The sequence below is a fragment of the Geotrypetes seraphini genome, chromosome 7 (genome assembly GCF_902459505.1).
Source record: "Geotrypetes seraphini chromosome 7, aGeoSer1.1, whole genome shotgun sequence".
Taxonomy (NCBI): domain Eukaryota; kingdom Metazoa; phylum Chordata; class Amphibia; order Gymnophiona; family Dermophiidae; genus Geotrypetes; species Geotrypetes seraphini.
The window spans coordinates 52,572,974-52,861,331 of record NC_047090.1 but is presented as its reverse complement, the minus strand read 5'-3'; the positions used below and the strand labels follow the sequence as shown (position 1 = coordinate 52,861,331).

The 288,358-nt window shown below is 44.8% G+C and overlaps 1 protein-coding gene across 9 annotated transcripts; it reads left to right on the top strand.

Moving 5' to 3' along the window:
- The first annotated feature begins 68,654 nt into the window (after positions 1 to 68,654).
- Positions 68,655 to 282,687, top strand: RESF1 (retroelement silencing factor 1). 9 transcript variants are annotated; one of them, XR_004540036.1, is made up of 4 exons: positions 68,655 to 68,848; positions 115,847 to 115,936; positions 226,040 to 226,117; positions 281,309 to 282,687. XR_004540036.1 is itself a non-coding variant. In XM_033950945.1 (3 exons), the coding sequence occupies exon 3, from the start codon at positions 176,716 to 176,718 to the stop codon at positions 182,008 to 182,010; it is 5,295 nt and encodes a 1,764-aa protein (XP_033806836.1). In that variant the 5' UTR covers positions 68,680 to 68,848; positions 115,847 to 115,936; positions 176,680 to 176,715; the 3' UTR covers positions 182,011 to 182,144. The 9 variants fall into 9 exon arrangements, 4 of the variants coding, with proteins under 4 accessions (XP_033806836.1, XP_033806835.1, XP_033806834.1 ...); XR_004540035.1 differs by having other exon boundaries at positions 115,830 to 115,936; XR_004540033.1 differs by lacking the exon at positions 115,847 to 115,936 and adding an exon at positions 176,680 to 176,868 and having other exon boundaries at positions 68,666 to 68,848.
- Positions 282,688 to 288,358: the final 5,671 nt, after the last annotated feature.

Sequence of the window (288,358 nt, the reverse complement as noted above, 5' to 3'; positions counted from 1 at the left end):
ACAGAGGGTGGTGGACACATGGAACACCCTTCCGGAGGCCGTGATAAGAAATAGCACAGTACAGGGTTTCAAGGATGACCTGGATAGGTTCCTGGAAGACAAAGGGATTGAGGGGTACAGATAAGAGCAGTGGAAGGTTTAGAGATAAGTGTAGAGGTAGGTAATAAAATTAGTCAGGGACCGCTGACCAGGCAATATGCCTGATGGGCCGCCGCGTGAGCGGACCGCTGGGCTGGATGGACCTCTGGTCTGCCCCGGCGGAGGCGACTACTTATGTACTTATGTACTTATGTACTTATGATAATGAAATGGCCTGCATGTCTTGGAAGCACTCAAAAGACCGCACTACTTTGCCCGGTAACACTAATGTTTTCAGCCTGTTTTACAACAGCCTATGCTTAAGGATCACCTTCCTGTAACACAATGAGACGTTCCGGTTCTGATCTGTCTTTATTTCAAATGTGATGGTGTCGATATACTGCTTGTTCACAGGGACATAGTGCAGTTTATCGTACGTGAGGGTGATAAACTTACCCGCTGACCCTAGAGCTGAAACACAGCATAACATAAGAACATAAGAACTGCCATCTCCGGATCAGACCTTCGGTCCATCAAGTCCGGCGATCCGCACACGCGGAGGCCCTGCCAGGTGTACACCTGGCGTAATTTATAGTCCACCATATCTTTATATGCCTCTCTTAAGGAGATATGCATCTAGTTTGCTCTTGAAGCCTAGGATGGTCGATTCCGCAATAATCTCCTCTGGGAGGGCATTCCAGGTGTCAACCACTCTCTGAGTGAAGCAGAACTTCCTGACATTAGTCCTGAACCTGTCCCCCCTTAGCTTCATTACATGTTCTCTAGTCCGTGTCAAATTGGACAATGTAAATAATCTTCTCTGCTCTATTTTGTCGATTCCTTTCAGTATTTTGAAGGTCTCGATCATATCCCCACGCAGTCTCCTTTTCTCAAGAGAGAACAATCCTAGTGTTATAAGTCTATCCTCGTATTCCAGTTTCTCCATACCCTTCACCAGTTTTGTTGCTCGTCTCTGCACCCTCTCCAGCAGTTTTATATCCTTCTTTAGGTAGGGAGACCAATGTTGGACGCAGTATTCCAAGTGTGGTCTGACCATTGCCCTATAAAGCGGCATTATAACTTTCTCCAATCTACTCGAGATTCCTTTCTTTATCATGCCCAACATTCTATTTGCCTTCTTTGCCTTCAATGCCGCGCATTGTGCCGACGGCTTCAGGGTCCTATCTATCAGTACACCCAGGTCCTTTTCTTGTTCACTCTTCCCCAGAGTTGCACCTGACATTGTATACTCGTATTCCTTATTCTTATTGCCTAAATGCATTACCTTGCATTTCTCCACATTGAACTTCATCTGCCATTTCTCCGCCCATGTTTCTAACCGACACAAGTCGCTCTGGAGTTCCTCTCTATCCTCTATCAATTTGTTCCTCTCTATCCTCTATCAATTTGTAACAGTTGTACAAATTGGTCACCTACTAACTAGTGCTCTATAATATCTGTTTTCAAGTAGAGGGTATTAAAGCCGGCCTCGATATTTGCTGGGAAATGAGAATGCTGTGTATTAACGTTAGCCTTTACCCCCAAATTGGTTGCCAAATCACCCCCTGCAGAAATAACAGACTTATCCTCTGATTTTTCATGAATTCTTCACGTATTGGGGTCATAAGAACATAAGAATTGCCACTGCTGAGTCAGACCAGTGGTCCATCATGCCCAGCAGTCCGCTCATGCCGTGGCCCTCTGGTCTAAGATCAGCACCCTAACTGAGACTAGCACTACCAGCGCACGTTCTTGTTCAGCAGAAACTTGTCTAACTTTGTCTTGAATCCTTGGAGGGTGTTTTCCCCTATAACAGCCTCTGGAAGGGCGTTCCAGCTTTCTTCCACTCTCTGGGTGAAGAAGAACTTCTTTACGTTTGTACGGAATATATCCCCTTTCAACTTTAGAGAGTGCCCTCTTGTTCTCCTTACCTTGGAGAGGGTAAGCAACCTGTCCTTATCTACTAAGTCTATCCCCTTCAGTACCTTGAATGTTTCGATCATGTCACCTCTCAATCTCCTCTGTTCTAGGGAGAAGAGGCCCAGTTTCTCTAATCTTTCACTGTACGGCAGCTCCTCCAGCCCCTTAACCATCTTAGTCGCTCTTCTCTGGACCCTTTTGAGCAGTACCATGTCCTTCTTCATGTACAGCGACAAGTGCTGGACGCAATACTCCAGGTGAGGGCGTACCATGGCCTGGTACAGCGGCATGATAACCTTCTCTGATCTGTTCGTGATCCCCTTCTTTATCATTCCTAGCATTCTGTTTGCCCTTTTTGCTGCCGCCGCAAATTGTATGGACAGCTTCATCGACTTGTCGATCAGAACTCCCAAGTCCCTTTCCTGGGAGGTTTCTCCAAGTACCGCCCTGGACATCCTGTATTCGTGCATGAGATTTTTGTTACAGACATGCATCACTTTACACTTATCCACGTTGAACCTCATCTGCCATGTCGATGCCCATTCCTCGAGCTTGATTATGTCACGTTGCAGATCTTCGCAATCCCCCTGCGTCTTTACTACTCTGAATAACTTCGTATCATCCGCAAATTTAATCACCTCACTTGTCGTTACTATGTCTAGATAATTTATAAAGATGTTAAAGAGCACGGGTCCAAGCACCGAGCCCTGCGGCACCCCACTGGTGACGCTCTTCCAGTCTGAATATTGTCCATTTACCCCCACTCTCTGTTTCCTCTGCTCCAGCCAGTTTTTAATCCACGTGAGTATTTCACCCTCAATTCCATGGCTTGCAATTTTCCAAAGTAGTCGTTCATGCGGAACCTTGTTGAACGCCTTCTGAAAATCCAGATATACAATGTCGACCGGATCGCCCTTGTCTATCTGTCTGTTTACTCCCTCAAAGAAGTGCAGCAAGTTCGTCAAACACAATCTGCCTTTACTAAAACCGTGCTGACTGGTCCTCATCAGCCCGTGTCCATCAAGGTGATCAATGATGCTGTCCTTTATCAGTGACTCTACCATCTTTCCCGGTACTGAGGTCAGACTCACCGGTCTGTAGTTCCCTGGATCTCCCCTCGAACCTTTCTTGAAGATCGGTGTAACATTCGCCACCTTCCAGTCTTCCGGAATCTTTCCCGATTTGATCGACAGATTGGCTATTAGTTGAAGCAGTTCAGCTATGGTCCCTTTCAGTTCCTTGATGACCCTCAGATGGATGTCATCCGGTCCCGGGGATTTATCGCTCTTAAGCCTATCAATCTGCCTACATACCTCCTCTAGATTGATTGTCAGTCCTGTCAGCTTTCCGTCTTCGTTTCCAGCATATAGCCTGATGGGTTCCGGTATGCTGTGTACATCTTCTTCGGTAAATACAGATGCAAAAAAATGTGTTCAGTTTGTCAGCGATTGCTTTGTCCTCCTTTAGCGCTCCCTTTGGTCATCCAACGGTCCCACCACTTCCTTTGTGGGTTGTTTCCCCTTTTAACAGAGGTGGTTAGGGACATTGGATTTTTTTTTTAGCTTTTTTAAAATCTAAGGCATACGTCACTATGACAATACCAGTAGGCAGGGCCATGTTCAGACCCATCTCCCCCCTCGGCTTTATCAGGGGCTGCAAGAACCTTTATGATTAACCAGCTTATCAGTTGTCACCATGACAATCTGGGTGTTATCCTTCCCCACAAACATTAACTAAGATTTCCTACTGAAGTGTCTGTTAAAAAAACCAGGAAAGAAAAAAAAGGCAGCTATAGAGGCTTTTTTCTAAGCTGCTTGTTCACTGCTCTAACAATTAGCTCTTAGAACCTGTCTTTTAACTGTTAAAATAAAATCCACATTTTTTTTTTCTGGCCACATCATTTCCGGGGATTCGACTAAATCTGTTTCTACTAACATCATCAGAAAATGCATTTCCGTCTGATCAGAAAAGCGCATTTCCGGTGCTTCATTTACTGTTTCCGCCTATGTCATCAGAGTGTGCACTTATGGAAGGGCAGACTCACCCATTTCCGCTGACGTCATCAGAAAGTGCATTTCCGGTGACATGGACAGAGGGCGGGGCATGGGCAGAGCCACCACCATTCATTCCTATGGGAGGGGCGGGACATGGGGGAGTGGGAGTGGTGTGGGTGTGGCCTGGGTGTGGCTTGGGCAAAAGTGGGTGTGATGTGGGTGGGGCATGGGCAGGGTTTGGATGAAAGTGGGTGGGGTTTAAGCAGAGAGTGGGCGGAGAGTAGGTGGGGCTTAACCCAGAAGTGAACGCTGATTGGTCGATTCTTATCTCTTTTTTTAATTTATAATTTCTATACAACCAAAAATGGTATAAGAAATACTAAAATACATATAACTTAGTCAACCCTGACTAAGAAAAGGTATATAAAGCAATATGTAACTTATATAGTCCTCTATTCATGGAGGTAGATAAGACATAAACAGAAACCCCCCCCTGGGGAAAGGAGATAGTAGTACAATTTAAAAAGTAAAGCAAAAGAGCAGTATTAGATGTTAACCTACTATTTAACTAAACACCGCACTAAACACTTGATTCATTCTGGTTGCGAAAGAGTCCCTTTACTCTCCAAGAAAAAATCTAATTGGGCAGATTCAAAAAAATATATATTTACTCCCTTGATAGGAAATAAAACATTTGCAAGGAAACCTTAACTGAAAAGTTGCCCCCATAGCAATCACTTTAGAACGAAATAAAAAAATTTTCCTCCTGGATTGTGTCCATTTCGAGACATCTGGAAATATATATATCCTTTCACCTAGAAAGGTGACTTGTTTTAAATTAAAGTACAATTTCAACAGCATTTTTTTATCTTGAAGAAATACAAGGGAAGCTAACAATATCGCCAGACCCTATATTTTAATATCATAAGATTGCAATATAGCAGATACATCCAATAGCATAGTTTCAGCTTCTAAAGCTTTTTCTTTTTGCAAATTTTTTAAATAATAAATTCTCTGCGTTGGGGGAAGATTCAATTCCAGAACTTTTAAGACTGTTAACATAAAGTTCTTAAATAGTTCCTGTGGAGACATAAATCTAGCTATTGGAAAATTAAGAATCCTTAAATTTAAATTTTTCTGTTGATTTTCCAGATTTTCTATCTTCCACAGAAACATCATTTTATCAGTCATTTGTTTAGTCACCAAATTTTTATTCTCCATGTTAATTTCTTTAACTTAGAAAGTTTCTCCTTCTGCTGTTGAACAGAGGTCTCCAAAAGGGTTATCCTGGATGAAGAGTTTAAAGTTATAGAAATAAAGTTTGTACAGACCAAGTGCAGGTTTTCAATCGCTGTCCAGATGGAATTAAGAGTCACTGCCTGTGGTTTCTCCAACAGCTTGAGGGGGGAGATAGCTGCCAGATTCCATTGGGCTAACTCACCAGAGAGCAAACTTCAGGCTCCCTCACCCTCCCCACTGCTGGTTCCCTCAGGTTCCAAGCTCCCAAGGTGCAACAGCTCCTGTCCATGAGTCGGCATCGCTGAAATCACTTCCGGGTCAATTTCGGGTGCAGTACGCGCCATGCTCAATGTATTCAGCAAGCCCTCCTACATCGTCTGCTCTCCCGATGTTTCGCCGGGCTTTGTGGTCATGTGCTGTCCTCATGGGCTCAGCTAAGGTTAGCCATCTAAGCTGTGCTCTGCCCCAATCACAGCAGCAGATGTGGCTGGTGAGTAGGGTTGGACTGTAAACGCTGTTATTATAGTCTGCCGTGGTGTTGAAGAGCCAGAGGTAGGTGGAAGAAAACCTTTTTGTTTTCCCCTTTTAGGCATTGAAAGAGTTTTATCAAAGTGTAATTCAGAACCAAAAATTGCCATGTGAAGGGGAGCTCTCAACCCTGCTTCTGCTCAAGACGCCATCTTGCCAATTCCTCTGATTCTTATCTTACCTGTCAATCAGTTTGATATGTAGTGTACCCATTATACTACTTGTGTCTGAATCATATAATTTTTGTACATCTGGGAGCGCTTAAATATCAGAGTCTGATAATTCATGTTTCATTTGTTCATCAGTATCTACTGGACTCCTCAATGTTTCAATCAGATTTTCTGTCAGTGGGTAACCCTCTATCTCTGTATCACAGCCTTTACATTGCAAGCAATTTTTATTGATGACATGCAACAGGTACATGTCCCAAGATATATACACAATATATAGAGAATAGTATCATGCAAAACAGTCTTCCATGGTAATGAACACAGCCATCAAACATTTTAGTTATATAACTGTTATGCCTATGGCCAGGGGGTAACTGAAACTCAGCATACTATGTGACATATCTCCTCAAGCCTGCTTATCTGCTATCCTGACCTCAGGGATCCGGGTGTTGCCAAAACAAAGAACAAAAGGACAGTAAAACCAGGTTGACCAGGTGCCCGAGTGAAGAAAGCTGGTCTCTGCAACAAGTCTGCTTATCTGCTATCCTGACCTCTTGACCTGAGTGACCTGGGTGTTGCCAAAATAAAGAACAAAAGAACAGGCACATGATGCTACTCTCCATCCGAAGAAACTTGACTCAGCTCATGTAACATCTTTTGTAATCTAGAACAAATTGTAATTCCTTATTCTCCACCAGTAGTAAATTGACTCAGTTGCTATGTAACATCTCCTGTGATATTGAATGTACTATAATTCTTCAATATAATCTGTAATTATCTCTTCTCCTGTAATGTAATTCTACTGGAAATGCCCAGATATCCTCTTTATTGTAATCCGTGGCTATGTTACATCTGCTGCGATATTGAATGTATTGTAACTCTTCACTGTTACTTGTAATCTACTCTTCTCCTGTAATGTAACTCTACTGGAAATGCCCAGATATCATCTTTATTGTAATCCGCCTAGAACCGCAAGGCACAGGCGGAATAGAAATCCCTAATGTAATGTAATGTAATGTAATGTGTGCCTGAGTCGTAGTGAAGGAAGCTGGTTACTGTAGGATCAGCTTGTATAACTATGAACTCAGCAGTTTTCACCCTATATAAGAACGGGACTTTGCCCCTAACATTAGAATCCACTTCGTTGCAACCACGGGACTGTCTCCCCTGGTCCACCCACCTATCAATTTCAGGGATTCCCAATTGTGAAGGATGGTGCTGCCGGATGATTGGGATCCAAACAAACGGGATGGGGATATTTGGGATTCAAATTCTAATAACAGTGAGGAGGATATATGTGTTGAAGGAGAGCAGGCAGAAAGTTTAGAAGCAAAGCCTGTGAGGAGACAGAGATTACAGGGAGATCTGCAGACAGGAAAAAATCTGACTAGAAATAATGTTATGGAGGATGTTACTCAACAGGAAGTCATGGATATGATGGCACGCTTTACACAGCGGCCTGGGGAACCACTAATACAATGGGTAAGTCGGGTGCAGGAGCTGGGTGCAGCAGGGATTATGTTGGATGCCACAGATGCCCCTAAATTTGTTCAAATTAGTCAAGAAGCAGCAGTACAAGATGCTTTACAGGAGGATCCTGATCCTGCAAAATATGCCCAATGGTCTTTACTAGAGATAATTGGTAGGGGTGTCACGAGGCGATATCCACTTGAATCTGATTGGCCCTCAAATAATAAAATTTGGTATACATTAAAAGATGCTCAAATGAGAATTAAGGAGGAGGCTATGAAGGTAGCCTTAGTAATAGGTCACGCTGACACATATATGTCATTACCTTTTACAGTGTCCATGAGAAATAAAATTATCAAGTATGTTGCACCGGCATACAAACAGGTAATGATAACTTTGTTGATCAATCAAATAGACAGGACTATTTTGGAAGCCTTAGAAGCGGACCGACAGTTAGGAGTTCGGGGGGACTGGGGAACTCAAAATACTTTTGATAAAAAGAGAAAAGGACAATCCAATTCAAACAGGGCTAATCGGGTGTCTCGAAGGAATATGTTTTTGGCATTAATAAAAGATGGTGTAAAGAGGGAAGAAATAGATGGGAAAGATACAGGGACATTATGGGAAATGTACAAAAGTAGAGGACTGGGAAAGAAATCTATGTCTCAAGCACAAGTGAACAAAGGAGAGAGGGAGGATATTTTGGTGCCCAACGGCTCCTCCTGAGGAAACTGCTTCCACTCTTTATCCTGATTTAAAAGGGTGGAAGTGTTGGGAGGATCAATGATGTGAATGCCAAGCCTCAGTGTTTGCCTGGACCAAATTAGAACAGCGTCCGCATGTAGAGATAAATATTTATTGGAAATCTGGGGAGAAAAAGGTACAAGCTGCAGTGGGCACTGGGGTGGAGGATTATAAATATCAGGATTGGGGGGGAAATTATACAAGCGGGACAAAAAAAATACAGATTTTAAAATTGGACAATTACCAATTCAGGAATATACTGTATTGATCAATGAGATTCCTTAAAATATAATAGGGCTAGATATCCTAAAAGGGTTAGCTTTCTGATGGAATCTATAGTTTTGGTGCCTCCGCCTTCAATAATCCAGTATGGCCAGTCCACAAGGCAGATGAAAGCTGGAGAATGACAGTAGATTACTGAGAGTTGAATAAAACACATGACACCTTTAAGTGTTCCAGATGTGATAACACTGGTAGAACAAATTCAATCACAAACTGGTACTTGGAATGCAGTTACTGATTTAGCCAATGCATTCTTTACTATTCCTATAGTGGAGCAATGTCAGGAACAATTTGCATTCACTTGGCAAGGGAGGCAATATATATTTACCAGACTACCACAAGAATACTTACATAGTCCCACTTTCTATCACAAGATTATAGCAGAACATTTAGATAATTGTACCTTACCTGCAGGAGTAGAACTATCACACTATATTGACTAAGTGGGCAAAGGGATGTCGAGAGGTGATAGAGAAAGTTAAACAGAAGATTGTAAACTTCCCTTCTCCCCAAAGTAAAAAACAAACTCGGGCCTTTATGGGCCTTTTTGGATTCTGGAGGCAATATATTTCACATCTGGGGTGACATATGGGGTAGGTTGGACAATAAAAGAATAGAAATATTGCTAAGTGACCTTTATAATGTATAAAGTTTTGTTAGATAGTATAAGGAAGTTGCACTCCAAGTGATTTTGCAAATGTGTCTTTTACCTCAAACTCTAACATTGTGAACCACTGTACCTTCACTTAAACCTCTCTTGTATGTTTTATAGATTAAAACGTCCCTGCTTGCATTCTCTTATGATTGTGTGACAGAGCCTGTAAATGGAAGAAGATAGAAAGGAGACCAGCAAAACTATAGAGCAATTAACTTAAGTTTCTATCTCTCTTTCTTTTAGAAGCTTAGCATCCAGACATGGTCATTAGAACCAATTTCACTGTGCCATATTTAAAATACTTCCAGCACTGTGACCTGATAGTGGGAATCCAATGGATACCATATTTGTTTATGACTCTTTTGATTAATAGTGTGCTTATTTACAGATTAAATTCAACCCTGAATCATTGCCGATGGAAGAAAGCATGCTGGAGCTCTGTGTTTGTCTGTTTCTGTTATGTGTTGTCTGTTTTAGCTTATGGGGTACCCCAATAAACATCGCACATTGGCCATTTCCAGAGTTTTTCCATCCCTTCTATTAGTTCAAATGGTACCATATCCCTTTCCAAAAAAGATTCCCCCACATACAAGAAAGTTTCTTATGAAAACCATGCTCACAATGATTTTATGCTATGGCTCATACAGCCCAATTATAACTTAGTTAGAGGTTATATTATAAGAGGATATCTGAAGAGAAAAAATTAGAAAGCTTTATACCTGGTAAAATGGTGCTCATTGGTATTTGATATTTGAAAATTAAAAATGGTCTCTCTTTATTTAACTTACCAGGTATAAACAGTGCAGTACACATCTCTGACATAAGTTATTTTGGTATTACCCTCAGTACGTGTTTATGATCTCTCTTAAGTGACATAATAATTATGTCCAGAACATAAAAAGGTGTAACATAAAAAGGTGTATTTTCTGAATGTCCTACTGAATACCTTTAAGTGCATTAGTGTTGTTTCTCTTATCTCAAACAAATACTACCTTACACACAAGTATTGTGTCACATGTTATCACATTCTGTACATAAAGTGGTTTTTCTCCTTTTTCTTATCTTCTCTTTTATCACTAGGGGTGTTTATTGTAACTAAAGCATTGAAGCTAAATAGTCATGATGAAATATTTTCCTTGGAAAATCACATACTGGGAAATGTTATTCCATATAGACTTTCATCCCTTTGTGATAGAATTGGTCAGCTCTGCTCTCTTATTCTTATGATTTGGCTAACATGCTGGGTTAAGAGAAAATTTCACCAGATCGAGAAGATGATGACACGCAACCAGACATACAGTGCCGTACCATGACGCTATTATGTGGCACCGACTTGGGAATAGAAGTGATCCTATATCCTGCCACTTCACATTAGGGCTGGTCTCTGGGGGTGGTGCACTTGACTCTTACGTGAGTGAAGGCATGTGAGTGGCATAGCAAGCCTATTGAAACTGGAGCATAGCCAGATCCTAACCAAAACTGCTAAGAAAAACTGGATACTAGATAACTGCAGTGATCAAGGGTGATTACGGAGCTAACCTAAATGTATGTAAGCCATGAGTAGGAGCACAAATACAATATTAATAAGATTAATAATTTCCATGATTCCAGATACGTGACACTTTCAAGTAAAATGCCTAATTAGCAAGAAATATTACCAGTTTAAAACACAAGGAAATAATTTAATTTTCCTATTTTACTTAAATGTAGAACCCGAGGTATAGTAAATACTATTGTTTCTGAAATACTGGCTGGCAAACAAGCATATTTAAGAACAGGACCAGGTGTACCTGAGTCGTAGTGAAGGAAGCTGGTTACTGCAGGATCAGCTTGTATAACTATGAACTCAGCAGTTTTCACCCTATATAAGAACGGGACTTTGCCCCTAACATTAGAATCCACTTCGTTGCAACCACGGGACTGTCTCCCCTGGTCCACCCACCTATCAATTGCAGGGATTCCCAATTGTGAAGGATGGTGCTGCCTGGGATCACGGTGAAGCTATTCTATTTTTATATTCATCTATATATATATAAATATAATAAAGGGTTATTGTCTATGCTTTTATATTGTCTGTGTGCTTTTCTGAGTGTCACTGATCATCCCATCTGACAGAAATAAGTGGCGGAACAATAACCTTACCCCTTCCCACCTCCCATATTCTCCTCCCTTAAACTCTATCAGGGGAAGTGGAAGAATATCTCAGTGAAAACCTCAGAGGTATAACTCATCCGAGGGCCTGGATTCTTATGGCCCCCAGAAGATGCCATCTATCCCCCTCCCCTCTCAACAAGAATTTCAGCAGTAAGGGGCAGATTCTGTATAGGATGCTGGTCTCAGCAGCCGCCTAAGAAGTGGCTGAGAATTACACACTGGCATCATCTACAGAATCGCGTCTGCCATAATGGACAGATGCCTAACCACGCCTAACCACCACAATTTTCTAACCGGCGCCCATGTCACAGGTGCAGGTTACAGAATTGCGCTTCCCTGATTGAGGGATCCCTTGCCATAAGCTGATCACAACAAGGGAATCCCCCTGCTGTGATCAGCTGAGCAGCTGTGGCAGGGGACCCCCCACAAGTCCTGCTAAAATTGGCAGGAGGGCTGCCCACTCCCTCCTGACCCTGAACCCCCATTGAAGACTGACAGGAGGGATGCCCACTCCCTCCTGTGCCACCCTCCTGGATCCCCTGATACCCTGTGAACCTTAACCCCCAACACCCCCCTAAGGCTGCAGGTCCCCATCCCTGTACCTCATAGGAGAAAGTCCAGCTGGAGGGATGCTTACACCCTCTGACCAGCAGGCCTGCCACTCCAAAATGGTAGGCCTTCCCGTTCGCAATGCATTCTGAGATGCACTGGGGAGAGGCCTAAGGCCCTGACTGGCTCAAATGCCTAAGGCCCCTCCCATAGGGATGCACTTGGAATGGCCTAAGACTCTGATTGGCCAGATACCTAAGGCTCCTCCCATGGGAGGGGCCTTAGGCACCTGAGCCAATCAGGATCTTAGGTATCTGACTTGGGAGGGGCCTTAGGTATCTGGCCAATTGAACTCTTAGGCCACATTCATTGCATCCCAGGATGCACTGAGAAGGAGGCCTAAGGCCCTGATTGGCCCTTAGGAGGGGGCCTTAAACATCTGAGCCAATCAGAGCCTTAGCCTCCTCCTCCGGTGCATCCGATTTTGAAGAGGCAGGCCTGCTGATCGAAGTAAGCATTCCTCCTGCTGGACTTTCACCTACAGAGGTACAGGGGTGGGGGGGTATAAGGGAGCTTCAGCAGGAGGGAGTGGACATTCTTCCTGCTGGAGGGGAGGTTTCTGGGGTTCTGGCAGGAGGGAGTGGGCATCTATCCTGCTGGTGGGTTTGGGGGTTCTGGCAGGAGGTATGTGGGAGGGGGGAGATCCCTTGCCGCAGCTACTCAGCTGATTGCTGCAGTGGTATTTTTCCCTAATCAGCTGAGCCGGCAGGACTCCCCGAATCTGCGGCTTCAGGGAGGCCTGCTGGCTCAGCTGATCAGGGATTCCCATGCTGTGATCAGTTAATGACAAGGGATCCTTGATCAGATAGGCACAATTTTGTAACCAGCGCCTGTGACATGGGCACCAGTTATAGAATCAGGAAGGGTTAGGCGGGGTTAGGCGTCTGTCCATTAGGGCAGACATGATTCTGTTTAGGACACCGGTGTGCAATTCTCAGCTGCTTTTTAGGCAGCTGTTAAGACCAGCATTCTTTACAGAATCTGCCTGTCTGTCTTCACCTATCTGACTGTTCAAACTACAATTAGCAAAGTTCCTCTTAAATAGACAAAATTGACTAGTAAATTGGTTAATTGAGATGATAAAAGGCTCTGAGCAAAGACAATCATTAGGAAAATCAAGATGCAGGTGTTCTGCTCATATCAAAATATCCAAACTTTAAGGATTCATGACTGTCAATATAAGGTTCATACAATACACACATCAGCAGATTCTTCATATATGGTAAATGGTAAAAAAAAAATCCAAGGTAAGCAAAACAATATCTGGCCATAGTACCTTTGAAATAGTGTCAAATTACAATGATGAATAATCTTGAGAAGTAACAACTCCCGGGATGAGGAACAACTTTACGTCACTTCCAGTTACGGAAAGTGTGACCAGATAAGTAGGGCAAACTTTAAACAGTACACTACCCCCTCTGAATTTGCAGTTTCAGCTTTGGCTTTGAGGATTTATCAACTGTGCAGAGGTTTACTCAGGATTGTTTTTAGTCTTTGATCCACGGGTTTTCGTATCAGGACCTTCAGGGACCCCTGAGGAAGACAGTTTTGTTGAAACATGGACCGTGTTGGGTCCATAGTCCCCAATGCTTTGGGTCCTAGGTATTTCTTCATGTGGATTATTGGACTGTACTTTTAATAAAGTCTGCATCTTGAAATCATCTCCACAGTGTTTTTGTTCTTATTTCTGGAGGAACATCTTTGTCCTTGAAATAGGACTTGCTTATCTATAATTACCAGCACTGCAGCTAGAACAAGCCACTTTTCAAAGAATATTTCTTTAACTGTACTACTTTTACTACTTATTTCTATAGTGCCTCTTTCATAATTACTATTTGTACATATGTGCTGATGCACATGGATAAATGTCTTTTTTTTAGATGTGTAAACTTCTGGAATCACTTCCTAAATAATGTCTCAGCATCTTGTATGGGTCAAAACATTTTGTCAAGATAAGTTTGATGGTTGCAATTTAGGGCTCAGTAGCAAATAGTAACTTCTTCAGTATTGTGCTTGATATGCCATAGTCTGCAGAAAAGTGTTCACATAATGGTATTTTTAAAAATGTTGCTTCACATTCACAAAAACTACTTCTTCTGAATCACTTCCTTTTTTTTTTAACTGCTTGAATTTCCTGTTATCTCTTGTTAATAATACACATTCAGAGCTATTTCCCTTTTTCAGCTAGGTCTCTCTGCTTTGTCAGCATTATTCATAGTTAATAGGCACAACGACAATGATTCTTAAGAAGCCATAGTAGAATAGCGTAGTAGAGGGGGTGGACCGCCCCGGTCACTGTCTTTGCGAGGGCCCTGGCACCTCTCCTCCTCAAACATACCTCTTGAAATGTTTGCACCTGCTGCTTGCGCCAGCCTCGACTCCCTTCTGACATCTCTTTCTATTGTCTTGCACTGTAATTTCCAATCACCATCCTGCTCAGACAGATGAAGATGTAACTGTGATTTTTATCATTAGCCATGTTGAGGTATTTTCCAAAGCTGCGCACACAGTAGATTTCACACCATTAAAATATTATAGTGCCTGGTTTGCTTCAATTATTCTGTATTAACAAAATATTTAGCTACGGTTCAAATTGTTCTAGGCTTCAGTAAATATCATTTCCAGTGCAATAGGTGAGACATTCTAGACAATAGGGATTATTTCCCCATACTCGCATGCTCTACAGAAGGAATCTACTCTGGATTTTTCACTCTGCCTCCGTAGTACTTCACTGATCAGTTTAATGCCCTCTACAGTCTTTCCTTCTACAAGCATGTCTGCAGCTGTATGTGTTCTGCTCTCCCCATTTTATTGTTTTAGATTCGATTTAATGTCATCCCTTTACGGGTAATTTTGCGTTTGAAGCAATTTTGGAGCTCTGCCTTTCTGTAGCTGATAGGCCAATCCCATTTTGGGTACCTGTTAGCCAGTCTACATAGTTTTCCTTGGAGCTCAGGGCCGTCCCTGAAATAGTCTCACCTTCGGTTAAACAGAGGTGGAGCACAGACGGTTAGACATGCTTAGGGGGCTCAGCAGTGTTCAGCAGTGTGCCAGCTGCATTTTCACGCCTCCACCTGTCCTGGTGCGCATCCAGTGGTCCGCTGGGGTGGAGGCATAGTCAGACAGTGGAGTCTGACTGGGAACCCAAAGATCAGCTTTGTGAGAGCATTTCCAGCATTGTGGCAGTGAAATCTTCTAGAGCTACTGAGAAAGAGCTGTGTGCAGGTAGAGTCTAGTGTATCAGGTCACAGTGAGTACAAAGAGCTAACAGCTTGTGAGAGATGTTAGGTAAGTTTAAAAGGGAGTTTTCTGAGTTTCTCATGTTCCCTGTGTTACCAGTTCTGAAAAATCCTAAAATCGCCATTTTTGGACTTTGGGTAGTGTGAAAAATATTGTGTTTTGGGTGTGAATTTGGTGCCGGCGGCCATCTTGGATTTTTGGAAATCAGGCGCGGTATACAAACCTAAGGTTTAGTTTAGTTTTTCTCCAGAAGCACCAGAGGGAACAAGAGATCAGATGGGTCTGAAGTGCAATTCACATTGAACTGAAAGTAAATACAGTGGTACCTCGGTTTACGAGTGCACCAGTTTGTGAGTGTTTTGCAAGACGAGCAAAACATTAGCAAACTTGGTGCCTCGTAAACCGAGCTTGCCTCACTGTACGAGCGCCCCCCCCCCCCCAGTGATCCGGCATCCCCCCTAGCGATCCGGCATCCCCCCCCACTCGCATTGTCCCTCCTCAACCGCGATCCTACTTCCCCCCCCCCCGAGCAGTCAATGACACCCTTTACCCGACTTGGCACCAGTGCCGGTGCCCGAAGATCCTCCCTCTTCTGGCGCGGCCTGGGCTGGGCGGTGCGTTGAAGATCCTCCTTCTTCTGGTCTGGGCTGGGCTGGACTGGCTTTGAGCATTTGCGCATGCTCAAAGCCTTCTGGTCATGCGCAAATGCTCAAAGCCAGTCCAGCCCAGCCCAGACCAGAAGAAGGAGGATCTTCAACGCACCGCCCAGCCCAGGCCGCGCCAGAAGAGGGAGGATCTTCGGGCACCGGCACAGGTGCCGTCGGGTAAAGGGTGCCATTGACTGCTCGGGAGGGGGGAAAGTAGGATCGCGGTGGAGGGGGGGCAACGCGAGCGGGGGGGAGGGGATGCTGGTTCGCAGGGGGGGGAAGCTGATCGCGTGGAGGGGTTTGGAACAGCGTCGGATTCCTCAAGGGGGGGGAGAATGGAGCAGCGCCGGTAGCCTCGTGGAGGGGTGGAGGGGTGGAGGGGGTGGAGGAGGAGGTGGAACCAATCAAAGCAGTTTCCCTTACTTCCTATGGGGAAACTTGCTTTGATATACAAGCAATTTGGTTTACGAGCATGCTTCTGGAACGAATTATGCTCGTAAACCAAGGTTCCACTGTAGTTTTAATCAGGAAACAGGCAGCTGCAGAATGCTAGAACTCCTTCATCTGGTGGTTGGGGGTGGAGCACTCGCCTATTAAATGCTAGCTGCACTGCTAAGAGAGGGGGAGGTATCCTAGGACAGGAAAAGAGAGCAGTCCAGACTGAGGAGGTATCCAAGCCACATGGCCAGGGAGAAGCCAAGGCTGAGGGACAGGCAACAGGAGATTTGCCATAAACCATGGACCTAAGAGAAGCAAATGCAGATCAACAAGCTATAGAGGGTTGTTTGAACTAAGGCAAGTGAGATTACGATGAAATGCTGACCCTTTTTAAAAGTGGAGTAGTTTTGCCTCTTGCTAATGACCAGTGCTAGAGACTGTGAGTTTGTTTTTTTTTGCAAATAAGGAACTCTTTGCTACACAGTATTGTGTGATACCCAGGTTCTAGGAAGAACCATTGAAAGTTATTTTTCTTGTGGTTCCCCCCCCCCCCCCCCGAGATTGTGTAAGAGACTAACTAGTGCAGAAGCACAGGAGCTGTGCTGATTAGCCCAGCACAGCTCTGAAAAGAAGTTGTTTTTTGTTTTCTTTCCTGCTCTAACTCACTGAGATTTATATGTTTGAACTCAGGGTGAGAACAGAACTCTTCTGCAAAGATTATACTTGTGTGCACTTTCTGCCTGTTCTTCAGGTGGCTTAAAGAACACCTGAATAAAGACACACCTGAAGGGAAGACTCTGAAGCACAGAGAAACCCAGGAGCTGTTTCCAAACGTTTTTTCTTTTTGTTGCAAGTATGAACTGATGCTGAAATTTCCTTTGACTGGGAGCATTCTGACACTGTGAATTGTATTTTGAATTATTCTATTTGGACTTTCTTTTGAGGCTGAGAAAAGCCAGATACCTTCTTGAACTGAGTTATAATAAATCATAGTTCATATTTCAGTTACAGATGGTGTGTGGTGTCTTAATGGTTAAACAACAAGCAAAAAACAAAAGGAATTGACCCCAAAATATCCACAAAAAAGAAAATCCAGAGAAAACCAAAAAAACTCTGTGGAGTGACGATGTTCCTAAATGGACTTTATTTGAAAGTATCAAAGTTCCAAAGGTACACTAAAATCATCCACATAAAATAATTCCATCCACATAAAAGTAAATCATCCACATAAGAGCCTTAAAGGACCTAGTCCGCTAGGGATACAGGACCCAACACGGTCCGCGTTTCGACAAAAAGTCTTCTTCAGGGGTCCTTATGTGGTGAGCCGGAAGTGAGACACTGCTTGCATTTGCACTTCCGGCTCACCACACAATTGTTTCCCACGTACTCACCTTTATAGGACCCCCAGGGACCCCTGAAGAAGATTTTTTGTCGAAACGCGGATCATGTTGGGTCCTGTATCCCTAGCGAACTAGGTCCTTTAAGGCTCTTATGTGGATGATTTACTTTTATGTGGATGGAATTATTTTATGTGGATGATTTTAGTGTACCTTTGGAACTTTGATACTTTCAAATAAAGTCCATTTAGGAACATCGTCATTCCACAGAGTTTTTTTTGTTTTCTCTTAATGGTTAAACACCAGTACTCCGTAGTCTCCTAAAACCTGTGCGACCCCTAGGTGACAGAACAAAAGCGCACGAGACTTCGGCATACCGACATTGCGCAGACAATTCAGCGTAAGACCCCAGCGCGCCGCCTAAAGTGCAAATGCAAAAAATCCCACTACAAATACCTAATTGAGGTCATATCATACTAAAAGTGAGAGTGCAGCCTGTAGCACCATAAAAAACAGTATAAATATAAATATAAGTATAAATATAAAGTGCAAATACAGACTTAGCAGTTTATGTCGGCTTTTCACCAACTTACATATAGTTTTTTCCAAATTAATCTCTGCTCCTGACGAAGTGGTGAAACGGAGCTCTGTCGAGTGGTGATTCATAGAGTGGTGATATTCATTAGTGACTCTTAAAGTTGTGATATGTTAGGATATTCTTGATTGGGCTCTATTTGAGCCGTTGTGTGTCTGTATATGTGTGAGTGTTTAGTATTTGAAGCTACGTATTTATAATTTATTATTTATCACTTTTGCTTGGTGCGTGTGTGTGTGTGTTTGTGGTGCTTTTCAGCTCATGAACTCCAATTGTCATCATTTACATTACGTATGGTTAGTGAGGAATTGCACTTGCACTTTAAATGATAAGATCCCAATAATGGATTGTTAGTGGACCTGTATTTGCACTTTATATTTATACTTATATTTATATTTATACTGTTTTTTATGGTGCTACAGGCTGCACTCTCACTTTTAGTATGATATGACCTCAATTAGGTATTTGCAGTGGGATTTTTTGCATTTGCACTTTATGTCTCATTCGTGCCATATATTTTGCACTTCATGAAGTACCTTGCACTTTGTATCTTTTTTATAATTATTTATTAGGTATTTATTTATTTATTTCACTTCTCTGCACTTTACACACAGACACCGTTATATTTCATATGTTTACCATAGGGTCCAGTATATTTATAGCATTTATTATATTTATTGTCGTATGTATTAGGAAAGTTTTTATCTACAAGGTGTGTTTTCAGGGAGAGTATGTATGTGTTGCCCATTTAACCCTTTCTCCTTGGTGTAAAAAAGTCTATTTGGTTTTGGGAGTGTGTGAAATTTTGCATGTATCTTTTTGGCACACATGGACTATATGATGTATGAGGCTATTCTCATTTAGAATGCGGTCTGGTGCTGGTCACCTTTTGAGATATTGCCTGAGCCAGAGGTCCACGTTCATTCACTTATGAAGGGCTCATACTGATGTCCATTATTTACTAATTTGTAGATTTGCCCCATCTCCTTAGACTTTTTCTCCCCAAGGACTAGGTGTGTTAGCCAATTTTGTATTGTTTTCCTAAAATATCTAGACAACTGACCCTCTTCTCCTTCCCCCTCGATATTGATCACCATATCCTATTAATCTCTCTATCCTCAAAAATGGATTTCCTGTCCCACCAACTCTTTTTCTTCCTCCCCTTTTAAGTTCAATCAGTTTGTACCTTGCTTAATCTTTTGTAAACCGCATAGAACTTCACGGTATTGCGGTATATAAACTGTTATTATTATTATTCTGCCTCTCAGCATTGAATGCTGGGAAGAATTTAATTCTACATTCATTTTCTTGGGGAATTGTGCTTCGCTCCTTTGGAGCCTGTGTTGGCGGTTAATAGTACTGTTTCATTACTTTCAGCTGAACACTTTGATTAGTCTGTTATTACAGGTGCCTCTACTTCACAAAGGTTGGTGCCTTTCTGTGCTTGGGTACTGGCTGTAGAGTGCGCTAAACCGATCAATGATGTACTACAGAGGCAGAGTGAAAAACCTGGAGTGGATTCCTTCTGCAGAGCATGCATGGGGAAATAACCTCTATTGTCTAGAATACAGGTTTCAAACTGAAGGCCCGTGGGCCGAATCCAGCCCGCATGGCCATTTTATGCGGCCCGCGGTCTGATGTCCCCGGTGTTATCTTGTGGCCAGCTCCATCCTCCTCACAGCCGCAGTGGGCACGAAACCACGTGCAGTGGCTCCTGGCGCATCCCACACCTCATCCAAAAACATTCCCTCTGATGTTGCAGCGTCAGAGAGAAGGCTTCTGTTTCAAGTGCAGAACACACGAGGAGCCGCTGTACATGGCTTCGTGCACACTGTGGCTGTGAGGAGGAGGGAGCCATCCACAAGATAACACTGGGGCCATTGGACCGTGGGCCGCATAAAACAGCCAGAAGGTAAGACACCTGCCAGAGGGAGGCACAGCATAGAGGGAGGGAGACAACAAAGGTAGTGGGGAATGATTTTATTTTCAATTTAGTGTTTGAATTGTGTCAATTTTGAGAATGGGCAAGAGCGAGCTTTCCATGCTCCTGCCCTGCTGCTAACTCAGTCCTTTAGCGATGGGTGCGACCTTCTTCTTAAAATTTCCTTGCAAGTGTCTTATTTCATATACAAGTGATAAATATGAGTTTTTGGATCCAGTCCAGTTAGATGATTTTCTTAAAGATAAACCTTTGCAGATAGTTTCTTAATTTCCTCTTTTTTTTCTTTGCAAAGTGAGCCACATGTCTTTGCCTGTTAAAGATGTTAATATTTAGTTTAGTTACTCGAATTTCCTAAGATACGGTACCTGGGGCCAGAATAACGTGGACTAGATTATGGGTTATGGTTATTTCCTTTTGTATTGTTTGATATGCATTTATTTATGCTAATGTTGAACTGATATTCCTGTATGTTTGTTATTTAATTGTAACAAACAAATAAATAAAGAATTTAAAAAAAGAAATGGCCAGTCAGGAAAGCCACAAGAACTTCCCTAAATTCCTTCAGCACCCTCGTATGTCTACCATCCAGTGGCGTACCTGGCATGCGTACCATCATTTTTTGCCCCCCCCCCCAATCTGTACGAAAAACATGATTTTTAGTAACAAGCCACACGTCACACATGAGTACCTAGGAAAAGGCAGCATTTTACATACTGCAGTGAGAAGTACAACAGCAATACAGTGGTGCCTCGCATAACGGACGCCTCGCACAGCGAACGCTGCGCACAACGAACTTCAGGTCTTGCTTCCCACAACGAACTTCGTTTCACACAACAAAGTCGCCCGAGCTGCATCGCTTAACTGCCCTCTCTCCGCCTGGCTCCCTGTGCAGTGGCGCTACATATTTTAAACCTCCCTGCCGCCGCTGCTGCATATTTTTAAGCCTCTGCCGCCACCGCATATTTTTAAACCTCCCCCCGCCGCCACATATTTTTTTACAAAAGCCACCACTGCTGCAACTTTAATCTCACCCGCTCACTCGAACTGGTGGTCTAGCAAATTTCCCAGCCAGAAGCGCAGACAGAGATCAAGAGCAAGCCTTCTGTGCTACTGCCTGGGCCTGCGCTGATCTCTGAATGGCTGCAGTCAGCTCTCGCGGGACTCACAAGAACTAACTGCAGCCAGCTCTCGCGGGACTCACAAGAACTAACTGCAGCCATTCGGAGATCGGCATGGGCCCACACAGGCGTGCAGAGGAATTGCTCCTGATCTCTGCGCTTCTGGCCTGTACGCCACTGGCTGGGAAAGATGGGAGGAATTAAAAAAGGTACTGGGGAGTATGTGGGGGGTGATTATAATACACAGCAAGGATCAACAAAACCCCTGTCTCCCCTCCCCTTCACATATATCCCCTCTATATCATGCTAACAGAATACCACAGTCACACATAGCAGGAATAGGGTTAGGGTAGTGCAACTAGGGCAACTGTCCCCCCTGGTCAAAGAGAGCCGTAAGCCTCTGCCTGGACTTTGCAGTCCCCAGTTGTGTCTAACACCAGCTCTAACAAGATAAATTTATCTTTTTTTATGTCATCTTAGCATATTTTATGCTACAGAACGAATTATTTTTTTTAACATGTATTGTTATGGGAAAACGCGTTTCACATAACGAACTTTTTGCATAACAAACTTGCTCCTGGAACGAATTAAGTTCGTTGTGTGAGGCACCACTGTACACCCATTGTAAAACTAAACAAGCCAGCCTAGTACAGATCAATCCTGCAGTCAATCCTAACAGAAAACCATGTCTTTCGAACACACAGGACACAGAAAACACCTTCGCCTAGTATGGAATGTCATCACAAACTTACCCCTCCCCCTTTTACAAAACTGTAGTGTGGATTTTAGCCACAGTGGTAACAGCTCTGATGCTCATAGAATTCTGAGCATCAGAGCTGCTACCATCACGGCTGGTGCTAAAAAATGCTCCACAGTTTTGTAAAAGGGGGGATAAAATAGAAATACATAAACAAAGGTTAAATTGAACCAGCAAGAAGCTGGACTCTGCATACAATGCAATACCACAGAAACAGTGTCATGTCTCCTAAAGCAATAAATAAATAGAAAATTTTTGTTCTACCTTTGTCTTCTCTGGTTTCTGCTTTCCTCATCTTCTTGTTACTCTCTTCCTTCCATCCACTGTCTGCCTTCTCTCTGCCCCTATATGTCATCTTCTCTCCTTCTATGGCCCTTCCAGAAACTGTATGCCTCCCCCTTCCATCTCTCCTTTCACCCCCATTGGTCTGGTATCTGTCTCCTCTCCTTCCCCCCTGCTCTGGCATCTCTCTCTCCGCTCCCTTCCTCCTGTTCTTCCCTGGTCTTCCTTCTCAATTTATTTTCTGCCTCTGTCTAAATTCTTTTTTACTATTCAGTCCTCAATTTCCCTCTTTCACTGTGTCTACCTATAGCTTGCCACCTCTATCCCTCACCTCTTCCAGTAATTAACTCTATCCTCTTCCCTCAATCCTGCATGTGCCCTTTTTTCTTTCTCTTCCCCACTTCCTTCCAGCATCTGCTTCCCCTTTTCCTCACACTTCCATTCAGCAGCTGTCCTTCCTCTCCCCCACACTTCCATTCAGTGTCTGTTTCCCTCTCTCTACCCCTTCCATCTCTTCCATCTACTGTTCACCTTCTATCTCGCCCCTTCCATTCACTGCCCTCTGTGCTCTTTCTATCCAGTGTGCACCCTCTCTGTCTTCCATATGGCATCTTCCCTCTTTCTATGCTCCTTCCATAAGCTATCTATAACATGCCCCTTCTCTCCTATGTACATGATTGATTTCAACTCTGTCACCTCTCCGTTTTTCTCTCTCTGTCACCACCCCCTCCCCTATGCTCTGGCATCTCTCTCTTCTTTCTTTCCTTCCCACCTCATGGTCTGGCATCATCCCTTCCCTGATTCCCGGCATCTCTCCTTTCCTTTTCTTCCATCTCTCCCTCCCCCTCCATGCTCTGACATCTCCTCCTTCCTTTCCCCCCTTTCTTTTCCCTTGATCTGGCATACCTTCCTCCTTCCCTCCATGCCCTAGCATCTCTTCTTCCCTCCAAGCCCTGGCATCTCCTTTCATTGTGAACACACAACAGAAATATTTGTTATGCAATTCAGCCTTTTCTTTATCAGCTTCTATATATTCCTCTCCTTCACCTTTGAGTCTCACAGTGCCACTTTTGTACTTCTTCCTATCACTGATATATCTAAAAAATGTTTTGTCTCCCCGTTTTATCTTTGCTTTCCTGACTTCTCGACCAGCCTCTCTTAACTTTTCCAGATATTTTCGCCTGTCTTCCTCTTTCTGAAATCTTTTGTAGTTTATGAAATCTATCCTCTTATTCCTTACCTTCTCAGCTACTACTTCTGAAAACCAAAGCGGCCTTCTTTTCCTCTTACTTTTACTTACTTGCCTCACAAAAAGGTTTGTCGCCCTTACTATAATTCTGTTTTGCCCTCTGCATTTCTACTTCTTCCAGACGTTCCCATCCGGACAACAATTCCTTGACATAATCCCCCATCCAAACTTTACTTTTCAATTAGCCCTCTCTATACTCGTCTTAATATTAAACCATACTATCAGTGATCACTGGATGCCAGATGATCACCCATTGTAACATCAGAAACACTTTTCCCATTTGTAAGCACTAAGTCCAGTATGACCCTCATCCCACATGCGTTCCATTACCAACTGCTGGAAGAGTTTTCCTTGTAGAGAATCCGAGATCTCCCTACTTCTAGAAGACCCTGCAATAGGGATACCCCAATCAATATCCAGCATGTTAAAATCACATAGTAGCAAAACTTCTCCTTTTTTAGATATACACTTCTCCTTCCAAATCCGCGGATTCGGTTATTTGCGATTTTTTTTTACAAAAAAACTATTTTCATTTTTTGGCTATTTTTAAGTGTCTAAGGTCTAGCGGTGAAGCTGCCTGACTGGCCCGGAACTTCCTCTCCGACATCAGAATTGACATCGGGAAGAAGGTTTGTGGGCTGGTGCCTGGACCTTCCTTCTCTTTAGTTGCGGCGGGCGGCAGCGTCTTAACCCGGGGGGGGGGTTAAAGCGGTGGTAGGCCAGGCTTCGTCAGGTAGGTAGCAGCAGCGGGGGCTGGTCCGGTCCGGGGGTGGCAGGCTTTAGCGCTGGAGGGAGGCAGGTAGGCTGGCTGGCTTTGGGGGAGGGGGTTGGACAAAGGCTGGAAGGCAGTGAGGGGGACATGGGAAGGAGCACTGGGTGCTCTAAGGACATAGGAAGGAGTCACTGGGGGCACTAAGGACATAGGAAGGTGCACTAAGGACATGGGAAGAGGAGGCACTGGGGACACTAAGGACATAGGAAGGAAGGAGGGAGGGAATAGAAAGGGACAATTGGGCCTGAGTGCTGAAAGAAATGAAAGAAAGGATGAACAATCAGTAGGAAAAGCAACCAGAGACTCATGAAATCACCAGACAGCAAAGGCAGGAAAAATGATTTTATTTTCAATTTAGTGATCAAAATGTGTCAGTTTTGAGAATTTATATCTGCTGTCTATATTTTGCACTATATTTGTCTATTTTTCTATAGTTACTGAGGTGACATTGCATATTTTAAAGTCATCTGCCTTGACATCTTTGAAAACCCCCCAAATATAAATGATAATTAACATTTTCTCTGCGTATAGTGTGCTTTGTGGTTGGTTGGTTTTTTTAATTCTTTATTGATTTTCAGACTACAAATGCGCAATAAATGATTCATAATTTTGTACATGATATAATAAGCGCAAAAAAACTTACAAATATTACTGCACACAGAAATTTCCTCCCCCCTTCCCAACTAATAAACAAATATATCAAAACCTTCATGAAACTGTTCATAAAATCCTCGGATCAATTCAATTCCACTCCCTTCCCTTACCCCCCCCATCCCCTGTCATTACTAATAGAAGCTTGTTATTTCTCATTGATAATTAGCTTTTAGCTCTCATAAGAGTACCAAATAAAATAGTATCATAAGATAAAGCCACTGGATTCTCTAACATATTATTTACTTGGTCCCAAACAGACCTCCAAAACTGCAGTATCAAGGGACAATAGTAAAGTAAATGATCCAAAGTCCCATCTTCAAGATGACAATGCCAGCAAATATTAGACTTGGAACTATCTACTTTATGTAAACGAACAGGGGTCCAGAAAGCTCTACGTAATAAGAAAAACCAAGTTTGCCTCATAGATGCTGACACCGTACATCTCATCCTCCAAATCCAAATTTGTGGCCATTGAAACTTAGTAATCTGATGCTTAATCTCAATGCTCCAAATGTCATGGACCAGTTTTTGGTTTCTTATTCAAAAATCCAGATATTAATTTATACCACTGAGCGACCTGGTGCCCCAGAAAGTCCACCTGAAAACATAATATCGGCAAGCTATATTGATTTGTAAGATTTTTCCACTCAGGGAACCCTTCCTGAATGGCCTGCTTCAACTGCAACCATCTGTAACTTTGTGATTTATTAAGAACAAATTTGTGTTGCAATCGTGAAAATTCAAGCAGCTTACCATCTGATATCACATCATCCAAAGTGCGTCATCAAGCCTATATAATGCATCAGGGCCTGTGTTGGGTCCTCCCTGAGCTCATGGAAAATCTCCGAGATTGGTTATGGTTGGAATGGCAACTCATGTCTCCACTGCGATTAGGTCACGTTCTAAGTATCAAGATGCCTAGGCTGTATAAGGACACCCCCTTCCCCCAACCTCCTCGACCCTGCAAATGCCCACAATACCTGCCCTGGCCTCAGAATTCCCACGCTGATACGCCCCAAATACCACCCATCCTATAAAAACCCTCGTAAAGTCAACCACGCCTCCCTAAAACCTGTCCCCGTTTCCACTCTCTCCGACCCTGCCTCTGATTCTCTCACCCCAGTCCCGACACTTTATTGCAATGCCAGATCCGCTTGTAATAAGATTCAAATCTTGAAGGACCTACTTGAGGATTCAGACCCCAGATTCCTATTCATCACAGAATCTTGGATCACAAAAGATGACCAATTTACTCAAAACGAACTTTGCTCCCACGGCTACCAAGGCCTCTTCTCTCCCAGAACTAACCGAAAAGGAGGCGGCCTGGCTCTCCTTTTCAAATCATTCTTCGATGTCCAGCTCCTTGAAAAGGGCAGCCTTTGCTCATTAGAATACATGCTAGCCTCAGTTAACGATGAATACCACCCTAATCCACTGGGTATCCTGCTCCTATACCGCCCACCTACCCCTTGGAACAATTCCTCCGAACTCATCTTTGAAACCATAACAAACGCCTTCCTCAAATTTCAAAGATTACTGATCATCGGAGACATCAATCTCCACCTTGACGATGTCACCAGCAAGGATGCATTCCTTTCCTCTTTAGGCTTTCCCTCTCCTACTCTCTCCCCTACCCACGAAAAAGGCCACACACTAGATCTCATTAGTTTTCTGGATCTCACTACTCACAAAACCTCAACCACTGACATTCACTGGGAAATCGTCATCTGGTCCGATCACTTCCTAGGGGCTTTCTGTCTCCCAATCTTCATGTCACATTTTGGGCCCCCATCCCGCACCTCAAATTCTATTACCTTCCACAAAAAAATCTCGAGCAATCTGTTCTGGACCAATTTTCTTGACAAATTCTCCCCCATCCCTAAACCTGCAGAACCAGAAACAAACTGGCAAAACTGGGTCGCCCTCTCCGAGTCCACCTTCCTTTCCTTCACCCCTCTCTCCACTAAAACCATCTCCTATTCCCACAAAGCCCCTTGGTACCTCCCATACCACAGAGAACTGAAACAGAAATGCCGAACTCTGGAACGAAAATGGAAAAAATCTAAATCCCCTACAGACAGACACTCCTGGAGGGTCAATATTAAATTCTACAATACTGTTCTAAAAAAAGCAAGGAAAAACTTCTACGGTGACAAAGTCTCCAAATCCAACAACCAGAATAGCACATTATTTAACATCTGGCGTTCCTTAACCTCCAAAAATGCCTCCACCCTCCCCTCCTCCCCCTCAGCCAATTCTCTGGCAAAGTTCTTCAGCGGCAAGGTCTCCACCTTGAGGCGCTCCTTCCCTCCTGCAATCTCCTACAAAACTCTGATTCCAATCGACCCCCCAACCCTATCCTTACAGACTCCTACCCTATCCCAGCTGACAGATCCTGGTCTTCCTTCGAACTTGTTTCTGAATCCCTGGTCCGTAATCTCTGCCTCAAATTGAAATCCTGCAATTGTACCTTGGATCCATTCCCCGCCTACCTTTACGAGAACACTCTCCCTCAGGCCATCTCATCTCTTACCATTCTCATAAACTCCACCCTTCACTCGGGTCTATTCTCCCCAGAAATGGGCCATATCTCCTTAACCCCACTACTGAAAAAACCCCTCTACACCATCCAGCTACCATCCAATAGCATAAGAACATAAGAAACGCCTTCAACGGATCAGACCCTAGGTCCATCTAGTCCGGCAACCCGCACACGCGGAGGCCAAGCTAGGTGCTTCCTGTTGGAGACCCTGATATCCCGTATCCCTCAATGTGATTTGCAAGAAGGTGTGCATCCAACTTGCGCTTGAATCCCAGAACGGTAGTCTCCGTCACAACCTCCTCCGGGAGAGCATTCCAAGCGTCCACCACTCTCTGTGCGAAACAGAACTTCCTGACATTTGTCCTGGACCTGCTGCCCCTCAGTTTCAGTCTATGACCTCTTGTCCGTGTCACATCTGAAAAAGTGAATAATGCTGCTTCTTGGTCTATTTTGTCAAATCCTTTTAATATTTTAAAAGTCTCTATCATATCCCCTCGCAGTCTCCTCTTTTCAAGGGTGAACAGTCCTAGTTTTCCGAGGCGTTCATTGTAGCTCAAATTCTCCATACCTTTGACTAGTTTCGTGGCTCACCTATGCACCTTCTCCAGCAGGGTTATATCTTTCTTAAGGTATGGAGACCAGTGTTGGACACAATATTTCAAGTGTGGTCTGACCATTGCTCTATAAAGCAGTATTATGACGTCCGCCGATCTACTCGTGATGCCCTTCTTTATCATGCCCAACATCCTGTTTGCTTTCTTTGCCGCCGCCATGCATTGAGCCGACGGCTTCAGGGTCCTGTCTATCAGTACCCCCAAGTCCCTTTCTTGTTTGCATTTGCCCAATGTTACACCTAACATTCTATATTCATGTTCCTTGTTTTTCCTACCCAGATGCATCACCTTGCATTTGTCTATGTTAAAATTCATATGCCACTTTTCCGCCCACTTCTCCAGCTGGTTCAGATCCTTCTGGAGATCCTCGCAGTCCCTTTGATAGCCAACTGCCCGACATAGTTTTGTGTCATCTGCAAACTTGATTATATTACTTGTTGTTTCCTCTTCCAGGTCATACACTTATCAAGTCCTGGTATGATGCAGGTGAAGCATATTAAGTCCTTTGGATAACAGTAAAGGTGAAGAAACCAGACCTCAAAGAAGAAAAAAACCCTCTTCTCCCTCCTGCTCTAATAAATCAGTATATTAACAATGTAAAAGACATTTCTTACTACATTTGCCAGCTGTCATATACTGATTGGGAAATACCCTGCTAAGTTAACTGCTGGGCTAAGCGAAACTTATGAGAAGGAACAAGCAAGCAAGCCTTAACTCTTTTGCATGGCAATAGGGCCGCACACCTGCCAGGATATTATGAAAAGATGAACACATCTCATGGTCAGAAATAGAATTCTCGAGAATATCATTTAGTAAGATGTGTCTTGTGATAACGAAGCAGAGGGGGGTGGGGGGTGAGGCTCGGAATTGCTTATATGGTAAATTAAAGGGACATTTGCGGGAAAAGGATAGGCCTTACGGTAAACTGAACAGACGTATAGCGTGACACAAATGTATAAACCAATAAATGAATTTACAAATGTAATGACGTATAAGAAGAGAACCAATAAAGATGTATCATGTGATTCAGACCAACGTGGCGTTGACCACCAAGAAATGTATAAAACCAGGCCTGTAAGCGGAAGGAACAGAACAGACATCAGAGGATCCTCAGGCCTGAAGATCACATTCTGTTATTCTATATGCTGAATGATTTATCCTTGTAAGCTGTTAATGATTTGTTAATAAATATACTTATTGATTGATACCAGTATATAGAGTGTGAGGTCTCTATCTCGGTGTAGACTCCTACAGCGGCCTACTTCAGTGGTGACCCTCGACCGTGAGAGGGGAAAGCACGCGGCTTAAGCGACCTCACTGGATTGCAGGCCTAAAATCTGCTTGTCAGATTGCCTCTCCATTACTTTTCGTTTGGCCAAATTTTTGCTTCTGGGTTTAATGTTTGTACTTATTCACTGTCTTTGCATTAACTTCCTTATTTTATTGCAGACTCGCTGTGTTGCCTTCCTCATCTTGCTTCCCCTTTCTGCCGTTTCTTCATCTTTAAACCAGTAATAGAATATGGTCTGCCTTAAACACTAATTTCTTCTTCATCACTAATCTTTTTTCTTTTGTTTTTTCCCTTCATAGGACCCACTGGTGTCAAAGTTAGATGGTCCCGGACCTTGGAGCAGTACTCTATATTGCCTTGCCCGGGACTGGGTTCCCATCCTCAGTTGTCCTATTGGTCCTTTAAAAAGGAGTCACTAGAAATATGAACTAGTGGGTAACGCAGCGAGAAATACGAACTGGTGGGGAAAGAAGCCAGAATAACTTACGAACTGGTGGGGAATGAAGCCAGAATAGCATACATATATAACTAGTGGAACAATATTTACGGCCATTATCACTTTATTTCTGTGTAAATCGTATGTTTACTTTCCTTCAACACTTTTTTCTTGGTACAGACACTGATTCGATTGCTGGTTGAATTCTTTCCTCTGCTCAGCTAAAGCCTGGCCTTCCATTTTTCCACATTAATCCTATTAGGTTCCTTTAAAGGGTTCTGCGCCTAGTGGTAAGTATATTTTCTCTAAAATATCTTTTTGCTGAAATATTTTGAAGTAATATGCTCCCCTTGACCCTCCTAAAAAGTGTAATCCACCTAGGATTGCGTAAACTCCTTCAACGCTTTCATGATAAATGGGTCAAGCACACTTCCAAAAACCATCCCCCAAATTCTACTGAGTGGACATGGCCCATAGAGGGATCACTCTTTTACAATGAATTACTTTCTCTCCGTACCACTATTCTTAATGATAAAAAAGGAAAATCACAAGACAAACACCTAGAAATGTGGAAGCTTTGGCGCACACAATGTGTGGATCCACCCGCCATTGACACGCCCCGTATTCTCACTTCTGGCAGTGCTAATACCAACCCCTCTGCCCCAGATCTAACACCTTCTGACCTCGGCCCCGTTGCCAACCCACCCCCTTATACTCATGTCTCCACCCTTCCTAGCCGGGCCACACCATTGTCGGGTCTATACCCATCTCTACAGCCACCGGCCTGTGGATATGATCATGCTCCTTATGTACCCTCTGAAACTAAAAAACTCCGTCAAGCAAAACTTTCCTCTCCTCTTGCTATAGGCACTACACCCTCTTATCAAATAAATGGCTTTGTCGATTTGTCACCTATTCCCCATGATGCGCTATTTCCCTCTGACACATCATTACTGCCTGACACGTCCTCTAATTCTGTTTCACTAGTACCACAACCCAAAAATGCACAAGTGCATTGGCAGGATAATGACACAGGCATATCTAAAACTTCTTCATTCCCAACCGATCCTATAAGTCTTGTTAACCCTACTAATGCTGGTCCAGATTCTTGTGTCAATCGTATCCTTCAGGAAAAGAGAATTCAAGATCAAAACGCTTTTGCCCAAGAATCGGCTTGCCTGAATTCTCCGCCGTCGCATTGCCCTAACCCCACTGATTGCTTTTATAAAGACTATCACGGTTTAACAGATCATGTTAGCTTTGCTCAAATGCATGAGGGCCTTTGTTGTCAATATGAACAAGTCAGATGCCGTGTTTGTCGCCACTTGCCCTCATGTCCTGACCCCCAGGATTGTACTGCCTTTGGCGCCTGTACTATTAATATAGCCCACAAGAACATTTCTGATGGTCTTGTTCTTCCTTGGCCCTCCATTTATGATCGGCCAACTGTAAAAGTTACCGCACGATCAGACACCTCACCTCGTACGACACACAGTATATCTCGGACGCCACCTAGTGAAGCTCTGCAAGTCCACGAAGCTCCTCAGGTGATATCCATTGAAGCTTCGCGGCCTTCCCAAACGCCACCCAGCAATGAAACTTCGCGGCCTTCCCAAACGCCACCCAGCATAATTACGCCACCCAGTGTAATTTTGCAAACTTCCACAACCACTACCACTGAACCCTTGCCCACGACCCAGACACCCCAGGTTCTCGCTGGCTCCCCCATTCTTACCCGTCTACTTACCCAGCCCATTCAAAAAGAATGGTACCCAAATCCAAAAGAAGCATGGTATAAAGATCTTTCTACCGAGTGTTCTGTCCCCCTCACCATTACAACTCCTCCTTCAACGCAATCCATACCTACTACTCCTCCACCTCCTACCCTCACTCCACACCCCCTCCGTACCCCTTCGGTACCCTCTCTTACCCCACCATCCTCTTCACGCCGCCCTACGACTCCAGCTCCCTTCACTCCCAATTGGAAGCTTAATTCCTGTCCAGCCCCTACTGATTGTACCCTTAATGCTGATTGTGGTGGAAGGACCTCCCACATCAGCTATGCCCAGGTTCACAAGGATCACCATTGCCAATGTCAGTACTGCCGTGTATGTTTAGGCCTTCCCTCTTGCCCAAACCCTCAAGACTGTACTACCTATGGGAACTGTATTCACCTTCCCCCCCATCTTAATCTTTCCGATGGCCTCTTGCAACCCTTTCCGGTCCCCCTCCGCACACTGGTGTTTGCTGACTCAGCAGGGACATACTTCAAATCTTGTCTTACCCCAAAACAGATAATTACTCAACAGGAGCATTCCACTCAGTACGTCCACCCTTGGCTTGATAATCTTGCCGAATGGACTGAGTCCTGTGCTCCCCAACTTAACCCTTTTCCCCGAGAAGGTTCTTTTGAAACAAAACACATGAATACAGCCCGTTTATGCATCCGCCAGGGCTTCCCCGATTCTGGTTGGGATTTACAGTACATGAAAGATGGTCTCAAAATATGGGAAAAATATGAGTGAAAATTTTATGGCCAACCAGCTAAATCCCCTGTCATTTCCACTGCTGTCCAATCCCCTACCCCCGCATTGCAAGCCCCTCTTATTACTAAACAAACAAATACTGGCTCCACTAAAACTGAATATGATGCTTGGAGCTTTGCTGATAAACTTTCTATCAAAGCCCAACTTCCTCCCCTGTTAGCGGGTGCATCCCCGTGGATTTCTAAATTTGAGCAAATTACCTCCCAATGGGAGCTTGCTCTGGGTGATGTCCGCTCCCTGCTAGTTGAATGTGTTGGCAAGGTAACTACAGATATTTTTGCAGACGCAGGCATTGCCAATTATACCATAGATGTTAAAAATTTTGACGGAGACCGTTTTAATAATTATCGGTCCTCTGTCTGGAAAGCCCTTCGTGCTCATTATCCCGATGAGAAAGACATGTCCCAGCTTACCTCGCTGCAGTATAAGGTTGGCTCTGACATATATTCTTTCATTCGTGATTTTGAAGACAAATGGGAATTACAAATTGGGGATCCCTGCTCTAAAGAAAAAATTAAAGGTTTAGCCTACCAAACTTTACGTGGCACTATGCCTAAGGCCATACAAACCAAATTAGATAGTGTCGTGGGTATGGCTGGCAAGCCCTGGTCTGAAATTATTAAACACCTTATTCACTATTCCCAACTTTTAGCTGACGCAGAAACCAGAGAACAGAAAGAGTTACTCCAATTGCAGAAAAAGGCTTTAACATCCCAAATCCAAAGCCAGTCCCAGTCCCAGTCTCCATCCCTACCTTCTCAACCTCCTAACCAAACTCTTCCCGATGCAGTCTCTCAGATGAAGCAGGCTGTCCACCTCGCCCAACAAGAAGCCGTCCAGCTTGCTCACATTCAATGGGCTCAACCTATTTCCCCTTGGCAACCACAAGTTGCCCCCATTTCCGGACCATGGGGTATGCGCGGCGCAGGGCGTACCCCCCTCGGGGTGGTTTCTCCCAACCCCGGGGGGATAAATCTCAGGTCCAGTGTTGGACCTGCAATAAATATGGACATTTCTCCTCTGAGTGTTGGCTCAATCCTTTCACTCGCGGCGCCAGAGGCGGAAGCCGCGGCCGTGGTACTCCCCCTCCTGGTGCTTCTAACTCAACTCTTCCTCACCCGTCTCCCTTTCCCTACCCTTATGCTCCCCCACAACCATGGCACCACCCTACAGAAGATTTTGTTCCTGATGCTTCTCCTGACCCCCAATGACTAGCCCACTATGTACACATTTCCGTTTCCAGCCACACGGAACCTATTAAGCTGGTGCAAATCGGTGACCAAACAAACATACCCTTTATTGTTGACACTGGGGCCACACTAACCTTTATTAATTTCATTCCTCCGCATTACCCATTTCCACCCGGACTGTTCCTACCATTGGTATTGAAGGTGCAGCCCAGCAGCATCACATTATTCCCGATGTGCTTTTGATCATTGATGACCAGGTGGTGCTTTCAGATGTTCTGTATGTTTCCTCCTGCCCTGTAAACCTCCTGGGTCGTGATGTGCTATCTAAGATTAAGGCCATCATCACATTTGTGGGTTTTCACCACTCTGCCCCCACATTTGATTCTGCAGTCCGATACGGATGTGTTTCAAGTGTGGTCGGTGTCAAATTAATTCTTAAAGACCCTACCACTGGTCCTACCATTCCCCAATACCCATTAAAACCTGATGCTTTAGAAGGTATCAAATCTTTAATTCATGAACTCTTGGACAATAACATCATTGAGCCCACTGAATCCCCCTGGAATACACCCCTCTTCCCGTTTGCAAGGCGGATGGTAAAGCCTGGCGTTTGGTACACGATTTACGTGGCCTGAATCGCCTTTTACCACAAGAATTCCCAGTCGTCCCTAATCCTGTCACTTTACTTACTTCTTCTACCCTCCATGCTTGGTTTTCTGTCATCGACCTAAAGAATGCTTTCTACTCTATCCTCTTACACCCTGATTCTCGTCCCCTTACTGCTTTCATGGTAGGCACTGACCACTATATGTGGCAGCGCCTCCCTCAGGGCCTGCATGAAAGCCCTGGTATCTTTTCTAGAGTCATTTCTCATGACCTACAGGGGTTTCGTGATACTATGCCCCCTGATTCCCAAGCTTCCCTTTTTGCATATGTGGATGATCTTCTCCTGTCCGTTGATACTGAATCCCTTTGCCAGCGACTTACTGATGATCTTCTGTACTATCTGCTTTCCAAAGGCTATGCCATTAACTCTGAGAAATTACAATACTGCCAGCAGGAAGTCACCTTTCTGGGCCACACTATCCGTGCAGATGGCAAATTCCTCTGCCCTACTTTACCAATGAAATTGACCAACTTTCCATTCCCCACACTGTTCATGACCTCCGTGCCTTACTGGGCCTCCTTAATTACTGTAGGGAGTACATTCCTTGCTTAAGTACACGTGTTTTACCTCTTTGCTCACATCTAAAAGGGAACCCAGAGGGGAAACAACCCATTCACCTTGCCCCCCCCTGATGTCAACATTATTACATCCCTACAAGCTGATCTGAAATTAGCCCCTCAGTTTATGTTACCCTCCCAATCGCTCCATGTTGATTTGTATGTTATTAACCACCCAGACGGGTGGGCTGCGGTAGCCTGTCAGGATGACCACACTATCTGTTACCTTTCAGGCTCTGTCACACCGGTTGAAGTATGCTTCAACCACTGTGAACAGGGGGTGGTCGCAGCTGTTAGCGCGGTTCTAAAAATTTATCAATTTTTACCATACGCGTACTACTTATGTTCTGTCCAAAATTTTGTCTCTCCCCGCTGTCACTTTCACTACCCGGAGACTGGCCACTTACCTAGCTGTTCTCCTTACCGGTAATATTGATATTCACCCTGTTTCTAATGATACTGTCCTGCTGGATAAAGTACAACCATTCCTTGCTTTCTTTGGTCCCGCAGCCACCACATTACATGGCTGTCCCCAAGAACTGCCTACTAACCCAGTTGTCAAACCATACAAAGATGGCTTTCATATTTTTGTTGATGGTTCACAAACAAAAACAGGCACTGCTTTTGCCTAGTTTGTCTACAATATTAAAGATCAGATTTGGGAAAGCGGATGGAGCATCATGCCCGCCTCCCTTACCGCACAGGCAGTGGAATTGGCAGTTCTCCTGCACGCCCTTGAAACTTACCCCGACCAAAATCTTACTATTTATTCCGACTCTATCTATGCTATCAAATGTATTGCAGAAAATCATGACAAGTGGCAGGTTAGAGGGTTCATCGACAGTACAGGTAAACCATTACAACACATCGCTCTTCTGGAGCGCCTTATGACAGCCATACAAAGCAGGCGCATCCCTGCAGCAATTGTTAAAATAAAAGCCCACGACAACACTGACATGTCCTTCCCTCAAAAGGCACACCAACATGTTGATCTTTTGGCTAAAGAAGCCACCACATATCCACACACAGCCCCTTTGTATGTGAACACAAGGGCCCAACCTACTGATCTTGAAGGCTCCTTTGCCGAAGGAGCCACCTTAGAAGAATTACAACAATGGCAGAAAGTAGGGTGTAAACAGATAAAAGGCATCTGGAAAACACAAGATATGAAAACATGTATATTGTAGCCGGCACGCTCCAGGCAGAGGGCCTGGGAATACTGGCCACAATCAAACTCTTGTGAGTCGCTGCGTGTCTCACAAGGATAAGTTATTTCAACGTTCAGTGAAAGGGACACCATCCAAACAATAAATTCAATGTTGAATAAAGAGTTGCATTTAATTGTTCAAAACAAAGACAAAAAAAAACCCACAGTAACTTGCTTGTCAGGATTACAATGGCAAAGCCAACGGGCTTCCCATACAAGTTAAACACAATGTTCAATAAACAGTCTCTGGTTGAGAAACCAAAAAGAGTCCAAACTTAAACAAAACTCTCATCCTCAGAGGTAAGTTCTTATTTAAATCATAGTCCAGGTGGAGTTCATAACCAAAAGAAAGGAAAAACTTTTCCACCAAAACAAAGCTACAAGACAGTGTAAAAATACTGGCTTCTTCAGCGACTCAAGGCTGGAAAGACAGTGTGCACCGTGTGGTCTTGAATTGCCAGAAATTAGGCCCACTATCCCACCACGTAACACGGGGCTAACCCCACTGTCTTATCACATCAAGTATGCTTAACTCAAAAAGGAAAAGCACAATTAAGTTTTCAAAAATGGAAAAACAAAACTTCCAAAAAAAAAAATCCTTGCTTAATTCAGCCTAGTACAAATCCACTCTTTAACATGAGTAAGATTAATTCAGTCTGAGAAAAGTTAGTCCAAAACAAACTTGCAATAACTTCAGCAACCTTCAAATACTTGCTTTTATGAGGCAAACTTCCATAGGAGCATTCTCAGGCATAAGCCCAACACTAGCTTCAGGGCTTGTTCCCAACTCCATGTCACATGGTTCCTCATTCAGACTGGAAGGTGATGCTTCTCCAGCTTCAACAAACTCCATGGCCTCAGGAGCTTGGCTGCTATCAGGAGCTCTCAGCCCTGAGCCTTGTGACCTTCCCTGCTGCTGTTCCTCTCTCTTCTGATTCTCTAGGAGCCTAGTCTTCAGGGAGAACAGCTTGCAGCCCCGCCCCCAACCCTCAGGTGGAAAGGATTTCCTGTGATTCACCTTGTGATCCAGAGGGGGATGGGAACCTAGCACTGCTGCTCTCTTACTCCCTCTACAGGCCCTAGAAGAAAATTCAGACTGAGAGGCAGAAAATGGGGAATAAGGCAGATTATGGACAGTGTCTGGATTTGCACTGGAATCTGTGCTAGGGACACTCCTAGCAGGCATAGTCTGCTTATCACAATATCCACAACCTCCCTGTGGTTATATGCTCAAGATTATCATGTGAAAACACACGCTCCCTTCTCACACCTTAGTGCCCAACTTAAAATGTTAATATGGCATCCCAGGTTAGATACCATCTTAAAAGAAATAGTCCGTACATGTCCAACCTGTATTAAAACAAATCCTAGAGGAACTCCTACCCCCTTAGGGGTTATACCTATTCCAGAAGGGCCGTGTAGGAAGTGGCACATTGACTACACGGATATGATCTTTGACAACCAAGGAAAAAGGTACCTCTTGGTATGTATTTGCCCCTTTTCCCAGAGGATCGAGGCTTATCCATGTGTCTCTGAAACTGGAAAGGAAGCAGCTCAGAAAATCTGTACCGAAATTGTAAGTAGACATGGTGTTCCAGAGGCCATTGTTTCAGATAATGGCAGCCACTTCCGGAATGACCTCTTGAAAGAATTATGTAATTCTTTATGCATTGAACAAAAATTTGTTACCATTTATAGACCACAAGCTAATGGGCTGGCTGAAAAGGCCAATGATCTTATTAAAGTGGCTTTAAAGAAACTGATGCCTTTAGAATCAAAGAATTGGCTGAAATTTCTGCCTGCAGCCCTATACGCTGTCCGAAATCGGACTCTGCAGTTTAAGGATCTTGTAACCAGCCCGTTCCAGTTATGTACTGGACGGTAACCATATTTTCCGCCTTTCCAACAACCAGGCCAGAGGGCTTTGCCTCAGGTTATATCTGATTATGTATTCTCTTTACAGACAGCACTACAATTACTGGAAGACAAAAGACGATCCTCAGCAAGGGTCCCAACGCCGTGGGTCTACAAATACCACAAAGGACAGCTTGTATACAAACGCAACTTCCAAAAACAGAACTGGAAACAGCTGGCTTTTCATGGACCATATACTATTGAGGAATCTTACCCTTTTTCGGTCAAGCTACAAGGACAAACTACATTGGTACACCATAAAGATATCAAGCCAGCTCCTACTGAAGAGTCTGTCTCTCCTGGAACATCACTCAAATAAGTAATCCAGCTCATGAGCTGGTGGACTAAATTATTGTCTTCTGAGTTTATTTTCCTACTGTATATATTTAGCATTTCCTTCCTGCTAGGATATGTTATATTAGTACTATGTTCCAAAAGGTGTAAAACGGCTATAGATTTTGGGGTTCATGCACATTTTCTTAAATAATAACTGTCACACCTCTTACCTTTCATGAGCGATAACGACGAGATTTGTGTCAGCTTAGTTAGAACCCTAGCATATTCCTTTTTAGCTCTTGTACTCTTTTTCACCTTGTGGGCTCTCCTTTCTGCGCTCCAAGCAATTGCTTGGTTTTGGGGTTATAGGTTTCCCTGGTGGGTCTGCTGTGTGTGCCATTGTATTCCTCCGTTGCATCCTCCTCCTCCTCCCCCTGATTCCCCAATCTCATGACAACGGGGCCCAAGACAGGACCTCCTTGGGACCTGTTCCCCAATCCTCCCTTCCCTCAAGTCCTGGGTCAAAGGTTTAACATTCTGATACAATTATTAATCATCTTTTTCCTGCTATGTCCAGTTATCATTACACCCGCATCAGAAGGATTCACGCCACCCACTCCTTCCCCGTTTGTACACATACTTATTCCTGGAATAATTCTAAGTGGGTCACTTGGCTCACTAACATCCGACCCTTCAATGAAACCTTTTCTCAGCTATTACACCACTCTCGATATTCTAAACTTCACAATGGCCCCTCTGAACTAGTTAATTGGGCAGCCCCTGGTGGTCTTTATTGGATATGTGAAAATAAAGCATATGCCTGGTTATCCAAAAATTGGGAGGGATCATGTACCTTAGGCATTATTCAGCCCATATTCTTTCTACTTCCCCTTGAACATGGAGACCATTTAGGATTTCAGGTATACCAATCTCATAGCCGAACTAAACGCGCTGCGGATGTTGCTAAGAGGTTGCAAATTGGCGCATGGACAGATAAGTAGTAGCCCCCTTCTCGTATTATCAGTTATTATGGACCTGCTACTTGGGCAGCTGATGGTATGTGGGGATATCGCACCCCCATCTACATTCTGAATAGACTCATCCGACTCCAGGCAGTCGTTGAGACTATTACTAACGCTACCTCCCTTGCCCTAAACCTTTTGGCTGCCCACGATGATCAGCTTAGAAATGCTATTTACCAAAACAGATTAGCTTTAGACTATTTATTGGCTGCTGAAGGTGGTGTTTGTGGTAAATTTAATTTGTCAAACTGCTGTTTACATATTGATGAAATAGGCCAGGTTGTGAAGGATATAACTGATGGTATGAGGGAAGTCGCACATGTTCCAGTGCAAACTTGGAATGGAATTCAACCTGATTGGTTCACATCCTGGTTCCCTAACTTGGCGCTCTGCGTCCTATTCTGATGTTCTTGGGTATTCTTTGTCTTATTTTCTTGCTCGTTCCCTGCTGTCTTCCTTGCTGTATCAATCTTGTACGCATTACCACTGCACATGTGTCACGGCAAATGCTAGCTGCCCATATATACTGTCATCTCACCCCACAGACTGCAGATGCAGGATACCAAACTATGAGACCCCTACACAATATTTTTGCTGACCTTGACCTCCCTCCCCATGAACCACCAGCTGATCTCCCTTCCAATGAGCCACCACCAGTCACCACCACTTCAGTGATCTACTCTGATGTCCATAACACACCAGTATAAGCACTTCATTTATACCCTAAGTGCTTACCTAGCCCTGCTTCGCACATTAATATAATCACCGATTGCATATTATAATATTGTATTAATTTTTTAATGTTAATCCTTATACTTATTGTGACACGTTATGCTGTTCTGTTCCGGGTTAGTATAGTCTGTGGGTGGGCATTTGTCCTTTTGATTTCTACCATACACAATTTCAAGTACTTGGCCCTATGCCTGTGCTTCACAACCACTGACACAGTCCACCTTCTGCCCGGATGTCAAAGCCACCTGGGGCTTTGAAGAGGGGATGAGAGGAAGAGAAAAATCACGGTAAACTCTGGTATAAAGGAAAATACACTTATCAAGTCCTGGTATGATGCAGGTGAAGCATATTAAGTCCTTTGGATAACAGTAAAGGTGAAGAAACCAGACCTCAAAGAAGAAAAAAACCCTCTTCTCCCTCCTGCTCTAATAAATCAGTATATTAACAATGTAAAAGACATTTCTTACTACATTTGCCAGCTGTCATATACTGATTGGGAAATACCCTGCTGAGTTAACTGCTGGGCTAAGCGAAACTTATGAGAAGGAACAAGCAAGCAAGCCTTAACTCTTTTGCATGGCAATAGGGCCGCACACCTGCCAGGATATTATGAAAAGATGAACACATCTCATGGTCAGAAATAGAATTCTCGAGAATATCATTTAGTAAGATGTGTCTTGTGATAACGAAGCAGAGGGGGGTGGGGGGTGAGGCTCGGAATTGCTTATATGGTAAATTAAAGGGACATTTGCGGGAAAAGGATAGGCCTTACGGTAAACTGAACAGACATATAGCGTGACACAATGTATAAACCAATAAATGAATTTACAAATGTAATGACATATAAGAAGAGAACCAATAAAGATGTATCATGTGATTCAGACCAACGTGGTGTTGACCACCAAGAAATGTATAAAACCAGGCCTGTAAGCGGAAGTGAACAGAACAGACATCAGAGGATCCTCAGGCCTGAAGATCACATTCTGTTACTCTATATGCTGAATGATTTATCCTTTTAAGCTGTTAATGATTTGTTAATAAATATACTTATTGATTGATACCAGTATATAGAGTGTGAGGTCTCTATCTCGGTGTAGGCTCCCACAGCGGCCTACTTCAATCCCTCTGTCCTTTGGCCCCACTCTGCATCTTGAATACTCAAGTAAAATTCTGGGAGTCATCATTGACTCTACACTTTCCTTCAATGATCACCTCAACTCCCTAATAAAAAAAATGTTTCTTCAGCCTTCACATGCTGAGGAAAGTGAGAACCTGTTTCCATCAAAAACACTTTGCCGTCCTTGTCCAATCCACCATCCTTTCCAGACTGGACTATTGCAACTCTATCTACCTAAGCCTAACAAAGAAAAACCTTCAAAGACTCCAGCGGATTCAGAATGCCGCTGCTAAACTTATCTTCGCAAAAAGCAAATTCGACCACGTCTCACCGCTTTTGTCCAAGCAGCACTGGCTTCCGATAATCTCCAGAGTCCACTTCAAATGTGCCTGCCTTACTTTCAAGATCCTACACGGCATCTTCCCCCCTTTATTCCTCTTTCTTGGAATTCCTCTAACCCCCAATTCCACTAGATCCACCCAAAAACTGAAACTCTCCTTTTCCTCACTAAAAGGCATCTCCCTTGTAGGAAAACTAGGTTCCTCCCTCCCTTTTAGAATCACTGAGCTCCCTCCAACTCTTCCGTAAACATCTGAAAACCTGGTTATTCTCAAAAATGTAACTCTTCCTCCATCTCTGATTATTCTAGTCCTCTAAATTTCCTCTTCATCCTTCCTTCCTCTGGAGTTCCTTTCTACCCTAACTCCTGTTAACCGTGTTGAGCTTTACGAATGTAGAGATGATGCTGTATACAAACCTAAGGTTTAGTTTAGTTAGTTTAGTTTAGATACATGGCAGACATTGAAATATATAAATAATTTGACACCTATTCCAATACTTAAATCCATTTGTCAGTCCCTCTGGCTAAACTCTAAGATTCAAATTGGCGGATTTAAGGTCATCTGGAAGTATTGGATGAAGGCAGGTGTTTTTTAAAAAAAACATTTTATGGTTACCATTATGAATTAATAAGATATTATGTGTACATGAAAAAAAAGAAGAAACTGGGGGTGGGATTGGGGGGAGATTGGGATTGTGGTGGGGCTAGGGCAGGATTGGGGACAGGACTGACAATTAATAGATGTCCCGTTTTAATGAAAAAAATAAATGGCCACATTAACCTTAAACATGGTTGCCCTGTGACTGAAAATTTTATGAGCACATGAAAAGTAGCATACATTATAGAAAATGACTTGTTCGGTATATACAGTTTGTCTATATCCTGTGGGGGTTTTTATGTATGATTTTTTAAATTTCTCTCCTTGGGTAACATATATTCAGTAAATCCCCTTGTGTTTTTGACTACATCCATCTTTGGCATTAACCTTTAACATTCAACTTTCTTCCATTTTTCTCCTTTCTTCTCAAAATCTATCTACTTTCCATGTCTTACTTTCCCTTCCCATCTATCCATGTGTAACATCTTCTCCCTCTTCCTTCTCCCTTTTTCCCATCTATCCATAAGAAGCATTTCTTCTATCTCTTCTCTGCCACACCCATTGCTATGCACCATCTCCTCCCTCTCCCCTTTCTCTCCATCTCTGTGCACCCTCTCTTCCCTCTCTCTTCCTCTTCTATGCTATGATATCTGTTTTCCCCCTTCCCCCCTCCTATGGTCTGTCATCTCTCTCCTCTCCCATGGTCTGTCATCTCTCTCCTTCACCTCCCTCTTCCCATGGTCTAATATCTCTCCTTATCTTCCCCTCTTCCCACAGTTTCAAGTTTCCAAGTTTATTTTGTATTTGATATACTGCATTTGCAAATGCATCTATGCAGTTTACAATTTTTAAAAAAAAGTAAAACAGCGTGCAAAATGAAATTACATCATAAGAACTTAAAAAAAGGCAAGAGAAAAAGATTAAAATATACTTTAAAATTGAGTTTAAATTCTATTTTAATTAAAGGAGTAATTTATGTGCTTCTGATTCCTTTGCGAAAATCACGGCAATCTGTCTAAAACATATTAGTGCTGATTAGTTGAAGGCTTTTAAGCAGTCTGGCATATTTCTCTCCTCTTCTTCCCACAGTCTCTCCCCTCTTTCTCTTCCAGTCCCTGGTCTGGTATCTCTCTCTCTTTCCCTTTACAGTGGTGACATCTCTCTCTCTGTCCCCTTCCATCACTCTTCTCCAGAATCTGACACCTCTCCCTTCTTTAAGTCATCTCTCCTCCTTCCCAGTGTAACATTTCTCCCTCCATCTATTCCACTATCATGTTCAACAATTCTCCCTCTTTCTTTCTTTCCTCATGTAAACCATCTCTCTTTAACTCCTACTCCATGCACTGATGTCCAACAATTCTCTCTTTCTTTTCCCTTCCCCACTGTCAGCATCTCTCATTCCCTCCCTTCCCAGCACCCCACCCATACAGCAAATCTCTTTCCCTTTCTTCCTAACCCCCAGCCCGTACAGCATCTGTTCTTCCCTACCTTCCCAACCTCCTCAACCTGTGCAGTATATGTTCTTCTCTCCATTCCCAACCCCAGTCCCCCCCCTCAGCGGGATCCTGTGGCACGACCTCTCTCCAGCTCCCGACTACTCCACCTACCACCTCCCGCTGCTATAATTTAGATGCCTTGTCTAGAAAGCCCTTCAAGGCCTACTGCCTAACTACCTAACTGCTCAGTTTTTGTTCTCATCACCAAGCTTCCTGATCACTTTTTACCTACCCTTCAGACAAATGCTGTACTCAGAAAAGATTAATTAACTGACTCTTATCATACCATGCTGCTTCCAGGTATCCTGAACTGGGCCAAATGGTTAGAATATTAACATGTTTCAAGTTTCTTTATTTTTGATATACCGTTTATCATACAGGTATCTAAATGGTTTACAATAAAATGTAATATAAAATTTAAAAAAGAAATAAAAACTTATCTAAACTAAAAAAGGGGAAGCATTTACGCATGGACATACATGATACATTAAGAGAGGATAGGAAGGAGAGATTAATAAATGCATTTTAGAAAGCTATTAAAAACCCATCTGTTCTCAAAATTCTTGTAATCCCTTCAAAGCAGCATACTGATGTGAAACTATTGTTAACTTGTTGATGTCAATATTCTATCTATTGTAGCTCACTGACAATGGTCAGCCCATCTGTTGTAAACTGCATAGAACTGAAAGGCTTTTGCAGTATATAAATAAAAATTTATGTTATGTTATCATTTTAAATCTTCAGGCAGCTGGCGGCAACAATGAAGTGAGCCTGGAAGTCTTCATTCTGTGACTTCCTCTTCGTCTAGGCATGACACTGCAGCATGAAGACTTCCAGGGCAGGCTACTCGAAGATTTAAAATTACAGCGGCCGGGGAGGAGGTAGGTGGGGTGCCATAACTGACTCTTACGACTATCAATTTTTGGAGAGGCCATTGCCGCTGTGGCCCCCCCCCCCCATTCTGACGCCTATGGCATGGGTGGTTTATATTAAGAAATGCCCCTGCAAGGTCCTATGCATTGTCTTTTGGGGCTCATCAGAGTCCAGGGCCCTGAATGTCACGTTTTCGCTTTGATCTTGTTCAGACCTCCTCAGTTAGGTGGGTTGGGATGCTTGCTCTTTATTTGCTACCATATTGCTGGTTACTCTTTCATTGTGCCTGCAGCATTTTTTCTTACATCATCTCTTGTGCTGGGTTCTTCTGGTAGTTAATTTCTCATTTGTATATTCTGGTTCATTGATGTGAGGGGTAGGGGATAGGGGTTGGTGGGGATGGGCGGGACCGGGGGATAATTGCTGTATAGTTTTTGAGCAACTGTATCTTCTACTGTATTCATTGTCCTTTTTTTTGGGCTTGTTCAATAAAATTGTTTCAACTTAAAAAGAAAGAAAGAAAGAAAAAAAAGAAATGCCCCTGCAAATTGGTATGTGTAGGTAGAATCTTCAGCCGTTAGCCCTCGCCCAAGGTTGGGATTCAGAGATCATCTTCGGCCAGTGATTAGAGCCTAATTGGACTTCTATTCTGTCTTGCTTTGGGACTTTGAGTTTTCTATTGATTTATTTTAATTTTATTATTTTAATTATAAATGATTGGAATTTTATTATATCTTTACTATTTCAATAATTGTTTACTCAGGTACTTTAGCTAGATTGTGAGCCTTTGGGACAGATAGGGAAGTTCTAAGTACCTAATTTTATTTTATTGTAACCCATTCTGGAGCCGCAAGTGCTGCCAGCAGTACTAACTCACATCAGGGCAGGCAGACCCCACAACAGCCCATCGTCCAGAACTCACAGGAGGGGTCCTTTGGGGCCTCCACCGAACAAAAGAGAGCCACGGAGATGGTGAGCCGCAGTGCCGCCAGCAGCACTAACTCTCACATCAGGGCAGGCAGTCCCCGCAGCAACCTGGCGTCCAGCACTCATGGAAGGGGTCCTTCGGGGCCTCCACAAAACAACAGGGAAACTGCGGAGAGGGCGAGCCGCCAGTGCTGTCAGCAGCACTAACTCTCACATCGGGGCAGGCAGTCCCCACAGCAGCCCGGCATCCAGCGCTCACGGGAGGGGTCCTTCGGGGCCTCCACAAAACAACAGGGAGCTGCGAAGAGGGCAAGCCACCAGTGCCGCCAGCAGCACTAACTCTCACATTGGAGCAAGCAGTCCCCGCAGCAGTCCAGCATCCAGCGCTCATGGGAGGGTTCCTTCGGGAACTCCACAAAACAACAGGGAGCCACGGTACACGGACTGTGGTCGTGAACCCGTGGCCACAAATCTAAGGGGTGTGGCAAAAGGGGCAGAACATGCCACTTTTGAGTCCATTTGGAACCCATGAGGAGTTGGGAGTGGGCCATCATGGGAAAAAGGAAGGCAAAAATTAATCCATCTACTACAAGTACGGGTTCAATGGATCGTCACCTTCAGTGGCGTACCTAGCATATGTGACACCCTGGCCCATCAATTTTTGACACCCCCCCAACTGTATGAAAACATGAGTTTTAGTAACAATCCACACGTCACACATGAGTGAGTACCTAGGAAAAGGCAGCATCTTACATACTGCAATGAGCAGTACAACATCAATACACTCATTGCAAAACTAAACAAGCCAGACTAGTACAGATCAATCCTGCAGTCAATCCTAACAAAAAAGCATGTCTTTCGAACACACAGAACACAGAAAACACCTTCGCCTAGTATGGAATATGTAATCACAAACTAACCCCTCCGTCTTTTACAAAACTGTAGTGTGGATTTTAGCTACGGAGATAACAGCTCTGACGCTCATAGAATTCTGAGCATCAGAGCTGCTTCCACCAAGGCTGGCGCTAAAAAACGCTCCACAGTTTTGTAAAAGGGGGGATAAAATAGAAATACATAGACAAAGGTTAAATTGAACCAGCAAGAAGCTGGACTCTGCATACAATGCTCCACAGAAGCAGTGACACATGTCTCCTAAAGCAATAAATAAATAGAAATGTTTTTTTCTACCTTTGTCTTCTGTGGTTTCTGCTTTCCTCGTCTTCTTGTAACTCTCTTCCTTCCATCCACTGTCTGCCGTCTCTTCTCCTATATGGCATCTTCTCTCTTTCTATGCCCCTTCCAGAAACTGTATGCCTCCCCCTTTCATCTCTCCTTTCACCCCCATTGGTCTGGCATCTCTCTCCTCTCCTTCCCTCTCCCACACCTCTCCTCTGCAATCCCTTTCCCTTTTTCCCTTATTTTCCTTTTCAATTTATTTTCTGCATCTGTCTAGATTACGTTCTTACTACCCTCTCATCAATGTCCTTTTTTACTGTCTACCTAAAGCTTGCCACCTCTTTCCCTCACCCCTCCAGTGTTTCCCTAACTCAATCCTTTTCTCACCATCATGTGCCCTCCTTTTATTTATCCCCTCCTTCCATCATGTACCCTCTTTCTCCAACCTTTCCATCTAGTACCTTCTCCTCTCTCTGTCCACTTCCATCCAGTGTCTGCTATCCTCTTTCTCTCCTCCCATTTCCTTCCTGCATTTGCTCCCCAATCTCTCTCATCTGCACTTCCATCCAGCATAGGCTCCCCACTACCATCCAATGTCTACCCTTTCTCTCTCCATCCACCCCTCTTCAATCAGCATCTGCCCCCTTTCTTTCCCTCCAATATCCTTCCCCCTTATGTCTCTCCCCTTTCTCTGTACATCAATTCCATCAGCACCATCCTTCCATACCACCCTGCCCCCTTTCTTTTCCTCCACCACTCTTCCATTCCAGCAGTCCTGCTCCTTTCTCTCTCTTCATACAGCAAGGTCCCGTGATGACTGTAGCTGCCGGCTGCCAGTCCACCCCACTCCGACGTACCTGCTCTGGAGCGGACTCGGCAGCTGCATGCTGGAAGGTCCTGCGATGACTCGTCTGCTGGCTCTGCTCCGGAAGAAGTAAGTTACGTCGGAGGGGGTGGACCCGGCAGACACAGGGAGTTGCGGCAATGTCCCGCAATGACTGTGTCTGCCAGGTCCACCCCCTCCAATGTAACTTACTTCTTCCGGAGCAGAGCCAGCAGATGAGTCATCGTGGGACCTTCGTGCACCTCAGCACGGCTGCCAACTCAGCTGCAGAGAAAGTAAGTCAGAGGTAACGTGACCATTTATTTTTTTCATCCTTAGTGCCCCCAGTGCCTCCGTCCTGTGTCCTTAGTGCCCCCAGTGCCTCTGTCCTGTGTCCTTAGTGCCCCCTGTGCCTCCTTCCCGTGTCCATAGTGCCCCCAGTGCCTCCGTCCTGTGTCTATAGTGGCCCCAGTGCCTCCTTCCCGTGTCCATATGCCCCCAGTGCCTCCGTCTTGTGTCCAGTGCCCCCAGTCCTCTGTCCTGTGTCCAGTGCCCCCAGTGCCTCCGTCCTGTGTCCAGTGCCCCCAGTGCCTCCTTCTCGTGTCCATAGTGCCCCCAGTGCCTCCGTCCTGAGTCCATAGTGCCCCCAGTGCCTCCTTCCTGTGTCCTTAGCGCCCCCAGTGCCTTGCAGATTTTGTCCACCCCAAACCCAGCCTGCCTGCCTGCCTACCTATCTCCCTCCCTCCCTGCTGTCCTAAAGCCAGCCAGCTTGCCTGCCTACATCCTTCCCACCCTGCCGTGGAAAAAAAAAGCCTCTCTCCTTCCTTTCCCCCGATCCGCGCCGCTGCAGTCTTACCTGCCCGCTGCTGCTAATCGCCGACAAGAAGTCTTCTTTCCAACGTTAATTCTGACGTCGGAGAGGACGTTCCGAGCCAGCCAGGCAGTGATTGGCTGCCCCAGAACGTCCTCTCTGATGTCAGAATTGACATCGGAAAGAAGACTTCTTGTCAGCGATTAGCAGTAACAACGGGGAGGTAAGACTAATGTGACCATTTATTTTTTCATCAAAATGGGACATCTATTAATATTCAGTTTTGCCCTATCCCCAACCCCGCCCCCAATTTCTTCCAGTCATTTTCATGTACACACAATATCTTATTAATTAATAATGGTAAACATAAAATATATTAAAAAAACCACGGTAATTATCATTTACGAGTTTCAAGGATTTTTTTCAAAGATGTCAAACAGATTACTTTAAAATATGCAATGTCATCTCAGTAACTATAGAAAAATAGACACATATAGTGCAAAATATATACACCAGATATAAATTCTCAAAACAGACTCATTTTGATCACTAAATTGAAAATAAAATCATTTTTCCTACCTTTGTTGTCTGGTGATTTCATGAGTCTCTTGGTTGCACTTCCTTCTTCTGATGTGCATCTAAGCTTTCTTCCCTTCTTTCTTTTGCATCCAACATTTCTTTCACAAACCAGCCCCATCCCCTTTGGGTCCAGGTCTCTCTCTCTTTTCCCTCTATTACCCTCCCCAGATCCGTGTCAGTTCTCCTTTGTACCGTTGTTCCAGGTCTCCCTCCCTCTGTCTGAACCTCCCATAGTCCTGCATCTTCCTCCTTTCTTTCCCCTTTCGTCCAGGCCTTTCTCTCTGTAGTCTTTCTAATCTGCGTTACAACATCCACCCACCCTCTCCTTCTTTCCTTCCTCCCTCCCAGCAGATTTTAGCATATCTCCTCCTTTTTTCCCCTCAGATCCAGTATCTGTCTCCTTCCTGTTTTCCTCCTCCTAGGTCTGGCATCTCTCTCTCCGTTCCGTTCCTCCCGTTCTTCCCTGGTCTACCTTCTCAATTTATTTTATATCTCTGTCTAAATTCTTTTTTATTATTCAGTCCTCAATTTCTCTCTTTCACTGTGTCTACCTATAGCTTGCCACCTCTTTCCCTCACCCCTTCCAGTATCTAACTCTATCCTCATCCCTCAATCCAGCATGTGCCCTTTTTTCTTTCTCCTCCCCACTTCCTTCCAGCATCTGCTCCCCCTCTCCCCCACACTTCCATTCAGTGTCTGTCCCTCTCTCTACCCCTTCCATCTACTGTTCACCTTCTGTCTCGCCCCTTCCAGTCATTGCCCTCTCTGCCCTTTCCATCCAGTGTCTGCCTTCTCTCTCTTCCATACAACATCTTCCTTCTTTCTATGCTCCTTTCATAACTATCTATCCTGTGCCCCTTCTCTCCTTTGTACTTGATTGATTTCAACTCTGCCACCTCTCCATTTTTTTCTCTCTGTCACCACCCTATCCCCTATGCTCTGGCATCTCTCTCTTCTCATTTCTTTCCTTCGCACCCCACAGTCTGGTATTTTCCCTTCCCTGATTCTCTGGCATCTCTCTCCTTTCCTTTTCTTCCATCTTTCTGTCTCCCTCTATGCTCTGACATCTCCCCCTTCCTTTTCCCTTAGGCTGGCATACCTTCCTCCTTCCCTCCAAGTCCTGGCATCTCCTTTAATTCCCTCCCTCATCTTCCTTCTCCTTCCAGCTGGGTACAGCAACACTCTCCCCTGCAGCTCTGGACTTCCCCATACCTGCTCCCCCAAAATTTCCATGCTTCAGTTCCTCTTCTTCCTTCCTCCCTCCCCCCACGGGACTCTGCTGCACCATCAGCTCTTACTCCCTCTAACGCCGGCCCTGCAGCTCCGACTTCCCCACACCTGCTCCCCCCCTATTATTTTAAATGTTATGGCAGCCGCAGCACTGTATCCATCAGAGGAGATTTCTAACCTCGGCCTGCCCCGGAACTCTTCCTGCAGCAGCCGCCCGCCTAGGTGGGAACAGGAAAACACTGTTGCAGGAAGAGTTCCAGGGCAGGCCAAGGTTAGAAGTCTCCTCTGACGGATACAGCACCACGGCTGCCATAACTTTTTAAAATAATAGCGATCGGGGGGGGGGGGGGAGCAGGTGTGGGGAAGTCCGGAGCTGCAGGGCCGGCGTTAGAGGCAGTGAGAACCAGATAGCTAAGCGTCCAACGTCGCCTTCAAAACCAGGCCGGCTGTGCACCCCCCAAGGTGTGCACCCAGGGCGGACCTCCCCCCCCCTCTTTGGTACACCACTGGTCACCTTTTGGCTTCCCCTCTACCACAGATGGAAGAGCAGATAACTTTAGCTATACAGTCTGCTTCCCTCTCCTTTGGGGAACCGTCACCACCTCTCCAGCCAATAAGCTTTGTTGGATGAATAGAGACACCCTCTAAGGTTGAAGATGTAGCATCTTCCTCATAAGGAGCCCCCTGATTGGCCCCTCAATAACTGACCTCACTTCACTCAATATGCTGGTATAAGTAATATATATATATATATATATATATATTATTAATAAACAATAACAGGTTACAAGAACAAGTCTTTCAGCATATAGAGCCGACAGATAATATACATCAGGACTTCCGGCGGAAACATGGAGCTGTAGACCACGTGTTGCTACAGCTCCGTACCACCCAACCGCGGCTCGGCAAATTCGCCACACTTTGATCATCGGGCTCGGTCCCCCCACGGAGGTGGAGTGTTCCCTGGAGGTGTGCGGGCAGTTTGCACGGTTCGGCGTGCCGAGATGGCCACGAAGACGGTCCGCAAGGAGTGGGAGAGGTGCAAGCCGCCTGAAACCAAAATGGCGGACCTCGTGGCTCCCCCGTCGCTGGAGGCTCCTCACTCCTCCTGGGTGTCGGCGGTGTCTGCGGAGGTCCAGGCAACGCTTGAAAGTTCCCTCGGAGACAAGCTACAGCGCATCCTGGACAAATTGGACAGTTTAGATCAGCGTTTTGCCTCCCTTACCTCGGAGGTGAAAGAGACCCAGCAAAGAGTGAGTACTACTGAGGATAATGTCCAGCGGCTTACCCAGGAGCAGTCTGCCCAGGCTGCCTCTATGGCTGCTTTGAGAGCCAAGGTGGATGACCTCGAGAACCGGTCCCGCAGGAATAACCTCCGTTTTGTGGGTTTGCCAGAGTCGGTGCGAGATGTGGAGCTGGGAGCACTATTGGAATGCTGGCTGCCGGAGACCTTATCTTTATCTTCCTCCTCGGGCCCCTTGTGGGTGGAGAGGGCGCATCGCTTGGGGCAGCGGCGAGAGAATGCTGACCGGCCCCGAGTGGTTATCTGCCGTATCCTGAATTATCATCATAAGATGGAGGTTTTGCGTGCGTTGCGGCAGGGCAAGAAACTCTTGTATGACAACAGGCCCGTTCTTTGCTTTCAGGACTACTCAGCGGAAGTCTCTCAGGCACGGCGCCGGTTTTCACCTTTGTGCACCCGTCTCATCCAGCGCCGCATTGCCTTTTCTTTGCAGTATCCGGCTCGCTTGCGGTTGACCCACCTGGGAAGGGTCCATCACTTTGACACCTTGGAGGCAGCGCAGCAGTTCGTGACGGAGATGATGCCTGAAGAACAGGCGCAGAGAGCTGTCGGGGATTGAGGAGCCCTATCTTCTGTGGACTGCCCTGTAGTGGCCTGCCCTGTGGTGGCCTGTTTTTCCTTTCTTTTTTCCACTTTGTCTGCTTGGGACCTATGGGTCCCTCTAAGTGTGGATGAGGCTGGTGTGAGTGTGGCTGGCGGGGAGACTGACACGTTGGTCCTGCCGGTGTCCGGCGAAGGGGTCTCTTGGTTTGTGTGTTTCTTCGTTCCTTCTTTTTTCTGATCCAGGAGGTCTCCCAGTGGTGTTTGGCCTGTTCCTGGTCAATCTTGTGCTGTATCCATTGGGGTCTTTGCTGGAAGAGTGTGGCTGCATGTGGGAGATGTGGTGGTAGGGAGCGGGGAGGGGTGGGGTGTGTTTGAGTGCTCGGGGTAGCTTTGGTTGCTGGGGTTGCTTTTTGGACTTTTTATAGTTGGGGACTGAAGCTCGGGGGTTCTTGGTCAGTGATCCCGTGGGAGGGTGGTCAAGGTTTTCTGGAAGTGATGCCCTTTTTGGGGTGTCTGGGGTGTGAGTTGGGTGAGGGTTGGTTGTGGCAGGGGGAGGGAGGGGAGGGGAGGGGTTGGGGGGTGGGGGAAGTTGAGCAGGGGTTTGGGGATTCAGCGGTTGGGGTACTTGTAGATTCTGGTGGGAGTGGGGTGAGGGGGCTGTATGATCTGGGTCTGGATTGGCGGCGGGGGTATGGCTCGCCTTTTGGGGCAGGCGGCTGCTTGATGCTGGAGAAGTGGTGGCTGGGACGCTTCTCTGGTACTTTACTGGTTTCTTCTCTATGTTCTCTTTTTCTACTAAGTGGGCAACTCTGGAATATACTTTAACTTCTTGGAACGTTGGGGGGATTCATTCCCCTATTAAGCGCTCAAAAATTTTGCAGCGTTTGAATCGCTCTAAAATCTCCATAGCCTTTTTACAGGAGACCCGTTTATCCTCAGTGGAACATGCTAAGCTCTGTACCTGGTGGGTGGGTTCCCATTTGGAGGCGCCCGCAGTGGGGGGAAAGGGAGGTGTTATTATTTTGATCCGAAAGGGTCTTCGTCTTCAAACCCAGAGAGTGCTCCGTGATCCGCGTGGGCGTTACATCGTTGCCTTAGTGTTACTAGATAATAGGCCCCTTTTGCTATGTAATATCTATGCTCCTAACAATCCATCGGGCAGGTTCTTTCGGGGGCTTCGCAATCAGCTTTTGCAGTTTGGTGACGTTCCCATGCTGGTGGGCGGGGATTTTAACGAGGTGCCGGATCCTAAGTTAGATCGCTCTGCTTCTTCGGGCAGAGAGACCTCTAAACTTTACACTGGTGCCCAGCTCTTGGAATCTACCCTAGGGGTGCTGGATGTGTGGCGGGTGCTCCACCCATTGGAGAGGGATTACTCCCACATATCCAGGGCGAACGGGACGCTTTCCCGAATTGATTTTATTCTCATTTCCCGTGACCTGCTTCCCCGGGTGTTGGGGGTGGATCTGGGGCCCATTGAAGTTTCTGACCATGCATGGGTGGGATTGCGGTGGACCTGGGGCGATTCTGCATGCCCTAGAGGGCCCTGGCGATTTCCGTGTTATTTGTTTTGGGAGGCTCGTTTTCATGAATATCTGGTGAAGCGTTGGCAAGATTTTCAACTCACTAATCAGCAGCATCGCGAGGATCCCATTCTCTATTGGGAGACAGCTAAGGCTGTATTAAGGGGGGATATCATTGCTTATGTGGCCCGAGAGTCGAAGCTTAGGTTCAGGACGGTTTTGGCTTTGGAGCGAAAGGCGACTGTGCTGAGGAGGCAGTACTGTAGGACACCCTCCTTCCTGCTTCGTACGCAGCTTTTGGAGGTCCAGCAGGAATTGAACGAATTATTGCACCTCCGGGCTCTGCGGACGCGGGCGTACTTTAAGTTTCGATTATTTCGGTTTGCGAATAAGAGTAGCAGACTGTTGGCCCGCATGGCGCGTCCGCGGGGCGGACCGGAGAGTGTCTCCGCACTTCGGGACTCCTGTGGGGTACTGCATCATCGGCCGGTGGAGATTTGTGAGTTGATGCGGGAGTTTTTTGCTGAGGTGTATACGGATCCTGGCTCAGAGATTTTGGATGGGCAACTTTATCTAGATAGTCTCGATTTGCCCTGTATCTCTCAGCGAGATGCTGCCGCTTTGGATCTTCCCATTGCAGTTGAGGAGGTTGAATGGGCGATAGGGGTCAGTCCGTTGGGAAAGGCGCCGGGCCCGGATGGGTACAGGAGTGAGTTCTACAAATTGTTGGTGACGGAGATAGCGCCTGTGCTGGCTGAAGTCTATAATCTGAGTGTTGCTAAGGGCTTTTTACCACGTTACGTGAATTTGGCGACTATTATAGTTCTCCCGAAACCCGGCAAGGACCCTCTTTTACCTGAATCGTACCGTCCTATTTCACTGTTGAATTACGAGGCGAAGCTTTTCGCTAAAATTCTAGCTACCCGCCTGGCGCGCATCCTGCCCTCAGTGATCTCGGACTCTCAGGTGGGGTTTGTGCGGGATCGCCCTGTAGCTAAGAATATCCGGCGTATCTTGTTGGCTCTGGAAAGAGCGGGACGGGGAGATGGCCCCTCCATGCTTATTAGTTTTGACGCTGAGAAGGCTTTTGACAAGGTGTGGTGGGGTTACCTTTTCGCGGTACTTAGGACGTACGGTTTGGGTCCTTTCTTTTTTTGGGCCATACACGCGTTATATAGTGATCCAGCTGCGCGGATTTCGGTTAATGGGACTCTCTCGGGCTTTTTTAATATTCACCGGGGGACTCGCCAGGGCTGCCCCCTGTCGCCGCTATTGTTCGTGCTTTCTTTGGATTCATTACTCCGGGAGATTCAGGCTAATGCAGATATTCGGGGATTGGTCCTGGGAGATTCCCATTTTAAACTTGCAGCGTTTGCGGATGATCTCTTGGTCTTTTTAACGGACCCGCAGCGTTCCTTGCCCATATTGCTGGAGAGTTTACGGGAATACGGGGATTTCTCCGACTTCGTTCTGAACTTTGCGAAATCTGAGGCTTTGGCCTCCTCAGCTCATCTTCAGCGGTTTTGGGGGGATCGCTTTCCGTTGCGCTGGGCTGATTCCTCATTTCGCTACTTGGGGATCTGGCTGTCGTTGGAGGTAGCCCACTTGTATCGCCTTAACATAGATAAACTCCTTGCCGACACTAAATTGTTACTGGCCAAATGGCAGGCGCTGCCGCTGTCTTTGTTGGGTAGAATTCATTTATTTCGTATGGTTGTGTTCCCGAGGTGGCTTTACGTTCTCCAGACTCTTCCTCTTTCCTTGTTGTAGAGGGATATTCGATCCCTCTACTCCATGTTGTCCCGGTTTTGTTGGGGAGGGCGGAGACCTAAACTGAAATGGTCCTTGTTGGTGGGGCCCGCTTCCAGGGGTGGTATGGGGGTGCCTGACATCAGGGTTTATAACTAGGCTTGTTTGCTACGTCATGTGGGTGATTGGGTGATGGGCACCTCGTTTTATACGGATCTTTCTATGGAGAGGGATCATTTCTATCCTCTTCATCTTTTGTATCTCCTTCATGCCCCATTGTCCAAATTGCCGAGATCTTGTAAGTGTAGCCTTCTGTTCCGATCTTTGTGGACAGTGTGGCATCAACTCCTTGGGTTATGGAATCAGGATTCCCATACTAGTGCCCTTTTGCCTTTGGTGGGGAACTTGGCTTTTCCTCCGGGGGTCGGCCCTTCAGTTTTTGGTCGCTGGAGGGCTCGGGGGGTGGAGCAGTTAAGGCATGTTCTGCAGGATGATGGGTCTCTCCTCTCAAGTGCTGAGTTAGTGGGAAGGGGGGTTCCTGAGATTGGTCTCCCCTTTGCCTATTGTCAACTTAGCCATTATGTGGCTTCTCTCCCGGGGAGTTCCCTGCAAGGGGATTTTGGGACCCAGCTTTGTGCTTTTTTGACTGCTGACTCTGATACTAGGGTCTCTATCTCTTTTTTTCACTGTCAGATTATGGCTCTTCGCCCACCGAGGGTTTTTCCTGGGGTTTTGGCTGCCTGGCAGCGGGACTTGGGCAGGGATTTGGGGGACCATTTTTTGTTGAATATCCTGAAACGTGCTTCGGGTTTAGTACATAGTGCGGAATTACGAGAATGTCATTATCGCACTGTCCTGCGGGCCTATGCTTCCCAAAGTCAGGCTTACTATATGGGGTGTGTTGGTACTCAATTATGCATCCGCTGTTCGGGGGAGGTTAATACTTACTTTCATGGTATTTGGAGCAGCGAGGGGACTCAGGCATTTTGGAAGGCGCTGGCCTCCTTTTTACAGGGCTTGTTGAAAACACCTGTGCCTGTCTCAGTGCTTTCTATGTTGTTTGCCCAATTCTCTTTCCTGTCTATGTATACTTCTTCTGAAAAATTGTTTCTCAGTAAATGTTTTATTTTGGGGAAGAAATGTATTTTATGTTGCTGGCTTTCTCTTGAGCCCCCCTCCTTTTGGCATTGGAGGAATCGGCTTCACGAACTTATGGGCTGGGAGGCCCGTTTGGCTTGTTCTTCTCGTCGCCGGAGCAGAAACTTTGTTCAAACTTGGACTCCATATTTGAACATTTTGACCCCTGAAAGTCGTAGCCGCGTATTGAATAGGCTCCATCTGTGAGTCCGTTCCTCTCTTCACCATTGCTGTACCCTAATTGAGAGTTATATGTTCATTGGGGGGGGGGGGTTGGGGGGAGCTGGGGGGGGTTTCTTTCTGTGGGGTGGGGGTGGTGTTCACTCGTGGGGGACATCAGAGTCCAGTCCTCCGCGGCTGTTGTTAGGTGACATTGTATACCATGTTTTTCTATCGCAGTTGTGCTTTGTTGTTCTTGCATAATAAAACAGATTTGAACATAATATACATCAAGTGCTTGAGTATACTTTGGTATCTGTTCCCAAACAGTCCTCAAGAGATTGTCCTTTTATATATTTTTGACAGTCTGAGACCACGTTGGTATATATTACATTTTACATTTTTATTAGTTAATCACATGTGTCATTACACTTATTAATCTATTGATTAGTTAGTATTTTTACTTGATTTTGAGTGATACTGTGTGTTACGCCCTTTTCTCTAGAATAATAATAATAACAGCTTATATACCGCAATACCGTGAAGTTCTATGCGGTTTACAAAGATTAAGCAAAGGTACAAATTGATTGACTTTAAGAGGGGAGGAAGAAAGAGGGTTAATAGGATAGGAAATCCATTTTTGAGGAGAAAGTGATCAATAGAACAAGTTAATCGCTATAGAGGGGAGAGAGAAGAGAGGATCAGTTGTCTGCTTTTTAATATACCAAATTCCTCAATTCTGAGCACCTGGGTCCAACTGTAGTCCATCTATTTCAACACTTTCCTTGTATTCGAAGTTTCATTTCCTTATTCTTATGAAACTTCTAGCAGCTGGCCATGTTGACTTGGGTGGAGGGATGTTTTTCACTTCAACTGTTATTCTTAGCATTGCTTTCTGCATGACTTGATCTTCTCAGGAAAGCAGATCTAGATTTTATCAGGAAAGCAGAGTTAGATTGTGCAGGAGGCTGACAGCTTTGGTCAGAATGTATTCTCAGCCATTTCAGGCTTCTTAGTTATCTTAGGCCTTTAAACAATGTTGGCCTATTTCTATTATGCTGGGGATTACGGGGGGTCTGTCTTCATCTCTAGTTTCATAGAGGATTTAAAATCTTCACCTGTACGCATCTGTACAGGTCTCTCTTCTCTCCATCCTTCCTCATTTACAATCTTTTGTTATAACTGGACTTAATGATTCAGAACAACCTGGTTTATTGGGAACAAAAGGCTTGACTTCTGTACAAATGGTTATGGAGCCAAGCTCTAATGTTCTCCCAAAGATAAAGTTATCACTTTAAATGATGTTTGGCTATCTATAATAATAAAATGCTAAGTGCGCATGCGCACTCTTACCCCGTGTTCCCTGAGTCTTGATCTGTCGGGCTGTGGCCACAAGAGTGCGCATGCACGCTTACCATGCATCTCTCTCTTTCTCTCGCAGCGGGCTTCCCGGCTCTGGCATGACTCACAGCAGGTAACACACCGTAACTCCCCCCCCCAGCGTCGACCCTACCCAGCACACCCGAAACCCTCGTTGAACCTCCCAGCCGCACCTCCCACCACGAGACGAATACAAACCTCCCGGCTCCAGCAGCGTCCAGGCACAGTAAACATGTTGCTTCGCGTCCTTCTACTGGCCTGATTTCCTCTGCCACATCCCTGATGACATCATCAGAGATGCGGCACAGGAAATTAGGGCAGTAGAAGGCCGAAGCAGCGTGTTTACTGTGCCTCGGATGCTGCTGGAGCCGGGAGGTTTGTCGGCCGTCTAGTGGTGGGAAAGTCGGCTGGGAGAGTCAATGGGGTTTTTTTGGGGGGAGGGTTAAATGGAAACATGGGAAGAAGGCAGGTAGGCTGACTTCGAGGTGGGGGGGGTTAAATTTAAACATGCTGCTCTGATGGGAAGGAGGCAGGCAGGCTGGCTTTGGGGGTGGGGGGGGTTAAATGGAAATATGATGCAAAGAGGGATGGGAAGGAGGTAGGCAGGCTGGCTTTAGGGAGGTGGGGTTTTTTTAATGGAAATATGCTCCTCAGGGGAATGGGAGGCAGGCAGACAGGATGGCATGGGGGGGGGGGACAAAGTCTGGAAGATAGTGATGGGGACCCGGGAAGGAGGCACTAGGGGCACTAAGGACACAGAATTCAGGCACTGAGGGCACTAAGGACACAGTGCGCAGGCACAGGGGCACTAAGGACACAGTATGCAGGCACAGGGGTACTAAGGACACAGCATGGAGGCACTGGGGGCACTAAGGACATGGGAAGGAGGTACTGGGAGCAGTAAGGACGTAGGAAGGGGTACTAAGGACATGGGAAGGAGGCACTAGGGACACTAAGGACATAGGAAGGAGGCACTGAGGGCACTAAGGACATAGGGAGAGACACAGACAGAAAAAAATGACAGACAGACAGGCAACATCCAAGGAGAGAGAGACAAAGAAAAAAAAACCCCCAGACAGACAGACAGATATCTACTTTAGCACCCGTTAATGTAACGGGCTTAAAGACTAGTGTGTTAATATAATTTAATTTTCATTACAAATCACCGTTTTGAAATTGTGGCAGTTTGCATCAGATATTACTGTTAAAATGAATGAGCATGAAAATCAAATGATAGAGTTAGGAAATAAGTTGGATAAATTAGATAAATCTGTGAGCAATTTACAGAGTACTGCTACTTCCAACATTAAAGATAGTATATTGCTTCATGCTAAAATGGAAAAAATGGAGAATTATATGAGAGTAAGGAAAATTTAAGAAATGAAGATTCTTATTACACACTATATTTCTCCATTAGAGCTGTTAAGATGGTATATGAGGGAGATTTTGCAGTATACTTATGTGGAAACTATTGAGCCTGATAATCTCTATTATATTCCAAGAGCCTCTAAGGAGTTAGTAGATATGGGGTAAATAAATAAATTATGAGTTTCACCAGATAGTTTGGAAATATCTCAGTTCCTTGAATCATCTAAGGACACAATAACATGGTATGGTTCAATATCAGGAAAGGTTTCACTAAATCTACTACACTAACCAAAGTCCTCAAATTCAAGGACACAAATTTCAAAGAAATGGGAGACTTCGTTCACCAGGCGCTACAAAGCCAAGAAGAAACCGATAACGTGGAAGACATGTGGTCGACTTTGAAAGCAACCATACAAGAAGCAACAAACCGCTATGTAAAATCAGTAAGTAAACGGCGAAGGAACAATAAGCCACAGTGGTTTACTGCGGAGATCTCAGACCTGATCAAGGAGAAGAAAAAAGCATTCATCTCTTACAAACAATCAGGGAAGCAGGACTCTAGAGCAGACTACCTGGCCAAATCAAAAGCCGTCAAAACAGCAGTCAGGGAGGCTAAATTCCTCATGGAGGAGTCTCTAGCAAAGAACATCCAGAAGGGAGATAAATCCTTCTTCAGGTATATCAGTGATAGAAGAAAAAACTCAGGCGGGATTGTACGTCTTAGGAAACCAGACGGAGACTATGTGGAAAAGGATTCGGAAAAAGCCCAACTATTAAATGAATACTTCTGCTCAGTCTTCACCCGAGAAGCGCCAGGGCTCGGCCCTCAGCTACAGACAAAGGTTGGCTCAGTTGACCCGTTTAGTAACTTTGAGTTTACGCCCAGCAGTGTCTACGGTGAGCTGTCAAAGCTCAAGGTTAACAAAGCAATGGGGCCGGACAACCTGCACCCCAGGGTGCTTAGGGAGCTGAGTGATGTCTTGGCGGAGCCACTGTCCGCGCTCTTCAACCTCTCCCTTAGTACAGGCAGCGTCCCGTTGGACTGGAGGACGGCTAACGTCATTCCACTCCACAAGAAAGGCTCAAAGATGGAGACAGCAAACTACAGACCAGTGAGTCTAACATCGATAGTGAGCAAACTAATGGAAACTCTAATCAAACACCAATTAGATAAGATCCTGGATGAGGAGAATCTACGGGATCCCCGACAACATGGATTTACTAAGGGGAGATCCTGCCAATCCAACCTGATCAGCTTCTTTGACTGGGTAACAGGGAAGCTGGATATTGGGGAGTCCCTGGACATCGTGTACCTGGACTTTAGCAAAGCATTCGATAGCGTACCACACCGCAGGTTACTGAGCAAGATGAGTTCTATAGGATTAGGTAACACATTGACGAAATGGGTTGGGAGCTGGCTTGGAGGTAGGCTCCAAAGGGTGGTGGTGAACGGCACCCCCTCCGAAATGACGGAGGTGATTAGTGGAGTACCACAGGGCTCAGTCTTGGGCCCAATCCTATTCAATATCTTTATAAGAGACTTGGCAGAAGGGCTTCGAGGTAAAATAACATTATTCGCCGATGACGCCAAACTGAGTAATGTAGTGGGCAAATGCACAACAGACGAAGATTCAGTGCCCGACAACATGATGCACGACCTACTCCTACTGGAGCGATGGTCTAGGACATGGCAACTCAACTTCAATGCCAAAAAATGCAAAGTTATGCACCTGGGCAGCCAGAATCCATGCAAGTCTTATACCCTTAATGGCGAGATCCTAGCAAAAACGGTAGCAGAACGAGACTTGGGGGTAATCGTCAGTGAGGACATGAAGTCTGCCAATCAAGTGGAGCAGGCTTCGTCCAAGGCAAGACAAATCATGGGCTGCATACGAAGGGGTTTCGTCAGTCGTAAGGCGGAAGTCATTATGCCATTGTATAGATCCATGGTGAGGCCCCACCTGGAATACTGTGTGCAATTCTGGAGGCCGCATTATCGCAAGGATGTGCTGAGACTGGAGTCGGTGCAAAGAATGTCCACCCGGATGGTCTCGGGACTCAAGGATCTACCAAACGAAAAACGGCTTGACAAATTACAGCTATACTCGCTCGAGGAGCGCAGAGAGAGGGGGGACATGATCGAGACGTTCAAGTATCTTACGGGCCGCATCGAGGTGGAGGAAGATATCTTCTTTTTCAAGGGTCCCACGACAACAAGAGGGCATCCGTTGAAAATCAGGGGCGGGAAACTACGAGGTGACATCAGGAAATTCTTTTTCACTGAAAGAGTGGTTGATCGCTGGAATAGTCTTCCACTAGAGGTGATTGAGGCCAGCAGCGTGCCTGATTTTAAGGCCAAATGGGATCGGCACATGGGATCTATTCACAGGGCAAAGGTAGGGGAGGGACATTAAGGTGGGCAGACTAGATGGGCCGTGGGCCCTTATCTGCCGTCTATTTCTATGTTTCTATGTTAATAACAAAATGGGCTACACTGCTGGTTGTGTTCAGATCAAAGCTATAGAAACAAGCTACAGTGGTACCGTCTTTACCTGCGAGGCACCAGGGCACGGGCCTCGGCTGGATGCAAAGCAAAGCATGGATGACCCATTTCAGAAGTTTGAGTTCACACCAGCTGATGTTTACAGAGAACTGTCAAGACTCAAGGTGAACAAAGCCATGGGACCAGACAATCTGCACCCAAGAGTGCTCAGAGAGCTATGCGATGTTTTGGCGGAACCGTTAGCCATGCTCTTCAATCTCTCCCTAAGTATGGAGAGAGTCCCCCTGGACTGGAAAACTACCAATGTTGTTCCTCTGCACAAAAAGGGTTGCAGAGCGGAGGCTGTGAATTACAGACCTGTAAGTCTCACATCAATAGTGTGTAAACTCATGGAAACTCTACTTAAAGGGAAATTAGACACGATATTGGATGAGGGGAATCTGAGGGATCCCTGTCAACATGGATTCACTAGGGGCAGGTTATGCCAATCCAATCTTATCAGCTTCTTTGACTGGGTGACAGGAAAGCTAGACTCGGGAGAGTCTCTGGACATAGTGTACTTGGATTTCAGTAAAGCGTTTGACAATGTCCCACACCGTAGACTATTAAACAAGATGAAATCGATGGGGTTAGGTGAGAAACTAACGGCATGGGTCAATGATTGGCTGAGTGGAAGACTTCAGAGGGTGGTGGTCAATGGCACCCTCTCTAAGACATCGGAGGTGACTAGTGGAGTGCCACAGGGCTCAGTCCTGGGACCATCCCTTTTTAACATATTCATAAGGGACTTGACCCGAGGGCTTCAGGGTAAAGTAGCGCTGTTTGCCGATGACGCCAAACTGTGTAATATAGTAGGTGAAAGCGATCTCACGGATGGAATGGCGCAGGATCTGATCAAGTTGGGAAACTGGTCTTCAACATGGCAGCTGGGCTTCAACGCAAAGAAGTACAAGGTGATGCATCTCGGCAGCAGAAATCCATGCAGAACATATACCTTGAATGGAGAAACACTAGCTACGACCTCAGAAGAACGGGACTTGGGAGTAATCATCAGTGCAGACATGAAGGCTGCCAAACAAGTAGAGAAGGCCTCATCCAAGGCAAGGCGGATGATGGGACGTATCAATAGAAGCTTCGTCAGCCGTAAACCTGAAGTCATAATGCCACTGTACAGAGCCATGGTGAGACCTCATCTGGAGTACTGTGTACAATTCTGGAGTCCACATTACCATAAAGATGTACTTCGAGCTGAGTCAGTCCAGCGAATGGCCACTAGGATGGTCTTCGGACTCAAGGGTCTCTCATACGAGGAAAGACTGGGCAAGTTGCAGCTCTACTCTCTAGAGGAACACAGGGAGAGGGGTGACATGATTGAGACATTTAAGTTCGTCACAGGTCGTGTCGAGGTGGAAAACGACATATTCTTTCCTAAGGGACCTTCAGTCACAAGGGAGCACCCGCTCAAACTCAGAGGAGGGAGATTTGGTGGTGACACCAGGAAGTATTTCTTTACAGAAAGGGTGGTGGATCACTGGAACAAACTACCGGTGCAAGTGATCAAAGCCACTAGCGTGCTCGACTTTAAGAATAAATGGGACATCCACATGGGATCTCTATGTGGGTCAAGCAGCACTCTGACTTAATGGGGGACGGTAGAGTGGGCAGACTTGATGGGCTATAGCCCTTTTCTGCCATCATCTTTCTATGATTCTATGTTTCTATGTTTAATTTGTTCCAAAAGCATGCTCATAATGCAAAGCACTCGTATATCAAAGCAACTTTCCCCATAGAATATAATGGAAACTAAAACGATTTGTTCCACAACCTAATCAATGTAAGGCTAACTGTGCCTACCACTCTGTCATGGGTCATCATTTCCTCTGTAATCCTTGCACACCATTTCCTAGCCTGTCCCCCTCCCCAGTCCCATTCCATTGCGCTCTTATACACAGAAATACCATCACCTTCATCCAAAATCTATATGATTTCCTCCGGAATGAAACACACATTCTGCATACCCGTCGTTCTCTGCCTCTACTGACAACGCCCAACTTCACCCCCCAGCCCGTGGGAGCGGCGCAGATCGCCTCGTGCATTTACTGTCTTTATTAACCATTCTCTCTTGTGCCGTCTCAGGCCTGTGTTCCCTCTCTTTCAGCACAGGATCCGTCCGCCGCCAGCGGCTGGGGAATGACAAGCCAGCCAAAAACTATATAGGATGAAGAGAGATCAATCTAAAGATTCACAAAAAAACCTCTTATTAATTCTTAATTACTTTTAAGATAGAAACTGCGGTAAGTGCTCTTCCATTAGACTTATCTCGGACAATCTTAGATTTTGAAAATGTTTTACAAGGGGAAGGGGCCTCAGATCCCTGTGTGTTGTCAGTATGTTAACTCAACAACCCATAAGCTAAGAGGCCCTGCCTAAGCTAAGTTCATTATTTCACTTTTTTGACAAACGAGTTTGCTGTAATAGAACTTACACACTGGTGAATATATTGCTAGGCAGGAGGGGGAGAGGGGCCGATGAGGTTACTTCCCTATCCTGTGCGGTTGTTGAGTTAACATACTGACAATGCACGGGGATCTGAGCACTCACCGCTGTTTCTATCTTAAAAGTAATTAAGAATTAATAAGAGAGGTATTTTTGTGAATGACAAGCCTGCCCCAGTTGATCTTCCTGGCTCAAACGTAGGTTGGACCGGCGCCCCCTCCTCAGATCCCTGAGCTGATTTGAGTGCCACTTTCAACCCGCACAGCAGTCTAGTATGCCTTGCACCTGCAGAGCCAACATCTAGGGGCGGACGCTCTCCACCAATTGGAAGCCACCGAAAAGAAGGGCGCGAGAATTTGAAGGCGGGCTTCAAAGGGAAGGTGACGGAAAAGCCCACGTGCGACTTTTCTTTAGTTGACCAAGTTGGGAAATTCGGCGCATGTGTCTTTTAACTCTTCTCTGTGGTTTGGAGGACTCATTTACTGAGGCAACGCTTGTTTTGCGAATCACAGTTTGCTGGAGTGTTTTGCTAGTTTTGCAAAACACTCGCAAACCGCGTTACTCGCAAACTGAGGTTTGACTGTATTTTAAAGTTGTATTTCATGAGAAAACAAGATCTGTTTTGTGGTCGAGTGTCAGTTTTCACCAATGTATCTAAGCAGACTCAGTTAAAGAGGAAGCAGTTTCTATTGCTTAAGCCTAAGGCTTTAGTGGTGTGTGCAACCTTCTTAAAATGTCCTTGCAAGTGCCTTATTTTGTATGCAAGTGATAGATATGTGTTTTTGGATCCAGTCCAGTTAGATCAGCAGTCTCAGACTTATGGCCCCCTGGCTGCTATTTTGCAGGCCACGGTCTAGTATCCGAACTCACAATCTGAGGAACCCGATCCCGCAATCTGGGCAACTGCCTGCTGCCGTTGCTTATGCCAGGACTCCTGCCTTTGCGTATCTGCGGGATACGTGAAGGCAGGAGTCCCGGCATATGTGACGGCAGCAGGCAGTTGCAAGTCAGCTGATGCTGGTGCAATCTTGCACACTGGGCAGGAAGAGAAGCTCAGGTGTTGGCATCAGCTGACTAGAAACTTCCTGTAGCCGCATCATATGCCGGGACTCTTGCCTTTGCGCATCCGGCAGATACACGAAGGCAGGAGTCCTGGCATATGATGTGGCTGCAGGAAATTGCTAGTCTGCTGAAGCCAACTCCGGAGCTTCTCTGCCTGCCCAGTGTGCACTGGGTACTGCTGGACAAGGGGAGGAGGGGAAGAAGGATGGGAGAAGGGGTACTGCTGGACAAGGGGGAGGTAAAAGGAAGGGAGAAGAGGTACTGCTGGACCTGGCAGAAAGGGAGGGAAAGGTGCTACACACTGGAGGGGAGGGTGAGATGGTGCATGGGGAGAGAGCATGTTGGATTGGGGGTGCGAAGGAGGGATGCCACTGAGGGAAGAGGCAAGGACAGAGAGAGAAAGCATGCAGGTGGCAGAAAGTGTTGGACTAATGGAGAGTGCAAGATGGATGGGGAGGATAGAAAGGAGGGAAGGAGAAATGATACACTGGGGAAGGGGGAGAGGGCAGAGAGTGAAAAGTTGGACTCATGGAGGGAGAGAGAGAGAGATGTTGTTTGGTTGAGGGAAGGAGGATCAGAGGAGAAGCATGAAGGAGGAAGAGAGAAAAAGATATTTGACTGGTGGAAAGGAGGGAGAAATGTTGGACTGGGAGGGGGCAAGAAAGGAGGAAGGGAGGGAAGATGGACTACAGAAGGAGAAAGGAGGAAGGAAAAGAGAAATGTTACACTGGAGGGGAAGGAGAGAGATGTCAGACCATGGAAATAGGGAGGGAAGGAGAGAGAGATAGAAAGGGAAGGGAAAGTAAGACATGGAAATGTAGATTTTGAGAAGAAAGCAGAAAAAAGGGAAAAATTGAATGTTAAGTTAATGCCAAAGATGGATGCAAGACAGAACGTGAAGACGGAGAGAAAAACAGTCAAAGGACAAGAAGGTCCTGGAAACATAGTTAAAAGCACAGAAAAATTAAGTCAGCAGACAATAAAGGTAGGGAAAATATTTTATTTTCAATATAGTGATTGAAATGTGTCAGTTATGAGAAAGGAAAGATGTTAAACTAACTGTGAGGGCTGCAGAAAAAATAGGGTTTTTGGAGGGCCGCAGAAAAAATAGTTAATGTCTTATTAAAGAAATGACAATTTTGCATGAGGTAAAACTCTTTATATTTATAAATCTTTCCTTTAATTGTTAAAGGAAAGATTTATAAATATAAAGAGTTTTACCTCATGCAAAATTGTCATTTCTTTAATAAGACATTAACTATATTTTCTGTGGCCCTCCAAGTACCTACAAATCCAAAATGTGGCCTTGCAAATGGTTTGAGTTTGAGACCACTTAGTTAGATGATTTTCTTAAAGATAAACCTTTGCAGTTAGTTTCTTAATTTCCTTCTTTTTCTTTGCTTGGGAAGATGTTTTTTGACATTGAAAAGTGAGCCACGTCTTTGCCTGTTAAAGATGTTAATATTTAGTTTAGTTACTCTGATTTCCTAAGATACGGTACTTACGGCCAGAATAACGTGGACTAGATCATGGATGGTGGTTATTTCCTTTTGTATTGTTTGATGTGCATTTGTTTATGCTAATGTTGAATTGATATTCCTGCATGTTTGTTATTTAATTGTAACAATTAAATAAAGAGTTTAAAAATATATTAAAAAAGAACAAATAAATAAATATAATTAGTCACCTTATTTGTCTTTGATTGACTGAACATAAATCAAGAATTATTACTAAGAACATGCAAGCTCCATTAGTTGAGAATTGGCGAAATAAAGAACATACTACTGATGACATACAATGAAGAGTTATTGATCAGATCAAAGTTGGTGAGTGTGTGGTAACCTTGATTGATTATCTATCTATCTAAAATCAGATGTATGTGTGTGTGTGTATGTATGTATGTTCCAGCATAACTCTGAAACGCATGGAGAGATTTCAACCAAACTTGGACTTACTATCTGGGGAAAAATACTGTGGGGGTGACATATAAAAATTTTTGAAAACAACCAATTTTGCTGTCTAATCCATAGTTTTCAGGCTCGCTGAGATGAATACTCAGCTTAACTCTGAAATGCAGGAGAGATTTCAACCAAACTTGGTATACATATGACTTACTATCTGGGATAAAATACTGTGGGAGTGGGAAGGGGGTGATGTAAAAATGATAAAAAAACAACATATTAGTGTCTAATCCATAGTTTTCTGGCTCATTGAGATGAATACTGACACTCCTGATACTGTTTAAGTCCAAGTTCAACCCCAAAGAGAGGGACATTCTTGTGGGAAGGAGGTGACGTAAAAATAATTGAAAACGACAGATATTAGTGTATAATCCATAGTTTCGGGCTCACTGAGATTAATACTGATACTCCCAATGCTGTTTAAGTCCTAGTTCAGCCCCATTCTTGCTGCTAAAAATGAAGATGTCCACAAAATAAACAATCAAATACTTCCTGTTTTACCAGGCGTAATCACTGAATACAAGATTATCGATACCAGAAGATTGGGATAAATAAATATCCGGGTAATCAGCTAGTTGAATTATAAAGAACAGCATTCGGGTTTAATGCTGAGGCTGAATGGATATCATTGGTTTGAATTCTCTGCCTTCTAATCTGCTTTCTTGAGATTTTGAGCTCTGTGATTGATTTCTCTGGAACAGCTGATAGGAGTATTTAAATCTCTGAAAAAAAAAAAAAAAAGTCGTGGCCATCTTAAGGAAAGATTATGAGTAGATGGCCTGCTGGTAAATTTAAAAGAAATTAGATTTTAAATTTGTTGGACGTGTTATTATTATTAATTTAATGCAAGCAAGAGATTCTAACGATGAATTATATTTTTTGGTGAAACGTGATATAATGTCAGAGTCCCTACTGATTTTGATTGAAAACTAAAAAAAAGATAAATTATTTATATGATATTCTATTAAATAATTAAATAATGTAATGTAGAAGTTTTAATTTTTTTGACCCCCCCACACACACGTTTTTTGGACTGTGAAGAATTTGGTTGACTTTTTCACTAAATTTGGACAAGATTTAGGGCTCCTTTTACAAAGTCACGCTAGGACCTTATCGCGGAATAGCGCATGCTAAATTGCCGCATGCGCTAGCCGCTACTGCCTCCTTTTGAGCAGGAAGTAGATTTTCAGCTAGCGCGTGCTAATCCGGTGCGTGCGCTAAAACGCTTAACGCACCTTCGTAAAAGGAGCCCTTAGTCCTCTGAGGGTAGCTGCTGAAGTCCATGGTAAACATTTAAACTGATGAATGAATGAGATGAGGTTTTTTTTTTTTGTTGTTGGCTGATCGTTTTACTATATCCTCTGTATTACCAACTTGTACTCTTTGAAGAAAGTGTATTTGTGCGTGTTATTAACTTAAGGTTGTTATCATTATCAGAGGTCCCTGCATGGAAAGACATTTGGCAGCTATCCTTCAGCAAACTTGGATCCAAAGTGGGCCTAGCTTAAAACATTAGTGAAGACCACAGACTTTAGAGCATCCGCGCGACATCTCTGGAGTGGATACCACTGTTAGAACGATTGGTTAAAGGCGGGACTAGACGATGCCCCGCCTACTCTGAGCCATCGCCAATCTGAAAGAATCCCTACCTCCTCGGCTGGTACCGCCCTCTAGAGGAAGGGCTTCCTGCCAGAGTTGGGAGTAGTCCGTTGGACGTAGTTGCGTTTAGGGTTTTGTGCGCGCCCTTTGGTCTTTTGTCGCTATTTTCCAGGCTGGAATGATTACATTCTGTACTTCGCCGATGGATCGAAATTAGGTTTGCTGCGGTAGGTACCTTCCAGTCACTTCCGGGTTGTGTGCGTGAGAAAAACAACTTTTTGACCAACGGGCACTAAGTGGCTAACTTTGATCCGACAGAACTGTTGTGGTATTAAACCCGTCCTTTTTGTTCGGTGGTTGCCTACTGTATGCCAGTAGTCCGCGCAAGATAGTGGGGGAATAGTGTATAGGTTTTTTTCTCTCCCTCTTGAGGGGATCACCCTTTCTTTTTACAGAGCGGAAATTTGGCGTCACGGTTGGGGGTTGGGGGCTCTTTAGTGCGAGAGATTGGTTTAAAATTGAATGGAAGGTAAAGGAAACGCGTGCGTAGTTTTTGTGGGCAGTCTGTCCTTGTGCACTAATCTGAGAAGAGTTGCTAGCTCAGGAGGGTTCAGCATTTTAATTGCTTCATGATTGTGTTTTGGTTTGTTTGGGGGATTGGGGGGGAGGAGTGCGGAATGTTGTGTCCTTGTAGACTCGGAGCAGTAATAATAATAATAATAACAGTTTATATACCGCAGGACCGTGAAGTTCTTTGCGGTTTACAATGATTAAAAATGTTTACAGATTGAGTAGTACTAACAGAGTTGAAGTTTAGCGATCAGTTGTGAGGAAAGATTGTGCATTGCAGCTGCCTAGGTACTTAAGGAACAGATATATTTTTAGGGGTTTCCTGAATTCCCCATAGGTATTCGCAAGCATGAGTAATTGTTTCAGCTCTTTACCCCATAATGCTGCTTGATATGAGAAGAGATGGTGATGATGTCTTTTAAATTTACATCCTCTAACCAGTAGTGGCCCGGTTTAAAGCCCCTTGTCTTTTCTCATTTGCTTTGGGCTGGTGTAATTAGCTTCAGAGGCTGTTATTTGTGGTATCTGTTTTATTGGTTTGAGAAACCTTTGACCAGGAGGCTTGAGCAGCCAGCTTGGAGTCATAATAAAAGACATATGTGCTGCTAATGGGGTCAAAGGGGATTCTTGAGGGTTTGACCCCCTTTTTTTCCCCAGAGCTTTGAGCATTGATCGGAGTCCTAGAGAGGTATGCTCATATTCATATCTAATAAAATAAAATTGTGCAGGACCGTTTCCTTCAACTAGTTAAGTAAGTGCTTTAAAATTGATCTCAATACCAGATAGATGTTGGGTAAATCTGGTATTTGAGGTATATCTAAAAGCTAAGTGAAATCCTAGAAATTAATCTTGCAAGCTGCCTGCCTAGCTTTTGGCTTTTCTCAGATGTTTAAATTATCTCCAACAATGCAGGGTCACATTGTTGCTTTGTTTGAAATTAACATTTTTCAGGTGTGTTGAGTCAAGGGTTGAAAAGCAGGTTGTAGCAGGTTATTTTCCTAAATATCCTTTTTTGAAACCTGAAAAATTTCAGTAGGTTTGATATGAAGATAATATGTAGAAATAGAATCCAAGGTGCGCTAGTGCGACTTAGCGCACACTAAGGTCAAATATATTTTATTGAGCAAGCAAAAACACAACACAGTAACACAAAGTACAGTAACAGCTCAAAATTTTGTTTTTTTTGAAACAGTCCCCAAAAGAACCACCCCCCCCCCCGAACCCCCCTCCCCACCATACCCACCCCTGGGTCCTCCTTCGAAACACAAATTAACAAAGAATGAAATTACAAACTATACAAAAAGCATAAAAGGGAAGTACAGACAAAGCATCAATTAAGTATCCGGCTACGAGCCAGAGGGGTCAAAGTATTCCAGAAAGGTTCCCAAGTGGTCTGGAAAAGACGACCATGTCGAGAAGCCAAGTCAGACACATCTCGTCGCTCCCACATCAAAAGAGCGATCATGCGGCTCCTCCAAAGGGAATAGTCCGGTGCCTCAGCTTCAAGCCATTGCAGCAGGATGCATTTCAAGGCAATCAGGATAGACCACTTGAGGAAAGCGGCAACTCCCTTGAAACGTGGAAAGTAGTGAGGAACAGTCCCAAATAAAAGCAAAGGAGAACTACGAACAGTAACATGCCAAATAGACTCCACAAAAGCAAATACAGCAGTCCAAAACAGTTGTATCTGAGGACAAGACCAGAACATGTGGCCTAAGCTGGCTTCCGGAGCCTGACATCGAAGACAGGCTGCATGGGGACGGAAGTGAGCCAAATAAGCCCTTTTAGGAGAAATATATAAACGAAAAATCAATTTAAAATGTTGCTCCCAAAAGGTAGTGTATTTACGAAAAGCAGGCAGTCGCCGGACAGCCTGAAGAAGAACATCAGAAGGCAAATCAACAGCAAGATCACCGGACCAAGCATCTCGCAGCTTAGAATGGTCAAACAAAGGGCATTCATCCTTCAAGTGGCGGTGATGAAACTTGAGAGGGACCGATTGTTGAGAACCAAGGGTAAAGGCCGTGGACAAAGTCTCATGACAAGCGGCCTTCAAGGAGCTAGAAGGTAAGGAAGAGATATAATGATGGATTTGCATGTAAGCAAAATAGTCAGTAGCAGGGAGATCAAATGCAGCTCGCAACTGAGCAAAAGATTTAATGGCGCCTTCATCATTAACCAAGTGAAATAGATAATGAATGCCCCTTGTTTCCCACCGAGCAAAGCTCGGCCCATCAATCCCAGGTAAGAAAGAACCATTGAAACGAATAGGAAGGAAGGGAGAGACAGAAGGAGAAAGAGAGTGAAATTTACAGACCCAACGCCAAACCTTCCGTAAGGGTCGATGTAAAACTTTCATAGAAAGAGATTCAGGTTCTGAAGAAGGGACAGAATGAAGATATGCACTGAAATGAGTAGAAGAAAAGCAGGAAAGCTCCAAAACTGAGTTAGTGAATGCCGAAGTACCCCTTAAAAGATCATTAATATGCCTCATTCCACAACCAACTGTCAAATAGCGGAGATTCAGTAATCCCAAGCCACCCCTATACCAGGGAGTAGCCGCCCGCTTATAGAGCAAGCGAGGCCTCTTCCCTGCCCAAAGAAATTTTTGGACCAGGCGTTCCAAGCGGCGCTCGTCCCGAAACGTCAAATAAAGGGGAAGAACCTGGAAAACATAAAGCCAACAGGGGACCAGTAGCATGTTGTACAGGTGTACTCGACCCAAAAGCGAGAAAGGAAGAGACTCCCAAAGGCGCAACCTATTCTGTAACGTCTGAAACAACGGGGCTACATTCAACCGGTACAAACTAGACAAGTCGAGTGGAATAGTAACCCCCAAGTACCGCAAAGAAGAATCTGCCCACCGAAGAGGGAATGCACCCCGCCACGAAGTACGTAAATCTAGTGGAAAAGGTAAGGCCAAGGATTTATCTAAATTAAGAGACAGCCCTGAATAAAACCCAAATTCAGAGATGAGATCCAGAGCCGCCGGGAGCGAATCTTCAGGTCGGGTAAGAATGAGAAACATATCGTCTGCGTACGCCAGGGTCTTAAGTTCGAAGTCACCGACCGAGAGACCTCGTACCTCCGCAAACCCCCGAATATTGCATAACAACGGTTCCAAGGAAAGAAGAAACAAAAGAGGGGAAAGAGGGCAGCCCTGTCTGGTGCCACGAAGAATAGGGAAGGAGTCAGTACGAGTCCCATTAACAAGCAATGATGCCAAGGGATTAGAATATAGGGAACGCACAGCGTCTAGAAAGAATCCCCCGAGCCCCACATACTCCAAGGTACGAAATAAGAAGGACCAGTGAATACTATCAAACGCCTTAGAAGCATCCAAGCTAACAAATAAGGTCGGAATCCGGAAAGATTGACACTGGGCAAGAGCAAGAAGTACCTTGCGGACATTATGCACAGACTGTCGGCCCCGAACAAAGCCTACTTGATCCTCATGGATAAGCTGAGGTAAATGAGGAGCAAGACGATCAGCCAACATACGAGCAAAAAGTTTGAGATCTACATTGATCAAAGAAATGGGACGATATGATTCCGGCACATCAGCAGTCTTACCAGGCTTTAAGAGTAAAGTAATAAGGGCCTCATTTGCAAAACGTGGAAAAGAACCACGGGCCGTAGCTGCATCAAAATATGCCAATAAAGGTCCATAAAGTGTCGGAGAAAGGAGCCGATAGAAATCACCCGAGAACCCATCCGGGCCCGGAGCCCGATCAGAGCGGAGCGATTTAATAGCAGACTCCAATTCAACCGCCCTAAACGGACTATTAAGAGAGGCAATCGCATCCGCTGACAAACGAGGCAACCCAGAAGAGTGAAGATAGTCCGATATCATATCCAAAGAAGCGTCTTCCGGAGCTTCATATAACCGACTAAAGAAATCAAATAAAACCCCAGAGATCTCAGAAGTCCGAGACACCACACCTCCGCCCTGGGTACGCAGAGATAAAATCGGCTTCCTGCCAGTCGTAGCATTAACCAAACGAGCCATAAGACGGCCGGGTTTGTTACCGTAACGAAGGAACCGATGATGATAAAAGGCTTTACATTTTTGGGAACGAGAATGGAGAAGGGAGTTCAAGGCCACCTGAGTAGACAAATAGCAGTCTCGAGTCTCCGGAGAAGGGCGGAGAGAGAAGGACCGCTTTGCCAGACGTAAAGCCCGTTCCAGAGTAACGATCCCCTGATTAATACGCTTATGACGAGCACATAGAAATGAAATGATATGTCCTCGAATCACCGTCTTCCCAGCCTCCCAAAACAAGATAGGATCATCCATGTGGATAGCATTATTTGTCGAATAATCATCCCATTGAGTCTGCAAAAAAGCACGAAATTCCTCATCCTTAGCAAGATAAAAGGGAAACCGCCAGGACGGCGCGCGGAGGTACGTAGGATCCAAAACAACATCAACCCAAATCGGGGCATGATCCGAGATAGACAGAGGGCCAAGCTCCGCCGAGTGAACTGAAGGAAACAGAGAGGAAGACAAGAAAATATAATCAAGACGGGACCAAGTACCATGGGCACGAGAGAGATGGGTATAGTCACGAACCTCGGGGTGTAGAAGACGCCACGGGTCTACAATCGACAGTGAGTCACAGAAATCAGAAAGGAGATGACTCTTAGAACCCAAAGAAGAGGCAGAAGAACTAGACTTATCCTGATCGGGATGCATTACCAAGTTAAAATCTCCCAAAAGAAGCAGCGGGTCATCAGGAAAGCGAGAACGAAGCTGAAGCAATCGCTGTAAAAAGGCCGATTCACCAGAATTAGGGCCATATACCACTAAGAAAAGATAAGAACGACCCCCCAAAGTAAGGCGAAGAAGCAAGAAGCGACCGTCAGACGACTTATCAAGAACCTGGACACCTATTGGCGAAGACTTACGGACCAGCACTGCTATGCCTCCATGACGACCCGAAGAAGAAGCAAAAAACACCTCCCCCACCCAAGAGCGACGTAACTTAAGATGTTCTGCATCAGTCAATCTAGTTTCCTGTAGACAAGCAATGTCAGACCGGTAGCGTTGTAGAGCAACAAGTATTTTGGATCTCTTGACAGGCGACGTGATCCCCCCAACATTCCAAGAGGCAATTCTAAAAGGGGTACTCATAGCTGAAAAGCAGGAAGGAAGCAATGCCAGAGAAGGAAAATCAGGTGAAAACTACCCCAAGGGCCCAGCCTCCCCCAGAGCAGTAGAAATCGCCAAAAGTACAGAAAACAGAGAACAATAATGAAACATTGCAAGCTTAAGACAAATTTATATAGAAGGAGGACCCCCCACCCCCCAAAACCCACCCAACCCATTCCCAAGCCGCCCATCCCAACCCCCCTCATCCCCCCCAACCCCATCCCACCCCCCAGAAACAAACCCACCAAAAACCCAATCAGAAGGAAAACCCCGTCCCACATCGTGGAACAGAGATGGAGGCACAGATGTAGTCAGGGCCCCAAATCCCTCAGCCCCACACTCACCACAAACACACAAAATACCCCAGCCATACAGCACACCTCCCGGGAGATGTCAAAGAGGAGTGAAGCCAATAAGCAAACTAACCCCAAACACAGAAAGCAACATTGCCCAATATTCAGTGAACCTGAAATAGTCACCAAAGGACCCCAGAAGGGAACATGAAAATAAAGCATATATATTATTATCAGCCCCACCAGAACCTAATAAAGCATATACAATATTATCAGCCCCACCAGAACCGAGGATTGAAACCAACAAGCACCCACACACAACCACACCAGGACTCCCCCCAACACCCACTCCCATCCACACATACCCAGTCCATACCCCAAAGTAGAACTCAACCCCACAAGCATTCTCCAGCCCACCCACATGAGACAAACCCCAGTACCATACAGAACAAGAGCACCACCCAAAAGCACAACATCCATTCAACCCCAAGTACACCTACAACCAACTAAGGCCACCAATACTGTAAACAGCAATATCCAGAACAAAAACTGGAAAATGGAAACTGCAAAACCCTATATGCAACGAGAGTAACAGAATGTAAAGAACACATAAAATGCATTAGGAGTAGGCCACATTGCAGCCCAAACAGTGAGTGAGATATAATGGGCAATAGAGTCCAGAAGGCTAAAGATCCAAAGAAGAATCAAGCCATAGTAAAGCTCAAAAGGCTAGCAATGGGAAGCAAACTAAAGCCGCTCTTGTAAAGGAGAACAGCTCCCCACACCAACTCTGCCCCAAGATTCAGGTAGCCGAAGAGGGTCCCGCTTCTCCCGGTAGGGAATCCAGGTAGATCTGGGCATCCTCCGCCGTCGAATACAGGCGCCAGCCAGATGGAGTCCAAACCTTCAGTAGCGCCGGATAGAGTAGCTGGAACCGCTGTTTCTTATCAAAAAGGGCAGAGCACACCCGGGAGAAGCGCCGTCGACGTTCTTGGAGGGCAGGGGAGTAGTCCTGAAACAGACGTACCGGGATTCCTTCATAGGAGAGAGTATTACGCTTTTGCCGGTACTGCCGCATAAGTTCAGACTTCACCGCCGAATTGTGGACTTTGAAAATGGTGACTCGAGCTCGGTCACGATCATCCAGGCGCCGGCCCAGGCGGTGAGCGCGGTCAAGCTTCAAGGGCCCAACCCCCGCTGGAAGCGGCAACTCTTGCTGGAGCCAAGACTCCACAAGGGAAAGAAGGCGAGAGTCAGGAACTGATTCAGGCAGGCCAATCAGTCGGATATTATCCCTCCTCGAGCGGTTTTCCAGATCTTCGATCTTCTCCGCTTGTCGTTGGAGCTGAGAGCGCAGAGCAGCCAGGTCCGCCGCCGAGGAGGAGCACGTGTCTTCCACTCCCGATACACGGCTCTCCAGGTCTCCCGTTCGCCGAGTCGTTTCCCCCAACAGAGTCTCCAAAGAGGTGAGCTGGCTGGAGAGGAGGTCGAAGCGAGAGTCCAGCGCTCGCACAACCGAAGCCGACAAAGCTGCAATATGGGCCTCAGACAGGGGAAGCGCGGAACCCGAGTCTCCCGCCGCCATCTTGGGCTCGGATCGCGCCGATCTGGTCTCCCTGTCTTTCCCCCCACGGCTCGATTTTGCGCTCATTACCGGGCTGGGCGTCTGCAAGAAGCGGTCCATTAACCTCCCCACAGGCTCAGAGCAGGGCTAGGGCGGGCCGAAACGGAGCGGAACGGAGCAGAGGGATTCGGGGCCCCGGAGCACGAGTGAAGCACGTCTCACCCCGCTCAACACATCACGTGACTCCCTTAGCGCACACTAAATGCTAACGTGTGGCAACGCATCCATTATATCCTATGGACGCGTTGCCACGTGTTAGCATTTAGTGCGTGCTAAGACGCACTAGCGCGCCTTAGTAAAAGGACCCCTGAATGATGCCTTTTTTATTTTTTAGTCCAATAAAAAAGGTATCGCTTGGATTATTTTTGTTTTATTTCTTTTTATTTCTACATATCTTTTAAGAGTGGGCTAACGAGGCTACCACACTATTTCTCTCAAGTGTCTATGAATTAATATAAGGTAAAGTTTTAGCATTAAATGTAAAACATTCTAGCTTCTCTAACTCCTCAGTTGCCAATTTATCCACCTCAATTCTTCAATTCGCTGACCATCATATGATAACCTTCAAGACTCGATACCCTCCCCCCCCTGACCAGACTGATCTCACAAATACATTCAGGAATCTTTAGGTTATTGACCAGTACACTCTGTCTGCCATTACCTCCTCTCCTCTCAAACACTACACTATGCAAATCTTGTCAATGAAGAAGTCTCTCCTCTGCCCTTGATGCCCTTGCTCCTCCCATTTCACATCCTGTAAGACGCACCAAAGCCCAGCCCTGGCTGACCTTTAAGATCCGCTACTTATGTTCTTTCGCCCAATCTGCAGAACATCACTGGCTAAAAATCACACTTACTGTATATACTCGAATATAAATCAGGATTTTGGAGCCAAAAAATTGGCCCAAAAATGGGGGGTCCCGGTTTATATTCGGGTCACCACCTCTATCCACCTTCCAAAATTATTGCAGGCTGCCGCCAGGCTCTGCAGTCTGCCACTCTCCTTGTCCTAGCCTCAGGCTCATACCTCTACTGATGATCCTCGGTGGAGGTGCAGCGGGCAGGAGCGAACTTTCCAAGTTCCTGCCCTGCTGTTAACTGGCTGCCTGGGAGTGTCTTCGGCCGCTGAGAAGAAGCACGAGCAGGCGCGTGATTTTGCGCTGCTGCTCAGTGTTGAGCGGCTTCCTTAATGGTTCCTGCAAATTCTAAAAAAACAACTTCCTTATCTCCTGTGACAGTTTGTCCTTGGTGCTAATTTCCAGACCCTCTGAACATGGACCCTCCCTTCTCAGTGGCCCCCCTGCTTCTGCTTCTTCGATGTTGTTGTTATCAGCACTTTCAGTATGTTGTGTACTCAGCACATATGAGTTCTTTTGTCACCACCTTGTGACTATCTTTCCATGCCACATCATTTGTCCTGCTTTAGTCATTATCTTGTGACCAGTACTTCTTCATGGAAAATTTCCTCAGTTGCTGTTTGGATGCAGTCAGCATATGGGACAGAGATGAAGTTTGTACTGAATCTATTTTGTTCTTGGCCTGTTTTAATTGTAGGCCTTATCCTTTGGTCATTTGCCTCAGGGTTTCCTCAGATGGTTCTTCTCTCACTACTGTTAGGCATCCTTAGGAGGCTCGGTGGTTTCTCGCAGGGTGCCGACTGCATCTTCGTGCATCCGTTGGTCTGCAGGGGTGAAGTCAGAGGAGTCCAATTGGCAGGCCAAAGTTCAACTTTAAGGACCAATTCCCAGCATTGTGGCAGTGAAATTCTCATACAACTATTGTGAGAACTGAAAGTACATTTGCAGCATGGATCCTATCGGGTCACAGTGAGTACACAGGCTCACAGCCTGTGAGAGACATTGGGGGAAGTTAGAAAAGTGGAGTTTTGAGTGTTCTGGATGTTCCACCGTGTTCCCCCTCCTGAAAAATCCTAAAATCGCCACTTCTCAAGTTTCTTGAAATGTGTGAAAAATTGCGATTTTGGCACAAATTTTGTGCTTGCGGCTATCTTGGATTTTTAGTGAGCTCCTTTTTTTTTTTCTTCTTCCACTCTCTGCTTCTTCAAAACTTTTAATTTGCCTAGAAAACTGCTGAGATGGAGGCCTTGGGCTCTCCTTATGTGAAGTCTTGCCAGGATTGTGCATATTTAGTGCTTTTAAAGCATCTTTGCGTCACATGGCACAGATGGGGGGGCCTGTAATGTCTGGCTAAGCTTCTCCCCTCCACAAATTCTGATGGCTTAGCTGGATTATATGGCGGATGACTTCTATGACATCTTGAGAGCTTTGGCAAAGTGTCAGCATACTCGGCCCACTGATTGCTTTGGATCAGATAATGGACAGGTGATTCTACTTTGAAGGCGATAGTAGCAAGGCTACCTTTTAAGGGGCACTTATTGCTTGGCAAAGGCATGGTTGTTCTCATGGATTTTGTGATGGACCTTCGCCCTAAACCTATGCCTGATGTTTCTTGCCATTCTAATTTTTGTGGCTCATGGTGCTCCAGACTGTATGCATCTGTCATGTCACAGAGATTTTCACAGAGCTCCTGATGACGGTATGAGGGCTACAGGTATTACCAACCTTTTACCTCCTGTTCTGCACCCCCTGCCAGAAAGCCACGAGGCTGACAGGCCGAGTGATGCCCCTCTAGGGATAGATGGCTGGTTCTCGGTGTTTCTTTCTGTTTGGATGTGTCTCACATCAAGCCAGTGGGACTTGCACAATTTTCGGTTAGGCTACTTGCTGGAATTTGCCAGGCCTGTAAGATTGGTTTGTGGATTCTCCTTTGGGGCGCCTAGATTAAGCGCTCAGAGTTCGGTGCTGGCTAGATGTTCAGCCTATAGAGCCAGTGAACCTGACCTCTTGGACTCAGGCAGATACTCTTTTCTGTTTTCTCGTGCCAAAGAAAGGCTCTGGTGATTGGAGGTCTATTCTGGATCTTCAGCTAGTACAATAGAGGTATAATTGTACATTCCAATTTTTCGAGTCCACTGCAAATTTCTGTGTTTTCATGTTCTGGAATAGCATTGGTGATGGAGTAGGGGCGACTTACCTGTGAAAGATGGGTTTACAGGTTCACCCTTGCTTAGCAGACTAGCTAATCAGAGCTCCTTTGTTGGCCAAAGGATGCCTCCATGGTGGAGTAGGTGCTGGAGGACCTGTGCTGGATTGTCAACTTCAGAAAGAGACATCTGACATCAATACAGCTGCTGGATTCCTGGGAGTCCTCTTCAATATGGCTTAGGGCCGTGTCTATTGCCAGTATCTCAGAGACAGAAGCTATGTGTCCAGATTTATTTTTTTCTGGAGCAGTTGGCTCCTTTGATGTGGATTATCTTCAAGTTCTAGGATCCATGGTTGCCTCACTGGATGTAGTTCGTTGAGCGAGGGCGCTCTTTCATCCTCTTCAGCATGCCTTCCTCCCTTGCTGGGCACCACACCGAGATGTCTTGCAGACTTGTCTTCCGAGCAAGCATGGATTGGTAACTTTGCCTGCCCTCGTTCTGTAGGGGCATACTGCTCCACATTGCTTCCATTCTCTTCCCTTCAGCCCCTTCCTCAACATGTCCAGCACTTCTCCCCCTTCCCTCCAGCAGGGCCTGTAGCTCTCTCCCTTCCCTTCAGCACCAGCCCTCCCATCCCTCCCCTCCATAGGTCAAGTACCTCACTCCCTTACCTTCAGCCCCAACCCCCCTCCTGGGCCAGTTCCTCCTACTTTGCTTTACATTGCTCCCTCTCTTTATCAGAGTTGACAAATCTAGCTCGCCCACTTGCTTGTGGGTCCAGCGGGTCCAGACAGCTTCCCTCCTTCCTTCCCGCTGGCACACACCTTGCAGAGCAAGTCGATCTCTACACAGGCTTGCTCCAAGGTGCTCACGGCCTTCCCTCTGCCGGGCTCCTTATGATGCAACTTCTTGTCTTTGCAAAAAAAAAGGAAGGAGGAAGAGCCTAACAGAGAGAAGGTCACAAGCACCGTCGAGCAGGCCTGTATAGAGATCAGCTCGTAATGCAAGGTGTGTGCCAGATGCAGGGAGGGAGGGAAGCTGGCTGGAGACACCGAACCTGCGATGGGGGGGAGGGATGGTGGAATATCGGGGAGCTGTGGTGGGTGGGGTTTCCCGCTGGAGCAAAGCCTTTTACTGCTCCGCAGAGTGGTGAAAAGCTTTGTTCCTGTGCCGGCGGTGAAGAGATATCGACTTTACCCATTCCTGCGGTACCTGTGGGACAGGATCACATGCCATTCTCTGTCTACTCCATCTCACCTTACTGTAAGAATTTACACTGGCTACCCATCAAAACTCGATATCACTTCAAACTAGCATGCATAATGCTCCAAATCTATATGTAAAAATTGCAGAGCTGCTCACAAACTTAATTTATTGTCAATTCCTGGTTAACATCAACCAGAAAACTGGAATTGTTTTAACTACTCCTTCCATCTCCCAAAGGGGTTGAATACAAATGCACATTTGACTCGCTCTTCGCTTATCTTGGCACCAAGGCCTGGAACAACCTCCCAACTGACATCACAATGGAAACATTCTACAACAGATTCTGGAAAAAATTAAAAACTCTCTTTTTTGAAAGCATACACACTATAGATGACAACTAACTCGAAATACCTAGTATCACCAAATCTCCTACTCGACTCAAGTGTTATACCAACACAGTCATTGATCCTTAATCTTTCCATCCCCATTACTCCGTTCATAACTCTGTCCTCCTTGAACTGCTTTAATGTAGCATAGACATTCTGTAATTCCTTATATTGTAAGTAGCTTTGAACCTATTTAGGCATAGTGCGACTCGGAAATACTGAATTGGATTAATTAGGATTAGATTCACCCTGTGTTCTGTGTGTCTGTCATAATTAGATTGTAGGCTCTTGAAGGTCACGTGATGCTGAGTTAGAGAGCAGAAGCGTGTGCCTTGAGCTCCCGAGCCCCGCTATCTTTATCAGCGTTTCAGCGGCTTGCAAGTCGACGAATCCCCTGTATTTTTTTTTTCTTCCGCAGCAGTATATCGGGTGCCCGTTTTGCTATCTGCCAGCGGCGGGGTTAAGGCCTCCAAAACTCTTCGTAAGGACCGCAATAAAATGAAGACCGCGGTGCCTAAGATGGTGGAGGGGGACGGATCGGAGGTCTCTACAGTGATCTCACTGTGGCTGCAGGAGGTGGTCGCAGAGGTGAAAGGCACGATCAAATCCTCGTTGGATCAAGCCTGCAGAATATTGTGGACAAACTTGAAGTTATGGATGGGCACCTGGAGTCTTAACGGGGGAGTTCACTGCCTGTTGTCAGTGCGTGTCGGTGCTGGAGGACAGTGTTACTCAGGTAACTACTGCACAGTCGGTGATGCAGACCCGGCTTGGAGCTTTGTAGGACAAATTGGATGATATGGAAAATCGCTCCTGCCGCGGCAATCTCAGGCTGGTGGGCTTACCGGAGTTTATTTCAGCAACCGAGCTCTGGGGGGTTCCTGGAATGTTGGTTAATGGACACTTTGGATCTGCATTCTGAGGTGGGCCCGGTGCGCATCGAGTCAGCGCGCTCCAGCTGAACGGCCATGAGTGTTCATCTCCTCAACTATGTCCATAAGATGGAAATCCTCCGTGCGATTCAATCCAAGGGGCCTCTTCAGTATGACAACTATATTGTGCTATGTTTCCAGGATTACTCACCACATGTTTCCTCTCAGCATCGGGCCTATGCTTCTCTATGTGCTGATCTACATCGCAAGCACGTGCAATTTGCCTTGTTATATCCCGCCAAGTTGAAGATCTTTTATGAGGGCAAGCCTCATTTTTTTGACCAGCTGGCAGATGTGACCAGATTTGTGGCTTAGACGGCCCTCCCGTCCACTAGTTCTACAAGCTCCCTGTAACTCTGGATTTTTCTTCTGGGGGTGATCTGATTCCCTGTTTGGTGGGGATGCTGGCGCAGGGGCTCCTGTCTGCTATTTGTTCCGTTCTTCTCCTGCTTGTTCCACGGGGGAGTCGGCTGCGTCGCTGTGCTCCTGTGGCTGTTGACTGTTTTTGACTTTACCGATTGGTTCTTTGTTCTCCACTTCATCATTTGTTCAAGCTGGATGTACCACCTTTTATCCGCAGTTCTCTTTCACCTTGCTGCTCCCATCCCGTGAGCAGGACTGTGTGAACCGTGTTCTGGAGCCTTTTGGGATTCCTTGGCCAACTGTTTCTGGGCGGGTGGCTTTATTTTTGCCCTATGGAGCTTCTTTGGTTCCTGATGCAGGTTGTGGTGATTCCTGTTGCTGTCTCTCCCTGACTTCCTTTTGGAATAGCCCGGTTTGACTGGGTTGAGTCGCTACTCCTCTCCATGCAAACATTTGGACGCTTGTTGGGGGCTTTGTTAGTTGATTGTCTGTGGGTGTGTCTGTGAATGGATGGATGGGGAGTTTGTTTCCTGGACTGTTGGGGGGTGGCTGGGGATTTTGCTCTGTGTCTCGGCTCTCTGTCTGCCTTGGGGAGTCTGGTGGTGGGGGTTTGGGTTGGGATGGTGGTTCTGGGTTGGCTCTGTTCCGCCAGCCTGGGGGATGTCTTTTGTATTGAGTTGGTGGGTTTTGGGAGTGTGGCCATGGAATCTTCTTGCTGCCCGTGGGTTTGGGATGTTTGGCTTGGGGGGGGCTTGTTTCCCCCCTTTTTTTTCCTTTATGACTGTTGGTTCTCCTATGGTTGAGGGTTCATGTATACATTGGGGGTTTAGGCTGGGTTCTGCCTAAGTTGTCCTTAGGGATACAGGTGTTTCAGGGGACGTATGGGGGATACTCTTGGGGGAGTAGGGAGGGTTGAATGGGTGTCTGGTCTTGGGTGTTGCTTTTTTTCTTCTTAGTTTTTGGATTTTGCTTTTTTTTCTCTTTGTTTTGGTTTTTGTTTTGATTTTGTGGTCTGGCTGGGGGAAGGCTATCCTGGGGCTTGCTGCTCCTATTTTTGGCTTTGGCTGCTCTTCTTCGCCGCGCTCTTTACGAAGTGGCGCGGGTGGGTCTGTAGGCTGGGACGTTTGCCTGTCTTCTGTTTTGACATTGGTTTTTTTCTTGTTCTTCGTTATTTGGGATTCTCATGGTTAAGTTAATTTCTTGTAATGTTAATGGGCTTACCTCACCTGTTAAGCAACAAAAAATATTACAGACCTCGAATCGTCACAAGGCGGATATTGCCTTTCTGGAGGAGATGCACTTGACCTCTTGCGAGCATGATAAGTTTGCCAGATGATGGGTTGGACGGGTGCAAGGAGCGGAAGCATCACGGCGGAAGGCAGAGGTTTTGATTCTCATCCGGAAGACCGTAGATGTGACGGTAAAAGCAGTATATGCGGATCCTTCTGGACGGTTTGTTTTAGCTCATATGATTCTAGACCGGCAATCTTTGCTTCTCTGAAATGTTTAGCCACTGAATGTTTTATGACAAGCATTTTTATAGTTCTTTATTTAAGGCATTGAGTAATACCCTGATATGCCTCGGGTGCTGGGGGGTGATTTTAATCTTGTTTATGATCCTAGTTTGGATAAGTCTGATCCCTGCCCACAGGAGCGCATAGAGTTTTCTAGGGGTATTCCTGATCTTTGCTCCTCTTTAGATCTTATAGACATGTGGTGCACTCTGCACCCTGGGGAGCGTGACTATACCCATCTGTCTTGGGCTCCCAATCTTGGATAGATTACTGGATTTTGTCTACTAGCCTTTTTTCTTCTACAGCAGGGGCGGGGATCGGTCCCTACTGCGACTCTGATCATGCCTTTATTTGGTGGCCCTTATCTGTGGGGTCGGGTGCAACTGGTGTTCGTCGATGACGCTTTACTCCAGCTTTAAATAAGGATCCTGATTTCTTGATCATCTACTTTGGAAATGGAAGGACTATCAGTTCCATAATAGAAAAATAGAAACATAGAGTATGATGGCAGAAAAGGGACGATGGCCCAACAAGTCTGCCCACTCGAATAACCCACCCTCCCTAAGCACTTCCTCAAAGTGAACCCACATGTCTATCCCATTTATTCTTAAAATCGAGAACGTTGCTGGCCTCTACTATCTGAAGTGGAAGATTATTCCAATGATCAACCACCCTTTCGGTGAAGAAATACTTCCTAATGTCACCATGAAGTCTCCCACCTCTGATTTTTAGCGGATGCCCTCTTGTTGCCGTAGGTCCTGTAAGGAAAAAGATGTCTTCTTCCATCTCCATACAGCCAGTAGCATATTTGAATGTTTCTATGTCTCCCCTCTCTGTGTTCCTCAAGAGAGTATAACTACAACCTACCTAGATGCTCTTCATATGGGAGATCCTTGAGTCCTGAGACCATCCTAGTGGCCAATCTCTGAACCGACTCTATTCTCAGCACATCCTTTCGATAATGTGGCCTCCAAAATTGAACACATTATTCCAGATGCGGTCTCACCATGGACCTGTAAAGCGGCATCACCACTTTGGGCTTTCAGCTGACGAAACTTCTCCGGATGCAACCCAGCATTTATCTAGCCTTGGATGAAGCTTTCTCCACTTGATTGGCAGCCTTCATATCTTCACTAATGATTTCTCCCAGGTCCCGTTCTGTAACAGTTCAAGGTCTCACCGTTCAAAGTGTAGGTTCTGCAAGGGTTTCCGCTACCAAGGTGCACCAACTTTACACTTCTTGGCATTAAAGCTCAGCTACCAAATAGTAGACCATTTCTCCAGTAAAAGTAGGTCCTGTGTCATACTATCGGGTATGGTACCTCCGCTCACTACATTGCATAATTTAGCGTCATCGGCAAATAGTGCAATTTTACCCTGAAGTCCCTGAGGCAGATACTGTACGAAGATATTAAATAGGATTGGACCCATCTGGATGATCCTGTGCTATATTGGGATGCAGCTAAAGCAGTTCTGCGGGGTGAGATTATTGCCTATGCAAATTTTAAGAAGAAGGTGTGAGATGGGGGAAATCCTTCGCCTGGAGAAACAGGTTTGGGTGGACAGGATGTGGTATGCCTGTCATCACACCCCTTCCCGTCGGAGCGCTCTGCTTCCCTCGCTCCTTGCCTTTTTTGATCCCTTTTCGGAGGATGGCCTGTTTGTCTTGGCGTTGCATAAGTACTGTATTGCCTCGCCCAGGTCCTGGGACACCTTGTGTGCTCGTTGTATTCTGGACTTCAGCTTGCAGCCCACTGATTTGGATATGGCATGTTTTATTAAGCGTATTCTGACCCTTTCGGTTTCAGCTGAACTCCAGGAATGTCTGTTTTGCGTGTTGCATCGTGCTTATTTTATGCGAGTTCAATTATTTCACTCAAGTTTCGCAGAGTCAGTGCAATGTGAGAAATGCACTAGTGCTACTAAGTCTTTTTTCCATGCTTTTTGGAGCTGCCCTGCGGTTCGGGCCTTTTGGAGACGTGATTCGCTATTTGGAGCTTTTGTTAGGCCGCTCTATACCTCTCACTCCGGCAGGGTTTCTTTTAGATAAATATGAAGCTTTTTGCTTTCCCCCTGGGGTAGGTCAGTTATTTTTGCGGAAGGCGGGATTAGTGGCTAAGAAAATTATTTTGGGAGAATGGGTTTCGAATCGTGCTCCTTATATGGCTTGGCGTAACCATTTGCAAGCTTTAATGCTGCTAGAGAGGGGTTGGGCGCATCATTCTTTGCGCCAATTGAAATTTTTTTTGCAAGTCCTTGTCTTCCAGAACCTGTAGTTTGATTCTTAATACTTTGTCTATTTGATTTGCGCGGTAAGGGGTTTGCAACCTTGGAGTGGCATCTCCCCAGCTTCTCCCCCCTTTATTTTGGATTCATTTATAACTTTTCTTATTTTTTTCTCACTTCTTTTCTTCTCCCTTTGGGCGGTCCTTTACTTGATTCTTTGGGGCTTATCAGAGTCCTGGGCCCTGAAAGTTCCGCTTCTGCTTGGTTCTTGTTGTGACCTCCTTCTTTGGATTGGATGGGTGGCTTGTTCTTTTTATTGCTATCTTATGGTTGGTAACTCTCTTGTTTTGCTGGCAGCAATCTCTACTGTATTCTCTTTTGAGTCTGGTTCCTTTGGCAGTTTTTCTAATTTTCTATTTTTTGGTCATTGTTGTACCGGGGGTTGGGGCGGTTATTGGGCTTGGAGGATACTTGCTGTATGGCTCTTGGGGCATGCTTGCATTCTCTGTTGTATTCATTGTCTTTGTTTCTATTTCTGGTGTGTGCAATAAAAAATTGTTCTAACCTAGATTGTAAGCTCTTTTGAGCTGGGTTTGTCTCTTGAATGTTTAATGTATAGCACTGTGTGCATCTGGTAGCAATATAGAAATAATAAATAATAGTAGTAATAGTAAATGTATCGTGCACTCGGCAGTTTAGATGGGTAACAGTGCCCCTAATGGATTACTGTGCAAGCTTCTGAGCTGTGTAAAGTTTTTTTTTTTTTTTTTTTTTTTTCCCCATCCTGTGAAACATCTATTTAACCTGCATAGAGTTGTATTTTAGTTTTGAACATGTCAGCCCTTATTACCAGCAACTGCACTGGTTTCCTGTTGAAGCTAGAATAATAATAATAATAATAATAACTTTATTCTTATATACCGCCAACAATCTTGCGACTTCTAGGCGGTTTACAATGAAGATAAATTGCACAGACATCGAATTACAGAGTGTAGCGGTGAATATCTGATAGTAGCAACAATAAAAATAATAACAACAGTTTATATATTGCAGGTCCGTGAAGTTCCATGCGGTTTACAATGAATTAGAAAAATTACATAAGTTGTGAGGAACATTCATAGTTAGAGATTAGAGGTTAACAGTTTACAAGATCTAAATTGGGGAGGGATTGCGATGGGGGCTATTGCCCTGATTCGTTACCTAGGTATTTCGAGAACAGGTATGTTTTTAGGTGTTTCCTAAATTCACCATAATTGTTTGAGTGTGTAATTAGTTTTTCCAAGTCTTTGCCCCATAAGGCTGCTTGGTATGATAGAAGTTGTTGATGGTGTCTCTTATATTTGCATCCTCTGGCTGGTGGGGAAACGAATTTCTGGTGTGCTCTTCTCTCATGTCTGTTGGTTGGGAATGAGAAGAGATCTGTTATATATTTAGGGGCTAGACCGGATAATACCTTGAAGCAGAGACATCCTAGTTTGAACTTCGTACGTGCCTCCATTGGCAGCCAATGCAGGAGTCGGTAGGAAGGGGTTATATGATCGGACTTTTTCAGTCTGAAGATCAACCTGACTGCTGCGTTTTGGATCAGTTGAAGTCTCTGCATTTGCTTCCGGGTGATTGCCAGATGGGTAATGTTGCAATAATCAAGGTGGCTTAGTATTAGGGATTGTACCAGAATTCTGAATGCTGAAGCGTCGAAGTATGCTCTGATGGACCTGAGTTTCCAGAGAGTAAAAAACCCCTTTCTGACTAGGGAGTCCACATGGTCTTTCATAGTTAGACCTTGATCCAGTATTACCCCCAGAACCTTCATTGTAGGTTGAATAGGGTAGTTAAGATTGTTAATGCGTAGTGGTGTTGTGGTGATAGGTGGGTGTGGCGAGGCTATGAAGAATTTAGTTTTATCTGAATTAAGCTTCAGTTTGAATTCTGTGGTCCATTGTTCCATCAGGTTTAGCGCTTCTGTTGCCGTGGGGATGATTTCGGAGGGTGACGTATTAAACGGGATAATGATTGTGAAGTCATCCGCATAACTGAATACTTTTATACCCTGTTGGGCCAGCTGCATGCCTAGTGATGATATATAGACGTTAAAGAGTAGTGGGGATAATGGAGACCCCTGTGGAACGCCTGATGGGTTTCTCCATGTTTTAGAGAGGTTACAGTTGAAGCGTACTTGATAGGTGCGGGTCGTAAGGAATCCTCGGAACCAGTCGAATACCTCACCTCCGATGCCGATTGCGTCTAAGCATTGTAGCAATTTTTTGTGATCCACCAGGTCGAAGGCCGAGCTCATGTCAAATTGCATGATTAAGGCATTGTGGCCCTTGCTGAATAAGTTGCGTAAGTATTCTAGGGTCGCTGCAATCGCCGTCTCAGTGCTAAACAGAGGTCTGAAGCCAGACTGGGTTTCATGTAGTAGTGAGAACTGATCAAGGTAGTTCATCAATTGGGTATGTACTAAACCTTCCATTATTTTTACGAAGAATGGAATGGATGCTACCGGTCTATAGTTGGTTACAGATGTTAAGGATTGTTTACGATTTTTTGGAATTGGGGTGATTATAATGTGACCGCTATTCGTTAGGAATTTTCCGTTTTTGAATTTATTGGTCAGATAACTCCACAGTGTTAGTTTAAAGTCTAATGGGGCAGTTTTCATAATGTTGGGGGGACAGGGATCTAGAATGCAGTGTGATTTAGTGTACTTGTTATAGAGTTTTATGAAGTTATTCCATTCTAGATCCTGAAAGGAGGTCCAAAACATATCCACAGGTATTTTGTTTTCATGTATGTTGGCTATTTGATGTGCAGGTATGTTGTTTGTTGGGCAATTGTTCCTTAGGTTCTTAATTTTTGAGTCAAAGTGTTGAGCTAGATCGTCTGCTGATGGAAGTTTTATGTCGTGCATGGATTGATTGTGGCGTGTGGTGTCGAATAAATTTGTAACCAGGTTGAACAGTTCTTTAGTGTTGAATCCTTTTGAACTCATATTGGATGTATGAATTTTGGATGAGTAGAATGTTTTTCGTTTTTCTTTTATCAGTTGTTTGTAGTCCTTTATGTTGGATCTCCAATTGAATAGAGAATGCCATTTTCCTTATCAGTTTATTGATTGGTCAACACATATACTTTGAGTCATATTGAAGCGTGATGTCCTGTCACCAAATGGCTTTCATAATTTTCCCAACATATGTGCTTTTAATATCAAGAATCATCAATTTCCAAGCAACAAGGCATATCTCATTCCGGTATTTATTTGCACAGTTGTCAATTTTATATCCTTGTGGTTGATCTTATTTCTGGTAAATCAACTTGACCTGAGTTATAGAGATGAGGTAATCGCCTTCTGATACTGGCAATTTCCTTTCTCACAAACAAACCTCTAGTTTCTTATGGTCAGCAGATGCCTACTAGTTTCTGTTGTGAAAGATGAGTTTCGATGAAATTGCTTATGTTAGCAGAGGGAGAAAGCCTATGAGAGATGCAATTTGTTTAGGGTGTTTTTCAGGCCTGTAATAGTACTGCCATATTTCTGTTAATCTGGGGTTCTCAGGGGTCTATTTTCACCTCCAGTTTCATGGAAGGCTTAAGATCTTGCCCTGTACACCTGTACAGGTGAGGAAGGAGGGGGAGAAGAGAGAGACCTGTACAGGTATGAACAGGTGAAGATTTGAAGTCCTCTATGACACTAGAGGTGAAGACAAACCCCCTGAAATCCCCAGAATAATAGAAATAGGCCAACACTGTTAAAGGCCTAAGATGGCTGAGAAGCCTGGAAAGACTGAGTACTTTCTGACTAAAGCTGTCAGTTTTTACACAATTTATTCTTGCTTTACTGAGAAAAGCAAGTCATGCGAAAAGTAATGCTGAAATAGCAAGTCAAGTGAAACTTATCCATCCACCCAAAAGCTAACATGACCATCTGTTAAAAGTTTCATAAAAATAAGGAAGGGAAACCAAGAGAATTAACGTATGCCATTAACCAAGAATATAAAATGGCTCTTTAGCAAGATAAGTCCTGAAATGGGTGGACCTTTAATGGACCCCTTGCTCAAAAATTGATGACCTTGATATATTAAAATGACATTTGAGGGGAAGTAGAGTAGTTCTAGTGAATAGGGCGTGACACACAGTATCACTCAAAAATATTGACCAATTAGTAAACTTAAGTGTAATGACGTGTGTAAGTAACCAATAAAAACTAAAAATGTAATGTAACCAATGTGGCCTTAAGCTACCAAAATTTTATAAAAGAGAGCCTTTATGTGGAAGTAGACAAAACAGATCTGAGGTCCTCAGGCCAGCCTGGTGTACCAGTATATGCTCTGTTACTCTATGCTGAAAGATTTATTCTTGTAAGCTGTTATTGATTTATTAATAAAAATAATATTACTTATACCAGCATATCGAGTGTCAGAAGGTCAGTTATTGAGGGCCCAAACAGGAGGCTTCTCACAGTTTTTCTCCTCCCCCTTCCTCAATCTCTAATCACATTTGTTATGAGCCAACCCAAAATCAGATTTTTAATTTATTAAATTGATGCCTTCAGCCACCATTTGGGTTCTGTTTTCTTATTGATAGTGTGTAAAAACTGCTGAACAAGAGAGAACAGCCAAAGGTGACTGGCTTCCTGTTTAGTCAAGTGTTAGTAACAAAAAAATTGTAAAATCATTTCAAATTTATCCCATCCTCTTATTTGACCTTTTGTTGATATTGCAGATCTGAGACACCTATTTATTTCTTTAAAAAAGTCACAGTAGGTTTGTTTTAGAACTGTTGAGTATGCTAAATTTGGAGCTTAAGTATGCTAAACTTGGAGCTTAATTAATAAAGTTTCTAATTTACATATGTTCAGTTTAAAGATATTTCAGCTAGAGAATGGCACAGGGAAAAAATTTGTCTCATCCCGGCAAACCATCTGATCCCATCCGTACAAGCCTCAAATAGTTTTGTACTGAACTTATTTTATTAAAGTATGAAAAGAAAAAATATTCAGTACAATTGTCATTTTATAAATCACAAATAATACAGAATAAGGCTCAACAAAACCCATGTCTCCCCTCCTCCCCCTCACAGATATCCCCTCCACTATCGAGAAAACTGAATGCTTGAGTACATGAATAAATTTATGTAAACCGTTCTGAGCTCCCTTGGGAGAATGGTATAGAAAATTGAATAAATAAATAAATACAGAATGCTACATAGAAAAATCAAGCTACAGAATATTTCATCACACATAGCAGGAATAGTGTTACAACTAGGGCAACTATCCCATGGTCAGAGATAGCCCTAAGCCAGTTGGAAGTTAAAAAAGCACAGCCTGGGCTTTGCAGTCCCTAGTTATGTCTAACACCAGCTCTAGCAGAATACATATTTCAAATCTGATATATTCTAATCACAAAATTACAGGACTCTACTAACAGGTACAAAAAGGAAAATGGGAGACAACCCTGGAGAAATTTAAATCTTCTCTAAAAACATTCCTTTTTAAAGATGCTTTCCAGGTTTAACTGTCCGTGGAGAGGATACGGTATAAACTTAAGGTTTAGTTTAGTTTAGGTTTAACTGTCTGTCTAAGGATTTTTTAAACCTTTTTAGTCCATTTCTGCTGGACTTACACATTGTTACCCTGCCCCTTGTTTTTTCCAGTTCTCTTCTCTTTCCTATAAAGCACAGTTACTTACCGTAACAGGTGTTATCCAGGGACAGCAGGCATATATTCTCGCATGTGGGGTGACGTCATCTACGGAGCCCCGATGCGGAAGCATTTTCAAGCAAACTTGATTGAAGATTTAAGTTTGCTCTGCTGCTCCACGCATGCGTGCCTTCCTGCTCCACTAGGGGGCGCATCCCCTCGTGGTCTCCAGTTCACTTAACTAGCAAAGAAGCCAACCTCGGGGAGGTGGGCGGGTTGTGAGAATATATGCCTGCTGTCCCTGGATAACACCTGTTATGGTAAGTAACTGTGCTTTATCCCAGGACAAGCAGGCATGATATTCTCACATGTGGGTGACCTCCAAGCTAACTGAAAAGGGATGGGGGAAGTTGGCAATTTAAGCAAATAGATTTCGCAATACCGATTGGCCGAACCGGCCATCGCTTCTGGACAGTGAGTACAGACAGTAGTTGGGAGGTGAAAGTATGAACCGAAGACCACATGGCAGCCTTGCAGATTTCCTCAATAGGTGTGGACCTGAGAAACGCTATGGAGGCTGCCATCGCTCGGATCTTGTGTCCCGTTACTCGACCATGCAGCGCGAGACCAGCCTGAGCGTAGCAAAAGGTGATGCAATCGGCCAACCAGTTGGACAAGGTGCGCTTGGAAACTGGGTGGCCTAACCGGTTTGGGTCGAAGGACAGAAACAATTGTGGGACTTTCCAGTGTGATTGAGTGCGTTGGAGGTAAAAGGCCAACGCTCTCTTACAATCAAGAGTGTGAAGCGCCACCTCTCCGGGGTGAGAGTGGGGCTTGGGAAAAAACACGGACAAGACGATGGACTGATTGAGGTGAAAATCAGACACTACTTTAGGCAAGAACTTTGGATGTGTGCGGAGCACCACCTTGTCATGGTGGAAAACAGTGAAGGGTGGGTCTGCTACCAGAGCCTGTAGCTCACTAACTCGCCGGGCGGAAGTGAGTGCAAGCAGGAAAATCACCTTCCACGTGAGGAATTTAGGATGGCATTTGTCTAGGGGCTCAAATGGAGGTTTCATTAGTTGAGCCAGAACCACGTTAAGGTCCCAAACCTCCGGAGGGGGTTTGAGAGGAGGGTGAACATTCAGAAGACCCTTCATGAAGCGAGAGACTAAGGGGTGGAGCGAGAGGGCTTTTCCTTCCAGGGGCTGATGAAAGGCCGCAATCGCACTGAGATGTACTCGAATGGAGTTGGTCTTTAGGCTGGAGTGAGATAATTGAAGTAAATAGTCAAGGACCAGAGGGACGGGGACCGACACCGGGTCCTGGATGTGAGAGGAGCACCAGGCTGAGAATCTGGTCCACTTTTGAGAATAGCAGGTTCTCGTCGAGGTCTTTCTAGAGGCCTCCAATATCTCCTTGACTGATTGAGACACGGGGAGAGAAGTCAGGGGGAAAGAAGCCAAGCATTCAGATGAAGAGATTGAAGATTGGGATGTAACAGCGAACCCTGACTGTGATAGTATAGAGGGAAACCGAGGCAGAGGCAGTGGATCTCTGACACTGAGTTGAAGTAGAAGGGAAAACCAAGGCTGGCGTGGCCAACGAGGAGCAATCGGGATCAGGGTGGCTTTCACCGTTTTCAGGTGGACCAGCGTCCGCAGGATCAGATGAAACGGCGGAAACGCGTACAGAAACCTTCCCTCCCAGTCGAGGAGGACGGCGTCGGCCTCGAGTCAGTCCGGGGAGTGTATCCGGGAGCAGAAGAGGGGCAGTTTGTGATTGTGGGGGGATGCGAACAGGTCTATTTGAGGCGTCCCCCATTTTTCGAACACCTGTCGTAGGGTCTGAGAGTGCAGTGACCACTCGTGTGGCTGGAGGAGGCGGCTGAGTCTGTCCGCCAGACAGTTTTGTTCTCCTTGTATGTACACCGCTCGAAGGAAGGTGTTGGAGATTGCCCATTTCCAGAGGCGCATGGCTTCCCGACAGAGGGACCAAGATCTTGTCCCCCCTTGTTTGTTTACGTAGTACATTGCTACCTGGTTGTCGGTTCGGATGAGGACCACCCGGTCGTGAAGCAGATGTTGAAAAGCTACAGCTGCGAGATAGATGGCCCGGAGCTCTAGCACGTTGATGTGACAGCGGCGGTCTTCTGCTGACCACATCCCCTGAGTGCGGAGGCCGTCCAGGTGGGCTCCCCAAGCATACTCCGACAAGTCCATGGTGAGTACCTTGCTGTGAGGAGGGGCGAGGAAGAGCAAACCTTTGGAAAGATTTGAAGAGTCGGCCCACCAGCGGAGTGATCGTTGCAAGGAAGGAGTCACTGTCACGGGACGATCGATCGGGTCCCGGTCTTGACGCCATTGAGAGGCCAGGGTCCATTGAGGGATTCTCAGATGGAGATGGGCGAAGGGTGTGACATGGACGGTGGAGGCCATGTGGCCCAGGAGAGTCATCATCTGTCGAGCTGATACCGAGGTCAGCAGTGAGATCCTTCGGCTCAGACTTACTAACACCTCTAGACGCGGAGGGGGGACAAAGGAACGGAGGCGAACCGTGTCCAGCGTGGCCCCGATGAATTGTAGGGACTGCGAGGGGCGTAGTTGGGATTTTGGGAAGTTTATCTCGAACCCCAGACTCTGTAGGTAGATAATAGTCTGTTGGGTCGCTGAGATAACCCCTTCCCTGGACGGGGCTTTGATCAGCCAGTCGTCCAGGTAGGGGAATACCTGAAGACCTTGGGAGCGTAAGGTAGCTGCGACCACCACGAGGCACTTGGTGAAGACCCGAGGTGACGATGCTAGGCCGAAGGGGAGGACTCGGTATTGCAGGTGCAGGTCTCCCACTTGAAAACGCAAGAACTTGCGGTGAGCGGGGTGCACTGGAACATGTGTGTACGCCTCCTTCAGATCGAGGGAGCAGAGCCAGTCGCCCTCGTCGATCAGGGGGTAGAGGGTCGATAGGGAAAGCATCCAAAATTTTTCCCGTACCAGAAATTTGTTGAGGCGTCTCAAGTCTAGTATTGGGCGAAGGTCTCCCGTTTTTTCCGGTACCAGGAAGTAACGGGAGTAGAAGCCCTTCCCCCGTTGGCCAGGGGGAACCTCCTCCACTGCTCTCAGGTGAAGCAGATCTCGAGCTTCGGAGAGGAGTAGGGGTAGCTGCGTCCGGTTGGGAGGGCAATTCTTTGGGGGGTTGTCTGGAGGAATGGCCCGAAAGTTGAGAGAGTATCCTGATGAGATCACGCCAAGGACCCATGTGTCCGACGTGAATTGTTCCCAGCGAGAGTAAAAGACTTTGAGGCGACCCCCGATGGGAAGGAGGCCTGGGACTATGGCGGAGGGGGCCTGTCCCCTTCCGCGTATCCCGTCAAAAGGACGGGGATGGTTTGGTAGTCGCAGGCGGTTGGGACTTGGGCAGAGCCCGATCGTGGGCTTGCGGATGCCTGGGCGGAGGCCGCGAGAAGGCAGGAGTGGATTTTTGTAGGTAGCGGCGCGGAGGGGCTCTGAACGGCCTGGACGCGGGCGGTTTAGGCTTTTGCCGCACGAGGGAGGCAAACGAGCGTTCGTGTTCGGAGAGGCGTTTTGTAGCCGCCTCGATAGTGTCATCGAACAGTTCTTTACCCACGCAGGGGAGGTTAGCCAACCGGTCCTGTAAGTTGGGGTCCATGTTGACCAGGCGCAGCCAAGCTAGTTGGCGTATGGCGATAGCAAAGGCTGCCTCTCTGGAGGAGAGTTCGAAACCATCGTAGGCCGCGTGGAATAGATGGAGGCGTAGGTTGGAGAGGGACTCTGAAAGCAGGCTAAACGCTCCTTGGCGGGAGGCCGGTAAGTCAGTCTCAAAGGCTCTCAGTAATCCAATGAGGTGTTTGAGGTAAGATGTGAAGGTGAAAGTGTAGCTTTGCACCCTAGAGGCCATTATCGCATTTTGATATAGTCTCCTGCCGAACTTGTCTAGGGTTCGGCCTTCTCGGCCTGGGGGGACCGCCGCTGAGACCCTGGTGGGGTGAGCCTTTTTCAAGGAGGATTCTACTAACAGCGACTGGTGGGAGAGCTGCGGTTGTTCGAATCCCGGGAAAGGTACTGTACGGTACTTAGCCTCCATTTTGGAGGGTACTGCTGTGACCATATAGGGGGTCTCCAGGTTCCTGAAGAAAGCCTGTTGGAGTACCGGGTTAGGCGGTAAGCGAAGGGACTTCCTGGGTAGTGATGGCATATCCAGCTCCGCTAGGTACTCCTTAGAGTATCTGGAGTCGGACTGGAGGTCCAAGTCCAAAGCGTGGCCCATGTCCTGGACAAAGCGAGAGAAGGATGGGCGGGATGTTCCCGAGGCCCTGTGCGGGGTTGGTGAACGAGACCTCCGTCGGGTGGAGAAGGATGGGGAGGCTTCCCTCGAGTATCGAGGCTCCTGCTCCGATCCATGCTCCGAGACCGGGGAAGCACTGTGAAAGTGTTCCGGGGTCGTGGATCTCCAACGTCTCGAGGAGCCCCTCGGAGACGATGCCGGGGTTCGGGGTACCGATCGATGTCGAATCGGTGACCTCGACCCGGACTCCCTCGGTGAAAGCCTGAAATCTCGGATCGGAGCCCCGGTCCGAGGGGGAGTTCGGAGGATGCACGGTTTGGAGAGTGATAGCTCCGTCACCCTCAGCGGCCCCGTACGAGGTGTAGGTGAACGACCTCGTAGAGTGGGGGAACCCCGGGCCTTCTTGGAGGTACGGCGGTTCGAGGTTTCTGTCGTTTTAGCATGACGTTTTGCCCCGCGGCGGTCTGTGGAGGGAGAGCGCCTCGGGTGTCTCGGCGAGGAGTCCTAGGAGGATGGGATGCAGCTGAGCTTGTGCGCTTTTCCCCAAGGTGGCTCGACGCGAGGCTCAGGCTGGTCTGGCACATGCGGGGTCGAGGTCGAGGCCGGTTGTAGATGGGCCATTGCAGCGGACAGCTCCGATGAGATCATCGCTCGGAGTAGGTCCTGGAAAACGGGCACGGACAGCATTGAGGGCATGTCCACTGCCTCGGTGCGCTCCACCGGGGGCGACCTCGTATCAGAGTATTCCCGTGTGGTGGAGGCACGGCCCGAAGGCTTGGAGGGCTTCGCCGGGGCTGTGAGCATGGGACTTCCGCCATGCGTCGCCGGTGTCCCCGAGGCTGGCTTCTTCGCTGTTACGGAACCTGAAGAGGGAAGAGGGGACTTACCCGGAGCTGAGGCTTTCTGCTGTCCCGAGGACTTCGGATTCGAGTCTCGAGGCGATGCCGAGGTATTTGGGGCCGAGGTCAAGGCCGGGGCCGACCTCGAGGCCGGAGTAGAGGGTTGGTCGGCGGCGAAGAGATCCGCCATGTGGGCTTTTCTTCGGCGGAGGGCCCGGTTCTGGAAAGTAGCACACTGGGGGTAGGAGTCGGTTGGATGAGCGGCCCCCAGGCAGAGGATGCACCGGCGATGCGGGTCTGTGATGGAAAGAAGCCGCTCGCACCGGGTGCACTTTTTAAAGCTGGTCAAAGGCCGGGACATAGAATCGAAACTGGCCGCGGCTCGAGTAGCCACGCGGCCACGGGGACCCGGGTCGGTCAAAAAAATGAAGCAGGAACAAGTTGAAAGAAGAAAAAATTCGCGCTCAGCGACTTAATCGAGAAAAATAAGAAAAAATCGCGGTGCTAGAAGGCAGTTGGGGCAGAGCCTGAAGAAACACGACTTCTAGGCTCAGCGGAAAATTTTGAACTGGAGACCACGAGGGGATGCGCCCCCTAGTGGAGCAGGAAGGCACGCATGCGTGGAGCAGTAGAGCAAACTTAAATCTTCAATCAAGTTTGCTTGAAAATGCTTCCGCATCGGGGCTCCGTAGATGACGTCACCCCACATGTGAGAATATCATGCCTGCTTGTCCTGGGATAAAATTATATTGTAGTTCTTCCATTTTCTTTTTGTACCTGTTAGTCGAGTCCTGTAATTATCTGTTTTATGTCCTGTCTGTTCCCTTTTTGTTTGGTTAACTATTTGCATTAGCCTTGTTTTTATTGTAAAACCACCTTGAAATATATGATAAGGTGGTATATCAAATTCTCAATAAACTTGGATCAGGATAATTTTTCCATACAACCATTATGCAATGACCATAGGAGGAGATGGAAAGTTTAAAGAAAAGCAGAAAAAAGAAGAACAGAAAAGAGGAAGTCCCCTCAGAGGCCAAGGAAAAGAGGAGAAAGAAGAAAGTAGTTCAGAGAAATATTATAGCAGGGCTATGGTGGAATGTAGGATTAGACCAGTGGTCTCAAACTCAAACCCTTAGTGGGGCCACATTATGGATTTGTAGGTACTTGGAGGGCCGCAGAAAAAATAGTTAATGTCTTATTAAAGAAATGATAACTTTGCATGAGGTAAACTCTTTATAGTTTATAAATCTTTCCTTTAACAGTTAAAGGAAAGATTTATAAACTATAAAGAGTTTACCTTATGCAAAATTGTCATTAACTTTTTTCTGTGGCCCTCCAAGTACCCTATTTTTTCTGCAGCCCTCACATTTAAAGTTTAATATCTTTCCTTTCTCAAAACTGACACATTTCAATCACTATATTGAAAATAAAATTATTTTCCCTACCTTTGTTGGCTGGTGACTTTATTTTTCTTTGCTTTTAACTGTTTCCAGGGCTTTCTTGTCCTTTGTTTTTCTCTCCATCTTCACTTTCTGCCTTGCATTCATCTTTGGCATTAACTTAATATTCAATTTTTCTGCTTTCTTTTCAAAATCTACGTTTCCATGTCTTACTTTCCCTTCTATCTCTCTCTTCTTCCGTCCCTATTTCCATGGTCTGACATCTTTCTTTTCTTTCTATCCCTCCCTCCTTCCTTTCCCCTGGTCTGGCATCTATCTCCTTCCCTCTCCCAACTTTTTATTTATTTTACCCTGCCCCCTTCTTTCTTTCTCTCTCTCTCCATGCCCCTTTCTTTCTTTTTTTTCTTTCTCTCTCCATGCCCCTTTCTGTCTGTGTCCTGTCTCCCTTCTTTCTTTCTGTCTCCCTGTCCCCTCCCCCTTTCTTTATTTCTCCCTGCCCTCCCCCAAGCCACCACTGCTGCAATAAGGGAACAGGCCAGCGCCGAGGTCTTAGCTCTCCCTGCTTATCTTCACTAGTGCGGGGCTGACCAATTCTCGCCATCCAACGTCTATTCTAATGTCGGAGAGGAAGTTCCAGGCAAGCCAGGCAGCGATTGGCTGGCCCAGAACTTCCTCCCCAACAATAGAATAGATGTCGGGTGGCGAGAATTGGTCGGCTCCGAGCTGGGGAAGAGAAGCAGGGAGAGCTAAAACCTCGGCGCTGGCCTGTTCCCTGATTTTGGTGGCTTGAGGGAGGGCAGTGAGAAGTGAAGGGAAGCAGATTGGGGACCCCTGCTTTAGGCGAGCCGCAGTCGCGGTCTGTACGCGATTGTCCTCTCCACAATTGGAAAACTTGTGAATTAGAGAGGACAGATTGCGGCCGCAAAATAGTCCCCGGGGGGGCCGCATGCGGCCCGCATGCTGTGTGTTTGAGACCGCTGGATTAGACAGAATTCAGATAGGTTCAAAGATGGCCCATTTCTTAGCAGTTTTGTTGTTCAGAGGCATGGTTGCAGAGATTAATAATTATCCCAGGACAAGCAGGCAGCATATTCTCAACATGTGGGTAACGTCATCCACGGAGCCCCGTAGCGGACAGCCTCGCTTGTAGAACTTTCAAATAGTTCGCGAGTGCTGCATTGCGCACGTGCGAGTGTCTTCCTGCCAAACGTAGGTCGTGCATCTCTTGTGAGGTACCTCAGTTCTCAGTTTTCCGCGGAGCCAAGAAGCACCTGTTTCTCAGCTCTGCCAATTTTTGAGTTTCCTTCTCGCGCTGCGGCTTTCTTTTTTTCTTTCTTTGTTTTTCTTTTAGTTGCTGTGTAGCGCGTTGTGAAAAGCTTTGAGAGCATTGAAGATCACTCTGAATTCCAACAGATTGATGCAACACTGGAGATCCGTGCTGGACCAATGGCCTTGAGTACGGAGACCATTGAGATGAGCCCCCTAAATGTAGATTGAGGAATCTGTTGTGAGAACCTTCTGATGTAGGGGTGTGTGAAATAACAAACCTCTGAAAAGATTGGAAGAGAGCATCCACCAGTAGAGAGATTGTCTCAATGAAGGAGTCACTGTAATGTGTGAGAGTGGGTCGGAAACTGCCACTGAGATGCCATGGTCCACTGAAGAATTCTGAGGTGAAATCTGGCAAAAGGAGTCACGTGAACTGTAGAGGCTATTTGACCGAGGAGAAGACGCTCGTTGACAAAGGTCAATGAGTGTCCTGACATGATTGAGGCAGGAATGCTCCGAGTTGAACAGTGTCCAGTATGGCTCCAATAAACTGTTGAGTTTGGGGGGGGGAGGGTTGTAACTGGGATTTTGGAAAATTGATTTCGAACCCAAGACTGGAGAAACGCTATAGTCCATTGGGTCACTACAATAACCTCCTGTTGAGACAATGCTTTGATGAGCCAGTCGTCCAGATATGGAAAGACTTGAAGAACCTGCGTTCGCAGGGCTGCAGCCACCACCACCAGGCACTTCGTGAAGACTCTGGGAGATGAGGAAAGGCCAAAAGGAAGGAACCGGTACTGAAGATGAAGATTCCCCACCCAAAATCTTAGGAATCTGCAAGAGGCTGGATGAATTGGGATATGAGTATAAGCCTCTTTGAGATCTAGGGAGCATAACCAATCACCTTGATCCATCAGGTGATACAGGGTTGGAAGAGAGAGCATCTGAAACTTTTCTTTGACAAGAAATTTGTTGAGAGCTCCGAGGTCCAAGATAGGTCACAAATCCCCCGTCTTCTTTGAGACTAGAAAATAACGGGAATAAAAGCCGGTGTCCCATTGGGTCAAAGGGACCTCCTCGACAGCTCGGAGGTGAAGAACGGCCTAAGCCTCTTGAAGAAGGGGAAGTTGTGACATGTTGGAAGGAAACTCTCTTGGAGGGAGATCTGGTGGAATTTGGAGAAATTGAAGCGAGTAACCCTTTCGGATGATGGTGAGAACCCAGAGGTCTGATGTAATCTGCTCCCACTGTTGGTAAAAATGATGGCGGCGACCTCCAATGGGAAGGAGAGAAGTTTGATGGATGAAGGTGCTCAGACTTAAGATTATCAAAAAGACTGGGCAGGCTTAGCCGCAGCAGGAGTCTGGGGTTTCTGTTGACGCTGCTGCAGTGGTTGCTTCCTAGGCGGAGGCCTGGAGAAAGCCGGAGTAGACTTCTGTGGATATCGACATGGAGGTGGCCTATAAGGCTTGAAAGATGGAGGTTTAGCCTTAGGTCGAAACAAAGAGGCAAATGATTGCTTATGCTCCCGAGAGACGCTTAGTGGCAGCCTCATTGGGGTCGTCAAAGAGCTCATTACCTTGACACAGTAAATTGGCTAGACGATCCTGCAAGTTGGGGTCCATGTCCACAATACGTAGCCAAGCCAGACGTCGCATTGCCACCGCAAAAGCAGTGACATGAGATGACATTTTAAATGCATCATAAGTGCCTTGAAGCATGAAGAGACGTATTTGTAAGAGGGTCTGCTAAAGTTGTTGAAGCGCAGGTAACCGATGCACAGTCAGATGAGGAAAGAAGTAGGGCATGGTCTTAATGCAGTACTTCAGGTAGGATGTGAATATGAAGTTGTAATTCAAGATCCTGGAATTTTGATATAGACGGTGTCCAAATTTATCCATCGTTCGTCCCTCTCTGCCTGGAGGGACTGCAGCATAAACCTTGGTGGGGTTAGATTTTTTTAAAGAGATGATTCCACCACCAAGGATTGGTGAGACAATTATGGCTTTTCAAACTTTTTACAAGGAACTGTGCGATAACGAGATTCCATTTTAGAGGGAATAGCCAGGATTGAATAAGAAGTTTCGAGATTCCTGAGAAAAGTTTGTTTCAAAACAGGAATCATGGGCAGACTCATGGTGTCTTTTGGCAGATGTGGCAACTCCATCTCAGCCAAATATTCAGGAGTATACTTAGACTCAGATTGAAGATCAATTTGAAGAGCCTTACTCATGTCAAAGATGAATCTTGAAAAAGATGTGGATTTGGAAGCAGAAGAGTCCTCAGGAGAAGTGGAGCGAGATCGAGGCACCGCTGAATAAGGAGAAGCCTCCCTGGAGTATTGAGAGGGGAGGTCAGTATCCAACGTAGGAGTCACAGAAGCAGCTCCGCTGTGTGATATAGGCAGAGTCAGAGAATGCTTACGTTTGAGAAGTCTCGATGGAGAAGTCCCAGGAGTATGAGGAATTGACAGCCGCGACTCGTGCCTCATAGAGACAGGCGAAGGAGGATCCCTCGTAGATGGTCTTGAGAGAAGAGTCTGGGACCTGGATGGGCCTCGAGGCGGAGAAGTACGAGGTGTTTAAGGCTTCAGAGTTCGAGTCCTATGCCTGGGCTTGGAAGGGATCTCGATGGGCCTCGATGAATGAGGCATAAGAGACTCTGTACTCTTCCGAAAAGACTCTTTACTCTTTTTTGAAATGAGGTGCCTTGAGAACGAAGAGTGCTTCGAGTGAGGCCTTGAACAAGGCTTCTCCACCATTTCTCAAACAGGTTGAGTAGCTGGAGACCCAGACCTGGAAGGACGGGGCGAGGAGTCACTAGAGGACAAGGGTCGAGACCAAAGAGGTTTTGCTCATGGTGCCTCAACAGTATGCTCAGGCTGGCTCGCAGAAAGCAGGGCCGAAGCGGGGGCAAGCTTGGCCAAAACAGTGGTAAGCTGCGTGTCAATATAGCTTGCAGCATGTCCTCGAAGACAGGCTCCGAGACTCTGGTCTGGAAGGTGCAGCAGTGCACTCTGAGAGGAGGAGGGAGATGGAAAGAAGAAAAATCATGGAAAAATTCTGATATGGGAAAATCCTTTTAAGTCCTGAAGATAAAACAGGTGAAGTAGGATAACTAAGAAAAGAAAAAGCTCACAGAAGCTTTTTTCTCTCTCTCTCTCTCTCTCTCTCTCTCTCTCTGCAACTGACATCTATCTTATCTATCTCTGCAGCTGATAGAAACAGTAGATTAACTGTGAAAAGATATTTCACACCATTTACCAGAAGGCATACAAGGATGAGGAAATACCTTGTCTTTAAGCCAAGTTAGCTACTGTGTCAGTGAAGCTTGAGAGAAAATAACAGGTCCTAATGCTAAGGTTTGGTATTAGGACCGCACCCAGCCAGATATCATGCAAAGATGAACACAGCCCATGGTCAGAAGATAGAATTCTCGGAAGATAGAATTCTCAAGAATTATCATCTAACACCAGTTACCAGAAATGTGTTAAGACACCACAGCTGGGAGGGGGTTTGATGCTCGGAATTGCTTATATAGTATAAGGAAGAGGCATTTACGGGAAACAGTGGCGTACCTAGGGTATGTGGCACCCGGGGCCCATCATTTTTTGACACCCCCCCATGTAAAAAAATATTTTTTGTAATGACCATGAAACGGAATAAATGGTCAGAATAGAAACAGGCAGTGAAAATTTTCTTATATTCCAAACATAACATAACATAAATTATGTCTGAATTGTCATGACATCAGAAGTACATATGGAGTAGTTGCAGGTGATGCTTAGGACAGTTCTGATTGTGTTAGTTCGGTTTTATGTGTTTTTTGAATAGAAGGGTTTTTATTTCTTTTTGAAGGTTTTGCAGTCTGTGGTCGATGTCAATAGGTTGTAGTATTGGGGGTCGAGTGTTAGGAGGTTGTCGAACAGTTTTTTTTCTTTTGACGTTTTTGGTTGGAGGGTGTGTGAATGGTGCGTGAGTTCTCCTATGTCTGTTTGAGGTGGATTGAATTATTTAGCTGAAGAAATTAGTTACCCCCTCATCCCACACACATTAATTCTCTTCCATTTTTGTTCCCATTATAAAAAACACTGATAAGTTCCCAGAAAAAAAATAAATTAAAATAAGAAGTGAAAACAAAGGCCCCTACAGATGAGAACATAACATAAGAATAGCCTAACTGGGTCAGACCAATGGTCCATCATGCCCAGTAGCCCATTCTCATGGTAGCCAATCCAGGACACTAATACCTGGTCAAAACCCAAAGAGTAGCAACATTCCATGCTACCGATCCAGGGCAAGCAGACACTTCCCCCATGTCTTAATAACAGATTATGGACTTTTCCTCCAGGAATTTGTCCAAATCTTTCTTAAAACCAGCTACACTATCTGCTTTTACCATAACTTCTGGCCACTTCATTTTTTAAGTTTAGATCTTTCCTTTCAAACAGAGACCTTGCTAGATGTCAAATACAGCACAAGGTAACTTCACATGGACTTAGCTGTTCAGGAAATGTGAATCTCCTCATACACCCACCATATAGTGCAAAAATGTGCAAAGGTCTGTTTTTTTCTTTCGATCACTACATAGCCTAATGCCACGCAAGCAGTGCTATTACAAACATATTCTGTAGGTCAATGCTAAGGATAACAAAGTTTCCTTCCTTGGACCAGAAGGAGATACTGATAAACCACTGGAAGAGATCCCAACACAACACCCAAAGACCCACTCAGTGTGTGAACCAATTGAGTGGAGTGGACTAACTGGGGGGTGGAAATGGGCCCGGAGTTTGCTCAGCAGAATTTCCCAGACCACCTCTTCCTCTCAACACATTGACATGCTGCCACCACCACCACTAGAAACACCTCACTGGGTAGGCCAGCTATGCTATAAACTTTATAAAACACATTATTATATTTTCTTATAAAGCACATATTTTAACTGAACTCTCTGACATCCTCAGCCTTTCCATTCACAAAAATAGAAGGAAGAAAAGTTCCCATTTCCTGCTGTTTCATGTCCCCGGCCTATACAATATTTTTTTTCTGCAGACCCTTCAAAAGTCTGACCAAATCCTCGTTTCACTTGCATTATAAAGTACTGAGGATGCCATCTCTCCCCAATCTCAGGTCCTAAAGTCTAAGACAGTAGCGCAAACTAATGCTGCCAGATTCAGGAAAAAAAATTTCGATTCGATTCAGCCTATTGAATTGGTTTTTCAATTCGATTTTCCTGCCCAGTTGGGTGATTTTTTTCAAAACTCCTGGTGGGTTTTATAGCTTTTTCACCCCCTTTGGCTTCTCCTAACCACACTGGCGCTGTGGTGTAAATAAAATAAAGAAACAAAAAGAACTTTTCCTCTCTCTGTTAAATCCTAGCTCACGTTTGCAGTCCAACACCAGCTCTGTCAGGATACACATTTCAAATCTGACATATTATAATCACAAAACAGAAAATAAAATTAATTTTTCTACTTTTGTTGTCTGGTTATATTTCAAATCTTGTTGGTCCAAGGCTCTGGTTTTCTTCTGATAACTTGCTAGCCAGGGTCTCCATCTTTCTTCTTTCTGCGTGCTAACCATCCGTCTGCCAACTCTGTCCTCCCTTTCCATTTCCCTTCCCTCCCCAGGAAGTCTGGTATCTTTCCTTTTTTTCATCTCCCTCCACAGATCCACCTTTTCTTAACTACCCTTTCATCCGGCATCTCTCCCTCCTTCCCCACCACCCCAGAGTCCACCATCTCTTCCTTTCTTTTCCCAATTACCCTCCTATCCAGTATCTCTATCCCTCCTCCACACCATCCCTTGTGTCCAATTTCTCTCCCTTTCAGTTCCTTCCCTCCCTAAATCTCATGGTCCATCATTTCTCTCCCTCTCCTCTATTTTCAGACCCATTATTTCTTCATCCCCCACCAAAGTTTGGCATATGCACGTCTCTTTGAACACCCCCTTCCCTCCGTGTACTTCTAAACCAGGTTCCCCCCCAAAGGCCTGTCCCCCCTTAAAGGTCTGCCTGTCCCCCCTTGAAGGCCTGCACCCCCCTTGAAGGCCTGTCCCACCCCTTTGTAGGCCTGTCCCCCCCTTGAAGGCCTGTCCCTCCCCCTTGTAGGCATGTCCCCCCACCTTGAAGACCTGCCTGCCTGTCCCCCCCTTGAAGGCCTGTCCCCCCCCTTGAAGGCCTGTCCCCCCCCTTGAAGGTCTGCACCCCCCCAAAGGCCTGCACCCCCCCCAAAGGCCTGCACCCCCCTTGAAGGCCTGTCCCACCCCCTTGTAGGCCTGTCCCCACCCCTTGTAGGCCTGCCTGCCTGTCCCCCCCCCCCTTGAAGGCCTGGCCCCCCCTGAAGTCCTGCACCCCCCCTGAAGTCCTGCACCCCCTCTGAAGGCCTGCACCCCCCCTGAAGGCCTGTCCCACCCCCTTGTAGGCCTGCCCACCCCCTTGTAGACCTGTCCCCCCTTGAAGGCCTGCCTGCCCCCCCTTGAAGGCCTGTCCTTTCCCCTTGAAGGTCTGCACACCCCCCCCAAGGCCTGTCCCCCCCCTTGAAGGCCTGCCTGCCTGTCACCCCCTCCCCCTTGAATGCCTGCCTGCCTACCTGCCCACCCGCCCCACCCTGAAGGACCGCTCGCCCCCCTCGCCTCCCCGCACCACCTATGAAGCAGCACTACCTATGCTCCCGGCCTTGCCGTTCAGTCCCCACCACCCCCGAAGGACCGCTCGCCCCACTGACCTTCCTGCACCACCTATGAAGCAGCCGCAGCAGGATCGCGACGTCAGCTATCCCTGCGCTGCTTAGGCACTGCTTCCAGCGCCGCGTTCCCGCCCCTCCTCTGACGTCGGAGGAGGGGTGGGACCGCGGCGCAGGAAGCAGCGCCCAAGCAGCTCAGGGATAGCTAACCTCGCGATCCTGCTGCTTGCTGCTTCACAGGTGGTGCAGGAAGGTCAGTGGGGCGAGCGGTCCTTCGGGGGTGTGGGGGGACTGAACGGCAAGGCCGGGAGCACCCCTTCAGGGCTGGCACCCGGGGCGGACCGCCCCTCCCACCCCCCCCTTGGTACGCCACTGACGGGAAAAGATTAGGTCTTACGGTAAACAGGGCAAACGTATATCATGATGCAAGTAAACCAGCCAATAAATGAATGTAGTTAGGCAGTAATGCATAGGAAAATAGCCAATAAGGATGTATCATGTGATTTAGGCCAACGTGGTGTTGGCCACTAAGAAATGTATAAAAACAGGCCTTTAAGAGGAAGTGAACAGAACAGACGTCAGTGGATCCTCAGGCCTGGGGATCACATTATTCTGCTACGCTATATGCTACATGCTTTATTTCTGTAAGCTGTTTTGATTGACTAAATAAATACATACTTATTGAAATCAGTATATAGCGTGTGAGGTCTTCTTTGAGGTAGGCCTAAACAGCAGCCTACTTCAACTCCATAGAGGGCGACATCGAAGATGAGTTCCCTATGTTTGGAGGCACGCTTCGAAGGAGGTCTTGTAGAGGCTGGCACTACTGCACTCATTGCCTGGATTGCCTGAGACTCAGTTGGAGGCTTCTTAGGTAGCGTACCTGCAGAGGGAAAAGGAGACTTGCCCGAGGACGAAACATTTAGAGGCACAGCAGACAAGGCCTTCAAGTAGACGAGGGCGACTTGCTCAAGGTCGAGGACTTGGACAACAAGGCCGCCACGGGGGTTGAGGCAGAGGCCTTTTCTGTAGACAGCTCCATAGGACCAAAGAGCTCCAGGATCTTGGCACGATGCCTCTGGAGAGCTCGTTTTGAAGGGTAGCACAGCACGGGCAGGACTCAGAACTATGTTCAGGCCCCAAGCACTTAATACACCAACGATGGGGGTCAGTGAGAGAAATCGCCCGATTACACTGGCTACACTTCTTAAACCCGGTAAGAGGCCGGGACATAGAAAAAAATACGGCTGCAAACAAACGAGAGCCAGCAGCAGGGCCTGAGCCCTAGCCTCGCTGGACGAGAACCGACAGAAGAAAAATAAGTTTGTTTTTTTTTAAAAAGATGCGCGCTGCACAGCAACTAAAAGAAAAACAAAGAAAGAAAAAAAGAAAGCCGCAGCGCGAGAAGGAAACTCAAAAATTGGCAGAGCTGAGAAACAGGTGCTTCTTGGCTCCGCAGAAAACTGAGAACTGAGTTACCTCACAAGAGATGCACGACCTACGTTCGGCAGGAAGGCACTCACGTATGCGCAGTGCAGCACTCGCGAACTCTTTGAAAGTTGTACAAGCAAGTCTGCTTGCGAGGCTGTCTGCTATGGGGCTCACCCACATGTTGAGAATATCTGCCCTGCTGTCCCTGGATAACAACTGTTACGGTAAGTAACTGTTTTCACGTCTATGTTGTAGTAACACTGATTGCAACCAAAAATGAACATTAATCAAATCAAAGAATTTCCAATTAGATAAAACTAGTCTCATAGTGATAATAATAAGAGTATTTAACAGAGCATGATGGGAAGACTGGAATCTTAATAGCTTCTGACTTAAATATGATTACACTAATAGAGATATTAATGTGTAAGTCAAAAATAGACCACATCAGGCTCATGGTGGGAGGGTCGGTGGGGTTATGCTGCACGGAGGGATAGAAAGATACAGAGGGAAGGCCCGGCCCCATTGGGGAAGGCAGCGAAGCAGCCCGTTCAGAGCTTTGCTGCTGTTTTTGGAGGCCTCGGGAGCTGCTGCACAAGGGGATGGGTGAGAGGTGAGGAAAAATGCTGTTGTATGAATTTCGTGCCGGGCGTGGGAGCACACTCTGCCTCTCCCCGACGCTACAATCCGCTGAGCCAGTTGGAAGTCTCAGCAGGACAGTTTGAATTTCTACCTGCCTTTCTCCAGTAGCAGTCGGGAGGACTTCATCGGGCGTGGGAGCACACTCCGCCCCTCCCTGACACTACAACCTGCTGAGCCATTTGAAAGGCACAACCCTAATGGTGCACAGCCGTTCGGTGCACCATCTAAAGCGCACCTAACCAACCTACAACCTACAGTTTGGTTTCATACAATCACACTACCAGACATGCTTACTCTCAAAATGTTAACTACACCACAAAAACAAACAAGCTATCTTACTGATTGCCTGATCCTAGCTAACTGGAAGTCAACAGCAAACAACATCTTCCCAATACCAACTATATCAAATACTAATGGAATTCTCCAACCACCCAGACGAATCGCAACAGACAGAAACACAAACTACCAGACCTACACCTACCACCCCAACACATTGCAGCCTACGTGACCCAACAATCCACACAACCAGAAATTCACACATCAAATGGAAACTGGTATCACTCTCTCTGGTCAGATCACTATACATACTCCTTCAATATCAGCTGGACCAACAACAAAAGCAAACCAAACACAAAAAATAACCTACATCTTACTTAAGCACATCAACCCCACCAAATTCTGGACGAAAACAGACACCATAATCCAAGACTATAAACCCAAAAACTTCATCTCGCAATGGAGCCAGCTTAAGTGCAGCAACCCTAGATGAGCTAGCTCCAGAACAGACCAAAACCAGAATCCATAGAAAATCTGACAAATGGTTCAACAATGAACTACTACTACTACTACTAAAAAGACAATGCAGACAACTAGAAAGAAAATGGAGGAAAAACAGTCAAGACTCTACAAAAACAGCATGGAGAAAACTGAACCAAAAATACAAACAAAAATTAAAAGAAAAACATACTATACAAAGCAAATAGGAGAAGAAACCCAAGACACAAAAAAATTATTCCAACTACTAAAAGAACTCACAGACACCAAACCCTACCAGACAAGCAACAATGCCCCTACACCCACAGCCACCCTCTTAGTGACATTCTTCAAAGACAAAATCGCAACTATAAGATCCACTTTCTATGGAACACCTACGCACCTAGAAGAGATTCCAACACCCTCCACAGAAGAAGAAGCAGTTGCAGCAGACAGAAAATGGTCCCACTTCTCACCAATACAATGGTCAGACTTCAACAAACTCTACAACAAATACAGCCATGCAACTTGCAACCTCAACCACTGCCCCAGTGTAACATTTCTCTTTCCCTTCCGCTTTTCTGCCCCCTGCAGTCCATTTCCTTTCCCTTCCTCCTTTCTGGCCCCCCTCATAATCCAACATTTCTCCCTCCTTTCCACCAGTCCAACATTTTTTTCTCTTTTCCTCCTACATGCTTCTCGTCTGGTCCTCCTTCCCTCTGAAGACGCTGCGATATCTTCAGTGTATTTGAATGACCTCACACTGACAACCCAATTGCTGTATATAATACATGTTTAATAGTAATAAACAAAAGTCAGCTTACATGAAAAATACCAATAAGATTCTGATGATCTACTATCCACTTTCCCTCACCTCTTTAAGCTCAAACAACTTGTAACGTCTTTTAATCTTTTGTAAACCGCATAGAACTTCATGGTACTGCGGTATATAAACTGTTATTATTATTATACAATGTATCCAAGCAGGCTATAGTAACAGCAGTTAGGCCAATGGATGATAACATACAGAGTGCCACCAGTCTGTGATGTCTGATCCGTCCTATCTTTTAAGGAACTAAAAAGGACCTTTTCTAACCAAGCTTACTAGCCTGGCATAAATTTTTTTCCTTTTCTTTTCCTTAGTCAGATTTTTGTAGCTTTTCAATTTTTGTCTCCAAACCTCTCTATGCTCTAAAATTCCTGATTTTAGCCATCGTCTTTCTAACTTCCTTAGTTCCCTTTTTATCACTAAAAGCTCAGAGTCAAATTAACCCTCTAGGTTTCTAAATCTCTTTCTTCTTACTTTCATGGGAGCCATTTCATTTAAAATGTGAGTACTAGTACTAATCCATGAATTCATGAATTGATCAGTTTCTTCATCTTTCTTGGAGATAACATCGTAATGGGACCAAAATTCCGTGGAATTAACCCTACCTCTACTGGCATGAAATTGTTTATTTTTTGTATTAGTATCTTTAGTGTTGTCTTTAATTGCCACTCAAAATCAAAATTACAGATTTTTTGGTCAGACCATAAAGAATCCAACCAATTTGCTTGCTTCCAGATTTTGGGATTGGTCAATTTTTTTTGAAGATAATGTTATCTCAGACTTGTTTATGTTAATCTTAAAGCTCAAAAGTTTCCCATAATCCCGCAAGACCCTGGACACGGCCTGTAAAGAAGATTCAGGATCCTGCAAAGTCAAAAGTATATCGGCAGCAAACAATAAAATTTTATATTGTTGATCCTTAATAGAAATCCCCACTATCTCAGGGCACTGCCGTATTTGGGCCGCCAGAGGCTCAATAGCAAACAAAAATGGTGATAAAGCACACCTCTGACAAGTGCCCCTATATAATTCAAAAGGCTCTGTATCGTACCCATTGATCTTCAGAGTAGCTAAAGACGAAAGATAGAGAACCGAGATCCAATAAAAAAAATTGGCCATGAAACCCCATCTTATTGAGAGTGCGAAAGAGGATGGTCCAGCTCACCCTATCAAATGCTTTTTCAGCATCTAAAGATAATATCAACATAGGGGAGCCGGACCTCCTGGCTGCCCAAATAAGATGGAGTGCTGTTTTGACATTATCAAATGTTTGCCGGTTGCAAACAAACCCCGTCTGATTTCTATATATCAATTGAGCTATAACTGTCTGCAAGCGATAAGACAAAATCTTTGTAAAAAATTTATAGTCCCCATCTAGAAGTGAGATTGATCGAAAGGACTGACACTCTGTAGGTGATTTACTCGGTTATTGGAGCAATGTAATCACTGCTATCCGCTAAGAATAAGGCAATTGCTGGCCATCTGCCAATTAATTAAAGACCCTGGTAAGGATGGGTGCCAAGATATGTGAAAAAGCTTTATAATTATTTGTGAAGCCATCTAACCCTTGCGATTTACCAGTGAGTAAGGACTTTAATAGCCTGTAAAGTTTCATCTACCTCAATAGGGATTGGAGAGGAAAGAGCCCTCTGCAGAAGACAGGCTGCCCAGAGCTGTGATCTGAGGACCATATAAAGGTTTGTAATAGGCCAAACAAGAGGGCACTCGGAAAAGTTGATAGGAGACAGATTCAAAACAAATACTAGGAAGTTCTTTTTTACCCAACGTGTGGTGGACACCTGGAATGCGCTTCCAGAGGACGTGATTGGGCAGAGTACGGTACTGGGCTTCAAGAAAGGATTAGACAAATTCCTACTGGAAAAGAAGATAGAGGGGTATAGATAGAAGATTACTGCACAGGTCCTGGACCTGCTGGGCCACCGCGTGAGCGGACTGCTGGGCACGATGGACCTCGGGTCTGACCCAGCAGAGGCATTTCTTATGTTCTTATGTTCTTGCTGACTTGCCTGCTCGTTGTCAGCTGGAGTTCCATCAACTTCTGGAGACGCTATCCCAAATCCGTCTCTATATGCTCCAGGCAACGTACGATGCTTTTGAGCTGTCATCCCGGGTCACGGCCTTTGCGTTGGCGATGCGTCTCTTGGCCTGGCTGCGCATCGTGGACATGGACCCCAATTTGCAGGATCGCCTGACAAATCTTCCTTGTGTGGGGAACGAACTCTTTGACGACTCGATCAAGGCGGCTATGAAACGCATTTTGGAGCACGAGTGATCCTTTGCCTCCCTGGTGCGACCTAAGGCGATAGCCCACCTGCTAAGCTGTATAAGCTTCCTCCGCAGTGCTATCCGCAGAAGTCCACCCTGGCTCTCTCCCATCCACCTCCTCGGTGGACTCAGCAGCAGCAGCGTCCCTCTAAACCTGAGACACCTGTGGCAGTGAAGCCGGCGCAGTGAAGACTGTGGCAGTGAAGACTGCAGGACCTTCAGGCAGTGCTTGAGATAGGAGGTGAAAGTAAAGTTATAATTAAGGACATGGTTCACCATCATTGAGTTCTGGTAGAGCCGATGACCGAATTTGTCCATCGTCTGTCCGCCCCCTCCCTGCCCAGGGGGACAGCAGCGTAAACCCTGGAGGGGTTAGATTTTTTCAGCGAGGATTCCACAATCAGAGACTGATGGGAAAGCTGCGCCTTCTCAAAGCCCTTACACGGAACCGTGCGGTAGCGAGATTCCAGTTTGGAAGGGATGGCAGGAATGGCATAAGGGGTCTTCAGATTCTGGAAGAATGTCTGTTTCAGAACCTGATTCAGAGGAAGACACAAAGACTCCCTAGGAGGATGAGGGAGCTCCAACTCATCCAAATATTCCTGGGTGTACTGGGATTCAGACTGGAGGTCCAGCTGAAGAGCCTTACCCATGTCAAGCTGCCGAAAAGGACGAGGACACTTCCCTAGAATAGAGAGCAGGCATGACTGAGTCTCGAGAAAAGGACGAGGACGTTCTGCTCCGAAACCCCAGGGAGGTAGAAGAGCGCCCACGCTGCATCATACCGGGGGAAGAACCTGGGGTACGAGGAAGGGGAGAAGAGACAAACTTTCCCAACGGCTTCGAGGGAAGGGTCCTCGACCTCGCCCCGGAGAGACCGACATGGAGGGCTGCCCTCGAGAATGAGAGGTGTGCCTTGATTGCACCGAAGCCTCGAAGTGCCTCGAGGTCCGCGGTGCAAGGGACCTACTGCGACGAGGCGATTCCCTCGGTCGCTTCGAAGGCAGATGCCTCGAAGAGGAATTGACCTCCATCAAGTGCTACGAACAAGGCGCACGGGCCGTAAACCCAAGCTTCGAAGCAGCAGGGGAAGACCCACTAGAAGAGAGCTTACGAGACCTTCAAGACTGACTCTGAGGGGCGTCGAGCGGACGCTCAGGCTGGCCTTCCGAGCGCAGGGGCAAGGCAGGGACAAGCTGACTCAGGACCGAGGAGATCTGTGTCTTCAGGATGGCCTTCAGCATGTCCTCAAACATTGGCACTGAGACCATTGGATTAGGTCGTACAGGTGCAGCGGTTGAAGAACTGTGGTCTAGATCAGTGGTCTCAAACTCGTGGCCCAGGGGCTACTTGCGGCCCGCCAGGTACTATTTTGAGGCCCTCGATATGCTTATCATAATCACAAAATAAAATAAAACAGTTTCTTGATCATATGTCTCTTCAGTTATACATTACAATATTATTATTAAGACTTAGCCAAAAGAAAAGATTTATAAACTATAAAGAGTTTTACCTCATGCAAAATTGTCATTTCTTTAATAAGACATTAACTATTTTTTTCTGAGGCCCTCCAAGTACCTACACATCCAAAATGTGGCCCTGCAAAGGGTTTGAGTTTGAGACCACTGGTCTAGATCAATGTTCTTCAACCTTTTTACACCTATGGCTCCGTGGAAATAAAATAATTATTTCATGGACCAACAAACTACTAAGACTGAAATAAAACCTCCTATCTCCGCCCCGGCCCCGCCAGCTCAGTCCCTGCAAACCATTTGATCTCATCTGCACAAGCCTCAAATAGTTATGATTTTATATTGAACGTATTTTATTAAAGTATAAAAAGAAACAATTATTTTGTGCAATTGTCATTTTATAAATACAAATAATACAGGGCAAGGATCAACAAAACCCCTGTCTCTCCTCCCCTTCACATATATCCCCTCTACTATCAAGAAAACTGAATAAGTCAAATTATTACAGAATGGTACACAGAAATATCATGCTAACAGAATACCGTAGTCACACATGACAGGAACAGTGTTAGGAGAGTGCAACTAGGGCAATTGCCCCCTGGTCAGAGAAAGCCCTAAGCCAGCTGGAAGCTAAAGAAGTACTGCCTGGGCTTTGCAGTCACCAGTTATGTATAACACCAGCTCTAGCAGGATATATATTTCAAATCTGATATATTCTCCACTTAAAATTATATTGATTTTATGAACAAAATAAAACAGTCAAATTACAGAAGTAAAAAGTACAAAGATCCATGAAAAAGAGTACAGCAACCTAACAAAATAGGTACAACCAATATTCTACTTCTGAAAAACCCATGATTAATCACCCAAAACTATAAGAACATAAGAATAGCCTTACTGGGTTAAACCAATGGTCCATCAAGCCCAGTAGCCCATTCTCATGGTGGCCAATCCAGGTCACTGGTACCTGGCCTAAACCCAAGGAGTAACAATATTCCATGCTATCGATCCAGGGCAAGCAGTGGCTTCCCCCATGTCTTTCTCAATGACAGACTATTCTGTGTCAAAAGTAAATGTGATCATACTCTGCTCTAAACTGTTACCAAAAATTAAAAATAATGTACCTAAACCTTTAACTAAAGCCCATACACCTCTTTCCCCCCATCTGCACGGAACGTTCTTTGAGAAATAAAAGGCTGTTGAGTTTCTGGTTTTTGTACATCTTCTTGGATATCTGCAATAGGTACCCGAGTTCATCCTGAATACAGCATGAAGGGTCCCAGAAGAGGCAGGAAAGGAAATGGGTCTCTGATGAGAGGTCTGTATCTTTCAAATAATCCCAATAAAGCAGACATGCCAAGGAGAGGAAACTGGCATTTTCTTTTCTATAGCTGCTTTAATTGGGAAGGGGGGAGGGATGGCAACCAATGCTGTATAATAGGGTAGGCTAAGCTTTCACCCAAAGAATGGGGAACACACCAGGCCCCAAATTAGCACAGATTCAACCCAGCTCCTCAGAAAATACCCCTGACCACAACCACCATTAAGAAATATAGGAAAATGCAGGTCTGAAGTAACATGAGTTTGCACACACATCTATGCATAATAGAGCCAGTGCAGGTGTGTTTTTATATGCACACATATAGAGAAAATGCTTCCATGAATGCACACGAGGAAGAGGGGAAGAGCAGCTCTCAGTATTTCCATGTAGTAGCGTCAGCGCAGCGATTCACTTCGGCAGCCCTGGGGCTTTTGATGGGTCGCGCCTGCCTCTGAGGAAAGAGGAAGAGCAGCTCTCAGTATTTCTGTGTAGTAGCATCAGCGCAGCGATTCACTTCGGCAGCCCTGGGGCTTTTGATGGGTCGCGCCTGCCTCTGAGGAAAGAGGAAGTTGCATCATCAGAGGCAGCCTGCGACTCATCAAAAGCCCCAGGGCTGCCTAAGTGAATTGCTGCACTGACACTACAGGCAAGTACTGAGAGAGCAGAGGGGAGGAAGCCCTGATATCACCAGCTTTGCACGGACCGGCAGGAAATTTCTGCAGACCAGCGGTTGAAGAACACTGGTCTAGATTGTCTCACCTATTGCACTGGAAAAGGAGATTATGTGCTTACCCTGGTAAGCTCTTTTCCAGCAGATAGGTGAGACATTCTAGATCCCCCACCCTGTCCTTGCCATGCCTGTTCAGCTACTGATTTCAGAATTTAGTCTCCTGCTTATACAATCTATTTCTTGGAGACCGGTCAGCCCTTTGAGGGTTAAGAAGAGTTTGTGTACATATGTATAACCTGTTGTGGGAGTAGTTCTGAACTCCTTTGACGCCTCTGTTGGCAGTTAACAGTACTTTTTTCGTTGTTTGAGCAGAACAATAGTTTAGCCTGTTGTTACAGGTGCCTCTACTTCACAGATGGGCGACTGCTAGAGGGCACTAAACTAGCCTGTGATGTACTCTGGAGGCAGAGTGAGAAACCTGGAATGGACTTCTTCTGCAGCTCATGTGAGTAGTGGGACATAACCCTGTGGTCTAAAACAGGATTTCGTAACGCTGGGGTACGCAGGTCACTCATTGGGGATATGCGAACTGACCGCCACTGCAGCTTGCTGCCCACCCGCTACATTTAATTACAGCCCTGCTAGTGCCACAACTATAGGAAGAGAAGGGCCAGGTGTGTGCAGCAATTGTATGCCGCTGGCCCGGACCTCTCCGACGTCAGAATTGACAATGAGGGAAGGCTTGTGGGCCAGCGGTGTGCAATCACTGCACGCGCCTGGCCCTTCCCTTCCTGTAGTTGCGGCAACAGCGGGCTTTAATTAAATGCAGTGGGGGTTGGCGGCGGACCAGGGGGAGGAGGAATCGGTGGCAGGTTGGCTTGGGGGGCAGGCAGGCTTCGGGTGAGGGCAGGAGGTAATTAAATGGAGTGGTTAAGTGGCGGGTTGGGTTGGGGGCCAGGCAGGCTTCAGCGCGGTTGAGAGATGGAGGGGGCACTAACTTGAGACATAGGAAGGAGGGAGGGAGGGAATAGAAAGGGACAATTGAGCCTCAGTAAATAAAGAAAGAAAGAAATCACTCATGAAATCACCAGACAAAGGTAGGAAAAATGATTTTATTTTTAATTTAGTGATCAAAATGTGTCAGGTTTGAGAATTTATATCTGCTGTCTATATTTTGCACTATATTTGTCTATTTTTCTATAGTTATTACTAGTGCTGCCCGATTCACGATTCGAATCGATTCACTGATTCAAATCAGGTGAATCGATTCGAATTGATTCAATTTCTCCCAAAAATCGGCCTCCCGATTCAATGATTGATTCTTCCCCCGTACCTTCCAAAAGCAGGAGCTGCAGCGCTGCCTCTTGCTGGCCATCCGCTGCCGCTCCTGCTTGAGGGGGAAGAGTCAGTCAGAAAGGCCTCCCCAGCTTCCCCGCTCTTACCTCCTTAAGGCAGCTTGCAGGCTCGTTGGTATTATAGCGATCCCTGCAGCTGCCCGTCATCCTTAGCAGCACGCTCTCTCTACTACGTCCTGCCCCTGCTCTGACGTCAGGGATAGGATCGCGGCAGAGAGAATGTGCCGCTGAGGATGATGGGCAGCTGCAGGGATCGCTATAACACCAACGAGCCTGCAAGCTGCTGTGTTAACCTAAAAGTAAGAGCGGGGAAGCTGGGGGAGGATACAGGCTTGCGGGGGGAGCAGGCGTTCGTGGCGGGGAGCAGGCCGAAGAGTGCCTACATGGCAGGAGGGCAGGCCATTGCGGGGGGGGGGAGCAGTTGGAAGAGTGCCTTCACAGCAGGAGGGCAGGCCATTGCGGGGGGGAGCAGTCTGAAGAGTGCCTTTACGGCAGGAAGGCAGGCCATTGCGGAGGGGGGGGGGACAGGTCTTCGCGGAAGGGAGCAGGCCGAAGAGAGCCTTCATGGTAGGGGGCAGGCTTGTGCAGAGGGGGGAGGGAGGAGGAGAGATGCCAGACCTGGGGTGAAGGGAAGAGAGAGACCAAACAAAAAAGAGAGGGAGGAAAGCAAAGGAGAGGTGCTGGACTAAAGGAGAGAGGGAGAAGAAATGCAAAACTACAAGGGGAAGGATACAAGAGGGACAGATACTGCTCCAAAGTAGGTGGGCAGGGTGCAGGATGGCAGGAGAGATAGTAGGAGAAAGCCTGTACCTGGGGAAGGGGATACAAGAGGTAAGGAAGAGAGAAAGAAGAAGCTGGATATGGGAGAGATAAGATGCTGGACATGGAGGGAGCATAGGAATGGGGACAGTATTGGAGAGGAGAATAGGGACAGGGACACAAAAGAGAGATGATGCTGGATGAAAGGGTAGTTGAGAAAAGGAGAGATGGTGGATCTGGGGATGGTGGGGTCCATCGCTGCAGCTGCGGGGGGATGGAGATGACAAAAAAGAAAGATGCCAGACCTCTGGGGGAGGAAAGGGAAACAGAAGGGGAGCACAGAGATGGAAGATGGATGGTTAGCAAGGAGAGCCTGATCAGAAGACAACCAGACCAACATGGGACCAACATGATTTGAAAAACAACCAGACAAGAAAAGGTAGGAAAAATAATTTTATTTTCTGTTTTGTGATTACAATATGTCAGATTTGAAATGTGTATTCTTCCGCAAACGTGAGCTAGGATTTAATAGAGAGAGGAAAAGTATTTTTTGTTTGTTTATTTTGTTTACACCACAGGACCAGTGTGTGTAGGTGAGGGCAAAGGGGGTGAAGAGGCTATAAAATAAACCCACCAGGATGTTTGGAAAAAACCACCCAATTGGGCAAGAAAATCGAAAAATCGATTCAATAGGTTGAATCGAATCAAAATTTTTTTTTCCTGAATTGGGCAGCACTAGTTGTTACTGAGGTGACATTGCATATTTTAAAGTCATCTGCCTTGACATCTTTGAAACCCCCAAACAAAATGATAATTAACATTTTCTTTGCGTACAGTGTGCTTTGTGTTTTTTTTAATTTTGTGGTTACCATTATGTATTAATAAGATTATATTGTGTGTATATGAAAAATAGATGGAAGAAATTGCATTGCAATTAGTATTATTATTATGGGGTGGAGTCAGGGGCGGAGTTGACAGGTTTGGGACAGAGTTTGACCGCTGGTACTTGTTTGGTATTTGTTAGGCTTAGGGGGCACTTGGCTTGAAAAGGTTGAGAAACACCTATGTCTCACCTATCTACTGGAAAAGTGCTTATCAGGGTAAGTACATAATTTCCTTATATCTGCCTAATTGTTGTGCCGTGAATATGACTTTAGGTAACTTTAGAATTGTTGTATCCTCTATAATAAAACCCTAAGCGCGCATGCGCACAGGAGACCGTGATCCCCGACAGCATGCTATGTCCTTCCGTGGCCATATTCTATTTGCGGCGCCGGCCTGGAGCGGCTTGCGGCAACCCCTTGAAAGCAAGAGGACGGTGACCAGGTTGGTGGTGCCCCGCAGCACGTCCCCTGCGGGGAATCAGAGTGGGGCTCTCAGGTGCAGGTTGTGCCGGATGAGGAGATCGGGTCGTTCCTTCTGCTCCCCTCCTTGGAGTGTGCAGTGCGGGCCGTACACGTGGACCCGGAGGCGCAGGTGCAGCGCAGTGCTGGCTCCGCCACCACTCAGGTGCACCGAGAGTGGAACGGGGTTCCTGGGCACCCGAGCACAGTCTCCGGGAGGCTGCCGCTCCTCCTCCTATCTCGCGTCCAGAGCCTTTCAGGCACTGCAAATTTTGTAAATCCAGTCCGCCCCAATCGAGAGGTTGAGCGCCACTTTGGCCTCAAGGCCCGAAAAGTGCAGGTCCAGGGCGCTGCCGTTGCCCAGCAGCAAGGGGACGCAAAGACAGGCGAGGAGGAACAGTGGTGGCCCTCTTCCATGCTTCCAGCACCTTAGCCGCCCCGGCCAGTGCTGGCTTCCCCTGCTCCGCTCCTCATGAAAGAGGCAGGGAACTTCTTGTCACCCAAACTTTTCTCGCAAATTGCTTCCAAAATGGCTCCGCAGCCCCGCCCCCCCCCTCGGCTGAGTCGGCTGCCAGTTAACTTTTCGTAACCGTGACTCCTGGACTCAGAAAGGGAAGAAGAGTAGCAAAGGTGGCCTTAAAGTTTTTGAGTCCCCTGGCAAAGTGCAGTCCTCAGCTTTTCACTTCCCCGTGGTTTTTTTTGTTCCAGTTTTCCCGCATATCCCGGGCACATACGGCAAGAAAGTAAACTTTGCAAAGGGAGTGTGCAGAGGTCTTGCTGTAACTCGGTGAGCATTGACAGCCAGGGGTGGGGGAGGATTCGGCTGCAGACTCTCCCTGCTCTCTGTATTATGTGAATTGCTGCTCCAGGGGTGTAGGTTGGTGTCTCTATAGAGACGGGCAGAGCTGTAAAGCGTCTCGGAGGAGCGCCACGGGTTGGGGCTGGCACCTAACCTTTTTCTGACTCCTGTGGTCTGTCCTGACAAGAGTCAGACGCGCGAGCATGGGAGCACTTAGGAGGCTGTGATCCCTGCCGCCATGATGTGTGCCTCTTTGCCAAATTCCATTTGCAGTGCGTGGGGCGATTTGCAGTGCATGGGGCAGCTTGGAGCAGCTTGCGGCACATGTGCCGGCTTGGGGCGCGGATTGAGCTGCGGTTTGTTTCTACAACGGCAGGAGGGTGTCGTGCGGGTGCTGCGAGTTGTGCTGGTAAGAAGTGGAGGGGGAGAGGGAAAGGGGGCTGCTTTGGGGGGAGGGGTGTGCTGGGGGGCAGACAGCAATCATGCTTTGCTCTGGGAGGGGAGGGAAAACAGAAAGGGGCCATGGAGAGATAGGCAGGCAGGGCGCAACAGAGAAATACAGAGATGGGGAGGTAAAACAAAGGGAGAAGGGCTGTTGCGGGACATGAGGAGCAGGCAAGGGGTGGTGGTGGACAGCTGAGGAAAGAGAGAGACAGAAAAAAAGAGACAGACAGACACACACATCTATTCTAGCACCCGTTAATGTAACAGGCTTAAAGACTAGTATATCATATGATGTATACAGGGCAATGGTACTGTAAAGAACCAAATTAATTTTTTTTGTTACTGCAGCTGTGGAAGTAACACGTTTTTCACAGTGTGAGAAACCTGATTCTACAGGAGTGAATTAACCTGATTAAACAGCCACAAATATTGTTTTGCGTGGGGACTGCTTCCTAGCCCTTATGACCTTATTTATCTCTTTTTCCCCAAGGAGCTCAGAATGGCTTACAGGTTAAACATACATATTATATAGTTGACAGGTTACAATTTGACATAATTATAGAACAAGTTTACAATATAAGGTTGTATTCTAACTTGATACAAATTAGGGATCTAGTACAAACAGGTTACAATTTGCCATAGTTATCTTTAACAGTGCATATTTTTTCAAGACAAGTTTTTATTCCTGGTAGAATCAAAAATAGCAAGCAACGAGAGTTGCATGCCAGGTGGAAGTAGCTGGGTTTATATGAGAGCAGATATTTGTAGAATGATTTAAATTAATAAGCTTTAGGCTGCTTGTTTCTTAAGTTGGAGGGGGGGAGAGAGAGAGAGAAACCCATCCTGGAGTCTGGAGTGCAAATGATCCGCTGTTGGGGCTCCTCTCAGGGGCAGCGCAAACTGCATTTGTTTGCATAGACTTTCAAACTGTTTATTAACCTCTTATGGTCCTCTTGTAAACATATTTTATCTTGGCTATTTACTGTACCTTTTTAAAATGTTCTCGTCTTTGTTCTAGTACTTAAGCAAGGAATCTACTGTCCGCAATAATTCAGCAATCCCAGAAATGTACGCAGTTGCTTGACTGTTGTGTTCATAATTTCTGTTACAAAATCCTTAATAAAGGGATCGAATTGAATCTGCTAAAATATATCCTAAGAAAATGACTACCGTTTTGTACAATCTGTAATTTATCTCTATTTACGACATACCCCTTACTATGTAAAAACAATGCCTTCACAGTATTAGCAGGCTTTCTTAGTGAGGAGGTTCATTCAATTTTGGATGGGGGAACTTTGCAAAGGTAGTTTCATTAGATCTGAGTTCAGCGTTTGATCTAGTGGTTCATGGTATTTTGTTAAACTTTTTACAAGAAATTGGCTTAACAGGAGTAGTGTGGGACTGTTTTCAGCATTTCTTCGAGGAAGTACTTTTAAAGTAATCACTGAGGGATCAATGTCTCTGGATAGATCGTTAGATTGTGGGGTAGCGCGAGGGTCAGCCTTATCATCAGTTCTTTTTAATATTTTTCTGAACCCTTTGACAAGACGAAGTCAGGAACTGGGAATCAGTACATATATTTATGCTGATGACATCTTATTAGTCTATAGACTATCACCTGCTATGTTAGATTTAGGTCCTCTTTTGGCTGACTTAAACAGAATAGAAGAATGGCTAAATGAACATAAATTGGTTCTAAATATATCTAAGACCACAGTATGTTGTATCTCGGGAGATAAAGCAACACCTCATCTAGATCTCTCTTTAAATAATTGTAGTATAAAACTAGTAAATAGCTTCAGGTATTTGGGGATTATAATTGACTGTCATCTAAATTTTCAGGAGCAGGTTTCAACCGTGGTTGCTAAAGGTTTTGGGACATTAAGACAGCTTAGAGCCATTCGAGATTTCCTGGATGAGAAATCACTGCATACATTAATTCATGCATTTTGTATTATCAAAGTTAGATTATGTTAATTTAGTATATGCAGGCATTGGGTTAGGACAGTTGAAACACTTGCAAACAGTGCAGAATACTGCAATTAGATTATTAGGCCTGGCATATATTCGTGATCACGTGACACATTTGTATTTAAAATTCCATTGGCTACCAGTGGAATTTAGGCTTAGATTTAAGATCCTGATGTTGGCACATAAAGCATTATTTCAGCTACAGCCTTCATATTTTTCTAACTTGGTGCTATTTTATGCCCCAAAGCGTTTATTATGATCTCTGAATGATAAATAGGGTAGTCGTTCATCACATCTCGAAGGCACATCTTGCGTCAACTAGAGATTGTACATTCTTTCATTTAGTTCTGCGGTTATGGAATAACCTAATCTAATCTAATCTAATCTAAACCTTAAGTTTATATACCGCATCATCTCCATGAGAATGGAGCTCGACACGGTTTACAAGAACTTAAAATAGTGGGTAGAGAAGAAGAAAAAGGATTACATGAACTTATGTGTAGAAGGGGGGAGAGAAAGGGGGGGAAGGATAGAGCTACAATTTGCTGAAAAGCCAGGTTTTCAGTTGTTTGCGGAATAACTGAAGGGAGCTCAGGTTCCGCAGCAGGGTGGTGAGGTCGTTCCAAAGACCTGTGATTTTGAAGAGAAGGGATTTTCCCAGTTTGCCTGAATAGTGGATGCCGCGTGGAGAGGGGAAGGCTAGTTTAAGCCTGCCCATAGACTTGAGAAAAGAAGAATCCTATATAAATTTTAAGACGTTTAAAAGCACATTTTTTTCAATTGGCTCTCCCAAATTTGAATGGAGTTAGGTACTGTGATCTGTGTTTATATAATGGTTGATTTTGTAATGTAAAATTTTTAGCTATCTGTATAAATTACGGTTCATTGAGATTTGAATGTTTTACTGTTTTATCATTAGAATGGTTTTTATGGAGATGTAGTTTGTTATAATATTTATGAAGAAAAAAAAAAATTTAAACTTTTGTTCTTAATCTTTCCTTTTCTATTTTTAATGGAGTTCTTTTCTTGATGAATGTGATTTATGCATTGTAAACAGCTTGGATCCTTTTAGGCCGTTATACGGTATATAAAGTTTTTAATAAACATATTGAATATTACTATCCAATGATTCTGAAGCAAGTAGGATATCATCCACATAGGTTATTAATCTAATATTAGGGGGTAGTGTTTCAATAAACAGTTGTAAATCATGTATTAATATTCGAGAGAAAACAGAAGTACCGGTACTTTCACAATAACTCTGAGGCAAATGCATCAACAGATACTGTTTACCATTAAATGTAAATGCAGTATAAGGTCTAGACTCAGGATGTAATTGGATAGTATAAAATGCATTTTTTAAAGTCAATTACAGATTTATACTTCCCTAACGGTTGTTCCAGCGTAATAGGTGAGTCATTCTAGACATGCAGGTTCTCTCCAATGGCTTGTGAGCCAGCTGAAGAAGGAATCCACTCTTGATTTTCTCTCTGACTCTCCTCTACTTCACACGGAGCTCTGTTGCCACCTGCAGTTTTTCCCTTTTGCATGCGTGCCAAAGGAGTGTTCTGCGCTCTGTTTTCTTGTTTCTGTTTTTTGAACTCTTGGTATTTAAGTTTCTCGGAGCTTTTTCATTTGGCTCTGCCTGTGGAGAGAAGTCACAGACTCCGGTCTGCAGCCGACAGGCCAATCTCTGGTGGTACCTGTTAGTGAGCCTACATAAGGATCTTTGAAGCCCAGAGCTGTCCCTTCTTTTTTCCCCACACACACCAGGCAGGGGTTCGAGCGCAGGGTGTTAAGCATCTGTCAGAGGTTCAGTGGTGTTTCGCAGGGTGCTGGCTGCATTTGTCAACTTGCCACCTCCCCGTCTAAGTGCAAATCAGTCAGTCCGCAGGGGTGGGGGTGTGGTCAGGCTTTTACATCTGACCAGCAGCCTGAAGATTGACTTCATTTCCAGTTAAAAGCTTCTCTATTCAGCTACTGTTTAGAGCTGAGGCAGGCTGCAGTATATTACCAGCGCAGGTCACAGTGAATAAGGCTGTCACAGCCTGTGAGGTGATTTGGGTGGGTGGGTGTGGAGAGGGCGGGGGGGGGGGGTGTCTGAAATTTGTAAACCTGAAGATTACTGCATGTTCCCCTATGTTCCCCCACTTCTAAAATCCAAAAATGGCTGCATTTGTACTTTATTTAAGGGGTTGAAATAGCACTTTTTGGTGTGAAAATTGTAGCAGTAGCCATCTTGGATTTTAGTGATCTATTTATTTATTTTTACAAAAGTTCCCTGCTCTTCAAAAACTGCAATTTTTCCCTCCGTTCTGGTTTGGATGGAGTCCTTGGGTGCTGATGACATCAATTCATGCCTGGATTGCACTAAATTTGCACCTCAGGAGCATCCTTGCGCCACTTGCTGTTTAGCATGGGTGGGTGAGGCAGGAGCATCAAGCTTAGCTCTCTATATAAACAGGTGACTAAAAGGGTGGCTAGCTCATTGGGGCGGCCATCACTATTTTTGGGGTCTGCAATGCTTACAGGACTGTAAGCATTACCCCCGCAGCCCAGAAAGTGCAAGGTTAAGTCATTTGGGGGTGACTCCATGCTCCAGATACTTTCTCAGGCATTCCACAAAAATTAATGCAATCTATCATGAACACCATGCTTTGCCTGCACAATCTAGCTGTACTTCGAGCTTGTCTCTGAGCAGCATTGCATCACAGGAAGCGTCTGTCACAACAGTTTGCCACTGTTCTTGATTTAGAAGACCCTGCTCCTGGAGATACTGACAATAATAACCATTTTGCAGATCAGGGCATGTATGCTGGCTCTTGGAATCCTGGCTGGTTTCTGAGCCAGGGGATGATCCTTCGATTCTGTACTTAAATCTGCAGCCTTGATAGGTCTTATCGAGGAGTCATTGCAGGAGTTGCATTTAGACAATGCAGCCAGTTCCGTATGCCGCCTCTTCTTTCGTGTGTAGAGTGAGAACTGAGTCTGCACATTTCCCTTGTATCTGGATATTAGTCATCTCATTTCGGAGCAGTGGGATGTTCTGAAGGTGGCTCTCAAGGTAGTGAGAGCTATATCCCATTTGTATCCTAAGGCACAAGTGTCAGCACCTTTTCAATCTGCCTAGGGTGGATTCCTTCGTGGCTCAAGTGACTAAGTGCCACCTCTCTTCCAAGTGAAAGTGGAGTGGTGCTTAAGGATATGCAGGACCACCACTTAGATGTGGTTCTGGGAGTCAAAGCAGCCTTGGTGGCGTCCTTTGTCACGCACACTTGCTTATCTAGACTGCACACTTTGGAGTCTGAGGCGGTTGAGCCTCTTCCCCAGCATTTATTGGTTGGAATAGATTATGTGGCTGATGCACTGTATGACATTTTTTGGGTCCTAGGCAAGACATCTGCTTGATCTCAGCTTGCAGAATACTCTGGATCAGACAGTGTGATTCCACCTCTAAGGCTACTCTTGTGAGACTTCCTTTTAAGGGGCAGTTGTTGTTTGGCAAGGGCCTGGATAATCTTATGAATTCTGGGTGTCCTAAGACTTTGTCTGAACTCTAGAGGCTCCGAGAGGTCTAATTTTTGAATCTCCAAGCATTATCAACAGTATTCCAGCTTCACATCGCAGAGATCTTCCCAGGGCTACAGACGGATATTCTCGGGGCCCAGACGTAAACAGTCCTATTTTCCGAATGGCCTCCTCAGACAAAAAGTCGCAATGATGCCAGATTGGAGGCTTCCCTGATGCATATAGGGGGCAGTCTCTCCACATTCTGCCAGCTTGAGTCGAATTTCATCCAACCAGTTGGTCTTGACTATAATCCAGTTTGGTACTGGCTGGAACTTGCACATCCTCTATCAAATTGGTTTGTGGACTATCCAGCAGGACGCCTGGACAAGACTGTCAAGGTACAAGCCACAGTGCTGCGCTGTTGGACATTCAGGCCATAGAGCTGGTCCTGCCTGAAGATTTGGGCTATGGCAGATACTCCATATACTTCATTGTGCCAAAGAGAGGCTTGGATGATTGGAGACCCATCCTGTACTTTATGCACATGAACGCTGCACTCAAAAGTACTGCGGTTCGAGCCGTCATAGTGGCGTTTGCTCTCGGGGAGTTTGTAGCTTCCCTGGATTTGACAGAGGCCTACTTGCACATTCCAATCTTCCCGGGCCCCAAAGCTTCTCAGATTTCACGTGCTGGAAAATCATCATCAATTTTCAGTCCTTCCCTTTGGCCTGGCGACAGCTCCTTACAAGCTTCACCAAGGTGGCAGCTATCTGCATAAGACGAGTTTGCATCCTTAACTTAGACGACTGGCTGATCAGACCTCCCTTGTTTTCCAAGGGTTAGAAGACTATGGATCGGGTTCTCAGAGTCCTGGAAGACCTGGACTGGATTGTGAATTACGGGAAAAGCCGTTTGACACAAACACAGTCCCTGGAGTATTTGGATGTTTTGTTTGACATGGCAGTAGGCCGTGTTTATCTACCAGAGACATGCTGTCAGCAGTTATGCTCTCAATCCCATGCCAATGGAGTGGTCTTGTCCAGAAGATAGGAAATCTATCTCCAGGTCTTGGAGTATGTGGCTGCTGCTATCGAATTGTAGTGCCTTGGGCGAGAGCTCACATACATCCCCTCCAGCATGCATTGCTCTCCTACTGGTCCTCTCAGATGGACGTGCTCCAGAAGTGCCTACCTTGGACTCTGGTTGCTTGAGCCAGCGTGAGTTGGTGGCTAAGGCATCGGACCCTTTCCCAGGGCATTCCTCTGCAGATCATTTCCTGGGTGAAAGTAATGACCGATGCCAGTTTCCAAGGCTGGGGAGTCCAATTCAGGGGTGTTGGACACCGTCCCATAAGAAGTGGTTGATGGCTCTGTTGAAACTGGAAAGCCAGGCAGTCAGTCTTCTCTGACAATGTGATAGTGGTGGCATATGTTAATCACATGCTCTTTCACTGGGTAGAGCGTCGTCTTCAGGTGCTCTTGGCAGCACTTAAAGCAGGAGTCAACAATGTTTAGGCAGACTTCTCAGCCAACGGACCTTGACTCCGGGTGAGTGGATGCTGTCCTTGAAGGTGTTTCAGGCCATAGTATAGTGCTGGGGTCATCCTCACTTCAACCTCATGGCAATGACAAAATAAGAAAGCTGACAGATTCTTCAGTCGAAGAGTGGAGCCCAGAAGTGAGAGTCTTTTTACACTTTAGTTTAGTCCAGCCATGGCCTCAGGGAGTTCTGTTGTATGTTTTTTCTGCCTGGCTCATGATGGAATGAGTCATTCGGCAGATTGCGATCAATCAGGGTAGCATAATTCTGGTGGCTCCATAAGAAGTTCAAGTTCAATTTTATTTGATGAATCGCCTATAACACTTTCTAAGCGATGTACAATTAAAATATCATATATGATAACAAATAGTATTAAAAACAAAACTTCTTAACAAATTTTTGGAAAGCAAAAATTTATGACATGCAATGTTAGAACTTAAGGGGTTACATCACTAACTAGGTACATTAGGGAAAAAGGGGAACAGTTACAATTTTCTCAATCTAAGATGGAAGAAACATTAAAGGTAAACACATAAGGAAGGGGCAAAAATAAATTTAGAAGATTAAAAATTTGAGCTTGAAAAACAAAAAAATTTTTAAACAGACTTTAAAATTAAATAGTAAAAGCGTCTTTAAATAAAAAAGTTTTCAAAGATTTTTTAAAGGAATTGAGGTCTTTTTCTTTTCTTATATAGAGGGGCAAGGAGTTCCAAGTGTGAGGTCCTAAAACGGAGAACATTTCGTTTCTTCTTGTGCCTACTGTTTTTAAAGAAGGGACTGATAATAGATCTTGAGATATAGATCGAAGGGAGCGAGAAGAATGATAAGGAATAATCATTTTGGAAATAAATTGTGGTTCCTTAGATGCCATAGTTTTAAAGATTAGTAGTGCTATTTTAAAAGTGATTCGGTGGTTAATGGGTAACCAATGGGATTTTATCAGTAAAGGGGTTACATGGTCATATTTTTTTGCTTTATGGATTAGTTTTATTGCGGTGTTTTGGATAATTTGAAGCCTCTTTTTGTCCTTTTGTGGTATATTGAAAAGTAAAGAGTTGCAATAATCTAGTTTTGATATTATCATAGAGTGAATAAGTATACTAATGGATTTGGGCTCTAAAAAAGAGGAAATAGAGCGTATAAGCCGGAGTTTGTAGAAACAAGATTTGACAATTTGGTTGATGTGGTCGTGGAAATTTAAGTCGGAGTCAATAGTTACACCTAAGATTTTTAATGATGATACTGATACAATTGGAGAATTATCGAGTAAAAATGAGGATATTGGAACGATGTCTTTTCTCCAGGTAAAAATCATTGTTTGTGTTTTCTGTATGTTCAAAGATAGCTTATTGGAGCTAAGCCAGCTTTTAATTTTTTCTAGTTTAGTGTTAATTTCAGTAATTTCATCGTCCTTTTCTGGGTCAAGTGGGTGAAGAAGTTGGATGTCATCTGCATATGAGAATGGGGTGAAACCTAATGATTGGCAGATGGTGAGTAATGGGGAGAGAAAGATATTAAATAGGAGAGGTGATAGAATAGAACCTTGGGGTATTCCAAAAGATGTAGTATAAGGAGCAGAGTGAACGTCGTTAGTAACAACAGTAGATGAACGGTCAGAGAGAAAAGATTTAAACCAGTTTAAGATTTGTCCACTAATACCAAAAGATTCCAGACGGTAAAGTAACAGAGTGTGATCTATAGTGTCAAAGGCTGCGGAAAGATCCAAGGAGAATAAGGCAACCGATTTATGGTGATCAAGAAAATAATGAATATTGTTGATAAGACCTAGCATTGAATATTCAGTGTTGTGGTGTTTCCTGAAACCCGTTTGGTTGGGATGTAAAGCATTGGAAGTTTCAATAAAATCTGATAGTTGTTCAAAGACCAATTTTTCAGTCACTTTAGCTAAGAACGGTAAATTGGAAATTGGTCTATAATTAGATACATCTCTACGATTGGCATTGAATTTTTTCAGAATTGGAGTGACTATTGCTTTCTTCCAGTTAGTAGGGACAGTTGCTGTTAGAAGACTATTCTTGATAAGTGAGTGGATAAAAGAACCAAAGCAGGAAAAAAAATTTTTCAAATAAAAAGGCGGAATCAGTTCAAAACGAGAGTTTTTTAATTTAATTCTTTGAAAAATGCCTTCTATTTCCTTAAGGGATGGAAGTTTAAAATTCGAACATTTAGATGTTGGTACAACAGATGAATCTATAAAGTGAGAAGATTCTTCAGTTATTTGAAGAGAAAAGGTTTTTCATAATTTCACAATTTTAGCGCAGAAGTAATCGGCCAAATCTTGTGCTTTGGGAATAGATTCAGATGTGCTATTATTGGTTTATCCCAGGACAAGCAGGCAGCATATTCTTAACACATGGGTGACGTCACCGACGGAGCCCTCGGTACGGACCTTTTTAACTAGAAGTTTCTAGTTGGCCGCACCGCGCGTGCGCGAGTGCCTTCCCGCCCGACGGAGGAGTGCGTGGTCCCCAGTTTCTTCGTTTCCGCGGAGCGAAGAAGACGCGTGTGTTTTTTCAACGGCCGTTGAAACCACTTTTTTGCCTTCCCGCTCGCGCTTTTTTCCTTATTTTTTCTTTCTTTACCTTCGGGTTTATTTTTTCTTTGATTTGCAAAAAAAAAAAAAAAAAAAAAAAAACTTTGCTTTTTCCCTTTTTCTTTCGTTTTGCCCCGGCGGGGCCTGTTGCCAGTATACAGGCCTCGGGCTTCGATTTTGCGGAGGCTATCTTCCCCTTCATGCCCCCGCAGGTCGGTTTTAAGAAGTGCCAGCGGTGTGCACGCCCGATCTCCTTAACTGACCCACACAATTGGTGTTTGCAGTGTCTGGGTCCGGAGCATCGGGCGGATTCCTGCACCCGCTGTGCCACTCTTAAAAAGAGAACTCTTAAAAACCGAAGAATCCAACAAACTCTTCTCTTCGGTACCGAGTCGGCGATGGACTCCTCACCTTCAACGGCGGTACCTCAAAAATCGGCACCGTCGACCTCGACACCGACCGACCCCGCATCGGCGCCGCTGGCGCCAGGTAAGCCAGCTAAGAAGCCTTCCTCTTCCCTCGAGCGCCCTCCAGCTACGGTGGCGACACCGTCCTTACCGGCATCGCACCGGTCCCGCAAACGCTCCGCCACGATCTCGGTGAGTGCCTCATCATCGGCCTCCTCATCGCCGGGGCGTGGAGCGGCATCTAAGGAACCGAAGAAAAAGAAAGCGGTTCCGATGCCACCCCTCGATGACCGTATCTCGGCCATCTTAAAGGCTCAACTCCAGGAGCAGTTGAAGAAACAACTTGAACAACTGTTGCCCACTATCCTGGCACCGCTCCTTCCGGTACCAGACCGGCCCGAGCCCCGTACCGAGCCCCCGGTGTCCACCCCTTCGGTACCGGTGAACACCTCCATGCCGATCCTTTCGGCCCAACAACTTCATGGCGATCCAGTGGTTCATTCTCAGGCCACATTGGATCCTCCTCGGCACCAGGCGGTACGGCACTCTTCTCGGGACCGAGATAGACGCCGGTCGTCCTCCCCTGGTACCGTTTCGGTGCGCTCTGGAAAGTCTTTGTCCAAGACTCGCCATACCGCGCCCTCCACCCCGGTGTCTCGACATGCACCAGAGGTCAGGGACCCTGACTTATGGGAGGACACTCCTCTCGGTACCGAGGAGGATCCCTCCTCATCTGATGAGGAACCATCGGCACCCGATGCCACCTCCAAACCAGAGCAGTCCTCTTTTTCTAAATTTCTGAGAGAAATGTCTGCTGCCCTGTCACTTCCTCTAGAATCTGACTCAAAAAAGTCTCAAGCCTTTCTAGAGGCCTTAGACTTTGAGCAACCTCCTAAGGAGTTCCTCAAGCTTCCCGTGCATGACATCCTACGGGAAACGTTCTATAAAAACTTGGAAAATCCCCTCACGGTACCGGGAGCCCCCCGTAAACTGGACAACCTTTACCGTGTCATTCCTATTCCTGGATTCGACAAATCTCAATTGCCCCATGAGTCCCTTCTGGTGGAATCCACCTTAAAAAAGACTCAGGGCTCCAGTGTCTATGCCTCTACCCCTCCTGGCAGAGAAGGTAAGACCATGGACAAGTTTGGCAAGAGGCTTTACCAGAATGCCATGCTTGCCAACAGGGCAAACAACTATTCCTTCCATTTTTCTTTCTATCTGAAACATTTGGTCCAACAACTGTCTGCCCTCCAGAAGTACCTTCCTGAACGCAAGGTCCCGTTATTCCAACAACACATCTCTGGTCTTCTCCAGATGCGAAAATATATGGTCCGCTCAATATACGACTCCTTCGAGCTCACCTCTCGGGCCTCTGCCATGGCCGTAGCCATGCGTCGATTAGCCTGGCTCAGAGTCTCCGACCTGGACATCAACCACCAGGATCGTTTGGCCAACGCCCCCTGTCTCGGGGATGAACTCTTTGGAGAGTCACTGGATTCCACCACCCAGAAACTCTCGGCCCATGAGACCAGGTGGGACACCCTAATCAAGCCGAAAAAGAAGGCTCCGCCTGCTCGACCCTATCGGCCTCAATCATCTTACCAGCGGAGGTTCTCAGCCAGGCCACTCAATCCGCCTCCTCAACAATCTCGGCGACCCCGTCAACAGCAGCACCATGCCCAGGCTCGATCTCAGGCCACTCAACCCTCTAAGCCTTCTCAGCCTGCTAAACAATCTCAGCCCTTTTGACTCTTCTCTCCAGGGCATAGCCAGTCATCCACCCTCGCTGCCTCTTCCACAGCCTATAGGGGGTCGTCTCACCATTTTCTCAAGCCGTTGGGAAGTCATCACGTCAGACCAGTGGGTCCTCAACATCATCCGCCACGGCTACTCTCTCAACTTCCAGACTCTTCCACCGGACAACCTTCCCGTAGAGTCTGCTTCTCACTCCTCTCAAACCCCCCTCCTCCTGAGGGAGGTTCAATCCCTCCTCCTTCTCAATGCCATCGAAGAAGTACCTCCAGATCAAAGGGGTCAGGGATTCTACTCCCGCTACTTCCTTGTACCCAAAAAGACGGGAGACCTCCGTCCCATTCTCGATCTCAGGGACCTCAACAAGTGTCTGGTCAAGGAAAAGTTCAGGATGCTCTCCCTTGCCACACTTTACCCTCTTCTTTCTCAACACGACTGGCTATGTTCCCTGGACCTCAAAGAGGCCTACACTCACATCTCCATCCATCAGAACTCTCGCCGCTACCTGCGGTTCCAGGTACTACACCACCACTACCAGTACAAAGTACTACCATTTGGCCTCGCTTCCTCCCCCAGAGTCTTCACCAAATGCCTGATAGTGGTGGCGGCCTTCCTCAGGTCTCACAACCTCCAGGTGTTCCCCTACTTGGACGATTGGTTGGTGAAAGCACCTTCATCTCAACTCGTGCTACAAGCTACTCATCACACCATCTCTCTCCTCCACCTCCTGGGGTTCGAGATCAACTACCCCAAGTCGCATCTGCTTCCCACCCAGCGACTTCAATTCATCGGAGCAGTCCTGGACACCACGCTGATGAGGGCCTTTCTCCCCTCAGATCGCAAGCAGACCCTGCTCCATCTCTGCCGTCAGGTACTCATGCATCCCTCCATTCCTGCCCGACAGATGATGGTCCTCCTGGGTCACATGGCCTCGACGGTGCATGTCCTTCCTCTGGCGCGACTCCACCTCAGGACACCTCAATGGACTCTCGCCAACCAATGGTCACAGACTACAGATCTTCTTTCTCATCCCATCTCTGTGACATCATCTCTTCAGCAATCTCTCCAATGGTGGTTGAACTCCTCAAATCTTTCCAGGGGTCTACTCTTTCATCTGCCCCCTCACTCTATGATCATCACCACCGATGCGTCCCCCTACGCATGGGGAGCTCACCTAGGCGACCTACGCACCCAGGGACTTTGGACCCCACAGGAGCGTCGTCATCACATAAATTTCCTGGAACTCAGAGCCATGTTCTACGCCCTCAAGGCTTTCCAACATCTTCTCTGCCCTCAAGTCCTCCTCCTGTGCACAGACAATCAAGTCGCCATGTACTACATAAACAAGCAGGGCGGCACCGGATCTCGCCCCCTTTGTTTGGAGGCTCTGCGCATCTGGACCTGGGCCACGGACCGCAATCTCTTCCTCAGGGCGGTCTATATCCAGGGCGAACAGAACTCTCTGGCCGACAATCTCAGCCGTATCCTTCAACCTCACGAGTGGACGTTGGACCCTCCGACTCTGCTCTCCATCTTTGCTCGATGGGGCACTCCGCAGGTGGACCTCTTTGCAGCACCTCACAACCATCAGCTGCCCCAATTCTGTTCCAGACTCTTTTCTCCTCACCGTCTGGCACCGGATGCATTCCTGCTCGACTGGAGGGATCGGTTCCTCTATGCCTTCCCTCCACTTCCTCTGATGTTGCGGACCTTGTCCAAACTCCGCAAGGACAACGCCACCATGATTCTCATCGCCCCTCGGTGGCCTCGTCAACACTGGTTCTCCCTCCTGCTCCAACTCAGCTCCAGGGAGCCCATTCCTCTTCCTGTGTTTCCTACTCTACTTACACAGCAGCATCAGTCTCTACTGCACCCCAATCTGTCTTCCCTCCACCTGACAGCTTGGTTTCTCTCGGGCTGACCTCTCCGGAGAATCTATCTCAACCGGTCCGCCTCATCTTGGACGCCTCCAGGAAACCGGCCACTCTCCAATGTTACCATCAGAAGTGGACCAGATTCTCCTCGTGGTGTCTCCGGCATCATCAGGAACCCACCTCTTTGGCGGTGGAAACTGTCTTGGAATATTTGCTCTCGCTGTCCAACGCTGGCCTCAAAACCACCTCCATCAGAGTCCACCTCAGTGCCATCACTGCGTTTCACGAGCCTATTCTCGGAAAACCCCTCACGGCTCATCCTCTGGTTTCCAGATTTATGAGAGGGCTCTTCAACATCAAACCGCCTCTCAAGCCTCCCCCTGTCGTCTGGGACCTGAATGTGGTTCTCTCAGCTCTCATGAAACCTCCGTTTGAGCCTCTTGCCACAACTTCGCTCAGGCTTCTTACCTGGAAGGTGCTTTTCCTAATTGCCATCACCTCTGCCAGGAGGGTTAGCGAACTGCATGCACTGGTTGCCGACCCACCTTTCACTGTTTTCCACCATGACAAGGTTGTTCTGCGTACCCACCCTAAATTCCTTCCCAAGGTGGTCTCAGCTTTTCACCTCAACCAGTCCATTGTGCTACCCGTCTTCTTCCCTAAGCCTCACTCGCATCCTGGGGAACAGGCGTTGCACACGCTGGATTGTAAGCGTGCCCTTGCTTACTATCTTGATCGTACCAGAGCTCACCGAACAGCCCCTCAGCTCTTTTTGTCTTTCGACCCCAACCGTTTGGGTCATCCTGTCTCCAAACGGACACTTTCCAATTGGCTTGCTGCCTGTATTGCTTTCTGCTACGCTCGGGCCGGTCTCTCACTGGAAGGAACTGTCACGGCCCACAGAGTCCGAGCTATGGCTGCTTCTGTAGCTTTCCTCCGCTCCACGCCCATCGAGGAAATCTGCAAGGCGGCCACTTGGTCCTCAGTTCACACGTTCACTACTCACTACTGTCTGGATGCGTTCTCCAGACGGGATGGACACTTCGGCCAATCTGTGTTACAAAATTTATTTTCCTAATGGCCAACCATCCCACCTCCCTCTTTGTTAGCTTGGAGGTCACCCATGTGTTAAGAATATGCTGCCTGCTTGTCCTGGGATAAAGCACAGTTACTTACCGTAACAGGTGTTATCCAGGGACAGCAGGCAGATATTCTTACGTCCCACCCACCTCCCCGGGTTGGCTTCTTAGCTGGCTTATCCTAACTGGGGACCACGCACTCCTCCGTCGGGCGGGAAGGCACTCGCGCACGCGCGGTGCGGCCAACTAGAAACTTCTAGTTAAAAAGGTCCGTACCGAGGGCTCCGTCGGTGACGTCACCATGTGTTAAGAATATCTGCCTGCTGTCCCTGGATAACACCTGTTACGGTAAGTAACTGTGCTTTTTGACTCTGGCGTAATAGATTTAAGAATTGAAAATAATTCAGAACTGTTTTTGGCTTTATAGATTTTGTTAGAATAGTAAGTTTTTTTTAGTTTGATTAATTTTATTTTTGTAGAAATGAGCATGTTCTTTAAACCGTTGTAAATTAACAGGTGATTTTGATGCGCGCCATTTTCTTTCTAAAGATCGTAGTTGTGTTTTGATTAATGATAATTCCTTTGAGTACCATGGATTACGTATTTTACGGAAAGAAATAGTTTTGGAGATTAAAGGTGCTGTTGCATTTAAACAAGATTCTAGAGAGGAGTTCCAGGAAGATAATTGATCGTCCAGAGAATCAAAGTTAGGAATAGGTATTGAAGGGCTAAAAAAAGTAGAAATTTTAGAGATTTCCAATTTGGAATAATCTCTATACGTACATTTTTTTAAGGACGCAGAGGGAGAGATTATTTCTACGGGATGAGAGTAGCAAGAATTAAATACAATTAAATAGTGGTCAGACCATGGTACTGGTGTAATTTGGGATAGTGAATGAGTTATAGAATGAAGTTTGGTTGTGAGAATCATATCAAGAGTATGCTTTGAAGAATGTGTAGATTCCTTAATGAGAGGTTCCAGGTCTAATGTCTTAGCGAAATTGATCATTTCGGCAGAGTACGAATTATTCGGGTTGTCAAAGTGAATGTTAAAATCTCCTAAAATAATTGGGCAAATCGTATCCGAACAGAAATCAAATATAAGGTTTTGTAAAGAACTAAGTTTGGTATTATCTATGGGGGGGGGGGATTGTAGATTAATAGAAGGTCAGTTTTGGGGGTTTGTTTAATTTGTACATGTAAGAATTCAATAGTAGTGTTGTTCGTAGATTGTTCGCAAATCTTCACTAAGTTTTTTTGAAAGATAATGGCAACTCCACCTCCCTTACGGTTCTGCCTATGGTTCCAATGGTAGTCAAAATTTGGAGGACAACAATAGGAAAGGAAAGCTTCGTCACTAGATGTAAGCCAGGTTTCCGTAATGCATAGAATATGTAATTCCTGTGAGAGTATAACGTCCTTCAATAAATGATGTTTATTACGTATTGATCTGGTGTTAATAAGACCAATTTTTAAAGAATGATTAATGGGAAGGGAGTGTATTTTAGAAACATGAGAAAATGTTGGTAAAGAATTGTTGGAGCATAGAGCTGGAAGTGGTATTGTTATGAGAGAATGCGGGGAAGATGTATTTGTCTTAAGAGGAATGGGTCTAGAAGGTCTGTTGCCCCAATAAACGGGGATATTATTGTCTATAGTAGACATCTTGAGAACAAAATAGGAGTTGTTGAGTATATAAAGGGAAGGAATTAGAAATGTAATGAGGTAAATAAATGAAACTGAAAGTATTAGAGGAATAGCATTAATAAAGGCGCTCTCAGAATGCGCACGAAGGAGCGAACTAAGGAGCAGGACCTGCTCCTTATGCGCGCTCCTTCGGCGCGCGCCTCTGCGGCGTGTGCCGCAGAGAGTCCCTCTAAATAGTGCATGCGCTGACCTGGAGGGGGAGGAATCCGGCGGGCAGAGGCACAGTAGGAGAAAGAACTGAAATTAAAATAACAGTAAGCCTGGTTAAAAAATTCTAAACATTAAAACAAAAGACTAAAACTTATACAAAATAGCAGCTACATATAAGTAAAGTGCAGGTAGGTGCGAAGGTGCTGGAAAGGTTGGCGTGCGCCGCAGAGAGTCCCTCTAAATAGTGCATGCGCTGACCTGGAGGGGGAGGAGTCCGGCGGGCAGAGGCACAGTAGGAGAAAGAACTGAAATTAAAATAACAGTAAGCCTGGTTAAAAAATTCTAAACATTAAAACAAAAGACTAAAACTTATACAAAATAGCAGCTACATATAAGTAAAGTGCAGGTAGGTGCGAAGGTGCTGGAAAGGTTGGCGTGCGCCGCAGAAAGTCCCTCTAAATAGTGCATATGCTGACCTGGAGGGGGAGGAGTCCGGCGGGCAGAGGCACAGTAGGAGAAAGAACTGTCTCCGACAGGATGCGAAGTCAATAGGACGGCGATTACTGTTTAAGAACATAAGAATTGCCGCTGCTGGGTCAGACCAGTAGTCCATCGTGCCCAGAAGTCCACTCACGCTGCGGCAGTGGCGTACCAAGGGGGGGGGGGGGCGGTCTGCCCCGGGCGCACACTTCAAGGGGGTGCACAGCTGGCTGGGTCCTTAACCTCCTACGCTGCTCAAAACGGCACCTCAGCGCCGCTGCCATACTTATTCCAGAGCAGAGTCGGCAGCCGCAGGAAGTGCAGGAAGGTCCTGCGATGACTACTTCTGCTGCCTCTGCTCCAGAAGAAGTAAGTGACGTCGGGGGGGGGGGGTGGACTGGCAGCCGCAGTCATCACGGGACCTTGCCACAACTTCCTGTATCTGCCGGCCCAGCCCCCCTCCAACGTCACTTACCTCTTCCGGAGCAGAGGCCTCAGAAGTAGTCATCCGGGACCTTGCTGATTTGATGGAGAGAGAAAGGAGCATAGCAGGGTGGTGGAAGGAGAAAAAGGGGGTCAGGGTGGTAAGGAAGGGTGTGGAGGGTGAGAAAGGAGGTCAGGGTGGTATGGAAGCGTGGTGAAGGGTGAGAAAGGGGGTCAGGATGGTATGGAAGCATGGTGGAGGGAGAGAAAGGGGGCAGATGCTGATGGAAGTGGGGGGAAGGGAAAGGAGAGAGTGAAATGCCAGACCATGGGGTGTGGGAGAGGGAAGGAGAGGAGAGAGATGCCAGACCATTGGAGGAGGGAAGGGAAGAAGATGGATGCTAGACCAATGGGGGTGAAGGGAGAGATGGAAGGGGGATGCATAAAGTTTCTGGAAGGGGAATAGGAGAGAAGATGCCATATAGAAGGAGCAGAGAGAGGGTAGACAGTGGATGAAAGGAAGAAAGTGACAAGAAGATGAGGAAAGCAGAAACCAGAGAAGACAAGATAGAAAAAAATTCTATTTATTTATTTTTTTGCTTAAGGGAGATGCATCGCTGTTTCTGTGGTGTTGCATTGTATGCAGAGTCTAGCTTCTTGGTGCTTCAGTTTAACCTTTGTCTACGTATTTTTATTCTATCTCCCCATTTACAAAACTGTAGAGTGTTTTTTAGCGTTGGCATCTGAGCTGTTACCACCATGGCTAAAAACCACACTACAGTTTTATAAAAGGGGGGGGGGGGTTAGTTTGTGATTACATACTAGGCGAAGGTGTTTTCTGTGTTCTGTGTGTTTGAAAAGACATGGTTTTCTGTTAGGATTGACTGTAGGATTGATCTGTACTAGTCTGGCTTGTTTAGTTTTACAATGTATTGCAATGTTTAGTTATAGATGTACTGCTCACTGCAGTATGTAAGATGCTGCCTTTTCCTAGGTGCACTCTTGTGTGACGTGAAATCATGTTTTTCATACAGATGGGGGGTGTCAAAAAATGATGGGCCCCGGGTGTCACATATGCTAGGTACGCCACTGTGCTGTGGCCCTCTGGTCAAAGACCAGCGCCCTAACTGAGACTAGCCCTACCTGTGTATGTTCCGGTTCAGCAGGAATTTGTCTAACTTTGTCTTAAATCCCTGGAGGGGACCTGAAGTGGCTTCACAAAGTGTGTGGCTTCCGGTTTCGGGTCTGTCCGGACCTTCTGTCTCAGCCCAGTCTGTCTAGAGGAGCTGGTTTGCTTTGCTCTTATGGCATGACTATTGAGCATGAAGCACTAGAACGAAAAGGCTATTTGGATATGTCATTGTTATACTTCTGAAGTCTAAAGTCGATTACAGTCTCAGCTTATGCCAAGGCATGGAACACTTTCAATAGGGTCATTCTGTCTCAAGTGGTATAATTTTGAAGAAGTGCCCCACCTCACCTTCATGGATTTTAATGAAACTTTGTATGCTGAATCTTACATGACCCAAACGGAACTCTGGTAAAGTTTAAGATCCGCCAGTGGAATACTTGTGTAGATATATCTCTTTTTTATACCTTATCACGACCATGTATACTATCCCTGCACAATTTTGGTAACTTTGAATCCAAATATTTCACTGGTTTTTGAAGCTAAACAAATGAAACTTGGCAATCTTATACAACTTTTTATGATCTATTCAATGGAACTGAAGTAGGCCGCTGTCAGAGCCTACACCGAGATAGAGACCTCACACTCTATATACTGGTATCAATCATTAAGGATATTTATTAACAAATCAGTAACAGCTTACAAGAATAAATCATTCAGCATATAGAGTAACAGAATGATCTGCAGGCCTGAGGATCCTTTGATGTCTGTTCTGCTTACTTCCTCTTAAAGGCCTGTTTTTATACATTTCTTGGTGGTCAGCCCCACGTTGGTCTAAATCACATGATACGTCTTTATTGGTTCTTTTCTTATACGTCATTACATGTGTAAATTCATTTATTGGTTTATACATTTGTGTCACGCTATACGTCTGTTAAGTTTACCGTAAGGCCTATCCTTTTCCCGCAAATGCCCCTTTAATCCACCATTTCAGCAATTCCGAGCCTCACCCCCCCTGTCCTGTTATCACAAGACACGTCTTACTAAATGATATTCTCGAGAATTCTATTTCTGACCATGAGATGTGTTCATCTTTTTATAATATCATACCAGATGTGCAGCCCTGTTGCCATGCAAAAGAGTTAAGTATTGCTTGTTTGTTCCTCTTCATAAGTTTCGCTTAGTCCAGTAGGTTATTTCCCAACCAGTATATGACAGCTGGCAAATGTAGTCAGAAATGTCTTTTAGATTATTAATATACTGATTTATTAGAGCAGGAGGGGAGAAAGGGGATTTTTTTCATTTGAGGTCTGGTTTCTTCACCTTTAGCGTTATCCAAAGGACTTACTGTGTGCTTCACTTGTATCATACAAGGACTTTGAGTGTTTTCCTTCATACCAGAGTTTACCGTAATTTTCCTCTTCCTCTCAGAACTAATGTGGATTTTCATTTTTTGAAACTGATGTATGTAAAAAGCATCAAATTGTGCTGAAAAAATGGACCATGCGAAAAAATTTCAGCCTTCTGTGACTCCTATAATAATGACAATACAAAAATCCCCCCCATAAACTGCTGCGATACTTAAAAGACAATCCAATAAGCAGTAGTAGTCACAATGAGTTCTCAAAGGGGTGGAAATGGCACTTGCTACCGCACCTGGGTTCTATAAATAACCGTGATAAAACTGATTTAATTTACTTTGAATTTAAATTTTGTAAATAACAGGGTGTCCTCAGTGTGTAGAGACAGCGATAGGAGAGAACCTCCAGCGCTTACCAGAAAAGACAAGGGTAATATAGCCCCTGCCCGCACACTATCACTGGACACCTCACGTGTGCTTAACTCAAATTAAAGTGCAATAACACAAATAATGTGAAACTTTCTACCACACACAGGTGCTATACCAAATGGAAGAACTCACTGCAAGAACTCCCCAGCCCGCTCAGAAATGAAAACAAAACTTAGCTTGATAGTAAATTCAATCGTCCTTAGTTCCACAGGAAACAAAAGGCAGAAGACATCCTGAATTGCCAACGGTAGATACATTTAATAGGTAAGTTCAACCAGGCCAGGTTTCGGAGACAGAAAATCCCTTCTTCAGAAACCCGGAACCACACTGAGGCAGGGAGAGAAATCCGCGTAGTAAGGATTAGCAGTGAATGGACTAGCCAAGCCAGCTGAGAGGAGGAGGAGGAGGAGCTATTCGGGAGGCACGCACGCTGGGCTTTACGACGGAGCAGAATGACATCATGAGAAAGCCGACCAATCAATATAATAATGAAGCTATCCCTGTAAAATTGTCTGTTTTGTAACATAACCTTGTTCTCAAATATTCAATTTCAATCTATAAGTTAATCTTGTTACTTTTTAATTTCAATTTAAAGTTTGGTTTGGTGTTTCAACACAAGCAAATAGTGCCTGAAAATAAGGGTCAAAGATCATTGAAGTTTCCATAGTAATGGCATAAACTAATATCAAAATATGGTCAGCTCTTCAAATTATAAACGGTTTTGCGTTTTTATGAGTAAAATATTTGATTGTGTTGGTCCATGGTGGCATTGCCACTGCTAGTTTAAGAAATTTGAACTAGCAACCTCATAACCATAGAGGTCACATGTGACAGCTGTGCAAAATCAGCCTCAGGTTCCTAAGCCTGTAGTTTTGGTTTCTTCACTGAGGTTCCAAAGCCTTCGGTAGGTGTTTGTCTGGCTCCCAAGCCAATGATTGGGCAGCTTAATCTAGGTTCCCAAGCCTAAGGTGGGTATCTTCTATTGGTTCCCAAGCTGAAGTACTGACTGCTTTTATTATTCATTCATTGCATATTATTGAATTTATGCACCATATTTGCCAAAATAGTTTCTGGAAACTGATATTCCCTGTCCTCTGCCTGGGCGAGGACTTGCACTTTGTTTATATTCTTTACTGAAATGTCCAAATCGACTGCAGGTCCAAGATTGTACATGCTACCAGCTTGTTCTAATATTCCATTTAATCTGTGCCATCTCTAAAACCTGACCCTTGGATTCTAGACTTTCGATTTATGCTTTTCATTATCCAACTATAATACCATAACCTTCTTTTGTAAAAGTTGTAATTCCTTATTGGGTTTTCACTTCATCTGCCAATCTGCAAAAATGAGCAACGTGAGTATACTATATATCTCACTCCAAGTTCTATTCTCCTGTCCTACAATTTGTTCAAGTTTACTCTGAACGATCTTGGACAAAGTAGATTTCAGCATTTGATACGCTACTGCAATAAGAACATAAGAAGTTGCCTCCGCTGAGGCAGACCAGAGGTCCATCTCGCCCAGCGGTTCGCTCCCGCGACGGCCCATCAGGCCCATTGCCTGAGTAGTGGTCCCTGACTAGCTCTATAACCTATCTCTACTCCTATCCCTATAACCTACCTCTATACCTATCTATACTTCTCAATCCCTTTGTCTTCTAGGAACCTATCCAAACCTTCTTTGAAGCCCTGTAACGTGCTCCTGTCTACCACAGCCTCTGGAAGCGCGTTCCAGGTATCCACCACCCTCTGGGTGAAAAAGAACTTCCTAGCGTTTGTTGTAAACCTGTCCCCTTTCAATTTCTCTGAGTGCCCCCTTGTACTTGTGGTTCCCCATAATTTGAAAAATCTGTCCCTGTCTACTTTTTCTATGCCCTTCAGGATCCAGGGAGAAAAGCCCTAACTGTTTCACTCTGTCAGTATATGAGAGATTTTCCATACTCTTTATCAGTTTAGTTGCTCTTCTCTGGACTCCCTCAAGTACTGCCATGTCCTTCTTGAGGTACGGCGACCAGTACTGGACACAGTACTCCATATGCGGCCGCACCATTGCACGATACAGTGGCAGGATGACTTCCTTCGTCCTGGTCGTGATACCCTTTTTAATGATACCCAACATTTTGTTTGCTTTCCTTGAGGCTGTGGCGCACTGCGCCAACTCCTTCAGTGTTGTGTCTACCATCACTCCCAGATCTCTTTCAAGGTTACTGACCCCTAGTAGTGATCCCCCCATTTTGTAAGTGAACATCGGGTTCTTTTTCCCCACATGCATGACCTTGCATTTCCCTATGTTGAAGCTCATTTGCCATTTTTTGGCCCACTCTTCCAGTGTCGTTAGATCCTTTTGGAGATCTTCGCAGTCTTCCATGGTTTTAACCCTGCTGTAGAGTTTGGTGTCATCTGCAAATTTAATGACCTCACATTTTGTTCCCGCCTCTAGGTCGTTTATGTAGATATTGAACAGGAGTGGTCCCAGCACCGACCCCTGCGGAACTCCGCTCGTGACCCATTTTCAGTCTGAGTAATGGCCCTTTACACCAACCCTCTGCTTTCTGTTCGCCAGCCAGTTTTTGATCCATCGGTGGACCTCCCCTTGCACCCCGTGGTTCCATATCTTCTTAAGCAGTCTTTCGTATGGTACCTTGTCGAAGGCTTTTTGGAAGTCAAAGTAAATGATTCCCCTTTATCCACCTGGCTGTTTACCCCCTCAAAGAAGTACAATAAGTTTGTGAGGCATGACCTACCCTTGCAGAAGCCATGCTGACTCAACTTTAGCTGTCCATTGTTTTTGATATGTTCACAGATGCTGTCCTTAATCAGCGCATCCATCATCTTTCCCGGGACTGAGGTTAAGCTCACCGGCCTGTAGTTTCCTGGGTCTCCCCTTGAACCCTTCTTGAAGATGGGCGTGACATTTGTTATTTTCCAGTCCTCCGGGATCTCTCCGGTTTTTAAGGATAGGTTGCATATTTGTCGAAGTGGCTCTGCTATTTCGTTCCTTAGTTCCTTGAGTACCCTTGGGTGAATGCCGTCCGGACCTGCCGATTTGTCGCTCTTTAGTCTGTCTATCTGCCTGAAGACATCCTCTTGGCTTACCTCTAATTTGACCAGCTTATCATCTTGGTCTCCATTTACGATCTCCTCGGGTTCTGGAATGTTGGTTGTATCTTCCCTCGTGAAGATTGACGTGAAGAACTCATTTAACTTGTCAGCTATCTCTTTTTCTTCTTTTACCACTCCCTTTCTGTCTCCATCATCCAAGGGTCCCACTTCCTCCCTTGCTGGTTGCTTCCCCTTAACGTACCTGAACAACGATTTGAAGTTTGTTGCTTCCCCCGCCAGTCTCTCTTCGTATTCTCTTTTTGCTTTTCTAACCACTCGGTGACACTCCCTTTGGTGTTCTTTGTGCTCCTTTTGGTTTTCCTTTGTTTGGTCTTTTTTCCATTTTTTGAACGATGCTTTCTTGTCACTTATCGCCTTCTTCACTGCATTTGTTATCCACACTGGGTTTTTTGTTCTATTTTTTTTGCACCCTTTCCTGAACTTGGGGACGCACAGGTTCTGTGCTTGCACAGTACCCTTGAGTAGGGTCCAGGCTTTTTCTACGAACTCCATCTTCCTTGTGTTGCCGTTGAGTTTCGTTCCCACCATTTTCCTCATGGCATCATAATTCCCTTTTTTGAAGTTGAGTGCCGTCGTTGTGGTTCTTTTCACCCTTGATGATCCAATTTCTAGCCTGTACTGGATCGTGTTGTGATTGCTGTTTCCTAGTGGGGCTAATACCGCCACCTCCTTTGCGGGTCCCTCTAGTCCGTTGAAGATTAGGTCAAGAGTGGCATCGCCCCGTGTTGGTTCCGTGACTAGCTGTTCCATGAAACAGTCCCTCGTGACCTCCAGGAATTTGGTCTCCCTCGTGCAGTTTGAGTGTCCAATATTCCAGTCTATCCCAGGGTAGTTGAAGTCCCCCATCACCACCACTCTTCCGCTTTTGCATACCTGCCTCAGTTCAGCCTCCAGGTCCTGGTTGATTTCTTCCGGCTGTCCAGGTGGGCGGTAGTACAGACCCAATTATATGTCTGCTCCAGTTCCTCCCAGTAGCTTAACCCATAGTGATTCCAAGCCATCCGCCCATACTGTTGTTTCCATTCTGGTTGAGGGTATGGAGTCTTATGTATAGCGCTATTCCTCCACCCTTTTTATGTGTCCTGTCTCTCCTGTATAGTTTGTACCCTGGTATGGCCACATCCCATTTATTGTCATCAGTCCACCACGTTTCTGTGACTTCAATTATGTCTAGGTCCTTATTGCTGGCTACGACTTCCAGTTCTCCCATTTTGGCCCTTAGGCTCCTAGCATTAGTGTATAGGCAATGTAAGTTCTGGTTGTTTGCCCTCCCTGGCAGCTCACCCGTCTTTCTCCCAATTTTTCTCAAATCATTGTATAAATTGATAAATGTCTTGGCCAGTTTAAAATTTCTGTGCAATGATTTTGTTCATATCCTTATGTTCAAGCATTCCATCATGTACAGAGTTATTAGCCAACAAATTTAGGGAGTCCCGTCAATCTAAAGATTTCAGAGGCTTGACTTTCCACAACTTGGTATAGCATGCCTTTTACATCCCCTACCGCCAAAGTATAACCACTAGTCAATTGTTCTAATTTTGTAATCCAATTGGGTCCCCCTTTTAGGAGTGCATTCAACTGTCTTCTAATAGTCTCTTGATCCGCAAGAACATAAGAATAGCCTTACTGGTTCAGACTGATGGTCCATCAAGCCCAGTAGCCCGTTCTCATGGTGTCCAATCCAGGTCACTGGTACCTGGCTAAAATACAAGGAGTAGCAAGCAATATTCCATGGTACCGATTCAGGGCAAGCAGTTGATTCCCCCATGTCTTTCTCAATAACAGACTATGGACTTTTCCTCCAGGAAATTGTCCAAACCTTTCTTAAAACTAGCTGTGCTATCCACTCTTAGCCCAACCTCTGGCAACGTGTTCCAGAGCTTACCTATTCTCTGAGTGAAAAAAATTTTCTCCTATTTGTTTTAAAATTATTTCCCTGTAACTTCATTGAGTGTCCCCTAGTCTTTGTAATTTTTGACAGAGTGAAAAATCGATCCACTTGTACCTGTTCTATTCCACGCAGTATTTTGTAGACTTCAATCATATCTCCCCTCAGCTGTCTCTTTTCCAAGCTGAAGAGCCCTAACCTTTTTAGTCTTTCCTCATACGAGAGGAGTTCCATCCCCTTTTATCATCTTATTCGCTCTTCTTTGAACCTTTTCTAGTGTCGCTATATCTTTCTTGAGATAAGGAGACCAGAATTGAATGCAGTACTTCAGATGAAGTCTCACCATGGAGTGATACGGGGCATTATAACATTCTTAGTCTAGTTAGCTATCCTTTTTAAAATAATTCCTAGCATCCTGTTTGCTTTTTTGGCCGCACATTGGGTAGAAGGTTTCATTGTATTGTCTACGATGACACCCAGATCCTTTCCTTGGGTGCTAACCCCCAAGGTGGACCCTAGCATCCGGTAACTGTGATTCAGGTTATTCTTCCCAATGTGCATCACTTTGCATTTGCATTAAATTTAATTTGCCACTTGGACACCCAGTCTTCTAATTTCCTAAGGTCTGCCTGCAATTTTTCACAATCCACATGTGTTTTAACAACTTTGAAAAGTTTAATGTCAATCATCTCACTCGTTGTTCCAATTTCCAGATCATATAGTAACATAGTAAATGATGGCAGATAAAGACCTAAACGGTCCATCCAGTCTGCCCATTAGTTATATCCATTAAATACATGATTAATTTAACTTGTCTTTGATATTTATGGGTCATAGACTGTAAAGTCCACCTGGTATTGCCTAGGTTCCAAATGCTGAAGTTGCCATCCAAGCTCACACCAGCCTATCCAACCATTCTGTCTGCAGGATATCTACCATAAAGTCTGGCCAGTAACATCATCATGTTCCAAGTTAGTGGAGTTCCCATTGATGCCCTCCCCAGCATTGATGCCTACACCAAATCATCACATATGGTACACAGACCGTGCAAGTCTGTCCAGTACTGGCCTTAGCTCTAATTTACATTCTGACTCGTCGTTCCAATTTCTAGATTGTTTATAAATAAGTTAAATTTCACCGGTCCCAGTACAGATCCCTGCAGTACTCCACTGTTTACTCTCCTTCATTGAGAAAAATTACCATTTAACCCTACCCTCTGTTTTCTATCCAATAACTAATTCCTAATCCACAACTGAACTTAGCCTCCTATCCCATGACGCTTTAATTTTTTCAAGAGCCTCTCATGAGGAACTTTGATATAATAATAATACATTTATTTTTATATACCGCCATACCCGGGAGTTCTAAGCTGTTCACAACAATTGAATAAGATATAAACAGTACATATTATATAAAAACAGCAATTAAAAGCCAGTAGACAGAGAAATACATAAAATTATAAAATGCATAAAAAGAATGCAGAGAATTTTACATAGCAAAAAATATACAAAAGTGTTAAGACCCTAGCCTAGTAAATAATAGTTGTATCTAGATTTTCAGAAAGCTTTTGGCAATCAGCTCACCTTTATCCACATGTGTATTCCCACCTTCAAAGAAGTCAAACAAATTGGTGAGGCAAGATCTCCCTCGACTGAACCCATGCTGACTTTATCTCATTAAATCATGTTTGTCTACGTGTTCCATAATTTTATTTTTTATAATTGTTTCCAACATTTTACCCAGTACTGAAGTCAGGCTTATTGGGCTGTAATTTCCCGGATCTCCCCTGGAACTCTGTTTAAAAATCAGCATAACATTGGCCACCCTCCAAATCTTCCAGTACTACAGATGATTTTAGCAACAGGTTACTGATCACTAACAACAGGTCAGAAATTTCATGCCCTGCCAGGTAAAGATCTTTTCCTCTAGTTCGGCAGCCAGAACTCTGATTTATAAAATGACAATTGTACAGAATATTGTTTCTTTTTATACTTTAATAAAATAAGTTCAGTATAAAACTATTTGAGTCTTGTGTGGATGAGATCAAATGGTTTGCGAAGGTGGGGACGGGGACCGAGTTCATGGGGACAGGGCGGAGACAAAGGACTGAGCTCGCGGAGATGGGGACTGAGCTCACGGGGACGGGACAGGGATGGGGAGAAATTTTTTCCCCATGTCATTCTCTAAACCAGGGGTGCCCAATACGTCGATCGCGATCGACCGGTAGATCAGGAAGGCAACGTGAGTCGATTGCGGAGTCCATCCTGGGCTCCGCGATAGACTCGTGTTGCTGTCCCGAACTACCGGGCCGATCAGCCTTCCTCTCCCCGACGTCCCCCACCATCCTCCCTGCAGAAGCATCGGATCGACCAGCATTCTGCTCCCCGACGTCAGTTCTGACATCGGAGAGGATTTTCTGGGCCAGCCAATCGCTGCCTGGTTGGCCAGGAACTCCTCTCTGATGTCAGAATTGACGTCGGGGAGTGGAATGCTGGTCAGCGCGATACTTCTACAGGGAGAGCTTGGGGCTGCAGTGGCTTGGGAGCCTGTTCCACGATGGCGGCGACAGCTTGGGGGAGAGCAAGGAGACAAAGAAAGAAGGGGAACTGAAAGAAAGGGGAAACAGAAAAAAAGGGGGCATGGAGAGAGAGAGAGAGAAAGAAAGGGAGGCAGGAAGACAGAAAGAAAGGGGCAGGGAGAAAGAAAGAAAGTTGGGGGAGAGAATGAGGTCTGGAGGAGAGGAAGCATACAGGAGGCTGAAAGAAGGGAAGAAATATTGGATGAACAGTCAGAAGAAGAAAGTGCAACTAGAGACTCATGAAATCACCAGACAACAAAGGTAGGAAAAATGATTTTATTTTCAATTTAGTGATCAAAATGTGTTCATTTTGAGAATTTATATCTGATGTTTATATTTTGCACTATGGCTCCCTTTTACTAAACTGCAATAGCGGTTTTTAGCGCAAGGAGCCTATGAGCGTCGAGAGCAGCGTGGGGCATTCAGCGCAGCTCCCTGCGCTAAAAACTGCTATCGCGGTTCAGTAAAATGAGAGGGGGTATATTTGTCTATTTTTGTACGGTTGTTACTGAGGTGACATTGCATAGATTCATCTGCCTTGACCTTTTTGAAAAACCCCGGAATATAAATGATAATTAACATTTTCTCTGCGTATAGTGTGCTTTGTGTTTTTAAAAAAAAATTTTTGTTGGTAGATCATTTTGACTTGGTCATTTTAAAAGTAGCTCGCAAGCCCAAAAAGTGTGGGCACCCGTGCTCTAAACAAAAGTTAGAGCGAGAGGAAGGAGAGATCTGATCTTTTTCTTTTGATTTTCACAGCTGTTTACGCAGCATAATTCTGAGTGCTGCCTGCTGTTTTGAATGCTGTGGACTAGAGCACAGTTCTTCAACTGCTAGTCCGCGGACTGGTGGCAGTCCGCAGAAAATTCCTGCCGGTCCGCGCAGGACCAGCGAGATCAACATCTTTAATTTCCTGCTGGTCTGCGCAGGACCGGCGAGATCAACATCTTTAATTTCTTGCCGGTCCGCGCAGGACCGGCAAGATCGAGGAGCTGTAATTCGTATTGGCCCAGAGAGATAACGGGGAGCCTACGACAGCCGTGCTTTCTCCCCTCCCAGCGGCTCTCCTTACTTACAAGCGCAGCGATTCAGGAAGGAAGCCTTGGAGCTTTTGCTGAGTCGGCCGCCTCTGATATATAGTAACATAGTAACATAGTAGATGACGGAAGATAAAGACCCTAATGGTCCATCCAGTTCTGCCCCAACCGATTCAATTAAAATTTTTTTTTTTTTTTTTTTCTTCTTAGCTATTTCTGGGCAAGAATCCAAAGCTTTACCCGGTACTATGCTTGGGTTCCAACTGCCGAAATCTCTGTTAAGACTTACTCCAGCCCATCTACACCCTTCCAGCCATTGAAGCCCTCCCCTGCCTATCCTCCACCAAACGGCCATACACAGACACAGACCGTGCAAGTCTGCCCAGTAACTGGCCTTAGTTCAATATTTAATATTATTTTCTGATTCTAAATCTTCTGTGTTCATCCCACGCTTCTTTGAACTCAGTCACAGTTTTACTCTCCACCACCTCCCTCGGGAGCGCATTCCAGGCATCCACCACCCTCTCCGTAAAATAGAATTTCCTAACATTGCCCCTGAATCTACCACCCCTCAACCTCAAATTATGTCCTCTGGTTTTACCATTTTCCTTTCTCTGGAAAAGATTTTGTTCTACGTTAATACCCTTTAAGTATTTGAACGTCTGAATCATATCTCCCCTGTCTCTCCTTTCCTCTAGGGTATACATATTCAGGGCTTCCAGTCTCTCCTCATATGTCTTCTGGTGCAAGCCTCCTATCATTTTCGTTGCCCTCCTCTGGACCGCCTCAAGTCTTCTTACGTCTTTCGCCAGATACGGTCTCCAAAACTGAACACAATACTCCAAGTGGGGCCTCACCAATGACCTGTACAGGGGCATCAACACCTTCTTCCTTCTACTGACTACGCCTCTCTTTATACAGCCCAGAATCCTTTTTGGATGGATGATGCAACTTCCGCTTTCCTCAGAGGCGGTGCGACCCAACAAAGGACCCGAGGCTGCCTTACTGAATCGCAGCACTGGGAGGGGAGAAAGCTGCTGGGCATGGTAAAAAAAAAAGGACAGCTGCTACTGGACCTGGAGAGGGAGAAGGAGAGATGCTGCTGGGAAGGGAGGAGGGAAAGGAGTCTGGGAAGCTGCTGGGTAAGGGGAAAAAAGAGACAGCTGCTACTGGACCTGGATTGGGATAAGGAGAGATGCTGCTGGGAGGGAAGGAGGGAAAGGAGTCTGGGAAGCTTCTGGGCAAGGGGAAAAAGGGACAGCTGCTACTGGACCTGGATTGGGATACGGAGAGATGCTGCTGGGAGGGAAGGAGGGAAAGGAGTCTGGGAAGCTGCTGGGCAAGGGGAAAAAAGGGACAGCTGCTACTGGACCTGGAGAGGGATAAGGAGAAATGCTGCTGGGAGGGGAGGAGGGAAAGGAAAGGGAAGAGAGTTACTGCTGGACAGGGGGAGGAGGGAAGGGAGAAGAAAAAAGGAAGGAAACAGCTGGCAGGGAGATTATAGAGGAGGGGAAGGGGAGAGACAGGAATGAGATGGGAAGGGGGGATCAGCAGAGAAATTGAGAGGGACAAAGATGCTAGATCTGGTGTAGGAGAGATAAAAATGAAGAGAGCAGTGAAGCTGGAATGAATCATGTAAAAAGGAGAGAGAGGGCATAGACTGGATGGAAAGGGGAGAGGGGTATAGAAAGAAGACAAATACCATATGGAAGGGGGAGAGGTCAGACAGTAGATGGAAGGGGCAGATGCTGGATTGAAGAGAGTGAAAAGAAGATGAAAGCAGAAACCAGAGACAACAAAAATGTAGAAACAAATAATTTTATTTCTATTTTGTGATTAGAATATATCAGATTTGAAATATATATCCTGCTAGAGCTGGTGTTAGACATAACTGGGCAGTGGCTTAGGTCCAGGCAGGCTTAGTCCAGGCAGTGGCTTAGGTTTCTCTCTGACCAGGGGGGCAGTTGCCCTAATTGCACTCCCCTAACCCTATTCTTGCTATGTGTGACTGCGGTATTCTGTTAGCATGATATTTCTGTGTAGCATTCTGTAGTAATTTGGCTTATTCAGTTTTATTGATAGTAGAGGGGATATATGTGAAGGGGAGACAGGGGTTTTATTGATCCTTGCTCTGTATTATTTATATTTATAAAATGACAATTATACAGAATATTGTTTCTTTTTATACTTTAATAAAATACATTCAGTATAAAATCAAAACTGAGGCTTGTGCGGATGGGATCAAATGGTTTGCAAGGACCGAGCTCGCGTTAAATTTCAGTCCTAGTAGTTTGCCGGTCCACAAAATAATTTTTTTTTTCCTGCCGGTCCATAGGTGTATAAAGGTTGAAGAACACTGGACTAGAGAATGACAGTGACAGAATTCATCACAGTTTCTGTCCCCATGGATAACCACAGGAAACATCCCATGTCATTCTTTACTGTCTATCTCAACCTCAGTCTCTCTATACCAGCATTCTTCAGTGCAAAGCTAGATGGTCAGTGGTTGTGCCCATTCATACTGTGATTCTTTTCTCTCTCCTTAAAGAATGACACAGGGTTTCCCACACTTATCTGCCGGGATAGGAACTGCGATGCATTCTGTCACCATATCATTCTCTACTATGGACCTCGATTTTGGTTCTCAGCCGTGTAACCGGTGATACTTATTTTGATTAGGGATGTGCGTGCTTATCTATTCTTTTAAATCAAACAAATTTGTTTATTCTGTACTTCACGTAAACTGCTACTTAATGCATACAAACAAAGCATTATAGCCCAAAGTGTCACAAAATGTCTTGTTTGTTTTTTAAAATGCTTTATGTACCACTTGGCTAACAAAAAAAAAATCAAAGCAGTTTAAAAAAATATATCTTAAAATGAAAAGAATTTCATTAAAATAGGGAAGACCACATCTATCCATACATAAATAAAATCATCACAAACAAGTATTTGTTTACCTTTACTTAAATATTAACTTACAAAGGTTTTGAGGATGCATATATCCATTTTTAAAGAAAGTTTCCTTATTAAACATGTCAAAAAGTAATAAACATTGAACTAGCAGACAGGTTTAAAACAAAAATATACTTTACCTAATCTCCATTATTTTGAGCAAGGTGAATTAACTAATCCACATTAAGGTATTATGATTACATCCCTCTAGAGACATTGTTATTTCTCAACAAATTCTTTCCCCCAGTTACTTATCAAGTCCATCCTCTCACCCCTCTGAGAAAAAGGAGAAAACTGCTTTCTCTGGGAGCAGCTGTACTCATACAAGCAAAAGGGAAATTACCTAATGAAAACTCTGGAGAAGACACTCATTTTTTCCAGTTTCTCTAGATATCAAATAAAGCATGATAATTAAACAATCTATTTTGGCAGGGAATCAAATGTTAAATTGATGTTTAAAGGCAATAGTTGGTCCCCTTGTGTAATTCCAGGCAAAGGATCCTGGTAGATTAAAAAAAAATATCCAGGAATTCCATAAGGAAAAGGCTTGTAATGCTAAGCAGCTAACTAATTCTTACAGTAAAGCCCCAAACAGGTTATTGTAAATAAGTAATAAAAATTTCTACATCATAAAAGAAAATATTTAGAAAGCCTGAAATACAATTTTCTGGTCTGAAGTATGGAGAAAATACTTCAATTTTGAGATTGGAAATAGATTTTTTTCAAATCATCACCTGAAAATTGCTAATGTTACAAGATGCACTTTCTTAGAAGGACTTGTTTGTTTTTTCCTTTTTATCTATAATGCTAAAGGCGATTATTAATAAAGAAAAGATTATTCATAAAATTTCACTCTAATATATGGTAGAATCATGTTTGTCAAATTTATAAATATGAGAATATGATTTGGATGCAAATTGAGAGTATGCTGTGAAAAAAATGGCGAAACCTTTGTTCGGCCACAATGGCTGGCATAGGTCTCAGTGCCTCAGCCAAAAGAACAGCCGCAGCATTGGGACCTAGATTGTTACAGCTTATACCTGTAATGCTATGGCAGTTCTTGAGGCCGAAAACATATAACCACCTTCTGTTTCTAAGCAGCAGGAGTTTCCTCAGTTCCACTGGGGGGTCTTCAGTCCTCTTCCTCCCCCTGGGGTAGTTCAACAAACCCTGAAGTCAGATGATGTGGCCAGCAGGAGACTCCCATTCAGGTTTCTAAACAGCAGATTTGAGGCTCCCAAGGCCTCTGGTCCCCTTAGGTGAGGCAGGGGATGCTTCAGAGCTTGGTGATAGTGGGATCTTCTACTCACCTTTTTTCAGGTGAGGGGGCCCTGCTGAGGATTCGGGGGGGGGGGGGGCTGGGAACATCTTGGATGGTAGACCCCGTTTGTCCATTGGGGCCCCTGGGTTCTAAGTGGGAGAGCAGATTTCAGGGCCCCAGAGCCTCTGGTCTCCTCAGAAGAGGCAGAGGTAGGACTAAGGGAGGCCCTCATGTTCTGGTGCTCTGCAGATTCTGTTTCCAAGGGTTCCTTACTTCAAGAATGGGAGGAAGGGTGCTTGTGCATGATTCATCCTTTATCCCAGGACAGGAAGGCGATATATTTTCACAGATAGGTGACATCATCCACGGAACCCCGAGTACAAAACAGTGCAAAAGTGTACTGTCATTTTAAACGTCTTCAAAAGTCTTGAGACTTCTTATACTGTACATGTGCCAGTGCCTGAAGGCTAGACAGCTCCAGCATAAAACACTCTTCAGTTTGTCATTGGGAGCATCAAGAATATCTGCCCCTTCTGACACTGAAACTACATTGGCAACGAAGCTGGCACACCCCATTTGACGTCTGCTTCGTTTCCTTTGCCTCCATTGGGGACACCTGCTAAGAAGTGCAAGCATGTTTCCCCTCCCCAATAAGCATTGGAATCTTCTCAGGTGTCCACTCCCTTGATGCACTCTCTCTTGAAACTATCTCTCTGTCCCTCAAAGGCGTGTGTCTTTGAGGTCACCAACGCCTAGACACCTCTAGCACCTACTGTACCGATGAGTACCACCGTAATGGTGCTGTTGATCCAGGAGCAGAGTTGAGAGCTAGTGCAGAGAGATTTGGCTTCTATGCTGCAGACACAGGCAGCCCATGCCATCACTGTGACACCACTGGTACTGGCCCAGCCTGAGCATTGCTCCTCAGGGGCCTTGAGGACCAGGTCACACACTCCCTGCTGATGCCAATCAAGAACCAGAGCATTGAGGCATCGGAGTTCATCTTCCCACCCTACCCCATCACTTTTAGTTTAAAGCCCTCTTCAGTAGATTAGCCAGCCTGCTGCCGAATGCACTTTTTCCCTTCTTTGATAGATGTATACCATCCCTTACCTTGATAATATCTTTTATCCCAGGACAAGCAGACAGGTATTCTCAGGTATGGATGACGTCATCGATGGAGCCCGGATGCGGATGCCTCACAAGCAGACTTGCTTGAAGAAACTCGGAGTTTCGAGTCGACCGCACCGCGCCTGCGCGCGTGCCTTCCCGCCCAGCGTAGGGCGCGTCTCCTCAGTTCTCAGTTTTCTGCGGAGCCGAGAAGTCCGTCTTTGACTCTCTGCGTTAACTTCGTTACTTGTGTCTTCTCTGAACTGCGATTTGTAACTTTTTTCCTCACGAATCGCTGTTCTTCTTTTATTTATTTTATTTTCAGTTTAAATTAAAAAAAAAATTTTTCCTCTTCCCTCCAATTTCCGGGACGGGCCGCTCAGCCACAGCCCGAGGGCTTCGATCTTGCAGAGGCTATTTTCACTTCTATGTCCCGGCCTGTCACGGGTTTGAAGAAGTGTAGCAAGTGCCAGCGCGCGATTTCTCTTACGGACCCACACTGTCGCTGCCTCAAGTGCCTTGGGCCGAAACATCATCCTAGGTCGTGCCTGCGCTGTGCTACGCTTCAGCCTCGAGCTTTCAATCGTCGTTGTATTTTGGTGGACAAGCTCTTTGAGATGGAATCTTCCACTGATCCCTCGACTTCAAAGGCGACCTCGGCCTCTACTCCTACCGAGGTTATTCCTGCTTCTACTGCTTCCACCTCGAGCCTCATCAGACCTTCGTCGTTTGCAGCGCCTCTTTCTTCGACTACATCTGCTGTATCTTCCCTTGTTTCCTCAGGTCAGATATCTCAGCAGTTGGTTCCAGCGGTAGTGATTAAAATGCCTAAGACTTCCAAGTCGAAGCACACTCACACTATCTCGAAGGAACCTCCAGCCAAGGCAGGTGGTCTGGTTTCAGACGCGGATCCATCCTTGCCGGCTTCTTTCCAGACCATGTTGGAGAAGCAATTCATTCAGTTCCTTACTAATATGGGACTGAAGCTTCTTCCTCTCATCCAGCCTGGGCATTCAGCAGTCTCCCGCGAGGTTGAGCCACTTCCACTACCTCAGGCTGAACTTACACACTCTTTGCAGGGAGCAAAGTCTCTGCGAGTGTCTGGTCTGGCATCAGTGCACGTACAACAAGGAGCAAATTCTTTGCAAGTGCCTCGGAAGGAATCCTCACACTCTATACAAGGAGCAGAGTCTTTGGGAGTGCATCGAGGTTCCTTCACTAAGCCTCTGGAGCTTTTGATCTACAGCAGGGGTGTCCAATGTCGGTCCTCGAGGGCCGCAATCCAGTCGGGTTTTCAGGATTTCCCCAATGAATATGCATTGAAAGCAGTGCATGCAAATAGATCTCATGCATATTCATTGGGGAAATCCTGAAAACCCGACTGGACTGCGGCCCTCGAGGACCGACATTGGACACCCCTGATCTACAGCCTCCAGTCAAGTTTCAAGTTTATTTATTATTTGATTAATCGCCTATTCCAAATACTAAGCGATGTACACATGGTAAAATAGATTTCTAAAATATACATAAAATAGACCATATAATTAACAAGGGGATAAATCACAAAAACAAACTAATTAAAACAGAACAAGCATACAATAGGACAGGTGGGGTAGAAATACAATCTTAGATAGGAAAGAATCAACAATTAAAGGTAAAACAAAATAGGGGTAGGAGGACAAATAAATAATTAAAGATAAGAATAGACAAAAGAGCAATTAACGAAAGAGCAAATTAACATTTCAATTAGGTATTGAACGTATCTTTAAAAAGAAAGCTCTTAAGTTGGCTCTTAAATTTTTCCAGATTCTTCTCCTCTCTTAAATATAGCGGGAGTGAATTCCATGTCTGAGGCGCCGTAACATTAAAATTAAATTGCCTTTGAGTGTTAATAATTTTGAGAGTAGGAATGACCAACAAAAGTTGGTCATTTGATCTTAAAAATTTGGGAGAATTATTTGGTATCAATGATTTATAAATAAAAGCAGGAGTTTTATATAATAACGATTTAAATGTAAGTAAAGATAATTTGTATAGAATACGATGTGATACTGGAAGCCAATGTGCATTTTGAAGTAATGGAGTTACATGGTCGAACTTATTAGCTCCCATAATTAATTTGATAGAGGCATTCTGAATTATCTGCAATCTTTTAATTTCTTTTTGAGCCATTCCCTTGAATAATGAATTGCAGTAATCAATTTTTGAAATAATCATTGAATGAATTAATATATTCAATGATTTAGGACATAGAAATTTTGAAATGGCCCGTATTTGGCGTAGTCTGTAAAAAGTAGCTTTAACCACATAACTAACGTGGTCATGGTAGGTTAGGTTTTCATCTAAAATCACACCTAAAATTCGAATCTTATTTATCTGTTAAGAGTAACCCCTTGGATGGAAATAGGAACAGCGAGTTTATGATTGTCTTTCCAAGGGAAGAGCAAGGTATTAGTTTTATTAATATTTAAGGATAATCTATTGTTATCAAGCCATACATGAATCTGGTTTAATTTCTCATTAATAGCTGAAATTTCAGACGAACTATTAGGGTCAAGAGGATGTAAAAGTTGTATATCATCTGCATAGGCAAATACGGAGAAACCAATGGATTGGCAAAGAGTCATAAGAGGAGCAAGAAATATATTAAACAGAAGTGGAAACAGGATAGAACCTTGTGGAATATCATATGTGGCTGAGAAATTAGCAGAAATAGAATCATTAAAGGAAACTATAGAAGAGGGGTTGTCCAAATATGATCTAAACCAGAGTAGGACTTGCTCAGTAATGCCTATGGATTGTAGTCTATTCAATAAGAGATTGTGATCAATCGTATCAAAAGCTGCCGAGAGGTCAATCGAAATCAAAAGAACAGAAGAATGATGGTCCAAATGGTAGAGAATAGATGATGTCATGCCTATTAAAGAATATTCAGTAGAGTGGTGTTGCCGGAAACCAGTTTGATTTGGGTGTAGAATATTTGTTTGTTCTATAAAGTTTGATATTTGGTTGAATACTATTTTCTCTGTTATTTTTGCCAAAAATGGGATATTTGAAATTGGACTATAGTTTGATTTCTCTTCGATACTTATTTTGTGGTCTTTGACAATAGGGTAAATAATGGAGGTTTTCCAATCCCTAGGCATAATGCTGTGCTGTAGGCTTTCATTGATCAGAAAAAGTATTGAGGGTCCAAAAATATCAAAGTAGCGTTTAAGAATAAAAGGGGGGATTGACTCAGTTTGCATACTCTTTGTGTTAATTGTTTTGATCAGAGATTCAAGTTCTTCAATGGAAGGAAGATGAAATTGCGCGCATTTTGCAGATAGTAAAGATGAAGATTCTACGGCATCTTGTTCAATCATAATCACTCCATTTTTACTAAACTTTTCCCTAATGTTTTTAACTTTATCCATAAAATAAGTTGCAAGCTCTTGTGCTGTTGGTAGATGGCTGGAAGATTGATCTAGTTTTTGGAAGAGGGAGTCACTAATTTTAGAATTTTGTATAGAGAAGAAACGTTTTTGGCTTTTAAGATTTGGTCAGAATAAAATTTCTTTTTGGCTTGGTTTATTTTTTCCTTGTAAATATTAGAGTGTGCTTTAAATTTTCCTAAATTAGATTGATTTTTGTCTTTCCTCCAACGACGCTCAAGAGACCTCAGTTGTTTTTTAATTAACGCAAGTTCTGCTGAGAACCAAGGATTAGAACATTTTCGGGCCAAGATACATTTAATTTGTATTGGAGCTACTTTGTCTAGTAGAAGTTTAATGGAGTCATTCCATAAAGATAGAAGGTCATTTAAAGAGTTAGATTTAGAATTCAAAAAATTAAATTGAAAATTTGCAGCAATTTGATTAGCTGATAGCTTGTTAAAGTCTCTAAATTTAATTGTTTTACTAACTGCCACAGTTTTTAATAGTAGAAGATAGATAGGTTATTGGAATTAGGTGGTGATCTGACCAAGGTACTGGTAGAGAAGATCCTATTGCGTAATTATCTATTGAAGCAGATGATGTTATGGCCATATCGATAGTATGACCTGCTTGATGTGTGGCTTGAGATATGAGTGTACAAAAATCCATTTGATTAAGAAGGGTAGAAAATATCTTTGGTGTAAGTATGTTCAAATCATCAAAATGTATATTGAAATCTCCCAGTATCAAAGAATTAGTAGAAGAAGATTCAAAATCAAATAGCAGAGATTGCAATAAAGAAAAGTTTTCAAAATTAATAGGCGGTGAAAGATAGATTAGCAGAACATCCAATTTTGGTTTAGCTCTTAGGGAGAATTGTAAGGACTCAATGGAAGAATTAGATGAGACACGTTCATTATTAAGTATTAATGAGTCACGTAAAATAACAGCTAAACCTCCACCACGTTTATTCGGACGATGATTAAAAAGAAAGGAAAATCCTGGAGGACAAGCATAAGAAAGATACGCTTCTTCTCCTTCTATAAGCCAAGTTTCAACTATACATTAGAGAGTTGCGCGGGGACAGAAATCCCACCCGTCCCCGCCAAAGTCCCACCCGTCCCCACCCGTCCCCGTGAGGACTCCCACCCGTCCCCGCGAGGACTCCCCTCCGTCCCCGCGAGGACTCCCCTCCGTCCCCGCGAGGAATCCCCTCCGTCCCCGCCCGTCCCTATAAACTATAGAAATAGTTATTTCATTTAATTATGCTACTGAATTAAAGGCTCTGGTAGAAACCCATTTAAAAATAAGCAAAAAGACTTTATTAATTTGGAAATATTAATTGGGAAGAATACATACTTTGTAAACTGGTTTCTACCAGAGCCTCTAATGTTTATAAATTTTTATCAACACAACTAATATACTACTTTATCCTTAAGCAAAAAAATAAAAAAAAAAAGATTTTTTTTCCTACCTTTATTGCCTGGTTTCTGCTTTCTTCATGTTCTCATTCAATTCCTTCCATCCACTGCCTCTCTTCTCTCTGTGATCTTCCATTTGCTCTGTTACTGTGCCTCTCCCTTCTCCCCCCTCCCAAATTGGTCTGGCACCCATCTTTTTCCCTCCGCTCCCCCCATAGTCTGGCACCTCTGCCTTCTTCCCTGCCAGCGTCTTCTTCCCATTCCCTCTTCCCCATTTCCTTTCAGTGTCCTTCTCCCCCACCATCTTCCCCATGTCCTGTCAGGCAGCATCCTTCTCCCCCCTCTGTCTTCCCCATGTCCTTTCAGCGGCCTTCTCCCCCCTCTGTCTTCCCCATGTCCTTTCAGCGGCCTTCTCCACCCCTGTTTTCCCCATGTCCTTTCAGTGGCATTCTCCACCCCTTTGTCTTCCCCAGTGCTTTCAGGGTCCTTCCCCCCCCCTCCTCCCGTTTACCCCATGTCCTTTCAGCGTTCATTTCCACCCCTTTGTCTTCCCCAGTGCTTTCAGCGGCCTTCTCCCCCCTTAAGCGTCTTTTCTTCTCCACTCCACCTTTCCTCCCTCCCTGCCTCCACCTTTGTGGCGCTTTGCACCGGACCGACAACAGAACAGGCCCGGTCGGACAAATCTTCCTGTCCTGTAGCCGCGAATCTAAATTACCTTCTTACAGCAGCTGGAGTAGTGAAGCTGCTGTAAGAGGTAATTTAGATTTGCGGCTACAGGGCAGGGAGATTTGTCGGCCGGGCCTGTTGTCGGTCGATCGGGGGACCTGACCGGCTATGCACATTCTCCGGGGCGGACCGCCCCTCCCCCCTCTTTCGTACGCCATTGCCTTCTCCCTACCTGCCCTGCCGCACACAGCCGACCGGAAGTCTTCCTGATGTCTGCGCTGACGTCGGAGGAAGGGAGGGCTTTGCTTAAGCCCTCCCTCCGACGTCAGCGCTGACATCGGGAAGATTTCCGTTCGGCTGTGTGCTGCGACAGGGCAGGTAAGGAGAAGGAGACTACCCTCGCGGCTCGAGTGCACTGCGATCCAACCCCGCAGGAACCCCGCGACCCTAGGGGGCGTCCCCACGGGATCCCCGTGACCCAAAGGGGGAACCCGCGGGATCTCTGTGGGTCCCGCGGGATCCCCGTCATCCCCGTTCCCGTGCAGCTCTCTACTATACATAAAACGTCATAAGCGAAATGTGTAATGAGATCTTTAATTAAATGATATTTAGTTTTAAAAGAACAAACATTAATTAAGCCAATTTTAAAAGAAGATTTGGTTGAGTTAAAACAGGTATAATTCTTTGAAGGAATTGAATGATGATGACTTAAGGGAATATTAGTACGTTCCATGATATGAGAAGAATTTAGTTTATTGAGAGGCTTAGGAGGCCGATGACCACAAATGATTGGGATATTGGAAGTATGTTGCTCCATTAGAAACGAAATATTAGGGTTATTTAATAGAGCTAAAGGAGTTTCTAAACAAGGGAAGGCCCAAAAAGTACTACAATTAAAATAATGAATTACTAAGAGAATAGGTAAGAATCTCTTAAGGAATTTACTCACCGAAAAACTTTTCCTTTTGGAAGTTCTTTGTTAAAAAAACCCTCATCATTGTTAGTTATTGGTCGCGCACAAAGGAGCGCAACTTTGTGGCATGCGCCGCAAGGAGCCTGTTTTTAAAATGCATGTACCGGGCTTATGGGGGTGGAGTCCACAGCGTACCATCGCAAACATTCATTGATACCATCGGCTGCTTACATCTCCGAGGCGAAGTCTCCTTGATCTTTGAGTTCTGCTTCCAGGCACAGTTCTCATTGACGATCGAGGCCTTCTTCGAGGCATCCTTCCAGGCATAGTTCTTCTTCTAAAGAAAGATCTTCTTCCACTAAGCCTTGATCTACTCCAACTTCTACTAGACCACCGACTCCTCGTTCGAGGTCTCCAATGCCGGATCTCAAGGACGTCCCGGTTTCGATTGCCTCGTTCAAGTCACCATATTCCTTTGATGCCTTTTTTCCTGCTGAAGCTTCATCTTCAGCCCAGGCTGCCTCGATGTCCTCGAGTCCTTCTTGAGGCAAAGCATTAGCAGATCAGCTCTCTTTCTCATCTTTTCTTCGTCAGATGGCTGTGGACTTGGATCTTCAATTAGATACTGGCTCCAAATACTCTAAGGAGTATCTAGAAGACATGCATCTTCCTCAACCTTGGCATAGTCTCTTAAGCTTCCACTTGATAAGCTTTTGAATCAGACTTTTGGTCAATGCATGGAAACACCTTTTTCCATACCAGCTGTTCCAGGAAAATTGGACTCTAGGTATAAAACTGTGCATCGCAAAGGGTTTGACAACTCACAGTTATCTCATCAATCCCTGCTTGTCGAGTCCTCCTTGAAGTCCATCCTTCCAAGATTTATGCCACCGTTCCTCCTGGAAGGGAAGGGAAAACTATGGACAAATTTGGACGTCACATCTATCAAAATGCCATGATGTCCTCTAAAGTCCTCAATTATAATTTTCAATTCATTACTTATTTTGAATTCCTTATTTCTGTATTGCCAAAGTTTTTGACTTATCTGGATACTCAAAAGCATTTTGAATTTCAAGAAGTCCTGGCTTCTTTATCCCAACTCAGGTTATATCTCCTGCAGTCATCTTACGAGTTGTCTGCCCGGGCAGCTGCTTGTTCTGTGGCTATGCGTCGTCTTGCTTGGATTCGTACCATTGACATGGACCCTAATCTTCAAGACCGCTTGGCTAATATCCCTTGTGACGGCAATGACCTCTTCGATGAATCCATCGAGGCAGCCAAAAAGAAATTGTCTGACCATAAGAAATCCTTTGCTCCTATTGTCAGACCCAAGCCAAAGCCAGCTCCTGCAAAACCTGCACGTCCTGCTCCTATCAGCAGCGTTTTACTCCGAGGAAGGCTCCTTATAATCGCCCTTCTCTAAAGAAACAGCAGCCTCAGAAACAACAGAAACCTCAACCTTCTGGTGCACCTAAGGCTACTCAGCCTTTTTGACTGTTTACAACAGAGCATAACCTCCACGGTTCTGACTCTGTCTCATTTTCCCCTTATAGGAGGTCGTCTCCATCATTTTTACCACCGATGGATATAATTACATCCGACTTCTGGGTACTTTCCATCATCATGGAAGGATACTCTCTTCATTTCTCTCAGATTCCACCAGAGCTTCCTCCAAGAGAGTATCCTTCCAATCCATCCCAGCCCGCCCTTCTTCAGGAAGCTCAAGCTCTGCTTCATCTCCATGCCATTGAGCAGTTCCCTTGGAGCAGCAGAACAGGGGATTTTACTCCCGTTACTTCCTTGTTCCGAAGAAGATGGGTGATCTGCGACCCATTCTGGATCTCAGGGCTCTCAACAAATTTCTAGTCAAAGAAAAGTTTCGAATGTTGTCCCTGGCATCCCTTATCCCCTTCTCGAGCAGAACGACTGGTTATGTGCTCTGGATCTCAAGGAGGTCTACACTCGTATCCCCATTCATTCGGCCTCCCGTCAATACCTCAGATTTTGGGTGGGGAATCTGCATTTTCAATACAGAGTACTACCCTTCAGCCTGGTCTCGTCTCCCAGAGTGTTCACCAAGTGCCTGGTAGTAGTAGCAGCAGCTCTAAGGAATCATGGTCTTCAGGTATTTCCCTACCTAGACGACTGGCTCATCAAAGATTCCACATCTCAAGGGGTTATTGCAGCGACCCAACAGACTACCTGGTTCCTACAAAGTCTGGGATTCGTAATCAACTTTCCCAAATCTCAACTTCAGCCCTCACAGAATCTACAGTTCATTGGAGCTGTTCTGAACACTGTCCAACTCAGAGCATTCCTTCCACAACAACGTCTGGAAACTTTTCTTCAACTCTGTCATACAGTGTCTTTCCGCTCTTCCATCTCAGCGAGACACATGATGGTACTTCTGGGTCACATAGCCTCCACAGTACACGTGACTCCTTTGGCCAGACTTCACCTCAGAATTCCTCAGTGGACCCTGGCATCTCAATGGACGCAAGTTTGCGACCCTCCTTCATTGAAGAAGTCTCTCCGCTGGTGGATGCTCTCTTCCAATCTTTCCAGAGGCTTCCTTTTTCAAACCCCCCCCCATCAGAAGGTCCTCACGACAGACTTGTCGACCTACGCATGGGGCGCTCATCTCGATGGTTTCCGTACTCAAGGCCTCTGGACCAGTATGGATCGTCAGTGTCGTATCAATCTGTTGGAACTTAGAGCGATCCTCAAAGCTCTTTGCTTTTCAACATCTGCTTCACGACCAAGTAATCCTCATTCGGATGGAAAACCAAGTCGCCATGAATTATGTCAACAAACAAGGAGGGACGGGGTCTGCCTCCCTTTGTTAAGAAGCTCTAAAGGTTTGGGACTGGGCAATCCGCCACAACACCTTTCTCAAAGCTGTCTACATTCAGGGGGTGAAGAATTGCTTGGCGGACAACTTGAGTCGTCTCCTGCAGCCTCACGAATGGACACTCCATTCCTCCCCTCTTCATCACATTTTTTCACTGTGGGGAATGCCTCAGATAGACCTCTTTGCAGCTCCCCACAACTACAAACTGCCTCAATTCTGCTCCAGGATATACCTCGAGGCAGATGCTTTTCTTCTGGAATGGTCGAATCTTTTCCTCTATGCATTCCCTCCATTCCCTCTCATTCTCAAGACTCTGGTCAAGTTGAAGAACGATCATGCCACCATGATTGTAATTGCTCCTCGGTGTCCGAGACAACCTTGGTACTCCCTTCTACTTCAACTCAGCAGCCATACCTTCTACCAGTTTTTCCTTCTCTGCTTACACAAAGTCAAGGATCTCTGCTTCATCCCAACCTGCAGTCTCTACACCTGACAGCTTGGTATCTCTCAACATAACCCCTCTTCAGTTTTCTCAATCTGTAAGAGATGTTTTAAAAGTCTCTAGGAAGCCTACCACTAGACAATGCTATCACCAAAAGTGGACTAGATTTTCTACGTGGTGTTTTTCTCATCATAAGGAGCCTCAGCATTCCTCCTTATCTTCTGTTTTGGACTACCTGTTGCACTTATCCAATTCTGGCTTCAAATCTACATCTATCTGAGTCCATCTCAGTGCAATTGCGGCTTTCCATCAGCCTATTGAAGGGAAACCCCTCTCTGCTCATCTGGTGGTTTCCAGATTCATGAAAGGACTTTTCAATGTCAAACCTCCTCTCAAACCGCCTCCTGTGGTTTGGGACCGCAGTGTTGCCCTTTCTCAACTCATGAAGCCTCCATTTGAACCAATTGATAAGGCTCATCTGAAGTATCTCACTTGGAAAGTGGTTTTTCTCATAGCCCTCACTTCTGCTCGATGAGTTAGTGAGCTGCAAGCTTTAGTTGCTGACCCACCGTTCACAGTGTTCCATCATGACAAAGTGGTTCTTCGTACTCATCCTAAATTCCTCCCTAAAGTGGTCTCGGAATTTCATCTCAACCAATCCATTGTTCTTTCAGTGTTTTATCCAAAGCCTCATTCTCATCCTGGAGAAGTTGCTCTTCAGACTCTGGACTATAAACGTGCTTTGGCCTTCTATTTAGAACGCACCAAACCACACAGAACTGCTCCTCAACTTTTTGTCTCCTTCGATCCCAATAAGTTGGGTCATCCTATTTCTAAGCGTACCATCTCCAACTGGATGGCGGCTTGCATCTCTTTCTGCTATGCCCAGGCTGGATTACCCCTTCACAGTAAAGTCACAGCCCATAAGGTTAGAGCTATGGCAGCTTCATTAGCTTTCCTCAGATCTACACCTATTGAGGAAATTTGTAGAGCTGCTACTTGGTCCTCGGTTCATACCTTCACTTCTCACTATTGTCTGGACACTTTCTCCAGACGGGATGGACAGTTTGGCCAAACAGTATTACAAAATTTATTCTCCTAAATTGCCAACACTCCCACCATCCCATTCTGGTTAGCTTGGAGGTCACCCATATGTGAGAATACCTGCCTGCATATCCTGGGATAAAGCACAGTTACTTAGCGTAACAGTTGTTATCCAGAGACAGCAGGCAGCTATTCTCACAACCCACCCACCTCCCTGGTTGACTTCTCTGCTAGCTATCTGAACTGAGGAGATGCGCCCTATGCTGGGCGGGAAGGCACTCGCGCATGTGCGGTGCGGGTGACTCGAAACTTCGAGTTTCTTCAAGCAAGTCTACTTATGAGGCATCCGCATCCGGGCTCCGTCAATGATGTCACCCATATGTGAGAATAGCTGCCTGCTGTCCCTGGATAACACCTGTTACAATAAGTAACTGTGCTTTCAGGAGCCAGCCATGCCATTATGAACACAGAAGGAACCTAAAACCAAAGCCTGAGACCAATGTGATGTGAAGAATAAAATTACCAGACAACAAAAAGAAAAAAAAAAAAGTATTTTATATTTTGTGATTAGAATATTTCAGATTTGAAATATATGTCCTGCTAGAGTTGGTATTAGACATAACTGGGGACCGCAAAGTCTAGGCTGTGTGCTTCTTTAGCTTCCAGTTGGCTTAGGGCTCTCTCTCTGACCAGGGGGCAGTTGCCCTAGTTGCACTCCCCTAACATTATTCTTGCCATGTGTGACTAAAGTATTCTGTTGCTTGATTTTTCTATGTAGCATTCTGTAGTAATTTGGTTTGTTCAGTTTTCACAATAGAAAGGGAGGGAAGATGGGTTTTGTTGAACCTTGCTCTGTTTTATTTGTGTTTATAAAATGACAATTGTCAGAGGAGAAGCTTCCGCCCACACACACGCGACTGCAGGGCGGCACAGGCAGGCTTCGCCAGCATCAGTTTCTTTTCTAAAGCGCTGCAAAGGTAAGGGGGAAGGAGATAGATTTGGCGGGAGGGAGGGAAGGGCTCCACACGCACAATCAGTGACTGCGCGCCTTCCCTTCCTTAAGTTTCTTTACACCGCAAAGTTAAGGGGGAGGGATGGAGATTCTTGGGCCACTGAAGGGCAGTGAGGTGGCAAGAGGGAAGGGTGGATGCTGCGGAGACGGGGCAGTGAAGGGAGCGGCGGGGATGTGGCGGTGAAGGGGATGGTGGTTCGGTGATGGAGCAGTGACGGGGACAGATTTTTTTCCCCCTGTCATTCTCTACTTCTCAGCTCATCGGACATCATTGAAAATCCAAGATTGACAGGAGGCTGCTATCATAAATGCATGGGTTGTTTGACGTGAGAGATTACTTTCAAGATGATTTTTTTATACATCCATGCACGGGAAAGCCATACGGTTTGAAGCATAGTACCACCTGTATTAATTCACGCGTGGTCTATATGATCGTATATCCCTGCCCATGCATTTATGTAGGTCAAACTACACATTTGTTTAGGAAGAGAATGACCGAACATAAGAGCTGTATAATGAATAATAGGATGCAAGCCCCCCTTTGTCACACATTGTCTAGAGTTCAATCATATGTTTGGAGAGATGCAATGTTGTATAATTGATCATGTCCCAGAAGAATGAATGGATAGAGCCAATTGTCTTTTACTCTCTGAGCAATGCTGGATTCATACTCTGGACAGTGAGGAACCAGAGGTTTTAAATCAGAGGATGGAGTGGAGCCCTTCCCTCACTTATTCGAAGCAGCAGGGGGCAGCTGGTGAGCAAAGGAAGTGTCAGTAAACAGGCTGCTTCTAGCCAGCCCTGGTAGGATCTTTCTTCAGCTGCGTCACTTCATGGCAGAGGAAAGGTCCTGCTGGGACAGGCTAGAAGCTGCCTGTTTACCTGAACTTCCTCTGCTCGCCAACTGCCTCTATTGCTTTGAGAGAGCGGGAGTGGTTTTCAGGACAGGCTCTGCTGCTTTGGGAAGGGAGGGGGAATTGTCAGGGTTCTGCTGCTTCGGGAAAGGAGGGGGAATTGTCAGGGCTCTGCTGCTTTGGGAAGATAGGAGGAATTGTCAGGGCTCCGCTGCTTTGGGAAGAGAGGGGGAATTGTCAGGGCTCTGCTGCTTCGGGAAGGGAGAGGGAATTGTCAGGTCCAGCCTTGCTGCTTCAGGATGGCTCTGCTGCTTTGGGGAAAGGGATGAGTGGAGGAGAAAGGGGTAAGAGAAAGTTGGAGGGAAGGGGGAAGAGAATGGGGGGGGGAGAAAGTGACCCGGGAAGAACAGCTGCTAGACCACAAGTGGAGTGGGGGATGATAGAGTGAGGTGGGAAGGGAGCCAAAACTATTTTTTTAAAGTAGTTTTATCTGGACCTTATATTTTAAAGTAGTTTTATCTGGACCTCAGGGCCTTCCCTGAAGTGGCTCACCTACTGTTAATCAGAGGTCGAGCACAGACTGTTAGGCATCCTTAGGAGGCTCAGCGGTGTCTCACAAGGCTGGCTGTGGTGTCACACTTCCAACTGTTCCTATGTGCATCTGATGGTCCGCAAGGGTGGAGGTATAATCAGACATTGGAGTCTGACTGGCAGCCCGAAGATCAGGATTGTAGGAACATTCCCAGCTTTGGGGCAGTGATTATTCTCATCCAGCTACTGAGAGAGAGCTGAATACTGGCTTGCAGCATTTCTAACTGATTTCAGGTCACAGTGAGTATACAAGCTGACAGCCTGTGAGAGACATCGGGGGAGGTGTGAAAAGTAGGGTTTTGAGTGTTTTTGAATGTTCCCCCTTCTGAAAAATCCTAAAATCACCGTTTTTAACGTTTGGGAAATGTGAAAAATATTGTGATATTGTCATGAATTTTGTGATGATGGCCATCTTGGATTTTTAGTGATTTTAATTTCTAAAACTCCCTGCTTCTGCAAATGTGCTGGGATGGAGTCCTTGGGCTCTTCTCTTGTGAGTTCTTGCCAGGATTGTGCATTTTTAGTGCTTTCAGAGTGTTTGCACCATGTTTTGCATGGCGCAGCTGGGGGGGTGCTACAGCATCCAGCTTAGCCTCTTCTGTGCTAAAGCAGGTGACCAAATGCTCAGCTAGCCTGGCTGGGTGGCCTTCATGGTTTTCGAGGCTTGGCACGGCTGCTAATTCCATTCACCAGGCTGCGGATCCTGTGCAGCCTTAGAAAAGCTCAACTTCGGCACTTTAATGTGACTTATGCCCCAGGAGCCAGACACCTTTTCAACATTTTTGAAATTTTTGCGCTCAGGGTTTTGGACCATTCTGTTTTCACCCTGCACAGTCCCAATCCGCCTACACAGCGTCTCTGTGGTATTAATCCTTTGGACACACCTTAGACTCACTCTGCCACGATGCTTGTGCTGCCTGACCCTGATCTGGGGGTCTGGGTGTAGTTGATTTGCTTGCTGACCCCTTATTTACAGGTGCAGTGTTTCCTGGGACGAGAGATCAGGGACTTAGTGCTGGATCTGTGGATTCCTTTGGGGTTTTGGGAGCCTGGAAATGCTCTCATGAGTCTGCGCCTATTTGAATTGACAGCTTTGCCAGACCTTCTTTCTGAAACTTTACAGGAGGCCTTTTTTGTCTCTTATCTGGCTTCGGCCACTACTTCCTCCTGGCTTTGTGGTGTATACTTGCTATCTTCCCCTGGTACCCTGATATGTGCGTTCTGATCTTGGAGCAGTTTAATTCTCCGGAGAGCGCTCTTGACTTTTGCTAGAGCTATGCCACGCTGGGATTTTATGGCAAGAAAGTGTCAGCAGCTTTGGTTCAGCCCAGGGTGGATTTTTGGTAGCACAGGTAGGAAAATGCACCTCCCCCCCCAAGGTGGGTGACGTAGCAGCCTTAGAACTTAAAGCTGCTTTGACAACATTTTGTGTCACTCACACTCGTCATGCTCAAAAGCACGTTCTGGAAAGTGAGGCAGTGGTTCCCTGTTTTCAATTTTTGTTTTGGTGGGCACAGTTTATATGTCGGATGCATTGCATGCCTACTTATGCAAGGTGTCAGAGTAATCCATCTCTGCCTGTAGTGGGCTGTTTCCCCTTTCAAAACTGCTTTGACTGGGCAGCCTTTTTTAGGAGCTGTGATTGTTTGGTATAGGTTTGCATGACTTAATGGATTCTAGACTGGCACGTTGCCCTACGACTTGGCCTGATAGCAAACCCAGCCCTCTGGGGTTCTTGTCATTCTGATTTCTTGGCACCCAGCTTTCCAGCCATGTGCAAGTGCACGTTGTAGGTGTTGTCTCAGGGCTAACTATGCTGGTATAATGGCTACAGATGTTTCTACCTCCCAACTTCAGTGCCGCACCTCCTGATGCACAGGCACAATGGCACCAAGTGAATGAATGCCCTGGTGCAGATTTGGGGCCGCCTCAAAACATTCCTGCCTGTCTGGATATGACCAGTGGGTCTTGGAGTTTATTTGGTCAGGTTACAATCTGGAATTTGCTCAACCTCTGGCAGATTGGTTAATGGGCTCTGCTCAAATTGCCCAGACAAAGCGCTCAGGATTCCAACCACTATTCAGCGCGTGCTGGAATTTCAAACTATGGACCCAGTATTGTCCGATCTCTCCATATACTTTCTCGTGCCAAAGAGGGCCTCTGACAAGTGGAGGTCTCTTCTGGATCTTCAGCACGTGACTACGGCTCTCAAGATTCCACAATTTTAAATGGAGACCATGCGTTCAGTCATTGCAGCAGTGCCTCTCTGGATCTTGGGGTCGTGCTTTCACATCCCCTTTTTTCTGATCCACCACTATGTTTTGCAGGTTCAGGTTGAAACGGCATTATCAGTTCTCGGCCCTGCCCTTTTGACTGGCATCAGCGCCCCAGACCTTTATTCAGGTGATGGTAGTGGTGGCGGCAGCTTACCTGTAACAGATGGGTCTTCAGTTGCACCCTTACTTAGAGAGCTGGCTGATCAGAGCTCCCTCGTTGGCTGAGGGACGCTGCATGTTGGAGCGGGTGCTCCAGGTGCTGGAAGACCTGAGTCAGATTAAAAGCATGAAAAAAAAGACATAAATGCACCATCTGATGCCCATGCACTCACTTGGATACCTGGGCATTCCTTTTGACCCAACAGCGGACTGCATCTCTGCCAGTAGCCCGCTGGCAGAAAGTATGTACTCAGCTTTCTTCTTTTCTGGAGTGGCCAGCTCCTTTGGCATGGGATTATCTTCAGGTTCTGGGATCAATGGTTGCCACGTTGGATGTGATTTCTTGGGTGAGGGTGCACTTTTGACCTCTACAACATGCTTTGCTTTCTCACCGGGTTCCTCACAGGGATGCCTTGCATGGCCTGGTAGCTTCTCCCGCAATCGCTCTTCTGGGGCGTTCCACTACACTTTGCCTTCTGAATCGTGGTGATTGCAGATGCCAGCCTTCAGGGCTTGGGAGCTCATTGCAGTCGTTATCCTGTTCGGGGGTGTTGGACACCATCTCAGTGACGGTGATCACTCAACTAACTCTGTCGAGATTACAGGAGATGTTGGTGGACCAAGAGATTTGGGTCTTCTCCAATAGTACAACAGTAACTTCTGTTACTCGCCAGGGAGGAACTAAGAGTCCTCTGGCTCAGTAAGCCCATCATCTTTTTCATTGGACAGACCATCATGCCTAGCACTGTCAGCAACGCAGGTGGTGGGAGTAGACTATGTTCCAGCAGACTTCTTCAGCAGACAGCCTCTGGATCCAAGTGAGTGAGTTCTGTCCCCAGAAGTTTCCATAAAATAGTGGGGAAGACTCTGCTTTGATCTCAGGGTCATGGCAAGAAGCAAATAAGCGGAACGAGCCCGGAAGCAAGGGGCTTGACTCTCTGGTTTCTGGAGATTCTCCTGAATGTTTTTCCTCCTTGGCAGATGGTCATCAGAGTCCTTCAGAGGATCTCGGTTCTTCCAGGTCGTGTCATTCTGGTGGCTCCAGATTGGCCTCATAGTTATTGGTACGCAGATTTGCTGCACCTGTGTAGTGGTCGCAACCTTCGGCTGAGCCTCTCTCCAGACTTCCTCACGCAGGGTCCAGTATACATGGAGGATCTGGGTCACTTTGCTCTTCCGGCTTGGCTCATGAACATGCAGCCTTAGAGTGACAGAATATTCTTCCCTGGTTGTTACTTTTCGGAAGTCTGCAGAGTCAGCTTATGCTACATGTGTGGAAAGCCTTCCACACTTGGTGTGCACAGGTCCTAGTGGACCCTTATTCAGCTATGATGTCACTCATTCTTGCTTTTCTTCAGGCTGGTTTGGATACAAGTCTTATTGTGGTTTCTTTTTCAAGTCCATGTGGCCGGAATCTCCTGTTTCAGATCCTGGAAGCGTTGTTCTCCCTTGGCACCTCAACCTGATGTCACTAGACTCTTGAAGGGAGCTCTTTGTGTCCGACTACCGGTTAAGCACCTTTTCCCTTTCTGGGTCCTTCACTGGATATTGTCTAGCCTTGCTAAGGCATCTTTTGAGCCACTTCAAGATGCTTGCCTCTTGGAACTTGACATTCTAGACTGCTTTTACTGGGTGTGTCAGTACTGCAAGCTTGGGCTTGCAGGGACCCTTTCCTCTGTATTACGGAGATGGGGGTTTTCCTTTGGATGATTCCTTCCTGTTTACTGAACATGATTTTGGTTTTCCTGGTCAGTCTTGATGTGTGTTTGCCGCTGACAGGTTCCTATTCACAGGATCACCTGTTAAAGAAACTGGATGTGCGCAAAGTTCTGCATTACTTGGAGGTCACCAGCGAGTTTCGTCTTGTTGACCATTTGTTTGTGCTGACTCATTCCGTTCAGCTGGATACTCCTGCTTTCAAGGCTACGATTTCCAGATGTCTCCCTAGGACCATTTCATCAGCTCACATTCTTACGGGGACTCAGTCTGTGACTATCAAGGCGTATTCTATCAGCTGTGTGATCTCTTTGTGGGCCGCAGCTAGAGGGGTGTCTCTTGTGGAGATTTTCAGGCTGGCAACGTGGTCTTCTATTTATTCACATGTTTACCAAGTTCTTCAGGATGGACGTGAAAGCAAGATAGTACTCTGCCTTTGGGTCCTCGGTTTTCCAGGTTGGCGCAGCAAACCCACGCTAGTTTTTTGGGGGACTGCTTTTGTACGTCCTACTGTCTAGAATGTCTCGCCTATTGTGCTGGAAAAAGAGATTATGTACTTACCCTGGTAAGCTATTTTCCAGTAGATAGGTGAGACTTCCGCCCAATAGTTACTGTGCCTTCTTATAGTTTTCAATCTGTTGATGCTTCTCCAAGCTGTTTCTTGGATGCCTGTCAGCCCTTGTAGGCTGGAAAGAATTTTTATATATGTTCCATTTATTGGGGAGTGGTTTCTCAGCTTCTTTGGAGCCGGTGTTGACATTTTCACTTTACTGTTGATTGAATTCTTGAGCAGAACAGTTGGTTTGAGCCTGTTGCTATAGGTGCCTCTACTTCACGTATATTCAACACTCCTCAGTGCTTGGGTACTAACTGTAGAGGGTGCTAAACTGATTAGTGAAGTACTATAGAGGCAGAATGAAAAATCCAGAGTGGATTCCTTCTGCAACTATGCGACTAAAGGGAAATAACCCTACTGTCTCGAATGTCTTGTCTATCTACTGGAAAAGAGCTTACCAGGGTAAGTACGTAATTTTTTTATTTCTTTCCTCGAGACCTGTTAGACCAATTCAGAAGCCCTTCCTGAAACATTGTAGTTGGAGAGCTTTTGTGCTTAGCCTGCTTCCTGGTTTTCTCATATAGTTAGAAATTGTGGCTTCATGATGTATGCTGCAGTGGTTTCTATGGGATTCAATTTTGGTGTGTGGTAAGGTGGACCTGATTCTGATTTTGGCAGTAAGATGCTGTAGAATTTCAGGTTGCTCCAATCCTTATGCCAGTGATGTCATACAAATAGTTAAGTATTTCTACCTCCATCTGGGTTCAATCTGTTGGTCTGGACTGGTCTAGCAAGACCTAAGGAAATTTACAGGTATAAATAAATTTTACCTTACATGCTAAGAAGCTTATAACATGAAAGGAGAAAATAACCCAAAACCTACACTTAAGACCCAAGAAAGAGAATGGTCTACTCAGTTCCCAAAAATACAATTTACTTGCCAAATGAAGGCCACATGAAGGGTAATGTAAGAAAAACACATGTTCAGTTACATGCTACTAGGCTAATATCCCTAAAAGTCCTGAGATACTTGAATGTATCTTAGCCTAGTCCTTAATAGCCACAGGAGAAAATTGAATGCATTGCTGCAGTAACATTCCAGTGTTTTTTGGATCAAAACAGAAGTTGCCTTTCTCCCTTCCTGTCAGGGCATGATCCAATCCCTGTTCATTATGAAAACTCCCTTATTTGGCAAATGCTGTGCTGGAGGGGTCATGAAGCAGCAGGTGGAGCAAGAAAGACTGGGCCACTTGTTCCAGCCCTCTAGGTGAGCTAGGGTCAGACAAGGTGTTTTTTGTTTGGTTGTTTTGTTTGTTTTTTTACATCTCTACAAACTGTATTAAAAACTTTGCATGCTTAACTATGTGGATTTTTCACTACAAATGTTTCACAGATTTTATGAAACCATGCTGTTATAGTTGCAGCTATCGAATAAAAAAAATTTGGTGCCCACTGGACAGAGAATCTAAGGATGAAAGAAGGGGTTAGTACTAGTCAGAGAAATAGCAACTGACAGGGGCGGGATTTGATGGCCTTTGCTTGTTTTCCTGGACTGCAACATCTATTAGGCTACAGAAGGGAGGATGATTTGAGAGGAAGGGGGAGAACATTAAATATCACAAGAGAACACATTTGTGGAAAATTTTGACTAGTCCCTGTGTTTTCTTTAAAAACTTTACCCTTGTTTAGTTGATTTTGATTCTGTCATTGGGTGGTGGAAACTTGCTGCCTTCAGTAGACATGTAATCCAGTGTTTCTCAACATGCGGTACCCTTAGGGTACGCAGCCCACTTGTTGGGGGTATGCAGCCTTGCCACTGCGGAGGATTATTCCCTTCCCTTAAGTAGAAGCTGCTGCCGCTAGGGATTTCTCCCCGCCCGCACCCCCCTCCCCCCTGAAGCCAACCCAGTTACTTGATGGAGCTGCACTCGCTCCCTCTGCCCCAATGAACTCTGTGCAGGGATGCGACTCACATGCTGCACATAAGTAGCTGACCTGGACACCTCTAAACTAAACTAAACCTTAGGTTTATATACCGCGCCATCTCCGCAAGCGCAGAGCTCGGCACGGTTTACAGAGTTAAGAGGAAAGGAACTACAATAAGGGATAAAGGAGAGGGACTAAGAGGAAAGAGAGGGACAGAATACTGGAGAATGGGAGGTGATTAGATTTTTGCAAAGAGCCAAGTTTTCAAGTGTTTGCGGAAGGATTGGAAGGAGCTTGAGTTTCTGAGTGGGGATGAGAGGTTGTTCCAGAGTTCTGTGGTTCTAAAGGAGAGAGATGTTCCAAGTTTTCCTGCGCGGGATATACCTTTTATAGAGGGGAATGATAGTTTCAGTTTTTGGGAGGGTCTGGTGGAGTGTGGTTTTCAGGAATTCCAAAAGAGTGGGATAACGGGAGGAAGGACGCCATGTAGGATCTCTCCAACGTCAGAGTTAACATCAGAAGGAAGGCATGTGAATTGCTGCTCGTGCCGTCACTGCACGGAGTTTGCTGGGGGAGGAGGGAGTGCGTGCAGCTCCAACAAGTAATTGGGTTGGCTTCGGAGGAGGGGAAGTGCAGAGAGGGGAGGGATCCCCTGCAGCGGCTCCAGTGGGGGCAAGCAGACAGGGATCCCCGGCATACAACTTAATTTTGGGACAAGGGGAGGGGAGCACAACCTTGATACAGAAGGAAGGGAGGAAGGGGGAACGAACTTGGGACATAAGAAAGAGGGAATAGAAAGAGAATTGTTGGGCATTAGTGTGAGAGATGGTGCACATGTGGAAAGGAAGAAAGGAAAACTGGGCATAGAGAGAGAGAGAAGTAGAGATGCATGGAGAATAGAAGGATGAGAGGGAGAAATGGTGGATATGGACCAGAAGGACAGATTAAAGGGGATGCAAGGGGGAGGAATGTTGGACATAGTGATGGAGGGAGAGATGTGGCATTGTGCTGGAGAGGGGTGATAGAAGGAGAAATGGGCATGGGGCTGGTGGGCAGTGGTGAAAAATACTTCATTTGATCCAGGGCATGAGAGAGTGAGAAATGTTGGATGTGACAGTAGAGGGAGTGGGAGAGATGCTTGGATCTCTCAAGACAGATGGACAGTGAGAGAGAGAGGTGGACTTGTTGCCAATAGGGGTGGAGGAGAGAGGAAGAAAAGTTGGACTTGTGGAGGAACAGAGAGAGATGTTGGTTGGGGAAGGGAATGAGGTCCGGAGGAGAGGAAGCATGCAGAAAGTGTTGGACTCAAGTAGAGAGAGGGAGAGATGGATGGGGAGGAGAGAAGGAGAGATGTCACACGAATGGGGAGAGGGCAGAGAGTAAAAAGTTGAACACGTGGAGGGAGAGAGAGATGCTGGTTGGGGAGGGAATGAGGACTGGAGGAGAGGAAGCATGCAGGAGGCAGAGAGAAAGAGATGTTGGACTGGTGGAAAGGAGGGAGAAATGTTGAATGTGGCAATAGAGGGAGTGGGAGAGATGCACCCTTGATATCTCTTTCTCTCTTCCTTTGTAGCAGGGGAGGGAATGAGAGTGAAAGGGAGCCATGTTGCCCATGGGGCGGAGGAGAGAGGAAGAAAAGTTAGACTCATGGAAGGACAGAAAGAGATATTGGTTGGGGAATAGAATGATGTTTGGAAGAGTGGAAGCATTCAGGAGACAGAAAGAAAGAAATATTGGATGCACAGTTAGAAGGAAGTGCAACCAGAGACTCATGAAATCACCCGACAGCAAAGGTAGGAAAAATGATTTTATTTTCAATTTAGTGCTTGAAATGTGTCAGTTTTGAGAATTTATATCTCCTATCTATATTTTGCATTATATTTGTATATTTTTTTATAGTTGTTACTGGGGTGATGTTGCATATTTTATCTGCCATGACATTTTTGAAAACCCCCAAATATAAATGATAATTAACATTTTTTCTGCTTACAGTGTGCTTTGTGTTTTAAAAAATTTTGTGGTTACCGTTTTGTATTAAGATTATATTGTGTGTATATGAAAAATGGATGGAAGAAATTGCATTACAATTAGTACTATTATTATGGGGGTGGAGTCAGGGGCGGAGCTTGGGTGGGGTCCTCGGTTGGTATTTGTTAGGCTTAGGGGTTACTTAGCTTGAAGTTGAGAAACATTGATTTAATCAATTTATCAAGACATATCCCTATTCCAGAATTTATGTAGATAATGACTGTCGCACCTAAAAAAATAATCATTTATGTACTAAGTACACAATTTTTATATCATTTTGTAAGACACCCTTAATATGTACATTTTATCGAAAAGTATATGCTTTTAATTTTAATTGTTTTCTACATTTGATATTTCAGAATTTCAAGTAGAACTATAAAATAGAAGCTTACAATATGGATTGGAATAGAAGACCAGAACAGAATGGTAGCAATATGAACTTTTCTGGGGCTCAGCAACACTATTTGTCACAGAAGGCTTCCAGTTCATGTGCCTTTTCTCAAAACAATCCATCGCCACATTTGCCTCAGGATCCTCCTCCTTACCGTGTAAGAAACTGTGAGGAGTTTTCATATCCTAACAATAATAATGAAGTTGCCAAGCCATCACATCTTATTAATATTCTAACTAATAACCATTCGGAACCAATAACATCTGCAGTGTCAAGTGACTTTCAGTATTCAGAAAGAAATAAATGTTTGCAAGGGGATAGTACAACACATTCATTGGAGCTGATTAAGAATTTGAAAAAAGCTGCACAAAGGTATGTGCCAATCTTACCAGCCAGCACAAAAAACACAGGAAATACTGTAGAAACCAACTTTCAGCTTGCACCATCACATCAGTATGGAATACCATATAGTTATATGCTACAACCTACTTCTTCCACAGGAAGGTTTACACATAATCAGAGTGATCAGGAATATATGTCTCCTAAGACAGCTCAGTTAATATGGGGACAGCAACAAAACTGCCATGGACCTGTACCTGCTCAAGAATGTTCGAAAGTTCCTCTTTATCAATCAGTAAGTCATCCTGAAAATTTTCAGCAACAAAATGTTTCAATGCTATCAGCTATAAAGAATGTCCATAAACAAGTATATCCTGCATCCTTGGTAAGTTCAAACTCTCTTATGTCATCCCAGTCACAGCCAATTTTGACACCTCAGAATGTAGATATACAAAAAGCGCTACCTCCACCACATGCAATGCCTTGTATATATGATAGAGGTGCAATACAACCAGTACAGAATGTTCAAGAACAATTTAGATACACTTCCAATGAAAATTCCCAGAACCAGCAACAAGTTTTTGTATTTGATGCAAATAATGATTGCTTTAGAAAAGTCTGTTCACAAAATAATCCTAAAGGCAATCAGGTCAATATGACTGGATCGTCAAAGCAAGCCTATTTTTATAATAAATCAACTGAACCTTCAAACACAACCTTACCTGTAAATCACAGAAATGCTGAATCAAATGTCATGAGCTACAGTGGAATAGACCTGCAAAGTGTGCCCATCAGTCAGCAAGAAATCAGAACTGAACACAACTACATTGGTGGTGGACCATTTGGAGTTACAAGTTTTAGTGATTTGTCAAATCGGTCACCTTTTGCAGATGCACAGAGTTCAACTATAACAAAAGAAGATTTGGTTAAAGATTTTATTAAACTAAAAAAATTTAAAGAAAACTATATAAGCTTTCTGAAGGAGGTCAAATTGAAGAGAGATGCTTTCTTGAAGTTTAAAACTAATATTTCTCATGAGCAATATGAATTAACCAACCAAATTGCTGCAGATAAAAGCAGCCAGCATTCAAACAGTAAACTAGGACCATTTAATGTAGCAGAAAATCAGAAAACTTCTTCAATGGTAAATAAAGCTAGACAAAAACTGCCAGTGCTTCAAAATAAATTTGAAGAAATAAATGGCAATACTCACACTAAGAATCCTAACACTCAGGGACTTAATGGTCTTGAGAGTGGCCAGCAAATTAATCAAGGAGTTCCTAAATTATTTCAGAATTGGACTGGATTGAAATTCCAAACAGAGTTGAATATATCTGGCAACCAACAGAATGGTTCAGAAAAGAGTTATGGTAAAAACAAGTTTAAACAAAGGGCAGCCCCTTCAAGTTTGAATCAAAATGATACAACACACTTAATTAGAAAAGAAATTTCATATAACTCTGGGAGTGAGCTGCAGGCTAACCACCATCGGAATGAAGATAACAATTTAATTTCTAATGTAAACTATTCCAATGTGGTGACCGAGAGAAAAATAGAGAGTAATCTGAATATTCAGCATGTTGATTTAGCAAATTCTGATGTGTGTCTGCAGAGTAAAAATCTTGGATTTTCTTCTGACATTAAAAATCTGTGCAATGGGTCTGATGCAAGCTATTCAGTTTTAAACCAGGATATGTTGAAAACTATTAAAGATGTATCTGCAGAAACCAAAAATTTATGCAACAAAATGGAGAATAGTTTTACTATGGAAGTGTTAACATCATGCCTTGCATTATGGGAAAATCCTTCTAGAGAATGTGAACCCCAAAATAAACTGGATGCAAATGGAGCATTAAACCAAACTTCATCTGAGAAACCTAAGGCTCCTTTATTTAAAAATACAACAAACTCACTATCCTTGGATGACCGAAAAGCTACAGTGAATAATGTAAATACTTCTTCTATGGGTGACACTGTTGTACAAAAATGTGCAACTTCAGTTACTGAAAACAAACTGGATGCAAATGGAGCATTAAATCAAACTTCATCTGAGAAACCTAAGGCTCTTTTATTAAAAAATACAACAAACTCATTATCCTTGGATGACCGAAAAGCTACAGTGAATAATGTAAATACTTCTTCTATGGGTGACACTGTTGTACAAAAATGTGCAACTTCAGTTACTAACTTGACAAAGGGTTTTGAACCTCAAGTTGCCATAGTTTCTCCTTTAATACTTTCAAAAACAAAAAGTCCTATTAAAGAGCAAGAATGCCCGGTATCTTTAAATTTAGAAAAATATCCAGGCCGTCAAGAAAGCAGTATATGTACCTTACCCACATACACTAAGCAAAAAATAATGGTAGATGTTTCAACTACGGCTGACATTGATGTGTTGAAAACACCAGTTGCTTCTCCATCTAATGTACGGCTTTCAAAAACTGTAGGTGTACAGCAGCCAACATCTGATGAAAACAAGCAGACTAAAGTAAAAGTTTTAGATTGTTTTAGTAATGTGAATCAAAATGAGAATGGACAATCAGTTCTGAACGTGACAACTAACCTAAATTTAGAAGGCTTTCAGTCTCCTGTATCTCAAACCCACATGAATCTTTCAAATCTGGAGCGTCAAGAAGAGTGTTGGCTGGACAAGCAGGACTTGAACTATGGTAGATCTGTAATTTCCACAGATAAAGATGATGAACAGTTGCTAATTTCTGATATTTGTTCACTAGTTGAAGGTAATTCATTTTATAATTCACAAATAGCTAAAATATTTAATACAATTTGTTTAGAACAATCAGAAAGAAATTCTAAGATTGTATCAGAAGAAATGATTTCATATAATGAACATGAGCAAGATTCAAGTACAACTAGAAAGTTATGTGAACCATCAGTCTGTTTTTCTGAAGGAAAAATGCCAAAACTGATATCTAATGTTGATACCCTTACAGAATCAAACTTATCACTGGATATTGCTTCCAGATGTCCTATGAATAAACATGGAAATAGTACTGATTTGGAAATTATGAGTGTTCTCTCTTCTTCAGAACACAACAGTGAACCAGACTTGAGCCAATCGGACATGGACCATCAAAAGATGGCCTTTGATCAGAAATTGATGGATTCAGAAAGCCAGTCTCTTAAATCAATTACTAGTGAGAGAGAGAATAGCAATTCTGACAGTAAAGTTGAGGACCCCAAAGGACTGACAGTTGATGATCTTACTCAAACAAAAAAAGAAGATACTTGTCCTGATGGAACAATTTCAGCGCAATGTACAGATGATCAACTTTCTGATCTTTTAAGAGAGTTTCCTTTTGGTATTCAAATTTTACCTGCTGTAGTTAAGTGTGTGATAAAAAAACAGGACTCTGTTGGAAGCTGCTCTCGTGAAGAGAGTGTGAAAGCACCTAGTGAAAAAGCTGTCATCAGTACTCCCAGCCTTGAAGATCTTGAGAAAGAGGACTCTGAAAGTCAAATACAAATTACACTATTGAATTCCAAACAAATGAGTAAATTTTTTCCCAATTTGGCAACTCATTCTTCCAGTACAGCAGAGAATTGTAGTAGAGAGGAATCTTTAACTGCAGACCCAAAAATGATAGTAAACCCTCCCAAGAATAATATGTTGGTAACAGAGAGTGAAGATAAAAATACTGGAAAGTCTAATAAAAAATTTTGTTGTTTGTTTAGTTGGATGTCATCTGTTTATGGAAGGGGGCCAAAATGTGAATGTTCTGAAGCGAAAGGTGTCTGTAGCCTCAAAGAATCGCATTCTAAAGTGGCAAACATTGATGCTGATGGAGCATCTGCTGTAACAAAGGCTGATAACTTATTAGAAACCAGTCAGGTTATTTTGTTGGAACACAAGGTAATAAAACATGAAAACATTTCTACACTTGATAAAGAAATAAACACATATAACGTAACTCTTAAAGAAAATAAATCAGATGAAGTTCAACATAACCAGGATTTAAATTCAAATAAAAGTAACACTATGAAAGAAGACAAATTTCTAGAACAGGAGAATTTCAAACACCAAGTAAAAGAGTTGGAGGATTCCCAGAAATATGTATGTAATAAAAAGACACAGGAGTATGGAACCCTAAGCAAAAAACTTCCTATAGAAACTGATCTTCCAGTAAAAGAGCAGAAATCTACATTGGATAAATTATCAGTAAAGAGAAAACACCTTGCAACCACCATTTCTTTAGAAAAGAAGAGAGAGAAACTGATTGTTCAAACAACTTTTTTAAAGTCCAGAAGTATGAAATCTGAAATTAAATCAAAAACATCTCACAAAGAGAGAACAACGAAAGCTAAAGAACCGGATTGCAAAATAAGTAGTACAAATGGTGTTAAGTTAAATGATAACATGGGCATTAAACCAGCACAGGATTCTTTTCAAGAATGTCGGACATATATGATAAGGGAAAGTACTACAAATAAAGATAAAGAGTCCCCCAAAAAGGAACAGAAATTTGCAGTAGGCAATAGATGTGCAAATAAAGAAAAGCAACATCTAGTAGAAAATACTTTTACCAAAGAAAACAGTCATGTGAATAAAGACAAGGACCCTAACTGTAATTCAATCATAACTCAAGAAAACAATGTTAATTTAAATCCCCCAAGTCAGGATGAGAATTTGAAGCAGAAACCAAAGAGAGTCTTGAGTCTAGATGAATACCTGCAGAGACGAAAGAGAGAAAATGCTAAGCAAAACATAACACAAATGACTGAAGAAGAAAATAGATTGAATACAATAAATCAACCTCGACATTCAGGCAAAATGAGAAGACTCAACTCAATTCAGAAAAATGTAATCATTTCAACAGAAATAAATGGCAACCCAGGAAAAAATTTGTTGGAATGTACAAACGATGCTAAAACAATAACACCTATAACCCAACAAAACAGCAGCCTTCTGGTTCTGATCAGTTTAAAACTTACAATTTAAATAAAAATGAAAAAATCATTACACAAAACAATGAAAATTGCTCACAGCAAAAGAGTGTGGGTAAACATTGTAATCATAGTAAGCCTGTCTCTCATCTGAATAAAAAAGATACATTTAAGAAGACTTTAGTTAAAGAAAGAGATAAAAAAGAAATGGATAAGAATTACCTGAATAGAGTATCATTCAAGTGTACGGCACAAGAAAGAATAATGCCTCTCAAAACTTGACTTGAAATTTTTCATCTGGTATTCTGAAGTAAGAAAAAGGTAGACCATTCTTTGAAGTTGAAAAAAAACAAAATTTCCTATATAGAGCATCGCAAAAGTGATAAAACAAACATGTTGGAATTTAAATTGTGCCCGGAGTCGTTGTTCAGCAAAAGAATGTAGATGATAGAATCAAGTTATCAAGACACTTGAAAAGAAACAAGCAATGTCCAGTTCAAGGTATAGTTGCAAATTTTATTTTTTCATTATGCTTTGTTTAAAGCAATACCAGCCAGCTTCTATTAGTGCTGGTTTTCTTGGTTATACTGTATATCAAAATGAGTTGTTCATGATCTTGGCTGTAATTTAAAATCTAATAAGCTTAAAAGGTAAAAAGATCTTTTTAGAAGTTTCATTTTATTTATCTTGGGGGTTTTTTAAGAGGGCAATTTTCAAAGCCTTTTAGGCAAGTAAATAGTACTGAACACATGCAAATTGGATATGTGAAAAGTGTTTCCATCAGGTGTTTTATAAAAGTATATATTTTCTTACATTTAGAGAAGGCATTTCTGGGCATGTTTGTTCATCTCTTGCTTTAATTTTTTGTCATCAAGTTAAACAGTGAATAGAAGCTAGCAGGTTGATATTGTGCATCTGGAAGGCATTTGTCAAAATACCTCATAAATGATTTCTGAGGGAATTAGTCATACTTTAGGAAGCAGTGTCCTATTGTGGATTAAGAACTGGTTAAAAACAAAGTAAATGATGAAATGGTCAGGCATTCTCAGTGGAGAAAGATAGATAGTAGGGTTCCGCAGAAATCTGTTCAGGGACCACTGCTTTTTATCATATTTATAAATGATCCTGAAACACACACATTGAGTGAGGTGATCAAATTTGCTGATGACAGTTATCCAAAGTTGTTAAATCACAAAATAGTTCTACAAACTTGCAAGAGGAATTTGCAAGACTGGGAGACTGGGCTTCCAAATGGCAGATGACATTTAATGTGAGCAAGTGAAAAGTGATGCATGTAGGGAAGAGGAACCCAAAGTATAGCTATATGATGCAAGGTTCCATACTAGGACCCAGGAAAGAGATTTGAGTGTCATTGTTGATATATTGAAACCCTTTGCTCAGTATGCAGCAGCAGTTAAGAAAGCAAATAGAATGCTAGGCATTATTAGGAAAGGAATGGAAAACAAGCAATATATTATAATGCCTTTGTATTGCCTTGTGGTGCAACCACACCTTAAATATTATGGGCAATTCTGGTCATTGTATCTCAAAATATCCCCCCTCCCCTTTTTATGGAGCCACGTTGGCTTTTTTATCACCAGCCACAATGATAAAAGCTCCGACGCTCATAGAATTCCTAAGAACGTCTAAGCTAATAACTGCTGTGGCTGGTAATAAAAAAACCTAGCGCTGCTTCATAAAAGGGGGCCCTAGTAGAATTAGAAAAAGTACAGAGAAGGGTGATGAAGGGATGACTTTCCTATGAGGAAAAGCTAAAACAGCTAGTAGAGTGGAGTGGATCGAGAATCGCTTCTTTTTCTCCTTTCCAAAAATACAAAGATTACACACAATGAAGCTAGTTAGTGAATTTAAAATAAATCTGAGAAATATTTCTTCATTCATTGTGTAATTAAGCTCGGAATCTATTTCTAGAGAATATGATAAAAGCAGTTTAGCCTAGCAGGGTTTGTAAAAAGATTTGCATAAACAGAGACATGACGGCAGATAAAAGCCAAATGGCCCATCTAGTCTGCCCATCCACATTAACCATTATCTTTCTCTCTCTGAGAGGTCCCAAAACAATTATTCTAGTACAATAGGTGTGTCATTCTGGATGGACGGATAATATCCCAGTGCTCATGAGCCATGCAGAAGGAATTCACTCCAGTTTTTTAATCCCTCTTCCTTCACCAGAGGGCTCTGCTGCCCCTTCAGATTTTCCTTCTGCACATGAGCTAGAATAAGTCTTTCTAATCTGCTTATTTCTTTATTTTTGTTGGTTTTATTGGTCTTTTTGCCTGATTTCAGTGCTAAGAGCTCTGCTAGTCGACAGTCCAGCTCTGCCTGTGTGGAGGAGAAGCAGACATATCTGCAGCTGATAGGCTGATCTCTTGTGGTACCTGTTGGCCAGCCTGCAGAAGCATTTTTGTAGCATCGCTCACCTACTGTTTTGCAGGGACTTGAGCGCATGCTGTTAGGCATCTATAGGGGGCTCGGCAAGGTTGTGTAGAATGCTGGCTGCATTTTGCCTCCACAGGTCTGGCAGCTCAAAGATTCAGCATTGGAATGATGTTCCATTTTAAGGCTGTGATTGCTTCTCCCAGATCCAGCTACCTTTGGAGCTGAGACAGGCTGCAACACATTGCTAACATAGGTCATAGTGAGTAAGGCTGTTATAGCCTAAGGAAAATCAGGGGGTCTGTAAATTTTATTTTTAAAAGTTTCTGCCTGTTTAGGTTCTCCCACCTCTACAATCTCTGTTTGTTAGTTTTTTTTTCTTTTAAGAGTCTTGAAGCTGTTTTCTGGCACCAAAATGCTGCTGTGGCGGCCATCTTGGATCTCCTGATTTTTTTTTTATTTTTTTTAAGTTCTCTAGAAGCTTCAAGTCACTTTGTTTTGCCTCAAAACTGGTGGGGATGGAGTCCTCAGGCTATTTTAACCCTAATTTCCAGTGCAATAGATGAGACATTCTAGACAGATGGGTTATATCCCCATAGCCGCAAGGAATCCACTCCAAATTTTTCATTCTGTCTCTGCTGTACTTCACTGGGTTCTCTAGCTCCACCTACAGTTTCTGTCACATGTGCTTGCAAGAGCGTTTGTTCTGCTCTTCTCATTTTATTATTTTATTTGGTGTAATTTTGTCTCTTTTTTGAGAATTCTGCTGCTTGGAATGATTTCATAGCTCTGCCTGCTTGAAAACACACAGACTTCAGTCTGTAGCTGACAGGCCGATTCCTCTGGGTACCTGTTAGCCAGACTGCATAGTTTTCTTGAGCTCACGGCTGTCCCCGAGGTGGTCTCACTTACTATTAAGCATGGTTTGAGCACAGGATGTTGGCGCCCTTAGGAGACTAGCTGGTGTCTCACAAGGTACCGACTGCATCTTCTCACCTCTGCCTGTTCTGATGTGCATCTGTTGGTCCACAGGGATGGAGGTATAGTCAGGTATAGGAGTTTAACTGGTAGCCTGAAGATCAGTTTTGCAGCTTCCCAGCATTGTGGTAGTGAATTTTCTCATCTAGCTACTGTGAGACAGCTGAGGTAGATTGTCAGGTCACAGTGAGTACAGCCTATGAGGTGAATCGGGGATGGTTGGAAAAGTGGAGTTTTGAGTGTTTCTGAATGTTCCCCTATTCCCCTTCCTGAAAAATTCTAAAATCTCTGTTTGGAGTTTGGGAAGTATGAAAAATATTGCAATTTTGGTGTGAATTTTTTTGACGGTGGCCATCTTGGATTTTTAGTTATCTTTTTTTCTAAAGTTCCCTGCTTCTTCAAAACTGCAGATTTTACCTAGAAATTTGCTGGGATGGAGTCTTTGGGCTCTCATGTGGATTCTTGCCAGGATTGTGCAAATTTAGTGCTTTTTGAGCATCCTTGCACCACGTGATACAGCCGGGGTGGGGTAGGGGTGGCAGCGTCCAGCTTAGCCTCTCCCCTCCTGAAGTAGGTGACCAAACACTCAGCTAGCCTGACAGGGCAGCCTTTGTTGCTTTTGGGGCTTGGCACAGCTGGTAGTTTCCATTTGCCCGGCTGCAGACCTTCCACAGCCTAAGAAAAAACAATTTAAATCATTTAAGGGTAACTCTACACCCCAGGAGCCAAACACTTTTTCTAGATTTATGAAATTTTTTGTGAATTGCAGAACAGGTATTCTCCCCCTGAGCAGTCCCAATCCGCATCCGTGGCGTCTTAGTGGCGTTGTGCCTTTGGGCGCGTTCTTGCCTCAGTCTGCTGCTGCTTTTGCACTGCCTGACCCTTATCTGGGGGACCCTGATGCAGATGTTTTGCTTACTGATCCTTTTTTGCAGGTACAGCTCTTCCCAGAGCTGGGAAATAAGAGCTGTGTGCTGGATCTGTGGATCCCTCTGGGGTCTTGGATTCTGGGGATTATCTGACTGTCCTGCATTTATGTAAGTTTGTGCTCTGATGGACCTTATTTCTGAGTCCTTGCAGGAGTTAAACTTAGTCACTCAGACGTCTCCGTCCAGTTCTTCCTGGCTTAGTGGTGTGTGCTCAGTGTCTTCTACCTTTTCCTGGCACCCTGATATGAGTGTTCTGGTCTCGGAGCAGTTTGATTTTCCAGAGGGTGCTCTTAAAATTGATAGAGCTATATCACGCTTGTATCCCCTGGCACAAGAGTGTCAGCAGCTTTTGGGTCAGCCCAGGGTAGATTTTTTGGTGGTACAGGTGACTAAGTGCACCTCTCTCCCTAGTGAAGATGGTGTGGTGCTAAATGATATGCAGGACTGCCGTGTGGATGTGGTCCTCAGGAAACACTTTGATACAACTGCTTTAGGCATCAAGGCTGCTTCAGCGATGTCTTATTGCACATGCCTGTCTCGAATGTGTGCACACTGGAAAGTGAGGTGGTGGATCCTCCTCCTCCTCCTCCTCCTCCTCCTCAAATTCTTTTGACCAGGACAGATTATATTGCTGATGCATTGTATGACCTTATGCAAGTTTTGGCAAAGTTTTGGCATCTCTGCCTGCAGAATCCTGTGAATCAGACAGTAGACTGGTGGGTCCACTTCCATGACTACTTTGGCTAGTCTGCCTGGATGTGCTTTATGTCTGACCAGTGGGTCTTGGACATTATTCGGTCGGGCTACAAGCTGGAATTTGCCCGGCATCTAACAGATTGGTTTGTGGACTCTCCTTCATGTCGCCTGGAAAAAGTGCTCAAGGTTCAGACCACCATTTAACACTTGCTGGATATTTAAGCTATAGAGCTGCTGTTGCCCGACCACTTGGACTCGGGCAGATACTCTATATAACTTATTGTGCCAAAGAAAGGCTCTGAAGATTGGGGACCTATTCTGGATCTTCAGCAAGTGAATGCAGCTCTCAAGGTTCCACAATTTCACATGGAGACTAGGCGTTCGGTCATTGCAGCAGTGGTCCGAGGAGAGTTTCTTGCCTATTTGGATTTCACGGAGGCATACTTGCACATTCCCTTTTTCCGGCCCACTGCAAATTTTTGCAGTTTAATGTTCTGGAACAGCATTGCCAATTCCCGATTCTGCCTTTTGGGCTGGCGACAGTACCCTAGACCTTCACCAATGTGATGGTGATTATGGCGGCTTACCTGTAAAAGATGGGTCTCCAGATAGAGAATGACACGGAGAAAAAAAATCTGTCCTCTTCACTGCCCCTTCACTGCCCCATCCCTGCAGCATCCACCCTTCCCTCTCGCCACCTCACTGCCCTTCATCGGCCAGAGAATCTCCCTCCCTCCCCCTTACCTTCGCGGTGCGTTAGTAAAGAAACTTAAGGGAGGGAAGGCACGTGCTCATCTACCTACCTACGGCCAAATCTATCTCCCTCCCTCTGTGGCGCTTTAGTAAAGAAACTTACTGAAGCCGGCGAAGCCTGCCTGTGCTTGCAGTCACGTGTGTGTGGGCCGGAGCTTCTCCTCTTGCGCAACAGTGTGGCAGTGAATTCTCACTCTGGCTCTTAATCGGAGCTAGAGAGCAGATGCAGTTTCTGTGACCAGCGTTTGTAAGAGGGGCTGACAGGCTCCAACAACAATTTCTAAAACTTAATTTCAAAGGGTTTTGAGTGTTTTCTAGTGATCCAATGTGTTCCCCCATCTGAAAAATTCTACTGTAATTTTTTAATTTTGGGAAGTGCCTTTTTTATGTTGAATCAATTTTTATTATCCAATAACAAAGGACAAACCAATATGCAATAACCACAGCAACAGAAGAACACAATCAGAAATAGAACAGTAGATCCAACAATCCCACCCAACCCTCCCCCCATCCCCAAACCCCCTAGACTGAAGCAGAAATAATTGTAGTGCAGTAGGCTTGGACTCAGATAGCCCACTGCCAAATCCAATGATTGACTCCAACACTGAGAAAAAAAAAAAAAAAAAAGGAAGAAAGAGAGAAAGAAACAAAGAAACAAAGAAAAGAGAAGTATACCTGGTGCCCCTCAAAGTTGGAAATCAAGCCCGGGTCCCAGAAAAAATCACAAGGAATTTAGAATGTCACTTCTAGCCCGTGGTGATAATGAAAAAAGATAAGAATCCCAGATCCGAAGAAACTGGCGCTTTCTTCGCAAGCTAAAAGATGCATCCTTCCGCTCCAGCAGCAGCAGAGCATGCAATCGATTCCTCCAGTCCCAAAAGGATGGTAAAGTTTCCCCAATCCAAACAGATAGAATTACCTTCTTCCCCAAGACACCCACCCGTCTCATAAACTGCCGCTGACCCGAATTCGATAAACGGAAGGCCTCATACTTATCCAGCAGGAGACCAGCTGCAGAGAAAGGTAGTGTAGTGCCGAAAACACGCTCCACATAAGATAGAACCTGCCGCCAAAAACGTTTGATTTTCACACACGACCAAAAGGCATGAAGAAACGAATGGGGCTGCAGGAGACATTTAGGGCATAAAGGGGAATCCGTGTAACCCGAATAATATAACTGGCTCTTCGTGAAATAGCCCCGATGAAGTACTCTAAATTGACACTCCCGTAGATCTGCATTAACAGAGATTCCCGGGATTCTTGCAATCAAGGAAGAGAGATCCAAGGCGTCCCGCGCTATTCCCAGATCTTGACACCACCGAGCGTGTATGACAGCACGATCGGGCGGACCCAATAAACGATGGAAGTCCTTATAAAAACCAGAGACTGTAAACCCATCTTCCAAATAGGGATCCAGCAGTGCCGCCAATTTGTCCTCAATAGGAAAAGCCAAAGCAGTCCGGGGGAGGGATCGGACATAATGATGAAGTTGCCGAAACGCAAGAAAGTCGCCCGCAGAAAAAACTCCCGACCGGATCAGAGCGTCCCAGGATATTAAGGAGCCATCAACCTGGAGAACATGGGTAAGTAACGTGAAATCCCGGGATGCCAGTTTACGAAAACTAGCATTCTCCATACCGGGGCTGAATTGCAGATTCCCCTGAATAGGTAAGTATCTAGTAATCGAGGGAGTACCATTCCAGGAGGCCAACACATAAGACCAAATAATGCGGAGCGAGTGCAACAGCAAACTCCCCCGAAGTGACGCCGGCAAGGCAGAACGAGGCGCGTGCACCAAGGACAGGATATGCCAGGGCGCGAAAAATTCCTTCTCATAGGATTTTGGAGTAAAATCCTGGCGATCTGAAAGCCACTCTCCCAGAAAACGCATCAAACAGGCAGCATTGTATAACCGAAAATGCGGCAACCCCAGTCCCCCTCCACCCCACGCTTCCAACAGATAACGCAATGCCACCCGTGGTCGTCGTCCCCCCCAACAGAATCGAGAAAGCATAGAATGTAACCTAGTAATATCTTGTTTCAAAAGCCATAAAGGGAGCATCTGCAAGGTATAAAGCCATTTAGGAAAAAGGACCATATTAAACAAATGGATCCTGCCCGACAAGGACAGAGGAAGAGGAGACCACCGAGCGAAATATTCAGCCGAAGAGCATAACAAAGAGTCGATGTTAACGCGATATAACGCAGAAGTACGAGGCGTCAACTGGATCCCTAGATAACGAAATGAGGAAGAAGCCCATAGAAGAGGAAAGGGCCCAGGCCAAGAGTCCCGTAGAACCGAGGATGTGGCCAACGCCAAAGATTTATCAAGGTTAAGCTTAAAACCAGAATAATCTCCATATTCTTGAAAAGTGGTCATCAGATTGGAAAGAGACTGAACGGGGTCCGAAATATGGACCAGAAGGTCATCCGCAAAAGCCGAGATCTTAAATTCAGAAGAACCAATTCGAATACCCGAAATAGCTCCATTAAGCTGAATATCACGGATCAGAGGATCCAACGACAGAGCAAAGAGCAACGGGGAAAGGGGGCATCCCTGACGCGTGCCCCGACATATTGGAAATGAAGGAAAACGAAGTCCATTGGCCCAGACAAAAGCTGTAGGAGAGTGATAAAGCACCCGAATCGCATCCTGAAACAGACCCGTTATACCATACCGAGTTAAAACCTCAAATAAAAAATTCCAAGAGACCCGATCGAAGGCCTTTTCAGCATCAAAGCTGACCAATAGAGAAGATAGTTGGGTTCTCTCCACGAGTTCCAAGGATGCCAATATGGATCTAAGGTTTTTCGCACTAGTACGCCCCTGCACAAATCCCACCTGAGGGGAGGCAATCAAATCAGGAAGGACACAAGCCAATCGATTAGCCAAAACCTTGGCGAATATTTTGGCCTCCACATTCAACAGCGAAATGGGGCGGTAAGAGGAAGAGAGGGCCGCATCCTTATGGGGCTTTAATAGCACAATTATTTGAGCTGAAGTGAGAGAGACCGTGGGAAGTGCCTTTTTTAACATGTTTTTGGCATGAATTCAGGTCTGGCGGCCATCTTAAATTTTCAGCAATCTTTTTTTCAACTTCTCCCTGCTTCTTTAAAATTTGTTTTTTTGCCAGGAAAACTGCTAGAATGGGGTCCTGAATGTCTCCTAGTTTGGATTCATGCCAAATTTGTGCAAATTTGCCACTGTTTGAGCATTTTTGTGCCATGTGTTGCATGGCGCGGTTGGGGGGACGCTAACTACTGGTTCAGCCTCCCCCTCACAAAAGCAGGTGATTACACGCTCAGAGAGCCTGTTGGGTGGCCTTTTTTGCTTTCGGGGCTTGATTTTGCGGTGGCGGCGGCCAGCCGCATGATGGACCCTCCACAGCCTAAAATGCGCAAGGTTGTCATCTGAGGGTGGCTCTATGCCCCAGGGTCCAGATGCCTTCTCAGAGTGTGTGAGATTTTTGTGCTCCGAGTTTCAAGCCGGAGATCCGGCTGCAGGCTGTTCTGTTAACCCCTGTGCAGTCTCTGCCCGATGTTACCTCTTCAGGAATTTCAGCGTCTGCGCCAGCTCCACCTGTTCCTTCTTTGCAGCCAGTTCAGGGGGCATTAGCGACAAATCTGGTCCTTGATGAGCATTTGGTTGCAAAGGCTGCACTGCTCGGATTAGAGGATCTGGGTTTGACTGCTGGATCCACAGATTTCTTAGGGGCTCTGGATCCTGGTGCTGATCAGACTGTGGTGCTCTTGTTTAACTTTACGGTGCTGCTTGATCTGATTGCTCTGTCTTGGCAGGACTTGAGTTTGGATGCTAAGCCGCCTCCTATTTCTGTTCTTTTACTTGGCTTTGCAGCGTGCACTCGCAGGATGAGTTCCTTCTGGGGCATCCTGTTATTAGTCTAGTAGTTACGGAACAGTTTGACTCTCAGGATTGGCTTTTCTGGAATGCTAGCGTTATCTCCCGCCAATATCCTCTGGTGCAGGAGTAACAGCAGCTGTTGGGGTGACCCTAGGTGATTCCCGGGCCTCTCAGTTGACTCGACGCATGTCACTGCCTAGTGACATTTTTTGACTCTGCTAATTTAGGAGTTAAAGCTGCTGTGGCGATGTCCTTCATGCTGTGCCTGCCTAGCTTGTAACGTATGCTAGAGATTGAGGTGGTAGAGCAGCCTCCTCAGCTTCTGATGTCTGGGATGGACTTCATGACGAATGGTTCTATGAGCTTTTGAGAGGGCTGGCCTCAGGGTCAGTGTATTCTGTCAGCCCGCCGAATATTTTGGGTTCGACAGTAGGCTGCTGCTATATCCTCCATGGCAACTCTAGCCCAGCTGCCTTTCATAGGGCACTTGCTGTTGGGCAATTGGCTGGATGCCCTCATGATGGATCGTCATCAGAAGGCGCTGCTGGATGGTATAGTGCCCCCCTTTTTGGGGCTTCCGAAGAATTTTTGTGTGCCTACAGACCACATTCTCCTTCCTCGTTGTGGAGATCCTTCAGGTTTCCAGGGGTCGGTTTGCGAACTACAGGTGCTTTCAGCCTGCCTCTGCCTGACCTGCCGGAAAAAAAAAGAAACCAGAGAGTTAAGAACCCCTCTGCGGATAGGGGTCGGATCTTGGAGCATCTGCAGATCTGGATGCACATTGCGGCAGACCTTCACCACTGTGCTGGTGGTTGTGGCTGCTCATTGCAGGAGGATGGGGTTGCAAGGTTCACCCATATCTGGACAACTGGTTACTCGGAGCACCCTCTTTGAAAGTGGGGTGCACCACAGTGGAACCAGGTATTCCGGTTTCTGGAGGACCTGGGCTGGATTGTCAGCTTCATCTTCAGCAAAAGCTATCTATCACCCACACTGTCGGATTTCCAGGGGGTGTTGTTCGATATGGCGGCGGACCGTGTATACCTGCCCGAGGCTCGGAGACAATCTGTGTTTGCAGATTTTGGAGTTTAAAATTAAAAAACCAAAAAACCCACAAGTTGGCGCTTCATGACTACCTACAGTTTCTGGGCTCCATGGTGGCCCGCCGGAGGTGGTTCCTTGAGCGAAGGAGGTCATGTGTCGTCTTTTGCAGGCCTGGCTCTCTCGCTGGATGCCTCACCGAGATTTATTAGCCAAGAAGCTACCATGGGGTTTGGAGACTTCGCCCTCAGTCGCTCTACCGGAGCATTCCATTGGACATTGCCTCCTGGAAGGTGGTAACCAAGGTGCCAGCATTCAGGGCTGGTGGAATGCGCTGTCCCCATCTACTTCAGGACAATTGGACTCTGTTACAGAAGAAGTGGTCCATGTTTTGGCTGGTGCTCCGGGTCATTCATCTAGCCCTTAAAGACTTGCCGTGGTCTCTGGAGGGACTGGCAGAGTCCTGCCTTCTTTTCCTTTGGTCGGAACATCATCTCCCGATGCTGATAGCAGCGCATATGGCTGAGTGGGCTATATTCAAGCAGAGAGTAGACCCTGTCGCCTCAGGTGCTAAGGTCAGCCCAACATTGATTTCATGACCATGGCTGAAGGAAAAAAAAGGAGTGCCACACTTCTTCAGCCACAGATTTGAGCCCAAATGGTGAGGGTCTCAAGGCTCGAGTACAGCTGTGGCCTACAGATGTTCTTTATGACTTTCCACCTGGGCTGAGGTCCTTCGATGGCTTGAGAGTCATCCAGGCCGCGTCCTTCTGGTGGTTCCAGACTGGCTTCAAAGACTGTGGTGCATGGCTCTGATGTGTTTGCGGGTTTGGTGCAGTTTGCGCCTGAGCATATGCCTGGTCCTTCTCGCTCGGGCCTGGTTGTCATGGAAGTTACAGGTCGCTCTGCTCTTCAGCACGCGGCCATAGATCATACAGGCTATTCAGAGCTGGTATTTGATCCACTGCTCAAATCTCAGAAGTCATCCTTGTGTTTGCCTATGTTGAGACGTGGGAAACTTTTCTCCTTTGAGGTGACCAGGCTCCGGGGGGAGGAGGGGGGGAGGGGTGTGTCTTTGTTCAGCTCCAGGGTCACAGGTCCTTCCCTTTCTCCAAGCTGGTCTGAATAAAGTCCTCATGGTGGTGTCTGTGTCATTGTGGATCAGTCTGTCCTGTTTTCCATCTCGGGATAGTCTGTTCTAATTAACATTGCATCTTGTTATTGCTCATTTGTGAAAGGGGCTCTTCGGTCTGGCTGCCCATTAAGCATCTGTTCCTGGTCTGGGACCTTGCCGTGGTGCTGTTGGGCCTTGCCAGGATTCCCTTTGAGCCTCTTCTGGATACGTTTCTCCTGGAGTTAGCTCTCACGACTGTTTTCTGATCGCCATCACTTCTGCCCATATTTTGGAGGTAACGAGTTTCTCTTTGGATAGTTCCTTCCTTTTTCCAGACAGTGGTTTCAGCTGTTTCTGTCATTCAGGAAATGTGTTTGCCTGTGTTTCAGCCGATAAGTTCCAAACATCAGGATAGATTTCCACGTTCTCTGGAGAGCACCAGCGAGTCTCGTCTTTCTGGTTCTCTGTTTGTGCTGACTTGTTTGTTGAAGCGTGGTGTTCCCTCTTATAAGGCCATGATCTCCAGGCGGATCCATAGAGCCATTTCATACACCTACATTCTTGCAAGGAAAGAGTCCCCTGCTTCTGTTTGGGCGCATTTTACCAGGAGTGTGGCTTCTTCATGGTCCGAAGCTAGATCTTTTCCTCCTGAGGAATTTTGCAGGGCTGCAACCCTATTACTAAGATATAACTTGTACCTCGGTATAACAGTGTCCCATTGTTTATCTTCCTTCCACCAGGTTTCAGAGATGCCTGTTATATCTATCTTTTCATTTTGTGCAATATATTCCAACTCTTCCATCTTGTTTCTTAGGCTTCTGGCATTTGCATACAGACATTTCAAACAATGTTTGTCTTATCTATTTGCAATTTGCTCAGCAATTGGCATAGATAATTTGCAACCTTTTGAAAATCATCCTGCTCTGAATTTAAGGAAACCTGGTCTACTGTGGCCTGTATTGCAATCTCACTATCAGGATGCTCTGTCTTCTTTTTTATGATGTCTTAAAAAGATACCTTGTCTCGAACCATGCTCTTTTGAGCGACTGTTGGCCTTTCCCCAGTTTCTAGTTTAAAAGCTGCTCTATTTCCTTTTAAAATGTTGACGCCAACAGCTTGGTTCCACCCTGGTTAAGGTGGAGTCCATCTTTGTGGAATAGGCTCCCTCTTCCCCAGTATGTCATCTAGTTCCTAACGAATCTAAAATCCTCCTCCCTGCACCGTCGCCTCATCCATGCATTGAGACTCTGGAACTCTGCCTTTTGGGACCTGTGCGTGGAACAAGGAGCACTTCTGAAAATACTACCCTGGAGGTTCTGGATTTTAAATGTCTACCTAATAGGCCAAATTTGGCTTACAGAACCTCCCTACCGCATTTCCCTATGTCATTGGTACCCACATGTACGAACACAGCAGTGTTTAAAATCTTATCTAAGTGACACACGAGGTCCGCCACCTTCACACCAGCCACCCAGCTATCTGCATGCCTAATGATCGAATCTTCCACTATAATGGCTTTCCTAACCCTTCCCTCTTGAGCAGAAGCTTCTGGAGACACATCCTCAGTGCAAGAGGACATTGCATCCCCTGGTGGGCAGCTTCTGACTATAGGGCTGCTTCCTACTTCACTAAGGCGATGCTCTCCTTTAAGAAGACCTCCTTCCTCTTAGGCAGCACAGAGGCAGCCAGATTGGAGATGGGACTTTTCTACAACATCCCTGTAGGTCTCCTCTATGTACCTCTGTCTTCCTTAGCTCTTCTAAGTCTGCTACTGAGGACGAATCAGAGGAGAATCAGGAAAATTTAGGCAGAAGAAGACTCAAGCATAAGACCTGTATATATTGTAGGCGAAGACCCCTATGAAACTCCAAATAGTTATATTTCTAAGAGAGACATTGTGCATATGAATTCATTCTTCTAAGAAGTCATTTTCCTCTCTGTCAGTAAGAGAGAGATTCTTCTTTGCTCCAGAAACCAGCAGTCAGATCTTCTTACTGTGACATCATTGTTTTGGGACTTTTCAGAACAGTACAGTACATGATAAGAAGTCCTCCTAAGAAGTACTAGCGAAGGACAGTGTAACTCGGGAAGGTGGGGGCCTGTTATCCGGAGTTATTAGCCTTAGTATTGGAAATGCATTTGTCAGGGAAATTTAGAAACGTCAGTTTTAGCACCAGGTGACGTCACGTTTCAGTATGGCTCCATGATAAGTGTTTACACCATAAAGCTAATAGAAAAGCAAGTATGTAATCTGTATCTTAGGCTACTGAGCTAATGTGTAAATGTTATGCTGGCTGGCATAAGGAAAGGAGGAGGGGAGGAGAAGAGATGAATCCTAAGACAGAAGCCTGCTACATTGTATATATATTATCCTTAACTGCCCCGAGTGCTGCATTTCAGTGTCTGTTGCTAACTTTCATTTATTGCTAATAAATATACAGTGGTACCTTGGTTTACGAGCATAATCCATTCCAGGAGCATGCTCGTAATCCAAAACGCTCGTTTATCAAAGCAAAGTTCCCCATAGGATATAATGGAGACTCAGACGATTCGTTGCTACGGCTGCCAGCGACCGACATAAACATGACAGAACTGGGGCTCTGGGGCACTGGGGCTCTTTCCACAGCCGAACCAACCAACCTTTTTTTTCGTTCGTTTTGTGCTGTGGGTGCCTACCTTCGTGCCGGCTTTCTCCTCCTTCTTGCCACAGTGTTCGTTTAAAGCCACGGGTAGCGCTTCCCACGTGCCCCCCCGCGGCCAACCCGGAAGCCCTCCTTCTGCCGCCCCTGGATGATTGCCTTCTTGCTGGCTCCCTCCTCCTTGCTGTGGTGTTCGCTTGGGGCAGCGGGCGGCAGCTCCTGCATGCCCCCCGTGGCCGACCCGGAAGCCCTCCCTCTGACGTCACAAAGTCAGAGGGAACGTCTCCAAGCCAGCCGCAGGAGGCATGCAGGAGCTGCCGCCCGCTGCCCCATGTGAACAACACAGCAAGGAGGAGGAAGCTGGCAAGAAAGCAATCATCCAGGGGTGGCAGAGGGAACAAACGCATTGCCCTCGAGCGGGCCGCACGGGGCAGCAGTTTGGACACCCTTACTTTGAGACATGCTCGTATAGCGAGTCAAGCTCGGTTTACGAGTCGCAGATTATACAAAATGTTTTGCAAAACACTCGTAAATCGCGGTACTCATAAACCGAGGTTTGACTGTATTTCATACCAGTAGCCAAGGAGTGTGAGGTCTATTTCTGTGATGCGATCTGCAGCCTGTTGCTGTCACTACTCTAGCCTCAAGAGATTAGATTTATTCCCTGAGTGCTAGGAGCTTTTTACACCAAACACATACATAAGACCTCTCACCAACTGGGAAATAATCAAACATGTGACATTCAGTGTAAAAGACTGGATAGCCTCAATCTTGCTGCTGGACTGCTGCCTGCATCTTAATATTGGTGATTTCTTGCTATGGGAATTGGAATATGTATTCTAAGTTCTCTCAGAGAGATCTCCATTGATTACCCTTTGTCGCCTTCCACTCAACCAGTTCCTGACCCAGTTTGTCACTTTGGGCTCATCCCAAGGGCGCCCAGCTTATTTTTTAGATTCCTGTGTGGAACACTGTCAAAGGCTTTGCTAAAATCGAAATAACAAGACGTTCGCTATCTTCTACCACTTCTAGCACACTCCTTCTATCCAATTCGCCAGTCACCAAGTCAAAGAAATTGATCAGATTTGTCTAACAAGACCTGCCTCTAGTTAATCCATGTTGCCTCGGGTTCTGTAATCCACTAGATTGTAGAAACTTCACTATGCTCTGTTTTAAAAGTGTTTCTATTAATTTACTTACCACAGAAGTCAGACTTACCAGCCTATAGTTTCCTACTTCTTCCTTCCACTTTTGTGGAGAAGGACCATATCCACCCTTCTTCTGTCCTTTGGTACCACTCTCGATTCTAGAGAAGCTTTGAAAACGTCAGCCAGCAGAGCCACCAGAACTTTCCTTAGTTCCTTCAGTACCCTCAGATGTACACCATACAACCCCATTGATTTGTCCAATTAGATCTGTGGGAAGTAGCTGCAGCATCTGAATTATTTTGTTGTAGTCTTCTCTACCATTGTAAGTATTATCCCAAGACAAGCCGGCAGCATATTCTCACATGTGAGTGACTTCACTGACGGAGCCCCAGTACAGACACTTTAAAAGTGCATCACCACGTTAAGACTTTCAGAAAGTTTGCAATAGTCCGCACTGCACATGCGTGAGTGCCTTCCCACCCGACATAGGCGTGCAGTCTCTCAGTTTCTTAGTTTCTGCGGAGCTAAGAAGTCGCGTTCAACGGCTGTTGATCCTTTTTTACCTTCCCACTCTTGTGGTTTTTTTACTTTTCTAGTCAGAATTTTTCTTTCTTTTTCATGTTTAATTTTTTTTTTTAAGTTCCTTTCTTTTTGCCATCTGTGGGTTTTTGGCCCGGTGGGGCCTACTCATCGAGTTTGATCTCTGAGGCCGTGTTCTTGTCCATTTCCCGCCAGCTGACGGGTTTCAAACAGTGTGGTTGTTGTGCTCGCACTATTTCACTAATGGACCCTCACAGCTGGTGCCTGCAGTGTTTGGGTCCTGAACACTGTGTACAAACATGCAAGCGCTGCTCTTCCTTGCAAAAGAGGACTATTAAAAATCAAATTTTGCAGAAGACAAAGCTGTTCGGAGAGCCCGCATCAACATCATCGACATCGAAGGTGCTTACACCAAAGGCTTCGACACCGGTAGAGGCACCGACATCGACTCCGGTGTTGCATTACACCATACCTTGGGTAAGCAAGCTAAGAAGCCTTCCCCTTCCCCCTCAGGGATGCAGCTCATGAAGGCATCGAGCCAAGTCATGCCGACCTTGCACAAGTACCGGAAGCGACCAATTCCTTTATTGAGGTGTGCCTCAACATCATCCTCTCCGGAACGTGTCACAGCACCTAAGGTACCAGCAGCAAAATCTCCAGTACCGGTGCTTACTCTGAAGCAAAAGTTGATGCTTTGTTTCGAGAGGAGCTCGGGGATCAGTTCCACCTATTGCTTCCGACACTGACTTCTCCGGTGCTGGTCCAGCATGAGCGCACGGCCACAACCACCAGCACCGTCGATGCTCCATTGGTGCGATCTACTGAAGCAGCTTATCGCTCCACTTCCAAGCACTGCTCTCCTCGACATCGGTCATTGTCATCCAGGCACTCGGACCGAAGTCCTGCTAAGTCTACTAAAGTGTCTCGGAAGAGGAAGTATTCCGAGACTTCGACACCGGTCGGGTGGGCATCTTGCAAGAAAAAGCGTTCTCAGACTCTGATGCCGGACTGGAACCGATCGAAGACAAAATCTTCCTCTTTGCTTCAAGATCAGATTTACTTGACGACTCCAATCCGGATCCAGCTCCATCGTCCACTGAGGCTGAAGACTCCCCAGCATCTGACTCTCCTGGACGTTCCCCAGCTCGGGAGGCATCTCCTACAGAAAAACTGTCTTTTTCAAAATTTATAAGGATGTTAGGAAAGGACCTGTCGGTACCATTGGAGGCTGATTCCAAATAAGCAAAGAGTATCTTGAGACTCTAAATTACAACCAGCCTCCCAAAGAGATGCTGAAGCTGCCCCTACATGGCATTTTGCGTGAGACCTTCTACAAGAACTTAGAATCACCACTCTCAGTGCCAGTGGCTCCCAGAAAACTAGAATCCCTCTACAAAGTCATCTGTCTTCCAGGGTTTGATAAGCCACAACTTCTCCATCAATCCCTGGTGGTAGAATCTACTTTTAAAAAGTCAGCTTCAGAAAATGGTCAAAAGCGCGCCAGGACAAAGGTGCGCTTTGTCTATGAACCGAAGCCGGACGCCTGAAGATCTGTGCCTGTGTGCCGGTGCTGGTGCTGGTGCTAGACGGGGAGGTGGGTAAATTTAAGTTGTACTGGCGGGGGGCCAGTTCGCGCGGTGGGGGGGCGGGGTGTCGGTTGGAGCGAGGGGGCCTTTGCGAGCGGGGGGGGAAGCAATGCCGGTTATTGGGGGAGGTGCTCGCAAATCGAGTCAACACTCGGTTTGCGAGTCAAAAGTTTGCTGAGTGTTTTGTTCGTCTTGCAAAACACTCGCAAACAGGGTTACTCGCAAACCGAGGTTTGACTGTATATAATATCCACCGGTTCTCCATTATCAATTTGTCTGTTCACTGTCTCAAAAAATTCAAGTAGGTTCGTCAAACATGACTTCCCTTTCCTGAATCCATGTTGGCTGGCTTTCATCAGGTCGTGTGTGTCTAGGTTCCGGGTTATGCTATCCTTGATCAGCGCCTCAACCATCTTCCCAGGGACCGACGTGAGACTCACAGATCTATAGTTGCCCAGTAATCTTCTTGATCCTTTGTTATTAATATCGGCGTGACGTTCGCTATCTTCCAGTCGTCTGGTATCTGCCCTGTTTTGATTGACAGGTTGGCAAGTTTTTGCAATAGTTCTCCGATTTCCACTTTTAGCTTTTTCAAGACTCTCGGATGAATTCCGTCCGGTCCAGGAGATTTGTCGCTTTTGAGTTGATATGGCGGTAGATCTGGTCCAAGTCCACTTCTACTGTGGTAAGGCTGTCCTCTGTTACTCCTTTGAACACTTTCACTGCTTCTGGAATTGTTGCAGCCTTTGGTTTTCTTTGCTTTGGACATCCGCGGAATATAGAGGCTTTGTGCTTTTTCAGAAGGGACCATGCCTGTTCTATCATTTTGACTTTGCCCATTCTTTTCTTGATCCGTTGTTTCACCATGGCTCTCATGTTATCATATCTTCCCCTTTTGAAGTTTAAAGTTGTGGTTGAGGTTTTGGTAGTTTTCCCCTTCCCGACATCGAGTTTGAAGTTGATCATGCTGTGATCGCTCATCCCCAGCGGGACCGTGATTTCTACTTCCGTTGCCGGCCCTGTAATACCATTTAGGACCAAGTCAAAGGTGACGTTTCCTCTTGTTGGTCTTTAGAAAATAAACTTTGTAATACTGACTTGCCGAAGTGGACATCCCGTCTGGAGAAAGATTCTAGACCAGACATGGGCAACTCCGGTCCTCAAGGGCTGGAATCCAATCAGGTTTTCAGGATTTCCCCACTGAATATGCATTGAAAGCAATGCATGAAAATAGATCTCATGCATATTCAGTGGGGAAATCCTGAAAACCTGATTGGATTCCAGCCCTTGAGGACCGGAGTTGCCCATGTCTGGTCTAGAATCTTTCTCCAGACGGGATGTCCACTTTGGCAAGTCAGTATTACAAAGTTTATTTTCTAAAGACCAACACTCCCACCATCCCATTCTGGTTAGCTTGGAGGTCACCCACATGTGAGAATATTCTGCCTGCTTGTCCTGGGATAAATCACAGTTACTTACCCTAACAGGTGTTATTCAGGGACAGCATTCTCACAACTCACCCACCTCCTCGGATTGGCTTCTTAGCTGACTTACTAAACTGAGGGATCACGCGCCTACATCGGGCAGGAAGGCATGCGCGGTGCAGGCTATCATAAACTTTCTGAAAGTCTTAAAGTGGCGATGCACTTTTAAAGTGTCCGTACCGGGGCTCCATCGGTGATGTCACCCACATGTGAGAATATCTGCTTCCATGGGTAAATAACCCATCAGTCCAGAATAAAGAGGAGATTTACAAGAAAGATTAACAGAGGTAAGAACCTAATCTTTCGTTACTATAGTTGGGATCTGCTCTTCATTCTTTGTTCAGAAAGGTATCTCAACCTTATCCCAGGACAAGCAGGCAGCATATTCTTGACTGATGGGTGACGGCCAGTGTTCCCGCTAAGCTGCGTTGGCCTGCGCTCACGCACAAAATATTACATCGCAGCGCAAAGTTTCTCTTCACAGCGCACACACGCGTCGGTAAGGTAAGGGGACGCACTGGGGGGATTGCACTTCCCCACAATTGCCATGCTTCGGTTCCTCTTCTTCCTTCCTTCCTCCCCCCCCCCCCCCGCGGGACCCTGCGGCACCATCAACTCTTACTCCCTCTAATGTCGGCCCTGCAGCTCCAGACTTCCTCGCACCTTCTCCCCTCCCCCTTTGGATCGCTATTATTTTAAATGTTATAGCCGCGGAGCTGTATCCATCAGTGGAGATGTCTAACCTCGGCCTGCCCCGGAACTCTTACTGCAGCAGCCGCCAGTCTAGGCAGGAACAGGAAGTCACTGTTGCAGTAAGAGTTCCGGGGCAGGCCGAGGTTAGACATCTCCATTGATGGATACAGCTCCGCGGCTATAACATTTAAAATAATAGCGATCCAAAGGGGGAGGGGAGAAGGTGCGAGGAAGTCTGGAGCTGCAGGGCCGACATTAGAGGGAGTAAGAGTTGATGGTGCCGCAGGGTCCCGCGGGGGGGGGGGGGAGGAAGGAAGGAAGAAGAGGAACCGAAGCATGGCAATTGTGGGGAAGTGCAGAGCTGCAGGGAAGAGTGTTGCGGTACCCAGCTGGAGGGAGAAGGAAGATGAGGGAGGGAATTAAAGGAGATGCCAGGGCTTGGAGCGTAGGAGGAAGGTATGCCAGTCTAAGGGAAAAGGAAGGGGGAGATGTGAGAGCATGGAGGGGGAGCGAAAGATGGAAGAAAAGGAAAGGAGAGAGATGCCAGAGAATCAGGGAAGGGGAGATACCAGACTATGAGGAGAGGTGTGGGAGAGGGAAGGCGAGGAGAGAGATGCCAGACCAATGGGGTGAAAGGAGAGATGGAAGGGGGAGGCATACAGTTTCTGGAAGGGGCATAGAAGGAGAGAAGATGCCATATAGGGGAAGAGAGACGGCAGACAGTGAATGGAAGGAAGAGAGTTACAAGAAGATGAGGAAAGGAGAAACCACAGAAGACAAAGGTAGAAAAAAATTTCTATTTATTTATTGCTTTAGGAGACATGTGTCACTGTTTCTGTGAAGCATTGTATGCAGAGTCCAGCTTCTTGCTGGTTCAATTTAACCTTTGTCTATGTATTTTTATTTTATCCCCCCTTTTACAAAACTGTGAAGCGTTTTTAGCACCAGCCTTGGTGGTAGCAGCTCTGATGCTCAGAATTTTATGAGCATCAGAGCTGTTACCTCCGTAGCTAAAATCCACACTACAGTTTTGTAAAAGAGGGAGGGGTTAGTTTGTGATTACATATTCCTTACTAGGCGAAGGTGTTTTCTGTGTTCTGTGTGTTCGAAAGACATGGTTTTCTGTTAGGATTGACGGTGTAGGATTGATCTGTGTTGGTCTGGCTTGTTTAGTTTTACAATGGGTGTATTGATGTACTGCTCACTGCAATATGTAAGATGCTGCCTTTTCCTAGGTACTCATGTGTGACGTGTGGTTTGTTACTAAAAATCATGTTTTTCTTACAGATGGGGGGGGGGTGCCAAAAAATGATGGGCCCCGGATGTTACATATGCTAGGTACGCCACTGTATGTAAAGATACCAGAAAGCTGGCGTAGCAAAAACTTCTAAGTTTTGAGTATTTAACCCTCCCACAATCTCACGGGCACTCGTTTCAAGTTTATTGAGATTTTGATTTAAACGCAATATCAAATATTTTCAATGCGTATAACAAAAATAAATTTGGGGAAATAAATAAAACCATTTGAACCAGTGTTCCCGCTAAGCTGCGCTGGCGTGCGCTGGCGCACAAAATATTACATCGCAGCGCACACGTTTCTCGTCACAGCGCACGATCGGAAGAGGCGTACGGCAGATGGCAGGGCGGCGAGAGGAGAATCGGGCGAGTTGGCTCATAACTTGCTGGCGCCCGATATTTTTGGCTCACGGTGAAAAAAGTTTGCTCACAACACCCGCCCGCTTAGAGGGAACACTGGTGACGGCACCGACAATTTTAGAGTGATTGCACTCTAAGAACCTTAGAAAGTTCTAGCTAGGCCGCACCGCGCGTGCGCGAGTGCCTTCCCGCCCGACAGAGGCGCGCGGTCCCCAGTTTTCTTAATTCCGCGGAGCTAAGAAGACGCGTGTTTCCAACGGCTGTTGGAAGATTTTTTTTCTTATCACTTGCCTTCCCGCTCGCGCGTATTTTTCTTCTCATATTTTATTTTCCTTCTTTTTTAATTATCGTTTGTGTAAAAAAAAAAAAAAAACAATCGTTTTGTTTTTCATTTTTTTCGATCTGCCTCGGGCTTCGATTTTGCTACAGCAGTTTTTCCCTTCATGCCCCCGTCACCGGGTTTCAAAAAGTGTCAGCGGTGTGCACGCCCTTTCTCCCTCTCCGACCCGCACAAGTGGTGCTTCCAGTGTCTGGGTCCGGACCATAGGGCTGAAACCTGCACCCGCTGTAGTTCTTTACAAAAAAGAACGTTAAAAAATCGTCAAATTCAACAGTGGATCCTTTTCGGTACCGCTATGGAAGTTACACTGGTATCGACGTCGACGACTTCCTCCAAATCGACTCCGACTGTCTCGGCACCGCAAGATACATCGCCGGTGTCGACTCCTGTAGGTAAGCCGGCTAAGAAGCCTTCCCCTACTGTTCTAGGCCCGCCAGTCGAGCATGCAGTGAGCCAAGTCCTGCAGACTGAGCGCCGGCCCCGTAAGCGCTCCGCTCCCATTGAAGTCACTGCCTCGTCATCGGCATCGACTTCACCCGAGCGTCGAGCGGCACCAAAGGTACCGAGCAAGAAAAAACCGGTACCGGTGCCATCGGGACCAACGTTGGATGAGCGCATTGCCTCTATCCTCCAGGTCCAGCTTAAGGAGCAACTCCAACACTTGCTCCCGGCTCTGTTGACTCCGAACCTTCCAGTATCGGTACCGACTGAGCCTTCGGTGCCGACTGTCGATCAGCCTCTTTTATTGACATCGACTTTATCGGCACCGCACAAATCTCTATCCATGCCTGTTCTGTCAGCGGAACCGAAGCGACGTATTACTCCTACGATTTCTGACCCGGTACCGTTCTCTGAACCCCGTACCGTACTACACTCCCCAGGTACCGTCTCCACCCGTTCAGGGAAATCGGTACGCAAGACTAAGCATTCTGAAACATCTACTCCACTTTCCCAGGGCCGTTTCCAATCGGTACGGGACCTTGACTTGTGGGACGACTCGGATGATCCCCTCGGTACCGAGGAAGATTATTCATCTGATAAGGATGATCCATCGGTGCAGGATCCTGCTGCTAAGCCAGAGCACTCCTCCTTCACCAAATTTTTAAAGGAGATGTCAGACACCCTTTCTATTCCTTTAGAGTCTGACTCTAAAAAATCCAAGGCATTTCTGGATGCTTTGGATTTTGACCAACCTCCTAAAGAGTTTTTAAAGTTGCCCCTCCATGACATCTTGAGGGAAACTTTTTATAAGAATCTGGAAACTCCTTTGACGATTCCAGGAGCCCCGAGAAAACTGGAATCTCTTTATAAAGTGATTCCAATTCCAGGATTTGACAAACACCAACTTCCCCATGAATCTCTGCTGGTGGAGTCAACCCTAAAAAAATCTGCAGGAGCTAGTGTATACGCCTCTGTCCCTCCTGGCAGAGAAGGAAAGGCCATGGATAAATTTGGGAAACGCCTTTACCAAAATGCGATGTTGGCCAACCGTTCAGGTAATTACGCATTCCACTTCTCTTTTTACCTGAAGCATCTCATTCAACAGGTGACCTCTTTTCAAAAGTATATTCCGGACCGTAAACTTCCTGCTTTTCAGCAATGTACCTCTAGTCTCTTGCAACTCAGAAAGTTTATGGTCTGTTCAATTTATGATACTTTTGAACTGACATCACGGGCTACTGCTATGTCTGTGGCAATGAGAAGGTTGGCATGGCTACGTGTCTCAGACCTGGATGTAAACCACCAGGACCGGCTTGCCAATGCGCCCTGCCTAGGGGATGAGCTGTTTGGGGAGTCCATGGATACCACCACGCAAAAGCTCTCCGCCCATGAAACTAGGTGGGACACCTTGTTGAAAAACAAGAAGAAACCTCCTCCTCCTCGTCCATTCAGGCAACAATCTTCATATCAAAGGAGGTTTTCGGCTCGACCGGCTCAGCCTCATCCCCCTCAACCTCGCAGACAGCGTCAACAACAGCAACAGGCCCGTCGGCAACAACAGCCTACTGTAAAGCCTGCTCCTCAACCTAAGCCGACACAGCCCTTTTGACTCTCTTCTCCAGGGCATTGCCAGTCTTCCTCCCTCCTGTCCTCTACCTCAGCCCATAGGAGGTCGACTCCATGTTTTTCTTTCTCGCTGCGAAGCAATCACCTCCGACCAGTGGGTACTTGCTATCATCGCCCACGGCTACTCCCTAAACTTTCAGACTCCTCCACCATTAAGTCTGCCAAAAGAGTCTGCTTCCAACAAGGCTCAGTCCCTCCTCCTCGCTCAGGAGGTTCAATCCCTCCTTCTTCTCAATGCCATCGAACCAGTTCCTCAAAACCAGCAAGGCCTGGGATTTTATTCCCGGTACTTTCTCGTACCCAAAAAGACCGGAGATCTCAGACCAATATTAGATCTCAGGGATCTCAACAAATGTCTGGTCAAGGAGAAGTTCAAGATGTTATCTCTTGCCACCCTATACCCTCTTCTCTCTCAGGAAGACTGGCTATGTTCCCTCGATCTCAAGGAGGCGTATACTCACATCCCAATTCATCTGACGTCCAGACAATATCTTCGCTTCCTTGTCAACCAACATCATTACCAATACAAGGTGTTACCCTTCGGCCTAGCCTCCTCTCCCAGGGTATTCACCAAATGTCTGATTGTGGTCGCAGCTTATCTCCGCTCCCACAACTTTCAAGTCTTCCCTTATCTGGACGACTGGCTCATCAAGGCTCATTCTCCTCTGGCCGTTCAGATTGCCACCAATCAGACCATTCACTTCCTTCGACTGTTGGGGTTCGAAATCAATCTACCCAAGTCGCACCTCATTCCAACTCAGCGACTTCAATTCATTGAAGCCATTCTGGATACTATTCGGATGAGGGCGTTTCTTCCTCCAAACCGCCTTCACACCATCCTTTATCTCTGTCAGCAGGTGTTCCAGCAAACTTCCATCTCTGCAAATCACATGATGGTGCTCTTGGGACACATGGCCTCCACAGTACATGTCACACCCTTCGCACGTCTCCACCTGCGTACTCCTCAATGGACCTTAGCGACCCAGTGGTCCCAAGCGACGGATCCTTGTTCACAACTCATATCTGTGACCTCGTCTCTTCGACAGTCGCTTCTTTGGTGGTTGACATCCTCAAATCTATCCAGAGGTCTGCTGTTCCATCTACCTCCTCATCAACTAGTCATCACCACGGATTCCTCCCCCTATGCATGGGGAGCTCACTTGAACGAGTTCCAAACTCAGGGGTTTTGGTCTACCCAGGAAAAGAAACACCACATCAATTTCCTGGAACTCAGAGCGATGTTTTACGCCCTCAAAGCTTTTCAACATCTTCTTTTTCCTCAGGTACTACTCATTTGCACAGACAACCAAGTTGCAATGTACTACATCAACAAACAGGGAGGGACGGGATCCCGTACCTTGTGTCAGGAAGCTCAAAGGATTTGGACCTGGGCGACTGCTCGTCACCTATTCCTGAAGGCAGCCTACATCCAAGGGGAACAGAATTGCTTAGCAGACAATCTCAGCAGAATTCTTCAACCTCACGAATGGACTCTCGACCCCTCGACTCTCCAGTCCATTTTCTCTCAATGGGGCACACCTCAAGTGGATCTTTTTGCAGCTCCCCACAACCATCAACTGCCCCTGTTTTGCTCCAGACTTTACTCTCCTCACCGTCTGGAACCCGATGCATTTCTCCTGGATTGGACCAATCTCTTCCTTTATGCATTCCCTCCTCTTCCGCTCATGCTGCGCACATTATTCAAGCTCAAGAGGGAACAAGCCACCATGATTCTCATCGCTCCACGGTGGCCCAGACAGCATTGGTTCTCCCTTCTGCTTCAACTCAGTTCCAGGGAACCCATACCTCTTCCACTGTTTCCTTCACTACTTACACAGCATCAGCAAACTCTACTTCATCCCAGCTTACAGTCTCTGCACCTGACAGCTTGGTATCTCTCGGGCTGACTTCGGCTCACGCTCTCCTTTCTCAGCCTGTCCGTTCTATTATTGATGCCTCCAGGAAACCGTCTACTCTTCAATGTTACCAACAAAAGTGGTCTCGGTTTTCTTCCTGGTGCCTGGTCACCATAATCCCATGTCTACAGCAGTGGGACTGGTGTTGGACTATCTTTTGTCCTTATCTGACTCTGGTCTTAAATCCTCTTCGATAAGAGTTCACCTTAGGGGGCGTGGCTTGGAGCGCGCACAATATGGCAGCTTAACCGCGGCGCTCCTCAAACCCAGGCAACAAACTGTAAGAAATCAACTGTTTTGCTTCGCTCGCCCGAGTTGAAATAATAAAAAAACAGCGTCGGAAATGGCCGCGACGAGGCAGGGAAAGTCTGAAAAGCCGTGCACATCGGGTGTATCGGCGAAAAGATCAAAAGTTACTCCCGTGTCGCCATCGAGTGTGCCGATCCCGCTGGAAACTGAAGATTTTACTGATAAATCAGATATTATGGCGGAACTCTATAAAATCAAACTAATGTTAACTGACAATGCCAGTAAACTCTCAGAAGTCAAGGATGAACTACTTAATTTAAAGCAAGAGATCCAGACTGACAGACAACGGATGTCTGTAATTGAAGAGAGAATCGTGAAGCTGGAAACTAATACACAAAAGTGTGAAGAGGAAAGGAAAGATGTAGCAGCCTTAAAAAATCACCTGGTAGATTTGGAAAACCGGGGAAAGAGAAAGAGCATTAGAGTACTTGGTTTAGCTGAAAATCTTGAAGGGGGAGATGCCATTCAGTTTTTAGAGAACCTTTTACCTAAACTGTTACAGCTAAATTCTAAGTGGCCGTTAGAAATAGAACGTGCACACAGAATCCCCACAAGAAAACCAGTAAACCAGGCTGGCCCTAGACCCTTGATTTTTAAAGTATTACGGTACCAGCAAGCTTTAGAAATCTTAAAAGTGGCAAAAGCAAATAAAAACTTAAACTATAAAGGGTCTAAATTAATGTTGGTTCCAGATTTTGCTAAATACACTGCAAATATAAGGAAACAATTTCTCACATTCAGGCAGCAATTAAAAGAAAAAGGCTACATGTATGGCTTGTACTATCCGTCGACAATGAGAGTGTCCACTGGGAATAAATCCATGTATTTTCAAGATCCTGCAAAACTGAAAGAATTTTTGACACAAAAGGAACCAATGTCTACATGAAAAAAAGAGTAAAAGGGAAGTTTCATCTGAAGAAAGAAGAAAGAAAAATGGAAGATAAAATGAAAAAGAAGAAGATGGTTAAGAAGAAGAAGAGGACAATGATTACTGACTGAATGGATAATTTTTTATTTTATGCAATTGATATTTTTTGATTTAATTATTATAATATATAGGGTGCTATGACATAATCTTATTTTAATAAGAAATCAAATTATTTATGGAAATTATTGCATCTATATATATTTCATGCTAATATTAATTGAGAGGTATAATAAGAATTGTTAACAAATGATATAAAGATAAGGAATTAAGTATTTAAGTGGGGGATAATTAAATTAAAAATCAATTTTAAACTTTTTATTAATTGATATAAATATATATTTTATTCATCTACCTATTCATATTGAAATTACTATGAATGATGATCTATGAAAATGTTTAAAATGAATGTACTAATATTATTAATATTATTATTAATATCATTATAGAAATGAGATCAAATTTACATAATGAATATTTAATACATAGGGAAATAGAGCTAACTTTGAAATATGTTAAAAATATATTAAAGGGGTAATATATTAGATTGTAGGGAGGATGTTTATAATTTTATGAATCAATTTAATATAAATCTTATTATAGTCATAAATTCATGCAGATATAATTGATATGAATTACAAAATATAGTGAAATTTTAAAATATGGATAAATATTTGATGAGTAGATAAAGGAATATGGAATATGGAATTAAAATTAAATAACTGAATATATAAAGATAACTAATTAAATGTTTATATATAGAGGATATGTTTAAATAAAAATAGTGGAATAATAGTTGCTTGGGGGAGGGGATTTAGGTTTTGCAAGACCAATGTGTGTTCCAGGTCAGACAATGATAGTGGGAGGGAGGGGAGGGAAAATAGAGGGAGGGAGAGGGGATCAGAGGATTAGTATATTTCTGAGGAATGAAAATGGAAAAACTGAATTGTCTTTATATAATTGTATTTTTTGGGGAAAGATAGGCTGGGGGAAATGGGTAAAAGAAATATATATAATAGATGTGCTAAGATCTAATCAGGTATATAATTATAGAATACTGGATAAAATTTTATTATAAAATAGATGGATATAAAAATTTATTAGATCAATGTCAATGGTTTAAATCATCCTATCAAGAAGAAGAAAGTATTATCGTTCCTTAAAAATCAAAATGCGGACATTTACTTCATTCAAGAGACGCATCTTTCTGAAATTGAATCTAAAAAATTATCTGGGGGTTGGATTTCTAAATGTTTATTTGCACCGGCTTCAGGGAAAAAAGCTGGGGTGGCTGTTCTGATAAACAAAAAATGTAACGCAGATTTTAAACTAATAAATTATGATCCTTTAGGTAGGTGGGTACATGTCAAAATGGTTCTGGGAAATACAACCATGGATTTATTCAATTTATATGCTCCTAATTCGAATCAAATGGAATTTTTCAAACAAATTCAGCAATTACTTTTACCACTGGCTACTTCTAATTTAATAGTAGCAGGAGATTTCAATGCTGTAATGGATCCGATTTTAGATAAAAGACCAAGTAGAATTATGAAATCATTAGGCTTAGATAATTTGATTCAATCTTGTGATTTAGTAGATATATGGCGTATTCTTCATTTTAATGATCAGGAATTTTCTTTTTGTTCTCAGGTCCACAAATCCTTTTCACGAATTGATTATATATTTGTTTCCAATAACATAGCGCAGCGTGTGTTAAAAGCAGTTATTGATCCCATTGTAATTTCAGACCATGCTGGTGTGTGGATTGACCTTCAGAATTATGATATTGAACACTTTAACTCTATTTGGAGATTTAATAATGCTTTACTAGCGGATTCAAACTTCCTGGAAGATTTTAAATTAAAAATGCAAGAATTCTTTCAAATTAATAATTCAGATAATATTAATGCTGAGACCTTGTGGGACGCTTTTAAAGCAACAATGAGAGGAAATATTATTTCATATTCAGCTTTTATAAAAAAACAACTTAAAAAACAATTTGTTGATATGGAAAAACAAATTAAATTATTAGAAAATAAATTAATTGAGAAATGGGAAAATAATACACTACAAGAGTTATTAAAAGTAAAAGTTAAATATAATGAGATTTCTTCTCAATTGGTGAGGAAAGATATATTCTATAAACAAGTTCAATTCTATGGTAATTCAAATAAAGCTGGAAGATTATTAGCAAATTTTCTTAAAGAAAAGAAAATCTAAAATTATTGCAATTAAAGATATACAAGGTAATACACACACTAACACTAAAGACATTTTAACACATTTTCTTGATTTTTATAAAGATTTATATTCTTCTGAATCTTATGAAAATAAAGAACAAGATGGATTAAATTTTTTTAATTCATTTATTGGACCAAATGTTCCGGATCATATAAAAAGAAGTTTAGAAGAACCTATATCTTTAAAAGAAATAGAATCAGCATTGAAATCTCTTAGAGTTGGATCCGCTCCGGGTGGTGATGGTTATACTGTTAAATTTTATAAATCATTTCAAAACATTATTTAACCATATCTATTAAAATTGTATCAATATCAAATGAATAATGGAAATATATCAGGTACTATGGCTGATTCAATAATTATTGTCTTACCAAAACCAAACAAGGATCCTACTTTGGTTTCAAATTACAGGCCTATCTCTTTATTAAATGTGGATGGTAAAGTGATTGCTAAAGCATTAGCAATAAGATTGGCAAAAGCTCTTCCTTTTATCATTGATGTACACCAAACAGGATTTATTGCTAAAAGACAATCATCAAATAATACTAGACTAGCATTTCACTCATTAAATTTAGCAAAAAATATTAATGATCCAGCTTTTCTAGTATCTTTAGATGCAGAAAAAGCTTTTGATAGAGTGGAATGGAGTTTTATGTATCAAGCTTTAGAATGGTTTGGTATAGGCCCTGGTTTTATTAAAATGATTCAGACATTGTATAACTCTCCTGGTGCAAGATTATATATTAATAATAATTTATCAGATAGATTTAACTTGCGTAGGGGAGTTAGACAAGGATGTCCTTTGTCTCCCTTACTTTTTGATGTTGTTCTGGAACCCTTATTAATTGCAATTAATCAAACTAAGGAGATAAAAGGAATCCCATTCTCCAACTGGGAATTTAAATTTTCTGCTTATGCAGATGATATTTTATTATATTTAAGAGAACCGGGGAATACTATTCCATGTTTGCTTAATCTGTTAGAGAAATTCGGTAAATTTTCTGGATATAAAATTAATTGGAGTAAATCTGAAGTTCTTCCAATTAATGTTCATTGTACCAAAGGATTATTTGATTCATATTCATTTATCTGGAAAGAGGATGGTTTAAAATACTTAGGAATTATTATCAAAAATACTATTGAAGATACAGTTAAAGAAAATGAAAAAATTTTATTAAGAAAAATAACAGAAATGTGTGAGCAATGGAATCCTTTACATCTTTCTTGGTGGGGAAGAGTTCAAACTATTAAAATGATGATATTGCCTGCGGTTTGTTATCAAATGAGTATGATACCAATATTTTTTCAGGGGTCATTTTATAAAAAGTTAAACAATATTCTTACAAAATTTGTTTGGTTTGGGAAAAGACCCAGAATTGCTTTAGTATCTTTACAAAGACCAATTGAGGAGGGAGGGGTAAATTTCCCAAATTTTTATAGGTACCATCAAGCCTATATTCTAAGACAGGGTATGTATTGGATCCTCCCAGATCTCATGGAGAATGTACCAGATTGGTTATATTTAGAATGGCGGCTCCTGTTCCCATTACATTTAGAACATTTAATTAGTATAACAATGCCTAGAAGATACAAAGACAACAGAATTTTATTAGATACTTGGAAAACATTAAGATATATCAGTAATCTATCACCAGATCCAATAGCTAAATCACTAAATCAATCTATTTGGGTAAACTCCAGGATCAGGATTGGCGGATTTAAGATCGTCTGGAAACAATGGATAACTGCAGGTATACGGACATTGAATGATGTCATTTCAGAAGGATCAATGCTTAGTTTTTCACAATTGCAAAATAAATTTGGTTTACATAAAACACAATATTTTAAATGGATGCAATTGAAGCAGGCCATTCAGGCAGGGTTCCCTGAATGGAAAGATCTTAATACTCAATATAGTCTGCAGGTCTTATGTTTCCAGGCGGATTTTTTGGGTCACCAAGCCGCAAAATGGTATAAATTATTATATGGATTTTTAAATAAAAAAAAGAAAACTGGACTTAGGGATATTTGGAGTATTGAGATTGGACAGACAATTTCTGCTTCTCAATGGCCACGATTTTGGTCCTGGAGATTAAGGTCTACAAGGTCAGCATCTATGAATCAAACATGGATGTTCTTGTTACACAGAGTGTTATGGACCCCTACACGCTTGCAAAAAATAGATAGTACTAGATCCAATAGATGCTGGCATTGTAGAATAGAAGTAGGGACGTTAGATCATTTAATTTTTTTCTGTCCCTGTGTAAATGCCTTTTGGAATTTAATTTGGCCCCAAATTAATAAGTTATTAGAAAATCATGTAGGACTCTCATATGACACCATACTATTTGGCACTGCAATGAGAACTCAGAGTCCGATCTCAGCAAATAATAATAAGCTGCTATTAATATTGACAGGAGTCGCCATGCAACAAATAACTCAAAACTGGAAGGACTACACCAAATTAAATTATACATTCTGGTGGAACTCTGTCTGTCATATATACAAAATGGAAAAAATAATAGCGTTACAACAAGGGAATCTTCATAATTTTAAGAAAATATGGCAACCATTGACTAATTATTCTACTGATTAGATTTCTTAGCACATTTGTAATAGATATATAGGAATGGGGAGGGAATTATATAATTTTTGGATTTACTATATATGATATGATATATAGATTGTAATTATAAATGCTATATAATAATTAATTATATTATATGTGAATTAATTGATATAAGAATAGAAAATTAATAAATAAATCAACACAATAATGATTATATTAGAATGGGGAGGGAAAGGGAATGTATATTATATGGATTTAAGTATTGGAAAAAATGGGAGGGATATATTTTATGTGATAAATGAATTAATTGTAATCACAATTTTTCATGTATTATTCGAAGTTATTATGTACAATTAAAATATTGTAAGAATGAAAAATTTATAAATAAAATATTTAAAAAAAAAAGAGTTCACCTTAGTGCTATTGCAGCTTTTCATGAGCCGATTCATGGAAAACCCCTCTCAGCTCATCCCTTGGTTTCAAGGTTCATGAAGGGCCTTTTCAATGTGAAGCCACCTCTTAAGGCCCCTCCTGTTGTATGGGATCTTAATGTGGTTCTTTCTGCGTTAATGAAGCCTCCTTTCGAGCCTTTGGCCACAACGCATTTTAAATTTCTAACTTGGAAAGTGGTCTTTCTTATAGCTCTCACTTCTGCCAGGAGGGTCAGTGAGCTCCATGCACTGGTGGCTGATCCACCTTTCACTGTTTTTCACCATGATAAGGTCGTCCTCCATACACACCCAAAATTCCTTCCTAAGGTTGTGTCTGAGTTTCATCTTAACCAATCCATCGTTCTACCTGTTTTTTTCCCAAAGCCTCATTCTAATCCAGGTGAACAGGCTTTGCATACCTTGGATTGTAAACGTGCTCTGGCTTACTATCTTGATCGCACCAAACCTCACAGATCATCTCCTCAACTGTTTTTGTCCTTCGATCCTAACAAGTTGGGTCATCCTGTATCTAAACGCACCCTGTCCAATTGGCTTGCTGCTTGCGTTTCATTCTGTTATGCTCAGTCGGGCCTGACACTGGAAGGTTCTGTCACGGGCCACAAGATTAGAGCTATGGCAGCGTCTGTAGCTTTCCTCCGTTCCACTCCTATTGAGGAAATCTGCAAGGCTGCTACTTGGTCCTCAGTTCATACTTTTACATCTCACTATTGTCTGGATGCATTCTCCAGACGGGATGGACACTTCGGCCAATCTGTTTTACAAAATTTGTTTTCCTAATGGCCAACCTTCCCTCCATCCCTCTTTTTGTTAGCTTGGAGGTCACCCATCAGTCAAGAATATGCTGCCTGCTTGTCCTGGGATAAAGCACAGTTACTTACCGTAACAGGTGTTATCCAGGGACAGCAGGCAGATATTCTTGCGTCCCTCCCACCTCCCCGGGTTGGCTTCTTAGCTGGCTTATCCAAACTGGGGACCGCGCGCCTCTGTCGGGCGGGAAGGCACTCGCGCACGCGCGGTGCGGCCTAGCTAGAACTTTCTAAGGTTCTTAGAGTGCAATCACTCTAAAATTGTCCGTACCGGGGCTCCGTCGGTGCCGTCACCCATCAGTCAAGAATATCTGCCTGCTGTCCCTGGATAACACCTGTTACGGTAAGTAACTGTGCTTTATTGTAGGTTTATAAGAAACTCTTTGGCATATGTGAGGGTTTGGTGGGCATTTGAGCCCTTTCGTGGGGATAGAGGTTGGAACACTCTCCATTGTAATGTCAGATATTTTCCTTTATACAGGAGGATTTGAAGAAAGTTGAGGTTGCATTATCCCGTTTCTGCAGCCACCTAGAGGGGGCTGCTCTGGGGTGCCATCCAGATATGGCTTGTATTCCACAAGGGAGTCATACATTTACATCCTCCGTTTTGCTCAGTGCTCCCTTTATGGAATCTCAATTTAGTTTGAAACATTTGTGTCGGCTCTGAGCCACTTAAGAAAGCAACCAAAAACAGGGTGGAAATGTCCAATGAAAACCTGGTGAACTCGGTCTTCTTAAAAAAAAGTCCTTTATTCATCCAAAAAGTAAATGACCCGACATGTACATGTTTCGGCTCAAATGGCCTGCTTCAGGAGTCTATACATATAAACAAAAAATTGATATAAACACAATTAAAATTCATGACTCAAAATACAAATTAAAAAACAAAAATTAAAAATGGCACAAAAAAGCAATATATAAACAAACGATAACACAAATTCATTATGAACAATCGCCATTAAAATGCATTTCATATGTATAATCAAAAAATGAAAGCATAAATGAAATCAATACATATCATGCAAATTAACATATCTAACATAAATACACCATAATGCATGAATATCATCAGTAATTTACTCCAAACATATAATTAATATATTAAAAAATACAATCAATAAATTGAAAAATGATATAATCAATGAATTAAAAAATGCAATACCCTTAAAACAAGCATTAAATTGTATATCGCTAAAATTATCCATACAAAATATCATATGAAATGTATAAATATCACCAAGATATAAATAAATAACAAATCAGACAAATGACCTGCCCAACATACTTCAAAGTTCTTCAGAATAAACAACATCTAACTAGGACTTCTAATCGTTCATTTAATACTGTAATTAAATCAAAAACAGGAGAAGTAAAAAATGGAGAAAACACTTAAATAAAAATCACTAACAATCTGCTAATTCACAATTACAATTGATACATTCCATTTAAAACAGATGAAGGGAAAGTGTAAAATAAACTAAATGAATACGCTTAGGTCTGTAATCATGCACACCTGCGTGTAAGGGATGCACAAACATACTGCCTAGGTGTGCTACAGCCTAAAGTGAATACAGTAAAACTTTGGTTTACGAGCATAGTTCGTTTCAGAAGCATGCTCGTAAGCCAAATTACTCGTATATCAAAGCGAGTTTCCCCAAAGGAAGTAAGGGAAACTTGCTTGATACGTTCCAATCCCCCGAGGCCAGCAGCGCTGCTCCACTCCCCCCAAGAACAGGCATCGCCCCCCCCCCCCGTGAACCGTCACCGCCCGCCCGAACAGCATTCAGCCTTACCCCATCTGGGACCGGCACGCAGCCCACAAGACGTGCCGGTGAAAGAAGTTCCTGCCTCTTGCCTGGGACCGTTGGCTGCTCTGCTACTGCCTGGTTCTCTGCTGGACTTCCTTTTGGCCTCTTGGAAATTGGCTGACTGACTTTATTCTATGGCCTTATACCCTCTCATTTCTCTGCTTTTGCTATGGACTGCTTTTGTCTCTATTTATTTATTTTTTGCAGGGGTGGGGGTTGGGGGGGCTTACTCTTGCTGGTTCTGGGTTGCAGTTTTTCCTTTGTAGACAATTTGTAGACTTGACTATGGTTGGGTGGGGTGGGGATTGGACATGGGCATTTTCTCTTTTTTTTTTACTCTGGTAGGGCTGGGGGGAGTTTGGGGATTTGCGGGAGGGTTGGGGGTGTGTGACTGGTGGGGTGTGTGTGTGGCTTGGTATGGCTTTTGTGTATCGTAGCGGCTTGGCTCTGGGATGGTTCCTGGGGAGCTGGGTCTGGGGGGAGGTGTTTGCTGTGTGTCTTCTTGGTGTACTTGTGGGTGTGTGGTGTTGCTGCGTGGAGGGGTTGGATGATTGGGGGGGGGGGGTTGGTTTGCTGGGTGATTGGATTTCTTTTGCTTGTTCCGGGGGGGTATCTGGCTGGGAGGCCCCTGGGGACCACACTGTGCACAGGTACTTCTGTGTTGTGGTTGTCTGTACTTCTCATGGCTATGGGTGACTTTACATATATTACTTTAAATGTAGCTGGTATTAACTCCCTGGCGAAACGGTCCAAAGTTCTCTCTTTCCTGCGTCATGGGAGAGCTTCAAGTTTCAAGTTTAATAGGTTTTTGATTAATCGCTTAATCATACTTCTAAGCGATGTACAGTTTAAAATTACATTTGTTGGGTGACAATAAAATAAATAAAAATACTTAAAAAAAATACAAAATTACAGTCAATTTAACATACTCATAACATTAGGTAAGGAGGAATGAAATACAAATCTTTAAAGTAAAGAGAAAACATTAAGGGAAAAATACAGAAGGTTATCAAAATAACAAATATAATAAAATAAAATTTAGTAAGGTTGTAGGATATTAAAATTAGTTTTCAAAGGCATCCTTGAAAAGAAATGTTTTGAAATTACTTTTAAATTTTCCGAATTCCTGTTCTTCCCTTAAAAATATTGGAAGGGCATTCCAAGTCTGTGGCGCAGTAACCGAAAAAATAAATTGTCGTCTTGTATTTATAATTTTCAACGAAGGAATAGTCAATAGGTTTTGTTCATTAGATCTCAAAATTCTCTTTACAGAATATGGAATTAATAATTTAAATAAGAAAGCAGGAGTCTTATTCTAGAGGGTTTTGAAGGTAATTATACAAAGCTTATACGTAATTCTATGAATAACTGGAAGCCAGTGTGCATTTTTAAGAAGTGGTGTTACATGGTCAAACTTTCTAGATTTCAGTGGCCTTTCTGCAGGAGACCCATCTTACCATGAGTGAGCACCACAAGCTGGCCCAGGACTGGGTGGGAGAGGTTGTTTCCTTCTCTTATAATTCTCAACAACGGGGTGTTGCTATCCTTTTTCATAAGGGGGTTGCGGTGGTCACTCACAAGGTTCTTCAGGACCCTCAGGGCCAATATGTCATCTGGGCAGGGACCTTGTCTAACAAACCTGTAGTGCTCTGCAATTTGTATGTCCTCAATGTTTACGCCCATGCCTTCTTTTCAGGTATTTTGGCTCACCTCACAGCCCTGCCTAATTACAAATTCATATTCAATATCGCCAATGATCCATCTCTTGATTGTAAGCCGCCTCGGGTAGTGCAGCGGGACAATGAATTTTTTGATGGGGGAGTTGGATTTCCATGATGTGTGGCGCACCTATCACCCTGGAGAGGCGGATTTTACCTTCTTTTCCGGGATGCATCATAGTCTTTCGCGCTTGGATTACATCTTGATCCCCTCTCGGTCCATTGGGCTGGTGGTGTGTGCTCACATCCTAGATATCCCTTTCAGTGATCATGCGGCCGTTAAGTTGACCTTCCTGACCGCATCTGGCGGTTCAACCCCACCTTGTATTTGGATGAAGCTTTCCATACTTACCTTATTGAGAAATGGACCACGTATAAGTAATCTAATGAGGGGAGTGACATTTCTGATACGGTGTTCTGGGATGCCACCAAGGCCTACCGCCGGGGTTGTATTATACCATACACTATCCGCAAATGCAAACAGCGGGACGCTGAGCTAACGTCGCTTGCGAAACAATTGCGGAAAAATAGATCTTATCATTTGCAACATAACTCTGACGAGGCCCGTCAGTTATATCTTAGCTTGCGAAAACGAATTAACACTCTCCTTACCCATAAGGCCTTGACCCATATTGATGATGTCTACAAGTATAAACTCTATAAATGGGGCAATCGAGCAGGGAAGCTCCTGGCTAACCTTGTTCGACCCTTTCGGAAGGCCATGCGTATTTCCCGTATCCAGGAAACCCCTACAGCATTGCACACGAAGGATACCGCTATTCAGGAACAGTTCGTGTGCTTTTATAGTGAACTGTATAGCTCGGGTCCGTATGACACCGCAGTACAGGATTTGTTCTTTCAGGATTTGGCCCTTCCCCGGCTCGCCGAGGCCCAATGAGACTTACTTAATGCCCCTATTATCTGCACTGAGATTCACACTGCTATTGGTAAACTGAAACTTGATAAGGCCGTGGGACCTGACTGCACGGGGCCGGAGTTTTACAAAATTCTGAAACCCCATGTCGGGCCTGACTTGAGTGCTATGTATGCGGACATGCAGGCCGATGACCGGCTCTTCCCTGAACAGAACCATGCTCATGTGGTTGTACTCCCTAAGCCGGGTAAGGATCTTGAGCTCGTGGGATCTTATCGGCCCATATTGTTGCTTAATCAGGACATGAAGATACTCACAGCCATCCTGGCGGGACTTGTGGCCCAGGTGGTCCCCTCTCTTGTCCATCCCAACCAGGTGGGGTTCGTCCCGGGGCGTTTCTCCTCCGCTAATATCCTCAAAGCCTTGGTGGCGCTTCGTGAGAGCCGGGGCCGAGTGGGAGATGACTTGTTGGCTAGTCTGGATGCCGAGAAGGCTTTTGACAAGGTTGTGTGGCCTTATCTTTTTTTGATTTTACAGCGATTCGGCATTACCGGTTCATTTCATGACTGGTTTGTTCGTTTGTACATTGCTCAGACCGCTCAGTTTCTTATTAACGAGCGCTGTACGGCTTTTTTTCCTCTGCGATGGGAGACGCGGCAGGGATGCCCGCTGTCCCCATTGTTGTTTATTCTCTTACTTGAGCCCCTGGCTGCTAAGATCAGGGCTGCCCCGGATATTATGGGCATTCGTATTGGGCAGGAGGAGTGCTGCTGTTTGTTGGTAATGCCTGGGTCTCCATCCCTCTTTTAACTAATCTTATTGCCCTGTATGGGTCCTTCTCTGGCCTCTATATCAATTTCAGCAAATCAGAGGCCATGCCAGTGTCTTCGCCCTGTGCCTCTAGTCTTCTGCCTGCTTTTCCCCTTCGGTGGGCCATGGGGGATCTTAAATATTTAGGGATTTTTCTTAGTGTGGATTGGGCCTGTGTGTATCGGTGTAATATTGTGCTCAAACTTGCCCATCTTCGGGAACTTTGCCTTCGTTGGGGGGAACTCCCCTTATCCCTTTCGGGAAGGGTCGCCTTAGTCAAAATGGTCCTGTTACCAAAAATACTATACTCCTTGCAGATGATCCCGCTCTGCGCTCTGGCTGAGGGGGGCGGAGAAGAGGGCCTTTAAATCTTTCATTGGTTCCTTTATCTGGCGCAACTGACGGGCGCGTATCAGTTACTGGAGGCTCACTCAGAGCCGGGTCTGAGGGGGACTGGTGCTGCTGGATCTCCGGTTGTATAATGTGGCTGCCTTGATGCGCTGGGTCCATGAACTTTCCACCCATAGTGTTAGGTTTGCCCCTGAGGGCCTCTTCGACTTGTGGGTGGCTCCTTACAGTGCGCTGGTGTGCTTGGATCTCCTTCAGTAGCGGAGATCTCGGGTGGGCTGTAATTTGGTGTGGCTGGACCCATTGAGGTGGGCTCTGCTCTGGTGGAGACGAAGGATTGGCCGGGGGCAGGCAATTGGGCCCTTCAGCACATCTGCGGTAACTCTGAGTTTCCCCCAGGAGTCGGTGGTGCTCGTGGAGTGGCAGCACGTTTTGGTACTGGTTTTCGTCTGGGACATATATGACCCCCTGGGTACCCTGATGTTCCCTTCTTATGACGACCACCGCCGCAATTGGTCTTTACCTGATATGCCCTTTTTTGCCTACCTTCAACTACGCCATTATTTTGAGGAACACCGCCAGAGGAACCCATTAGGTTCTAGCTTCTTAAAGGTGGATCAACTTTTTCTCTCTCTCCCCTCTTCTCTGAATTCTCTGTGTACTTGATATGGGTTGGCCCGGGAGGAACGGGTGGACTCTTTTATAAACGTTAGCCTCCCAGTGGACCGTGGAGTTGGGTGAGCCCATCAGTGTTGAACTCCTGGGGCTTGTTTTTCCGACATCCCTGTTGGTAGCTAAGCGGAGTGTGCTTTGGATGTGGATGGATGAGCATGTCCCTGAGGTGCTGGGCTGGCAGAGGTCCCTTGCAGAGATGGCTCGTTGGGAACTTCGTAGTGTGAGGGGGAGGTGTCCTCCTCTCAAAAGCTGTATCGCTTTTTTTGGAAGGTGGCCTTGGTGGAGGTTCCCTCCCTGTGATGGCTTCCGCCTTATCTTTTTTCCTTTCCAATCACTCGGTGGGGAAGGGGGTTAGTTGTGCATGTGTGTGGGTGGCTGGGTGTTATGTTTGGGAGGGGGGTCATTTCTTATTTGCTTCAAAGGGAAAATGGTGAACTGTTGTTTTTTTCCTTACTTGTTCTTTGCTGCTAGTTTTGAGTTTGGGTTGATGGGGACTGGTATTGGGGGGAATGTGGGGCTTCAGCCTCCCTCCCGTTATCTTGTCTGCTTTGTATCTGACATTGTATATCCATCTCCCATTTCTGATTTGTAATGTTCATCTTATTTTCTGACCAATAAAAATTATTTCAAACCAAAAAATGTGTGTTTGCTCCTTCAAAAATACAGACACATCCCAAACTAACAAAATAGTCAGGTACTATAAAAACTATAGAGGACAAGGAAACTAAAAGAACTAATCATAGGAAGAAACAAAACTTACTTTGGTAGAAAAACTACCAAACAACAGCATGCCCAAGCTCATCTATACAAAGCAAATTGCCGCGATTTGGCGTATTTAAACTTGAAGAAAACCTCCCCCTAGTGACGTGAAAATGTCTCTACATGATTAAACCAAAATTGTTTCAATGTCATTCATACTTATTTTAACTTTTTAGTTTTTTGCTTTTCTTAAGGCCTCAGACAAGCCATTAGGTGCCATGCATTTCTATGGTCACCAATCAAATTTATGGCAATGGCTTCCTCATTAGCCCCATTATATATATTTTTTCATGTTTTTTCCTTATTTAAAGTGCTCAATGCTATTTTTAATATCACAAATAACTTAATTCTTAAAAGTAGTATAACTTAATTGACTTAAGTTAGTCTTGTCTCATAGTTTCATCGGGAAGGGACCTGTCATTCGACATGTTTCGCCTTCTGGCTGTTTCAAGAAAAGTCCCCCCTTTTCAAACTTAGTAGCACCATCCCGATCTACATACAGCTTCTTGAGATAAGTCAATTAAGTTATACTACTTTTAAGAATTAAGTTATTTGTGATATTAAAAATAGCATTGAGCACTTTAAATAAGGAAAAAACATGAAAAAAAATATATAATGGGGCTAATGAGGAAGCCATTGCCATAAATTTGATTGGTGACCATAGAAATGCATGGCACCTAATGGCTAGTCTGAGGCCTTAAGAAAAGCAAAAAACTAAAAAGTTAAAATGAGTATGAATGACATTGAAACAATTTTGGATTGATCTTATTTTCAATGTCTTACATTTGACTGCGGGTGATACTGTGTACATGATTAAAGCCACACCCCAAAAAAAAGAAATGCAAAACGTTGCGTGATGACAATATTGTACTGAATAAATAAGAAGGGAGTTAAAACGAAATATCTTACAAAAAGAATTAAAAGGATAAAAATGTCATATTTGTCACATACACTAGCTTCTCAGATCCAGAAAAAACTAGAGATATATCATACATATTACAGTTTAATCAGCTTCTGCACCATAAATGAAATACATCCATTGATGAAACCTTATATGCAAAGAGATAATAATAAACAAGAGAAGGCATATTGTGCATCAATTGGCTCCGACACCATAAATGCAATCCATATGTTGATGAAATCTTATATACAAAGTAATAATCATAAACAGGAGAAGGCAATACATATCTGATGGCACAAATATGAACACTAAAAACAGAAAAGGATGGATATACTGTATGTATATATGTATGTATGTGTGTATATATATATATATATATATATATATAAACGGAACTGCACCTATCTACCTAAACAACCGCCTAATCCAAAACCTCACATCCAGACTACGAAGAACCCAGATCCCATTCTCCTACCCACCACTCAAGGGAACTCAACGCAAGAAGATGTATGACGCCCTCCTAACGACGCAGGCAGCGAAACTTGACCCCACTATCTCCAACCTGCTGACAGCAACAAGAGACTTTCAATCATTTCGAAAAGATCTCAAAACTCTGCTATTCAAAAAATCTTTAGAGTCCTCTTAACTCTCTTTATCTTTAGAGCTCTCCCTCCCTTCCCCACAACCTCTCCGATGTCTCCCTCCCCTCTTGCTATCTTTCCCAATTACTCCTCAAAGCCTCTAGTATGCACTCAACCCATTTTGTAATCTCCTGGATATGTCCAGCCATCTTCTTATATAATCCGCTTTGAACTGCAAGTATAGGCGAAATAGAAGTCACTAATGTAATGTATTGTAATGTATATATATATTGAGCCTTTGGGACAGCTAGGGAAATCCAAAGTACCATTTTTATTTATTTTATTTTAATGTATCTTTAATCTATCTTCATTGTAAACCACTTTGAACCTCACGGTATAGCGGTATATAAGAAATCAAATCAAATCAAATATAAAAAACATAAATATGTATATGAACACTATATGAAAGGTCTTGAATCGAGCTCCATATTTAAACCATTCGGAATTACTGTATTAAATTCATAAATCAATGGCCTTTACTATTGAACAACAAAGACTGCAAGGCAAGAGTTTTCCAGCAAACATTTGCCACGACCTCGCTTAGAAAACATGTCATTTTGCATGCGGATCAAAAACAAAGAACAGCGATTTGGCACAAGGCTAAAATCACCAAAGAAAAGCAGAACCCTCCCTCCAAGCAGACACTTACCGGATAAGATGGACTGGGAGAGCACTGGCGGTAGAGGCTGCAGTCCAGGAGCACTCCATTTCTGGACGGGCGATCGTAGGGTGTGGCCAAGGCCTCTTTGCACTCATTAGAGCTGTGGTGGATGTAACGGGGCGAATGCTGGCGGTTTTAAGACAGGCTGGGGGAGCACTGGTGGTAGAGACTGCAGTCCAGGAGCATTCCGTTTCTGGATGGGTGATTATAGGGTACAGCCGAGGCCTGTCCGCGCTTATTGGAGCTATGGTGGACGTAACTGGGCAAACGCCGGTGGCTGTAAGATGGGCTGGGGGAGCGCTGGTGGTAGAGGCTGCAGTCCAGGAGTGCTCCGTATCTGGATGGGCTGTGGTGGGAGGTGGCTGCGATACACCGCTGGACCACCAGGCTATAAGTAGCATTTAAAAAGGTACTATGGGGGGTGTCTTCGCTGCATAAGATACACCGACATTTCCACCTACTTTTGGGTGGGGAAAAAGTGCATCTTATGGAGCGAAAAATATGGTATCTTTAATCAATCAGCATGATTCCAAATACGTGGGACTTCTCAGTTCTCACCACACGCTGTCTCAACTCCCGACAAGAGATTCCTTTTTTCGCCACAGAAAATCTACTTTCGTGCACAAGTTCACTCTGTTATGGTAGTCAAGAACAATGGGTACGGTGAGGCTCCGCAGTTATAACTCTTCCGAGTATCACACATCACTTCCAGCCCTGTGAACTTTCAAAATAATAATAATAATAACTTTATTCTTGTATACCGCAATACCATGCAACACCAATCAGAAAAACAATCAAGATCTTCAAAGTTCAAAAAGCCAAGATCATAAAAATAAAAAAAATGCACAGCATTCATATCTTTGATAAAGACCTTGTGGCCTCACTATGTAATTTTAAGCTAGCAAACATATCCAGTTACAATTTCTGTAAGTAATCTGTGCAGAAGTCTTTTGCAGTTGCTCTGCTTATTTTCTTGGGGTTTTTTTTCCACTTAAAAGTTCACTTTCTCGGTGGCTTCAGTGCCTTGAGACCTCTTCCTAGTGGTCCCCTGTCAGAGGACATTGTTGTTTTTACATTGATTCAATAAATGTATCACAAAACACATTCACCAGGGTCCAAGTGAGCACAAGAACACAAACATCTCAAAGATTTTGAATCTGACAAGCCCTATGTGGTTATCAAAGTTCAAGTAATAAGAGGTGTACAAGCTACAAAAAAATCCAACATCATTATAAACAGTACAGTACTCCCCCGAAATTCATGGTTGTTCCATTCCAGGAGCACCTACGAATTTCGAGAAACCGTTAATATGGTTTAGGAGCGGATCGAAGGCAACAGAGGGCTGCAGGGGCAGTGGCAGGTGCTAAAAAAAACAATATTTAGGCTGGCAGGCGGTTTGGCTGTGCAGAAGGCTGATGGGGTGGGGTGGGGTAGAGGAGGAGAAATTGGCTGTGCAGATGGCTGATTGGCTGACCGGGAGAGAGAGGAAGAGGAATCGGCTGTGCAGAGGCTGATTTGCAGACTCAGTCATTCCCTGTATTTTCTGACCGGAAGAGGCAGTCAGAAAATACTGTGAATGACTGAGTCCGTGATTCATGAACCGCAAATTCACGGGGGTCTACTGTATTAGGTAATTTCCACGTGGACATAATTTGCTTTTCTGTTTGACCTAGTTTTTAAACTGTTAGAAGAATAAAATGGAACTCATGTAGACAATACAAGTAATAATTTAATGATCTTTATAGGAATTAAGAGCAAAAAAGAAGATTGGTACAAGAACGTTCCTGTAAAAAAGAGAAAAATCGAGATGCCTTTTGACCAGGGTGAGTTGAATTGCAAAAAATTGTTTTGTTAATGGTGTAAAACACCATTTAAAAAAATTAAATTGATAAAGGAAAAGTTTTCCACTTAGCCACTGTTAGTACCGTGTTTCCACAAAAATAAAGCCTAGCATGATTTTCAGGGTAGGTCTTAATATAAGCCCTACCCCCAAAATAAGCCCTAGTTCGATCGACCCCCGAAGCCCCGCCTGAATGCACCGACACTCCCCACTCCATCCTGGATTTGCTGACAGCAGCGCTTCCTCCCCAAATGCACAGCCAAACCCCCCCGACCCACCATGAGACTGACATACCTCCCTCCAAAAGCAGCATCGGCAGCACTCCTAAACAGGCTCCCATCAGGTCCTTCCCTCTGCCGCATCACTGATGATGTCTTCAGCGACGCGACACAGGGAAGGCCCCTGCGGGAGAAGGCCATGAAGCAGACTTTTTAGTGTGCTGCTAATGCGGTATTGTGGCGGGAGGGTCGGCGGGGTTCGGCTGTGCAGAGGAGGATGGGAGGAAGGGATAGGAAGATGTTGCTCAAGGGTTCTGCTGCACGGAGGGATGGGAGGGAAAGATAGAAATATGTTGCAGAGATAAGGCACAAGGGGATGGGTGAGAGGGGAGGAAAGATGCTACACATGTGGAGGAGAAAAAGGAAATAGGAAAAATTGGGGTGGAGGAGAGGAAAGAAGAGATGATCATTGTACATGAAAAAAATAAGACATCCCCTGAAAATAAGCCCTAGTGCACTTTCTGGACCCAAAATTAATATGAAACAGTGTCTTATTTTCGGGGAAACACATTGGGAAAGGGAATGCAGTTGCTACATGAAGAAACCTTGATCCCAATATTCAAAAGCATTTATGCGATCAGTAATCGCTGCAATGCATAAATGGCTGTTTTTAAATTCCAAAATCATTGGTGATTCTATTTATAGCTTTGGTCATTTATATTCTGAAAATGGCCAGAGTTATTTCCAGTGCAATAAGTGAGACATTCTAGATCATAGGTTATTTCCCTTTACCCGCATGGGTTGCAGAAGAGATTTATAAGTTTTTCACTCCTCCTCTATGGTACATCACAGGCTAGCTTAGCTGCTCCAATCAGTCTTTCTCTTCTGCATGTGGTTGCAGTATGTTAGTTCTACTTTTTCCAATTTATTATTTTTAATTCAACATAGTTTTGTTCCTTTTCGCAGTTCTTTCACGTTCTATGGGCATTTGAAGTGCTGCGTGCTTGAGTAGTTGATAGGCTGATCACTTCAGGGGTACCTACCAGCCAGTCTGCTTGTCTTCCTTGGCTGTCACGGCTGTCCCTGACCTTATCTCACTCCCTGTTAAGTGGGGAGTCGAGCACAGGCTGTTCAGCACGCTTAGGGGGCTCAGCAGTCCTACACAGGTTGTGTTTTTGTGCCTCCACCTGTCTCCATGCAGAGATGGTGGACCACAGGGGTGGAGGCATAGTCAGACAGTGGAGTCTGACAGGCAGCCCGAAGATCAACTTGAGGACAGCTTTTCCAGTAGTGTGGCAGTGAATTCTCAGTCTTGTTCTTAATTGGGGCTAGAGAGCAACTGCAGTTACTGTGATCAGTGTTTGTGAGTAAGAGGAGTGGACAGGCTCCAACAACAATTTCTAAAACTTAATTTCGAGGGGTTTTGAGAATTTTCTAGTGATTCTATGTGTTTCCCCACCTGAAAAAATCCTGTTTTGGTAATTTTTTTAATTTCAGGGAGTACCTTTTTTAGCATGTTTTTGACACAAATCTGGGACCAGCAGCCATCTTGGATTTTCAGCAATCTTTTTTTACAACTTCTCCCTGCTTTAAAATTTGGATTTTTTAAATGTTTTAAATCTTTTATTGAGATTTTTACAGTTATAAAGAAAACATTATACTGTAAGTATTATACAGTCAGAAACATATGTAGCCAGGGAGCAACAAGCACCCATGTACAATGATTAAACAAGAACAATTATATTTTGCTGGAATGGAGTCCTGAGGGACTCCTAGTTTGGATTCATGCCAAATTTGTGCAAATTTGCCGCTGTTTGAGTGTTTTTGTGCCACGTTCTGCATGGCGCAGTTGGGAGGGTAGTAACTACTGGTTCAGCCTCCCCCTCGCAGAAGCAAGTGATTACATGCTCAGCTAGCCTGTTAAGGTGGCCGTTTTTGCTTTCGGGGCTTGATTTTGCAGCGGTCAGCTGCGAGATGGACCCTCCGCAGCCTAAAATGTGCAAATTTCAGTCATCTGAGGATGACTATGCCCCAGGGTCCAGATACCTTCTAAGAGTGTGTGAGGTTTTTGTGTTCCGAGTTTCAAGCTGGGAATCCGGCTGCTGGCTGTTCTGTCCCCCCTGCGCAGTATCTGCCTGACGTTACCTCCTCAGGAATTTCAGTGTCTGCGCCAGCTCCATCTTCATTCTTCACTGCCAGTTCAGGGGATGCCAGTTCAGGGGATGCCTCAGTCAGCATTTGGTTGCAAGGGCTGTGCTGCTCGGATTGGAGGATCTGAATTTGACTGCTGGATCCTTGTGATGATCAGACTGTGATGCTCTTGTTTAAATTTGCTTGATCTGATTGCTCTGTCTTGGCAGAACTTGAGCTTGGATGCTAAGCCGCCTCCTTCTATTTCTGTTCTTTTACCTGGCTTTGCAGCGTGCACTCGCAGGATGAATTCCTTCTGGGGCATCCGGTTATTAGTCTCATAGTTACGGAACAGTTTGACTCTCTGGATGGACTTTTCCAAAATGCTAGCGCCATCTCTTGCTGGTATCCTCTGGCGCAGGAGTGACAGCAGCTGTTGGGGCAACCCTAGGTGGTTCCTGGGGCTCTCAGGTGACCCAACACGTCACTGCCTAGTGACAGTTTTTGACTGCTAATTTAGGAGTTTTTTGACTGCTAATTTAGGAGTTAAAGCTGCTGTGGCGAAGTTCTTCGTGCCGCGCCTGCCTAGCTTGCTACGTATGCTAGAGACTGAGGCACTAGAGCCGCCTCCTCAGCTTCTGATGGCTGGGATGGACTTTGTGACGGATGGTTCTATGAGCTTTTGAGAGGGCTGGCTTCAGGGTCAGCGTATTCTATGTCAGCCTGCCAAATGCTTTGGGTTCAGCAGTAGGCTGCTGATATGTCCTCCATGATAACTCTAGCCTGGCTGCCTTTCATGGGGCACTTGCTATTGGGCAATTGGCTGGATGCCCTCATTACTTTGGTGAAGGATCGTCATCCACAGGCGCTGCTGGATGGTATAGTGCCCCCCTTTTGGGGGCTCTCAAAGGATTTTTTGTGCCTACAGAACACATTCTCCTTCCTTGTTGCGGAGATCCTTTCAGGTTTCCAGAGGTCAGTTTGCGAACTACAGGCGCTATCAGCACGCCTCTGCCCAACCTGCCAGAAAAAAAAGTAAATAAAGAATGACGCTAGGGAGTTGAGGATCCCTCTGCGGATAGGTGCTTGGATCTTGGAGCGTCTGCAAGCCTGGATGCACTTTGCAGCAGACCAGTGGGTCTTGGAATTTTTTCAGTCAGGCTACAAGCTGAAATTTGCCCAACCCCTGTTAGGTTGTGTTGTGGCTTCTCCTGTCAGGAGACCTGACATGCATAGTCCAGGTTACTGTTCAGTGCTTCCTGGAAATTTGAGTGATAAAGCCGGTGTCAATCGCCCTTTAGGGCTCAGGCAGATACTCTGTATACTTCATCGTACTAAAGACTGCATTAGTAGATTGGAGACCTCTTCTGGATCTAATATAACTGCAGGTGGCTCTCCAGCTTCTTTGGTTCCAGATGGAGACTGTGAAATCGGTCTTTGCAGCAGTGTCTCTGGAGGAGTTTCTGGATTTTATGGAGGCATATTTACAGATTCCCATTTTTTTTCCAGCTCACCGTTACTTTCTGAGGTTTCATGGGTGGGATCAGCATTATCAGTTTTTGGCTCGGCCATGTGGTCTGACGACAGCGGCTCATTAGAGGAGGATGAAGATGCAAGTTCACCCATATCTGTATGACTGGTTGCTCGGAGCGCTGTCATTGGAAGTGGGGTGCACCATGGTGGAACAGGTATTCTGGATCTGGAGGTTCTGGGCTGGATTGTCAGTTTCATCTTCAGCAACAGCCATCTGTCACCCAGTCGCTGGATTTCCGGGGGGTGCTATATGATTCGGTGGCAGACAGTGTATACCTGCCCAAGGCTCGGAGACAGAAGCTGTGTTTACAGATTTCAGAGAGTAAAAAAAACCCAACAACCCACAAGTCGGCGCCTTTGGCTCATGACTACCTACAGGTTCTGGACTCCATGGTGGCCCACTGGAGGTGGCAAGGGAGGTCATGCATCCTCTTTTGCAGGCCTGGCTCTCTCGCTGGGTGCTCCACCGAGATGTCTTAGCCATGAAGCTGCCATGGGGGTTTGGAGGCTTCACCCTCTGTCACTCTACTATAGTGTTCCGTTGGACATTGCCTCCTGGATGGTGGTAACCAAGGATGCCAGCCTTTGGGGCTAGTGGGGTTCGCTGTCCCCCTTCTTCAGGACAACTGAACTCGGTTACAGAAGAAGTGGTCCATCTTTTGGCTGGTGTTCTGTGTCATTCATCTAGCCCTTAAAGACTTGCTGAGGTCTCTGAAGGGAATGGCAGAGTTCCGCCTTTTCCTTTGGACGGAATGTCATCTCACGATGCTGACGGCGGCGCATGTGACCGGAGTGGGCTATATTCAAGTGGACTTCATCTGCCATCAGACTCTAGACATCTGAGAGTAGACCTGTCAGGCGCTTCGGGCGATTTAGGCATTGAGGTCAGTCTCGCATTGATTTCATGACCATGGGGGGAGGGTGGAACCCCACCATGTTTCAGCCGCAGATTCAAGCCCAGAAGTGAGGAGCTCGAGTACAGCCATGACCTACAGATGTTCTTCGTTATGTCTTTCCGCCCACACCGAAGTCCTTCGGTGACTTGAGAGTCATTCAGGCCGCATCTTTGTAGTGGCTCTAGACTGGCCTGAAAGACTGTGGTGCGTGACTCTGATGTATGTGTGGGTTCGGCGTGGTTTGCGCCTGAGCGTATGCCCGATCCTTCTTGCTCGGGCCTGGTTGTCATGGAAGTTCCGGATCGCTCTGCTCTTTAGGCTTGGCTCTTGAGATCATACAGGCTTCATACAGGATCATACAGGTGGCCTTAGATCATACAGGCTATTCGGAGCTTGTATTTGATCCACTGCTCAGAAGTCGTCAAAGGTGTTTGCCTACGTTGAGACGTGGGAAACTTTTCTCCTTTGAGGTTACCAGGCTCCAGGGGAGTCTTTGTTCATCTCCAAGGTCACAGGTCCTTCCCTTTTTCCGAGCTAATCTGGATAAAGGCCTCACGGTAGTGTCTCTGTGTGCCCTGGGGATTGGTCTGTCCTGTTTTTCATCTTGGGACAGTTGGTTCTAGTTAACGTCACATCCAGTTATTGCTCGTTTGTGAAAGGGGCTCTTTAGTCCGGCCACCCGTTAGCATCTGTTCCCAGTCTGGGATCTTGCCGTGGTGCTGTTGAGCCTTGTCAGAGCTCCTTCTGAGCTTTTTGTGGATGTGCTTCTCCTGGAGTTAGCTCTCACGACTGTTCTCTGATTGCCATCACTTCTGCCCATATTTCAGAGAGACGAGTTTCTCTACAGACAGTTCCTTCCTTTTTGGAGACGGTGGTTTTAGCTTTCCCTCTCATTCAGGGAAGGTCTTTAGCTGTGTTTCAGCCAATGAGTTCCAAACATCAGGAATGGCTTCTGAGGATACTTGTCATGCTCAGGATACTTTGTTCTTTGGAGGGCACCTACAAGTTTCGTATTTCTAGTTCTCTGCTTGTGCTGACTCGTTGTTGAAGCATGGTGTTCCTGCTACTAAGGCCACGATCTCCAGGCGGATCCATAGAGCCATTTCATACACCTACTTTCTTGCAGGGAAAGAGTCCCCTGTTTCTGTTGGGTGCATTTTACCAGGAGTGTGGCTTTTTCATGTTCCGAAGCTAGATCTTTTCTTCCTGAGGAATTTCGCAGGGCTGTGATGTTGTCTCTTCCCACGTTTGCCAGATTTCTACAGAGTGGATGGTGCTGTCTGTCAGAACTTGGCTTTCGGATTTTTGGTCTTGATGGCCTGCGCAGCAAGCCCACCCTGACTAGTTGGAGGACTGCTTTTGTACATCCCTATGGTCTTGAACAGTGTTTCTCAACTTGGTCCTCGAGTACCCCCTTATCAGCCAAGTTTTCAGGATAACCACAATGAATATACATGGAAGAAATTTGCATGTAATGGAGGCAGTGTATGCAAATCAAGTTTAAGCATATTCATTGTGGATATCCTGAAAACCTGACTGGTAAGGGGGTACTCTAGGACCGAGTTGACAAACCCTGGTCTAGAATGTCTCGCCTATTACACTGGAAAAGGAGATTATGTACTTACCCTGGTAAGCTCTTTTCCAGTAGATAGGTGAGACATTCTGGACCATAGGGTTATTTCCCTTTACCCGCATGGGTTGAAGAGAATTGTAAGTTTTTCACTCCGCCTCTAGGGTACATCACAGGATAGCTTAGCTCCTCCCAGCAATCTGTACCCAAGCATAGAAAGGTACTACCATCTTTGAACTAGTGGCACCTGCAACAACAGGCTAAATGAGTGTTCTGCTCAAAACAAATAAACAGTACTATTAACCGTCAACATAGACTTCAAAGAAACTCAGGAACTACTTCCATAACATGGAGAACATATTCACAAAACTCTCCCTAGCCCCAAAGGGCTGACCGATCTCCACAAAACAGATAGAAGCCTGGGGAGACAGACATCTGACCTGAACTCTGAAATCTGCCAGCAGGCACAGCAAGGACAGGATGGATGTCTAGAATGTCTCACCTATCTACTGGAAAAGAGCTTACCAGGGTAAGTACATAATCTTATATACAGTAAAGGCTTGGTTTGGGACAATGTTCCTCAAACATTTTAAAACCACGGCACACTAAACTCAGGGTTGCGGCTGGAGAGCATCCAGAAATGTGTGTACGTCAATGTGATGACATCACACGCATATGTGACATAGTCAGGTCGACACATGCACGAAAGCCCTCCAAATGGGGCCCTGAGCCTGCAATTATATCAGTGGAGGGTGCAGAGAGGAGGAGATGTGCCAGCAGACTGCCTACAGCACAGGTGTCAAAGTCGGTACTTGAGGGCCGCAATCCAGCTGGGCTTTCAGGATTTTCCCAATTAATATGCATGAGATCTATTAGCATACAATGAAATCAGTGCATGCAAATCGATCTCATGCATATTCATTGGGGAAATCCTGAAACCCCAGCCAGATTGCAGCCCTCGAGGACCAACTTTGACACCCTAGCCTACAGGATGTTCCTCTCCCCGTGAGAGGCATGTCCTGTAAGGCGCAGCGTCTCATGGCACACAGCTTGCAGTACACTGGTGTAAAGTTTGTCTGCAAAATTGTGTTCAGGACTAAAATCCAGCCACTGCACATATTTATGTAAATGCCAGTACACAAATAGGCTGCATTAGGGATCTGTTGTATCCCTTATTGAAATAAGCAATATAAACAGGATAGCAGCTTTCATGAAGTTTTGCTTGATTTCAATAAGGGATACAACTGATTACTGATGCAATTATATAGCCAAAACACTGCTGTAGTCGGGTTATTTTTTTTGTCCCGTTTTGAGAATGATATGTTTCATTGTTGTTGGTTGGGTTGGCTTTGCTCTTGTATCTTCCATTACCTTGTGGTAGAGTTTTTGTCCTCTTAACATTTTTCAGCTAGGAAGTTATCTATGTACAAGTAGACACCAACAACAAGAAAAAAAGATTTAAAGGTTTTTGGTGGGTAAATGTGTGTACCACATATAAGTATGAAAGAATGATGGCGGAATGTTTGGGGACTAGTAAGTCCTTTAATGATGTATGGAGTCCATTGACTATTTTTTGTTGCATTACAGTAAGGGTCATGTTTCTTCCCTTTTCATTACACGTCCAGGGAAGAGTGGTTTGGTGGGGGGGGGGGGGGGGGAGGAAATGTACTTTGAGGTGTTAAATTATTTAATTCAGAGGTATCCAACCTTTTGGCTTCCCTGGGCCGCATTGTCCGAAAATTTTTTTTCTGGGGCCGTACTAACACTAGCCGATGAATAAAAAAAAGGTTGAGCAGGTCCCAAATCTGCAATCACTAATATAGAAGATGTATATATCTAATAATAAACCTTCATTAAAGGGACACTGTGGAGAGGAACCCAAAAAAGCAGTAATACTTACCCTGACTGAGTGATTCCTCCATGTGCACCGCTGACAGTGGGAGCAGCCACAGGTTTCCGCATCCCCACTCTGATGAGTAGGGATGCGCGCTCCTGGTTCTCCCATTCACTTCTATTACAGCTACAGTGAGCCTCTTCAGAGGTGAGCCTCATCAGAGCGGGGATGCTGAATCAGCTGTCAACAGTGCACGTGGAGGATCGTTTAATCACGGTAAATATTACTGCTTTTTTGGGCCTCCCACTTTGAATTTAGACTCTCTCAAAATGAATATCTCCCCTGCTGTAGCTAGTAGGGATCCCCAAGCCTCACCAACTGACGGCCACCTCCCCCTCCCTCCAACTTTCCAAGTTCTGCAGCTGGCAGCAATATTGCAGAGCTGCTGCCTTCCCTCCTCTCTTCCCCATCCCCTTGGCTTTCATGCATGCATGAAAGCAGTGGCAGCTTGAGGATATTGCCATTTGCTGCCAAGCTTGGAGAGTTTGAGTTGCCAGACTGGAGTTGGCAGAGCTTGGAAATCCCCAATAACTCAAGTATTTATAAATTACACTCAGGCGGGGAGAAACTTTGGTGCCCATCCACTAATTTTGGGCTCCAGTCCCTCCCCCAAATCAGCTGTATATGACTACACCACTGAATACAAAAATAATTATGATGCACATATCCCAAAGCTAACATATTCCAGTTAATAAATTCAAAATAAAACAATTTTTTCTACCTTGTTGTCTGGATGTTTTGTTTTTCCATCATCTTGGTTCCAGTTTCTCTTTCCAGTGTGTGCTGTCCATTTTTTTCTCCTCTTCTGTCGTTCCATTTCCTTCTTATGCCTATCCAACGTATTGATTTTTCCCTTTCAGCTTTCTTAACTTTTTCTTTTCTGCCTCTGTCCACTCAAATCTTGCCTTCTTTCTCACCCTTCTTTTTAAATGTTCAGCTACCTCTCAATTCTCCATCTTCTCTCAGTCCTTAGCTCTCCCATTTCCCATCTCACTCCTTTCCCAGCCTCCTATTCCCTTCTATCTACTCCCCATTACCGCATTTCTACCACTCTACTCACTCGTCATCTCCCTTTTGACCTCATCCACATGGCTCACCACTTTCAGAATCCCCCTCCCCCTCTCTCTCTCTCTCTCTCTCCCCACTAGTCAGGCTATAACTCCCTGTCCCTCTTTCCACTGGTCAGGCTATAATTCCCTGTCCCCTTTTTTCCATCCCTAGCATCATCTTATCCCAGCTTTCTTCCCTCCTGCCCTTCCATGGTTCCATGTCTCTTTCTCTATCTCCATGGTCTAACATTTTGCTCTTTATCTCCATGGTCTAACATTTTGCTCCCTCTCTCTTCTGTTTTTCTTTCTCTCTGCCTTCTATCCTCTGTCTTCCATCCTCTGCCTTCCATCCACAGGCCTAACATTTCTCCCTCTCTCCCATCCCTAGATCTACCTTCTCTCCCTTTCTCTTCCCAACTGCCCCCCATCCCATTTCTCCCCCTGTCTGCCTGCATCCCTTCCCCAGATCCACCATTTCTTCCTTTCTCTTGCCAACAGTTTCCCTTCAAGTATCTCTTTCCCTCTTCCTCCACACCACCCCAGGTCCAACTTCTCTCCCTTCAGGCCATTGCCCACCATCTCTCTCTCTGTCCTCTTTTTCTGGCCCCATAAGCTCTCCCCTCAGGCCCAATCTGGCACTTCTTTTAATACCCTCCCCCCCCAAATCCCCCAACATCCAGGAGGCTTCCTCGGCCCAGCATGTTCTCCCCCTTCTCTTTGTGCCCATGCATCTCTACCTCACTCCTTTCCCACTACCATGTCCAATAATTCTCTCTCTGTCTCCGTCCCTCTCTCTGCCCAACAGTTCTCCTCTTTCTTTATCTCCCCAATTGCACCATCTCTTTCCCTCTCTCAGACACCCAATTCTCCTTTTCTATTATCTCCCTCACCTCTGCATCTCTTTCCCTCCATTCTTCCATCTTATGGCTCATGCTCCCCTCTATCTTTCCCTTCATTCTGTGTCCTAAGTTCATGCCCCTCCCTCCTTCCTTCCATCATTTTTCCTAAGTTTGTACTCCCTCCCTCTCAAGTCTTCTCAAGTTTTACACCCTTTTCCCTTTCTCCCTTGACCTTTTTCCTGCTCCCTCCTCCATCTTGCAGTGTTCGTTCAAGCCGCGGACAGCGGCTCCCACGCGCCTCCCTCGGCTGATCTGGAAGCGTTTCCTCAACACGCCCATCTCCCTTTTGGGCCGTGGGTGTTTACCTTTTTCCTGCTCCCTCCTCCGTCTTGCAGCGTTCACTCAAAACCGCGGGCAGCGGCTCTTACGTGCCTCCTGTGGCTGATCTGGAAGCGTTCCCTCTGACGACACAACATCAGATCAGCCACAGGAGGCACGTAGGAGCTGCTGCCCGCAGCTTTGAGTGAATGCTGCAGGATGGAGGAGAGAGTCGGCAAGACATTAAACAGCTGGGGGCGATAGAAGGAAAACACTGCATTGTCCTCAAGCGCGAGTGGGGCCGCACAAAATTCTTCATGGGGCCGGGGTTGGACACCCCTGATTTAATTATAATATTGAAATCACATCATATATATTATTGTATTAATAATTAAGATGAGGATGGGAGTAAATTAATGTTTAATGTAATAATTGTATAGTTATTAGTGCGTTCTATGCAGTATTTATGATTTCCCAATTGTATTGCACTGTCAAAGTTTGAAAATCAATAAAGATTTAAACAAAAAAAGAAAAAAGATTTAAAGTGGGTTGCTAACTTTTCCAAATACTAGGGTTTAAAGAATAAAAAAATGACCATTTTTTAAAAGTACTTCTCCACTTGTACTTTTTTTTTCTAATATTTAGATCACAATCAGATGATCAGTTCCTCTTTTAAGCAGAATTTGAGTTTTCCACTTTGAAATTTCTTGGTACACATCCTTTTTTTAATAGAATAGACAATTTATAGAGTCAGTGTTTCTAATTCACTCATTCCCATAAGCACAATATGTAGAGTTATGAGTCTTCAACTTTTAAGGTTGTTGAAATAAATATGCTTTTCTTCGAGGACAAGCAGACTTCATATTCTCACAGTTGCATAATGTCATCCAACAGAGCCTGACACTGATACTTGGTAGTAAAATTTATGCAGAAGTTTCAAGTCTTCCTGCCCAACAAATAAGCATAGGACCCTCAGTCTTTGTTTTTCTGTGGAGCAGAGAGGCCATGTCATGGTGCTCTGTCATCTTGGTGATTTGTTTTGTGGTGGTGTTCAGAAAAATCCACTTACACAGACAGCAACCCTTCCTTGTCTTAGTAGGGGAATTCGAACTGAGGTGCAAAGGGAGAGAGAAAAGAAACACCAAGTACACACAACAAGGATCATATAATGTACAGTAACTGAAGCTTCAGGGAGGTTTCTATCTGATGCTTAAAGCAGCATCATCAAGAAAGTCTCTCCGAGGACCACAACACTGGTGCCTTTTATTGAGAAGTTTGAAAGCAAAATAACAAGCAAAGGTCAAATCGTCAGTATAGGTTACATATGTCACAGGATGCAAGCCATATGGTCAATGGACAAGAGGCACATTACACAAACAATAAATCACATGGTCAGAATCATGTCACAAAACACCAGATCAGTGTTTAGACCACCCAGCAGCCTGAAACCTTTATTTTGTTAGGGAAGTGCACTAAAGTTACCCTCTGTATATCATATACACGTGATTGTTAGGTTTTGCATTGACATGCAGAGTTCAGTGCTCCCCAAGAGGTCGAGGTGCCCTAGAACTGTTAGCTCAGTTCCCTTTTTTAAAAAAAAATTATTTATCATTTTTCAATTAACATATCAAGTATAAACTTGTACAGAAAGGTAAAGTTAAGCAGAAAATAAAATTCAATGCAAAATGCAATACAAAACAGATTAGGGAAGAAAAACAAAAATCAAAATCAAAAGGGAAGAAAAACAGTGACTCCTAGAGACATGTTGAAACGGTACTTGAAGGAAGTTTTATCCCAGGACAAGCAGGCATGATATTCTCACATGTGGTTTCTCACATGTGGGTGACGTCATCTACGGAGTCCCAGCGCGGACAGCTTTTCAAGCAAACTTGATTGAAGTTTCAAGTTTGCTATGCTGCACCACGCATGTGCATGCCTTCTTGCCCACTAGAGGGCGCATCCCCACCTCGTGGTCCTCAGTTCAGTTTTTTCCGCGGAGCCAGAAGCCCTGTGGAAATTGTGCTCTCTCTTTTTTGCCTTCTGACACCGCGTCTGAGTCGTTTTTCTCGGTCGCTGTGCTTGCTTTATTTTTTTATTCGTTCGTGTGTTCGATAATCGTCAAAAAAAAAAAAAAAGATTTTTCGTTCGGCTCCAGGGGCTCCCGGTAGCTGCGGCCGCGGGACCTCGTTCGTTCCCGGCCGTTTTTTGTGTCCATGTCCCGTCCCTTGACGGGCTTTAAAAAGTGCACCCAGTGCGATCGACTCCTTTCGATCACCGATCCCCACCGGTGGTGCTTACTTTGTCTGGGTCCTGAGCACCCGACCGACTCCTGCACTCGGTGCTCGACCTTCAGCAAAGGGCCCTCCGCCGCCGTCGCGCTCGTATGGCGGAGCTCTTTGCTGTGGACCCGGTGTCGGGGACGGCTTCGACGTCGGCCTCGGCTTCGGCCCCGGCCTTCACCTCGGCCTCGACTCCCTCGGCCTCGCCCCGTCAGCCCGCTTCGTCGAAGCCTGTGTCCTCGACCCCGAAGTCGACGACGGGTAAGTCCTCACTTCCTGCTTCTCTTCCAGCCTCGAAGAAGCCATCCTCGGGCTCATCGATGGGGGCGGGTGGGTCGTCCTCGGCCCCGCCCCGAGCGTCGAAGTCGGGTGCCCCGCGGGAATACTCGAGACCGAGGTCGCCCTCGAGGGAGCACCCGCCGGCCCCGGATCTGCCGACTATGATGGGGATCCCCGCCTTTCAGGACTTGCTCCGTGCGCTCATTACCTCGGAGCTGTCCGGTGCCCTCGCGCACCTCCAACCGCCTTCGGCTGCCCCGGCGTCGGCGGCCTCGGTCTCGGTACCCTCGACTTCGGCCACCGGGGGGGCTTCGGCATCGGCCCCGACCTTGCCTCGACCTTGGTTGACCAGCCTGAGCAGAGCGTGCGGCCTCGGACCAAGGTGCGGAGGGTTCGGAGGATCTCTTCCTCTTCGTCCTCGTCGAGGTCCTCCCGGGGCTCCTCGCCCTCGGGTCGGCCTCGGGCGAAGCGTCAGTCGAAGAAGCCCAAGCGTCAACGGGCCTCTCCTCGACGACGTGGTCACTCCTCGACGACCGGGGCAGAGACCCTGCGGGTCTCCGAGCTCCGCCTCGATAATCTGAGGCTTTTCCGTTCCTCCGAGGTTGAGTGCTCGAGGGACTTGTCGCCGAGACGGAAGGGGCGTGCCTCGGTGCCCCATACCCCGGGGACTTCCCGCAAGGGTTCCTCGGGGCATGGGCGGTCCCCGACCCCGTCGAGGTCACTTGGTGCGGCTTCTTGGGGTTCGGGATCGGGCACGGGTAAGGAACCTCGTTACTCCCGTGAGGCTTCCCCTTCCTTCTTGGCGACGAGGGCGTCTCGTTCTCCCTCTCCGCCTTCGAAGCCCTCCTCCTTTTGTAATCTATGCAGATGTGCCTCTTCAAGGTCTAACTCAGTAAGACTTCCCCTCCTTGCCTTTTCGCAAAGCTTCCATTCTGAAATGGGCCACACACAAGGCTCAATTCACTGACGAGCTCTATGATAGGACAAAACATTCTCTCTTTTGGTGAAGAGCAAAATACCAGCATAACTGGCACACAGTCCAGGAGTTTTATTATTGTTTTTACTCATTTCTATATCTTTTGGTTTAAAATAACAGTGGTAATATTTTTAAGCACAGCCCTTCCAGGCAGAGTCAACAGCTTTTTTGTTTTACTACTGTGGTCTATACAGAGTCTAAAGATTTTGTTCTTTTCACTGCTGTGATCAAAAAATGCACTGATTTAGATGACATTTTTCCTGCCTTTTAATACTACTAGCATTTTTAGAGACATGATGTTTTTAATGTTACTTCTAAGCAAAACATAATATCTATAACATTTAACCTAATTACCAGCTGCAACAAACAAGTCATTTCACTTATGTTCACCTTTGAGCAAGAACTGCTGCCATTTTAAACAAGAAGTTTAGATTTGCAATATTAGGTTCGCAATACACGAAGGAATTTTTGGAGGAGCAGGATTTGCCCTCTCCTCCCAGAGAGACTCCCCGGCTGCCTCTCAACAAAGTTCTACACCAGACCTTCCTGAGGAACTTGGACTCCCCTCTTACAGTCACAGCAGTTCCATCCAAGATGGAGTCTAAGTACCGCACAGTCCCTTGTAAGGGCTTCGATAAAGCACAGCTGTCTCACCAGTCGTTGCTGGTGGAGTCGGCGTTGAAGAAGTCCCAGCCTTCTAGGGTCTCTGCTGCGGTCCCCCCCGGGTGGGAGGGACGGACCCTGGACAAGTTTGGTCGTCGCCTCTATTCCAACTCCATGATGGCCACCAGGGTTCTTAATTACGCATTCACATTCTCATCCTATTTAAGGCTGATGGTGAAGGCGTTGCCCAGGTATTATGGAGTCATGCCCGATTCCCATAAGGAGGATTATGGCGCCTTTATGGCCAATTTGTCTCAGCTGCGTCTCTACCTTTTTCACGCAGTTTACGATGCGTTTGAGTTGGCCTCTCGCGTATCCGCCTTTGCGGTGGCGATGCGCCGTCTCGCATGGCTTCGTACCCTGGATATGGACCCGAACTTGCAAGAACGTCTGGCCAATCTTCCATGTGTTGGCTCCGAGTTGTTCGATGAGTCCTTGGAGGCGGCGACCAAACGCTTGTCTGAACATGAGCGCTCTATCGCCTCATTGGTCCGTCCTAAACCCCAGGCCCCGCCGCAGAAGCCGTTTAGACCTCCACCGCGGCGATACCCACAGAAGTCGACTCCGGCTTTCTCGAGGCCGCCTCCCCGGCGTCCTCCTCAGCAGGGCAGAGCGTCCCAGCCAAAGCCTCAGGCGCAAGGGGCGTCGAAACCGGCTCCGTCCTTTTGACGTGATGCGTGGTTGGGGGCAGGCCCCCTCCGCACTGTCACAGGACCCCCTCCCTATCGGGGGCCGATTGCAGGCCTTTCTTCCAGCCTGGGCCGAGATCACGTCGGACGCTTGGGTACTCCGGATTATCTCCGAGGGTTACTCGCTAAACTTCTTAGCCATGCCGCCAGAACATCCGCCGGGAGCTTCCCTTGGCTGTCGAGTCCAGCTTCCTCTTCTCCTGTCGGAAGCCAGGTCCTTGTTGAACCTTCGGGCGGTGGAGCCGGTGCCCCCGGATCAAAGGGGACGGGGGTTTTACTCCCGGTACTTTTTGGTCCCGAAGAAGACAGGGGACTTACGCCCCATTCTGGACCTCCGGAGGCTCAACAAGTTCCTTGTCCGGGAGAAGTTCCGTATGTTATCCCTTCCAGTCCTGTACCCTCTGTTAGAATTGGGGGACTGGATGTGCTCCCTGGACCTGAAGGAAGCATATACTCATGTTCCAGTGCATCCTGCCTTCCGCAAGTTCCTCAGGTTCCAGGTGGGGGAGTTGCACCTCCAGTATCGGGTCCTCCCCTTTGGACTGGCTTCGTCCCCTCGAGTCTTCACGAAGTGTATGGTGGTGGTCGCGGCAGCCCTGAGATCTCGGGGGCTGCAGGTGTTTCCCTACCTGGACGATTGGCTGATCAAGGCGTCCTCCAAGGAAGGGGTTATTTCAGCGACCCGACAGACTATCATCTTCCTTCAACGTCTGGGGTTCGAAGTAAACTTCCCCAAGTCTCAGTTGTGCCCGGCTCAACAATCCCTTCAGTTTATCGGGGCCGTGCTGGACACGGTTCGCCTCCGTTCGTTCCTCCCCCCGCCACGGTTGGAGGCCCTGCTTCGATTGAGTCGCCAGGTTGCGCTGCTGTCCTCAGTTTCGGCGCAGCGCCTGATGGTTCTGCTCGGCCACATGGCGTCGACGGTCCATGTCACTCCTTTCGCCCGTTTGCACCTGAGGATTCCTCAGTGGACCTTGGCCTCCCAGTGGCGTCAGGATCGGGACCCAGTTTCCTCACCTATAACTGTGACTCCTTCCTTGAGACGCTCGCTCCGTTGGTGGACCAACTCTTTCAATCTTTCCGGGGGTTTTTCTCTTTCTCGTTCCTCCGCATCGCAAGGTCCTGACCACGGACTCTTCGGAGTACACGTGGGGAGCTCATCTGGACGGTCTGCGGACTCAGGGTCTATGGTCGGCAGAGGACCGGAGTTGTCACATCAATGTTTTAGAACTTCGTGCCATTTTTCTGGCTGCTCGAGCGTTCTGCCACCTGCTACACGATCAGGTAGTCCTCGTGCAGACGGACTACCAGGTGGCCATGTATTATGTAAACAAACAAGGGGGAACGGGCTCTTGGTCCCTGTGCCGGGAAGCCCTGCGCCTTTGGGAATGGGCGGTCTCCCAGAACATCTTCCTGCGGGCGGTTTAAATTCAGGGAGAGAAGAATTGTCTGGCCGACAAACTCAGTCGTCTTCTCCAGCCGCACGAGTGGTCGCTAAACTCCCGAGTTCTGTGCGAGGTCTTCGACCGCTGGGGGACTCCTCAGGTGGATCTATTTGCCTCCCCGGAGACTCACAAACTGCCCCTCTATTGTTCTCGGATGTACTCCCCGGACCGTCTCGAGGCCGATGCCTTTCTTCTCGACTGGGGAGGGAGGTTCCTTTATGCGTTTCCTCCTTTTCCTCTGATCTTGAGGACGTTGGTTCATCTCAAGTCGTCCAGAGCCACTATGATTCTCATTGCGCCTCGTTGGCCTCGTCAGCACTGGTTCTCCCTGCTTCTTCAACTCAGTGTCAGGGAGCCTCTGCTTCTGCCTGTTTTTCCCTCTCTGCTGTCTCAGTCGGGGTTCGCTGTTGCATCCCAATCTTCAGTCTTTACATCTGACGGCTTGGTTCCTTTCCCATTGACTTCACAGGTTTCTCAGTCTGTGAGGGAGGTTCTGGAAGCCTCGCGCAAGGTCTCGACTAGGCTTTGTTATTCTCAGAAGTGGACCAGATTTTCTTCCTGGTGTTCCTCGAACCACCTGGATCCGAGTTCGGTTCCGGTGTCTTCGGTTCTAGAATATTTGTTGCATTTGTCCAAGTCTGGGCTGAAGACGACTTCCATTAGGGTGCATCTCAGTGCGATTGCTGCTTACCATCGGCATCTCGAGGGTCGATCTCTCTCTCTTCATCCTCTGGTGATTCGTTTCATGAGGGGTCTAGTGAATGTTAATCCTCCTCTGAAACCTCCTCCTGTGGTTTGGGATCTTAATGTGGTTTTGGCTCAACTGATGAAACCTCCGTTTGAGCCTATTGACAAGTCTCTTCTTAAGTTTCTCACTTGGAAGGTGATCTTTCTACTTGCGCTCACGTCTGCTCATCGGATTAGTGAGCTGCAGGCTTTGGTTGCGGACCCGCCCTTTACTGTGTTCCATCATGACAAGGTGGTTCTTCGCACCCATCCTAAATTTTTACCTAAGGTTGTGTCTGATTTCCACCTCAATCAGTCCATTGTTCTTCCGGTGTTTTTTCCAAAGCCCCACTCTCATCCTGGAGAAGCGGCGCTTCACACGCTTGACTGTAAGAGGGCGTTGGCTTTTTATCTTCATCGCACCAAGTCTCATCGGAAGGTTCCTCAATTATTTTTGTCCTTTGATCCTAATCGGTTGGGACGTCCTGTTTCCAAGCGCACCTTGTCCAACTGGTTGGCTGCTTGTATTTCTTTTTGCTACGCTCAGGCTGGTCTCGTGCTTCATGGTCGGGTCACGGGTCATAAGGTCCGAGCGATGGCAGCTTCTGTGGCGTTCCTCCGGTCTACTCCGATGGAGGATATCTGCAAGGCTGCCACTTGGTCTTCGGTTCATACTTTCACCTCCCACTACTGTCTGGATTCGTTGTCCAGAAGCGACGGCCGGTTTGGCCAGTCGGTTTTACGTAACCTTTTTTCCTAAATTGCCATCCTCCCACCTGCCCTTTTTTGGTTGGCTTGGAGGTCACCCACATGTGAGAATATCATGCCTGCTTGTCCTGGGATAAAGCACAGTTACTTACCGTAACAGGTGTTATCCAGGGACAGCAGACATATATTCTCACAACCAGCCCTCCTCCCCGGGGATGGCTTCTTTGCTGGCTATGGAACTGAGGACCACGAGGTGGGGATGCGCCCTCTAGTGGGCAAGAAGGCATGCACATGCGTGGTGCAGCATAACAAACTTGAAACTTCAATCAAGTTTGCTTGAAAAGCTGTCCGCGCTGGGGCTCCGTAGATGACGTCACCCACATGTGAGAATATATGCCTGCTGTCCCTGGATAACACCTGTTACGGTAAGTAACTGTGCTTTACAAATTACTGAGAAACTATTTCTACCATTCACCCAAGTGTATTATTTACCTATCAAAAGGGAAGAAAAACTGAAGGAAGATGATCAACAATTGCATAACAATTCTACGGTCTTGGAACTTTCGGATAGGGAAGTAGCAATGCCAGCAACACTTCTTCTTACAGTTGCCTTAGCACCTGATAAGAACTGGTTATTGAGACTTTTCTTTAAAAATAAACAAAAATAATTTCTTGGGCATAAGATACAAATGTTTCCAGATTTGTCACGAGATACACAAAAACGTCGATGTGAATTTTTGTTGTTAAAATCAGGAGTTATAGCTCTAGGGGTGACTTTTTTACTTTGTCACCCATGTAAATATGTGATACTGCATCAAATGAAAAAATATGTATTCTTTGAACCTAGCCAACTCACAATCTTCTTGTCAATGGCTCATCTAAAAAAAGGAGAGATATGAGTACTCTTTGATTGTTTGACTTCCTAGCTCAGCCTATACAATCCTCAGTCTTGTAATTTTTTAATTTGTAATTCTTTATTATAATTTTCGCCTCTTCTACATCTTGGTTTAATGAGAATGTGAACTCGCAGGCCTTGAGCACATGCTCAAGGCCAGCACAGAAGAGGAGGCCGACATGCCGGTGCTACATTAAAGTAAGAAGAGGGCTCTGGGGGACTTCAGGTTGCGGCGGGAGGGTGCCCGATGGCGGCGAAGGGTGCTGGTTCGCAGGGGGAGGGTGCCAGTTCGCTGGGGGGGGGGGGGGGCTTCCAAATCGAGGCGTGTTCGGTTTCCGAGGCGCCAATTTTGCGAATGTTTTGCTTGTCTTGCAAAACACTCGCAAACCGGTGCACTCGTAAACTGAGGTACCACTGTATTTGTGTTATATTGGCTCAGTTTCCTTATTCTTACCCAGCTTACAACACTTTGACTTCCTGCAGATGTTCAGGATATGCTGATTACTAACAGTCTTCAAATGCCTTTCTTTTCTGACACTTGCCCAATATGCTTTTTGGGGATAGAGTGCAAGCTTTAACATAGCAAATCTTAGCTGATATAGCAGAGCCATATTCTTTGTCTGTATTCCACTATATATGTTTTCGGCTGGGGGTCTAAACCTCACATAGTTCCTTTCAGGGTCCATAGTGTGTGTGATTGTGCCTTTGTTCAGGTATTTTGGGTCTAATTTTCTTTGTTTCAGTACTTTTTGTTATGCTTAGACAAGCAGGCAGCATATTCTCACATATGGGTGACGTCATCCATGGAGCCTGGTACAGGCAGTGGTAAAGTGTACTGTCACTTTAAGCTTTTAGCAAAGCTTCAAGACTGCCCGCATAGTGCATTAGCAAGTGCCCCCCTCCCCCGCCAGGACGCTGGTCCATGAGGTCACCAGTGTTTTGTTTTCCATGGAGTGAAGACTTAGCTGAACTTTGTTTCCTCGAGTTTGCCTTCCCACTTCACTTTTTCATTTTTACAGTTATTTTACTTACTTTTTTTGTTGGTTTTATTTTCTTTAGAAAAAATAATAATTTTTGGTGTAAAGTGGCCTTTAGGCAAGTTTAAAGCCTTTACCCCTGCCGACAGCGTCAACGGCTTTTCAGCCTTATTTTTATTCCACTTTGGTATTGTCCTGAGTCCGGGGCTAACTAAAAAAAAGAAGCAAAGCAAACAAAAACCCCCCAATTGTTGCATCCCTTCCGGATTCCATATGCTATGTGTTCATTCCCAACCTGCAATCTGGGAGTTGCAGACATCCAACACTTTTCTGAGCACATGCTCCACCCCCTTAGCCTGAGAGCTAGCAAACATATCCAGTTACAATTTGTGCGAGAAATCTGTGCAGAAGTCTTTTGCAGTTGCTCTGCTTCTTTTTTGTATTTGTTTTTTCACTTAAAGTTCACTTTCTCTGTGGCTTCAGTATCTTCAGACCCCTTCCCAGTGGTTCCCTGTTGGAGGAAGAGGATGCAGTCCCATGCTGCCGGACTGCTGCTTCACAGAAAAACTATGGTGGATCTGTGAAGCCAGACTGCTGTATGCCACCCTTCTTAAACTCAACGTCCCTTCCCCTGGGAGTTTGCTTGCCCGCTGACCTTCTCATGGGCTTTAAGCGCAGGCTGTATGTGTCTGGAGTGAAATCCACTCTGGTTTCAAGGCGCAGACTGCCTTTCCTCCCCCCAACTGTGTGGTGAGGATCCATGGGAGTGGAGGTCATAGTTTGTTTCCAGCCAGCTGATCATTTGGAGCAGTTTCTGAGGTAGAAAATCCTTTTCCTCCACTCAGCTGCTGTTTAAAATTGCTGACAGGCAAAAGGCACTGCAGAATTGTAAGTACCCTCAAGTATTTCCTATGGGAACTTTGGAGGTGGTTTGTGACTCATGTTAAGTCATTTTTCACAGTTTCTGAAGGTAGAGTTCAGGTCCCTCACCTCCCTAGACCCCAAATCGCTATTTTATATTTTGGGTTTTGTTTATTTTTGCCGTTTTTGGTCGAATTTCCTGGCGGTGGCCATATTGGATTTTCAAGTGATCTTTTTTTCAGAGTTTATTTCTGTCTCAATACTTCCTGATTTGCTTAAAAATCGTTTGGTATGGACTCCCTAGCCCCTAATATGCTGGATATGTGTAGTGATTGCGCTGAAGTTGCGCCGGATCAGCGACGGTGTACCACATGCCTTAGCACGCAGGGGGAGGAAACTTTGGATTTGGCCTCCTCTGCGTACTCTAGGGCTGGGCTGCTGGCCTGGCTCCGTGACTTAAGAAAAAAATATCTCCCAGTAGTCCTTATGGAGTCTGGTACAAAATGCTTGAGTTCCGAGTCTGGGGAATTGTTTTGCAGGATGTGTGTGCCTCCACAGATCCTTGCCATGGTTGCGAGGTGTGACTTTTCACCAGAATTTATTTGGCTTCTCTGGAAAATATATCCTGCAGACCTCACTCATTCGATATGGCCGGCGGGCATGTCGGGGCCTCTCCAGCCTGTTGCACCGGTGGCAGAGCTTCCTGTTTGGGAACTCTCTCATCCTGCGGTGGCAGACCTTGATTGCAGTAATTGCCATTCAGATATTATGCCTATTCTGTCTCCTGGCACTGCTATGTTTGGATCCAGCTGATACCCTTGCTGGGACTAGTCATCTCGGCAGACGTGCGAGTCTGGATTTGGGTGATGACCCTTCTGTACGCAGACTTTTTAAGCATGACTCTGTCCAACTTCTCATTACTGATGTTCTGAAGGAGCTCAAATTGGATCCTCCACCTTCCACTTCTCAGGCTTCGGTCATAGACCACTCTAATGTGCTGTCTTCCTTTTATTCCATCTACAGCTTCTAGTGCTGGTTATGGAACAGTGGGACTCTCCAGAGAGCTCTTTCCGGCATTCTAAAACTATGTCTAATTTTAATTCATTGGCGCTTGATTTTCAGCAATATTTTTAACAGCTTAAAGTAGATTCCACTGTATAGCAGGTTATCAGGTGCACAGCCCTCCCTAGTGAGGAGGAAACTGATGCTTAAGGATTTTCAGGATCACAGGGCGGACATTATGTTGAAAAAGCTTTTTGAAGTGGCGTCTTTGATTATCAAAGCAGCAGCAGCTGCTTCTTTTATGGCGCTGCCTGTCATTCCAGATTGCGCAGCGCATTCTCTGCGGACGTACCTTACTGTCCACAGTCCGCACTGGTATGGATTATGTAGCAGACACCTTTCATGATCTCATCCGAGTTCTTAGTAAAGTGTCTGCTTTAGATCTGTCAGTGGCCTGGGGACACTGCGGCCACTTTAAACTGACTTCCTTTCAAGGGCCAGCTTTTTTTTGGTAAAGGTCTGGATGACTTCATGACTACTCGGTCAGCGGGAGGGGATTGTAGTCATTTTTGTTCCTCCTGAAGGTTTTGTCAGGGCTCTGCAGAATCTTCCTCTCAGAGTTATTCCCAGGGCTACCGTCCTCATTACAGCAGTTCCAATTCCAGGCAGCCTCCGTTTCCTGAGAACTGGCTGCTCCTAAGATGCCCCAATGACACCAGGAGTCAGGAGGAGCTTTCTTGCATCGGAGGTTGCCTTTCTTAGTTTTATAAGGAGTGGACTTGTGTTTCATTGGATCTATGAGTACTAGACATCATTTGAGAGGGACACAAGATAGACTTCTTTTGCCTGCCTCCGGATCTGTTTCTGGACTCTCTGGCAGGTCGGTTGGAAAAGGAGTCCTGAGTATACGCTACTGTGCAATGTCTCTTAGACATCAGAGAAATAGAACCTGTTCCAGACCACAAATCGGGCTTAAGTAGATACTCGTATTTCATCGTGCTAAAGAAAGGCTTGGAAGACTGGAGGCCTATTTGGATCTAAAGTCAGTCAACTGCTTCTTGCGGATTCCTCATTTGTGCATGGTAACAGGAGAGATTCTAGTGCCCTTGGATCTCACAGAGGCTTACCTCCATATTACAGTCTACCCAAAGCATCGCTTGTTTCTGCATTTCCATATTCTACGACAGCATTTCCAGTTCACGGCACTGCCCTTTGGCCTTGCAACGGCGCCCCGCACTTTCACCCAAGGTCAGAGGTACGCAATTCCAGTCCTCGAGAGCCGCAGCCAGGTCAGGTTTTCAGGATATCCACAATGAATATGTATGAGATGGATTTGCACGCACTGCCTCCTTGAGATGCAAGTCTATCTCATGCATATTCATTGTTGATATCCTGAACACCTGACCTGGCTGCGGTTCTCAACTGGAATTGCCTACCCCTGACCAAGGTGGTGGTAGTTGTGGCTGCTTTTCTCTGCCAGCAGGGGATCCAGGTCCAGCCTTACTTAGACGATTGGTTGTTCCGAGCTCTCTCGTCCGGAGTGCAGAATTGCGGTGGAGACAGTGGTGCCTCTCTTGCAGGCGTTGGGGTGGATTGTTGACTTCAGGAAGAGCAACTTGATGCTCTCCCAGTCCCTGGAGTATTTGGGTCTTCTCTTCAACACCAGGCAGAGTCGTGTGTTTCTTCCTGACATGCATGCAGACAGAAACTTCAACAGTAGATCAGAGCTCTTCTGGATTGCCTTGCTCCCACGGCCTAGCTTTATATTCAGATTCTAGGATCCATGGCAGCCTCCTTGGAGGAGGTGGTCCCGAGCACACATGTGACCATTATAGGAGTCCCTCCTCTTTTGTTGGTCTCCCTTCAGATGCCGCTCCCCTGGACAGAACCAGCTTGCAGCAGCATGAGGTGGTGGCTTCAGGGGGAAGCTCTCTGCCAGTGCAGGCTTCTTTGGATATCAGAATGGATGATTCTTCTGACAGATGCCAGCCTGTTGAGTTGGGGGGCTCACTGCGGGGACCATTACATTCAGGGGCGGTGTCAGAAATGTTGTCAATCAATCATCTAGAGCTTAGGCCAATTCGGCTGGTGTTACTTACACTTCAGCCCCTTCTGGAAGAAAAAGCTGTGCGAGTCTTCTCCGACAGCACTACTGCAGTGGCATACATAAATTGTCAAGGGGGCATGAGAAGTTTCCCTTGGGCCAGGAAGCTCGCCTGCTGTTTCGCTGGGTGGATTCTCATCTTCTGTCACTCTCAGCGGCCCATGTGTTTGAGTTAACAATGTTCAGGCAGATTTCCTCAGCCAACAGATCCTGGACCTTGGAGAATGGTCCTTCTCGCAGAAGGCGTTCTGTCTAATTGTGCAGAGCTGGGGTCAGCCCTGATGGACTTGAAGGCTCCAGCAGAGACCTCGAAGGCCAGGTGCTTTATCAGTCAACGAACATATCATGGAAGCCTAGGGCTGGATGCCTTGGTTCAGCCCTGGCTGGTTCACAATAGAGAGTTGCGCGGAGTCAGAAATCCCACCCATCCCCGCCTGTCCCCGCCAGGATCCTCTCCATCCCCACCTGTCCCCGCCAGGATCCTCTCCGTCCCCACCCATCCCTGCAAGGAATTATCTCCATCCCCACCCGTCCCCATAAAAAGCAGCAATTACTTCTGACAGGATCATCAATTCCACAGTTTCTTTTGTGTTTGTGCTGCTGTTTTCCTTGTGGAATCTCTTTGGTGGAACCCTTTTTTTGTTTTCTGTTCAGGTAATTAACTTATAAACCCTCTCTTTTACTAAGACTGACGTGTCCATTATATTATATGGACGAACCCTGCTTCCAAAGCCTTCCATCCCCGTGGGAGTCCCATTGGCTAGAGGGGAGTCCCTGTGGGAGTCCCGTGGGCCAGAGGGGGGTCCCAATGGGAGTTCTGTGGGTTAGGGGGGGATTCCCACGAGACCCCCGCGGGAACCGCGGGATTCACACGATCCCTATGCCCATGCAGACCTCTAGTTCACAAGCTGCTGTATGCGTTCCCTTTATGGCCTCTGATCCGTCGGATCATTCGCTAGATAGCAATACATCCCAGCCTGGTGATTCTAGTAGCTCTGGATTGGCCTCTTTGCCCATGGTATGCAGATCTTATCAGTGTTCAGCGGGACGAGAAGCTTCGGCTACCTCTTCATCGTTACCTTCTCAGTCAGGGGCTGGTGCCCAAGGAGAACTCACGGCACTTTGGTCTTATGGCATGGCTGTTGAGCGCTCAGCCTTGATGAAGTGTGGTTATTCGTTTGTGGTTATCTCAACTCTCTTGTGCGTGAAAAACCCTCTACTATGGCCTCTTATGCCAAAGCCTGGAATGCTTTCCAACAGTGGTGTGCTAATAATTTGGTGGAGCCTAAGAGGGCTCCTGTTTTGGTAGTCCTGGCTTTTCTTCAGCAGGGCCTAGACAAAGGTCTGGCTGTGGCCTCCCTTAAAGTTCAGGTGACAGGTCTTTTATGTTTTAGAGCATTCAGAAGTGCTAGTTCGCTTATTGTTCAACCAGATGTGACCAGGTTTATGAGGGGGGGCACTCCGTTTGCTTCCTCCCTTGCATCTTCCTTTCCTCTTGTGGAATCTTTTTTTTGTAATTCTTTATTTATAACACTCAAGTACAACTGAAAAAATACAACAAAGCAGTGCATTCAACACTATCACCTCATATGCAAAAACAATACTATAGATTCATAGATAGTGTTAACCATTTTCCAGAAACCCTCAAGTAACCACCCCCTCAAGAACCCCCCGATAACCTGACAAAAACCCCCTCGCTCCCCTCCCCTTCCTTCCACCATACCACTCCCTACCCCCCAAAAAGAGACAGCTGAGATACCCCAAAACCAATAGAACTTCTATCCCCTTACAGAGAAAAGGCATAATATACAAATACATTGACTAAAACACCAACATAGCAAAAGCCCCCCCCCCTGCATACCTGTTTCAATCTACTTGGCCAAGTTGTTTCCCTTCCCTCCACCTCTAGGTATCTACCCCAAATATCCTGAAATTGTTTCCATCGTCGAGTCAATAAAGCATGCCACTTATGGGACCGTGGTGTTGAGGGCAGGCTCTTCTGTCCATCTCTAGCTGCTACCATTGCTTTGGTATGTCACTTGTCAGAATCCGGAAGGGACGTAACAGAATGGATGATTGGTTTATACCTTCGATAATCTTTGTTAGTCCCTGTGGGATTCCATGCGACCCACCCCCTCTGTATACGCTCAGTTGTTTTGGATTTAGTCTACTTTTCTGTCTCAGTTATCCTCCTTACAGGCTTGAAGATTTTCCAGTCAGTTGCCAGATCCAATGGGGGTCATTGTTGCACACAGGCTAGTTCTACATTGTTTCTCAATGTTTTTCTGAGTTGCTTTTGTGCCTATTTATTACATTGTTTTTTTGCAGAGCAGTTTAAGACTTGTTTGTGATGTTGGGGGATCTTCTCCAGTACCTCCTTGTCATGGATTTGTTCAGGTATATTACTTGGCTTTGGGACTTAGCCTGAGAGCTAGCAAAGATACTCAGTTAAGGGAGTGGAGCATGTGTTCAGAAAAGTGTTAGATTTCTGCATCTCCCAGATTCCGGGTTGGTATTGAACACCTAATATGAAATCCTACAGGGACTAACAGAAGATTATTGAAGGTATAAACCTAATCTTCCATTCTCCATTTGCAAATGCAGTTGAGAACGCAGAGCATGGCAGGTTCAATAAGATTTTCAGTGCAATAGGGATGATATGCTGAACCATAGGGTATTCAATACATGCTTTAGCATGCTCCAGATGATGTCAGTCGCAGCTTTTGAACTTCACCTCCTACTTGGAGTCTGCTGTCCTCTTCAGTTTCTCTTTCTGCAGGTAATCATGAAGGTGTCTTGTTTGCGGGTTTTTGCAGTGGTTGTGTCTTTTCATGAAGTCGGATATCCCCTTTTAAAGGGTCTATTCTGCCTACATGGAGATTTTTTAGTCTGAATCTGGCAGGTGTATCTTTCGGGGACCTGTTTAACTAGCTTTTCAAAGATTCTTGTACTATTTCTCTGGAGTCTGCATGGTAGGGTTATCAATCCCTTTCAGCCCTGAACTGTAGGGAACTAATAACCAAAGTCTGACCCTTCCTCCTGTGGTCATCTCCTGTTACACTCCCCTGGAATATCAGTTTCATTTCCTACAGCTTTGCTGTAGGGGCTCACATTTTATGCTCGGGTTTTATTTTGCTAAATTTTAGTCTTTAATTTGATATTTGGCACGGGTCTTGCTCTTGTGCTGTGGATTCACCCTGCGGGGGACGTCTTTCGGTGGGAGATAGCAGACTTTTTATATAAAATTGTCTGCTTCTGGGGGATTCCCATAACGCTGCAGTAAACACCCTGGACAGCCTGCAGGTCAGATCGGGGCTCCAGGATCGGGAGCTAATTCACCTCTGGTTCATCCGCAGGCTGCGTGGTTCTGTGAAGGCGAGAACGGACTGCGTATCTTCCCTGAGAACTGGAGGTCCAGATAGTCACTGACTGGGGTGACCGGGCAGGTGAGGCAGTCAGAAGAAGTGAAAATCCAGTTTTCCAGCTTCCTGAGGTAATAGATCTCCATGCTTGCTGTTTCAGCTTGCCTGCCATTCTTTTCATTGCAGCACAGACCAGGGTGAGTTGCTGGTTGCATGCCTGGTTTGTCGATTTTGTCTTAAAAAGGGGGATTGGGGTGGTTTCCCTGCATGTTCTACCCCCCACCCCCCCTAAAAATGTAAAATTGCAGTTTTCCCAGGTTCCCTGTGTTTTTCCCAGGCTGTTTTAGGGCAAAATCGGCACCTGCTGCAACCATCTTGGATTTTCTTTAAAATTTTTAAAAGTATATTTTTTACATTTAGGAGTTTCGTTTTTGCTCCAAATTTTTCAGATGACCCCCCTCAGGACATGATGGCATGAATTCATTCCTCGTTTACGGTGGATGGCTGTCTGATTCGCAGCCGGTTTTTATGCATGCCATGACACCAAGGGGAGGGCGATGTATGCGTGGATTATGCTCTTTCTTCCTCTGGAGAGCCCCCCCCACTCGCTTCTAATACTACCGGAGATGCAAAGGGTGCATCCGGTGACCCAGTACAGGGTACGACTGATGCTTCGGCAAACCACAAGCCCAGTTCTGGGGATACGTCCCATAAGTCATCTGAGCTCTCTAGATCAGATGCACACAGAGTGGCTCTGACCGCAGGGGAGCTTTTCCCCTGGAATTTGTTAATATGATTGTATCAGGCGTTCCTGGTTAAACCGTCCATGCCTGTTTCTTCAGCTCAGAATCCAGTGCAGCAGACAGGATTTTTCTAACCCCTGGATTCCGGCATGTCTCTATGTTCTCTCTCAAGGATACCGGAGAGTAGGTAGGCGGTGCCCGCCATTGCTTCTTCTTTGGTCTCTGTCCCTTTTCCTGTCGCAGGAATCCTCGGCAGCGGCAGCCGATGTGACTAATCTCTTAGATCTTCATGATCCTCATGAGAATGGGTCCCAGGATCTTGGGGATGACCCAGCAGTGCGCAGGCTATTTTAAGAGTCCCTCAGAATTGAACCTGAATTCAGACCAACCAGAACAGATGGAATGCTCTATATTGAGTGATCATAGTCCACTGTCTGCCTCCTTTCCATGCCATCCGGACTTGGCTAGGATTCTTTTGGAAGTCTGGGAGTCCCCGGAGGGTCCCCTTAAATGCGTAAGGGCCATGTCGTGCTTGTATCCCATGGCCCTGGAGTTCACCAAAAGACTGACTCCGCCAAAAGTGGTTTCAGCTGTAGCACAGATCACTAAGCGTACTTCCTTACCCTCTGATGGAGTAGTCCTGAAAGATGTTCAGGACAGGTGAGTGGATTTCATCCTCAAGCGCCTCTTTGATTCTGCGGGGGCTGGGGTGAAGGCTACAGCGGCCACCTCCTTTGTTGCCCATGCATGTCACTCTAAGCTCTGCCATGATCCTGAGAATGTCCTCCGGGACCTAGATTTCCTGGTCTCTGGGGTAAACTACTTGGCGGATGCCCTTTATGACATAATGAAGGTCTTTACTAAGCTGGGAGCTTAATCTGTGTCATCTAGATGGATGCTTTGGATTCATCAGTGGTCTGGTGATTCTTCTTCCAAGGCCACCCTGAACAATTTACCCTTTCAAGGTATGCTATAATTTTGCCAGGGTCTGGACAACCTCATGGCCAGTGTTCAGGACCGTAAGCCTAAGGTCCTACTAGGCTCCAAGTCTCACCCTGCCCAGGACTCAGGATGGTCGAATTTTCATCTCTACTGGCACCCTCACTAGTATGGTGGGCCCCCGGTTTCTGGCCAAAGATTTGGAGCCTCCTCCAGACCGCACTTTGGAGGTCTGACCCGACAGCAATCTACCAACAAATATCCTTCTGCCCCCGCTAAATGTAAGTTCTGTCACCAGGCCTCTGGCAGCTCTCTCTCGAATTGGGGGGTGACTCAGCCTTCCTGACAGAGTGGCATAAGGTGACTTCATACCGGTGGGCCCTAGAAGTCCTCAAAGAAGGCCTCAGCCTGGACTTTTACCGACTTCCGTCAGATTTCTTCCTGGCTTCTCCCACAGGACAGCCAGAGAGAGCTCTGCACGTGTGGGCCACTGTTCGCAGGCTTCTAGATCTGGCAGCCATCGAACATGTTCCAGAAGGCAACTTTGGCTCAGGCAGATACTAGATATACTTCATTGTTCCAAAGAAAGGTTCAGAAGATTGGAGACCTATTCTGGATCTAAAGGCAATGAATGCATTCCTGCGAGTTCCACGTTTCCGGATGGAAACGGTGCGCTCAGTCATTGCGGCAGTAGCCCCTGGGGAATTCTTGACTTCCCTGGATCTCATGGAAACATTCCTCCACATATCTATTTTTTGGGAACAAAGGAGGTTCTGCCGTTCCACATGCTGGGGTGGCATTTCCAGTTTGTAGCTCCGCCTTTCAGTTTGGCCTCCGCTCCCAGATCCTTCACCAAGATCATGATGGTAGTGGCTGCGCACCTATGCTCCCAGGGTGTCCTAGTCCATCCATACCTGGACAACTGGCTGATCAGAGCCCCTTCACTGATGGAGGGCCACAGGGCAGTTCATCAAGTATTGCATCTGCTGGAGCATCTTGGCTGGGTGATCAACATGAGGAAGAGCCACCTCAAGTTGATGCAGAATTGGAGTACCTTGGAATTCGGTTTCACACAGCCAGGAACTAGGTGTTCCTCCCAGAACCCAGGAAGCTCAAGATATGGAGTTCTATTCAGGCGATGTTAGCGGTTCTGACTCCTATGGCCTGGCAATATCTGCGGCTCCTGGGTCTCATGGTAGTGACCATAGATGTGTGCCGTGGACCAGAGTGAGGCTTCATCCTTTTCAGCAGTCTTTATTGTCTCTGGAATCCCCCAAAGGGATCCTCTGTGCCGCTTCCTTGGACGGTGGCAACCCGCAGCAGCATGCTGTGGTGGTTGAATCTGGTGACTGGACAGAGGGCTTCCTCTGAGGGTCTTGGAATGGGTGACTCTGAAAACGGACACAAGTCTGTTCGACTGCCCCAGCTCAGGGCCGGTGGACTGCTTTGGAGAGTAGATGGTTGATAAATCGTCTGGAGCTGAGGGCGATACAGCTGGCTCTATTGCGCTTTCAGAGGTGTCTCCATTGTCCAGCTGTCTGAGTGTTCTCAAACAATGCAACGGCAGTAGCCTATGTCAACCGACAGGGGGGCACAAAGAGTCCTCTACTGAGTCTGGAAGCTCGAATGCTATTTTCCTGGGCGGAAAAGCATCTGGTGGCCTTGTCCACAGCTCAAGTGGCGGGCGTTGACAATATTCAGGCCAACTTTCTAAGTCGGCTGACTTGACCTGGGAGAATGGTTCCTGTCCAATAGAGCGTTCGAGTCCATAGTTCGCCAGTGGGGCCATACAACCTTCAATCTGATGGCGTCCACCGGAAACCAAAAGGTGGACAGATTCTTCAGCTGCCGCAGAGAGGTTGGCAGCAAGGGGTTGGATGCCCTGGTACAGCCTTGGCCTCTGGGGGAGCTTCTATGTCTTTCCCCCATGGCCCATGATGGAGCGCGTGCTGCGCCAGGTGGCTTCTCATATGTGCTGGGTGATCCTGGTGGCTCCGGACTAGCCCAGATGACCGTGGTATGCAGACCTGGTACAGTTAAGCACAGAGAGGAGTCTGCGACTTCCCTGCCATCCGCGGCTGCTCACGCAGGGCCCCATAGCACTCCAAGATCTGGACCGCTTTGGTCTTACGGCTTGGCTCTTGAGCGCGCAGCACTGACAGCTAGGGACTATTCATCTGCGATTATTGTTACACTTCTACAGAGTAAGGGCAAATCCACTGTATCGGCCTATGTGAAAGCCTGGAAGTGTTTCCAGGTTTGGTGTGAGAGGGTTCAGATGAATCCCTCGGCCCCTTCAGTGGCGCAGGTCCTGGACTTCTTGCAAGCTGGCATCAGCTGGCTTGTGGTTTCTTCACTATGTGTTCAGATTGCGGGCCTTGGGTCCCACTACTCTCAGGGGTTCACTGGCATCTCACCCAGATGCTGTCCACTTCTTGCAGGGGGCGGGGAGGCTGCAGCCTTCTTTGTGGCTGCCTTGTCCAATGAGTAATTTGAACCTGGTTCTCCACTGGCTGGCTTGTCTGCCCTAAGAACCCCTGTATCAGATCTCTCTGAAAGATCTCATCATCATTGTTTTCATTGTAGTGGTCACTTCTGCACATAGGGTATTGAAGCTCCAAGCTCTTTCATGCAGAGATCCTTTTCTTCGCATCACGGATTCTGCGGTCATCTTGTGGACCGTGCTTTCTTTTCTTCTGAAGGTAGTTTCAGCGTTCCACGTGAATCAGGAAGTTCGGCTGCCTGCTTTTGTTCCATCGGGCTCCAAGTCTAAGGCCAACTTTTGCAGGCCCTGGACATGAGGCGTCTCCTTCTGAGATACTTGGAGGCCACAAAAGATTTCCGTCTTTCGGACCATCTGTTTGTCCTGGCGGGGTAGACCTGCTTCTAAGGCTACCATCTCTTGATGAATCCATGCGGCTATCTCCGCTGCCTGTGTCAGCAGTGAAGAAGCCTCCCTTTGGGGTGAAGGCTCTATCAGAGGAATGGCTTTCTCTTGGGCTGAATCAGCAGCTGTTTCTCCCGAGGAGATTTGTAGGGCGGCCACTTGGGCCTCTCTATATACTTTCACAAAGTTCTACCGGCTTGATGTGGTGGCCAAGAAAGATGTGGCTTTTGGGGCTTCAGTCCTGGCGGCAGGCTCATCGTCCCCCAGTGATGTTCTGGGACTGCTCTGATACGTCCCTACCATGCAGACTCCAGAGGAATTGTACAAGAATGAAAGATTACGTTTCTTTGCTAATCTTCTTTCTTGTAAATATCCTCTGGAGTCTGCACACCCATCCAAATTTGTCTGTCTGCTTTGCAGGTTGCCTGACCAGTAATTGGTAAGCTGGATTTCTGTCTTTGGCCAGCCTAACTAAGAATTCCTTACTTGTTCCCTTAGGTAAGGTTTCAGGGGTTCAAAGGTGGTTGCCCCTTTCTGAACCCTCAGGCTGTCTCTCCTTTATCCAAATTTGTACTGTTCCAAATTGTTTCATGTTCAAGTTTGCTGTTTATGCTATGCTTAGCCTAAGGCAAGAATGGTTTTGAAATTTATCATGAACAGAATTGATTATGCAGCGGGGAGTCTCCACATCCCCTCTCTCTTTTCTTTTGTTTCCTGTTTTTGCTATAGATCTACCTTTCTTGGGCACTATCTAATATTCCAGGGGAGTGTAACAGGAGATGACCATAGGAGGAGGGATTAGACTTTGGTTTTGAGTTTCCTACAGTTCAGGGCTGTAAGGGATTGATAAACCCTACCGTGCAGACTCCATAGGATATTTACAAGAAAGATTAGCAGAGGTAAGTAACCTAATCTTTCATTTGTGGAGCTCAGGGTTCTGTTCCCTGGCATTTGCTTGCCTCTGTGACTTGGTTAGAGGCTGGAGGGTTGGCTATTTAGGGGCTAATAGTGTTCCTTTGGGGCGCTCATGGTGTTGACTGCATTTTTTCTTCCCCTCTTTTTTGTGAGATCTGGTGGGATTGAGGGATGGTCTGTGGAGGTCCAACTGGCAGCCCAGAGATCCTGGAGAGATAGCTGAGTGAATGGAAGCAGAGTGAGAGCAGCTGAAGCAAGCACCACAACCATTTCCCTAGCACGTGGTCTGTGATTAAGGCTGTGACACCCTGTGAGAAAAATCAGAATGTGTGTGGGGGGGGGGGGTCTTCATAAACTGTTGCTGTCTATTTTTACAGCTAGGGCCTTGGGCCCCCTCTCATAAAATTATATTTTTTATAGTTTTTTTGTCAGCCCTGAAATGATTTTAAGCTGTATTTTAGTGCTAAAATTCACCCGTGGAGGCCATCTTGGATTTTCCCAATTTTTTTTTCTATATTCTCAAACTTCTCCAAAACACATTGTTTTGCTTCCAAAGCTACAGGCTGATTCTAATACCCCTGCTTCCAAAACTACAAGCTGATTCTGTTTGCAAAGAATGGGTGGCTAAAGAGTGCCCTCACATCATGTGCCTTGCTGAGTAAGACGGGGAGGCAGGAACTTTGAGTTTAGCTCCCTGTTGGGGGATAGAAAATTCCCCCAGGAGCCCAGGAACAGCAGCATGGTGCATTGAACTGGTGTAGAGGCTCCACAGCCTAAGAAGAACTGTCTCCTCCCTTCTAAAAGGGAAAAAGAGTTCCCACTAATGCATTTATCTCCAGAGTTCATTAATCTGCTCTAGCAGGTGTGTGCGCACTGTCAAACTATGCTTCTCGGGTCCATTGGTGAGTGTCCTGCGCACTCCTCTCAGGATCCTCAGAGTGCTTCTTCTATGAAAGCAGAGCTCATCCCTGACTCTGATTGCCAGTCGGGCAGAGATTCAGGGGACAAAAGTTCAGTTTTGATACCTTTGTCACAAAGCAAGGCCTTCCTGAAGGTAGATTCAGCCTCCTATGTTGAGAAGGATGGAATCCCAGTTGTGGACCCAGGAAAGGATTCCTTGATAATGGTGGCTGTTCAAGTTTTCAGTGCTGTTGGACATTATTACTGAGTCTCTTCACGAGCTGAAGATTGATCCACTTCAGCCCTGGTCATCTCGGTGTTCTCTTCTGATTGGGATCTGGTCTTGACCCACGCATTTTCTGTGGTACCCAGATATGAAACTCCTGGTTAGAGTTCTGGAAGGTCCCTGAAGGCTCCTTCAGAAGAGTGAAAGCCTAGTCTGTCTCCTATGGATCAAGAATTTCAGCAAATGTTTTCTTTGCTCAGGTGACCAAATGCACTTTCCTACCCAGTGAGGGAAGAGTCATCCTGAAGCATATGCAGAACCGCAGAGTGGATATTGTCCTCAGGTGGCAGTTTGAGGCCCTGGTCATGTGAGCAGCTTCCTTCATAGCACGTGCATTCACAGCTGCGCACCTTGGATGTGACGGTGGCTGAGCCCCTATCTCAGCTCGTGCTGGCAGGGGTAGACTAGGTAGCAGATGTACTCTGATGTAATTAGTCATTTTGAAGGAGTCTCCGCATATTCCATCGCAGCCTGACGCATGCTGTAAATTAGAAAATGGGCGGGTGATTCGACCTCCAAGGCGACACTTAGGCTCCCCTTCAAGGGACAGATGCTTTTTGGCAAAGGTCTAGATGATCTTATATTCTGTGTACAAGATTGCTTCAAATACCTTTTAAATTTGAGTGGTGCTCAGAATCCAAGATGGATGAAAAAACTCGATGTGGGGACAAACCCCTAAAGAGCTTCTTACAGAATCTATCATTGCACCATAATAAAGTAAAAGGTAATTCAAAATACTTATTGAAGATACTTATATCTGTCTGTATTCCATATAGTGAAAAAATATTGTCCAAGTTTTAAATAGCTTCAAAAGTGAAAATTCAAAAAAGACTTAGCTTAAAAGTTCAAACAGCGTTAGTCCAGCTAGGTTCTGACGCGTTTCGCCGCCCTGGCTTCCTCAGAGAACCCGCTCAGCTGCTTATGAACTCCAATTCAATACGTGTCCTAAACAAACAAAAGAAACATGATGCATTTACTTTAAGTGCTAAAGTTGCATTTAAACGATGTGATAAACCACAAAGTTCTCGACGCTGTCGGCGGGATACCTGATCCGAAGAAATATTTTTTTCATTTCCTGTGACGTAAGTGCTCAGCTGAGCACCCGGTATTTATGTAAAGGAAGAAATGTCAATCGCCTAATGAAGAAACGCCCATCATTCCACTTCTTTGTTTAACCCAGCAGGGGTCACAGTCTGCCAATGAAATATCCATCTCTGTTCATGTTTCCACAACCAAGCTTGGACATTGCCTCCTCTGTTTAAATGGGCCACTTCTAAAACAACAAACTGTAAATCCTGTAGCTGGTGAGGGATAGCATGCCAGTGTTGAACTAGAGGGGCTCCCATGTCTCCCCTTCTGATTTGTGCATCACGGACCTTTAGGAACAATTTCTTTTGCTTTGACTATTACCCAGTCATTTATACTGTGTACAAGATTGTCATCCCAAGTCCTTACCGGACAACAGACTTCAAGCAGCTAGGAGCCAGATTTGGAGCTCCTTTTGGGGACGTTTTTGCCAGTATGCCTCAGGAGTCTTAAATCTATCAAGGCTCTAGACAGAGATATTCTGGAAGCTGGAAAATCAAGAGTATAGTTTCCCAGGCCATAGTGACAACCAAGAAGTCACAGTGGCGCCAGTCCTCACAGAAAATTGAAGGTTGGCTCTCGGACCTTTTGTAAGCCTGGGAACACATAACAGATCTTTAGGTCTTGGATATTAACAGAGATTACAAGATAGTTTATACAACCTTTGTCCGACTGGTTCGTGAATTCACCAGCATGCTGGGTGACAAGTCTGGGCAGTGTTAGAGATTGCTAAACATTCAAGCCATAGAACCTATTCCAGAAGAACACTCGGGCAGATACTCGATTATACTTTGCCGTGCCCAAGAAAGGCTCAGATGACCGGAGGCTTATTTTGGGTCTCAAATATGTCAATACAGCCCTGAGAGTTCTGCGTTTCCTGATGGATATGGTGCAATCTGTCATTGCAACGGCCCAGCTGGAAGAGTTTCTGGTCTCCCTGGATTTGACAGAGGCTTATCTCTGCATTCCAATTTCCCCGGCACATAGAAAGTTCTTGAGATTTCATGTGTTGGAGAATCACTACCCTTTGGACTGGCAATGGTGCCTTGGACATTCACCAAGGTGATGGTGGTAGCAGCTCTTATCCTAGTAAAAGCAGGCAGCATATTTTCTCAGATGGGTGACATCATCCATGGAGCCCTGGTACGGTCAGTGCAAAAAGTATATTATCACTTTATCTTCTTTACATGCGTGATTGCCTTCCCGCCTGCCGTTGGCTTTCAGGACAATCAGTTCTTAGTTATACGCGGAGCTAAGAAGTTGTGTATTGGACCATCTCCAAGTGCATGTATTTTTTCATTTTTACCTGCCTTCCCATTGTTTAACCTTTGTTTTCTTAATATTTCTTTTGTTTCTTCCCAAATATATCCTGTTCAAATTTTTTCTTTATTTTTTATCCAGATTTTTGTGGCCTTCAGGCCCCTTTAGACCTTTTCTTAGGCCAACTGCATCAACCTATTTTCAGACTCTGATCTGCTTGACATCCAGTACGATTGAATCCTACTTCACTGCGGCTGTTTTTCTTTCGATGTCCAAAACTTCCAGCAGCTTAAAGAAGTGTGCTTGGTGCAACAGGCCCATTTCAATGACGGACCTGCACAGCTAGTGTCTTGATCTTGATTAGAGAATGACACAGGGTTAGATTTGTCCCCATTCCCGCATGAACTCAATTTCCCCAACCCGTCTCCGTGAGTTTTGTCCCTGCCCCATTCCTGTAAGCTCTGCCTTAACTGCACAAGCCTCGAACATTTACGATTTTAAAGTGTTTGAGGCTTGTGCAGATGAGGATGGAGTATGTAGGAATGGGGCAGGGACAAGACAAGAACTTACGGGGACATGACGGGAAAATGAGTTCCTGCAGGGATGGGGAAAAATTTGTCCCAATGTCATTCTCTAATCCTGAGCATCGGGTGGACTTTTGTGTCTGCTGTTCTACACTCCAGAAGCACTCGTTAAAGGCTAGACTTTTGCAGCAAGAAAGGTTGTTCAGGACACCCACAGCATCAATGATGTCAACTCCACCATTCTCCAGAAACATCAATGTTGACATCGACACTTGCAAACCGCTAGGTGTCTGCTACAACAGTACCACTAGCTTCTTAATCTCCTAAAAATGCTAAGAAGTGTTCTCATGCCTCACCTCTTACACATACATTGGCGTCTTCTCAGGCATTGATTAAGCTGATGCATGTCAAATGCTGTTGCAAGAAGTAACGTTCTCCTCTGCAGCTGGTGTCTCCTCAGAGGCATGCTTCTTCACTGAGTTATCCAACTCCTTGATGCCCTGCAGCACCAACTCTACTGACAACATCTGTGGTACCAGTGCAAACTTCATAGGAGCAAATTAAAGTTACTTCAGAAGGAGCTAGCACTTACAAGCACAAATAGTCCAAGTTCCTCCCTCTACTCCATCAGTACTGACCCAGTCCGATAATTGCACCATAAGGGATTCCAGTATTGCACCATTTTCAACTCTGAGGCATCACACTGTTCAATCTTGTGCGCCTTGGCAGCACATCACTTCTTGCTCCACATCGGATCGACACCAGGAGACAGACAATTTTCTCAAGACACCACAGTCACAGGTCTTATCAACATTCTTCCAGAAACCATCACTCCAGACATACCCCATCTCCCGGAAGGGCTGATTTTGACTCGGATCCAAAAGGTCAAACTTATTCTGATCCAGAACTTGCTGCCCTGGAATCCTATGGCTTTTCTTCAGATACCTCCTCTCCACCACCTCGAAGGAGGTCTCCACCAGAGAGCCTATCATTCACAAGATTCATTTATGAGATAGGGCAAGTTTTTCTGGTAAAAATGGAATCTGAATCCAAGCTGAGAGCTGAGGTTTTTGATGCCTTGGATCCCCCCCAAAGATTGAAATTTCTATTCCACAACTTAATGAGGAATACTATGTTTAAAAATTGGGAAACACCTCTAATTATTGAGGCTCCAAGAAAATTAGACTTTCTTTATAGAGTCCAGTCATGCTCAGGATGCCTAAACTACAGCATAAGTCTCTCTTAGTTGAGTATGCTCTCAAAAAATCTTCCAATACCAGGACTTCTGCCAGTACTCCTCCAGGGAGAGAGGGCCACACCCTGGATAAATTTGTTGTATCCTCATTTACAATTTCTACATGACTTTTAACTTTAAACAGTTGAGCAATTATCGCATTTTGAACAATCATTCCAGCAAACCAACTTGAAGAATTCCAAAATACTACCCATAATCTCCTAGGAACTAGAAAGTTTGTTGCTTTTCATGTCCCCTTTAGGGTATCTGATCTATCCATAGCTATGCATTGATAGGCCTGGTTGCAAGTGTCTGATCTATACTATAATATCCAGGACAGTCTAGCAAATATTTCCTGTTTTGGTGATGAATTGTTTGGAGACAAAATCGAAGAAGTCACACAAAAAAGTACCAGACATGAACAAAGCATGTCCCGGGGCTATACTGTCTGCCTGGTGCCAAACTCTAAGATGTTACAGAGAGCTTTCCGAGACTCATCAAGCCTGATGACTATTATCTGATGCTGCTTATCCATGTTTGCACTAATGATACTGCCAGGTATTCCTGCAGATATATAAAAAAATGACTGTGGCTCTGAGTGAGAAGATGAAGCAGTCAGGTGCGCTGGTAGTATTCTCGTCCATCCTCCCTGTAAAGGCCAGGGCAGAGAAGTTCGCACCCTGAAGATGAATGTGTGGCTATGTGGATAGTGTTATTGAGCGCGCTTGGTTTCTTGGACCAAGGGATGATTTTCCAAGGGCAGCTGCCCAAGGATGATATGCATCTATCAAAGAAGGGAAGAAATGTCTTTAAACTAGAAGAGATGGGGCAGGGTGATCAAAGTCTCCAGGTGAATATAAGCCCGTAGGTAAGTAAATCACTGAATACTTCTACATGGATGGGAAAAGGGGGTAATGTCTGGAAAGCAGTATACGAGTATACTAATTATCGAAGTATAGGAAACAAGATTCTGGATCTAGAAGCTGTGATGGAAGAAGATGAGTTGGATATAGTGGCGATCATGAAGACATGGTTCACAGAGACTCATGACTGGGATATAGTTATACTGAGCTATAATCTGTTCAGGAAAGACAGGATAGGAAAAAAAGGAAGGGAATTAGCGTTATATGTTAAAGATTATATTAAAGCCACACAATTGCAGGATCTGCAGGGCAAAGAAGATGCACTGTGGATCAATTTGGAAAGAGGGATTGATGATTTTATTTACATTGGTATGATGTACAAGCCTCCTTCACAGACGGAAGAAATGGACAGAGATTTAATAGAAGACATTCAAAATATATTTAAAAAATAAGTTTTACTAATAGATTATTTTAACATGCCAGATGTTAATTGGAGTATCCCTATGGCGAGGTCTTGTAGAAGTAGGGAGATCTGGATTCTCTACAAGGAGAACTGTTCCAGCAGTTGGTAATGTAACCCATGCAGGATGGGGGTCATACTGGACTTAATGCTTACAAATGGGGAAAGTGTTTCTGATGTTACAGTGGGTGGTCTGGCATCCAGTGATCACTGCATGGTACAGTTTAATATTAAGATGGGTATACAGGGCTCATTCAAAAGTAAAGGTTCTAGGTTTTTTTTTTAAAAACAACTAACTATGTTCAGATGGGGGATATGTCAAAGAATTTTCTGGAGGGGAATGTCTGGAGGGAATAGAAGTGCAGTGGGCAAAACTGAAAGGAGTTATTGTAAGGGCGACAAACCTTTTTGTGAGACAAGTAATTAAAAGTAAGAGGAAAAGAAGGCTGCTTTGGTTCTCAAAAGTAGTAGCTGAGAAGGTAAGAATAAAGTTAGCTTTCATAAACTACAAAATATTGCAGAAAGTAGAAGACATGCAAAAATATCTGGAAAAGTTAAGATATGCTGGTCGTGTAGTCAGGAAAGCAAAGATGCAAATGGAAGAAAAAATAGTTGATACGGTAATACAGGGAGACAAGACTTTTTTAGATATATCAATGATAGGAAGAAGTACAATAGTGAAAATGTGAGACTCAAAGGTGAATCGGAGATAAATGCAGAAGCTGATAAAGAAAAGGCTTAATTGCTTAACAAATATTTCTGTTCTATGTTCACAGCTGAAGCGACAGGAGTGGGACCACAGAAGACAAATGCGAATAGGGACGAAGGAGTGGTACTCTGATTTTCAGAGGGTTGTGTTCGTGAGGAGCTAGCTAAATTAAAGGTAGGCAAAGTAATGTACATCTGAAGGTGCTGAAGGAACTTAGGGAAGTTCTGGTGGCTCCACTGACCGACCTTTTCGATGCTTCTCTAGAGTTGGGAGTGGTTCCAGAGGACTGGAGAAGGGTGGATATGGGGAAGAAGTAAGGAATTACAGGCCAGTAAGTCTGACTTCTGTGTTAAGCAAATTAATGGAAATCTTTATAAAACAGGGAATGGTGATGTTCTGGAATCTGGTGGATTACAGGACTGGAGGCAATATAGTTTCACTAGAGGTAGGTCTTGTCAAACGTTGGGAAAACCGAGTTATTAAATGTGAATCTGTCTGCGGAGGGGGTAGAGAGAACATAGAACAGAAATCTGATCAATTTCTTTGACTGGGTGATCTGAGAATTAGATTTAAAGGAGTGCACTAGATCTGGTGTATTTAGATTTTAGCAAAGCCTTGGACAGTGCTCCACACAGACATCTAATAAATAAACTGAGTGCCCTTGGGATGGGCCCCAAAGTTACAGGCTGGGTCAAGAACTGGTTGATTGGAAGGTGACAAAGAATTGTGGTCAGTGGAGATCACTCTGAGGAAAGGGATGTTACTAGTGGTGTGCCTCAAGGTTCTGTTCTTGGACCTGTTCTTTTTAACATTATTATAAGCGATATTGCTGAAGGGCTGTCAGGTAAGTTTGCCTCTTTGCTGATGATACCAAAATCTGCAATAGAGTAGACATCCCGGATGGTATGAATAATATGAAGAAAGACCTAGTAAAGCTTGAAGAATGGTCTGAAATTTGGCAGCTAAGATTTAATATAGGAAATGCATGATCATACATTTGTCATGCAAAAACCTAATGTAATGGTACAGTTTAAAGGGTGAGGAACTTTTGTGCATGAAAGAGGAGCGGGACTTGGGTGTGATAGTATATGAAGACCGTAAGGTAGCCAAACAGGTTGAAAATGTGATGGTGAAAGCTGGAAGGATACTAGGGTGCATAGGAAGAGGTATGACCAGTAGAAAAACAGTGAGTAGGTATGGCCAGTAGGAAGACTCTGGTGAGACCTCATTTAAAATATTGTGTACAATTCTGAAGACTGCACCTTCAAAAAGATATAAAAAGGATGGGAGTCTGTCCAGAGGAAGGTTACTAAAATGATGCATGGTCTTCATCATAAGGTGTATGAGGACAGACAAAGATCTCCATATGTATACTTTGGAGGAAAGGCAGGAAAGAGAGGATGGTCTGGAATGGGCATAGGATGAAGTTGTGAGGTGATAGGCTCAGGAGTAATCTAAGGAAATACTTTTTTACAGAAATGATGGTGGATGCATGGAATGGTGTCCTGGAGGTGGTGGTGGAGACAGAGACTGTGTTTGAATTCAAGAAAGTGGGGGATAGGCATGTGGGATCTCTTAGAGAGAGGAAGAGATAATGGGCCATTTGATCTTTATCTGCCATCATGTTTCTGTGATTTCCCCAAGTCATCTCAATAATGGCCTATGGTCTTCTCTTTTAGGAAATCATCTAAACCTTTTTTTTTAATCCCGCTAAGTTGATTTCATCACATTCTCTGGCAATGAATTCCAGAGTTTAATTACATGTGTGAAGAAATATTTTCTCCAGTTTATTTTAAATCCACTACTTAGTAGCTTCATCGCATATCCCCTAGTCCTAGTATTTTTTAAATTCTTTATTAAATTTTTATTGAACTTATTACATATTACATGCCTGAGGTAACAGGAATTAGCGATTACAAGCATATATAATAATACAAACTTGAATTATGCAAATCATACATAGACAAAGTTATATAGCTAATTCCCCTAAAAGTCCTCAAGTAAAAGGGGGAGAGAATTTGTAGGAAAAAGAGGCACATCATAATAAGGAAATAAAATAGACAAATTTATGGCATCTCACTGAAACTAAATTGCAACCTTCCTAATTGGGCTAATCTCCAATTTCTTCCCTTGGACCCATGTTCTGGACCTGTATTTTGCACTTATTTTCAAGAAAAGCCTTTAATTGGGATCAAAGAAAAGATACTGACTTTATTCAAATATAATTAAAAATTTGCAGGGAAAATGTAAAAATTAATGGACTCCCAGGGCTAATACCTGGGGGCGTTAGATCAAGAATTGTTTCCTTTTGTCCTGTGTATCCACACAGACATCAGGAAATACCCTCACTTTTCCTCCCCAAAACAATTTATCATTATTTCGAAAATACAGCCTCATCACCCAGTCTTTATCAGACTCAAAAATGAATGTCACTAGGAGAGTAGATCTTATACTCTCTTCCTCTATAGATGTTTCCAACAACTGAGTGACATTCAAACTGTCCATGGATAAATCTCCCTGGACCTGAGGTCGTTTTTTCCCCTGCACGTAGTAAACTCGAGAGAATGGAGGCACAGCTTCCTTTGGAACCCCAGAACTTCCATCAGACATCTCTTAAGCAGTTCAATGGGAGCTATATTCTTGGATTGAGGAAAGTTGACAAAATGTAGATTCAACCTACGGGTATAATTCTCCATTTTCTCCACTTTATTTCTCAATCCCACTAAGTCAATATGTTAGATTTACATTCTCTCAGATCTTGTTGGGCTTCCTCTATTTTTTTTTTTTTTTCTAACTCAAAGTTTTTTGCTTCCTGAGTGATAATTCTGGTCTTAACATCTTGCAAAGAATTGTCCACCACTATTTTATTACTAATGAAAATCTTCTCCAAGCGTGCAACAGTGTCCCAGATGGAATCTAGCGTGACATGAGGAGGTTTGACCATAGGTATAACAATGTGCTTATCTGTATTCTACTGCTGTCCATATTCCATAGACCTGGAGCTCTCTCGGGGCCGTGATATTTGTCCTCACCTTTGATCCCTTCATTAGAGACATTATGAGCAATCTGGAAATCATTGGAATACCCATGAGTTCCATTAGCTTTCTGATTTCTGCTTTTGCAGACAATCTGCTTGTATACATTTCAGCCCCACAAACTGCTCTCCCAGTATTAGAATGTTTTGGGGAATATGGGGCTTTCTCAGGCTTTAAACTTAGACTTCTCTATATTTGAGTGTCTACCTTCAAAACCTTGACTTTGCCAGACCTGGGGTAGGGCATTCCCTTTGAAGTGGGCATCTGAGGCCTTTAAATACTTCGGAATTCACCTTACCATATCACCTCTTTGGGGGCTTCAGAGTGTGTGTGTGTGTGTGGGGGGGGGTCATGTATTGTTGGTATGAAATGTATATTATTAATGTGGGTGCATGATGAACCTCCGTCATATTGGCAGTGGAGAAACATGATGTACTGCTTATTGACCTGGGAAGCTAGAGATGCCTGTCTTACTTTCAGAAGAAAGAAATGCTTTTGGTCCATCTGGAAATACTACATAGATGCACTCCCCTGCAGATCTTGTAGTCTGATACTTAACAAGTTGAATCTATGACACTTTAGAACAGCAGTCTCAAACTCAAACCTTTTGCAGGGCCACATTTTGGATTTGTAGGTATTTGGAGAGCCGCAGAAAAAAATAGTTAATGTCTTATTTTTAATAAATTATTTGTATTAAATAAATAAATACAGTGTACAATATGTAAATGAATAACCACAATCATGTATAGCATATAAGTATAAATACAAAATTAAACAATTTATAAATTAATGGTATAAACTTTGTTTCAAATACAATTATAATAAAAGAAAGATTATTCAACTATTACCCTCTCCCAACCCCCCTACCCATTCCCCTTCTCAAGACTGCATATAATGTAAATCATATTTATTAAATTTCAAATACAAACAAAATAGTAAAAAATATCATTTCAAATACAAGAAGAAAACCAAAATTTACAGTTAATATAAAAGAAACAATATCACTAAAAGCAAATATACCCAAATCCCTCCCTTTTCCCCCATTTTAGAACTGTAATTAAATATTAAATAATATGCGACTGCGAGTATGTGGTGTTAATGTATCTAAATAAGATTACCAAATAGTAAAACATTATCTTCCCTGTCTAGTGTCCCATTCTGATAATTGCATACTTTCCATTGTTAAAATGTGTAACATTCTAGAACGCCAATTACTATATGTTGGTCTTAAGGATCCAATACAAAGATAAAGTATGACTTTCAAATCTGATAAGATTGTTCTTTGAAGAAAGCCTTTTAGGCCTCTTGGAATAGGACGCTTAACATCAAAAATCCAAAATATATTATAACTATTGCAATGCCAATCAATTCCCCACATTTGCTCAACTTTAGAAAAAACAACATTCCAAAATTGGCGTATCAAAGGACATGTCCAAAACATGTGAGATAAATTAGCTTTAGGGTGACCAAATTTCAAACAAGAGCCTAATGTAGCAAAAGTCACCCTATAAGCACGCCAGGGAGCAATATATATTCTACAAATAAATTTATAACCCATTTCATAATAGGTGATATCAGAAAGAAGACCATATAAAATCTTTAAAAATCTTTGAATATGGAATCCCTGAAGGTGAATCCCCAACTCTTCATTCCAAGGTTGAGCTATATTATTGTAATCTAAATTAGGAGAAAGATTCACTAATGAATGTCTAAAATATTTAAGGGGCACAATCAACTGGGCATCTAACCAAAATAATTCTGAAAGAGCATCATATACTTTAGCATTTAATGACAATGAAGGTAAGGAATTCACAAAATACCTCAACTGCATGTAAGAATATATATCCAATTTAGACCAATTATAAACAGTATGTAATTGTGATAATATTGGTAAATTACCCTCATCAGTTAATATCTGGTAAAAATAGAAAATATTTCCTCGTTTATTAGATTGAAGACCTGCAGATGTTATAGCAGGTTAAAAAAAGCCATTTCCACAAATAGGTAAAAGTGGTGTAGTTCTAAAATCAAACTTCAATCGATTACATATCTTTCGCCAAGTGGTTCTCAAAGGAACAATTAAAAAATAAAAAGGATTTTTCAGAACAGCAGTCTTCATCTTAGAAGCATGTCAAAGATAATTAAAGTGGTAAGGCCACCATAATTTTAACTCTACTGAAGTCCAGGAAAAATAAGATGTTGCAAGAAACCAATCATGTATGTAACGCATGTGACAAGCCTTGATAAATTGCCTCAACTGTAATAAACCCAATCCTCCCTTTGTTATTGGCAAAGTCACCTGATTTAATGAAATACGTGGTCTTTTTCCCATCTAAAGGAACCCACTTATCAATTTATTTAATTGACATTCTACTACTTTAGAATACAACAATGGTAACATTTGATATACATATAACCATTGAGGAAGAATTATCATATTACAAAGAGCAATACGTCCCATTAAAGAGATAGGAAAATGTCTCCATGTTAATAAGATTGATTTGGTTTTATTCAATAACAGTTGAATATTAAGATCATTTAAACAGGTAATATCTTGTGGAATAATGATCCCTAAATAAGTAACTGCTTCACTTGCCCAAGTTAATGGGAAATTTCCTTTCCAATGTTCCTTCAAGAACTGATTGAAAGGAAGGGCTACAGATTTCTGATCATTCAGACCAAACCCAGAATGAAATCCAAATTCAGATATTGCATCAATAAGATGTTGTAAAGAATTCTCAGGATCAGTCAAAATAATCATCAAATCATCCGCAAAAGCTAATACTTTCAAATCTTGATCTATCACCCGAATCCCAGTTAATGTGAATATCTCGTTTCAAGGTACGTAAAAGAGGTTCTAGATATATTATAAATAATAAAGGAGAAAGAGGACATCCCTGTCAAGTCCCACGAGAAATAGTAAAAGGAGATGAACGAGTGCCATTAATCAAAATAGAGGCCCTTGGCTTGGCATACCAAACTCGAAGACTATCTAAGAACCATCCAGAAATTCCTACTTTAGACAATGCAGAAAAGAGAAAGGACCATTCCACTCGGTCAAAAGCTTTTTCTGGATCCAGACTAGCCAACAGACCAGAAATTGCTTTTGTCTGACCAGTCACCAAAGCCATTAAAACTTTTCTAACATGCAAAACTGATTGACGAACTCTTATAAAACCAACTTGTTCTTCTCCTATCAGCATAGGCAGATGAATTGCCAGTCTATCTGCCAATACTCTTGCAAATATCTTAAGATCTATATTGATTAATGAAATCAGACGATATGATTCTATCAACAGAGGAGTTTTACCCGGTTTTGGGATCAATGTTATCAGAGCATCAGTAGCTCCTAAAGGAAAAGAATTGTGCTCTACACATTGATTATAATAGCACATCAATGTACTTGGAATATGATTAACAAGTAATTTATAATAATCCCCTGTAAATCCATCCAGCCCAGGTGCCTTACAAGTAGATAAAGATTTAGTAACTTTTTAGATTGAACCATCCTTGATCCATTCCAAGTTTTAGTGAGTTTCGCTAAAAAACGACTAGGACGATTTCCAAAACGAAAAAATTTAAATTTCCTATATATAGCATTACGTTGATACTTTTCATGCAAGAGAGTATTAAGAGCCACTTGTGCTGCAAGCATATTTTCTTTATGAGAAACTGTAGGATGTCACAAATAAGTACGTTTTGCACATTGAAACTGACGCTCAAAAGAGTTAATATTAGCAGCAATACATCGATTCCGTGAAGCGACATAAGCAATGATATCACCTCTAAGAACTGCTTTAGAAGCTTCCCAGAAAAGAACCGGTTCTGCTATATGTTCATCATTGAAGTGAATATAATCTGCCCAACGTTCTACAAAATAATGCTGAAAATGTGAATCCTCATATAGATAGGAAGGAAACCTCCGTCCACTTCCTCTAGAACCCCCTACCTCAATATCCAGAAACACCAGCGAATGATCAGAAAGCATCTGTGGTCCAATAGTAAAAGAAAAAACACGAGAAAACAACAATTGTGAAACAAGAATATAATCAATACGGGACCAAGTAAAATGAGAGCATGATAAATGCGTATAATCTCTTTCCATAGGATGCAACAATCTCCATGATTCAACTAAGTTTAAAGCAGAACATAAATAAGGTACTCCCTTGTGAGGAACAGAAGACTGCTGACCTGAAGAAGATGTGTCCAAAGAAAGATCAAGAACTTGATTTAAGTCTCCCGCCAACATTAGAGGAACAGAATTAGATTTCAAAGCTGTCTTAATCAAATTTTGGAAAAAAACATGTTCATGTATATTAGGAGCATACACCACCAATAAATTAAAAGTGAATGCACTTAATGTCACTTGTAAGTAAACATAATGACCATAATCATCTTTTGCAAGCAATTTGGTTTGTGATTGAAGATGTTTGCTAATAAGCACTGCTACACCACCTTTTTTGCAATCAGTGGAAGAACAAAAAACCTCCCCTAACCATCCATTTTTAAGATAATCAGGTTTCTTGTAGATATGCGATATCCACTTTCTGGCGACAAAGACATGAGAGTAATTTGGTACGTTTAACAGGTGAATTTACCTCTGATACATTCCAAGTGGCCACTCTAAGTGAAGATAACAAATAAAACAGATCTGCAAGGAAAATTATACAAATGAGACATCCAGGTGCTCAGCCTTCACCACAGATGTAAATGATACCCACAGTCACATAAATAGCATCAAAACAATTTAAGAAATCTTCCACATTATAATATTGCAACATTTGAATAATTATAAATTTTATTAACATGTTGTGCACAGTTCTAAAAAATCCATCCCACCCCAATTTTAACCTCCCCTTCTTCTTTTGTACCCAAAACCCCCTAACACCCAATAATGTAGATAACATTTCTGATTTCCAATATATGGGAATCAGATGGTCAAGTTCACGTGTTTACGTGATATGACTTCAGGTCCCATCTGTCCAAATGTACTGATAATACATAGGTCTTAGAATATATATATAATCAATAAACTTTTTATAAAACTAATTTGATTTTCTTTATATAAGTATATGTAATCAATTTTTTATTTAATCTTTATAAATCATTTATTATAATAATTTATGCTATAACAAGCACATGTAAAAATCAATATTGTATTAATAAGAAGATTAAATAGTAAATCATATGATATATGTATAGAAATATATATGCTATATGCATTTTATTTTATATTAAATTTTGTTTTAATAGGATTCTTTTATTGTTTATTTTTATTTTCTTTTTCCAATCATGGTGGTCCAAACACACAAAGCAACACACTACAACAAAGCATCTCCACATATTCAATATTAGCATTTTTTTAAATTAATTTAAAAATGTGCAAGGTATACAAGCATCAAGGTGTATAAGTTTCAAGTTTTATTACCATTTGATGACTCGCCTATACAAACTTTCTAAGCGATGAACAGCATTATAAAAACAACAGTTTAGCGGACAAACAGCTTTTTAAACAAACAAACTGACATAATTATAACACTTAACAAATTTCATCTTACAAATGGATTAGGGACAGACAAGATGTAAGAGGATAGGAGGGGAAAAGTTACAATTCTCTCAGGTATGAAAAAAACATTAAAAAGGAAAGAACGAGAGGAAGGGATACATATTGAATTCTAGAGTAAGTTAACATGTCTCAGAATTTAATTGTTAAAAGCATCATTAAATAAAAAAGTTTTTAGAAGTTTTTTAAAAGAAATGATATTTCCCGCCTCTATTTCTCATACCTTTAAAAATTATTTCATATTCTTTCTTGAACTGATGTGTTACTTAGAATGTCAGATGGACTAAATGTAGATTTACTTGTCTATCCCAAAGCAGATCAAGAAGGCAAAAAGCACAAAATGTATTTCATTTCTTTTCCATTTCTTCAATATTTGTTTTTGAACTTTAAAGTTTTCACCCCTTCTTGTCTTCATTATTTCTTCACCTTTCACTCTTTCCCATTTTTGCCACTCTCTCATATCTTTAAAGATTTATTTCCTCTTCTAATATCCAGACTGATAGCAATTATCCTGTGGAAAGACTATGTCACTTGTCAACAAGTCTCCTGCGTCGTGCTACAGATAGATAGAACATTCACATGGAATCTTCTCAGTGTAGATCAGGAAGGCAGGAAGCACAAATTTGTCTCATTTATTTCCTCTTCTAATATCCAGACTGATAGCAATTATCCTGTGGAAGGTCTATGTCACTTGTCAACAAGTCTCCTGCGTCGTGCTACAGATAGACAGAACATTCACTTGGAATCTTCTCAGTATAAATCAGGAAGACAGAAAGTGCAAATTGCATCTTTTTTCTTTTCCATTGTTCATGTCATTTTAAATTTTGAATTTTCCTCTCTGCTTGCCATCTTTGCCATTCTTTATCATGACTTAAAAAATTTAACTCTCTTCTTTCCTGAATTACTTTCTAAGTCTTATCAATAATAGTTTCCTCTGTCTTCATGTAGTTTTTATTATTGTTTACTTTTTAATATTTAAATGTTAGAAATCAGGAAACATAAGACATTCACACCCCATATTAACAGTAACATCCCTACATAGACAAAATAAAAAACTATAAAAAATATATTAAACTTTGAAATGCTCCATCACAGCCTCCATCACCCAATCTGCACAAACCACCATAATGAAAAAACAAAACATTATATGAACAGCATCTATTACAAAATAACTTATCAACATCATATAATGACAGTATGAATTTTCAAGATCAGATAGGCATCAAATTGTTGAAGTAGCTGGTGACAATATATAATTATTTGCCTCCAAAACAGATGTGAATGATTTCCAGCCAGTGTTTGTAAAAATGCGTAATGTTGCAGGATATGCCAGAATGAATCGCATTTTTCTTTTCACTAAATCAGCACAAATAGGGGAAAACTGCCGATGTTTCTCTGATAATGAAGCAGAGTAATCTTGAAACAGCCTAATTTGAGCTCCATCAAAAGTTAATGTCTCTTTACATTGGCGATATTGCTGAAATAATGCCACTTTATGTGCATAATTATGCACTTTTGCTATGATTATTCGTGGCCTTTGACGGTTATGTTGTTTAATACCCACCCAGTTTACCTGTTCTAAACGGAGAGGGCCAGTATCTGATGGAAGCGGCAGCTTTTTTTGAAACCAATCTTCCAACTGAAACAGTAAACGAGTTTCTGACACTGACTCAGGAACACCCACTATCCGGATGTTATCTCTTCGTGAATAATTTTCAATTTGTTCTAGCTTGACTTCCTGTAATTTCATCTGTTCCTTCAAAGTAGCTAGTGTACCATTTACCTCTGTCTGTAGCTGTGTCCTCAATTTCAGCAACTCGTACCTCAAGTTATCCTGCTCTCCTAGATAAGTCAGACATCAAAGTGTCAATCCCAGTTAATTGACATGAAAGGTGAGAAAACCTAGGCTCCAAAACTTTGACTACTGCAGCTGTTATCTCCTGGACAAGCTCTGAGTCAGCCATCTCAGCAGGCAGTTGTAACGGTTGAAGTTTCTCCTGTTCCCTTTCCTTTTCTTTCAGGACTGGTTTAGAGCTCATAATACTTGTAGCTGAAGACTATCTACTCAGATAAGTGTTAATAGCGTTTTGTACAAATTCAAGTAAATAAAAACAAAGATTTAAAGACAGATGAGACCCGAAGTGCAGGAGCTCAGCTAAAAAGCATCCAGCTGAGCTCACCAGTCACTGGAATTCCAAGAGTACATATAAATAAATAAATTTATGATCTACTCATTAAAACACAACTTCATTTAGTAGGTGTCAATGTATTTTAAAAAGGTTGCCAAATCATAAGAAATAGTCTACTCTGCTTCATCTCTCAATCAGAAATAGACATAGCTTCCATACATATAAGATGCAACATACAAGCTCTCCATTGACCATAAGCCGGACCATAAATAAAGAATAGTTTTTAAACCTATAAGAATAACTCTTTTCAAAAAACTTTTATAACCTTTAGGTATTGGATGTTGAATATCAAAAATCCAAAATAGATTATAATTATTACAATACCATGGCACTTGCCACATATTGCTGACTTCAGAAAAAACCTCTGCCCAAAAACTTTGAACCAAAGGACACTCCCAAAACATATGAGATAATGTTGCTTTTGGGTGATTACATTTCAAACAAGAGCCCACAGATATAATAGTTCCTCTATAGGCTCTCCAAGGTGCTATATATAATCGACAAACAAATTTGTAACCCATTTCAAAAAATGAAATGTCAGGTAATAAACCATATAATAATTGCAAAAAATGCTTAATATGAACACCTTGTAAATTTATTTGTAACTCAATACTCCAATCAGAGACCACTTATCATAATCCATGGACTGAGAAAATTCCAACATTGAATGGCTAAAATATTTTAAAGGTACTATCATTTGAGCCTCTAACCAAAGTACCTCCGATAGTCTCAAATATTGTAGAACATAAAAATTTAGAATTTAGTGGAGATACATAAAATCGTAATTGAAGATATGAAAAAGTATCTAAATGAGACCATCCATATTCAGCATTTAGCTGAGAACAAGTTGGCAGAGTACCATCATCTTTAAGAATCTGATACAAGTAAGTAAGAGTTCCTCTCTTTTCTGCTCTAAAACCAGCTGATGACATACCAGGTTGAAATGATCCATTGCCCCTTATAGGTAGCAAGGGAGTGATTTGAAAATTAATTGACAATTTATTACAAATTTGACGCCAAGTAACTCTTAAAGGGGCCAGCAAAAAAATAAGGGTTCCTTAGGATGGCAGATTCTAATCTAGAAGAATGCAAAAGGTAACTAAAATGAAAAGGCTTCCAAAAACAAAGTTCCACTGGAGTCCAAGAAAAATAAGATGTAATGAGAAACCAGTCATGTATAAGCCTTAAATGACAAGATTCCACAAATTGGCGAAATAATAAACCAAGGCCACCCTTATTTATTGATAGTTACCATATTCAAAGGGAGACGAGACGAGACCGACCTGTTTGCCAAAGAAATCCAAGAATAAATGTATTCAATTGTATCTCAATTCTTCAATAAAAAATAAGAGGGAGCATCTGGTAAACATACAACCATTGAGGCAATATAATCATATTACATAGTTAATGTCTTATTAAAGAAATGAGTTTTACCTCCTGCAAAGTTGTCATATAGTTGTAGTATAGTTAAGGTGACCGTACGTCCCATTTTGAACAGGACCGTCCAGTTTTTAGATCACCTGTCCCATTGTCCCCACACACAGCTTTGGGACGCCAAAATGTCCCGTTTGCAGGGACAGCGTCCCGAAGCTGTGTGCGGGGATAACGGGACAGGTGATCACTTCCCCTCCCTCCCTGCCACGCCAAAGCTAGCCTCCATCCTTCCCTTTCTCCAGCGCCCGATTCAACCCCCCCCCCTCCCGGGTCCACTGCTACCACAGCTTACCAGCCTCCCTCCAGCGCCGATTCAAACCACCAACCCCCCGGTCCACCGCTGCCGCATATGCTTGCCACCCAGAAGCCTTCATCTCGATGTCAATTCTGATGTCGGAGAGGAAGTTCCAGGCCAGCCAGGCAGCGATTGGCTGGCCTGGAACGTCCTCTCCGACATCAGAATTGATGTCGGGGGGGATGCGGGTGGGGGGAGAGAGAAGACTTGTAGGCCTGACACTTGTGCAGAGCAGTCGCTGCATGCGCCTTGATGTTGCTGGGTCAGGGAAGCAGGGTGTGTGGGGGCAGGGGAAGCAGGGTAGCTTGGCTTGTCGGGGGGTAGGGGAAGCAGGGTGGCTTGGCTTGTGGAAGGCAGGGAAAGCAGGCTGCGTTGGGGAAGCAGGGTGGCTTGGCTTGTCGGGAGGCAGGGGAAGTAGGGTGGCTTGGCTTGTCGGGAGGCAGGGGAAGCACGGGTGCGTCGGAGAAGCAGGGGAAGCACGGGCGCGTCAGGGAAGCACAGTGGCTTGGCTTGACGGGGGGGGGGTAGGGGAAGCAGGTGGGCTTGGCTTGTCAGGGGGCAGGGAAAGCAGACTGCGGCGTGGAAGCAGGATGGTTTGGCTTGTTTGGGGAGGCAGGGGTGGTGATGGTGGAGAATGGATCTAGGGGGGTCCTGTCCCGTTTTGAGGGAAAAAAAAATGGTCACATTAAGTATAGTTTATAAATCTTGTAACTGTAAATCATATACAGTGGTACCTTGGATTACGAGCATAATCCGTTCCAGGAGCATGCTCGTAATCCAAAATGCTCGTTTATCAAAGCGAGTTTCCCCATAGGAAATAATGCAAACTCGCTTTGATGCGTTCCCCCCCCCCCCGAGAACCGGCATTGCTCCCCTCAAAGGCCCCCCCCCCGCCACGATCCGACCCTCCCCCCTGACACAATTGGGCCCCCCCCCCCCCCCGGCCGCTTCTTACCCTCATCTGGGCACTCTTGAAAATCGGCTTCCTCCTCTGCTGGGCCTTGAGCATCTGAGCATGCTCAAGGCCTGCGAGTTCACATTCAGATGAGGGTAAGAAGCGGCGGGGGGTGCCCAATTGTGTCGGGGAGGGGTCGGATCGTAGCTGGGGGGTGCCCAATCATGGCGGGGGGGTGCCCAATCGTGTCAGGGGGTGTCGGATCGTGGCGGGGGGGGGGTGCCGGTTCGAGGCGTGGGGGTGCCGGATTGCGGGGGGGGGGGTGCTCGTAAATCGAGCCATGCTCGGTTTCCGAGGCACCGATTTTGCAAATGTTTTGCTCGTCTTGCAAAACACTCGCAAACCGGTGCACTCGTAAACCGAGGTACCACTGTAGTTTATAAATCTTTCCTTAGTTACTTCTGATCATTTAAGTTATACACAGCTGAAAGCAGTGCAACATGCAGAAAGTGAAAAACTATCAAAGTATAAACTGCAAGAGACATGATTTTGGACCAAATATTTTGTGTCCCTCAGTATTATAAAGAATGATTCTTTATGGAAAACATGTGCCTTAAGTGTCCGGCGGTCGCAGCCGCCTTCAGCTCTCATCTCCTTCAGCACCGGACACAAGCACAAGCTGCACTGCCTCCAATGGTTACCTTACGTTCTGGAACGTTGCCTGCCTCACTGCTGTAACCTCATGCAAGCGCTTTCAAGCATCTGTGCACGATTGGACTCCACCTCACAATCACATACAGACGCAGGAAAGCGCTTGCGTGAGGTTACAGCGACCGCTGGACACTTAAGGCACAAGTTTTCCATAAAGAATCAGTCTTTATAATACCGAGGGCCTCAAAATAATACCTGGCCGCATGTGGCCCTTGGGCTGTGAGTTTGAGACCACTGCCTTAGAGGGAGTATAATTCTAGTTTGGATATATCTTCTTTTTTTCCTTTCCTTTTTATATTTTTGTCCTAAATACGCAACTTCTTTTTCATTAGTTGCCTGTTTCTAATTTGAATACGATGATGTGGGAAGGGAAGGGGGGTTTATCATTTCTCTTACCTGTGGATTGAATTCTGATGTGTATCATTTTGTTCTTGATAATGCAAGCTTTACTAAATGGTTGGGGGGAGATGGGAGTTTGGAGGTATTAAGTTGAATGTTTGCTTATAAATGGGGGGACAGGGTGTACATTCTTTATCATGTATTTTTTTCCCTTCATGGCTGTGCTATGTATCTTGATCATAAGGTTTGTATATCCTGTTTTGTGCAATAAAATACATTTGTGTCTAAAAAGTTTTGTATCTAAGAAGTTTCAAGTTTTTCTTTGGCATAAAAACCTGACAGCTAAACTACTTCATGAGTTTTTTTTGTTGGTTTTGTTTGTTTTCATTGCTGATATATAGGGCCAGCATATATACAGTATTATGTATTTATTTTTAAAATATTTGGTCACTGAAAATGTGGTATTTAATTTAATGTTTCATGTTTTATCTCAGAAACTGCTACTGCTCTGCCTGATTCAGGAGCACAGATTTCCAGCTTATCTCCAATGGACACAGAAAGTGTGCATCCAGTGGTTCAAGATTCTAAAGCTACATTCCAGACTTTCCAGAAATTGTACTTTGAGAAAAGAAGCAAAAGCCTTGATAGCCTTCCAAAATGACACCACCTCACATAAATTGAAATCTCTTCTAGATGTTGCTTAAATGTTTTCTTATCTGTGCTGAAAAAGACATTGCATGTGTACCCATAGAAGTTGAGAAGTGATGGAAAAAGGGTTTGTAATATTCCATGAGGAAATGAAATAAAGACCAGCTGAATACCTGGGTTAAAACGGGTGCCTTTCATAGAGTAGTAACTGGTCAAGCCCTTGCTGGATAAAACTGATGATTTCAATACATATATATTGCATAAATAATGTAATGAATGTTGTATTTCAAAAAACTGGAAAATGTTGCACAAAATGCTTTCTGTTTTCATGGAAGCTTTGATAGTTTAACCTTAAGTGCCATAAGCCAATCCCTTCCCCATGTCTTTAAATTGCACCTGTATTTTAAACTTTAAACAAAAAAATAAATCACAACCATATAAATATGATCTCAAGAGTTGTAGATTAATTTCTTAATCTTGGTGAGTTTCCCATTGCTTTAGGGGTTTGTTGTTGGGTTTTTTTTTTGTGGTTATTGTTTGTTCTTATACTACTTTATGTATTTGGGTTTGGGGTTTTTTTGTCAGTATTTTTTCTGAGACAACATCTTAGTTGCTGAAATGTCACTTAAGTACAAACAAGGCATGTATTCGTATACATTAATGTGACTAAATTCTACAGAACGAGAGCTTTGTTTTTCTTTAAAAGAATTAAACTACCGGTACTTTTTTAAAAATGGCTTACTGGTTTTGAACTAGTGTTAAATTTGAGTAGGCTTTTGTTTCATTTTATTAAACTATAAAAGTTCTGTGTTTTGTAGATTGTAATATCTGTTACTTACGTTTTGCTAGTTAAAGCTGCTGATTTTGAGGGACATATCCTCATTTTTCTATTGTGCCAGGAACAGTGCTTGAGCCTCTCAGTTTATCCTGTTTTTAAAACAGTACATAAGCCTGAAACTGTGAATACACCCTCTATATTATAAGCTATATTAGCTGACTGAGAGCTTTGTTTACTGGTATTTCCTGATATGTTCATTTTTGTTCATTATTTACAACTATATTTGAATTTCTTTTGTACTGAAAGTATATACAGTATTGTACATTTCAAAATGTTGCTCATTTTTTCTATTACATGCTTTATATTTAAAAGTAAGTTTAAATTTGGAGGACCATACTTAAATATGATTCCTGCCTTGCCTTAAATAAACTTTTATTTTAAATAACATTGGTCAACAAAAGTTTTTCTTTGCTACTGAGAACTTAAGAAGTGTTCTTAGTTAATTTAATGATGCTGATTTCAGATCTGTAATTGAAATTCAGCTAACGGGTCAGGTTTCTGAGATACACATTACTAATTTTTTTTAGACAGTTTGCCATATCGGCACAATATTGCGAGTATGAACTGTGTCCCAGAAACTTGTGTTGAGGAGTTTACTCTGAAAACAAACACGAAGACAATAAGGAGACATGTTACAGCATATATTTACGCCTCTCAACTTACACAAAAGTGATGTCAGCAAGTTTAGAAATGTTTGAGATACTTGCTTTTAAGCTTGTACTGTACATTTGTCTCTCTTTGCAAGAACCAACAATAGTCTCCCATTGAACTTTCCCTGATACTTGCTTTCATCACCTTGATATCTTGATTAAATCTTTCCCCATGCTTATCACTGACATCACCAAGATTGGGTGGGAAGAAGTTGCAGTGAGAATGTAAGCAGTGCCTTTTGAAATGACATTCTGGTACCCATTAGCTGATATGCTGTCAGCATGTTCTCCACAACTTAGCACAATTCTCTGATCTTTGATTACCAAGAAAATTCTGAATAACCAGCACGAATGCTTCCCAAGCTGCTGATTCGGTTGGGTTCAGCTTCTGTTTGAACGCATCATCAAGGATCAGTTCACTGATTTTTGGGTCCAACAAAAACATCATCTTTGATTTTGGCTTCACTTTTCTTGAAACCAAACATACTTCTTAGGTGCTGAAACACATCACCATTTTTGTTCATCGGCTTGATAAAATTTTTCAGCAGACCCAATTTTATGTGAAGTGCTGGAAGATAGATTTTCTCACTATATACTAACAGCAGCTGCTTCATATTGTATCTGCCAAAATAATGCTTGTATACCCTTTGAAGTCTGCTGGACAGATTGTCTGCAGATATAACAGAAATTATCAGGATGTTTAACACAACCTCATCTGTTCATAATTACAATTTCTTGTACAATCCCACTTTATTCTGGGACCAGTGGGTTATGCATCTCCAGCCACTAGTGCTGCCCAATTCACAATTCGAATCGATTCAAAACAAAAAAAAAGGCTTCCTGATTCGCCTGACCCTCCCCCCTCGCCCCCTAAAGCAGGAGCGGCAGCTGCTGCACCTGCTTTAAGGGCTGAGGGGGGAGGGTCAGTCGGGAAGTGCTGCTGTCGGCGTCCTCCCCCTCCCCGGCGTCTGGCTTCCGGCTTCCCACCCCCCTGGCCTTCCGCTTCCCCCTCCTGGCCTCCCTGTACTGTTTACCTTCCAGGAACAGCCTGCAAACAAGTTCGCGGTACTAGTGATCTTAGTACTGCTTCGGAGCTGTTTCCTCCGTCGCGGTCCCGCCCCTCCTTCAGGGGTGGGATGCAGGCCTTTAAAGGGGAGGACAAGCCTTTAAAGGGGAAAACAGGCCTTCAGGGATGGTGGCACAGGCCTTTAGGGGTGGGGTGCAGGCCTTCAGGGGGGACAGACCTTCAGGGGATGTGGGCCCTGGTATAGAAGTATATGGAGGGAGGGAGGGAAGGGGGGGTTCAAAGAGATGTGCATATGCCGGACTTTGGGGAGGAAGAAATGGGTCTGAAAATAGAGGCGAGGGAGAGAGATGATGGACAATGGGATTTAGGGAGGGAAGGCACAGAAAGGGAGAGAAGTTGGATGCAAGGGATGGTGTGGAGGGGGGGGGATAGAGATACTGGATAGGAGGGTAGTTGGGAAAAGAAAGGGAGAGATGGTGGACCCTGAGGTGGTGGGGAAGGAAGGAGAGATGCTGGATGAAAGGGTAGTTAAGAAAAGGTGGATCTGTGGAGGAGGACGAAAAAAAGGAAAGATGCCGGACCTCCTGGGGAGGACAGAGATGGAAGATGGATGGTTAGCAGGGAGAAAGAAGGAGACCCTGGCAAGCAAGTTATCAGAAGACAACCAGAGCCTGAGACCAACAAAATTTGAATAATGACCAGACAACAAAAGGTAGAAAAACTAATTTTATATTCTGTTTTGTGATTAGAATATGTCAGATTTGAAATGTGTATCCTGCCAGAGCTGGTGTTAGACCACAAATATGAGCTAGGATTTAACAGAGAGAGGAAAAGTCTTTCTTGTTTGTTTATTTTGTTTGCACCACAGCGCCAGTGTGGTTAGGAGAAGGCAAAGGGGGTGAAAGGCTGTAAAATAAACCCACCAGAAAGGAAAATTTAGGTGCGGTCATAGTTCTTCCAATTTCAGGTTACCATCTGCATGGCTATCCCGGTCATGACAAGAAAAAGACGGCATTTATAATGATCCATAGGGAGTTTAACATGTAATAGCGTTCCACATATGACCGCCTCATACGTTAGTGGAATTGATGATTCCAAAATGTTGTTAATCATACCCCATATTGACCTCCAAAAGTTAAGTATCAAAGGACAATAGAACAACAGATGATCCAGTGTCCCTATGTCCAGATGACAATGCCAGCATCTATTAGATTTAGAACTGTCTAACTTGTGTAACCTAACAGGGTTCCAAAAAGATCTATGTAACAGAAAAAAACATGTTTGTCTCGTAGATGCTGACGCTGTATATCTCGTCCTCCAAGTCCAAATTCGTTACCATCGAGATGCAGAAATATACTGCTTAATCTCAATGCTCCAAATGTCTCTAAGACATGGTTTTTTATTCAAGAAATCAGATATTAATTTATACCACCGGGCAGCCTGATGTCCTAACAAATCTATCTGGAAGCATAGGACCTGCAAGCTATAATAAATTTTTAGATTTTGCCAATCGGGGAACCCGTTTTGAATGGCTTGCTTCAACTGCAACCACTTATATAATTTTGAGACTTTGCAATACCAAATGTTTATTGCAATCGTGAAAACTCAAGCATTTTCCCATTTGATAGAACATCATCTAGTGTACGAATGCTTGCCTGCATCCAGTGCTTCCAGGCAATCCCAGATCCGCCTATTTGAATCTTGGAGTTTAACCACAAGGATTGATAAGTGGATTTCTCTACTGGAACATCTGTTAATTTATTAATAAATTTTAAAGTTTTCCAGGTGTCAAATGTAATACTATTGTCCTTAACATATCTGGGTTTGTCCCAGGACAAGCAGGCAGCCTATTCTCACATAAGATTCGAGTCAGCCGCACCGTGCATGCGCAAGTGCCTTCCCGCCCAGCACAGGGCGTGTCTCAGTTCTCCGCAGAGCCGAGAAATCCATCTTTGACTGCGTTCAACTTTGTTTCTTTGTGCCTTCTCTCACCGCGGTTTTGTTTATTTTTTTCGTGAATTGCTGTGTTACTTTCTTTACAGTTTACAAAAAAAAAAGAAGACTTAATTTTTAATTTTTTCTTTAGCGACTGGCGGGCCAGGTCACGCAACAGCAGCCTGCGGGCTTCAGTTTCACAGTGGCTCTCTTCCGTCCTATGTCCCGGCTGGTAAAGGGCTTCAAGAAGTGTAGCCACTGCCAGCATGCAATTTGTCTCACGTATAGGGCCTGCCTATAATCCAAAGTCGTGTGAGCGCTGGGCTACTCTTCAACCTCGAGCCCTTAAACGTCATCAAGTTTTTCTTGGAGAAATTCTTCAGCATGAACTCCTCGGTGACACCCTCGACCTCGAGTGTTACCTCGGTCCTGCCTTCCAGCGAGGGTTCTCCTGCTTTCACCGACCTCGAGCCTCATCAGACCGTCCTCGTTTGGCTTGTCTTTTGCCTCGAGTACACCTGCTTTATAATAATAATAATAACAGCTTATATACCGCAATACCGTGAAGTTCTATGCGGTTTACAAAAGATTAAGCAAAGGTACAAATTGACTGACTTCAAGAGGGGAAGAAGAAAGAGAAGTAATTAGACAGGAAATTCATTGTTGAGGAGAAAAGTGATCAAAAGGACAGTAGGTCGCTATTGAGAAGAAAGAGATAAGTGGATCAGTTGTCAAGATGTTTTAGGAACAGGTGTGTTTTTAGACGTTTCCTAAATACCTCATAAGTATAGGGCGAAAGTAATTGTTCTAGGTCTTTACCCCATGATGCTGCTTGGTGTGAGAGAAGGAATTCATGGTGTTCTTCCCCTGAGCTCCCCTCAGGTCAGATACCTCAGCAGAAGGTTCCTGCGCTGGTCCTCACCACTGCCACCTTGGAGCCTTTAGTCTCAGCAAGTGGTCCGGTTTCAGACGCGGATCCACCTTTGCAGGCTTCTCTCCAGACCATGTTGGAGCAGCAATTTGTTCAGTTATTGAGCAAATATGGTTCTGCCTCGATAATGCCTCCTGTAATCTAGCCTGGGCAATCAGTCTCCTGCGAGGTCGTGTCCCCGCTTGTGCCTCGAGCTGAAGCTTCACACTCTATGCAAGGAGCAGAGTCTTTGCGAGTGTCTGGTCTGGCTACTACACACTTGATGCAAGGAGTAGATTATTTGCGAGTGTTTCGATTGGAACCTTCACACTCTATACAAGGAGTAGATTCTTTGTATCTCGACAGGAATCTGCACACTCCATACAAGGAGCAGAGTCTGGGAGTGCTTCAAGATTTCTCAATCTACAATTTCGATCTACAGCTTTGAGCCCTATCCATTCACCAGCAGCGTTGCCTGTTTACATACATAGGGCGAAGTTTCCTCGATCCTCGAGACCTGCTTCCAAGCACCACTCTTGTTGCCGATCGAGGCCTTCATCGAGACATCCATCGAGGCACAGATCTTCTAAAGAACAGCCTTCTTTATCTGGGCCTCATTCCAGACCTTCCAGTTCTTTGAGGCCCCAACTCCTCGCTCCAGGTCACCACTTCCGGACCCTGAGGAGTCGGCTACTTTCATTACCTCCTCCAAGTCTCCATATTCTTTGGATTGTCATTTCTCCAGAGAGGCTTCACCTTTGTTCTCCGCTCGAGGCACCTCAAGGTCATTGAGCCCTTCTCAAGGCAAGGCCTTGGCGGATCAGTTGATGATCTGGAAATTCAGTTTGATGCTGGTTCTAAATTCTCTAAGGAGTATTTCGAGGAGTATTTCCCTCAATCTCCAGAGTCACTTAAGCATCCTCTTAACAAGCTTTTATCACAAGCTTTCAAGCGATGTCTGGAGACTCCTTATGCTATACCTGATCTTCCAGGCAAATTGGTCTCGAGGTATAGATCTCTACACTGCAAAGGGTTTGAAAATTCACAATTATCTCCCTAATCCCTCCTTCTGGAGTCCTTTTTGTAAGGAACCCATCATTCCAAAGTCTATGCTACTGTTCCTTCCTGAAAGGAGGATAAGACTATGTACAAGTTTGGCTGCCTTCTATATCAAGTTCCTTATTGATCTTCTTCCAGGTTTTCTGAAGAACCTGGATTTACTTAGACATTTCGAGTTCTAAGACATCACTACTACTCTGTCACAACTCAGATTGCATCTTCTCCAGTCATCTTATGATGCCTTTAAACTGTCGGCTAGGGCCACTGTTTTTTCTGTAGCACTGAAAGGCAGAGAAAATATTAATTATTATTCATATTCTGGGGTTATTACAAAGAGGTCAAGGCAGATGACTCTATGCAATGTCACCTCAGTAACAACCATACAAAAATAGGCAAATACTAAACCATGATAGCAGTTTTTAGTGCAGGGAGCTGCGCTGAATGCCCCACACTGCTCTTGACAGTCATAGGCTCCCT

Excerpts from the sequence above, each read along its gene's own strand:
- RESF1 (XM_033950943.1), top strand. The coding sequence starts at position 176,716 with ATGGATTGGAATAGAAGACCAGAACAGAATGGTAGCAATATGAACTTT.